This window comes from Balaenoptera ricei, chromosome X, assembly GCF_028023285.1.
Source record: "Balaenoptera ricei isolate mBalRic1 chromosome X, mBalRic1.hap2, whole genome shotgun sequence".
NCBI classification, from domain to species: domain Eukaryota; kingdom Metazoa; phylum Chordata; class Mammalia; order Artiodactyla; family Balaenopteridae; genus Balaenoptera; species Balaenoptera ricei.
The window spans coordinates 42701597-42953786 of NC_082660.1; the positions used below are offsets into that span (position 1 = coordinate 42701597).

At 40.8% G+C, this 252190-nt stretch overlaps 2 protein-coding genes and 1 non-coding gene across 4 annotated transcripts; 2 read left to right on the forward strand and 1 right to left on the reverse strand.

Annotated features, from left to right (window-relative positions):
- Positions 1–2923: 2923 nt before the first annotated feature.
- CHST7 (carbohydrate sulfotransferase 7) lies at positions 2924–29284 on the forward strand. Its single transcript, XM_059910092.1, has 2 exons — positions 2924–4617; positions 28632–29284. Exon 1 carries the CDS (start codon positions 3123–3125, stop codon positions 4584–4586), a length of 1464 nt encoding a protein of 487 aa, XP_059766075.1. The 5' UTR covers positions 2924–3122; the 3' UTR covers positions 4587–4617; positions 28632–29284.
- Positions 29285–29706: 422 nt separating this feature from the next.
- Positions 29707–176264, reverse strand: SLC9A7 (solute carrier family 9 member A7). Of its 2 annotated transcripts, XM_059910090.1 has the most exons (17): positions 175872–176264; positions 106509–106708; positions 104696–104773; positions 99032–99108; positions 96023–96135; positions 80613–80718; positions 80139–80280; positions 78248–78353; positions 76884–76972; positions 76678–76791; positions 74315–74426; positions 71317–71470; positions 63411–63470; positions 56739–56802; positions 47067–47149; positions 39560–39665; positions 29707–35573 (listed from the first exon to the last, which is right to left on the reverse strand). In XM_059910090.1, exons 1-17 carry the CDS (start codon positions 176197–176199, stop codon positions 35322–35324), a joined length of 2184 nt encoding a protein of 727 aa, XP_059766073.1. In that variant the 5' UTR covers positions 176200–176264; the 3' UTR covers positions 29707–35321. The 2 variants fall into 2 exon arrangements, with proteins under 2 accessions (XP_059766073.1, XP_059766074.1); XM_059910091.1 differs by lacking the exon at positions 63411–63470.
- Positions 159401–159472, forward strand: TRNAE-UUC (transfer RNA glutamic acid (anticodon UUC)). Its single transcript has one exon. It is a non-coding gene; the product is annotated as a tRNA-Glu (tRNA).
- Positions 176265–252190: the final 75926 nt, after the last annotated feature.

The window sequence follows — 252190 nt, forward strand, 5'->3', positions numbered from 1 at the left end:
AGGGAGGAGATATGGTGATTTATGTATATGTATAGCTGATTCACTTTGTTATAAAGCAGAAACTAACATACCATTGAAAGGAATTATACTCCAATAAAGATGTTTAAAAAACCCCCACAGGGCTTCCCTGGTGGCGCAGTGGTTGAGAGTCTGCCTGCCAATGCAGGGGACACGGGTTCGAGCCCTGGTCTGGGAAGATCCCACATGCCGCGGAGCAACTGGGCCCATGAGCCACAATTACTGAGCCTGCGCGTCTGGAACCTGTGCTCCGCAACGAGAGGCCGCGATAGTGAGAGGCCCGCGCACCGCGATGAAGAGTGGCCCCTGCTTGCCACAACTACAGAAAGCCCTCGCACAGAGATGAAGACCCAACACAGCCATAAATTAATTAATTAATTAATTTAAAAAAACCCACAAAACTAAAAATAGAACTCCCATACAACCCAGCAATCCCCCTACTGGGCATATAGCCTGAGAAAACCATAATTCAAAAAGATTCATGTACCACAATGTTCATTGCAGCTCTATTTACAACAACCAGGACATGGAAGCAACCTAAGTGTCCGTCGACAGATGAATTGCTAAAGAAGATGTGGCACATATATACAATGGAATATTACTCAGCCATAAAAGGAAACACAATTGAGTTATTTGTAGTGAGGTGGATGGACCTAGAGACTGTCATACAGAGTGAAGTAAGTCAGAAAGAGAAAAATAAATACTGTATGCTAACACATATATATGGAATGTAAAAAATAAAAAGGTTCTGATGAACCTAGGGTCAGGACAGGAATAAAGATGCAGATGTAGAGAATGGACTTGAGGACACGGGGAGGGGGAAGGGTAAGCTGGGACAAAGTGAGAGTGGCATGGACATATATACACTACCAAATGTAAAATAGATAGCTAGTGGGAAGCAGCCGCATAGCACAGGGAGATCAGCTTGGTGCTTTGTGACCACCTAGAGGGGTGGGATAGGGAGGGTGGGAGGGAGACGCAAGAGGGAGGAGATATGGGGATATATGTATATGTATAGCTGATTCACTTTGTTATAAAGCAGAAACTAACACACCATTGTAAAGCAATTATACTCTAGTAAAGGTGTTAAGAAAAAAATAATGGTCTGGGGGCTTCCCTGGTGGTGCAGTGGTTAAGAATCCGCCTGTCAGTGCAGGGGACACGGGTTCAATCCCTGGTCCAGGATATCCCACATGCCGCAGAGCAACTAAGTCCGTGTGCCACAACTACTGAGCCTGCACTCTAAAGCCTGGGAGCCACAACTACTGAAGCCTGTGCGCCCTATAGCCCATGTGCCACAACTACTGAACCCACGTGCCGCAACTACTGAAGCCCACATGCTCTAGGGCCCACCTGCTGCAAGTACTGAGCTGCATGCTGCAACTACTGAAGCCCGCGCACCTAGAGCCCATGCTCTGCAGCAAGAGAAGCCACCACAATAAGCCTGTGCACCACAGCGAAGAGTAGCCCCTGCTCACTGCAATTAGAGAAAAGCCTGTGCACAGCAAAGAAAACCCAACGCAGCCAAAAAAATTAATTGATTAATAAAATAAAAATAATGGTCTGGGGTCTCTTAGCTGAATATGAAAAATTGAGAAGGAAGTGGGGGTAGTGGTCAATGAGGCTGGAAAATAGAGGATTTGAACCAGTGGCTGAAAGGAGAGGGAATTGTGGACAAAAAGCAGGATGCCAGAGCTAGTGATTTCAGAGGTGGAGTCGTTGCTGTGATGAAAAAGACTAGAGGAGAAGATCTTTGGAGATATTTTCACTTTTCCAGTTTGAACACCTTCCCCTGGTGGAGATGAGTACATTTGCTTTCTATCCTCATTAACCTCACAACACCTTCCCCAAGGGGGTGTTCATTATCCTCCTTTTAGTTCTCTTTTGGATTTCAGGCACTCTAAGCTTAATCTGCCTCTTGGACTTCCTGTCACTTTTTCATCCATCCTTGAGTACATGTTCCTCCTTATGGGTCCTTTTATTTTTTTTTAACTTTTTATTTTATATTGGAGTATAGCCGATTAACAATGTGTGATAGTTTCAGGTGCACAGCAAAGGGACTCAGCCATACATACACATGTATCCATTCTCCTTATGGGTCCTTGTAAACACTGAGCTCCTGAGAAATTCCACTATCCTACCACTTTGATTCTGTAAATGTCTTTTGCTCATGTGTGTCATAATAGGCTAGGTTATTCTGTGCTAACAAAGGACCCCAAAATCTCAGGCTGGAAGGTATGGAGGCACTAAAACTTATCCGCATTTTACAAATGAGTAAACTGATATTCAGTGTGTCTGTAAAACGTGCATGGCCCTCAGCGGGCAAAACCCTAGGAAGACAACACTTAAATTTCCGCAAAGGCTACACCTTAACAATTAAATGCTCTGCGTGAACGCAGTTGTGCTTCCAATTCCTCTGGACCACGATGCACTATGCAATCTGCATCTTTATGCTAGTGGAGAAGTGCTCCCATCCAGAACTCAGTAACACCCACCCCGGGGCTGACGGGGGCGCTGGATGTAGATACTGACCAGGGGCCCCATTCTAAATAGTGTGGAGGCGAGTCTGCTTACGACAGAGATGGCCAAGCAGGGGACATAAAACAGGAGAGACAGTGGAGTTCTCCGGGTGGGGTCCACCTCCTGTCACTGGGTACATTCTGTACACACGAGCCCCTCCCTTGCCTGCACTCAATTCATGAAGACTTGACTTCATCACGGAGGGGTTGGGGAAAGGTGGGGTCTGGCTCCGTGCGCCCCAGCCGGCGTCCCCCACCCCGCGGCAACCCCTCCCAGATCTGGCAGAGCCCTGGACGAACCCCGGCGGGTAGAGAGGCGGGGAGAGGCTGCGGGGTGGAAGGCGGGGCGGGTCGCTGCCTAGCCGGCCAATAGGCGGCTCTCTAGCGCGGAGCCTGGAGAGGGCAGGGTATTCGCCACTAGCACCACCGCCTCCAGAGTTTCCCTTGTGGATGCACAGCCCCGGTGACTCCGCTCCTCCCGGCGCAGAGGGGCCCCAAGAGGCCGGAGGAGCGCACTCGGGACGGGATTTCCGAGGAAAGGGAGAGGAAGGGCGCCCCACCCGCTCTGGAGGGGTTCCGTGAACGATGAAGGGCCGGCGGCGGCGGCGGCGCCGAGAGTACTGCAAGTTCGCGCTGCTGTTGGTGCTGTACACGCTGGTGCTGCTGCTCGTCCCCTCTGTCCTGGACGGCGGCCGCGAAGGGGACAAGGGCGCTGGGCACTGCCCGGGCCTGCAGCGCAGCCTGGGAGTGTGGAGCCTGGAGGCGGCGGCGGCGGGCGAGCGCGAGCAGGGCGCGGAGGCGCGGCCCGCCGCGGAGGAGGACGCGGGCCGGTCCCCCAGGTCCCGGGGCAACCTCAACGGCGCCGTCGGGGAGGCGGCGTCTCGCGAAAAGCAGCACATCTATGTGCACGCCACCTGGCGCACGGGCTCGTCGTTCCTGGGCGAGCTCTTTAACCAGCACCCGGACGTTTTCTACTTGTACGAGCCCATGTGGCATCTGTGGCAGGCGCTGTATCCGGGCGACGCCGAGAGCTTGCAGGGCGCGCTGCGCGACATGCTGCGCTCGCTCTTCCGCTGCGACTTCTCGGTGCTGCAGCTGTACGCGCCGCCGGGGGATTCCGCCGCGCGCGCCCCGGACGCGGCCAATCTCACCACGGCCGCCCTCTTTCGCTGGCGGACCAACAAGGTCATCTGTTCGCCGCCGCTGTGCCCCGGCGCGCCCCGGGCCCGCGCCGAGGTCGGCCTCGTCGAGGACACCGCCTGCGAGCGCAGCTGCCCACCCGTGGCTCTCCGCGCCCTGGAGGCCGAGTGCCGCAAGTATCCGGTGGTGGTCATCAAGGACGTGCGCCTCCTCGACCTGGGCGTGCTGGTGCCCCTGCTGCGCGACCCCGGCCTCAACCTGAAGGTGGTGCAGCTTTTCCGCGACCCGCGGGCCGTGCACAACTCGCGCCTCAAGTCTCGGCAGGGGCTGCTGCGCGAGAGCATCCAAGTGCTGCGCACCCGCCAGAGGGGCGACCGCTTCCACCGCGTGCTGCTGGCGCACGGCATGGGCGCTCGACCCGGGGGCCCGTCCCGCGCACTGCCAGCCGCCCCGCGCGCCGACTTCTTCCTGACCGGGGCGCTCGAGGTGATCTGCGAAGCCTGGCTGCGCGACCTGCTGTTCGCGCGCGGCGCGCCAGCCTGGCTACGGCGCCGCTACCTGAGGCTGCGCTACGAGGACCTGGTGCGGCAGCCGCGCGCCCAGCTGCGCCGCCTGCAGCGCTTCGCCGGGTTGCGCGCGCTCGCCGCGCTCGACGCCTTCGCGCTCAACATGACGCGCGGCGCGGCCTACGGCGCGGACCGGCCCTTCCACCTGTCGGCGCGCGATGCCCGCGAGGCCGTGCACGCCTGGCGCGAGCGCCTGAGCCGAGAGCAGGTGCGTCAGGTGGAGACCGCATGCGCCCCAGCCATGCGCCTGCTGGCTTACCCTCGCAGCTGGGAAGACGGCAACGCCGAGCCGGCCGAGGACGAGGAGACCCCGCCGGAGACGGAGGCCGACGGCGCCACGTAGCCCCGCTCCCGCGCCCCCGGGACGGATCCGGGTAAGGTGGCCCCCGGCAGGGTAGGGTCAGGAAAGGGTCTTGGGGAGCTTGGATCAGCCTTCAGGGGGAGGGGAGGGATGCCGTCTCAGATCTCACCCGATGAAAATAGATCTGAGCGGTAGGGGAAGTCCAGCTGGGAGCATTTGGGAGAGTCATTGGGATCTCTAGCATAGCCCCCTGCCTTCTCAGAGGAAGACCCAGAGAAGCGAGAGGTTAATTATGGCTAAGGCGGAACGCAGGTTTCCGCACTACGTTTCCCCTATGAAGTAAAAGGTAGGATCGTCTGTGGAGAATGAGGAATGGGGGAAGGAGAGGGAAGAGGGATATCACGGGTCTGAGCAGAGTAGAGAAGGTTTGAAAGTCACAATGAAACTTGAGACTGGGAATTGACATGAAAAGTACAGGATTTCGGGGACCATATGAGGTCCATGATTATGATTTTATCTTGATGCCACTAGGTCCTGTGGGGAAACCTTTTGCAACAGTGTTTGCAGGCACAGGGAAAACCAAAAGCAAAATTTGGGGGAAAGTTATTTACTCTTATCCTACCTACCCCTAATCTGTTTCATATTTCTTTGCCTCTGCCTCTCTGACGTGCAGACTCCGAGGCTTTCTTTCGGATTTACCAAACATACAGTCATAGGCCTCTCTTGCAACAGCTTTTGCACATGTGTGTGCCTCAGGCTCTGGTATACTGGCGTGGAATGGACTTTGATTTCCCCTGGCTCGAGGGGTGGCTCCCTCCACCTCCCACCCCCGGCCCCAGTGGCTGGCGCTCCCAGGATATTTGACCATATTCCGTTCACATCAGGTCACAAAAGCTGCCTGGTCTGCTTCCTCTAGGGCGGACAGAACCTCAGGGCTGGGCTTCCCTCACTCTGCCCCATCCGCTTGAGAGATGGAACCTTGGATTGGCAGTAGCAGCTTTGGCTGTGACTGCTGAAGGAGCTTTGTGAATAGACATTCCCTTTCCGCCCCCCCCCCCCCATTTTTTTTCTTTCTCTGTAAAGCATATATCCTAAGATATCCTAAGATGCCAAAATGGGGCTTAAATGATCTCAAAATGTGTTCAGTGTCTGGGTCAGTCTATGGCCTGTTCGTTGGGATGAGGGAAGTTTGTTCTACGTGATGTTGACCTCAGGAGTCTAGTTAGTGGCATGGGAATGCGATTTCCCAAACTTTGTGTGAGCTGGAAGAGTGCAGCTCTCTGCACTGTGCAGTCCAGAGGAGGAAAAGCAGTGCTGGGTGGGCGGAAATGACTTAAGTTTCCATTCATTAGTTTATAGTGTAATTCAGTATTCCTCTGAGATGAAGCTCTGAGGACAAAGTCGAAGACGTTAATGAAGATGGATTTTGTTGTTGTGAATAGAGCCAGGGTTTCAGAGTGATTTCGGAAGCTGATTTTTCTCCTAGTGATCAAGTGGTTTTCTTAGTCAGTTTCTGTAATTGCTGAGGAAGTCTGTGCTCTTTCCTGATTTCCAGAGTGAAGGTAAAAGGCACAGGGTGACTTGTCACATTTTAACAAAAACATCCTTTCATCTGCTAATCCTGTATTTACAGATGTAACATAATGGGTCTCCAACCCTCCTTCACCGGTCTGAGGGAACGCCTCTCAAGGACAAATGGCTGCAGCATTTTATGGTTTTAAGAACTGACAATCTCCCAGAAACTTTGACTCTTTTTTTTTTTTTTCATTTTTACTAACATTTGGCACTGACTGGGGTGAGGTAAGAAAATGAATAGAGAGGAGGGTTAGAGGACACAGTCTTCATCCAATAGGAGGTTAGAGTCTGTGCACGTGACAGTGACTATGGGGCCAGACATCGGTGCTGCTGTTTGGAAGAGCCGATGGGGCTTCCTTTGCAGGGCTGCAGGGACATCTGGGAACAAGCTTTAGGCTCTTTCAAACTCTGGTGACTGAGCTCTTCCTCCCACATTTCTGCTGGAATTATCGGGCACTTACCATGTCACCACCAACCAGTGGATTTATCAAAATGCTTGTATTCCTGGTTCCGAGAAAGATAATGTTACCAACCAACTGATGAGTTTTCAAAAGTCTGTCACACTCCACTCTAGGAATGGGAAGGGGGTGGATCCTCAGGTGCCATGCATTGAGTTAGGCATTGTGGATATATCATTACTGTGACTGTCGATGAAAATAATCAATAAACAATCTATAATAAGAATAGAAAAGAGTTTTATCTGAGCCAAACTGAAGACTATAGCCCCGAAGACAGGAAGACAGTCAGATGACTGTGAGCAGCTGCTCCAGAGAAGCTTGGTTTTCAGACCAGTTTTACATCTTGTCAGAACAAAGAACACTAAGCAACTCAGGGATCCGTTCCTTCAAGGTTTCCAAAAACAAACAAAACAGATCAGCACGTACACCGCGAGCCAGTATGTCCTCAGCACCTGGAGAGTGAGTCTTATCATCGAAGGAGTACCAGCATTGGCATCCCAGGAAGGAAGGCATTTAATCTTTATTTTTAACACAGACATTCTTTACTTGTGGTCAATGCGCCCTTTTCTTTAATAAGTAAAGTAGAAGTACCATGTACGTTTGATAGGCTACAAACAGGCTGTTTTAGCTGGCATCACATTCGGGTTAAATCATGTATAAGCCAGAATGACTTCCCCGTACCTCCATATGTGAACATTTCTTTCATCATGACATATTATCAGTTTTACAGATGAGAAATCAGAGACTCAGAGAAGTCAGGTACCTTGCCCAAAGTCACACCTGGGCTGCTGGGCTGCTGGGCTGCTGAACTGAGTGTCATGCAGCACTGGTATTAGACCCCAGAGCTCAGAATCTCTCCATTATAACACACCCTCACCTGCCCCCCCCCCTTTACCATCCCCTGGCACCCTTTTGGCACCGCAGCCAGGCTTAGTGGCTAGTCTAGGGTGAGAACGACACTTAGCTTTATTACTAACACTGAACAAACCAATAAAATATCCCTGAGCGCTGCCAACAGCACCTACACGGGAGAGCCCCTGACTCTATAGCCGTCCTCCTCATGGCTGTCCTTCGCTTGGGGCACCTGAGCACCCTTGGGGCACCCTTGGCTCAGCAGTGAAGAGGGACTGCACGTGAATTAACCTGAGGGACTTCTGGATGCTCCAGACCTGACAGCCAGGATTTGGCAGGGAGGGAGTCAGTGCGCTTTTTTTCAGGGCTGGGTGGGGACCGCAGCACCAAACCAAGTCACCAAGGACCCAGGCCCTTTCCGTCTTTTCCATCTTCTTGGCTTTCGTTCACCAACTTATCTTCCCACTGTCACAAGATGGTAGCCTCAGCAAGAAGCATCACTTCCTCACCCAACCACACAGGGCTGTGAAAATGCAGAAAGGAAGGAAGGTGGGGGCTTCCCTGGTGGCGCAGTGGTTGAGAATCTGCCTGCCAATGCAGGGGACACGGGTTCGAGCCCTGGCCTGGGAAGATCCCACATGCCACGGAGCAAATGGGCCCGTGAGCCACAACTACTGAGCCTGCGCGTCTGGAGCCTGTGCTCCGCAACAAGAGAGGCCGCGACAGTGAGAGGCCCGCGCACCGCGATGAAGAGTGGTCCCCGCTTGCAGCAACTAGAGAAAGCCCTCGCACAGTAACGAAGACCCAACACACCAAAAAATAAATAAATAAATAAATAAATATTTTAAAAAAAGAAAAAAAAGGAAGGAAGGTGGTTACTAAGGGGTAGCGTTTTCCCTCATGTATCTGTCTTTCCTCCAATCTGGTTATAAAACCATCCCCAGAACCCCCTACCCCACTCGACTTCCTTTTATGTCTCACTGGCTAGAACTGGGTCATGTGTTCTGCTGTAGCCCAGTAATTGGTGAAAGGGAAGGGGGTTGTCATGATTAGCTTAGACCAGTGGGTTCTCAGCCCTGGCTGAACATTACATTCACCTGAGGAGCTTTTTTTTTTTTTTTTTAATGTCAATATTAAAAAAACTCCATCCTCAGAGATTCTGATTTAATTGGTCTGGGGTGGGATCCAGTTATATAATTACTGTATAATCCCCCAGGGGATTGTATAGTGCAGCCAAAGTTGAGAGCCACCTACTTGGACCAGTCATGCTTCATCCCCTGGGCTGAGCCCTTGCCACTGGAACAAGATGAGGATGCGGACTAAAGTTGATGAGCAGCGAACTGTCTGCCACAGTCATTTATGTAAAAGAACTTGGAGCTGTGAAATACCAAGCAGCTGTAGGGTGTTAATATGGAAACGTCTTGGAAACGTCTTAAATTATTCACGGCTCCATTTATCACGCTCTCACATTCCTTCAAATGCTTTGTTGTCTGTATCTCCTTATCTATAATCCATCATGGTGCACTATCCACTACCATTCCGAACAGACTCATGTGCTGTCCTATCCTTTTCAGCATGTATCCGTTTGACCTCTGCCCTTGGTAGGACCCAAGATTTCGTTTCATTAGGCATTTAAGACATCTTGGTCTTTGTTCTTCACGAGATAGATGGACCCTTTGAATGAAATTAGGAAAGGAGGTAAGCACACTGTAACCGAAACCCCAACAATCAGAAAGCGTTCTTTCTAAGGAAATCATCCAAACAAAAAGAAATGAGCAGCCATCACCAAATCCCTAACAAAGCATTTTGAAAGTCATTCCATTTTAGTAAAGCCAAATGGCTTATGTATAAAAATTACTGAAAGGGAAATCTCTTGCTTAAACAGCAGTCGGTACTGCTAAAGAACAGGCATTTGTTAAACATTGTTCCTACCTAGAATTTCTCATTCAACAAAATTTGTTCAAATTCCTAATTGTAGTAAAAGAATGAAACTAGAACACTCCCTAACACCATGCACAAAAATAAACTCAAAATGGATTAAAGACCTAAATGTAAGGCCAGACACTATAAAACTCTTAGAGGAAAATGTAAGCAGAACACTCTATGACATAAATCACAGCAAGATCCTTTTTGACCCACCTCCTAGAGAAATGGAAATAAAAACAAAAATAAACAAATTGGACCTAATGAAACTTCAAAGCTTTTGCACAGCAAAGGAAACCATAAACAAGACGAAAAGACAACCCTCAGAATGGGAGAAAATATTTGCAAATGAAGCAACTGACAAAGGATTAATCTTCAAAATTTACAAGCAGCTTATGCAGCTCAATATCAAAAAAACAAACAACCCAATCCAAAAATGGGCAGAAGACCTAAATAGACATTTCTCCAAAGAAGATATACAGATTGCCAACAAACACATGAAAGGATGCTCAACATCACTAATCATTAGAGAAACGCAAATCAAAACTACAATGAGGTATCATCTCACACCAGTCAGAATGGCCATCATCAAAAAATCTACAAACAATAAATGCTGGAGAGGGTGTGGAGAAAAGGGAACCCTTTTGCACTTTTGGTGGGAATGTAAATTGATACAGCCACTATGGAGAACAGTATGGAGGTTCCTTAAAAAACTAAAAATAGAACTACCATACGACCCAGCAATCCCACTACTGGGCATATACCCTGAGAAAACCATAATTCAAAAAGAGTCATGGACCACAATGTTCATTGCAGCTGTATTTACAATAGTCAGCACATGGAAGCAACCTAAGTGTCCATCAACAGATGAATGGATAAAGAAGATGTGGCACATATATACAATGGAATATTACTCAGCCATATAAAGAAACGAAATTGTGTTATTTGTAGCGAGGTGGATGGACGTAGGGACTCATACAGAGTGAAGTAAGTCAGAAAGGGAAAAACAAATACCGTATGCTAACACATATATATGGAATCTAAAAAAATGGTTCTGAAGAACCTAGGGGCAAGACAGGAATAAAGACACAGTTGTAGAGAATGGACTTGAGGACACGGGGAGGGGGAAGGGTAAGCTGGGACGAAGTGAGAGAGTGGCATGGACATATACACACTACCAAATGTAAAATAGATAGCTAGTGGGAAGCAGCCGCATAGCACAGGGAGATCAGCTCGGTGCTTTGTGACCACCTAGAGGGGTGGGATAGGGAGGGTGGGAGGGAGGGAGACGCAAGAGGGAGGAGATATGGGGATGTATGTATATGTATAGTTGATTCACTTTGTTATAAAGCAGAAACTAACACACCATTGTAAAGCAATTATACTCGAATAAAGATGTTAAAAAAAAATTCCTAATTGTAAATCAATGTAGGTATTGTGTTCAAGCCAGAGGGCTAGAAGTTAGGATGGTGTGTGTGTGTGTGTGTGTGTGTGTGTGTGTGTGTACATATAGACAGGTATTTGAGTGGCAGGGATGCAGTAAGGTGCGAGCAATTTTTAAAAACACACCCACATCCAAATTCTTATTGCCCCCTTGTGAGGTTAGTGCTGCCTTTGACCAAGACATTCTTGGAGCTCCCCCTTGGGGCTGCCTTCCCAGGCAGGACCCCCTCAGTTGATGGTGGATTTAGTGTTTAGGAAAAATCAAGGCTCATCAAATGTGGCGAGTGAAGCAGGGGAGGAGGCTGGTCCTGCGAACTGAGGTGTGGCCATAGAGTAGTAGCAGAGTCATTCCTTGGCTCATATGAAATCAGTTTTTATATTAGGGTACAGGAACCCAGGCATCAGAGCCTGGCTTTCCTGGTTACTACATGATTGACCTTGGCAAGTCCCTAAACCATTTTGGCTTTAGTGTTCTTACCAATAAGAAGACTAGGTTGATTTAAGAGGATTTACAAATTTTCTTGGCACTAAGTGGGGGTGTGTGTGACATTTATTGAGTGCCTATTTTGTGTACTGTGTTACTAGCTTACTGCATGTTGTCCGAGTTAGTCCTCATCTTAGCTTTATGAGGTACATAGTATCCCCATCGTATGGATGGTGAAACAAGCTCAGCGAAGTTGGGTAATTGCTAAGGATAACACAGCCAGAGGATTAAAATCAGGTGCTCTCTATTTTGAAACTAGTGTTAAAAATTTTTTAGGAATAATATAAGCACATGGCGAAAAAAGAGTTCAACAGTTTAGGAGGATATAAAATACCTGCCAGGCTCACTTCATAGAAGTAACCACTACGTTTCTTGTGATATATGTCTAGAAATATTTCATGGAAATTCAAACAGAAGTATGTAGGCTTTTTGTACTTAAATCTTTTTATTTTTAATTCCTTAAAATTTTAAAATCGAGATCTGACATAACATTATATTAGTTTCAGGCATACAACGTAATGGTTCACTCTTTGTATATATTGCAGAAGATCTCCACAGTTAGTCTAGTGACTATCCATCACCACACAAAGTTATGTAGTTTTTTTTCTTATGATGAGAAATTTTAAGATCCACTTTCTTAATAACTTTAAAATATATGGGAATTCCCTGGCAGTCCAGTGGTTAGGACTCCATGCTCTCACTGCTGAGGGCCCGGGTTTGATCCCTGGTTGAGGAACTGAGATCCCACAAGCCATGCGGCACGGCCAAAAAAATAAATAAATAATACACACACACACACACACACACACACACACACACACACACACACACACACATGGCATTATTAACTGTAGCCGCCATGCTGTACATTACATCTCCCTGACGTATTTATTTTATAACTGGGAGTTTATACCTTTTGACCCCTTCACCCATTTCAACCCCACACCCAGTGCCTCTGGCAACCACCAGTCTGTTCTTTGCATCTGCGAGTTCATGGGTTTTGGGGTGGGGGGCGGAGGGCTAGATTCCACATATAAGTGACATCATACAGTATTTGTCTTTCTCTTTCTGACTTATTTCACTTAGCATAATGTCCTCAAGGTCCATCCATGTTGTCACAAGTGGTGATATTTCATTCTTTTTTTATGGCTGAATAATAGTCCCTTGTACATGTATATACCACATTTGCTTTATCCATTCATCCACTGATGAACACATAGGGCATTTCCATATCTTGGCTATTGTAACTAATGCTGCAGTGACCATGGGAGTACAGATATCTTTTTGAGTTAGTGTTTTCATTTCCTTTGGATAAATACCCAGCAGTGGGATTGCTAGATCATATGATGGTTCTGTGTTTAACTTTTTGAGGCACTTCCATCCCATCTTCCATAGTGGCTGCACCAATTCACATTCCCACAATTCTTGGGTGACAGGGAGGGGCACTTTGTTGTACTGGATTTCTGCTATCATCTACTTAAAGTCCAGAAACATGATGGCAAAGATGAGGTTATCAAAACCGTGCCTTTGAAGAAGATGGTGGAGAGAATTCGAATTCGCAAGTCCCAGATTCTAAATGATGAGGTAATCACTATCTTGGATAAGTACTTGAAGTTGTGTTGTGGAGAGAACATGGCCGTGGGGCACGTTCACCGCTCTCAGCCACCCATCTACCAGTCCCTGGCCAGCAGCTGAGGGCATGTATATCACCTGTTTTTTTAAAAAATAAATAAATAAATTTATTTATTTTTGGCTAAGTTGGGTCTTTGTCGCTGCGCGCGGGCTTTCTCTAGTTGCGGCGAGCGGGGGTCTACTCTTCGTTGCGGTGCGCAGGCTTCTTGTTGCGGTGGCTTCTCTTGTTGCGGAGCACGGGCTCTAGGCGCACGGGCTTCAGTAGTTGTGGCACACGGGCTTCAGTAGTTGTGGCTCGTGGGCTCGAGAGCGCAGACTCAGTAGTTGTGGTGCACGGGCTTCGTTGCTCCACGTCATGTGGGATCTTCCCAGACCAGGGCTCGAACCCGTGTCCCCTGCATTGGCAGGCAGATTCTTAACCACTGCGCCACCAGGGAAGCCCTATCACCTGTTTTTGAAGAGTCCCAGTACTGACTACATTTAATAACTATAAGGGCATATTTTTCGTTCTATAAATTGTTTAGTGAGAATTTTAGGGACTATTTTTCAGTATCTTTGTGCCAGTTAAAGTGGGATGCTTTTTTTTTTTTTTTGGCTGCACGGCTTGCGGGATCTTAATTCCCCCACCGAGGATCGAACCTGGGCCCCCTGCAGTGGAAGCGCAGAGTCCTAACCACTGGACCACCGGGGATTTCCCTAAAGCGGCATGCTTTTCAATCTAAAAAGCTTAATTTTATAAAATTGACTTACTTTTCTAGACTAAAATTGTATATGCTTTTGGTAATTGGAAACTCTGAGAATATTGGCTGCTGACTGTTGCCATTGTGTTCTTACAAAATTATTTTCCATTTTTTATGGAATGTTCCCACAGCTAGCTATGTCATAAGGTACTGCTCAGTTCATCCATTTATCCTTTGGCAAAGGGTCAGTAATGTTTAGAGAAAGATTTGTGGACTTAAACAAGAAACTTAATGCCAGCGAATTGATTTAAAATCCTTTACCGATTAGCATTAAACTTAATAATTAAGTATTTAGCTTTTGTTTAGGGATTTTTCTGATGGTCTTTTGTGAAGAATCTTTTCTAAGTAATTCTTCCCTTCCCTTTTTTATGTCAGTGTTTCAGAAAATAGTTTACTCGAGTCCTCTGCTTTCTCTAAATCCAGTTGTGACGAAATCTAATTTGTGAGGTATGATTTAAAGGTTACAGAGATAAAACTAATGAAACCTAAAAAGACGAAAAGTTCCTATATCGTCTTCTTTTCAGTGACTGTCTAGTATTTCATTGTAGGAATGTATTGTAACATATTTAACCAGTTCCTAGTCCCAACACTTCATTGCTGCATTTTTAATAGCATCTTTTGCATACATGTAAGTACGTCTGTAAGAAAAATTTCTGTAGTAGGGTGACGGTATAGAGCAAAATGTATACAGGCTTTTTTACATTTTGAGAGGTTAAGTTGTTCAACGTTGCACCAACATCTGCCCCCACCAGCTGTTTCTTGGAGTGTCTGCTTCCTAGACTTTCAACAACAAGCATTTTATCTATTTTTTTTTTCAACATGGCTAGTGTGATAGGTGGAAAACCCTTTCTCCCAGCGCCCTGGCCCTCTCTGACCCTACAGTTCATCTCAGGCGGTGAATAAATGCCTCCCAACTCAGGTTGTGATAACCAGATGCCGAGATGAAATTCATTCCTTAGTCCTTCTTCGACGCACCTGGGTTTGCAAAGTGTCCCTTCTGTGGTTCTTTTGAAGGACTGGACACATCTTGAAATCAAAGTGGTCATCCCTTTATAAAACCACACTTACACAGGACATCAGGTTGTAGCAAGCTTCTTATTAAGCTGAACTTCTCCTGCTACTGCTGCAGGGGATTGTACCTAGTGACTTGAACTTCAGCTATTTCGGGACACTATCAGTGGGGAACTGAGGCTGATTTTAAATGAGGTTGAACTCTATACAGTTTCTCTCTACTCCTGAGAGCCTTCTTTATTGGGGGGGGGCGGGGGTGGAGGGCAGAAGTGCCCATTTGCAGTTGTTGAGGCAGGATTCAGAGGATTTTCAAAGAGGCTTTTGTAGTCTGGGCAGGGATTTGTTTCCCATGAATACAAATGTGATATAAATAATTGGGAGTGATGCTTTTAAAAAACATTTATAAGCAGCTGGCTTAAAATTCCTCAGTATGCCTTTTCTCAGCCTGCTCTCTGTCTAAGCAGCACAGAAAAGACTGAAACTGAAAAAAGCTAAACGGGCCTTGCTTTTGTGTGTCCAGTCGAACAAGGTGACGAATAAATGAACCTCTGTCTCTGTGAGGTCTCCTGGCCCCTCATCCTCTCACTTCGTAATGGAACCCGAGGAACTTGCTCTATTGAAAGAACCATTTCTGCTCAGGTGCAGTATAAAATAAGAACAGTAGGGACTAAGAAACAGCTCTGGCCCAAGTTCAAGAACACAGGGAAGTGGAGAACTATTGGGGAGTTGAACAGGAAGCAGTTTCAGTCGGAGCAAAGTTGCTGAGCTCAGTGATGTCTTCATGGGAATGGGAAGCCTTCAGCCCTGCTCCAGCCCACAGGCACCAAGCCAGAGGCCGTCAGTCCGCTGGATGCTGAGAAGACATTGGAACGGCAGCTGGCAGTGAATGTTTTGAAATCTGGGGGGTTAAGGGGTGGTGGAAGACGACCACCACGTTTGACTTCAATGATGACCGCAGTGAACAAATTTCTCCTCCCCTGAAATGGATGCAGCAGGGGGCTTGGCTGTAGAGTCACATTCTAAAAATAGCCACTGAGGTAGACTCGTGTTTTTCACTCGTGGAATGGAAGCCCTTTCTTTTAAGTGTTACCTTCAGGCAGAGGTGTTAGAAGGAGCCCCGAAGGCACAGGGAGAGTTGTGAGAATCCAGGGCAGTCTCTGGGCCCTGCCAGCAAGAAGCCTCAAATCTGGCCTGAAATCCAAACGCTTAGAGGGCCAGCTTGGACAGATTAATCTTGTGTGATTAAGATGGTTTGGTCACAGTAACCAGCAGGCTGGAAACAGAAACCAGCCTAACTGAAAGGCTGAAGTAGAACATTACAGAAGCGTTTGTAAGCTATGGGGAGCGGGTGGGGACTCGAGACTCTGAGTTCCTTTGTAAAGATGATGAACTGGGGAAAGTTATGAACAGCACAACTGGAGGCTGGCTGAAGCAGTCCTGACATACATACAGATCAAGTGAACATCAAGGAAAAAATGTCCCAGGGCTTTGAGGGTCACTTTCCCCATGACTGAGACCAGACATTACCAAAAAGGACTCATTACTGCCTCGGAGAGCTTATGGGAACAGTAAGCCAAAAATACTAAAACCAAGATAATGTTTTAAAAATAGAACTTCCTTTCAAACAGCCTAGAGCTGGCGTATGTTAAATATACAGATTTTAGAAGCAATAAAATAGATGCTGTCTCTTCCTGTAATAAAGGATATCGCCAACAGGGATGTGAGAAGGGAAAACAATACATTTTTCAGGTTCTGCAAACAACAACAAAGTTAAACTTTGTTGTCTTTCTGTGCACTCCCCTCCCCCACCCCATCCCCCCAGCTGGGAATTGCCAAGGGGACTATTTTACAAAAAGGAGAGGGTTGGCTAAAAATAAACACACAGCCCTACCGAAGACCAACAAAACTCCCAGCATTATCGAATGCCTTTTAGATTCATTTTTATTTCTCAGCAGTCAAAAGGAAGGAGAAATCATTCTGAGCTCAGGAAAAATCCATGTCCTGCTCCTAAGTATGGCAATCTCTGGCAATCCTACAGGCCCAGGAGAAGACTGGTGTACGGCTCGCCAGTGTCCTGTGAGAACGTGAACCTGCTCTTGGCCATGGGGCCATTTCATCCCTGCCAGACTGTGCACAGCGCTAGGAAAGGGTGGCACAGACACAGTGCCTCGCTCCGCAGGGAGAGAGAACCAGAAGTGATGGGCTAGACTTGGGGTGACACACAAACTCTGTACCCTGACTAGCCATCCTAACCTGTGAATCCTGAAGCTGATCGGGAGTGGCCCTAGTGCCCCCCACTCCATTTGGCCCCCTGTAGAGGCCAAAGGGCTGCCTGAAGGGTAGGTCCAAGCTTCCCAACCCTGTGCCCTCACTAACCCCTGCCAACCCTACTTGGTAGATGGCAAACATCTGCAAGTGGGCGGTCAAATATATATTACAAAATACTGATTCCGTTCCTTTATTTGAGTTGGGAACGACTTTTCTCACAAAAGCAAGTAGGTACACCAATTAAAATTGTATCTTGGAGCAGCTCAATGAAAGGAAAAAACAAAAGTCAACTAGCCAAACTCACGTCTTTCCAAGTTTTATTAACACTGGTTTGGAGCGCATTCCTTTGGTTCTGAAGTGAGCTCAAAAATTTAGGAAATTTTTAGCTGGGGCTGGGTATGATAAAATTGGAAACGTGTTATTATTTTATTCTCTTCTATTGGGGAAATGTAATGGCCATTCCGTTTTTACACTGGCTGACTCTGGGTCTTGACTAATGAGTCCCATGGAATGAGGTTTTATTCTGAATTCCGGAGCAGAGAAGTGAGTCCTCTTCTCCCACTGGGGGCAGGGAGGGATGGGGATGCAGTTCAACTCTAGACATGGGCTGCCCAGGGTCAGGCAAGTGGCTTTTCCCCGAGTTTCTCCCTTTACTCCCCAGGCAAGAGTTTTGTTAGTGGGTTTTTTTTAAAAGATTACTTTGAATGTGGACCATTTTTAAAGTCTTTATTGAATTTGTGACAGTATTGCTTCTGTTTTATGTTTTCGTTTTTGAGTGGCAAGGCATGTGGGATCTTAGCTCCCGGACCAGGGATCGAACCCACACCCCCTGCATTGGAAGGCGAAGTCTTAACCACTGGACGGCCAGGGAAGTCCCTTATTTTTCTTTTAAACTCAGTCTCTGTTTTCACCTAAAGGGAGAGTTGTTTCATGTATTAAATAGGACTGAAACTAGTATTGACTAATGCAAAGATACTGGTGCCCCCTGCCACTGCTACTTAATTTTTCAGATTGAAAGTCTGGAAACGATTTATAACATGTATGCTGCTTCAAGTACATTTCTAGGCTATTTGGGGGGTGTGGTTGTATTAGCAAACTCCATGTTTCCTGTTCCATTTTGCTTTAGAGTCACAGGGAGGGAACGCTTGCACTTTGACATTTCTGGTATTTCAAGTATTATTTTAACATTATCCCTAGGCAGCTTCCTTAAAAAAAAAAAAAGACAACTTAATGGCTCCATTGTCACAAACTTTGTCAGTTATTTCCGTTTTCCTTGGCACTGCATTTCACTAATTTGAGGTGAAAACAGGAAGGTGAAGAAAGCTTAACCAAGGTTAACATAAACTTAGATGATAACATCACTCACAGGGGGCAGTTCCAGAGTAGGATATTGGGAGATGACCCCCCCCCCCCCACCAAAACACATCGCCCTTGAAAAGGAGGCTAATGCCTGTCCTCGGCCCATTTGTTCTGCAGCGGGTCCGGGAGGAAGGCTGTTACAATAGGCTGGAAAGTAATTCCCCCGTGATAACAGGACCCGCTGAATACCCGGAAACCTCAGCTCCCGCAGCCAGAGTGCCAGGTCCCTGCACCAACTTTTAGCATCTGTGAAGTGGCTTCTGGTGGGGAACCTGGGGCGCCTCACCTGGCACAAGTGTGTGGGCAGGGACAGGTGAAACCAAGAAAACTGGAAGGAAAGAGGGGCTAGTAGAAATCTACAAGTGCAATTCAAGGAGGGGAGGGAGGTGCCCATGCCGGTTCGCAGAGCCACCGGGGACGCCCAGGGATCGGTATCTGACTTGAAATGGGCCAGGAAGGCCACTGAAAGAGGCAAGTTCATTTGGCCGAATCTTCTGTTCTCAACCTTGAAAGCCGGCAGGAAGTTGATTCTTCCTCCTCCCCCATCCCAGCTTCAGACGTTGAAAAAAGTTTGATTAAAATGCTAAGAGTGTGTCTTCCTGGGTTATTCCGCCCGGGGAGCCTCAGCCAAGCCAACTGCAGGCAATCACAGCCTGGAATGACGTTTCCCTTTGATGGCAGAGAGGCTATTAGTAGGTCAACCAGCTGCAGTTAGGGCCCGGCTGGTCATTTAAGTACTCAGGGGAACTGTAGCAAAGGAGATAAAATACACCCAACTCATGGGAGTATGACTTTGAATCTTTAAGTAAACAATCCATTTTTTAAAAGTGCAAGTGAATTTGTGAATTAATTTGAGTATTAATTAAGCCATTAAGGAATGACTTCACACTTCAATGCCACATATTAAAAAAAAAACTTTTATACAGGCTTCACAAAACAATATACAGAAATCTCTGTAATTCTGGAAATTAATTGCACCAAGACAGTTTTTAAAATTATCTATTCTCTATTATCATACAGGATAGGTCTTTAAATAGTTTTGACTTCGGAATGACCAGAAGGGTCTACACCATTTCAGGTGGTTCAGGCAGTAGTAAACATTCTCCCCAGACGCTGGACAAGCGGAAATCATTTTAACCAAGAAGTTTAGTAGCTTAAAATTTACTTCTACATTGTTAAACATCTAGCAGTTGTAAAAAGGGCAAAGCTGGCTACTTGGTAACTGTAGCTGGCTGATAACCTGAGCATTCAGTTTTAAACTATGCACGCAAACTTGAATACTTCATTGCTCCAAACGAATCAGGCCCCATAGTATTAAGAAGAGTGGGGTCTGGAGTTAATTAAATTCTTAATCCTATATCTAAGGAGCTTGAGAATTTGGGGGATCATCACACTAAGAATTCATGGACATGTTAATATTTTAAACACAACCAAAAGTAATTAAAAATGGGAGGAAATTAACTGACAGTTTTTGTAGGGTCTACTTGGAGGTGAAGTCAAAACTGGAAGGTATTTGAGCATCCCTGCCCTGGTGCGGTGACATTCAGGAACTGAGACCAAACCAGAAGAACGGGAATCCATTTCTGATGTGAAGAAAGGGCCTTGTGGGGTTGCTGCCTGGGCCCAGCCTGGCTTAGCAGGACTTCAGAATTGTTCTTCAAATACCCCAGAGGCAGTAATAGATCTTTGAGGGCACCTGTTTCTCCTCTCCTCCCACCTTGTACTGCTGGGTGATTTGATAAAAAAAAAAATGTGGACTTATGAAAAGCAGCTTTTCAGGTCGATTTTAAAATTTTTTTTAAAGAAGGTTTTTAATAAAAGGACTTAAAGGGTGCTTATGGGTCCAGAGGTTGGGCTGATAGTATCTCCATAAACATCTGTCAGGACATGGGATATGATCAGGCAACATTTAGCACTTGGTTAGTTATTGACAGAAAGCCACCCTGAGTTACTGCCAAGTTGTTCTCAAGTCTTTAAAATGACCCAAATGGAGAGCTGAATGCATTGTACAAAGAAAGAGTGACAGAGGAAAACTTTTTATTTTGAAATAACTATAGACTCATGGGAGGTTGCAAAAATAGTACAGAGAGGTCCAGTGTACCCTTCACCCAGCTTTTCCCAAAGGTAACGTGTTACACATCTTACACATAGATCAATATCAACACCATGAAATTGACATTGGTACAATCTACAGGCCTTATTCAGTATTTAACAGTTTTTACGTGCACTCATTTTGTGTGTATGTGTGTGCATAGATCTGTGTGATTTTATCACATATATGTAAACATCACCACAATCAAGATACAGAACTGTTCCATCAGCAAAAAGAAACTCTCTTGTGCTATCCCTTTATAGTCACATACCCTACTACCTCATCCCGCCCCTTTCCCTGGCAAACACTAATCTGTACCCCATCTCTGTAACTGTGTTATTTCAAGATTGTTATACAAATGGAATCATACAATATATAACCTTTTGAGATTGTCTGTTTTCATTGAGCGTAATTCTCTGGATATCCATCCAGGTTGTTGCATGTATCAATAATTCATTCCTTTTCATTGCTGAGTAGTTTTCCATGGTATGGATGTACCACAATTTGTTTAACCATTAACCCATTAGAAGGGCATTTGGACTGTTTCCAGTTTTGGACTATTACAAATAAAGCTGCAATGAATATTTGGGTATAGGTTTTTGTGTGGATGTAAAGTTTCATTCCTCTGAGATGAATGCCCAGGAGTGGAATTGCTGGTTTGTGTGGTATATGTATGTTTAGTTTTATAAGAAACTACCAAACTGTTTTTCAGGGTGGCTGTACCATTTTACATTCCCACCAGCAATGTATGGGAGAGAAATTTCGGTGCAGCCTTGCCAGCATTTGGTATTGTTGCTATGTTGTATCTTAGCTGTTCTAATAGGTATGAAGTGGTATGTTATTGTAGTCTTCATTTGCATTTTCCTAGTGGCTAGTGATGTTGAACATCTTTTTGTGTGCTTATTTGCCATCCATATCTCCTCTTTGGTGAAATGTTGGTTCAGGTGTTTTGCCCATTTACTAACTGGATTGTTTTTTACTCTTGAATTTTGAGAGTGATTGGTATATTCTAGATAAAAGCCCTTTGTCAGACATGTGGTTGCAGATATTTTCTCTCAGACTGTATCTTGTCTTTTCATCCTCTTAACAAGATCTTTTGCAGAGCAGAAGTTTTAAAATTTTGATGAAATCCAATTTATCATTTTTTCTTTTGTAGGTTGTGCATTTGATGTCATGTCTAAGAACTGCCTGTCCCTCACCAGTATCACACTGTTGTGATTAATGTCGTTAGATGTAGCTTAATATTGAATAGAGTGACTATTCCTACTTTATTCTTTTCCAGAAAGGTTTTAGCTATTCTAGTTTTTTTGCCTTTCCACATAAATTTTAGAATAAGCTTCTCTGTATGTATAAAAGGCATTGATAGAATTTGGTAGGAATATTGTTAAAACTATAAATCAATTTGGGGAAAAATGACATCTTTACTTGAGTCTTCCAATCCATGAACATAGTTATATCTCTCTATTGATTTAGACTGTTTGATTTCTTTTATTGGTGTTTTGTAGTTTTTGGCATACAGGTCCTTTATTGTTTTGTTAGATTTATACCTAAGTATTTACTTTGAGCAATTATAAATAGCATGAGTTTTTAAATTTGGTTTCAAGATGTTCATTTCTAGTATATATAGTTGATTTTTTAATATTGATCTTGTAGCCTGCAAATCTGCTGAATTCACTTATTAGTTCTAGGAGTTTGTTTTGTATTCCTTGGGATTTTCTATGTACATAATCATATAATCACAAATAAGGACTGTTTTCTTTCTTTCTTTCCAATCAATATGGCTTTTCTTTTTCTTGCCTTATTTCGTTGGCTAGAACTTCTAGCACTGTGTTGAATAAGAATGGTAAATGCAGACACCTTTGTGTTCTTCCTGATCTTAAGGGGGAAGTATTCAGTCTTTCACCATAAATAATGAGGTTAGATGTTGGTTTACGTAGATTTTTTTTTAACATCTTTATTGGAGTATAATTGCTTTACAATGGTGTGTTAGTTTCTGCTATATAACAAAGTGAATCAGCTATACATATACATATACATATACATATACATATATCCCCATATCTCCTTCCTCTTGCGTCTCCCTCCCACCCTCCCTATCCCACCCCTCTAAGTGGTCACAAAGCACCCAGCTGATCTCCCTGTGCTATGCGACTGCTTCCCACTAGCTATCTATTTTACATTTGGTAGTATATATAAGTCCATGCCACTCTCTCACTTCGTCCCAGCTTACCCTTCCCCCTCCCTGTGTCCTCAAGTCCATTCTCTACGTCTGTGTCTTTATTCCTGTCCTGCCCCTGGGTTCTTCAGAACCATTTTTTTTTCTTTTTAGATTCCATATGTACGTGTTAGCATACAGTATTTTGTTTTTCTCTTTCTGACTTACTTCACTCTGTACAGACTCTAGGTCCATCCACCTCACTACAAATAACTCAAATTTCATTTCTTTTTATGGCTGAGTAATATTCCATTGTATATATGTGCCACATCTTTATCCATTCATCTGGTTTATGTAGATTTTTTAAATTGAGGAAGTTGTCCTCTATCCCTAGTTTGCTGAGAATTTTTATCATGAATGGGTGTTAAATTTTGTCAATTTGCTAAATTTTGTCAGTTTCTTGAGGTAGGTGCTTAGATTACTGATTTGAGACCATTCCTCTTTTCTAATGTAAGCATCTAATACTATAAATTTCCCTCTCAGTACTCCTTTGGCTGTGTGTCACAAATTTTGGTGTGTTGCATTTTCATTTTCATTTAATATATTGTTGTTGTCTAACTTCCCATGGATTATTTAGAAGTATGTTCTTTAATTTCCAAGAGGCTGGAGAATTTCCTCCTATCTTTTTGTTATAGATTTCTAGTTTGATTCTATCAGGGTTAGAGAATGCATTCTGTATTATTATTTCAATTCCTTTAAATTTGTTCAGGTTTGTTTTATGAACCAGGATATGGTTTATGTTGGGAATGTTCCACGCATGCTTAAAAAGAATGTGTTTCTACTGTTATTAGGTGGAATGGTGTATAAATGTCAGTTCAAACGTTTGGTTGATGGTGTTGTTTAGTTCTCTATCGTTGATTTTCTGTCTAGTAATTCTATCAACTTTTGAGAAAGAGGTATTGAAGTTTCTAACTAAATGTGGACATGTCTATTTCTCCTTTCTATTCTTTTAGTTTTTGCTTAAAGGAATTTTAAGTTCTGTTGTTTGCTATACACATACACATTTAGGATTGCTATTGTCTTCTTGGTGGGTTGAACATTTTACTATTATGTACTGTCCTTCATTGTCCCTGGTAATTTTCTTTGCTCCAAAGTCTATTTTATCTGATATTAATATAACCACTCTTGCTTTCTTTTGATTAATATTTGTATGGTTATCTTTTTCATCCTTTTACTTTCAACCTACCTATATCATATCTGAAATGAATTTTATATGTTTTATATGAGCATATAGATGGGTCATGTTTTCAAAACCATTCTGCTGGTCTTTTTTGTGTACTGTATTTGTGTTTTTTGACCATTTATATTTAATTATTGATATTATAGGGCTTAAGTTTGCCATTTTAAAAACTTGATTTCAGTTTCTCCCTCTATTTTTTGTTCCTATTTCCCTTTTTGTGCCTTCCTATGCATTACTTGAATGTTTATTAGAATTTTATTTTTATTTATTTGCAGTGTTTTTAAGTATATATCTTTGTATGCTTGTTTTACTGGCTTCTTTTCTTATTGAAATATAGTTGATTTACAACATTGTGTTAGTTTCAGGTGTACAGCACAGTGATTCAGATACATATATATATATATGTATGTTAATCCCAACCTCCTAATTTAGTCCTCCCCAACCCCTTTCCCCTTTGGTAACCGTAAGTTTGTTTTCTATGTCTGTGGGTCTATTTCTGTTTTGTAAAAAAGTTCATTTGTATTTTTTTTTTTTTAGATTCCACATATAAGTGATATCATATGATAATTGTCTTTCTCTGTCTGGTTTACTTCACTTAGTATGATAATCTCTATGTCCATCCATGTTTCTGCAAATGGCATAAGTTCATTCTTTTTTATGGCTGAGCAATATTGCATGTATGTATGTGTATATATATATATATATATATATATATATATACATATATATATATATGTATATATATATATACCACATCTTCTTTATCCATTCATCTGTTGATGGACATTTAGGTTGCTTCTATGTCTTGGCTATTGTAAATAGTGCTTCAGTAAACATTGGGGTGCATGAATCTTTTTGAATTATAATTTTCTCCAGATATATGCCCAGGAGTGGGATTGCAGGATCATATGGTAACTCTATTTTTAGTTTTCTAAGGAACCTCCATACTGTTCTCCATAGTGGCTGTACCAATTTACATTCCCACCAACAGGGTAGGAGGGTTCTTTTTCTCCACACCCTCTCCAGCATTTATTATTTGTAGACTTGTTTTTTTTAACAGCTAATTCATTTAATGTAACACTATTTTTTAAATTAATTTTTATTGGAGTATAGTTGCTTTACAATGTTGTGTTAGTTTCTACTGTACCTCAAAGTAAATCAGCTATACGTATACATATATCCCCTCTTTTTTTGGATTTCCTTCCCATTTAGGTCACCACAGAGCATTGCGTAGAGTTTCCTGAACTATACAGTAGGTTCTAATTAGTTACCTATTTTATACATAGTATCAGTAGTGTATATATGTCAATCCCAATCTCCCAATTCATCCTATCCCCCCTTTCCGCCCTTGCTGTCCATGCGTTTGTTCTCTACATCTGTGTCTCTATTTCTGCTTTGCATATAAGATCTTCTATACCATTTTTCTAGATTGCACATATGTGTTAATATACAATATTTGTCTTTCTCTTTCTGACTTACTTCACTCTGTATGACTGTCTCTAGGTCCATCCATGTCTCTAGAAATGGCCCAATTTCATTCCTTTTTATGGCTGAGTAATATTCCATTGTATATATGTACCACATCTTCTTTATGCATTCCTCTGTCGATGGACATTTAGGTTGCTTCCATGTCCTGGCTATTGTAAATAGTGCTACAATGAACATTGGGGTGCATGTGTCTTTTTGAATTATGGTTTTCTCTGGGTATATGCCCAGTAGTGGAATTGCTGTGTCTTATGGTAGTTCTATTTTTAGTTTTTAAAGGAACCTCCCTACTGTTCCACGTAGTGGCTGTACCAATTTACATTCCTACCAACAGGGTAGGAGGGTTCCTTTTCCTCCACACCCTCTCCAGCATTTATTATTTGTAGACTTTTTGATGATGGCCATTCTGACCAGAGTGAGGTGATACCTCATTGTAGTTTTGATTTGCATTTCTCTAATAATTAGCAATGTTGAACATTTTTTCATGTGCCTGTTGGCCACTGTATGTCTTCTTTGGAGAAATGTCTATTTAGATCTTCAGCCCCTTTTTTGATTGGGTTGTGTTTTTTTTGATATTGAGCTGTATGAGCTGTTTGTATATTTTGGAAATTAATCCCTTGTTGGTTGCATCATTAGCAAATATTTTCTCCCATTCTGTTGGTTGTCTTTTCGTTTTGTTTATGGTTTTTTTTGCTGCACAAAAAAGTGGCTTCTTTAGGTTACACATATGTAACTAATCACAACCTACTGGTCTCAACGTTTTACTACCACCTCAAGTGAAGTGTAGAAACTTTATGTCCATTTAGGTTCCATTATCCTGTGCCCTTTATGATTCTCTTATAATATTTTCTCTCTGTATATTGAGAACTACATCATACAATGTTATAATTTTTGCCTCAACTGTCAAACATAATTTTTTAAACTCAAGAGAATAGTCTATTAAATTTACTTGTATTTTATCCTTTCTGTTCTTTCTTCATTCATGATGTTTCAAGTTTCCTTCTTTTATCCTTTCCTTTCTGCTGGAAGAACTTCCTTTAGCAGTTCTTTTACAGCAGTTCTATTGGCAATAAATTCTCTTAGTTTCCTTCATCTAAGAATATCTTTATTTCACATTCATTCCTGAAGGATATTATCATGGAATATAGAAGTCTGAGTTGACAGTTTTCTTTCAGCTCTTGAAAAATGTCATGCCACTTCCTTCTGGCCTCCATGGTTTCAGATATGAAATCCACTGACATTCAAATCATTGTTTCCATAAGTAATGCATCATTTCTCTCTAGTTGCTTTCAAGATTTTTTCTTTGTCCTTACTTTCCCGAAATTTGATTATGCTGTATCTTGGTGTAGATTTCTTTGGGGTTTTGTTGGGGTTCACCCAACCTCTTGAATCTGTAGGTCTTTTGCCAAATGTGGGACATTTTTAGCCGTATTTATTCAAGTACTTTTTCAGCCTCAGTCGCTTTTCCCTCTCTTTCTGGAACTCTGATTTTTAAACAAATGAACACTAGATCATTTACTGTAGTACCACAGGTCCCTGATGCCCTTGTTCATCTTTTTTCACTCTACTTTCTCTCTTTTGTTCAGATTGGGTAATTTCTATAGTTATATTTTCAGACTCACTAATTCTTTACTCTGTCATCTGTATTCTGCAATTTGGCCCATCCAGCGAGCTTTTAAAATTTTGGTTATTGTATTTTACAGTTCTAAATTTTCCATTTGGTTCCTCTTTCGTTTTTGTATTATATTTCTTTGCCAGGAATTTTTTTTTTTCGCTTCAAGTGTGTAACTGCTAATTGAAGTATTTTTATGATGGTAGCTTAAAATCCTTCTTGGATAATTTCAGTATTTGTGTTGTTTCAGTGTTGGCATCTGTCAGGTGTCTTCTCTCATTCAAGTCAAAATCTCCCTGGTTCTTGGTTTGACAAGTGATTTTTTTTATTGTATCCTGAACATTTGGCATACATTTGAACATATATTATGAATCTCTGAATTTTATTTATTCTAGCAGGCCTCCACTGACACTGTGCTGGTAGAAGAAGGGGTACATCACCTGGTTATTGCCAGGTGGGGGTGGTAGTCCAGAAGCCCTGGCTTCCCACTAGGCCTCTGCTGACAGGAGGGGGGATTTTTTTTTTGAGGTGCTTGGGTTCTTTCTAGGCTGACCCTTTCCCTGCCCTTTGGCTAGAGATAACAGGCTTTTCATGGGACTTTTATGGTCTATGGCCATTGGTATTTCTGGCCTGCTGGATTCTTCAGCATCCATCCTAGGATATTGAGGAGGCAAAAAGAAAACCCAGGCAACTCACGCCTGTGTTGTTCCTCAACCCCCAAGGTCCCTAGTCAGTCCAGCTTGTTCTCCCTATCCTTCAGAGTCTTATCTTCATTTTATAAATATATTATATTTGGAAATTTTAGTTACACTTTTTGGGAGGAATAAGGAGAAATGCATCTATTCTACCTTACCTGGAACCACAGTCAGCCTGTCTGGAAATTGGTTTTTATTAAACTAAATTCAACTGAAATTTGACATGCTAGCTCTTTCTTTATGTAAATAACCAGTACTAACAGAATGCTAAAGGTCATGAGACAGGCCTCAAGGCACTTATGAAATCAGTTCTTGCCTAATGCTTAATGTGAATCTTTATTGCACATTTTTAATCATCTTGAAAGTGCTCCTTACCCAAACTCTGCTGCATCAGTAGTTCTATCAAGTTTCACTACATTAGAAAATGATGTCAAATTTGGCACATATCCAGGATCAGAGGAAGGATCACAAGAAAGCCAGAAACTGGTGGCAGAACTAGCATGAACATCGTCAGTTCACCCTTTGCCGCTCCCATAAAGTGATGCAGCAATGTGTTTTAATGGAAGATGGAAAAAGCCCAGATCCCACAGAGGTAGGAAGCTGGACTCGTTGCTTATATACAGCCTCAGTTTTACAGAACAGCTGATCGTTGTTGGCATGATTTATTTCGCACGTATGAACCAGTACACAAGTGAAAGGTGGATGGTTACATGGTCGGTGCCTAAAGGTACAGCTTCAGTCCCAGCCCTTACCCCACTCTACCCAGCAGGTCTCAGAAAGTTCTCAACAGGCGCCCCACAGCAGCAGCTGCAGAAAGCACAGTCACACTAAGAGAGGTGCCCCCATCTTTTCCCCGTCTTTATCCTCACCAAACACCTCTTGGGTCACGAGCAGAAATGATAGATACTGATTCTGTATGGGTTTACAGCATTGGATAATGCAGCTTAGGTAGGGAAGATTATAGGTTTCATATTTAAGAGGCCTTATATCGTCAAGGTTCAACAGGCTTTCCGTGGATTTCTGTGTTCTGAAGTTCAAACATCCTTTGTTCCTTCCCTTCCAGGTCAGTCACCACGAACCAGGGCACTCAGCACATTGTCCCAGCATTGGGGAAGCCACGCTGTGGAGGCAGTCTATCACACTGTCAGAGACTGGAGCTTGACTTGGTACCAACTGCTGTGCTATTCTGCGGAGCAGGAATATCATGAGCTGTTAAATAATGACTGACACATTGGTTGAAATGAAGTTTCCAGTAAGGAAGTGACAGTGCAATGTGGATAATTATGGCAATAAAATAGGAAGAGCTTTAGTTCCCAGCCTGACCCTGCCTCTGCTGGAGCCATGTCAACAAGGCGTTCTCAGAACAAAGAAGAGACGTGATTTGGTACCATTTCCCATCAGCAGGTGTCTGGACAAAACATCAATGTGAATAAGGGTCAAGTGCAGTCCTGTGTATCTTGATTAAATTACTTAATATTAAATAAAAGGTCTGGGTGGTATTTTTTAAAATCTGACTCATCCAGCTCTAATTTCAAATAGCTCCCCTCACCCCGACCCTTGAATGGATTTTTAAAAAGTAATTTCTCTCCCTGGGGTGGGAGAACCCTAATGAACTGAAAGAAATTTTTGCTTTTAAATTGTTCTACCTGATGTTTTTGTAAATTATATTATTAAATGACTCTGGAGTCACTGTTAATGACAAGATTTGTTTTTGCTTTGTTATGATGTAGTTCAATTGCATGGTTTAGGGAAAAGCTAGTCTACATACAAAAGAAAACAAAGACTATGAAGGAAACTATAGCGAGCTCAAGAATCTTAGCAACTAGCCAACACTCAAAGCCTGTTAAAGATGATTGCAGGCCGGGAGAAGTCACAGGCAGAGACCAGGTTTAAAGTGTTTCTTTTAATCCTAAGGCACATTTTTAACATCTAAAAAAAATCTGTTGCTGTGATTTTTAGATCTAATTTTAAAACTAAAAATTTTCAAGCATCTAAATTAGGGGTCAGCAAAAAACTTTTCTGTAAAGACCCTGATAGTAAATAGCTCAGGCTTTATGAGCAGCTAGTTGTTCACTGCTGTTACAACTCCTCAGCTCTGCGTGAAAGCAGTCACAGACAGTATGCAAATGAGTGAGTGGAGTGTGTGCCAATAAAACTTTATTTACAAAAACAAGTAGTAGGCTGGATTTGGTCCAGGGGCTGCCGTAATTTGTCAATCTCTGTTCTAAATGAAGTTGGCGAGGAACAGCTTCCCCCCAGAACAGAACCTCTCTGTGAGGGAAAGAAACAGACTAAGAACAGGATCATACTGCATTCTTCTACTAACGGACAATAGTTTTAAAAATACAAAACAAGATGAGCTCACCCAGTTAATCTTTTTATTTTGAGTTTTGTTAAAAAAAAAAAAAGCTTTGAGAAAAATGTGTTAAATATCAGTAAAGGGCAGGAAAACATGTAGCTAGCTTTATAATATCAATCTAAACATATACACAAAGGCAAACATTAAGTAAAATGCTAGGGAAAGGGAGCACTTTGGGGGCCTAACTCCAGTTTTTCTTATTGCACATAAAGGTTGCTGATAACTCCAAGTCTTCACTTTTTCACAGTTAGACATACTTTAATATTATTTTATATAACATGTTTATATAACATCCTATGTTAATTTTATAAAGCCACCAGTTTGCTACTGTTGAATGGAAGTAAAAGACAAAAATTTCCCCAATTACAGTATGTAAGCTCTCTATAAAAAAAATTCCCCAGAAGGTCACATCAGCCCATATTAAATTCATCCTATTCTATTTAAAAAACTGCTTTTCAGCTATTAAATGAATCTTGGTGGCCTTCACATTTAATCATTTTAATGGACATAGTAAAACTTCCTAAGTAAGAAGTACCAGATGTATTTTATGTAAAAAATAAAAAACCTAGGAGGTGACCCTACCATGAAGTCATACTTCGGAATGAGTGATTTCAGTGACAAATTCCAAATCCATAGACTTAACACCCACACGACTGAAAATCATCCCACTGCTTCTCCAAAGCCCACAGCTGGAATAATCACAACTAAAGTCAACCCCCAAATGTCCATGCAGCTAGATACTCACCCAGTAACACTGGGATCTTAACTTTTTTGAAGTGCTTTAGACAGCAGATGTAGTTCTTCATGCTGTTTCCAAGTCCTTTTCCACCTGAGTTCCCCCAACACATACAGGCCCAGATAATTTTCCACTGGCCAAGAGGTGAGCTGACCATGACATGTGGCAGTTCTATGGACCCATTTGGAAAGGTGGCCATCAGGATGAGAAGGTAACCTCTCCCTCCCTCTCCCGAGCACTCTCATGTCTGCTACACACCTTTACAAAGGGCAGCAGAACAGGCAGCCCTTCCTTCTCATCTTTTCCCAGGCTCATGTGGCAGAAAACTGGCTGCCTGTGTGCGCCATGTGGGCCATGGTTAGACTATACCCTGCTTACAAAAATAAAACTGACATCAAAAACTTTGGTTTTGCTCTTTACAATTTCTGCTAGCACTGGTTGACAAGATGGGTTTGTTAATTTATAGAAACTCTGCTTATGAAACTTGGAACTGGAAAAAAATGGTTTCTTTCTAGGTCTCGTTTTGAAAGGATTGTCAAAGAGCCTACTTGCTTTTCCTCGTTAGACACTAGCATTGGTTTCCAGAATATTTCTCTGTAGATTGTTCTTATTAGGTTTTAGAACGAGGGAAGGTCTTTTGAGGTATCCACATGGTGAAAGCAGCATTCAGGTGGGTCGTTTCTAAACTCTAACTCTTGGCCACTAGATGCCCTCAATTTACTGTATCAGAACGCAGCAATTGACACTGGTGAGCCAGATTCTCACTTAAAAAAAACAACAGAAGGGATCAGAATTCAATGATACCAGTCTACTGTATTTGACAGACTAGCTCCTACACTAATTCACCTACAGAAGCAACATCAAAAAGCAGGCACCAAACCTGTCAAGTGTCCCATTTCTGAAGTGGAATAAGGAGTCATATACTTACTGAATCAGAAAGCTGACTTTCCAGATGCTCTCAGTCCAGATTGCATTTTACAGCAGATGGCAAAATCAGCTTTCTGATCTACCTCTTAGAACTCGCAATGGGTACCAAGGTAGGTTTCCAAGCGGATGATTTTCCCCTTTGATGAGTTGCTTGTTTGCCCTGCCAGCAACCTCTCCTGAGCGCATCAGCGGTGTTTCTACATTTAGCAATCATTTTGTTCACATTAAATAGCTGACATGATAACGTTAACTTCCACTCTGGACATAGAAAGGGAGAGCTATGATGGGGGGTGGGGGGGTGTGCGTGAAACAGACTTCTGTTTTGGAAAGAACCATTACTTCTTTGCCCGAGACTGAAATGTTCGCGGATAGCTGAGATAACATTTTTTCAGGTTTTCTAAAGAGATTTAGAACCATGAAGGACATTTTCAGGTCTAGAGAACACGGCCTGAAGAGCTCCTTGCTGTTTGCTTGATGAAACATTTGATGTCGCAGTGTGATTTTGGGCTGCAGGGCATCAATGCTTCATCTGGTCACTCTGACTCCTGATGGTCAGAGGCCATTTAATCACATATGCCCTTCCTATACCTGTTTCCTAGGAAGAAATACAAAATTTCTTTAAATTCCAAATTTCCTTCTTTACTTCAGTTCTCCTTGTAGTCCCCAAAAAGAGTATGAAAAGGAATTGCAGGCGCTTTTGTCTTTCCTGTGTCGGTGCTATACAAAAGTTTGCATCTCCTTAATTACCTGCTACCGACACCACCGCCACGTGACAGCAAAGTGATCACAACTTTCCACTTAATATGGGGCCTCTGCTCAGGCAATAAATGGGCCCATCCTTATCCTGAGGAGTCCAGCGTGGATGCAGGCATGGGGACAAGCAAAGTGTGAAGAGAAAGAAAGTTCACTTGACTGCAATGGGGACTGTTAATATAATCTCAGGTTAAACTGCAAAGATACCATCTCAGAAAGCTTCACATTTGATTAGTCTGCAGCTCAGTTAAGACAAAACCCCTTTTTTCCCACAGATGGGGGCAAAGATGACAGGTTTTTAATCCCCCCCGCCAAACATACACTCAAGTCGCCCATCTCTCCTTCTCACGCTCTAAGGTTTTCAAAAGTGACATTTTAGGTTGTACTTTAAGAGGTACATTCTTGACTTCTGCAAAGATTAGCATGAAACTCACAGCTGCCCGGTCTGATCAACTGATCAACAACTGTTTGCTCCACATGACTAACAACTAAAATAAAATGTTCTTTGCTAGGCCATTCTTTAAGGTTCCAAATAGGGTCCACTGCCAGTTCTAGACTAGAGGCTCTCAACCCTAGCTGTGCATTAGAATCCTTGAGGCTCCAGAACAAAGCATGGCAGCCAGGGCCCACCCCAAACCTACTGTATCTGAATCTCTGAGGGTAGGGCCCTGGCATCAATATTTTAAAAAACTGGCCAGGTAATCCTAATGTGCAGCCAGGGTTGAGAACCTGTGCTCTAGAGCATTCGACTACTGAACTGTCATCCCCGCAACCCAGAACAAACATGTTTATAAGATGACTTGGGATTACTCTCTCAGGGGAACTTTCTTTAGCTGGATGCACCATTACTTAGCAGTTTCGATCTGATTTCTGCCAGACTGGCAACAGATACTCAGCCTTGAGTGAGGTGGTTTCAGGCCTTCGTGGCACCCTGCTTTTTTGCCACTCAGCACAGGCATGATGCTTCTGAGAGGTGGAAGCATGTTGATGAGCGGACTCACTTCCCATGACCCCTGGTAAGGTCAGGATTCATCTCCACATCTTGCAAACAAAAATTAGGACCACGGGTCAGTGACTTACTCTGATCCACTGAATAAAAAATCCAACCACATAACTACAAACCTAGCTCACTTTTGGTCTTAGCAAATCTCCATTTACTTATATTTAAGTAGGTTAGAATAAAATGTTTGCAGTGAAGAGGACAAAGCCCATGGATGACCATAAAATCAAAATGGACTTTAGTGTAGATACGAAGGAAAGAGGGGAATAAAAATGATTCAATTATATTATATTGAACCATATGAAATTGCCATATCTATTTTTTTTTTAATGGTTGAATGTCAGCAATTTCATATGGCTCAACCTAATAATAAAATTTTCCTGGTTTGCACAAATTATCAATTCAAAAACAAAGTATCAAGTAATGTCTTATTTAAAGATTAACCATTAAAAATGCGAGTCAAGAAGATTCAATGACTGACTTCATTATGGGTGTCCTAGACTGAACTGGGCCGCTATTTTGTCTGCCATAATAAGAAAAATGGCCACATTTTATGAAAGCATTTTTTAGAAACTGGGTTTTCAAATATACTAGCACTGAAGCATAGAGACACGGGGAGAATCTCAAACTTGGTTTCCAAGAGTTCTCTCAGTATTTCACCTACTGCAGGTGCGGGCAGGTGGAGCGGCTCATCCACAAAGAAACCAAACTAAAAACCTAAATTTGAAACCACGCTTACACATGAAGCTGGTGCAAGCCTCCCCAGATACCAAGAAAATGGCCCTTCTCTACATGGCATTCAATGTCAAGACATCTGGATTCCTAATCTGTCTATAGTAGACAGAACCTTCCATCAAGTTGAATAATGCTGAACTTTTCATTGACTTGCCTCTGATTCCCCATGTGGCCACTGAAATCTCATGTATTTATTAGCTCAAAGTTTGGAATTCTACTCAGTCATTAGAATACTATCTTGTACTTTCTTTGCAGTTAGTTTTGTTTGCAGTGAGATTTCTTCCCTCTGAATACTAGCCTGTTCCCTCTTAGGCTTCTTACTGCCTTCTCTTCCCTAGACAAAATTGCACCCCACAAACTGTGGTCTTATTTCTAAACCCACAATAGAATCCAGTCCTATAAATCGTTTTCCAGGCAGTCAGCTCATATGGGAGCCTTCAAGAACTGACTGATTTTTGCAGTGATATCACCATCAGTTTCTAAACAGTTTCTCCTGTCCTCAGATTAATTAAAAACAACAGTATAACACTATTTTGCCTTTGGTTTCAAACATTTCAGTAACTTCTTCTTTATGGAGATTTCCAGAGAAGGAATTGGAATTCGTTCCCCCATGTTGAAATGTTCATGGACAGATTTTCCAATCTTCAGTCTAGAGGAAACACAGGTAGCCAAAAAGGGCAGGAATTCCTGATGGGAGGGTGCAGTCACGCAGCCTAGCTGCGGGAGCCTCCACTCAAATTGCTTTTTCATGTTTTCTGTCCCGTTTAACACCAGCCTCTCACAATCCTTGGAGGTCCAATCTCAATTGCCTTCCTTCACGGTCTTTTTCTAGCCTGTTCCCCCCTTGCTATTCCTACAACCAGCTAGACCTGCATCGCTGTGTCTGGATACGAAGCCTCTCCTGGGAAGAACCCCCAGGAGTTCGTCAACCTGCCACACCTTGTTCAGATCTGCAGGTGAATGAATGAAGAGAGCATTAAAGCATGCTATTAGTTTGTTTGTTTAACTCTGAACAGCGCACTACTATGTGAAAAAAGTGGGAATAGGTCTGCATCTGTCTTGATTTAGAGACACTTCAGCCCCACCAGCTGCGTCTTGGGTTAAAATTTAAATGTGAAGATATCTTCAGACCCCAATAAAATAGAAGTGTTAGTTCCATTCAGTCAAGGCCCCACCTCAAGCTCGCAGCCATCCTCACCCCGCCAGTGGGCCTACCCCGTCACTCAGGGCTCGGGGCGGGGAGTCACGCGTTATCCTCCAGGGGAAACACCAGGCGGGTGCCCCGGCTGGAAACCTTCTGGTCTCCCATTCCCAGGTCTCGTTCCAGCACCTCCTCGGAGCTGCCCTTCGTTCTCCGACTGACCTCGACGCTCGTGGGGGCCGTGTGGGAGCCTGAGGAGCCGTTCGCAGTCACTGTGCTGTCCCCGTAGGTCAAGGTGAGGTCGCCCTCGGTCAGGATGAAATCAGAGTCTTCCTCTCTCAGCGGCTCTTGGTTCTGAAAAGTGCAACAAACACCACGAACATCAACGACAAATGGAAGACCACTGTTTTCCCGGGCTGAAGCCCACCCCAACCTCAGCTCCTCATCTGAAAAGAGGGATCATAAAACTTGCCTGCCTTGAGCCTCTAGCATGATAACTGGATGTAAACTGTAGAGTGCTAGTCAATGTAAGGCTGGTGCTGAACCAGCACTTCAAACACCAGAAAGCAGTTCTGATTTTAAATGCCTGACAGCTTGGGGACAAAAAGTGACAAAAGGGAAGAAAGGGAGATCAGCTCCAATTTTCGGCTTCCCAACCCACAAAGGTAGGAAGGAGTAAGGTCCTTGGGCAAACCTACAAATAGGTTTCAGGTCCTCTCTTCTTTGGGAAGGTCTTCTGGGGGTGGAGGTGGCCTCCTGCTCTGTACAGACCACCCTAAACCCACCTGGTTTACAGCTGAACTACTCTTTGTCCTAGTCAGCAATTCAGGGAAGAGGATAAGCCATAATTAGGGTTTCCTTCCTGTCCCCACAGAAACACCCTGATGGGAAGGAAGCCCTCAGGTGGATGAAGCGAGGGACAGAGAGGGAGGGGACGTTTTCTCAAGCATCTATTATACGCCTGCCAGGAACGTCACAGAAGCTCTCATTTGATCCTCACCCCTTCCCTATGAAGGGCACAAACACTCAGGTCACAGAGAAGAAAACCTGAGAGAACCCATGGAATTTGCCCGTGGCTGTCCAGCTGCTTGGAAGCAGAGTTAGGATTTATGCTGTCCCTAGACTGGTTCTACCCACATAAAAGATGTGAAAAATCACCCCGTCGGGAAGAGGACTGGTGGGGCATCTCATGCTAGGCAGTGGTGGTAGCAGAACAGACAAGGCTGAGCAAAGCAGGCTACGTGGCAGCCACTTGAAACTACGAGAATATGGGGAGAGTGTCACGAAGCAGCGTGAGGTCAGGCACAACCTTTCATCCTCCGATGGTTTAACAAGCAAAGCAAGGGGCGGTACACTCCCCGCGCCCCCGCTGCACGGCCGTCAAACATGGGGAACTTCTTCCTTGAATGGCAAACATATGCTTCCAAGCCGCTCCGCGTAAACGGTTCTTTCTCTCCTATTTCCCATCTACCTTCAAAGTGCATTTGCGGTCCTTCGGCCTCTACACGACAGGGTCTCCTTGGTGTGGGATGCTGAGCCTGCCTCCCTGACAGCCACGTGGCCCCCACTCGGTCTCGCTGCCCGAGGCTGGGGTAGATTTTCCCGGGTCCGGGCCGGGGATCCCCCAGCTACGTGAGAAACCACAGAACAGCAGTGATCTCCTCCTCTTCCTGGCACCCTTCCTTGCGCTGCTGACCTCTTAGGAGGTGCTAGATGAACGCCTGTTAAATGCACCGACCCAGGCAGGACCCGTGGGTTCTGCCTACCTTGCCTCTCCTATCCTGGCCCATCTCTGGGCACGTAAGGGTGACAAGCACATGCTTGTTTTCTGCATTGTTTCTCAGTGACATCGGCTTCTCCACTCTCCACAGTGTGACTCCACTTAACCAGGGCTCCGGCTTTTTTAACAGGCAAGCACGCAAGTCCTCTTGATTGCTGCCTCCAACCCTCACCGGAATGAGGCAGGGAGCAAATGTACAGTTCAGTAAACATCCTCGACTCGGGCAGAGCATAATTCTAAAGCTCACTCCAAACTCCCCAATTTCCTCCTCCCCATTAGTAGTTCTGAAAGTCCTGAAACTCCATCTGCTCCATGATGGTTTTCTTAACAACAGATGACATCATGTTCCCTGTTTTAGCACGTTCCATTTCTCCCGTGCATACATGTGCTAAGTAATGTTTTTGTTCATCTCTGTCAAAATCTCTCTCCCAGGGCTCCTTAGCTCCCAATGTTCAGGAGAAGGCTCTCCTGGCACGTATTTTGCTGTTTCGAGGTTTGGAGCCACACGGGGACAGAGAGGAATACAGAACAACTGCATGTGCGGGGAATTCTGCAAATGGAGCCAAGCCCCACTCTGACCCCTCGCAGTGGGAAGCAGGGCCAAAATTCACTGACAGGAGAAAACAAGACTGGATATTGTCCCGTTCCATGATGAAACTCACAAGCCCAGACAAACAGTACCCCAGGAAAGGTCACTCAGAAACAAGGACGTAGTAAAACCCAGTGGAGAGGGATTTCCAGATGGAAGATTAAGGAATGTTCTATGCTGACAACAAAACTATCCCACACCCTCGAATTCCAGATGACAGGATTGACAAAAGTTTTGTTCAGCTGAAGGTTTGTGTAATTACATAACTAGCTGTCCAGTGAGGGCTGCTATGGAAATGGAGTGAAATAACCCTGCAAACACCTGCAAGCAAGACTGTCGTGGGAATGTGTGCATTTAAATATCCACAGATCATTTTCATTAAGTGGAAGAACACTGTTTTCTAGGCGGTTTTCAAACCTAAATTTTGTTTAGAGTTAGTGGAAATGACGAATAACGAACAATCAGAAAGCGTTCTTTCTAAGGAAATCATCCAAACAAAAAGAAATGAGCAGCCATCACCAAATCCCTAACAAAGCATTTTGAAAGTCATTCCATTTTAGTAAAGCCAAATGGCTTATGTATAAAAATTACTGAAAAGGAAATCTCTTGCTTAAACAGCAGTTATACTCCAATAAAGATGTTTAAAAAAAAAAGTGTGTCAAACAGCCCAGAGAACGGCTCATCTGATGCCCTCACGCGGCACTAGACTCCACATGGAGCCCCCTCCATTCTCTCACCTCTGGCTTCCTCAGTTAAACTTCCAAAGACTCTCTGCTCTCACTCTCTCAGCAGCAGGCCTCTCTGTGTCTGGAGGAGGCTGGGACCCCAGTCAGGACCCCAGCCCAAGGCAGTAGCGGCAGAATGGAGGGTGGTTCTTAAGTTTCACTAGGTCCCATTTGTTTATTTTTGTTTTGATTTCCATTACTCTAGGAGGTGGATCAAAAAAGATCTTGCTGTGATTTATGTCAAAGAGTGTTCTTCCTATGTTTTCCTCTAAGAGTTGGATAGTGTCTGGCCTTACATTTAGGTCTTTAATCCATTTTGAGTTTATTTTTGTGCATGGTGTTAGGGAGTGTTCTAGCTTCATTCTTTTACTACAATTAGGAATTTGAACAAATTTTGTTGAATGAGGGGAGCACTTTCAATTTAAGTCCCTGGAAGTATATTGAGTTTATGCTGAGTTCAAAGTAGGCCAGACACCCCTAACTGATGTGTGAGGAATAGCTGGTAAGCTTCCGATTAGGTAAGGTTTTTATAAAGTTTTCATAGTGGGTTAGTTACTTTACTATTACAGAGGCATGAAAAGTGACCCTTGTAAAACCTAAGTAAGAAGGAAGGCTTTAGAAATTGGTTAAAAGAGACTAGAGCTAGAAGGCAAAGAAACACGTAAGCCCAGTGAAACAAACTCAAACAGTGTAATCAGTTGGAGCTTCTTTAGTGGGAGAAGTGAGGATGCCAAGTCACTACCCTTTGTTTCTGATGATAAAACACATCCAAATGGCCCACACTGTCACTTTACACAGAGGTCCAAACTGAGCAAACTATTCAGCATTCAAAAAAAGACAGATTTATTAAATAAAATGGGATGGGAAATTATAAAACTAACTTTTTAATCTATTGGTCTGTATCCTTCCAACATAAAAGGAAAGGTAATTAGCATTATTACCTAGGCTCATATTCCACTAAAAACTCACCATAAGCATTAAAAATCACTTTACAAAACCGGGAGCAGTTCTAAGGAAATGGTGTTCTTGGCATCTGACCCATTTTTTGTAATTTAAAAACAGTTTATCAGAGGTGGCACGGGAATTCCATTTGTATATGGGGAGGGGCTGGGGAGGCTGGAAGCCTCAACTGTCTTTAAGAGAAGGAGACATTGATGCTGTTCTCTGTCACGTTTGGTGTAATTCAAAGCAAAGGCCATAGCAGAACTGCAGTGTTACCATGGCAACCCGGCCATGCTGTACTTACGTCATACACCTGGGGACTGGTGAGACATCGAGCGAGCAAGCCACACCAGGCTGGGAGAGTGGTGGTTAATGGGGGGCCACTGTGTGTGAGGATGGGCTTCAAGTAACTTTAAAAAGAGAATTAAGGAAAAGTGCCTGCAAAGAAAACACACACCCAACAAAATGTGTTTAGAAATCCCAAAGAGTAAATCATCTGGCATTCTACCCTCAAAAAGCCTCTTTTCCCCCATTTTACCAGTACAATACAGAAGTACCTGTAGTCTGCAACAGTCTGAATCCAAGATTAAACTATGCCCCATCAGCCTTAAATGTTAACTGTTAACTTTCAGGTTGGCGGTTCCTCATTTTCAGTTAGAAAGAATATCTGATTAATTAGAACACCCTTCTGCCTTCTTTGTTATGCTGAATGAGAATTTTGGTTTTGATCAGCCTTCCAGCTTTTGACACACAACCAGCTCATGTTTTGGAAACAGGAAATCATGTAGCTGGAGTGGAGATGTTACAGCCCCTGGGTCCCCTCTCCCCAGAGGTCACATGGTGGAAATGTTCGAGGCAGACAGGACCTGAGAGGACTCAGCAAAAGGCAAAACGGTTTCACGAAGGTCACTCAGACCTCAATCTCCCACCTTCCCATACAGGACTATTCTTCCCTCTAGCCGCTGCCTCTCTCCCAGACTCTCCAACACAGTTCCTCCACCTCGACACTAGTGGCATTGTGGGCCAGATCACCCTTTGTCGTAGGGGGCTGTCCTGCATTGTAGGATGTCTAGCAGCATCTCTGGCCTCTACCCACTAGAGCACCCCCAACCCTTCCCTCAGGTGTGACAACAAATATGTCTCCTGACATGGCCCAGTGTCCCCTGAGAAGCAAACTTGCCCTCAACTGAGCCCCCCGTTCTAACATGAAGGTCAACTGTTCTGTGGAGACCGGCTCAGGGTTTGCCAATCTACAGATATTTGTGCTGCCAAATGTGCAGCCCTGTGTCACATTACGATGGAGCTGGGACCGTTTCTGATACCCAGAGCCGAAGCAATGTGGAAAAGGTGGAGACCTACAGGGCCACCTCAAATGCAGGAATGGCCAAGAGACTTTAAAGGCAGGTGAGAAGGAGTCACAGCTGTCTGTACCCAAGCGGATGACTGCTCCGAGCACCATCACTTCCTGTCTTCATTCAGAGCAGCATGAGAGAGAAAAGGCTTCTCTACAGGAGGAGATGGAAGGGTGACCCCTGGGTAAAATTCTGACTGGGAATTACTCATCAAAGGAGGATGTGTGGGCTCTGCTGGGACTCTATAAGCAGAACAAGCCCCCTCTGACTGCTGTCCTCATTCCTAGAAACAGCCCCTACAGGCCTATCAGTTTTCTTGTGTCTTCAGCTCAGAAGCTGACAGCAGCTGCATTTGCAGAATGACTAATACAAAAGAGTTCTGGGGAACCCAGAGGCTACCTTTCAGTACCCTGTCTTGGGCAGTTCAAAGACAAGCTTGCTCTTCCCAAATACAGAAGGCCCTCTAACAACTTCTTTAAAAGAGAAAAAATATTTACAGATAGATTTTAAATATTCAGATTGTTGGAAGGGCAAAAATGAAATATCAAGCCTCCCTCCCACCCAGTCTTTCTGGTAATTTACCATTACAACTTTATAGAATACAGTTTTTTTCGCCTATTTCCTGATTTATGAACTGTAGTCAGCTTTTAGCTCCCTCTTATGAAGGATGGTAAATTTAATTCATTGACATTCCTGCCTCTTTTCAATTTTTTTCCTTTCTAATTTTTATTTATAATTAATTTTGTACTGTAGATATATAACAATTGCATTCTGTAACTAATAAGCAAATATCTGCTTTGTCTATGGATTGAGCCTAATGTTAAAGACCAATAAGCAGCACTTGTAATAATGTAATTTATGAATATTATTCACTGTAACCAAGCAGAGTGGTTGGAATACTATTAAAGGAAATGTAATACAATGTCATTTAAACTTTGTTAGAAGACAACATTTGAGTATCCTGCAAAAAAAAAAGATCTTCTTTTAATTTCTTTTTGATCTTGTTCACTTCTTCTGGGTTATAACAAATCACTGTCCCCTTAGTTGGATTTTGTTTTGTTTAATCCTTATGTTATTTTCCCCCCTTCTTATAGTCTGCATGGTGCTAAACTTTCTGAATTCTTGCATGTCTGAAAGCCACCCTCCTTTTTTTTGCTCATTTTTGATTAACAGTTTGGGTATAGAATTCTAAGCTCAGAAAAATTTTTTTCATCCTAGGACTTTCATTTTGTTGATGGTTTCCTTTGCTTTGCAGAAATTTTTTAGTTTGATGTAAAAAATTTTACACGTGTTTGTTTTTGCTCTTGTTGCCTGCGCTTTTGGTGTCAAACACAACAACAACAAGAACAAATCAGTGCCAAGACCAATATCAAGGAGCTTTTCCCCTTTGTTTTCATCTAGGAGTTTTATGGTTTCAGGTCTTACATTTAAGTTTTTAATCCATTTTGAGTTGATTTTTATGAGTGGTATAAGATGAGGTCCAGTTTCATTCTTTTGCATGTGGCTGTCCAGTTTTCCCAACACCATTTATTAAAGAGACTGCCCTTTCCCCATTGTGTTCCCTTGGCATGTTGGTCTTGACTCTATATGCAAGGGTTTATTTCTGGACTTTGTATTCTGTTCCTTTGATCTGTGTGTCTGTTTTTATGCCAATGCCATACTTTTTTGATTACTGTACCTTTGTAATATAATTTGAAATCAGGAAGTGTGATGCCTCCAGCTTTGTTCTTGTTCCTCAAGATGGCTTTAGCTATTTAGGTTCTTTCGTGGTTCCATACAAATTTTAGGATGGTTTTTCTTTTTCTGTGAAAAATACCATCAGAGTTTTGATAGAGATTGTACTGAACCTGTAGGTCGCTTTGGGCAGTGTGGACATTTTAACAATATTAATTCTTCCAATCCATGAATACAGGTATCTTTCCGTTTACTTGTGTCTTCTTCAATTTCTTTTGTCAATGTTCTTTAATTTTCAGCATATAGATCTTCACTCCTTGGTTAAATTTATTCCTAAGTATTTTATTGTTTTTGACGCTACTGTAATGGAATTGTTTTCTTAATTTCTTTTTTGGATAGTTCATTGTTAGTATATAGAAATGCAACTGATTTTTGTATGCTGATATTATCTCCTGTAACTTTAGTGATTTAGTTTAAAAGCTTCAAACAATTTCTTGGTAGAATCTTCAGGGTTTTCTATATGTGAGATCATGTCATCTGCAGAGACAATTTTACTTCTACCTTTCTGATTTGTATGCCTTTTATTTATTTTTCTTGCCTAACTGCTCTGGTTAGGATTTCCAGTACTGTGTTGAATAGACATGGCAAGAGTGCACACCCTTGCCTTGCTCCAGATCTGACAGGAAAAGCTTTCAGCTTTTCACCACTGAGTATCATGTTAGCTGTGGGTTTGTCATATGTGGCCTTTATTATGTTGAGGTACATTCCATCTATACCTAATTTGTTGAGAGTTTTATCATAAAAGAATGCTGGATTTTGTCAAATGCTTTTTCTGCATCTATTGAGATGATCACATGATTTTTATTTTGTTAATCTGGTGTTCACATTGATTATGTGGCATCCCCCAGGGATAAATCCCACTTGATTATGATGTCTGATCCTTTTAATGTGCTATAGAATTCAGTTTTTTAGTATTCTGTTGAAGATTTTTACATCTATGTTCACCAGGGATACTGGCCTGTAATTTTCTTTTCTTGTAGTGTCCTTGGTGGGCTTTAACATCAGGGCCATGCTGGCCTCAAAAAATGAATTTGGGAGTATTCCCCCATCTTCAATTTTTTGGAAGAGTTTGAGAAGGGTTAATTCTTTCTTTCTTTTTTTTTTTTTTGGCTGCACCGCGCGGCTTGTGGGATCTTAGTTCCCCCACCAGGGATTGAACTTGGGCCCTCGGCAGTGAGAGCCTGGAGTCCTAACTACTGGACCTCCAGGGAATTCCCGGATTAATTCTTCTTTAAATGGTTGGTAGAATTCACCAGTGAAGCCATATAGTCCTGGGCTTTTCTTTGCTGTGAGGTTTTTAATTACTGATTCAATGTCCTTACTTGTATTGGTCTGTTCAGATTTTCTATTTCTTCATGATCCAGTCTTGGTAAGTTGCATGTTTCTAGGAATTTATCCATTTCTTTTAGGTTATACGATTTTTGGTGAATAATTGTTCACAGTAGTCTCTTATGAGCCTATATATTTCTGTGGTATTAGTTGTAATGTCTCCTCTTTCATTTCTGATGTTATTTATTTGAGTCTTCTCTTTTTCTTAGTCTAACTAAACGCTTACCAATTTTGTTCATCTTTTCAAAAAACCAACTCTTAGTTTCGTTGATCTTTTCTATTGTTTTCTGAGTCTCTATTTTATTTATTTCTTCTCTGGCCTTTGTTATTTCCTTCCTTCTACTAATTTTGGGCTTTGTTTGTTCTTTTCTTTTTCTAGTTCCTTGAGGAGTAAAGTTAGGTTGTTTGAGATCTTTCTTTTTTCTTAATGTATCACTTAATGTATCACTTATCACTATGAACTTCCCTCTCAAAACTGCTTTTGTTGCATCCCATAAGTTTTCGTGTGTTGTGTTTCCATTTTCATTAGTCTCAAGATAATTTTTAAATTTCTCTTCTGATTTCTCCATTGACCCATTGATTGTTTAGGAGTGTGTTGTTTAATGTCCACATATTTGTGAACTTTCCAGTTTTTCTCCTGTTACTGATTTCTAGTTTCATACTATTGTGGTCAGAAAAGATACTTGGTATGATTTCAATTTTCATAAATTTGCTAAGATTTGTTTTGTGACCCAACATATGATCTATCTTGGAGAATGTTCCATGTGCACTTGAGAAGAATGTATATTCTGTTGTTGGATGGAATGTTCTGTATATGCCTAAATGTCATTTAGTCTAAAATGTAGTTCAAGCCCAATGTTTCCTTATTCATTTACTGTCCAAATGATCTATCACTTTAGCATTTTGTCACTCTCCTGTGAACTCTCTCCAATTTTCTCTACATCCTTTCCAAGCCCAGTGAGTAACATGCATTCTGAATTACAATGTAGACAAAATTCATATGACTTAAAAAAATCCCTGGGGGTTCTATTTTAGTTAATAGCAAACAAGGTAATTTGAACCATTTTTTCCACTGAGGCTAACTAGAAAAGCTGGGAAAATAAAACACAACATTTTCTGCTTAATGGCATCAGAAAGCTACCATGGCAGTGAAGAGGGCCAGAGTCTGGAAAAGGAAATCCAAGAGGTGAGCCCTGCACACGGTGAGCCACGTTTTCCCTAAAAGCACCTGAGAAGCTAAGCAGAGCATCTGGCAGACTCACAAAAACAGAGTGAATCTGACAAAAACTGGAGTCCAGGGTCTTCTGAGGAAGTCTACATAAATACTCTAGGCTCTAGGTTGGAACCCTAGAAGAAAGGGCACACAGAAAACAGACTAACCCTCACAGGAGCTGAAGCCCAGATTCATATCACCTTTATTCCCGATTGGATTAAAGTGATCTGGAATTGCTAATTCCCCTAACCTTGCCACTGACCAGATGTAAGGTAAATCATCTCTGAAAGATGAAAGATGATAACCTCATCTAGAGCATCTCAAATTATCTCTATACTTTTTCATTGCTCATGTCTGTCACTTATTTAAAAAAAACAAACAAACACAGATGTACAGAAGGTAAACAATAAAGCTCCTAGAAGATATCATAGGAAATTGGCTTTATGACTTTGGAGTAGACAAAGATTTCTAAAACAGAACACAAACAATAATAGCCAGAACAGATAAGCTCAAGAAATTGGATTGGACCTTTTGTTCATCAAAAGATTCTATCTAAAAGTGAAAAGGCAAGTCACAAGTAGAGAAGATATTTTTTATCACATATAACTAGCAAAATACTCATATCTAGAATACATAGGAACTCTTAAAATCGGTAATAAAAAGGCCAATGACTCAAGAGAAAAATGGGCAAGAGACTTGAACAGGCACTTCACAAAGGAACACACCAAAGGGCCAGTAAATATATGGTAAGGTGCTCAACCTAATTAGTCACTAGGTAAATGCAAATTAAAACCACAAAGGAGTATAACCTATAAAAATATTGAATCACTGTGTTGTACACCTGAAACTAATATAATATGTAAATCAACTATACTTCCATTTTAAAAAACCACAATGAAATACCACTATAAATCCACTAGAAAGGCTAAAATTAACAAGACTGGCAATACCAACCGTCAGTGAGGATGTGGAGCAAATGGAACTCTCATACGCTAGAGGTAAGTATGAAAAGTGGTGCCACCATTTTATAAAACTGTTTGACACCATCTTCTAAAGTTGAACCGTTGCATGTCCTATGACTCAGCAATTTCACTCCTGGGTGTATTCCCAACAAAAATGTATGTAAACATGCACCAAAAGACATGTATAAGAATGTTCATAGCGGTATTTTTCATCGTAGCTCCAAATTAGAAACAATCTACGTGTTCATCAACGGGATGATAAATAAATTATGATATATTCATACAATGAAATACTATGCAGCAATGAAAATAGATGAACTAGAGCTACAACATGGATGAATCACACAAATAATGTCAAGCCAAACAAACCAGATACTAAAATATATACACTCTATAATCACATTTATACAAAGTTCAGAAACAGGTAATATTATTAAGTGTTGCTAGAAGTCAGGAGAGTGGTTACGTTTGGGGAGGAGAAAGGGGCAGTAATTGGGTTATGGCATGTGGGGAACTGGTAATTTTGTGTTTCGTGACCTGTTTGGTATTGAGCGTACTTATTTTGCAATAACTTGCTGAGCACTTATGATTTATGTACTTTCCTATACGTATTCTTTATGTCAATAAAAAAATTTTAAACACTTTCAAAGTCTCCAAAGACCATATATAAGCTACCTACCAATTTGACCGCTATGTCAACTAAAGAAACCATGAAAGCGTAACTTTTTGGTTTTTAATTTTTCACCTGGGGCCAAGTGAATCTACTAGAACAGAGTCTGCCTTGCATGTGGTCCAGTTAAGGCCAGGATCAGACTTGGCCAGACTCGGTTCAGCCAATAGGAATCATCCTCTCCACATGGATTAACTGGCCAACCTCCTCTTCCCTTCCTGACCACAGCATGGTTCAAGTGGAATTTTAACTAATTCACCTCCACAGGCATATTTCCCTTGGACACAAAGCTCTGAAGAGCCACGTGAGTCTACCAGGCTGTGGACTGGCTACCCTAATGATGTGCAAACATTCCTCTTGGCCAGAGAGATGCTCATTATGACTGCCTGTGGTTGAATGATCATTGCATGTGTCCCAAGAGAGGACTGACTACACCTGTAGCAGCAAGCACACATCTTTCCTTGCTCATCAGAAGTCATTCACTGACAACTCAACAAGAGGATTTCATCATTGATGTTTCACAAACACAGGGAATCCTCTTAAAAGGATACTTGTGGTCAAAGCTGTACCACAGCCTGAATAGCCATGCACTCTCCTGCTTTGTCCGGTTTCCTCTGGCAGTATCTGGACCATCCTAGGAACAAACAAGAAGAAAGATACTTAGTTGCAGAAAAGGGATTGAAATAGGGGGAAAAGCTTCCCTTTTAACCATAACCTTTAGAGATTTTGAGCTCAAACATCCTGTATCACCAAAATTTCAAAGATTTATTGGGAGGTAATATTTTAAAAGAAATCAAATAAATCCAAAAGGCAGACAAATCAATCCCCAAAGAAACAGGCTTGGTTATGTCTGAGGGTAGACCAACTCAATGTAGTACAAAATTTCTTTTGGCATTTTTACTGTAATTTTCCTCAGAGTGCCTTTTAGCAGGTTAATTACCCTGAAGTAGTCTAGATCCTAACAGGCCAAAATTGATTTATAGAGACGATTAAAGAAAGCGTCTGTAAAACCAACTTTCCAGGTCCCCCACAGCTGGCCTGGGGAAATCACGCTTGGTTGAGTTTCCTGACAAACCAGCCAAGGGCTCTTTGTGGTCCTTACCCAGGCACCTGCATTGTGTTCCAGGCAGTTAGGAACTTGCCCTCCCAGCTTTAGGAAGGCGGGGGCGGGGGGTGGTGGGCAGGGGAAAGGGAGCCAGAATCAGCATGTCTGTTATTTTCTCTGCCCTCAAGTAGTACGTTCCTTTACTACTCCTGTCATGCCTTTCCAACTCAAACATCCCCATCATTTCATTTTCAAAGTAACTGGCACAATCATTCATTTGTGGTTTAGGAAATCTGTTCTGTGCAAGTAGGATAAGCAGCACAATTAATATTAAAAAGTGGACTGATGGCAGCAGTCTGAGGGCCCTGCTGGGGTTCTACGTTGCTGGAGGACAAGCTCTGAAAGTACAGGCTGCTTGTGAAGCGCAGCCATTTTTATCAGCCTCCTCTTGAATGTTCTAGGGAGAGGCAGCTCTACAAGTAAGGGGCAATCAAGAGCAACCAAATAGAAGTTGAGTCAACGATTACAAGTATGTAGTTCCAGATCTCAGTGGGTGTAAATTCTACCTGTAGTAGAGATGCCAAGAAGGAGTCAGAAGTCTCTGAGAAGGTAAGATACAGACAAGCATAGGGAGGGAAGTTAGCAAGCACTATTTAAATTCCTAATATTTCCAACGGCAAAGATGACTTTTAAAAACAGAGTCCCCCACGGTATTTGAGGAATGTTTAGTGACATATATGCAAATGGCTTAGTTAAATGGGCCCTTCTGTGGATGAGGAAATAAAAAGGAGAGACCCCAGAGACCAACTTTATTCCCCATTTTAATAAATCACGTAGGGAAAAGGGGGCACAGAAATGTCTCTATTTGCAGATAACAATCATTCCTTCGGGTAATTAATTGCCAGCCCAATGACAACTCTAGGGAGATTTCGAAATGCCACACGACTGAGTGGAGAAGTGGTAGATGACTTTTTTGAGAGATGACCGTTTCACGAAAAAAATTAGAGGCTTCTTTATAAAGTGATAGGCTCTAAGCTCTTGGTTCTAAGTGTCTGTAGAATTTTACTAAAGAAAAAACTAGCAAGATGATAAACATCTTCTGGAAGGACGCTATAAACCATTGGGCATAAGACAAGTTCCCCAAAGTCACTTTTGTCTGCTCTTCCACTAAAATAACAATAAAAATGGCAAACCCCTAATTCTGTCATCCTAACCTCTGCATTATCAAATCACAGTGCATTCTCATCACCTGCAACACTTAAGTTCTTGCCATCTCACCTTAAGGAAGCTACAGGAGACTGACCTATATAAGCCCCAAGAGGGACAATGAAAATGAGTAAAGCAAGGGAAAGGCTTTTTTTTGAAGGCAAATTAAGAAAAGGTCTTCTCAGGCTACAAAGAGATATGCCTGCAGTCCACAAATAAGATAAAGCGACCTTGGAAATGTAAGATACTAAGAGCCAACCCTGAAAGGTTACAAATTCAGGGCAAATAAAAAGTGCAACTCTGTAACGGGGATGTTAAATAACTTCTTATTCTAAGAGATGGGGCCAGAAGCATGATTACGTACAGGAAGAACTTGGATAAATCCACATATAGAGGCTTTGGGGAAATCGGGGAGGGTCTGTGGAACAGGACTGATTTTTTTAAGCTGACCCGGAAGACAACCAACAACTGCTTCCTAGCGTGATTTGGGCGGCTACCATGCACAAGCCGGCCAGCCCTTCCTGCGGGCTCCAAGCAGGGGTCGGTGTGGGTGCAGGTGATCCTACGATAGGTGGGCCGCCTGCCTGGGCTGCCCAGAGAAAAAGTGGGGACTTGGCTCTCCCACCACGTCCTCCTCAAAACCTCCATCCCCACCAGGACGGTTCACACCCCCATGTCTTTAGTTCAGGCTGCTTCTAGAAATCAGAACACCCTTGCATACTCTCACCTTCTCCCACCCACAACACCTACCTGGCTGATCCGTATTCATCTTTCAAGGCTGTGCACAAGGTTGGCATCTCTGAGAAATGTTTCAAAGGCAATGGAGTGCTCCAAGAAGCGTACGTGTAACCATCACAGGCTTTCTCAACAGACTATCTGGGTCCAAGTCCTAGCTCTACTCCTGACTGTGCCTTTGCCCTGCTGTGTGACTCTGGGCAAGTTTAAATTGAGACATAATTGACATATAACATTGCATATGTTTAAGGTGTACACCAGTGTTGGTTTGATATGTTTATATATTGCAGTTTGATTACCACCGTAGGTTAGCTAATGCCTCTATCCTGTCACATAGTTACCATTTCTATTTTGTGGTGAGCACAATTAAGATCTAGTCTCTTAGCAACTTGATAGTTTATAATATAGTATTGTTGACTACATTCACTATGCTGTACATTAGCTCTCCAGGACTTGTTTATCTACTAGTTGCAAGTTTGTACCCTTAAACATCTCCCCAAATCTCCCGCTCCCCCATCCCCCAGCCCCTGGTAACCACCATTCTGCTCTCTGTCCTTATGAGTTACACAAGGGATTTTAAAACATTTTCCTGAAATTGTTAGTAGAGAAGCCCCTTCAGGAAAATAAATACCACTAGCTCTGCTTATCACCAATTTTTGAGCATCAAACAATGAATGGCTATTTCTCCTGCATTCATTAAGCACCTACTGTGTGCCAGGTACCATGCTGGGTGCTGGAAACACAAAGAGGAATGAGACCCAGCACCTGCCACTTGAGGAGCATATTTCCAGAGGGGGGAGACAGACAGACAGATACATATGGGGTGAAGAAAAAGAAAGCAGGTTAAAGACCTGGGGAGTGGCAAAAGGTCCTATTTTGAAATAATTTTTCTAGAACTAATGAATAATGATTTCTGGGTAGAGTTATATTTCATTCCGTTCTTATTGTTAAGAGATGGATTTTTTATGTTAAGGTCATTACAATAATGAGAACAGCTTATTTTTTTTTCAGAGATAGAGCAGAATACTGGGGAGCAGGGGCAGTTTTAAAATCCCTTGTGTAACTCATAAGGACAGAGAGCAGAATGGTGGTTACCAGGGGCTGGGGGATGGGGGAGGGGGAGATTTGGGGAGATGTTAACGTTACATGGCAAAAGGGGCTTTGTGGGTGGACTTAAGGTTTTCCAGGTAGGCCCAGTATAATCACATGGGCCCCTGAGAAGTGGACAAGGGGGGCAAGAGAGTCAGAGAGATGCAGTGGGAGAAGAGACAGGAGAGATTCTGAGCATGAAGTTTTCATAGTTGGAAGTGGAGGGGGCCAAGAGCCAGGAAACGCGGGTGCTTCTAGCACCTGAGCTTGACTCCCGGCCAATGGCCAGCAAGGAAACAGGACCTCAGTCCTACAAGCACATGGAAGGGAATTCTACCAACAACCTGAAGGAGCCTGGAAGTGGCTTCTCTCCCAGAGCCCAACCCCACTGACACCTTGATTTTGGCCTTAAGAGACCTAAAAGAGAGAAACCAATAGAGCCCACCAGACTTCTGACCTACAGAACTGTTAAGACTGTGTTGTTTTAAGCCACTGAGTTTGTGGCAATTTGTTACAGCAACGATATGAAACTATGCAGAGCAAAAGAGTACATAATTGATGCAACCCGATTTGGGTCTTTCTCATGTCCCTGGGATGATGGGGCCAAGATTTCTCAGAAGGGGGTAACACAGGGTTTAAAAACAGGGAATTGGGCTTCCCTGGTGGCGCAGTGGTTGAGAATCTGCCTGCCAATGCAGGGCACACGGGTTCGAGCCCTGGTCTGGGAAGATCCCACATGCCGCGGAGCAACTAGGCCCGTGAGCCACAAATGCTGAGCCTGCGCGTCTGGAGCCTGTGCTCCGCAAGAAGAGAGGCCGCGATAGTGAGAGGCCTGCGCACCGCGATGAGGAGTGGCCCCCGCTTGCCGCAACTAGAGAAAGCCCATGCACAGCAACGAAGACCCAACACAGCCATAAATAAATAAATAAAATAAAATAAATAAAAATTTAAAAAACAAAAACAAAAACAAAAAAAAAAAACAGGGAATTAAGAGCTCCACACTGCCTCCACTAGGGCTTCTCAAATTGTAAAGTGCACACAACCCTCCTGGGCACCCTGTTAAAGTGAACGTTCTGATTCTGTGGGTTCAGGTGGGGCCTGAGAGTCTGCATTTCTAACGAGCTCTCTGGTGATGCCCAGGCTGCTGTCCATGGGGACACTTGGAACAGCAGAGGGAGGTTCACGGTCCCTCTTGGAGAAGCAGACAAGGCCCTCCACCGTCTCGCCTCTGCTACTCTCCACCCTTATCCTTCATCACATTGTCACCAAGCCCTTAAGGACAGAGATTCATCTGTTGTGTTTGCAAATGTATTCCCAGAGCCTGCAAGAATGTCTGAAATATAACAGATGCTCCATAAATACTTGTCAAATGAATGAATAAATTAATGTTAATTTTGAACTTCTAAGACAAAAAAAAAAAAAAACAGAATAGCAGAAAGGGAAATCAGGGGCTAAGGGAGGCAATCAGAAAAACAAAAAAGTGTGGTGGGGAAGGCAGTCAGAGAGTAGTAATCTGAGGAAAGGCACTTCAGCAACTGTTTGAAGTTAAAGATTTAAAGGACTGGATGTCAGATTTTAGCCTGCAAGGAAACTGGGGGAGGACCAAGGAACAAACAAATCCAACTTGCCCAGAAAGGTATATGTGAATGCAACTATAAACAGCTGAGTTTCTGCAGTTTTCAGGTACACACACACAGACACACACACACACACACACACACCACAAGCACAGTGGTTTCCCTTCCCCCACATTCCACTAATATCCTGCTTGTGACCTTGTCCTGCTGAGATGGCAGAGGTGGGATACATTCAGATTCATGTTCCTAGCTACTCCAAAGCGGCCTCATCAATGAGCACGCTTCTGTAAACTTGGGGAAGGAAGTGAATGATGTGTCTGTGTGTCCGGCCAACATAAATCTCAGCTGCATCTGGCATGAAAAATCCCCCCTTGAATGGGTTGGGAGGCCACCCCCAGGCCCAGGCAGCTTGCCTCCAGCTGGGCTTGTTTTTGTTTTGGTTGCAAAGTCACCAAGACCTCCGCAGAAACAAAGCAGCTGAGTTTTTTGTTTTGTTTTGTTCTAATGAGTCAAACTTGCCAGGGACATGAAGCTGAAGTCTATCCACAATATTCTTATGCTTCCCTCACATAGAGCCAAAAGTTCTGGCCAACAGCTCCCTTCCTTCGCCCACATGAGCTAATATTCTGTGGCTCTGTAGCCATGACTCTGCTTATAACCTTGGGCTTCTAGGAGTGGTGAGGAAAATCGTGCTCCTTATAAATTGTGCTTTCCCATCAAATATCACTTTGTTTGTTTTTAGCAAGATGGGGAACAAACATCTGGACTTCCCCCACCTCTGATTTCAGTTTCATGACAACATTGAGCATGTGACCTGGATCCATTTCAGGGGAAGCTGCAAGGAACCCAGGGTTTCACCCAAAACTGAGAAGCCCATTTAGTTCTCTGTTTTACTGGTTTCTCATGACCACTGAGTGCTCCCAGCCCTGTTGTTAATGGCTTACTGGATCAAGAAGTCAGGCCAGGAGGACTTGGAGAAATGAGGCCCTTTCTGCATGAGGGCATGAGTCATTTTTCAGAAGGTGTCCTGAAGAACTGAACTTGAAGTTCGCCTTTTTTTTCTCCAGTCTGACAGCAATCTTGAAAGACTTTCAAAATGCCAACAGAACTGCCTTTGAGGGCCCTCTGCAAGACTGCGTATAAGGTTTGGAAGGAGGGAGGTTAAAGGGAAGGTGTGACACAGCTCCTGACCAGGGCCGGCCAAAGGGGCGCCACTGGGAGTGCAACGGAAGTGGCTGCCACCCGCCTGGTCAAAATTGGCCCAAAGGGCGGTTTCCAATGTTCACCCTGCCTGAGGCTGGGGGCGCTACCTTAGCTATCACAGCAAAATGGCCGGGGGGGGGGGCAGTGTTGAGCAACTTGGAACTGTCAAGACGAAATTGCCCCAAACCCTCTATATCCACCTGGCAGTGATCTGTTTTTCTTACAAAATTAACTTGTCTAGCCACAGGTCTATGGAGGATGTGTATCCTACCAGAGCCATTATTTTCCCTTCGGTGAAATGAGGATGTCCATCATGAATTTCACCCAGCTTTCCTCAGATCCCAGTATGGGGGAACCCAAACTGTCAGACTCTAAATTGGCTGCCAGGTGCACAGATCCTGAACCCCTGTTTTCTAAAGTCCTTAATCAAAGCTCGAGTCAAATAGCAACTTTTCAAAAAGAGCTTCTCATTGAAACCACGTTCCCAACTGGCACAATGGCCAATTCTAATATAGTCGCAAAGGTCTTCTGGAGCACCATTAAAGTGGGCACCAAATCTCCAAGTGAAGCTCACTGAAAGCTCTTCCCAAAATGCCCAGAACTTTCAGAGGTCATGGCTTTGTGTCCCTTAAGGGGCATCAACCCAAGAATGGCTCATCAGGCTGTGACCACCCTCACAGAAAGCTGTGGTGGCACCCCTGGGCCCCACACGGCACCACATTTTGCGAGATGTGTTAAATCTGATTTGGTAGCTGGAGTCATTTAGAAGATCCTAGGGACAGAAGACCTAAATAGACATTTCTCCAAAGAAGATATACAGATTGCCAACAGACACATGAAAGAATGCTCAACATCATTAATCACTAGAGAAATGCAAATCAAAACTACAATGAGATATCATCCCACACCGGTCAGAATGGCCATCATCAAAAAATCTAGAAACAATAAATGCTGGAGAGGGTGTGGAGAAAAGGGAACCCTCTTGCACTGTTGGTGGGAATGTAAATTGATACAGCCACTATGGAGAACAGTATGGAGGTTCCTTAAAAAACTAAAAATAGAACTACCATACGACCCAGCAATCCCACTACTGGGCATATACCCTGAGAAAACCATAATTCAAAAAGAGTCATGTACCAAAATGTTCATTGCAGATCTATTTACAATAGCCAGGACATGGAAGCAACCTAAGTGTCCATCATCGGATGAATGGATAAAGAAGATGTGGCACATATATACAATGGAATATTACTCAGCCATAAAAAGAAATGAAATGGAGGTATTTGTAGTGAGGTGGATGGAGTTAGAGTCTGTCATACAGAGTGAAGTTAAGTCAGAAAGAGAAAAACAAATACAGTATGCTAACACATATATATGGAATCTAAGGGGGAAAAAAAAGGCCATGAAGAACCTAGTGGCAAGACGGGAATAAAGACACAGACCTACTAGAGAATGGACTTGAGGATATGGGGAGGGGGTAGGGTAAGATGTGACAAATTGAGAGAGTGGCATGGACCTATATACACTACCAAACATAAAATAGATAGCTAGTGGGAAGCAGCTGCATAGCACAGGGAGATCAGCTCGGTGCTTTGTGACCACCTAGAGGGGTGGGAGGGAGGGAGATGCAAGAGGGAAGAGACATGGGGACATATGTATATGTATAACTGATTCACTTTGTTATAAAGGAGAAACTGACACACCATTGTAAAGCAGTTATACTCCAATAAAGATGTTTAAAAAAAAAAAAAAAGAAGATCCTAGGGAATCTAAGACATGCAGACTGGATTTGGGATTAAGTGCAATGATGAGTGTGATGCAAAGCTGACTGAAAGAAAAAGAAACACTCGACATGGCTTTGTGGACAACACATGCACGCGGTCAGTGAAGCTTCCCATGCCCTGTGCTGCTCTCGCTCCCCCATCTTCCCATCAAATACCGATCAGGCCCCCCATGGACCAGGCACTGTGCTCAGCACTGGGTATTCTATGCTGGACAAAATAGTTCTTCACTCCCAAGGCCAAATAATAACATTTTGGAAACAAATCTCTGCTCCTATCGTGACTTTCCCTTCCCCCACCTCGCCTGCCCAGGAAATGCTGGCCTGGGGAAGGAGCAAAACCTGGAGGCAGAATGAGCCCACCAGCCCCACAACAGGGCTGATACAGCAGCTTTAGAACATGGCTGCCGCTTCGCTTATGCTCCTCCCATCCAGAGGTGATGGTCTCTATCTCCTCCCGCTGAATCTGGGCTGGCCCTAGCAACTTGTTGTAACCAAGAGAAAGTCACGGAAGTGATGCTGTGTGACTCCCAAGGTTAGGCCAGAAAGGGCCACATAGTCTCCACCCTGCTTGCTGGGACACGGGCTTTTGGAAGCCTGAGCCATCACATAAGAATCCTGAGGCCATGGAGAAGCCATCACAGGCATTCTAGTCACCGGTCCTAGTCTGAGTCCTCCCAGCCCAGGCGCCAGACATATGAGCGAATGAGCCTCTGGATGATTCCAGCTCCCAGCTGTTGAGTTACCCCCAGGTTTCTTCATGGAGCAAAGGCAAGCTGTCCCGACTATGCCCTTTCCAAACCTAGAGAATGCATGTGGATACGAAATTGTTGTTCCCTTTCCTTCCTATGTTTGGGGCAGTGCATTATGCTGCAAGAGTGACCAGAGCAGATGGCAAAACCAAGGACCAGCACGCGCCTCTTCCCCCACCACCCCCACCCCCGCCCCACCCCGGTCTCCATCAGGATTCTCTGTGGCAGCAGGAACTCTTCCCTGCTGTCACACGAGATGCGGCCATAGCGCTCTTGCCCTCACCTGCTTCTACAGCTTCCACTCCAGGCTGTCACTGCCACCACGATCCTGCCCAAACCTTAACCGTTAGCCTTGCTGTGACCTTCATCACCTATGGGGCTGAGGGCTGCTGCTCTGCTACTGCCGCGCCGTCAGCCGGCGTCCCTCCTCTCTTGCTCAGATTCCCTGGGCTGGAGAGTTGATCACATCCCTCTCCTTCCCAGAACCAGTTACCGTGAGCCAATCACCAATGTATCCATATATCCATTCTTGGAAGGTAGAGGGTCAGCTTAAACACACTTTTGGGCCCCTTAATATGTTGTTTAAGAACAGGGACTTTGGAGTCAAATCCTGCCTCCATCATTTTCTAATTCTCTGACCTTAGATGACTCACTTCAACTCTCAAACTTCAGCTTCTAATCTGTAAACTGGGGATAACAGTTCCTACTTCATAAGGTTGTTGTCAAGACCACAATGAGGGAATCCACATAAACTGCTTGGCGTGTAGTAAGCGTTCAATAAATTTTAGCTATTTTTAATAACACCTCCCTGGGAAGAAGCATCTCTTGTGACTTACCCCTTGTAAGACTTGGAAGCTGTCATTGTTGGGTGGTGGGTCTTGATCTGGATCAACACCAACTCTATAAGTCATCAGAGAGAAAGACAAGGAGAAAAACAGAGATTATTAGCTTGGACCATAGTGGCCAGGCTGGCTGAAAGTAGCCAAGAGGCTGACCATCTTGCCGAGGTGGAAGGAGTGGTTAGCTAAAAGAAGGGGAAGGCTGTCATGCAAAAGTCGTGCGAAAGAGGTCATACACCACATCAGATCCCAGGGGTAGGCCGGGCAATCAACCTGTGTACTGACACCTTAAGCAAGACCTCTGGGGAACGGCAGCAGCGGGCAAACTGTCCGCCTGCCTTCCTGCACCAGATGGTCCCAGGTAGCAAAAGGTGGGTCCTGCCGCCCCAGGCCTCTTCCTCTCTGCTGCTTCCTTACTCCCCTCTGACCTGCTTTTATTTCCTAACCTTTTGTTATGGAATTTTTCATATATCCAGGTAAGTTTTGAAAGAATTTATAGTGAACACCTGTATACCCCTCACCTAGATTCTACCATTAACATTTTGCTGTATTTTCTTTATTACATACCTAGCCCTCTCTCTATCATCCACCTTATTTTTTGGATGAATTCAAATAAAGTCGAAGACATCTGTACACTTCCCCTAAATATTTCAGCATGCATATCATTAACTTTCTATCCTGGTGGCCCCGCATCCTCCTGCAGCACAGATGACCTGAGAACTCACACGTTTGAGATCAGCAACTGAAGACACAAAGAAAAAGCAAGGTGGCACAATCCACTTATAACGAATTCCATGAAAGCACTAGGGTAAGCTGACTTGGCTTAGCAACATACCAACTGTTGCCCTATGTATCTGTTAATTCTTTATCCTTGAACCTTCCTCATTCTAAGGCAGAGAACTGTGGCACTGATGACATGGATAACATGGGGCAGTGGAGGAGGAGACAAAGATGCCAGGAAAATTCTCTACTTTCCTTGTTCCCTCCGATACTGCAAAGAGTGGCTGGTATCATAAAAGCCAAATAGAAAACACAGCTTTCAGCAGGTCTGATTTGAGCTTGAAGAGAGGTGCTGAATGGCCTTGACCACGTGTGTTATTTGCTGTCTGGCACCAGGGCGTTGACTCCGATGAGCAGACAGTGGATGTGCAAAGCCCCACGTGTGCCTTATTTTTCCTCCTCTCCCTCCCGCTTCTCCACCTGTGATGCCCAGGATATATCCTGAGAAAAGAGACTAACGGAAAGGAGGAATAGAAGACAACACAGACATACTGGCAGCCTCTACTCTGTTTTACTCCAGGCTTGCCGAGCACTAAGCCAAGGTGCATGCCCCCTGGATGGGGGTGAGGAGATACAGAAGGAAAGGGAACAGTCACCCCATATTTTGCTGAAGGCAAAGTTTAAAAACCACAAGATGAATTCATGCATTCAGCAAATATTAACTGAATGCCTACCAAGCCAGGCCCTGTTCTGAGCACTTTGTTAAAATCTATAGTGTACCTGGCACCAGATTTCCTCCCCACAGGCCTGAGGTTTGATGGAATCTTTGTAGTGAATTAGATTGACTTTGCTGTGTCTAGAGGTCAATTTCTGGCAGGGGTTTCTGAGGCCTGGAGGCTTGACCTCACAGCTGGACATTATCCAGGGACTTCTGAGCAACAAAACTCACATAGATTTTTTTTGGAAATGAAATATTCTGGGGCCCCAGGACTACCCACAGAGGTCACACGAGAGCCTCAGTGCTCCCAAAGTGTCTAACGTACTGAAGTGGTAGAGGAGAGGTCACACTGAATTCCTAGCTGTTGGTCTTTAACTCTCACCTGTTTTGAGAGTCTCTAATGTACGTTCCATAGAGAAATGTCCTCTATATGGTGTCAGATCTGTAAGACCAACAGCTAGGAATCCAACGTTAGGTCTTGTTCTGTGGATTCTACAGCCGCATGGAGCCACTCGTGGCAGACTAATTTGCATAGATGAGCTCCCCAGTAAAGCCTCAGAGAGAGGGGCAGAGCACTGGTTACCAGTCTGTCTCCCAGACAGCCTACCGGAATGCCTGGTGACACGACAGCCTTCTGCCTAACCACAGAGAGGCTACTGTGGGGCAGAAGCAACGAGACGATGTGATCTGAAGGGCACGGCGGGCAGGATGGCGAAGAGCACAGCAGTTCATACCTGCCACGGACAGTCTCTTCTTTCTCTACTGTGAATTTTGAAACAGGTGTATTGCCTTTGTAAGTGGCTTCCACGCAGTAAAGATAAAACAAATGGATTTTATCAGCCTAGGTGAAATAGGAACCCTAAGGGTAAGAGAAAAGGCTTAAGTGTGCCTTTTCCTACAATGAAGAAAATAAAGCCAAACATAATAAAAGCTTCCAAATGAAGTCTAGCCCCCTCTATTCTTTCAACTAACCTCTGCTAGGAGAAAAAAAAATTGTTTAACAAGAATTAAAATAAATTCTGTTTAACAAGAACTGTTTATAAAGACTAGGTTTTGACTATTTTCATTCAAGTCCTGGAAACATAAGAGGAATTCATCTATTATCCTGGGCCCACATGGCCAGGCCAGAATTCAAACAACGGAGTATGAAACATTGGAACAACCTGATAAACTCACAAAATCAGGGCCACCCTAACCTCATCCCAAACTGGTTCGACATTTTGCTTGGGGGAACTTGAGAGTGATTCTAGATGCACATCATCCAACAGAACTTTCCGCAGTGATGTCAGTATTCTAGATCTGCGCTGTCCAATGTGGCCACTGTGCACTTGAAATGTAGTTAAAATGACTGAGGAACTGCATTTTAAGTTTTATTTCATTTTAATTAATTTAAATTTAAACAGCCACATGTGTCTAGTGGCTACCAAATTGCACAGTGCAGATTCTAGAAAGTACTAATTCCAGCCATGTCTCTCTAGCATCACTTTTTTCTCTGCCAAAAATGACAACTATCTGCTCCCTTCTGCCTTCTCAGTGATAATACCCAAGATTCCTGCTGGGATCCTGCAGAGACGCAACTCTGTAGTCCCACAGATATTAAGTAAAAATTTGCTTGAACTGATTACTTAGACAATGGAGAGATTTCTCACTTCCTCGGTATAGAAAATAAGATTGAAAACCCGCTGAAAGCTCTTCTATACAGATAATTGTCATAAACATGAAAGGAATGACAGGATTAGAAAATCACCACTTGCCCCTCACAGTGTAATAATTGTTTTGAGAATTGTCATAAACATGAAAGGAATGACAGGATTAGAAAATCACCACTTGCCCCCTCACAGTGTAATAATTGTTTTGAGACAATTTTACCAGTGGGTAAAAGGTTGTTGGGAATCTGACTATTCATATGATGTTAAAGGATCACTCTACAGGTAACTTTTTAGTTACAAAGGGAAAACAGTGCTTTTATGGAGAGACCTGGCGTCTAAAGTGATCAAACTTAACATCACTAATAAAAGGAGAGCCTGACAACATGCACCACCTGATATGATGCAACAAGAAAGCATAACATCACTTTTACATTATTTTTGCCCCCCCCAAAAATGATTATCTATCTCTACTCAAGAGGAAAACAAATTTAAAAAATCTACTTTGTAGGGCATTATGCAAGACAATTATCCTGAAAATCCTGACTCCTTAAAAAAAAAAAAACCCTCAATGTCATAAGAGACAAAAAGGAGGAGGGGAGGATTGTTCTAGATTAAAAAAGACTAAAGAGGTGACAACCAGGTCAGTCAGAGCACACAGTGGCAAGGAGCAGGAGGAGGGGCATGGAGCCACCATGGGCCTGAATTTAAAAAAAAAAAAAAAAAAAGATGACAACCAAAGGAAACTTTGATTGGATCCTGGATCCTGTGTGTGTGTATAAAATTCATGTTACTTTCTCAGGTGTGATAAATATACTGTGATTATGTAGAAGACTAGATTCCTAGGGGATACATGCTGAAGTATTTAGGGGTAGAAAGTCATGATGTCTATAACGTACTCTGAGGTACTCAGAAATGGTTGAGAGAGAGAGAGAGAAAATGACCCAAAAATGTATGACAAAATGTTAACAATTGGCGCATCCAGGTTAGAACTTGGATATTCATTGCTCTATTCTTTCAGCTTTTTTTACAGATTTAAAATTTTTCACAACTTAAAAACAATATTTAATTATATCTTTGGTGAAAATGTTTCACAAATACGTGAGTACAATTTCCTGTCTCTATAATTTAATCTAATTTACTAATAATGATGATTTGGGAGCCTCATATTACTCCAGGGTCTGAAAAATCACAAATTGTAAAGATTCATGGACATAGGGTGCTATAATAGGTAAATAGGTAGATACAGAGTCTAGTAATTACACGGGTTTTTTAATCCCAGATAAATCTTAGAATATTCTGTTGAGGTTTTCCTCCTAAAAGTGAAGGGCAAGGAGAAAAACGCTAGTTAACTGAAACATATGGTTAACTAAATTCCAACCAAGACAGCCATCCTCAGATCCGGTTGTGCACATCCCCTGGAAACCTGCAGTTCTGAGCACAGGCCTACCCAGAGCCCCCGTTCTTTGCTTTTCCCTCCCTCTGCCATGGCAGTTCTGATCCTTGCTGCAGCCACTTGCTACCAACTACCTGCCTGAGATGCAGCCCAACTCCTGGCCCACTCAGAGCCTCCAAAGACCTCTGGGGCCCTCCCACAGGTGGAGTAACTTGGGAGGGCCCCTTGGAGGGTCTCGGAGGTCCCTGCTACTGACATAAGTGCTGAACAGGAGAAAGTAAACCTGCTTCCCAGCTTGCTACCGGGTTTTAAATGCCAAAAGAAAACAGACCAGGGAACTTGCGACACAGACGGTGTTCTGCGATTTCTTTCCCCATTCAAGGCTGTTTACTTCAGGACAATTGAATGATTACTTTTCTGGCAGGGTTGAGGGCCTCTTGGACCAATCCCCAAGGATGATAATGGACCCCTACGAAGGGCCTCACCCTTGGGGCAGGGCGTGTGGTGGTGTGCTGGGCAGCAAGAAAGACCAGGTACAGTATTTTAAGTACAGTGCTTCCGAAGACTTAGGGTTCGTTAACTTTCTGAAATTCCTGGTTTCAGGAAACTGTCCACAATATATATTTCCCTCCTGACCTGTTATAACGCTTTTGATCTAGGCCACTATATAAATCTAAAACTTCTGTGCTGTTTTATTACATCATATTTTAGCACTCCCCTGATACATCAGGGTTGAGCTCATCTAAGCACATACAACAGTCTTTTCTTCCAGAATGAATTGAATTATCCTTACTTTCATTAAGAATAAGACAAATGTGGTAATCCCATACCAAATGAGAAAATAAAGCTATCACACTGATGTGCTCATTCTGGAATGAATACAAAAAATGAATCATTTCCCTTTTGATATAGTATGTACATTCTGATCAACCACCATATAAAATGCCATGAAATCTCAGAAATTTTAGAAGCTAGATTTAATCAACAGGTTTTTATTTTTTAACTGGAATGGCTGAGGTCCTAAATAATTTGGGGAATATGAGACACACACGTTCATATAAAACCTTGAACAACAAACAGTTCAGAATCTGAATTCTCTCATGTCCCAAGTGTAATAACTTGCACTTTGCCTGAGGGACCTTCCTTCTTGAAGGTTGGATATTTCAAAGGAAAGGATTTCCCCTGCTACTTAACTGGTAGTTACAGTCAGGTCTCTGAAAATGAATTTGTGTGTGTGTGTGTGTGTGTGTGTGTGTGTGTATTTTAAACAGTAGAAAAAAGTGTGAATCCAGGGAACTTAAATGCTTCAATTAATTGTATGCATGTCATTACAGTTTACATTGGGGCCTGGCAATAGCCCAAGATTCATGCCCCATGACAGGTACTGCTGCTTTTACCACTGTCCTCAGAGAGTAAAACACTTTCACAACGAGAAGAACAGAGTTCAAGCCTGTTTTGTGTTTGATTTATCTACCAGCACCCAGAATCAGATCAGGAAGAAAGCATGCCAGTTAAAGATACGGAAAGGAAAGAAGAAACACTAAAGTCTTTACTCTGATAGCCCAAAATCACCACCCTTAGGCATAATCAAATCATAAACTTGGATGGACACTGAGAAACAAATTGCATTAGAAGAGTCTTTCATTATCTTCTGATTTAAAGAAAAATCTGCTTTTTGTATCTTCTGATTCACCATGATAAGGTACAAGTACACAAATTCATACTTAAAAAGTAAAACAGCACTGGTGCTTAATTAAAATGGTATAAACCATACCCCAGTCATGGCTGAAATACAAAATTCGAGTTCTCTTTATGAGTTAAAAGCCTTGTTTACTAGATCACAAGCAGAATTTGGTGGGGAAAGCGTCTGTGGCCCTGAAAATGGGCTGCTTTTAACACTGAGCTCAGCTGTACACGGAGAGACTCGCCAACTCCAGCTTTGGTGCCACACACTGTCCAAAATGGGGCGAGGGGGGACAGACTCTCAGGAACACCAACACATCAATCAGCCCAGAGGAGGGTAGAATAATGATTAACCGGACCTCCTGCCCCTTTTCGAAAAGGGGCAGACGGTTGGCGCACACGGGGAAGGAAGAAAGAGACAAACAGCATGAAGAGAAACATCTCAGGTTAGAAAGAGGAGAAAAGCCAGGCCCAGTTAATTTGTTTCTGAGGATGCCCTGTGTCACCTGAAGTACTGCCAGCGGTGTTCGTTCTGGTCCTCTTCGGAGGGCTCCTCGACGCCAACTCTGGGCAGCAGAAGAAGGGAACGTGAGTGTGACGGGGACAACAGGGGAACCAGGAGCTCCGGGCACATGACCTGGACCACGTCCATCAAAGAATAAAATCCGCACCCCCCTCTTAAACTGTCCCCCTGTTCTCTAAAACCCAGAGAGGCTGCTAAAGTTACATCAAAAGCAACAATGTTAGCAGCCAGGTCAAATGAGGATTGATTAGGAATGAAGACAAGCCTCTCAAAATATAACGTAATGAAATCAGAGTAATAAATGCAACTCATAGAAAATGACTTCATACAATGTTTCAGGAATTCATCTGTTTCATAAAGCAAGACACATCCACACAAAAACTAGAAAACCGAAAGTTGTTATTAAACATATATTTGAAGTGTTTACACGCAGTTTTACACATATTTGACAGAAAGAACACTGTATCACTGAAAACAGCAACAACAGAAGATAAAATGGCCTTTTTTTCTAGACAAGTAATCACACTGTCCATGGGTTGAACCCGAAGGTCAGGAACCCAACTTCTGCTATTCTCTTTACCTTATGGCTTCAAGAGTTGACACGGTCTATTTCCACCTCCCTTAATAATTGCTGGGTTATTCAGACTACATTTGAATTACACCATCATACTAAGAGCAGGGTTTCACAACCTCAGCACTACTGACTGACATTTTGGGCCCTGGCCTCTACCTGCAATATACCACCAGTAGCACCCCCCTCCAGCTGGAGCAACCAAAAATGTCTCCAGACATTGCCAAATGTCCCGAGAGGGCAAAACTGCCCATAGCTGAGAACCTCTACTCTAAGTCCTGCATTCTCAGTGGGGGGTGATATAGACCACAGGGGCATGAAAATCGGTTCTTATGGGAGAAAAAATTGTTTTAGATATTACAGTGGTTTGTAGCCCTCTAAAGCACCATAGTACATAAACAGATATATAGCTCTGTGGTATTAAAATTTCAGTGGAAGAGGTAGATAAAAAGAACATTTTTAAAGGCTCTTATTTAGAGGGGCAATGATGGAAAAAAAAGGTTGAGAAACACTGTGCTAGACAATGCCCAAATACTCATGCTACTAATATGCCCTGAAATAAGCAAGTGAGAACACGATGCTTCTTAAGGTGGTACTTTTAATTAGGTATATGTTCAGAATGTGACTTAAACCAGACTATAGTATTGAAAAGTTATAACAAATTCCAGAAAAGCAAGCTGGATTCCATTAATGTAAGATTCACTAGTAATAATAATAGTAATAGCAGCAGTATTAAAGTTATGATTAGCAATGATAATGTTATAGCTAAAATACACTAAATGCTTTCCATGTGCTAGATGGTACATTTAATGGCAGAATTCTTTACCATGTTTATCTCGTATCACATTTTATCTTCACACTGTTGTCATCCCCATTTACCCAGACAGGAAACTGAGAGCAAGAGAGGTTAAATAAGTTGCCCAAGGTCACAAAGGTAGAAAATGATGGAACCAAGATTGCAACTGAAGCTGTTAGATCCTGGAGCCCTAGCTCTACACCTTACAGGATATTGCCTTTGACTACAAGGTGGCATCTTTAAATTCTTTTAAAATATCCAGTAACAAATGCTATTACATAAAGATCTCAGGGCTTCTCCCTGCCTTTATTCCTTAATTTATCTTATAAAGAGCTTTATCTTAAACTCTCAGTGTGACAGGATTATACCTAGCAGAGTGACCTTACTTGTCCTTGAGTGACTGTATTGCTGCACTCTGGGGTATGAAGGTTATCCTGTTCATTTGGCTGCCTGGGTGTATGCCATTAACCCCCCACAATCACCACCACTTCATTGGTGTGTCACTTGAAGCTGGGCCTCCCAAGAGGACAGCCACCATGCCACCGAAATGTGCTCAGGACATAGATGAGGCTATCTGATGAATCTGCGCATCTGATGGTTTTTTCAAGTTGCCAAAATTACAACCTTTGTGAATAACAACAACTTGCTCAAGAGACTAAGAAAAATAGTATGTAGTTTGTATATTACCAAAAAGCCATTTGAAGTTTGTATATTACCAGAAAGCAATTTGAGCATTTTGCCATTATGTTTTAAAATAGCAATCACATGCTCAACATCACTAATTATTAGAGAAATGCAAATCAAAACTACAATGAGGTATTACCTCACACCAGTCAGAATGGCCATCATTAAAAAGTCTACAAATAATAAATGCTGGAGAGGGTGTGGAGAAAAGGGAACCCTCCTCCACTGTTGATGGGAGTGTAAATTGGTGCAGCCACTATGGAGAACAGTATGGAGGTTCCTTAAAAAACTAAAAATAGAATTACTGTATGATCTAGCAATCCCACTCCTGGGCATATATCTGGAGAAAACTATAATTCGAAAAGATACATGCGGGAGTTTCCTGGTGGCCCCCGTGGTTAGGATTCCGGGCTTTCACTGCTGTGACCCGGATTCAATCCCTGGTTGGGAAACTGAGATCCCACAAGCCATGTGGTGTGGCCAAAAGACAAAACAAAAAAAGATACATGCACCCCAATGTTCATTGCAGCACTATTTACAATAGCCAAGACATGGAAGCAACCTAAATGTCCATCAACAGAGGAATGGATAAAGAAGATATGATATACGTGTACACACACACACACACATACATACACACACACACACACACACACACACACACACACACACACACACACACACGATGGAATATTATTCAGCCACGAAAAAGAATGAAATAATGCCATTTGCAGCAACATGGATGGTGAACCACTTTGTTGTACTCCTGAAACTAACACAACATTGTAATAAATTAACTATATTTCAATTTTTTAAATGGTTAAAAAAAAAAACAAAAACAAAATAGCAATCACAAAATTCCAATTTAAAAAGACAAGTTGGATTTCTGGAAAGCAGTGACCTGGCTTTGGATTTGTGGTTACATTCATTTTATATTATACACAGACTAGAAATTAGCCATGGTTAAAAGTCATAGCTAACTCCTAATTATTTATGGAGGAACTCCAAGTCCTACTCTGGGCTTCTGACTTCTGGGCAGCCACTTAGCAGCTGATCAGGACCTCTGTCAGCAACCTGGAGAAGTAAGAAACAACTAGGTACTGATCTTACTGAGGTCACCGGATGTCAAAACACCACACTGAACTTCAGGGGGTTTCCGAATCATTTTAGAATAAGAACCCGGTCCACATAAATGATTCGTGGCCATTAAGTTACACCACAAGCACAAGCCACAAAAACCAGTCTCATTACCTTATTTCTGAGGGAATTTCTTTTGATGTAATGTCCATAAATGTCAGTTTCTACCTCTAACATATCACTATTTATACACATCTGAAAAAAACGCAATGAACTGACACCATATGTATTTTTCACCAATGGCACACTTTGCTTCATTACACTATCTGGGTAGAGTTGGACAGAAAGAAGGAACTAATAAAGATAGAAGCAGATTGAAATTGAAAACAGAGAAACAATACAGAAAATCAATGAAATAAAAAGCTAGTTCTTTGAAAAGATCATTAAAATTGACAAACCTCTAGCAAGACTGAAAGAAAAAAAAAAAGAGAGAAGATGCAAATTACCAATACTGTGTCATGAATGAAACATGGTATCACTACAGATCTCACAGACATAAAAACAATAATAAGGTTATGCTATGACCAACATAAACATGACAATTAGATGAAAATGACCAATTTCACAAACTGCCACAACTCACCAATATGAGCTATAGCTGTTAAAGAAATTGGCTTCATAATTTATATAATAAAACTCCTGGAAAAGAAGACTCCAGGACCAGTCGGTTTCACTGGAGGATTCCATAAAACCTTCAGGAAGAACTAACACCAATTCTAAACAACCTCTTCCAGAAAACAGAAGAGTAGGAAACATGTCCCAACTCATTTTGAGAGGCCAGATTACCCTGATACCAAATCAAAGGCAGTATGAAAAAAGAACACTACAGACCAGTATCCCAAATCCTTAACAACATATTAGTTAACAGAATTCAGCAATATGTAAAACATTTATGTATACACCACAACCAAGTGGGGTTTAACAAGCAAGGGTGGTTCGATATTTGAAAATTACTCAATGTAACCTATCATATTAACAGGCTAAACAAGAAAAATCATATGATCATATCAATTGATACACAAAAGCATTTGATAAAATTCAACATCTGTTCATGATAAAACTCTCAGAAAACTAGCAATAGATGGGAACTTCCTCAACTTGATGATGAACATCTACAAAAACCCTACAGCTAACATCACACTTACTGGCGAAAGACTGAATGCTTTCCCCTTAAGATCGGGAACAAAGCAAGGATGTCTGCTCACATCACTCTTATTTAACACAGTACTGATGGTCCTAGCCAGAGCAATAAGTTAAGAGAAGGAAATAGCACACTGGTTGGAAAGGAAAAAATGAAACTGTCTCTATTTGCAAATGATCTGATGGTCTACATAGAAAGTCCGAAAGAATTTATAAAAACAAACAAAACAAACTCTCCTAGAACTAATAAGTGAAATTGGCAAGGTGTCAGGATACAAGGTCAACCTACAAAAACCAGCCGTATTTCTATATCCTGGCAATGAACACACAGAACCTGAAAATGAAGATAGAATAACATTTAAAATAGCTCAAAACGAAGAAGAAATACTCAAGACGTAACTCTAACACACACAGGCATTCTATGCTGAAAACTATAAAATACTGCTAAAAGAAATCAAAGAAGACGTAAATAAATGGAGAAACGTGCCGTGTTCATGGATTGGAAGACTGAATAAGGTAAAGATGTCGATTCTCCCCAAATTGATATACAGGTTTAACACAATTCCTATGAAAATCCCAGCACAAGTTTTTTTTTAAAATGTAGACAAGCTTATTCTAAAATGTATATAGAAAGGAATTAGAAGAGCTATGACAATTTTGAAAAAGAATAAAGTGGGAGGACCCACTCTGCCTGATGCTCAAGCTTATTATATAACCATAGTTATCAAAAGTGTGGTACTGGTGGAGGTACAGACACATAAATCAACACAGCAGAATAGAAACAGACCCGAATGCTTACAGCCAACCGATTTCTGGCAAAGGAGAAAAAGTAATTCAATGGAGTAAGGACCGTCTCTCTTACAAATTGTGCTGGAACAACTGGATAGCCATAGTCAAATAAAATAAAATAAAACCTCAACCTAAACCTCATGTCTAATATAAAACTTAACTTAAGATGGATCACAGATTTAAATGTAAAGCATAAAACTAAAAAACTTTTAGAAGATAACATAGAAGAAAATCTTTGGGACCTAGGGCTTGATGAAGAGTCCTTAGACATAACACCAAAACCATGATGTTAAAAATAAATAAATAAATAAATAAGTTGCATTTCATTAAAATTAAAAGTTCTGCTCTATGACAGACTGTTAAAAGGGTTAAAAGACAAGCTACACACTAGGAGAAAACATTTGCAAACCACATATCTGATAACAGACTAGTATCTAGAACAAATAAAGAATTGACAAAACTCAATTAAAAAAACAAATAATCCAATTAGAAAATGGACAAAAACCTTGAACAGATATTTCACCATTGCTTATTTGAATGGCAAATAAGCACATGAAGAGATATTCAACATCATCAGCCATGAGAAATGCAAATTAAGACAATGCGGTATCCCCACATGCCTATTAGAACAACTGAAATAAAAAAGTGTCAACACCAAATGCCGGCAAGGATATGGGAGAAACTGGATCCCTCATACACAGTCATTTCCTGACCTCTCACCATGTGCTAGCTGTTATGTTCTAAGTGCTATCTATATATCCCATTAATATTTTCACAACAATCCAATTATTATATGTGTACATATACAGCTTGCACGCATCAGGGAAAGTAGCCCACGCTTCCGGCTCTGGGTAGGACTACTTCAACGGCCCATTTTTTGAAAAGGGTTATGAGAAGTGCAAAATGTCACAAGTCAACTGTCTACTCTCAGTGGAAAGTTATTTGGTCCTGTATGTGTTGGGGGGGGCGGTCAGAAAAGAACTTATGAAACAGCCTGAAAAACAAACACGATTTAACCAGGCTCTGAGCATCCAGGGCACCTACTGGGTAACCAGATAAATAGGAGCAGGAAGTAATCTCAGAGAGGTCACCAAATGCAAAGATTCTCAACTCTGTGCAGGGTAAACCTCCTTTCTTGCTCTTATTCTGCTACACAGAACAAAGATGATACCATCTTATGTCTCAAGTTTAAAGCCAAAACTCTGTACATTTTCTTCTTCAGATTTCTACTTCCACAGATGAATTATTTTCCTTAATATGACTCTTGAGATTCACGCCAGAAAACTGAAATTTTAATCATCCTGAATTTTACAACATGAAAACGGTCCCTAACACAGCAAGCCTTTGGGGCAGTATAGCACAGTAGCTAAGAGTGTGCCTGGGTTCAAATCCCAGCTTGCCCACTTAAAGCTTTGTGACCTTGGGCAAGTTACTGCTCTATGCCTCAGTTTCCTCAGCTCTAAAATGAAAATAATAGTAGTAGCTCCCTTATAGGAATGCTATGAGGATTATCTTAATGTACGTGTTGGCATCTCAACCGACACCTGCAGCACAAATGTTAGCTACTGTAAGACTCTTACTGATAAGCCCACCCAGGTTGTGCAGACCCACTCAGATCTGAGGCTGAGACCCACTAACCCAGAAATGGTGCAGCCGGCAGTGGCCACGCCCAGGAATCCCTGCCTCCCATCAATATAAAAGTTCCAGAAGAGGGAGACTATTCTCTCAAATCCCAGTTTCCTCCCTGACCCCAAGGATGACTGCAAGATCCTTGTCAGTTTCTCCCTCCTCCAAGCTAGGTGTACTCCGCAGTTGTCAGCACTGAGCAAACTAACAGCCAGCAGAGAAAGGAAAAAAAACATTGCCATCTTGTGGCTTTTCAGAGAATTCTTCACACCTATGCGCCACCCAAGTCTTCTCATTCCCAGCATGTTCACCCTTTGCAGATCTGAAACTGAGGCAAGTGGCAAGAGCACTTTCGATGACGCAGAGGGCACACTTAGAGCTGCAGGGACCTGGAGAAAAGGTGACAGCACGCTTTTATTTAACGTGAAGGAATACGGAGGCCGAAAGACATGAGGAGCTTGTCTTAAACCAGGGCCAGAGTTAGGCTGTGGGTCTCCTGACCCCTGTTCCAATGTCCTCTTTACTGTAAGTTGCTGGAGCTCACAAGCACAGTTTGCAATTCAAATGCTCTTAAAAAAAAATCAAACTTGGGTCAATGACCCTCCATCCTGACACAGCTACAAAACCACAGGCCGGGGATGTCCATGAGGCTGCAAAAAATGAGGGTTATGCAGGAAATGTCACCTCTTCTGTGCACTAAAGCAAGAAGAGACGCAGCATACAGTTTCCTCCTAAAACAAAACTCTAATGGCCTCCCTTTATTTCCAGCTGATGAGCTTATTTTTCAAGGCCTTAGGTTTGATTTCAGAGGAATGTGAAATGCCAGACATTGCCAGCAGCTATGTCTATTCTCTCTCCTGCAGCTTTAAGACTTTTTGAATTCTTGCCCTAATGTCGCGGCACTAGCAAGGTCCAGGTGTTTCTAATTCCTTGTGTTTTTGTACCCAAAAACAGTTTAATGATTTTTTTTTTCTCGTGGAAAATTTAATACTCTGAATTTTTATTTATTGTTTTTTAATTTTTAATCCTTCTCCAAACAAAACAAGAAACTATAAAAGTCTTCCATGCACTAAGCTGTATGTAGCACACCCTGCATGGGAATAGTGACATAGTTAGACACAAAACTGGCCTTGGTTTCAAACCGACCTTATATTAAGCCATGACAACATGGGCGTCGTGCCTCCACCAATGATCCAGACGGTGAAGAAGACAATGAGGAGGGTGGTCGTGAACATCATCTGGCGAGCGTAGGATGCCGTGTCTCGGATGGCCAGTGCAAATGCCATCGCTCCCCTGAGGCCTGCAGGGACCAAAGAGGAAGCTCTCCTGTCATAAGGATAAATAACAGTGTGTCCCCAAATCCACTGCTGCCACTTGGGGCTAATAAATTGTATCTGCTTATGCTTCAGGAGTCGAGTTGTTTTATACAGAAAAGAACTTTAAAGGAATAGGATTTCCTCCAATTTGAAGTTTTCTTTTGCAAAATGCCCAAATGCAATGAGAAAAACAATGTACCGCTTTGTATAGCACATTTTAGAATAATAACACTCTTTTATTACTGAAATAATTCTCCTGCTAATAACATGAACCAAAAAGAAATATAAATAAGAAATAATCATACAAGCTCTCTAAGTCTGTGAACCAAGCACTACCCAAGCACTATACAGTCATTATAAACTTAAGAAGCAGGCTAGGTATGAGTATGTGAAATGCACAAAACAGCCCAGCACTTCCTTAGCAAAGCCAGGCAGAGAAGTAACAGTATAACCTGATCTATATCAGGAGTTGGTGACGTTTTCTGTAAAGTGTCAGATACTATTTTAGGCTTTGTGGGCCAAGAGGAAAAACCAAGGATGTTATGTAGGTACTTACATAAAAGAGAGAAAACAAATTTCCACAAAATTTTATTGACAAAAACCAATAGTATAACAAGTACTATAAGTATAATATATAAGTACCATGTTATAAAACTATAATAGTAAGTAATAATAATAATAATGAGTTCAATTTATTGTAATCCAGGTCTACTAGTGAAAAGAATGGAATTCTTCTAGGGGTGGGAGATTTCAGTTAATTGGGTTTCAAAGTTAGTGTCCCCTATCATCAAATAGGTTGCAAATATTCATCTGTAAAAGCCATTCTTAGCCCGTGGGGTAGATGAAAACAGGCAGCAACCAAATTTGCTGACTCCTGATCTACAGCCACATTTTTATGTTCTAGAGCTTCTCTTTCTAAGCTCTTTTGTTCCTTCCCCATGCCATGCTCCTAATTTGTTCTACAGTAAAGACTTAATCCATGGTCTTTAATAGCTATCTAGTATAAATTCCTATTCACCATGGGTAAGACTGTGTGTATATTATGAGAATGAAAAATTAATAGTATATTTATTCACATATTTTCCCACCTTTTCCAATAATTTCACAATTTCATTAACCTGAGAACTTCACAACAATTCACTAAAGAAGAGTGATTCAGTAAAATGTACATTAAAAAATAGAGCAAAGTTGATGTTCTCTATTAATCTGTCCTAGTCAAATACTGACACACATCTAGACCACCCTACAGCCAGCTACGACACCACTTAATATTTAAACCCTTAAATGGATGTTGTCTCAAAGAAGAAAACTTGAGGGCCAGAGAGAGACAACGTGTGCTCCATTTTTCATTAGGTAAACACTGTAAGCAATATGAAGGTGAAACCTCAGGTATTTCTTTCACAGCCTTGAAGAATGAGTTCCTTTTGAAAGCCAGATTTCTCCCCGCAGAAAACAATTTTGATAGGAGATATCTTTAAACAGCTCTGTGTACTTCTCAGTCTTTTAGCACAGAAGATAATGAACACACTTAAAGGTTTATCTAGGTGACTGAGCTATCTCCAATTCATCTTTCTCTTTTCCACTGGCATTTTTCTAATATGTATGGACGATCTGGTCTGTCATTGCCCTCCTCAGAAACCTCTAATGTTTCCCAGCTGCTCTTGGATAAAAGCCCAGCTCTTTGGCATGGCATTGGAGCTTCTCTGTGGTCTAGACTCCAGCAATGATTCTCGAAGTGTGGTCCTCAAACCAGCTGCAGCAGCAGCAGCCGAGAAGATGTTAGAGATGCAAATTCTCGGGGCTCACCCCGTACCCTCAGAATCACACTCTGGTGGTGGGGCCCAGCAATCTGCTTTTAACCGGCCCAACAGGTGAGTCAGATGCAACCTGAAGGCTTGCGCCAGTTTACATGCAATTTCCCTTTCCAACCTCATCCTCGTTCTGCATTATCCCATGTGTCTCACATTTAAACCAGACTGCTACCCTTCCCTGAAAAAGCCACACACAAGCAATGCTTTCCTGCCCTTCCAACCTGCCACCTCCTGAAATGCCACTGCATCGAAGCCCAGTTCGAAGGCTACTCCTTGGCGAAGATGGCCCTGGGCCCTGCTTTTCTTTTGTGCAACTCACCAGCCTCTCTTGGGAGAAACTTAGCTCTTTGTGGACTGTGAGCTCCTGGAAGGAGGTGGGTTTCTGTATCCTCCACAACCTTGAAGCGTGACTTATATAACGAGGATGCTCAACAAACGTGTGTCAGAGTGAAAGGAAATCATTAGGGCGGGCTGTGTACTTAAGTGCAGATGCAAGCAAGGACTAGACAAAGCAACTGCTTTGCTGAGCAGTGCCTGCTGGTGTGATTTCAGTATGACTCTCTGAGGCCTCCAAGAAGTACTGCGTGGCAGTAAAGGGCTGCTACTCACTTTGCCTCTTGTACAGCCCCTCCCCCTTCCCGGACAGAGGCACCTTTAAGGGTCACGGTGGCCTTTTGCCTATCTCCTCCCTCTGCTCTACAGAGATGCTCTTACTTGGGTCTCGTCTATAAAGTCGGATGCTTTCCACTCTCACTGCACCATCTACCTCATGCCAATTGCTCTCTCCTTTCTTTATCTCCACATACTTCTTTATTGTCCTTTGTCCCCTCAGTGGCTTCTCCACTCTTCTCAGCTTTATAGTGAAGAGGAAGCATTTGGGAGACAGTGTAAGTCAAGCAGGACTATCACAGCTGTTACCTTCCAGTTTGGGGTTCATCTGGCTAATGTGAGTATATTTTATTTCTTTTACTCCATAGAAAGTTAATAAAACTCATTTTATTTACATTTTTTTTTTACCTGAAAACATCATCATGTGTTGAAAATTCCAGCCAATCTTGTGCCTTCTGCCCAAGTTGAGGAAGAAGGAGAGCGGGTAGATGTGTGCAGCTCTGCCCAGGAAGATGGCAACCTGGCCGCCAGGTGGAGGTTAAGGGCCCAACAGGTTTCCAGGATGGCACTTTCACACAACCTGTGACTGAGCAGAGAATTTTAGGAATGCCATGACACCTTGCTGTGATCAGGAGAGTTGCACAGAGAAGGCAGGCTGTCTCATTTCCCGCCAAACAAGGCTCAGCAGTAAGTGGGATTCCACTGGCCAATTTTCCCAACCTCCTGGCTCACAGAGACAATTTTTGGCCTGTTAAACACACTGTTGTACTTCTTGATTTGATTAAACTGATACGGACCAAGTCTCCGACCTACCTAAAAATGAGTCCAGAAATAAGCTAAGGTGCCGTGGCTGGGGTGGGGAGTTAAGAGAAGCAAAGAGCGTGCTAGACTCTATTGGAAGAAAAAAAATCACAAGAAGAAAAAATTACTAACCCCTGAGTCAAACTATAAAGAGAAAGCTTGCTGAGTGAGCTCGTAAGCTTTGGTTGGAAGTAAACATCAGGGGTTTGTATGACCAGGAAGATCCTACAAATAAGAGGTGGGGAAACTTACAGTATTCCTACCATGATGACATATTCATATTCCTCACAAGGATCAGCCTGGGGAGATTTCTCTGCCTAAGTGGCTAACATATCTTTGGGGAGGTAAGAGATGGAAAAGGAGGAGTGTGGAAGAGGAACTCTTACTGTGCAAACCAAAGAATTCAGGGAAACCAGTCATTCGTCACTTGCTGAGTTTAGAACAGAGCCCAGCAGAGAGATGCCCACTGCCCTGGTCATAGGAGGAAACCACTGTGGGAGCCAGAGGAACAGGGAGCTTCCGTTTCGACCAGCTGCCGGAGCTGCAGCTGTTTCGGACAGAAGCGAGGGCGGGACTATCTTCTGCCTTCTCTAGGATAAAATACTAACTACTTTTCTTCTTTTATCGCTCTCTTTTTTTTCCCTTTTTGCTACTGTTTTGTCTTCTTTTTAACAGAAGGAAAGAGGTCGTGCTTATAACATTCTATCCCAGGAGCCACGCATAAGTCCGCAAGTGGAAGCGGCCTTCAGGATTCACAGAGGCCCCGGCTCCCCCTTGAACAAGGCCCCTGCGCTGTGAACAAGGCAGCACTATCACTATCTCTCACAGGATGCCGTGCTAAGAATACAAATCAAAATGACATGCCAGGTCTTTCTTAAGAATAAAAACACTGATCCGCTGGATCTTTAGCTCTTGGTCTGTTGAGTGTGTAAATCTAAGAAATGAGCCCCAGTTGAAGCAGATAATACTCTCACTGGCAGGATTCTGGCGTGGCATTAGGCCACTGCCGCTCTCTAGCTGCTTGGTGAGTAGCATTTATACCTGCACAATAAATGAGAAGCCCAGAAGAGAAAAATACTCCTTTTTGGGGGGCCAGCATCCCAAGATCTAAGGATACCCATGAGACCTCAGAAAAGGCAAAAGGGAATAACCAGCAACAGTGGACTCCTGCTCAGAATTTGGAACACCAGGCTGAGCTGAACTGCTATAGTTCCAAGGCCCAGAAGAGTTCACTTTAACGAAAACAATAGGATCTGAGGCCAACTGAGCAAAGCCCTCAGCTGTCCACGCACTGCTGGGCATTCGTATCTCTCCTCACTTGAGAGGAGCCAACCCCCAAAACTGTGTCTCTCTTCCAAAAACTGCTCTCACGATGGGACTAAATCAAAGAACCCAGTATTTCTCCATTTTATCTTCCCTTCCTCTCCATTTCTTTTTTTTTGGGGGGGTTAAAGAAAAGAGTCACCATACGGAAGCTTGGGTGAAAGCGTGCACACTGCCTGCAGGCTGCCCTGGGCGGCGAGAGGAAGGGCTGCTTGCAGCCACGTGCAGCTGAGAGCAAGAGACACAGAACCTTCAGGTCTTCCAAACGGGGAACCTCCTGGATTGGAATTCACGTGGCAATGAGAAAAAAACAATTTGGGGGACTGATACGGGTTGCCGATTGTTAGCTCTGCTAGGAAGGGCGCTTTAAGAAACAAACTACCGCCTGCCAATCACCAGTGTAACAGAAAGGCCACCTTACACAGAAAATGCAGAAAGGGCAACCCTAGAATCAACACTGGTCCTTGAAATCAAATACACTTAGCTTCATATCTACCACTTAAGCCTTCTTTTTCTCATCATAAAAACACCATGAACCTGTGCTGGCTTCGTCACCTCCCCACCAAACCAGAAATTATTGTTGTTACAGCTTCCGCAGCAGTGGTCGTCTTTCCGTGTAGAAAATGGGGGAACCAAAAAAAGGATACAAAAGCTCCAATGATGAAAACGGGGCTGAAAACGTGCTTCTGGAAGGTAAACAGCGCCAGGCCCATGTAGGAGAAGATGAAGTTCTCTGCCAGGAAGTGTAACACCTCAAAGAGCTGCACGAAAAGGGAAAAGGAAGCCGTAAACCCTGTGGGTCCCCTCCCTTGTATTCGCAAGTCACTTGTGGGGACACAGGCCTCTCCCTCACCTGCTTCGTTCGACTTCTTGATTCCACCGACAGATTGTTGTAGGTGTAATGAGCTTGTGTGATTCCACAGAAAAGGACAGCTACAACGCCTGGCAAAAGAGTTAAAAAAAAATCAATGGAGGGAAAAAAAGCAGCAGAAAAAAATCCTCCCTGAAACAAAAAGTTAAGGTAGGCAAGCCCAGCATATCCAATTTCCTGAAAGTTTTTGAAAATTTCCTATTATTGAAAGCTCCCTCTGCCCACACTTCTCATATCAACCTTTGCTTCTCCCAACCCTGCCCTCCTTCAAAGCCAAGACCCCTGATTTCCCCCTTGTTCCAGTTTTAAGAGCATTCTCTCCCCTCTTCTAAACTCCTACTGAATTGGCCATCTCTATGTGGCATTTAGCATTCACTCCCTCAAAGAGACGGTGAAGTGTGCGCCCATCACACACTTTTGTCATATTCCTCTCTGTTCACTGAATGAATGAATTTAATTTCAAACCAATGCTTTATATTTTTGCATGGTCCAAGGCTTCAGACAAAATGGATCCAAGGTACTAGTCCAATTATCCTGGCCCTGATAATCTAGATTTCTGGTTAACGGTGACTATTTTGTTGTGTAAGACAATTAACACACCTGGGACTTTGCCTATATATTTACAGATGATTGTCAAGTTTTAAAGGAAGTGAGGCATATAAAGATATGCTGCGATATTTTGAAAAGACGATAAAAAGGACTTCCGAAGTACCTGGATTATGTATAGTAACTGTACTTGAGTTTTCTAATAGAAAAATCCAATGATTTATTTTTTTTAATGAGGGAATGTGAGGAACTAAAACCACATGATCACTCACACTAATAATCTATGAAACGGGCACCATAAAAACATAGTATTGAAAAGCAATGATTAAACAGACCAGAAACAAAACAAGGAAAAATCGTGCTCACACTCATCTGAGTAGAAGCAAAATTACCTTTAAAAGGATCTGTATTTTGCTTGTTATTGCTGATACGGGTTTGTAAAATAACGAAGTGATACTGTTTGTAAAATAACGAAGCAATCCAGGGGAGGATACAAAAAAGGTGTTAATATATTCAGTAACTTTTGCAGCTAAGTATCTACTTATAGTTAGAATGAGTACTCAAAGATGTAACTAAGTTTGAAACAATAAAGCTTATCCTTTAAAAAATATGTAGCTCTGGGAAACTAAATTATTCATAAGGCAGAACACCAGCCTTGCTCAGCAGTCCTCCATATGGACACTCCGTGAGTGGTTTATCAACTCTGGGCAGCAGCTACTTAAGAATTCTTCGCTCCCCTCAAGCTCCCACAGCCTCCGCCACAGTGAGGGGAAGGGTGGCCAAGGGCAGAGGAAACCCACCGGTAAACCCACAGGCTTCTGCCAAGAGGAAGGTGCTCCACGACATCAGGAAGAAGAGGGCCGTCTCCAGCAGGGGGAAGCAGTGCAGCTTGGTAAACTTGGTCACGTCAGCCCCTGTCAAGGAACTGTCTCCAGCAACAAGCATCAGGGTCACCGAGAACCACACTCTCTTAGCGCAGGACCCCTCCCTAAGGGCTACCCTTTCCCTTCAGCTCTTCCTTTGGGGCCCCAGAGCTGCTGCTTGGTTTTTAAAGTAAAGAAAATGAAGCTTCCCAGTAGAATAGAGGTTTCCAAGGGCTGGTAGAGGGCAGGATATAGGGATCATATTGTTTAACGGGCACACACTTTCTGTTGGGGATGACGAAGAAGGTTCGGGAAATAGCGGGGATGGTTACACAACATTGTGGATGCACCTAAGGCCGCTGAATTGTACACTTAAAATGGTTAAAATGGCAAATTTTATGTTTATGTATATTTTACCAAAATTTTAAAAAAATAATAATGTAACATAACAAAAACCAACGAATCGTACACTTCAAATGGGTGAATTGTATGGTATGTGAATTTCATCTCAATAAAGCTGTTTTTTAAAATTAAGCTTTCTACAGAAACTGGAAATGGGCTTTCTGTGCTCCTTGCAATGGCCACATTTCTGAGAGGCACAGTCAAGGCCTGAGGTGTGACTGGCAGGTTAGCTCTGGCAGTGCTGGGAGTGCCTCAGGCAGGCCTGGGAAGATGAGGTGTGGCAACTCTGACCTCTGTGGGCCACTGAGGCCTGAGTCCACAGCAGGTGCCTAATGCATGCATGAGGGAGCGAGGGAGGGAGGAAGGCACAATGCCAGGGGCAACTACAAAGTGCTGGTGTCACCTTTTGGGATCGGCAATTCCCCTCCTAACAGTGCCATTCCATGGCAGGCCAGCTTAGAACCATCTCGTGAGTGGTTTCAATGAGCAGTATAAATCCCCAGCACATCAAAGGGCCCTGATGAAGAAAGCAGTCTAAATCTGTACAGTCCAATACGGTAGCCGCTAGCCACATGTGGCTACTTGACACTTAAAATGTGGCTAGTCTGAATTAAGATGTGCTGTAAGAGCAAAATACACACCATATTTCCAAGATTTAGTACAAAAGTTGAATGAATAAAATCTCATTAATAATTTGTATAAGTTTTGTTAATAATTTGTGTATCAACTCCAGGCTGAAATGATGGGGCTCCCATTACAGCTGTATTGGACACTAGTGATCTAAATGCCATTGAAAGAAGATATGATGAAGGACTGAGCACACCTGTGGAAGTCTTGCCTGCTCATTCTGCACTTTGCTTTTATGTTGGTTGGTTGGTTGGTTGGTTTTTAAGTCAATATTGTGCAGTCCTTGGCTTAAGGAAGGCCACCTTGTTGTAATTCCCCCAGATAGTCCCTGGCTAGTTACGGCCACGTTAGCCCCATATGGCCTGGAACAGTGGACAACAGCAGTCAGGCTGGGGCTAAAGTACTTCACAGCCTGCTTCCTCCCAGCCTCCTGAGAGGTGGTCCCTGATTCCCAGCCTCCTCCTGGCTCTTCCACTCTTTCCGCCCCACCCCATCCCCCCAAAAAAACTGACGCTTCCCCCAAGCTCCTATCTCCAACAGGTTTATAGGAAGGACAGAAAACACAAAGGTGAGGACAGAGCTAAGCCAAGAGCTACACTCTCACACATTTTCTCAAACTCTTAGCTAGGCCATCGACTGTCATGTTTCACCAAAGGGTGACATTTCAGGAGCCCCCAGCCCCCCGTGGAACAATTAATTTAAGATTCATTTCTGAAAGGAAGAACTGAGAACTTTCTTTTCCCAAGTGCAATGCCACATAGTCATACTTAGGCAGGGGCAGAAACTACAAAAAGGATATTAGAGCAGTCACAACACCAGTCACAGCTCCCATGGTAAAAGAGCCACTAAATATACCTAGAAAAATGCCAACTGACTTAAAAAAGGCAGCAGCATCAAAGGCGTGAGTGTTCAGCCCCGCTGGCTGGTAGGCAACAATAGACCTGGAGTTTAAAGAGAGAGTTAAAAAACACTAAGCTGGTTTTACACCATGGTACTTACAAATATCGACAAACATAGGTATCTACACTCTGCAGAGGACTCCCCATGGTGCATTCGTTTAATTTAATCTTCAGTCACCACGTTATGATGGTATCGGCATTCCAATCGCTGCCGACTGGACAAAGCGACATAACTTTATCAACTAAGTTGATAAACCTCATTTAGAAAAGCACCCAATTCAAAATTTAACACTTTTAAGATGGGCCTCTGATTTTAGCCCAGAGCATTCAGGAAGCCAGAGTCTCTCTTCCCAGGCAGAAATATTGTTACTTACGAGGACAGTACAATGGCAACAGCATCATTTAGGACACTTTCTCCAAACAGAAGTGCATAAAGGTCCACATCTGCATGCAATTCATTAAATATCGCCAGTACAGTCACTAAAACATGGGCCAAAAGCATACACATTAGTTGCGGTTTCTGACTTTAAGCCATTGATAACAAATTCATAGAAGCAATTCTTATCTTTGGTGGGACAGGGTGGTTTGGGAGACAGTAAGGGAGTCAAAGATGGGTCGTCTGTCTATGGCAGAAATGAAAATGGCAATCTTCCTAATCTTAATGATATGATGCTTGATTCTAATGACACTGTGCTCTCCACTGTAATCCCGTCACACTTTGAAAACACTTCTATTACAGAACTTAAAAAATAATCACAATTAATGTGACTTGGCTCTACTGGTGGGTTGAAATCTCTTTGAAGGCAGAAACCCTATTTTATTTTTTATCTTATTGAAGTATAGTTGATTTACAAAGTTATGTTAGTTTCAGATTACAGCAAAGTGATTCAGATATATATATATATATATATATATATATATATATATATCTGAATACACACACACACACATACACATTCTTTTTCGTATTCTTTTCCATTATGGTTTATCACAGGATATTGAATATAGTTCCCTGTGCTATACAGTAGGACCCTGTTGTTTATCCATTCTATTGATACATATAACAGTCTGCATCTGCTAATCCAAAACTCCCACTCCATCCCTCGACCACCCTCCTCTCCTTTGGCAACCACAAGTCTGTTCTCTATGTCTGTGAGTCTCTTTCTGTTTCATAGATACGTTCGTTCGCGTCATATTTTAGATTCCACATATAAGTGATATCATATGGTATTTGTCTTTCTCTTTCTGACTCACTTCACTTAGTATGGTAGTCTCTAGGTCCATCCATGTTGCTGCAAAGAAACCCTATTTTATTGATCACTGTGCTCCAGCATAGGGTCGGGGCACAGTGAAGGTTTAATAAAGGATTATGAAATAATGGAAGTCTTCACTTATAAAAGAGTATACATAATTACACTTCTCACAGTTTTCACATTTCATAAACATTTAAAAATCAGCTATTTTTGATTAGGAACCAAGATGGCGAAGTAGAAGGACGTGCTCTCACTCCCTCTTGCGAGAACACCGGAATCACAACTGGCTGCTGGACAATCATCCACAGAAAGACACTGGAACTCACCAAAAAAGATACCCCACATCCAAAGACAAAGGAGAAGCCACAATGAGATGGTAGGAGGGGTGCAATCACAATAAAATCAAATCCCATAACTGCTGGGTGGGTGACTCACAAACTGGAGAACACTTATACCACAGAAGTCCACCCACTAGAGTGAAGGTTCTAAGCCCCACATCAGGCTTCCCAACCTGGGGGTCTGGCAACGGGAGGAGGAATTCATAGAGAATCAGACTTTGAATGCTAGCGGGATTTGATTGCAGGACTTTGGCAGGATTGGGGGAAACAGAGACTGCACTCTTGGAGGGCACACACAAAGTAGTGTGTGCATCGGGACCCAGGGGAAGGAGCAGTGACCCCAGGGGAGACTGAACCAGACCCACCTGCTAGTGTTGGAGGTCTCCTGCAGAGGCGGGGGGTGTCTGTGGCTCACTGTGAGGACAAGGACACTGGCAGCAGAAGTTTTGGGAAGTACTCCTTAGAGTGAGCCCTCCCAGAGTCTGCCATTAGCCCCACCAAAGAGCCCAGATAGGCTCCAGTGTTGGCTCGCCTCAGGCAAAACAACCAACAGGGAGGGAACCCAGCCCCACCCATCAGCAGACAAGCAGATTAAAGTTTTACTGAGCTCTGCGCACCAGAGCAACAGCCAGCTCTACCCACCACCAGTCCCTCCCATCAGGAAACTTGCACAAGCCTCTTAGATAGCCTTATCCACCAGAGGGCAGACAGCATAAGCAAGAAGAACTACAATCCTGCAGCCTGTGGAACAAAAACCACATTTACAGAAAGACAGACAAGATGAAAAGGCAGAGGGCTATGTACCAGATGAAGGAACAAGATAAAACCCCAGAAAAACAACTAAATGAAGTGGAGATAGGCAATCTTCCAGTAAAAGAATTCAGAATAATGGTAGTGAAGATGATCTAGGGCCTCGGAAAAACAATGGAGGCAAAGATCGAGAAGATGCAAGAAATGTTTAACAAAGACCTAGAATAATTAAAGAACAAACACTTAGAAGAATCAAAGAACAAACAAACAGACTTGAACAATACAATAATTGAAATGAAAAATACACTAGAAGGAATCAATAGCAGAATAACTGAGGCAGAAGAACGGATAAGTGACCTGGAAGACAGAATGGTGGAATTCACTGCTGCGGAACAGACTAAAGAAAAAAGAATGAAAAGAGATGAAGACAGCCTAAGAGACCTCTGGGACAACATTAAATGCAGCAAAATTCGCACGATAGGGGTCCCAGAAGGAGAAGAGAGAGAGAAAGGACCCGAGAAAATATTTGAAGAGATTATAGTCGAAAACTTCCCTAACATGGGAAAGGAAATAGTCACCCAAGTCCAGGAAGCGCAGAGAGTCCCAGGCAGGATAAACCCAAGAAGAAACACGCCGAGACACACAGTAATCAAACTGACAAAAATTAAAGACAAAGAAAAACCACTGAAAGCAGCAAGGGAAAAACGACAAATAACATACAAGGGAACGCCCATAAGGTTAACAGCTGATTTCTCAGCAGAAACTCTACAAGCCAGAAGGGAGTGGCATGATATACTTAAAGTGATGAAAGGGAAGAACCTACAACCAAGATTACTCTACCCGGCAAGGACCTCATTCAGCTTCGATGGAGAAATCAAAAGCTTTACAGACAAGCAAAAGCTAAGAGAATTCAGCACCACCAAACCAGCTCTACAACAAATGCTAAAGGAACTTCTCTAAGTGGGAAACACAAGAGAACAAAAGGACCTACAAAAACAAACCCAAAACAATTAAGAAAATGGTAATAGGAACATACATATCGATAATTACCTTAAACGTGAATGGATTAAATGCTCCAACCAAAGGACACAGGCTTGCTAAATGGATACAAAAATAAGACCCCTATACATGCTGTCTACAAGGGACCCACTTCAGACCTAGGGACACATACAGACTGAAAGTGAGGGGATGGAAAAAGATATTCCATGTAAATGGAAATCAAAAGAAAGCTGGAGTAGCAATACTCATATCAGATAAAATAGACTTTAAAATAAAGAATGTTACAAGAGACAAGGAAGGACACTACATAATGATCAAAGGATCAATCCAAGAAGAAGATATACAATTATAAATATATATGCACCCAACATAGGAGCACCTCAATACATAAGGTAACTGCTAACAGCTATAAAAGAGGAAATCGACAGTAACACAATAATAGTGGGGGACTTTAACACCTCACTTACACCAATGGACAGATCATCCAAAATGAAAATAAATAAGGAAACAGAAGCTTTAAATGACATAACAGACCAGATAGATTTAATTGATAAAAACTGCAGATTACACTTTCTTCTCAAGTGTGCACGGAACATTCTCCAGGATAAATCACATCTTGAGTCACAAATCAAGCCACAGTAAATTTAAGAAAATTGAAATCATATCAAGCATCTTTTCTGACCACAACACTATGAGATTAGAAATGAATTACAGGGAAAAAAACGTAAAAAACACAAACACATGGAGGCTAAACAATACGTTACTAAATAACCAAGAGATCACTGAAGAAATCAAAGAGGAAATCAAAAAATACCTGGAGACAAATGACAATGAAAACACGACAATCCAAAACCTATGGGATACAGCAAAAGCAGTTCTAAGAGGGAAGTTTATAGCTATACAAGCCTATCTCAAGAAACAAGAAAAATCTCAAATAAACAATCTAACCTTACACCTACAGGAACTAGAGAAAGAAGAACAAACAAAACCCAAAGTTAGTAGAAGGAAAGAAATCATAAAGATCAGAGCAGAAATAAATGAAATAGAAACAAAGAAAACAATAGCAAAGATCAATAAAACTAAAAGCTGGTTCTTTGAGAAGATAAACAAAACTGATAAACCATTAGTCAGACTCATCAAGAAAAAGAGGGAGAGGACTCAAATCAATAAAATTAGAAATGAAAAAGGAGAAGTTACAACAGACACGGCAGAAATACAAAGCATCCTAAGAGACTACTACAAGCAACTCTATGCCAATAAAATGGACAACCTGGAAGAAATGGACAAATTCTTAGAAAGGTATAACCTTCCAAGACTGAACCAGGAAGAAATAGAAAATATGAAGAGACCAATCACAAGTAATGAAATTGAAACTGTGATTAAAAATGTTCCAAAAAACAAAAGTCCAGGACTGGATGGTTTCACAGGTGAATTCTATCAAACATTTAGAGAAGAGTTAACACCCATCCTTCTCAAACTCTTCCAAAAAATTGCAGAGGAAGGAACACTCCCAAACTCATTCTATGAGGCCACCTTCACCCTGATACCAAAACCAGACAAAGATGTCACAAAGAAAGAAAACTACAGACCAATATCACTGATGAATATAGATGCAAAAAGTCTCAACAAAATACTAGCAAACAGAATCCAACAACACATTAAAACGATCATACACCATGATCAAGTGGGATTTATCCCAGGGATGCAAGGATTCTTCAATATACGCAAATCAATCAATGTGATACACCATATTAACAAATTGAAGAATAAAAACCATATGATCATCTCAATAGATGCAGAAAAAGCTTTTGACAAAATTCAACACCCATTTATGTATGATAAAAACTCTCCAGAAAGTGGGTATAGAGGGAACCTACCTCAACATAATAAAGGCCATATATGACAAACCCACAGCAAACATCATTCTCAATGGTGAAAAACTGAAACATTACCTCTAAGATCAGGGACAAGACAAGGATGCCCACTCTCGCCACTATTATTCAACATAGTTTTGGAAGTCCTAGCCACGGCAATCAGAGAAGAAAAAGAAATAAAAGGAATACAAATTGGAAAAGAAGAAGTAAAACTGTCACTGTTTGCAGATGACATGATACTGTACATAGAGAATCCTAAAGATGCCACCAGAAAACTACTAGAGCTAATCAATCAATTTGGTAAAGCTGCAGGATACAAAATTAATGCACAGAAATCTCTTGCATTCCCATACACTAATGATGAAAAATCTGAAAGAGAAATTAAAGAAACACTCCCCTCTACCACTGCAACAAAAAGAATAAAATACCTAGGAATAAACCTACCTAGGGAGACAAAAGACCTGTATGCAGAAAACTGTAAGACACTGATGAAAGAAATTAAAGATGATACCAACAGATGGAAAGGTATACCATGTTCTTGGATTGGAAGAATCAATATTGTGAAAATGACTAAACTACCCAAAGCAATCTACAGATTAAATGCAATCCCTATCAAATTACCAATGGCATTTTTTTACGGAACTAGAACAAAAAAATCTTAAAATTTGTATGGAAACACAGAAGACCCCGAATAGCCAAAGCAGTCTTGAGGGAAAAAAAGGGAGCTGGAGGAATCAGACTCCCTGATTTCAGACTATACTACAAAGCTACAGTAATCAAGACACTATGGTACTGACAGAAAAACAGAAACATAGATCAATGGAACAAGATAGAAAGCCCAGAGATAAACCTACGCACCTAATGTCAACTAATCTATGACAAAGGAGGCAAGGATATACAATGGAGAAAAGACAGTCTCTTCAATAAGTGGTGCTGGGAAAACTGGACAGCTACGTGTAAAAGAATGAAATCAGAACACTCCCTAAGACCATACACAAAAATAAACTCAAAATGGATTAGAGACCTAAATGTAAGACCAGACACTATAAAACTCTTAGAGGAAAACATAGGAAGAACACTCTTTGACATAAATCACAGCAAGATCTCTTTTGACCCACCTCCTAGAGAAATGGAAATAAAAACAAAAGTAAACAAATGGGACCTAATGAATCTTAAAAGCTTTTGCACAGCAAAGGAAACCATAAACAAGCTGAAAAGACAACCCTCAGAATGGGAGAAAATATTTGCAGACGAATCAACGGACAAAGGATTAATCTCCAAAATACATAAACAGCTCATGCAGCTCAATATGAAAACAACAAACAACCCAATTCAAAAATGGACAGAAGACCTAAATAGACATTTCTCCAAAGAAGACATACAGATGGTCAAGAAGCACATGAAAAGCTGCTCAACATCACTAATCATTAGAGAAATGCAAATCAAAACTACAATGAGGTATCACCTCACCCCAGTTAAAATGGGCATCATCAGAAAATCTACAAACAACAAATGCTGGAGAGGGTGTGGAGAAAAGGGAACCCTCTTGCACTGTTGGTGGGAATGTAAGTTGATACAGCCACTATGGAGAACAGTATGGAGGTTCCTTAAAAACGTAAAAATAGAATTACCGTATGATCCAGCAATCCCACTATTGGGCATGTACCCAGAGAAAACCATAATTCAAAAAGACACATGCACCCCAATGTTCATTGCAGCACTACTTACAATAGCCAGGTCATGGAAGCAACCTAAATGCCCATCGACAGACAAATGGATAAAGAAGATGTGGTATATATGTACAATGGAATATTACTCAGCCATAAAAAGGAACGAAATTGGGTCATTTGCAGAGACGTGGATGGATCTAGAGACTGTCATACAGAGTGAAGTAAGTCAGAAAGAGAAAAACAAATATCGTATATTAATGCATATATGTGGAACCTAGAAAATGGTACAGATGAACTGGTTTGCAGGACAGAAATTGAGACACAGATGTAGAGAACAAATGTATGGACACAAAGGGGGGAAAGCGGCAGGGGGGTGGGGATGGTGGTGTGATGAATTGGGCAATTGGGATTGACATGTATACACTGATGTGTATAAAATTGATGACTAATAAGGACCTGCTGTATAAAAAAAATTAAATTAAATTAAAAATTTTTTTAAAAAATCAGCTATTTTCCAGACCAGCAGCTCTCATACTTTTGATCTCAGGACTCCTTTAAACCCTTAGAAAATTTTGAGGCTCCAAAGAGCTTTAGTTTTGTGGGCTATAGGTATCAATATTTACTGTATTGAATAAAACAAAAAATTCAATATTTATTCATTTAAATTACTAGTAAAACCATTATATGTTGACATATTTTTAATGAAAAATATATTTTCCAAAAAAAAATAGTGAGAAGAGAGCCACTGTTTTACATTTTCAGATCTCTTTAACATCTGAAGTAATGGAAGATAGATGGTTCTCATATCTGTTTCTGCTTTCGATCAACAGAGAGTCAGTATCACACATTATACAGTCCCTGGAAAACTCCAGTCAATGGTACACTTGTGAAAGAACGTAAGTTAAAAAGACAAATGATGTACTACTATTATTATTAAATCAGTTTTGACTTTATGGACCCACCTGAAAGGGCTTTGGAGTTTCTCAACTTCAGTTCTACTGATATTCGGGGCCATATAACTCTGTCGTGGGGGCTGTCCTGTGCATCGTAAGACAGTTTAGCAGCATCCCTGACCTCTACCCACAAGATACCAGTAGCACTGCACATTCTCCCCTGCCAAGTTGTGACAACCAAAAATGTCTCCAGACATTGCCAAATGTCTGCTGGGCGGGGGGGTGGGGGGAGGGGTGTGGCGCAGAATCACCCCCGGTTGAGAACCACTGCTCTAAATGTATACATGCAGGCGGGGTTCTCTTTCAACACTCACACCCAACTACCTTCTGCTTTGTTAGTTTCTGCCATAAGGACCTGAAAAACTAAACTCACTTCTTCAGCTTCCCTTGTGGCGAGTGCCACTTTTGCTGCCTGGAAGAGGGTGGAGACTGGACGCAGTGCAGTCATCTTGCCTCCATGGGGCAACTAAGGTGTGTCTGAAACCCAAGGGTAATGCCCTAGAAAGACTGAGTGTCTGGATGCCTGATTGTAGTGGCAGCCATGGCACCAGCTCGGAGCCGTTAGCCAAGATAAATAGCTCTCTGTTTAAGCTAGTATTAGCCAGATTTTTCTGTTATTTGCAGCCAAACGCATTACTAACTGATACTATTAGAAAACAAAACCAAACAAATATTTAGCACTATTATAAGCCAACCACTCTTGTAACCATCATCCAGTTCAAGAAATGGAACTTTGCCAGCCCCCACAGAAGCCCCCCACAATATGTACCATCCCAATCTCAAGCCCCTTCCTTCACTCAAAAGTAACCAGTAACCTGATTTATAGGAATCATTTCCTTGCATTTCCTTATAGTTTGACCACCAATGTATATTCCTTGACACTATCATTCGGGGTTTACCCATTTTCAAATTGATTGTTTTAATACTTTACATCTCTTTTTCTCCACGGGTTCCCCCTCCATTCCTTTCTGTCAGCTCTCTTTTCATAACGTTCTATTGTGTAGTCCTCTCATTTCTGAATTTTCCAATCCTGATGTATACAGTTCTTGTATAACTTCTATCATTTTCTTAACTTCCTTTAGCTTCTGTTGGAATGTTAATAAAGTTTCATCTGCTTTGGGACCCTCTTCTTCTGGTATGACTTCATTGTCTGTAACTTTATTATTCATAGGGGTTATCCCCATTTTTTCTTATATTTACATGAAGTTCAACCTCAATCCGTTTCTGCTGCCCATATTAAGTGAGGTGGGTAGAGGGTAGAAGGCCCAGAAGAGCTTTTCCAGTTTCATGGCTCTAGGGCTCCCTCTTCTGGTTTTACATTGAAGTATTAAAAATACGGCCCAGAGGCGTAGCCACCCGGAGGTGTAGCCAATACTCAGATCTACTTCCTCTGGCCTTCTCCACCATTACTATCTGAGCTTTCTTTCTCCTTTAATGCCCCATCAATCAAGGTCTGTGGTCCTAGCAGGTCATTTTTAGGGAGTGGCTCTGTCCTTGCAGAGAGATCTTCTACAAGGGATTTCCTGAGAGGTCTGAGGGCCCAGGTCACTCCAGCAGCCTCACACCTCCTCCAGTCTCCTTGCCCTCACCCACAAATTAGAGCCTGAAAAGCCTCCTCCCAGTATTAACTGCTGTTATCCAATACGACCATAAAATTCTTTACTCCCAGTGGGGATCCCTCCTTTTGAGTGTGAATACTTGTGGGAAATTTCTAGGTTCCCTGACAATCAAAATGACCAGCAGCCCCCTCTTTCCTTTGCTTCCTCCAGCGCAGCTGCTGTTCTTATCCCTAAGTCTCACTGCTACCGGTAGTTTGACCCCACCAGTTGATAACTGGGGATTCATGGAGATACTCTGTTGCTAGTTGAGTCTGTGTTTTCTTTTTTGCTGTCTTGCTTTCTCTATTTTTGTTAGGGATTAAGGGAGATTCTGAAACTACTTCCCATCACGCCTTTCTTTTCAAAAAGTTTAACTCATTTACTGAGAGTAAACAAAAAATAATTTGGATTTGAAAAATGTCAACTATATCATGAGGCTGCTCCAGATAATCGTAAATCTAGGCAATAAAACCACTACTCTAAGCTTTCAGATGCTAACCAGACATCAACAGGGGGCATCACCAGCAGGCATACTTCCTAAAGGACAGACATGTCATCTGTATAAAACAAGACGCAAACAAGGTCACTCTCTTTCTTCCACCCTTGAAAACAGTTTATCAAGTTACACAATAGGAAAAATCTTTAGGGATTAGACTAAAAAAAGTTCCTGTTTTCTCGATTATTTATTACATGAACGATATGTGTGGCTCCTTACATAAAACCTGTGACGGTTAATTTTACTCGTCAACTTGACTGGACCATGGGGTGCCCAGATATTCGATTAAACATTATTCTGGATGTGTCTGTGAGGTTCTGGATGAGATTCACATTTGAATCAGTAGACTGAGTAAAGCAGATGGCCCCCCTCAATGAGGGTGGGACTCATGTGGTCTGTTGAAGGTTTCACTAGAACAAAAAGGCAGAGTAAGGGAGAATTCACTTTCTCTGCCTGTCTTTGGACCCAGACTGGAACTACAGCATTGGCTCTCCTGGTTCTCAAGCCTTTGCACTGCAGATCTTGAGACTTCTTAGCCTCCATAATCACATGAGCCAATTCCTTACAATCAAGCAGTCAATCAATATGTCCCTTTCCCTCTCCCCCTCACACACACATATGTCTCCTATTTATTCTGTTTCTTTGAAGAAACCTGACTAATACAAAACCTCTACTCTTTGTTTATCATTATGTGACACAAGAATTGTCTTGTTTTGAACCCAATGCTGAAGAAAAATTAACAATGATAATAATAACAATTATTAAGGTCTTACCGGGAAGCAGGCACTATGCTAAACATTTTACAATCTCATTTAGTCCTCATAAAAACCCTAGGAAGGTAGTAGTATCATATCTCCCAATTTAGAGATGAGAAAACAGGCCGTGTGTGGTGGGCTGCTTTCTGCTGCGGTAACAAACTTCCCAAAATCTCAGTGGTCAAACGCGAGAGAAATTTTATCTATTACTCATACAGTACGTCCACTGGGGGTTTGCACCAGAGGCCTCTATTCACATCAGTCAGTCAGTCACTCAGGGACTCAGGACTGGCGGAGGCTAATCTCAACGAACAGAGCACGGGGCTGGCAGCCCAGGACACCTGGGTCCCAGGACTTTATCAGCGAGGGTTCTGGCAGGAAACAGATGAGTAATTTGAGGAATGTTTATAAAGGCATTATTTATAGAAGTGTGTAGAGAGCACGGGAGAGGGGGAGGGCAGTACCTGTGGCTGAAAACAGGGAGCTTTTATACCATCCCTAGGCTCAAAGGGTCCAGGGAAGGAGTGGTTGCCAGAACCAGGAGCTGTGTGGAGAGGGTCACCCAACAGGAGCCGTGACCTTTGTTCAAGGGACACAGCCAGCCCACAGGGACCCTGCATGTCCAGCCTCCTCCCAGTCTCCCACTGGTGCTCCCCCTGTGGACAAATCCAATGGGAAAGTAGAAGGCAAAGGAACCTTTGCAATCTTCCATACCAGTCAGCCTCCCAGTGCCAAGAAGAGAGTGGGGAAGGGTGGTGTGGAAATGTGGAGGGGCAAACAGAAGCCGTCCAATAGTGCACAGCAAAGTCCAAAGACAGAGTAAAGCGAAGCCTTGAGTACATGATTTTCAAAAGCTCCTTTAACTTTTTTTTTTTTTTTTTTTTTTTTTTAAGAAATTCACGTTCTTTTATTTATTTATTTATGACTGTGTTGACTCTTCGTTTCTGTGTGAGGGCTTTCCCTAGTTGCGGCAAGTGGGGACCACTCTTCATCGCGGTGCGCGGGCCTCTCACCATCGCGGCCTCTCTTGTTGTGGAGCACAGGCTCCAGACGCGCAGGCTCAGCAATTGTGGCTCACGGGCCCAGTTGCTCCGCGGCATGTGGGATCCTCCCAGACCAGGACTCGAACCCGTGTCCCCTGCATTGGCAGGCAGATTCTCAACCACTGCGCCACCAGGGAAGCCCTCCTTTAACTTTTAAACACTATTTTCCTAAAATACGACTGTACCAGTAGTAAAAAATAATAATAATGTGTAGTTAACTCATTTATTTATGACAATAAACACTAGCTCTGCATAAATAATAATTAACACTTTGTACTGGTCTGAATTTGGCTGTTCTGAATTTCAATTTCTCATTCTCCCTGCCCATCACCTTAAAAAGCAAGGCAGGAAGTCGGCCATGTCCCTCCTGGGCAAGCCTGTGCCCAACCAAGATGAGGACTACGGGTGCGGACAACCAGAAGGTGATGCGGGGGTGGGGGTAGGAAGGGGATGACAGACTGGGTGAGTGGCTCCCCCCACAGCTGGACCCTTGCAATCAGAGAGAACAAGGTCACAACAGCTGTTTCCAACTGGACATGGACTGAGAAATTACAATTCACTGACTGAAGACTACTGGTACAGGTATCTAAAAAGCGGTGGGAAAAATGAAACAATAGTGGAAAGAGAAAGAAGGAAAAATCAAGAACCTGACTTTGTTCCTTCAACTAACTTTCTCTGAACACTCCACCTGTGTACTAAGGAGTACTTAGCACTTGCGAACGCTCAGCACAAAGCGGCAAGTAATGTTATGTAGAAAATAGACCTGACTCAGGAGCTGTGGGAGCTACTGACTGAAGCAGTAAAGGAAGAATAACCAGGCAGGTGGCAGATTTGACCTCAGTCTCGAAGACTAAGCAAAAGACTGACCAGCCTGGGTGGTGCAACTAGAGAATTACTCTCTGACAGCACAGATCGCAGCTTTTGAAACCTGTGAGTGGGTCTGATTGACTCGAGGGGTGTAAAAGTGACAGGATTACAGTGAGAGGAATCACTGCATAATGGTTCACAGGAAGGAAGGGCGCTCATTTTCTCTGGTAGCTGCTTACGAATGTAGCAGTACTACAGGTTGGAAACTTATATTTTCTTTCCTGAATTGTGGATCCATTTAAGTAACAGTCCACAAAGATGGCACGTGGCACCCATGACACACAACCACGGAACGGAGAGGGCTCCTGGTCACAGAGCAGCCTATGGCACACCACGCACAGGCTGCCCCCATCAACAGGAAGACCAAACACAAGAGCCAAGTACAGTGAAATCAGGGACAAGGACTCTTACTCTTTCATCCCAATACCAGAATTTCTGTTTGATGCACCAGGCACAAGAAGTCAATTTGGTCTTATGGTTCCCCTCTAACTCTGCACTTAAAGTTTTTATTTCTTTTATGGCCCAAGTTCTCAAACAACAGATTTTTAGGAAGCTGGTAAAACACTTTTAATTTACAAAAACATTCTACATTTCAGAAAGACTTCCATTAAAAAGCAGTTAAAGTTAATGTCCTGATGTTTAATAAGTTTAAAGTTTCAATTTTCTAGAACTTTCATTTCTATAAAACCCTTACTGTGCCAATCTTCACAGGACAAATAAAAATGGTGTGTCATGGTAATGCCTTCCATTATTTATTTTCTACCACAGCATGGACACATTAAAGTGAAGTAAACAATTACAAAGATAATCTGGAAAAATAAGCCTTTCTATCCAATTAAATGAAGCGACACTAATGGCTCAGAAAACAGTATCAGTAATCTTTATGTTACACTAACTTCCCTTTGCTTATTGGTGGTACTAGTAAGATGTTAGTAATAAAGTTATAGATGAGTATAGTTAGTAATATATTTTCAGAGACACTAAACACCTTTCTTAAACTTATATAGAATTATTTCTCAACAGACACACATTTGGAGATGTCACAGACATTGTAGTGTTAGAATAATAAAGCTACTTTTCACAGTGCTTAGGTTAAGTGGTAACCTGTTATTAAACACACACATACACACACACACACACACACACACACACACACACACACACACACACACACGTAAAACAGAGAAATCTCTGCCTGAGTCAGAAGATGTTGATAGAGACCAACATAATCAGCAGATGATATGCTCAACACTTTACATGCATTATCTCATTTAATCTTCACAATAGCCCTTCACAATAGGAAACAGGTACCATTATTCCTACTTCATAAATGAGGAAACTGATGCTCAGGAGATAAAGTGTGCCCAGGCCACCCGGTTAGTGACTGGCAGGGCTAGAACTCAAACCACCACCTGCAACTCCACATCCCACATTCTTTTCACAAACAAGGGTGCTTCAACCAGCCAAGTCTTCAGTATCAATTTACTTAGAGTGTTTGTAAGAAAACAGGGGGGTGAGAGGGACTTCCCTGGTGGCCCAGTGGTTAGGACTTCACGCTTCCACTGCAGGGGGCATGGGTTCGATCCCTGGTCAGGGAACTAAGATCCCACATGCCTCGTGGTGCGGCCAAAAAAAAAAAGAAAAAAAAATTAAAAAAAAAATGGGGGGGGTGAGAGAGATCAACGGTTTTTAATCATCAAGAGTTTTCAGAGCCACACAACTGTCTAGAGCTGTGCTATCCAATGCGGTAGCCATTAGCCACATGTAGCCATTTAAACTTAAATTACTGGGCATAAAATTCAAAACTCAGTTCTTCGGTTGCACTATCACACATTTCAAGTGCTCAACAGCCACACGTAGCTACTGGCTACCATAAAGGATTGGGAAGACTATAGAATATTTCTATCACCACAGAAAGGTCTATTGGGTAGCGCTGATCTAGAGGACCCCCCAAGAGGCATGGTGAAGTGGAGGTGGGGCATGGTGGGAATCTGCATATCTTAGAGATCATTACTGCCCAGAATGTTAGAGGACATCATAGACAATGAAAAGGCCTTTCCATCTGTACTGTAAGAACAAGATCAGCTTTCTCCATAAATTCTTTCCCTGCAATGGCACTCTCAGTGGTTAACACTAGAGGAAAGAATAGCCATAACTACTTTATGTGAACCGATTCAATTATGGGTTCCAACTTGGAGAGGAGAGCTTGTTTGTTTGTTTGTTTTGAGCTGCAGGGGAGGAAGGGTATATAATAATTCCACTTTTAAGAACTGGTTCAACTAACACTTGAAAAATACAAGGTAAGAGATTTATGAATAGGAACCACATCACAGTGTGCAGGAACATTGCACAAAAGGACTTTACAAATTAAATTACATTCACTACAGGTACTGGTGTGCATTTCTACTAAGCAAAGGTATTATTTAAACCAAATGATAGGTTTCCTAAAAGAATGCAAAAGCACAACACTGAGAAAAAAGACAGTCTAAGTGTAAAAATTATGACTAAATTAGACATTCTAAAATGAAAGACAAAAAGAGAAATACAGGTGGAAGCAACCCAAGTGCTTGTTGGCAGATGGATGGATAAACAAGATGCGGTACATTCATACAATGGAATATTATTCAGGTTTAAAAGGAAGGAAATTCTGACACATGTTACAACATAGATGAATCTTGAGGACATTATGCTAATGAAATAAGCCAGACACAAAAAGACAACTTCTGATGATTCCACTTATATGAGGTATCTACAGTAGTCAAACTCATAGAGACAGAAAGTAGAATGGTGGTTGCCCAGGACTGGGGGGTGGGGTGGGGGGAGAGTGGGGAGATGTTGCTTAATGCGTATAGAGTTTCAGTTTCGCAAGATGAAAAAATTCTGGAGATTGGTTGCACAACAATGTGAATATACTCAACACTGCTGAACTACACACCTGAAGATGATTAAGATGGTAAATTTTATGTTGTTGGTTTTTTTTTACAATAAGAAGAAGAAGAAGAAAAGGGAAATGCAGGCCCTTCTTAGAAAAGCCATCTAAGTCTGTTAGACCACCTACTGGTCTCTTCCTCCACTGTTCCATGTTAACACTACAGTCTCCTTACTGTAATGAAAGTTAATGATTGCTCTGAACTTTTTAAGATTTAAATAATAAAACATCATAATGGTAAGGCCAAATATGCAAATACCTGGGTCAGTAGCAGAGATAACTGCTCCAAAAAAGAGACAATCCGTGTAGTAAAATTTATCCGAGAGCTGCCCCACAATCTTCATGAGCTTCACCACACCATACATGAGATTTCTGTAAGAAGGGAAGGTAAACTATGTCAGAAGGAAAAAAAAAAAAAGAAAAGAAAACCCACCTAATTGAGTAACCTGGCAAATGAGCAAGCAGAGGAGTACTAGAATACTGCACTTCCAGAGAGGTTTGTGAAAACGTCGGGCAGCTGCTGTGGTTGGACACTTACCAGGAACATGTGCAAATAAGACTTTGGCACCAAGTAATGGTCTGCAGTTAATGTCATCTTGCTGAAATATCTGAACACTCCATTTTAAAAAACTGTGCTTATTTACAACTATAAAGTATGATCCTCAATTAGCAACAGTTAGGGCATTTTAAGCAAATGGGTAGTAGGGAAGAAAGGAAGAGAAAGAACCCTGCAAAATGGGTAATGAATTGCTACAAAACTCCCAGGATTCTAAGACAATGCATTTAAAGTCATGTAAATGAGTAGACTGGATGAAGCTGGAGAGAAAAAAAATGGGTTGGCCACAAAGATCCAACTGGTCAACCTTCTCTGCCAATAATTATTTCAAAGAAGGGAAGAGAGGCAAAACTCTTTGAACATCCCATTAAAATATCAGCGTACCCATTGACATATCTGGCTTCTCACTCTTTGCATGGGTTAGGCAGGCCAGCAGCAGCCCTCCTTATACTGTGCAGAATGTGATATGGCCCAAGAAGGAGCACCAAGTTAATATTTCAACTTGGCCAGAGCACATTTCCTACAGGACAGCTGACAAATTGGGAGGAGTGAAGAGTGTTAAAAGGCCTAGTACATGTTATTAAGGATGTGTGTGTGTGTGTGTGTGTGTGTGTGTGTGTGTGTTGGTAGCAGCTGTAGGGATTAGGGGAATAAAAACAACCACAGAATAAAGAGAAATTAAGAAAATCCCATTTACAACAGCATCGAAAAGAATAAAATGCCAAAAATAAATAGCCACAGAATAGACTCATTGTACCCTACAGCCAACCCCCAATAATAAGATTCTTAAAGGTCAAGACCATATCATTGCTCATCTTTGTACCTTAGGTGTCTAGAACAGTAGATTGACGAAGCTAGAAATTCAAGAACTATTTGCAGAATTGAATCCTTTTGAGAATAAATAGCTATAACTTAGTGTTTGCCTACTGTGTGCCAGACATTGACACTGTTCCAGACACTTAAACAGCTATATTTCAATTCACAGGAATTCTATGATACAGAGTTGATTTGCTCTTTGTTGCTTATCAAAGGCTTCTTTCACCTACCCTTTAAATATTTCTTGAAACTAGACCTTCCTCTCCATTTCCTTCTATCATAAGCTTAGATCTGAGCAATAGACTTCTCCGTGGTAGCGTTTTCCCTATAGTCACCAATACCAGTTATCTAACCTGTCACTCTTCAATGGCTTGTCCCTCTTAAAGGACAAAGTCCAAGCCCCTCCTGTTTTGGTGGCATAAAATCCTCCTGCTTTTATCTCCAGCTTTCCAGCTAATTTCTTTAAATTAACTAAAGTTCACATTTCATTCAGATTTCCTTAGTTTTTTACCTAATATCCCTTTTCTGTTCCAGGATTCCATCCAGGATACCACATTACATTTAGTCATCATATCTCTTTTGTCTCCTCTTGGCTGTGACAGTTTCTCAGACTTTGCTTGTTTTTGATGACCTTGGCAGTTGGGGAGGAGTACTGGTCAGGTATTTTGCAGAATGTGGGACTTGTCTGATTTTTTTTTCTCATGATTAGACTGAGGTAATGTGATTTTGGGAGGAAGACACAGTGGTAAGTGCCATTCTCATCACAGATATCAAAGGTACAGTGTATCAACATGATTTACCAATTTTGGTGTTAATCTTGATCATCTGGCTGAGGTAGTGTTTGCCAGGTTTCTCCTCTGTAAAGCTACTCTTTCTTCTTCCTTTGCATGCTGTACTCTTTGGAAGGAAGTCACTATGCACAGCCCACAATCAAAGGGGGGAAGGCTCAAGCTTCATCTCCTTGAGGGGGACTGTATCTGCATAAATTATTTGGAATTCTTCTGCACAGATATGTCACTTCTCCCCCATTTATTTATTCATCCAATCATTTATTTATATCAGTATAGACTCAAATATATTTGTTTTATACTGTGGGTGATGATCCAAAACAATGTTATTTCTTATGTTGTTATTTAGCCATTAGAGAGGGGGGGTTTTCAGGTTGGCTCTGTGTCCCTTTGACATGCTCCATATCCTTTTTGTTTGTTTTGAGCACTTCCTTACTCTCTGACACTATAAGATGCTCCATTGTCATTTTGCATATTTGTTGCCCCAGCCCTAGAATCAGCCATTTCTGCAAGGGGCCCTGGTTCTTTTCATTGAAGAATGCTATTAGAAACTAAGATCTGGGGACTAGGTTTTATTTTATTTCAATGTTAATGAATCTTAATTTCAATTTAAATAGCCACATGTGGCTCACAGCTACCACACTGGACAACGTAACTCTAGATCTTAATTACAATCATCATAAACATCAAAATACTGGACTCTGGCCGTTGACAGGTGCTGGGGGGGCGGGGGAAATGGGGAGGTGCTGCTCAAAGGGTACAAACTTCCAGTAACAAGATTAATAAGTTTGGGGATCTAATGTACAACACAGTGATTATAGCTAATGATACTGTACCACATACTTGAATGTTGCTAACATGTTCTCACCACAAAAAAAGAAATGGTAACCATGTGACCGGATGAAGGTGGTAGCTAATACTATGGTGGTAATCATTTTGCAATTTATAAATGTGTCAAATCAACACACTGTATACCCTACACTTACACAATGTTATGTGTCAATTATATCTCAATAAAGCTGGGGAAAATATTGGATTCTGTGGACCCATGTGGATCTCATCTCTTTGGAAGTGTGGTAATTTGGTTATATGACAAAGAGTCACTTACCCGATAATGAAGCAGGAAACGGCAGTCCCCAAGAACGCATAGGCCAGAATAGACCCAAGGTTTCTGAAAAAGTGTCTCTGAATAAAACAAAAAAGCAGGAATCACATTGTGAATTTTGACAGTGGACATCAGAAACACTACAAGTCTCTAGAAAGTGAAACTTTACTTACTGCTTCCATTACGTCAATTAACAACTGAAGTTACTCCTGAATAATGCTATTTAGCCTTAGAAAATCATGGTTTTAAGATCTCCTTTGTCCTACCAATCAGTGAGCAAGCAAGCAAGGCCTTAGTAAATTTCAGAAAAAACTACTCTGGCTGATTATATTAAATTACATTTTGTGTGTGTGTGTGTGTGTGTGTGTGTGTGTGTGTGTGTGAGTATGTGTGTGTAAGTAGACCAATCATTTTCACAGATTTAACCCAAACTATTTTACCCTAGTGATTCAACTAGTCACTTCCAGTTCTGGTGGTACCTTAGAAGAACATTGCAGATGTAAGTTTGAAACTAATAAGCTATGAAAGTGCTAAGGAGCTTTCTGGTTAACTCAGCATCAGAGGCGTCTTCTGATATTCATCTGAATTAATCTTTGGAGCCTGGGAAAGAGGGAAAATAGAGATAGGTGTGGAGAAACAAGAAACAGGTAGTTCATCTAAGATGGGCAAATTTATAAGTATGTACACACACACACACACACACACACACACACACACACATGAATTTACTTCTCATAAATCATTGGGCCTGTGGATATTCTGATGGGGAAAATCCCTGTTCTTGGGACCCTGAGACATGATCCTTACTTCTCAAGGCATAAAGCTGTTCACACTGGACAATCATAACTATTTAACAAAAACAGACAAACAAAATCCCCTAAACACCCTAATTAAACAGGAACCAGGAACACTTTATCTAGAAATTTTAAAAGGCAGGAGTGCCCCAGCATGTGAGCCAAGCACCATCAGGGAAAGAGAGGGCACAGAAGAAGCACTCAGCCTGGATCAAGCAGCCATCACGAAGTCTGATCAGACAAAGGGCTGCAGGCGACCACTGGCCTGCATTCCAGACAGAGGACCTAAGACCTTGGCTTCAGCCTTCCCCAATGCCTGCCCCTCTCTGAGGCTGTGAAGAAGGCATCAAAGAATCCCTAGTGCCCCTAAACCACCTGCTCAGAACAGAATCCTTCAAGGGCTTCCCACACTGACAGTCATCAAATGAAGGTACCGCCTGTACATATTATAGACACATTAGGTTTGCCTCCTAAATCAGTCATTGTCCTCAGCCTTTTTTTAATGCTAATGCATTTATATGCCACTGTTTTGAAAAAAAAAATTAGACTTCAAAAAAAAAAACCAACAACTGTGACCTACTTGCCTTTAAAAGCTCCACCAAGTGCTTAAACCAGGGAGGGAGTGCATCAAGGACAAGACATGAGACCAATGAAACCCATGCGAAGTATCCAGGAGCAAAATTTTAATCCTAGATGTGCTTTCCCTTGCCACTCGGCTTTCTTTTGGGTAATCATTCCTATGGTTGGTTTGAATATATTAAGTAAATTTGTATTTATGATATTAGCCAAAGCAGAAAATTAGAAATGTAAATCTACCACCAAAAATGCATTCATGATATATTCTAAAATCACACACACACACACACACACACACACACACACAAATTACCCATCCCATTCGTATCTGTTGATATGAACTGGAATTTTATTGCACCTTGAAAAGGTATAACATGCCACTTATTTGTATATTATTACACCTAGTATTTCATCATATACTTCAGAGTTTACAAAGTACTTTCGCATATTAGCTCATCCAATTCTCACAACAACCTCATCGTGAAGGTGTTTTTTGGACCATTTTATATGAGAGACAACTAAGGCTCAAAAGTGTGATGTGAGCTGCCTGAAGTCACATGTCTACCAAACCGCAGCACCAGAACTGGAAAGCAGGTCTTCTGACCCCAAGGCATTGCACTCTCACCGCACAAGATGCCCTTCTTGATTCCCACCACATCCTTTTAGGGAAGAAGGACGGGAGGTGTCTAGTGGAATCCTGTATCTTTCATCATCTTCTTATTTGGCCTTAACAGTTCACAGTCACGTGTGGTTCACATGGCCATGACTGGTTCAGTCTCTCCCTTCTTTTCCCTTTCCATTATAGAATGGCAAAAAGAAACAAAAGGAGATGACATGCCCTGGTAAAGCCTTTGAGAATATAAACCTAAAACAGATCAGGATGAGAAGGTTTGTATTCAATGAAAATCCACCTGGCATCCCAATTCCTAGTTGTACCATTCTAAGCCTTACATTCCTACTCCTTGGGAAACCTTATCATTGCCCATTCCCCTGACAAATTTGAACATGGTGTGTGTGTGTATGTGTGTGTGTATTGGGGGAAATTCACAAAACATGAAAGCTTCTATAGGTGAATTCTTTCCCTGCCAATGCCCTCTAAGCAAACTGAGTGGTAGCACAAAATCAAAGCTAAGGCCATGGTACATTTTTCAAGTTAGAAAAAAGAAGGTCCATGTCTGAATGACAACTACATGTACATAGGTCAAAGGGTATGAATCTGTTTACATACCAGAGGTTAAATGGTGAAACACTTACTACACATTTAATTGGGAACATTTAATCAGAGATGGCAACCACATAAGTACCAACTATTTAGGTGCCTGATTAAAAAGGAAAGAGACTAAACTAAGAGCTAATAATAACCTTTAAGACTAGCATTTCAAAAACAACTTAAATTGGTTAACTGGCAAAGCCTGTTATTTGTTTTTCTTCTGAGAAAATGAAGCTGACAAAGGGAAGGCTCTGCAAACACTAAGGTTTTTTTTTAGCCATTAGAGTGGCTTTCACAACCAATGGTTTGGTTTCATTTTAAAGCAACTATGACATTGATTATACATTAAGATTACTTATTTAAAATACCAAATTATTCATCACCCATTTGATCTTAAGAGCAGCTCCCAAACTCTTTATTTAGATAAAGAATAACATTATTTATGCCTGTAAGATCATCTACCATTTGTTACATGTCAATAGCTGACATATAGATTCAGATTACTTTGGCAACCTCATAAATAAGTCAGAAAAAGGATACTTTTTTGGTACAGAAAACCTATATCTGGAAAGAATGCAACACAGAGGAACAACCCTAGGTCCTCCAGTCAGACAGACAGGCATAACCTTGACTCAGTCCTGCACCACCTACATAACCTCAAACGTCACTTAATCGTTCTCAATTTGGCTTCATCATCAGTAAAATGCAGGACATTCTCTACATGTCTGTGACTGTCCAGATGTGCGTTGGGCTGGTGTGCAGAAACACAGCCTCCTGCTCCTCAAGCATCCATTGTGGAGAGGGGACTTAAGTTCCATCCCTCCTCCCTTGAAGGTGATGCAGTAAGAAGGGGCCATGTGATCTCTGAAGGGGGAGATTGGCTTGACCCTGACTTGTAGCCTTGACTCTCTTACGAAAAGTGGGGGAGTGCTCTTGCTCCTATGGCCTCCATGCTATGAGCAAAAGAGGCAGCCTTTGGCAGGCCCAGCAATTTCTAGGATCTCTCCATTTCAGCCTCCCTATCTGTGACTGTGACCGACTTGGTGGCTAAAGGGCATCTGTCTTCAATTCATGAGGTCGGCAGTAAGGAGTCCCATTACCAAGGGCTAAACTATATCATCCAAGATGCGTCACCAGGGACTTTGGGTCATAATTGATCATTCAGTTGCCAGTTAGCTCCTTGTGTCTGTTTATAAATGAGTTGGAAACCTGGGGGAGAGGGGTGTGAGGTTATCTACCACCCTCACATTCTTAGAGTTTCTGTGATGATCAGAAATAATGTATGTAAAAACCGAAATAAAGGATATATGCAAAGTTCTTTATATCATATGCTCCATAAATAACTATATTTGTGTGGGTTGTGAAGAGTTTAAAAACCTTCTGAAAACTGAAGAGTTGCTTTGACAGAAGAACCAGCCTGATGGGCAGGTACCCTCTCATAAAATGAGTTGGGACTGTTCCCTCCTCTATGTTCTGAAAGATTTTGTGTAGGACTCATTATTTCTTCCTTAAATGCTAGATAGAATTCACCAGTGAAGCCATCTGGGCTTATATAAAGGTTTTTAACTATGAACTCTGTTTATTTCATTAATATAGGGCTGTTGAAGTTTTCCATCTCTTCTTGGGTCAGTTTTGGTAATTTGTGCCTTTCGAGAAATTTGTCTATTTCACCTGGGTTGTCAAATTTATTGGTACAAAGTTGTTCATATTATTCTCTTATTGTCCTTTTAATGTATGAAGGGTCTATACTGATGTCCCCTCTCTCATTCCTGATATAGGTAATTTGTTTCTTTCCTCTTTTTTTTACCTTGATTGATCTATCTAGAGGTTTATCAACTTTGAAGGCATTCTCTACGTCCTAAGGATGTTACTGAGTTTTATTGGCAGCCAAGATCTCTCTTCTCGAGGCTCACTGAAAAGGTTTCCTTTAGTCCCCTTTCAGAAAGACAGCTGAAACAAGGTCCTTGGCTGTTATCTGAAGTAGGCTTTTTTGGAGGCTAAATTTTCACAGAATAGTCCCACAATGGGGAGGAAGGGAGCCACTCACAGTATTTATAAAGGTATTTGGTATTTTAAATATCTAGGGGCTTAGGCCCAACCTTGCTGCTGAACACAATGACCCTCCCTCAATAATGATAGATTTTTTTTAAACTTTTTACTTTGGAGTAATTATAGATTTACAGAAGCTGCAAAAATAGTGCAGAGAGGTCCCATGGTACCTTCACACATTTTCCTCCACTGGTTATATCTCACATAATTGTAGTGCAATATCAAAACCAGGAAACTGACATTGGTACAATGTGTGTGCATAGTTCTATGTCATTTTATCACATGTGTAGATTCTTGTAACCACCACTGCAATCAAGATGCAGAACTGTTCCACTGCCATGAAGATTTCCCTCATGCTACCCACTTTATAGTCACAGCCACCCCCTCCCCTTCTCATCCCCACCATCCCTAACCCCTGGCAACCAATAATTTGTTCTCCATCCCTATAATTTTGTCATTTCTAGAATGCTATATAAATGAAACCATATAGTATGTGACCTTTTGAGACTGGATTTTTTTCACTCAGCATAATGCCTTTGAGATCCATCCAGGCTGTTTTGTGTATCAATAGTTTGTTCCATTTTATTGCTGAGTAGTATCCATGGTATGGATGCTTGTTTAACCATTCACCTATTGTAGGACATTTTGTTTGTTTCCAGTTTGGGGCTATTACAAATAAAGTTGTTATGAACAACCATGTACAGTTTTTTGTATAAACAGAAGTTTTCATTTCTCTGGGATAAATCCTCAGAAATAAAATCGCTGGGTCATATGGTAATTTCAACTTTAGTTTTATAAGAAACTGCAAACATGTTTTCCAGAGTGGCCATACCATTTTACATTCCCACCAGCAATGGATGAGAGTTCCAGACTTTAAAACAGAAATGAGTCACTGATGATGAGTCAACTGTAGTCTCTTGAGTGGGTACAGAACACAGTAATAAGCAATCTGAGAGAAGGAAAAAAACTAGAATATTGTGCAGGAAAATTAAAGCAGAGATTCCCATGCTTTAAGAAATACTGGCAAAAATTCCTTACCTTCTTTAAACTATATCCAGCATGGAAAATAATTGGAGGCAGCAGAATGTTGAAAAAGACCTCTGGATCAAATGTTACCTAAACGTTTAAAAAGAAAAAAAGCCAATTTTTTGTTGAATACCAATTGGTGCCATAATATTTGCTTAATATTTTAAGCCACTGACTAATGTTTGAATATTTAAAACAAATGACATCAATGTGAAAAAATCACAGACTCAGCACAGTAGAGAAGCCACAGCTCCCATGAGCACTGGCCTGTTCTTCTCCACACGGCACTTCTGCCTTCTACTCTTGGTGTGTTGTTGAATATGTATTAAGACACAACAATTCAGTGCAATTTTGAGAACTCACAGAAAGCTTCTGGTCAATGTTCTTCAACAAGAAATGAAAACATCTTGATTTTTATCAAACCTTTATAAAGGTTCAACTACAATAAAAGATGCAGTCATGATTCTTTATTAATTTCCTGTATCCTACCACATAATGATTTATAGACATAATCTTACTGAATTTAAGTCTCTTTTGAGTGACCAGCCATTTGTGATACGTAATGTGGACTAGATCAAAGTCTCCAGTGGTGCTAGTGATTTCCTGAATATCAACATAAGTTCATCAACTCTAAGGGGACTAAAACTACCTGTAGGCAATCAGGGAAATCACTCTGAAACTATCAACAAAGCCCTATCACATCCAGAAAAGAATTAAACATTCTACAAAGCCTCCTAACCTTTTTAAAGGTTTGTTCACGTTGGTAGATTAACTGGCTCTTATTTCAATTAATTATTTGAAATCTCCATTCTAATTATTAAATGTAAATAGTCATTAGTGTGGTATTACACTGGGTATCTTTCTCAGTTGCATTTAATTTCACAAATGTTTATGGAAATCCCATGCATTCTTATGAAGGGTTGAGAGCCAAGAGTTCACTAGGACTCGTCCTTAGGGACAGAGAGGAGATGGGCATGTTGAACGCTCCAGGTTGAGAATAATTTTCTTTAAGGATTATGGCAGATCCTGAGAACAATAATAATTTAATTTTTGGAGCACAGGCTACACTCTTTGACTGCAAGCCTTCACATATTAAAGGGGTCTCCCACAACTTGGATCCCCAGACTTTATATGGAAGCCCTCCTGCTGATAAGCCCGGGTGTATAAGGTACTAGAATGTATGTGGATAAATACAGATCTTGTGCTTATTCTGGAAATCACCCAAGTGAAGTGAAGAGATATATAATCCCTTTTCCTGTGGAGTATTTTAGCTACCCCCAACATTAAATGAAAAACAACATGTGTACTCAAATTCTAAGACAACAAGAGATTTTTCCTCTGAAGAGTCATTAAGCCTTTGGCATCAATCACCAATGAGAGTGGGAAACTCAATAAATGTTTGTAGAATATGGTAAAATAACCACGAATAAGTAAGAATAACACTTCTGAACACTGATTATTAACAAGCTAAAAGAAAAATAAGAAACCGATCTTAATTTAAGAAAGAAACAATCTCATCCCTAAACCATAACGAGAGTAAGAGACATAATCAAAAAGAGATGGGAGTTGGAGAGAGGAGCTGAGTGGGATGTACGAACCCACTGCACCATTGGTGGCCCACATCAGTCTGACAAAGTTAAAAGGCCCAAGTTCAAATCTGGTTCCTTCTCCTCATCACAGTCCAAAAGCTTCCTAGCCAAACTGACAGCCAGGAATGTTACTGATGTTCCAGGAGTGTGAAAAGATTTCTGTTCACAAAGTTGAGACAGAATCGGAAAATCAAAAACCACGTCAGGACCAAAGTGGCTGAGTGGCCCGAGCTCACCTTCCTCAGCATGTCGTTCTGCTCTACACTGTTGACCTTGCCAGGGCTGATTTCTCCTTTCAGGGTGTATTCGAAGAACTTCCCACTGACATTCACTAATAAGGTGCTGAAGGCCCTGTCTTCCTGAGTGCAGCTGAGTGACTTGTCGTGACCACTGGTGGCAGTGGTGCCGTACCTCAGGATCACCCCGACGATGAGCCCTGAAACACAGTGGAAGAAAACATCAGGCCTGTGGAAGGACACAGAGAGCGTGGGAACAATGGCAACGACTAAGAAACTCTGAAGTAATCTTAGAGACCAGGTAGATGATGTGTATTTTAGGGACAACTACACAGTCCTTCAAAAGGGTTAAGAATCCATCTATTCTGGCTTGAGTCCCTCAGCCACCGAGAGGACAAGGTAGGACAGTACCTTTCGGGATTATGACAGTACTCCGAGTACTCTGAACCACTGAGCATGTCTCATTTCTCAGGTTTTTGCTGGAGGAAGATGGGGTGATAAGAGGCAAAGTTTTTTTCTGCCTAGCACAGCGCAAAGCAGAACCACTGAGCTCTTTGATTTGCACCAGCAGCATCCCTCAGGCCATCCGCCAGCGAGGACAAGGCCTCGGGAATTTCTAGTTGTTACAAATGCAATTTGTTTTGCCACACACTAGAGGAAGGGAAAAAAAGAAAAGAAATGCTTTTGCTGAGGTCATTTCAAGTATTGGGTATCATGGAGAAAATAATTACATCCCTTAGGGAGCTAAACAGCACAGTGCCAATTTTCGCAGTCATGATTCAGGGACTGGACAGCTGGCTTCTTGGGGCTATGCCATTGACACAGCTAGCATAATTAGCTGCAAGTCTTTCCGTCTCATTCTGTTCTTAGCAGGGTTTTCCCTTTAGGAGGAAAAAACCAGCAAAATTGGGTGTAAGCATTTAATTCCATGAGTTATGAAGAAATGTTGCTCCCCTGGTCCTGGACATGAGTCACATGCCCAAGTAAAAGTGAGTGAAATGTGGAAAAAAAAGAAAACATAAATAACCACCAGACACTTTCCACAATTCTCTCTTAGGTGGAAAACTTCAGACTTCTCTCTATATTCAGTTCTTTGCTAGCAATATTAAGAGAGAGAATGGTAAAATGCTCCCCCGTCTCATTTTGCCATTAATGGAGAAAGTTATATGAGAAAAAGAAAGAAAATGTTTATTATATCCTATGTATAATGTTCTACAATGTCTCTTATCACCAAGACATATGAGAACTCACAAGACATTGTTGAAGAACAAATGATATATAAAATCCAGAAAGATATAGTTTTTTAAGCCAAACTCTGTGCTCTGTGTCTGTATTGCTTTATTATTGTTGTGGTGGTTGTTGTTGTTAAAGACCTGTACTAACATACTTGAACTTTGTTGACTTTTGTGAAAAAATAAAGTTGTAAAATTTTACTACAAATTAAAAATGAGGTTCTTGATAATCTCAATTTGAGAGCTTGGTCTCTGCCCTCTGGAAGGTACACACATGGTTTACATTTGGCAGCCAATCAAATAGACTGGGGTCCTGAGCAGCCTCTTTTTCTGGCTTGGCTGTGCCAACTCTCAGGGAAATTTGTCATACGAGGTGCCCATAAGGGGCCTTTGTCATCCTCACCTTCGTTGTGTCAACCTGTACAACAAAGGTCCTTTACTCTCTTAGACTATTTTGGGGAGTAAACTTTCTAGATCTTGTGAAGGCTGCATCCTTTGCACTCTCTTGTGGGGACGCCTCTAGCGTGTTATTGATTTGTGTCACTATTATCATATATCTCATCAAGGGCCAGACGATGGATCCTTTAAATTGGGGAAACGTCGAAATTGGTGAATTTTTAGAGTGCTCTCATAAACAGCCATTTTATTGGTACCTATGAAAAAACAAATTAGAAGGTGGTTAAAAAAAAATAGCTAACCTAAGAACTCCCTCAGTTTAAAACAAAACAAAACAAAAAAACCAGTTTGGGAAGCCTCATTTGTGGTCTCAACCTACCCTCAATGGGTCTTACAGATGCTAACGAACAGGAGATTAATTGTTAGTTAGGTTGATTAACAGGAAGATAAGAACCTGAGAGAAAGTCTATAGATTTCTTTCCAAAAAGGTGAAAATTTTAAAGGGACTCGTCCCAAAAGGATAAAAATCTTTAGATGGTTATTAAGAAATGGGATAAATAAAACAGATGTTAATGGGATTAAAACAAAAGGTTTTGATACAACACTACCTAAGGTTGGATGGGCCAAAGGGACCCCCTATGGTCCCCAACATTAAAGGGCCCCAAACAAGTCCACTCCGTTTACCCCAGTTAAATATATATATGCTTTTTACCCAACTGTAACCCAATTTTTACCCAATGTGTAACCAGGCCTCTTGACAAAATTAATGATGGCTAAACATCTTGAGATAGTAGGTCATACATTTAACTCTATATAGAATTAACTGTAATAGTGCAACTCTAGATGTGGGAAGAAGCAACAAGGGAAAACATCCCCTGGATCATAACAGACTAGTAAAACAGAAGATCCAGAGAATTTTAGGTTATTAACAGGGCCTAATCCAAAATTTAGCACACTGAGTGGCCTATCAACACAATCCTCATCTGACCTAGGAATGAGCCTTCTTAGCACCTTGGGACAAATTGGTCAAGAAATGCTTCCCAAACCTTGGTCTAATTTACGACCAAGAGGAGGCGCTGTGGAAAAAAAAATGTTGCCTGCCATTCCAGTAAACAAAGAATATTGCCGGCCATCAGCTGCCAATGTAACCACACCTCCCAACCCAAGGTGTGCCCTGGGGAGAATTCAGATGGAGAAAAACATGATATGCACATAGATAGTTAAAATGCATATCAAAGGAATAATTTCAATGAGCCAGACTCTTGCATCTTCGCAGACATAGAAAAGTGCTAAATTCATTAACTTGACAGGGCTGGTTTTTGTGATTAGCGGTAATCTTTTGATGTTCGACTACACATTTGGGTTTTTTTTCCTGCAAAAACTCCTATATATCCTGGCTCCTCCCTTACCTCTTTGGAACAGATCCTCCGAGCTATCTGAGAGGCTGTTTCCTGGGCTGTATAGTACTCAGTAAGGTCCCTGAATAAAACACGGTTTTCTTCAGTTAACAGTGTCTTCATCAGGAAACCAAAATAAGTCATTTACAAAAGGCTATCCTTTCTCCCAAATCAATAGCTGCTTTACATAATTCACTGTTTCTTTTCTGTACTAGCCTCATTATTTGCAGAGCTAACTAAAAAAATAAACCACAATAGCACAGGGTCTTCACAATGACAACTATTCTAACAATAGAGGAGTTGTGATACTGTGATTTATAATAAGAAATATATATTTGGTCTTTGTCCCAGTTTCCTGGTACAGAGCTCCTAAAACCCCCGGAATCTCTGAAGTGCTAAGTGTCTTTTTGTATGCTAATGAGATGACTGGTGGCTGGGGGTTCCTGGATTAGCCTCAGAATGAGGGCTGGTTGCCAGGGGAACCAACCGGGTGATTAGAGAGTTGGAACTTTTTAAATTATTTATTTATTTATTTAGGCTGCGCAGGGTCTTCATTGTGGCATGTGGGATCTTTTTAGTTGCGGCATGAGGACTTCCTAGTTGCGGCATGCAGACTCTTAGTTGTGGCATGCGAACTCTTAGTTGCAGCATGTATGCGGGATCTAGTTCCCCAACCAGGGATCGAACCTGAGCCCCCTGCACTGGGAGCACGGAGTCTTACCCACTGGATGACCAGGGAAGTCCCGAGAGTTGGAACTTTTAATTCCACCCCACCCCCTGACCTCCATGCAGGGAAGAGGAGCTAGAGGTTAAGTGGATCACTAATGGCCAATGATTTAATTAATCATACCTATGTAATGAAGCCTCAATAAAAATCCCCAAAGTACACAGGTTCAGAGAGGTTCTGGGTTGGTGCACACGTGGAGCACCAGAGAGGGTAGCTCACCTGAAGAGGGCATGGAAGCTCCATGTCCCTTTCCACATACCTTACCTTATACATCTCTTCCATCTGGCGGTTCCTGAGTTATATCCTTTGATAATAAACCAGTAATATAGTAAGTAAATGGGCTTCCTGAGTTCTTTGAGCTATTTTAGCAAATGATCAAAGCTAAGGAGGGGAACATGAGAACCTCTGATTTATAGCCAGTTGGTCAGAAGTTCAGGTGATAACCTGGACTTGTGACTAACCTCTGAAGTGAGAGGGGCAGGGGTCTTAATGAGGCCTGTGGGATCTGATGCTATTTCCAAGTAGATAGTGTCAGAGTTGAGTTAAATTGTGGGATACTCAGTCGGTATCCACTAGAGAGCTGGAGAATTGCTTTGGTGTGAGAAAACTCCCACACGTGTGGTCAAAGAAATGTCCAGTGAGAGTACTGAGAGCAGAAGGGAAACAGGAGATTTTTCCTTACAGGAGGCTTTTATTTGCAGACAAATTCCTCAACTACAGGAAATACCCTCGCAGTCTCTCTCCGTAATCATCACCATCATACCTAGAACCATTATTAGATGACGAACATTAAAAATAATAATACATACTTATAAAATCTTTCCCTCCCTACCCGGGTCCAATGTGCCCATGCTAAAGATGTGATGGAGACAGTGAAGGTGATGTTGCTGCCCCCTTGTGTTACAATATGGCAACAAAGCCCCCTCACAGCAAAGATACAGGTTAAAACGTCCTGATTGATAGTTTTGACCAAAAATATACCAAGCAACAGGATTTGCTGCTAATTCAAGGTAGAGTTTGAGTAGCTCCTCAGACATTTAGATTCATATTTATTACCACTGTAGCCCATGGCACAAAAGGACAGTCATTGCTATATTAAGTTCACGTGTGGCATCTTCCACTTCAAGAAAAAATAAGACATTAGGACTGCAGAGGGGTATTTTAGTGAGAATATGACAAAGACTTGGAAAAAACATGAATGGCACATTTTCATCTTCTAGATGTGGAAGACATCCTCTGACAGGGAACTATAAAGAGGTCATAACTACAAGGAATTAGAATTTGACATTAGGTATTTTTCAAAGCTCAGAAACTTCAGTATTCCCCAAAAAATGATGGAGAGCAATAGAGGCATTAAGGACTTACTTGATCAACATCATAGTGTTCCAGATTACAAAGAGCAATCATCTACTGTGTGTGGGCCAGAAAAATATCACATGTCAGCTGATGAAAAGAGACTCACTGATTTCACAGGTATATGACTAATGCTAGGAAAGAATTCAGTTTTGAACTTTTACAGAAAGCAAATATACATGAAATTCCTTTGACATCTGATGTGGCTTAAAGCAACATGGTGAACTCCAAAGGTGCAAAACTTCAAGACTTTTTCAGTAGAAAAAACTCAAGACTGTTTCAACTTTTGAGTATGAAAAAACTCCTGTATTTGCATATTGTGCTGATGGTATACAACTGCCAACTTTTCTAATGTTTAAAAGAAACACATAGGGCTTCCCTGGTGGTGCAGCGGTTGAGAATCTGCCTGCCAATGCAGGGGACACGGGTTTGAGCCCTGGTCTGGGAAGATCCCACATGCCGCGGAGCAACTAGGCCCGTGAGCCACAATTGCTGAGCCTGCGCGTCTGGAGCCTGTGCTCCGCAACAAGAGAGGCCGCGATAGTGAGAGGCCCGCGCACCGCGATGAAGAGTGGCCCCCGCTTGCCACAACTAGAGGAAGCCCTCGCACAGAAACAAAGACCCAACACAGCCAAAAATAAATAAATAAATTTAAAAAAAAAAAGAAACACATAACCAAAAAAAGAACCCTATATACAATTTATGCATGTGCCCATTGGTGGTATGAGGAAGGAACTTAATTATGGACAAAGCATGGTTCAAAAATGCTATGAGGCCATTAAAGGAACTAGCCCCCACTAGTCTGGTGCCAGTTTTTGTGACTCAGGTTGTTGGGAAGACAGTTGAACAAATCGACACTCAGCTGTAATTCTAGACAGCTATCCACCTGCTGCAATATTTAAATGTCTCTATTAATAAGCCTTTGTTAAGGAGTTGGGAACAGGTGCATGGATGTACTATTCTCTAACGAGACTCCACCTTCCCTTATATGAGCTACTGGGAGCAGATGATCATCAGTCCGGTTTGGCCACCGCTATGGGGATTTTTACAGCACTGCGGGAGTTGTTCTGAGTTCTAAAGTTTCATCTGAAATTCTGAGAAAAGAAAGCGTCCCATTCCACATCCCATTACACAGTGTTGGAAGAGAGTGATAACTATTTCTAATTGAGCGAATAAAGAGAATGCAATGGATGCCAGCAGTGACAATGATTTTTCAGGTTTGGGGGTCATTTAAGCGACTCTGGTTTTAAGAATGTATGTTACAGCCTTTTCAATATCCTCTTCTACTTGTTCTATTACTTATTATGCAGCTGTGCTATTCATTGATATATTCGTTTCAAGGAGAATTCATTTAAAATATTTTTGTTACTTGTTTTGAATATGTAATGAAATACTTTTTAAAAACAATTTTATTGAGGTACAATTTACATACCATAAAATTCCCCGTTTTAAGTGTACAATTCAATGATTTTATTATATTCGCAGAGTTGTGCAATTATCACAATCTAATTTGGAACATTTCCTTTTGCAGTCACTCTCTGTTTCCCACTCCCAGCCCCAGGCAACTGATCTATTTTCTGTCTCTATAGATTTGCCTTTTCTGGACATTTCATATAAATGGAATCATACAATATGTACTCTTTTGTGTCTGGCTTCTTTGTCTTAGCATACTGTTTTCAAGGCTCACCCAGTGTGGAAGAAAGGTATTAGTACTTCATTACTTTTTATTGTTGAATAGTATTCCATTGTATGGATATACCATATTTTGTTTATCCATTCACCAGTTGATGAGCATGTGCATTGGTTCCACTTTTCTGCTATTATGAATAATGAACATTTGCATACAAGTCTGTATGGACATATGTTTTCATTTCTCTAGAGTTGAAACCTAGGAGCAGAACTGCTGTGTCATATGGTAAATCTATGTTTACTACTTTAAGAACTGTCCAACTGTTTTCCATTTGGGAAACTGTATACCATTTTATACAATTTATATCCCCACCAGCAAAGTATGAGAGTTACAGTTTGTTTACATGCTCTACAACACTTGTTATTGTCTCTTGATTGTATCTATTTTAGAGAGTGTTAAGTGATATCTCACTGTAGTTTTAATTTGCATTTCCCTAATGCCTAATGATGTCAAGCATACTTTTATGTGCTTATGAATCATTTGTATATCTTCTTTGGTGAAATGTCCATTAATTCAAATCTTTTGCCATGTTTAAATTGGACTGTCTTATTGAATTGTAAGAGATCTTGATGTATTCTGATACAAGTTCCTTATTGAATATATGATTTGAAAATATTTTCTTCCAGTCTGTGGCTTGTTTTTTCTTTTCTTTCTTTTTTTAAACTTCCTTGATGCTGTCTTCTTAAATTTTTTCTTACTTTTTAAATTGTCTTAACAATAAAATGGACTTTTTCCTTTTTCCTTTGGGAAAAAGTCTTTGAATTTTTAGATTTTATTTTTTATTGAGGTAACGTTGGTTAATAACATCATATAAAAGTTCCATGGGCACAACATTATATTTCTACTTCTGTATACACTACGGCATAGATTCATTTAAGCACCACCACGATCAGGATACCAAACAGTTCTATCACTTCCAAGAAAACTCCCTTGTACTATATCCCTTGACAGTTACACCTTCACCCTATCTATAATGCCAGGAACCACTGATTTGTTACCTATTACTAGAGTTTTGTCTTTTCAAGGTTAAAAAGAGTCATATAGTATGTGACCTTTTGAGACTGGCTTCCCTTGCTCAGCCGAACACCTTTGAGATTCACCCAAATATAAATTAACACTTCATTCCTTTTTACTGTTGAGTAGTATTCCATTGTGAGAATACACTACCGTTTGTTTATCCACTCACCTGTTGAGGGACATCTCAACAGGTTTGTTTTCAGCTTTTGGCTATCACAAATAAGGCTGCTATGAACATCCATAAAACAGGGTTTTATGTGAACATGTTTTCAATTCTCTAGGGCAAGTACCCAGAGTGGGACTGCTCAGTCATTGGGCAAGTGTATGTTTAAATTTATAAGAATTGGTCAAGTCATTTCCCAGAGTTACTATACCATTTTGCAACAATCTACCCACCGCCAAGCAATGTATGAGAGTTCTAGTTGCTTCGAATCTGATAACTCCTGACAATACAACAGAAAATCTGTGAATTGCCAATCAGCCACCCAATGTTATTCTGATAAACGTTGACTTTAAAGAAATAAACTGAGTCTGTAGCCCTTCAAGACAAATGTTCTGTCTTGCTTCCATCAGTATATGAGGTACTAAAATAGTGAAAATCAGGCCCATCAGCCAAGAGTTCAACCTCCAATCCAATGTTCCTCTTCTTCAACAGCTAAAATTCCAAAGATTTGATTAAAACCAACATGGAACAAGTTTATGTGAGTCAAAAAACACCATCATTTCTAAGTAGTTTCCCCAAATATGGAATGTCACAGTTAAGAATAAGAGGAAGAAAATGACTTTAGGTCTTAGATATCTACTTGGGAAAATAAGATATGGAAAAATCATTATATTGTCCCATGAAGTTCTTGGGACACCAGGAACATCTTCTCATCATTGCTGTGCTGCACAGCATTTCTCTATGGGTGACCAGATACCACATACCTTCTGACAGTCTTTACAAAATGGAGATGCCCATTCTAGTATATAATGGAAGAGTGGGAGAGTCTTTCATTGAAAACTAGGAACCAAGGAGGCAGACTTGCACTCGATGACTGAACTTTTTTTTAATAGATCTTTATTGGATTATAATTGCTTCACAATACTGTCTTAGTTTCTGTTGTACAACAAAGTGAATCAGCCATATGCATATATATATCCCCACATCCTCTCCCTCTTGAGCCTCCCTCCCACCCTCCCTATCCCACCCCTCTAGGTCATCGCAAAGCACTGAGCTGATCTCCCTGTGCTATACTGCTGCTTCCCACTAGCTAACTATTTTACATTTGGTAGTGTATATATGTCGATGCTATTCTCACTTGGCCCCAGCTTCTCCCTCCCCGCCCCCGTGTCCTCAAGTCCATTCTCTATGTCTACCTCTTTATTCCTGCCTGCCACTAGGTTCATCAGTACCATTTTTTTTTTAGATTCCATATATATGTGTTAGCATACGGTATTTGTTTTTCTCTTTCTGATTTACTTCACTCTGTATGACAGACTCTAGATCCATCCACCTCACTACAAATAACTCAAGTTCGTTTCTTTTTATGGCTCAGTAATATTCCATTGTATATACGTGCCACATCTTCTTTATCCATTCATCTGGATGACTGAACTTTTAACTAGAGTCCAGTATGGTACCCAAGTATAAACTGATTACGCTTGCCTCATTCTAGGAGGGGCCTCTGCTGGCTCAACACCTCCAGGGCCTGGAGAGATTATTTCTGTCTAATCCAGGGCTACAGTCTCAGGAGGCCATTGTTGCCACACACCCAAACCGCACTCTCCAAGCTCTATCCACCTGGCTCCTTTTTCTCCCAATTGGTTCCAAATTTTGATAACAGAGAGAGTATCACTAATTTAACCCCTCAAATCCCAAGCAATATGGATGACCACTCAAATTCTTAAACATATTTTCTTTAAAATGCTTTCAAAATAAAATTCACAGATTTTGAGAAGATAATGAGAGGCTAGCAGATTCCTGGATAACGTCTAAGGACCTTAAGTCAGGTATTTGAATATTTGATTCTGCCTCATACTCTGACATTTCCCAAAATCAAGGACAGTGTACTTGTGGCTGAATCATCACTCAACACATTTTAATTAAAACACACTAATCAAGTTCCAAGTCAACTGCCAAAGGACTACAAATGTTACTACAGGAGATTATCACACATTTTCCTGACCCGTTTGCCACTCTTTAAAGGTCCAGGACAAGACTTTCAGCTAAACATCAGCTACCTTTTGAAATAAATTAATCAATCTTTCCTCTGAGCCTCTGCCTGGAACTCTCTTCCCACTCTCTGCTCCCTAACCATCTTCACTGGGTTAACTTCTACTCGTCCTTCAAGTCACAATGTAGATATCACTTCTTCCAGGCAGGGAAGCCCTTCCTGATACCTCAGGACTGGTTGGATTCTCCACAATCAGGGCTGCCCTCACAGACTTCAACATGAAAGAGGCTCCCTGGAATTGTTCAGGGCACAATGTACACAACCATATGTGGCAACCCATCTCATCATGCATTTCCGGAACAGTCTCCGATAGTGACTACGTTATCAGAACAATGATTGCACTGCACTGTGACTGCCATTTAAGTGCCTGTCCCTCATCCCCAGGGCTAATTTTCCTGAAGGCAACGCTCAATGAGTACTCACCACCCATCCCTGCATCTGACTACCACAACCACTCAGTAAATGACAATAGACTATGGAGACATTAGCCAGTAGCCATGTGTTAACAAGGAATTACCCCATTTGAGTTATAAGAAAAGAGCCTTAGTTCTGACGCCTAAGGAAGCAACTACATATTTTCAGCCTCTTACCTGCCATTAAAATCAAGGATGCCCACCTTTATCAGCCTTTATAATTTGGCCCAAATTAATGAATAAAATTCAAGTACTCTCATAGGTTAAAAAACTTCCAATAATTTTGAGGCATATTACAGAATCTACTTCCTAGAAGCCCTGAATTTAAACAACACTGCAAATAAACAAATGCACTAATCACAGTTATCTTAGAGAGCCATGAAACTGGAACACACGATAGTAACTACATTTGCTGCTCTAGTTACTCCAATTACTAAGGGATGGTTGAGTCTTAAACTGAAATACATGCAAATATATAGATATACACAACTGAAAAGGGCGGGTTTGGAGAACACATGGTAAAATAAACAAACAAAACAGAGCTTGTGTGTACTTACCTCAATTTTTGATGGTATATTTAAAAAAAAAACTATTTAAGAATTCACCTGAATTCAAAGACTATCAACCAAAATAAACTATCTGCAATGGACTGACTGTGTCCTCTCAAACTCAAACTCAAACTCTCAAATATATGCTGAAGCCCTAACCCCCAAAGTGACTGTATTTGGAGATCAGGCTTTTAGGAGGTAATTAAGGTTAGAGGAGGTCATATGGGCGGGGTCTTAATCCAATAGAATTAGTGGCCTTATAAGAAGAGGAAGAGAGATCTCTCTCTCTGTGCACACGCACAGAGGAAAAGCCAAGTGAGCACACAGTGAAAAGGTGGCTTATCCAACAAGCCAGGAAGAAAGGCCTCACCAGAACCCAACCCTGGTGGCACCCAGATCTCAGACTTCCAGCCTGTGAGAAAATAAATTTCTACTGTTTAAGCCACATAGTCTGTGGTATTTTGTTATGGTAGCCCATACAGACTAGTATACTATCTTTTTGAGAAACTGTAGGTGGCTTCTCTGGACCATCAGCAATACCTCTACAGCTAACTCACATCCCACCTCCCAACCAGGAAACATTTCTTTTACAGATGAGAAGTTAAGCTCTCACTGCTGTAATACAGGGTCCCTAAACCCTACTCCAGAAATGTCTTTTGCTTATTTGTTTTGCTTTTCCCATACCACCATCATGAGTTTTCTTAATCTTCCAAAGGAGACTTACACCATGTTGACCTCCTGACATGAAGTCCCACTTTTGTAGAAAGTATTATCCTACGGCACTAACCAAGAAATTACCACACCTCTGTTTTCCCTGATCAAACCTGATAGGGCCAGACCCACGTTTAATTTTCATTAATGCTTTTAAAACATCACACACTTGGGAAGATCCTGAAAATGTTTAGAAATTTAGTCATAGTCACACAATACATAATTTTTTACTTAGGTGACCAATACAACAATTCAGAAAAGGGGGAGAGGACTTCCCTGGTGGCGCAGTGGTTAAGAATCCGCCTGCCAATGCAGGGGACACGGGTTCGATCCCTGGTCCAGGAAGATCCCACATGCCGCAGAGCAACTAAGCCCGTGCGCCACAACTACTGAGCCTGCGCTCTAGAGTCCACGAGCCACAACTACTGAAGCCCGCATGCTCTAGGGCCCACGTGCTGTAACTACTGAGCCCGTGAGCTGCAACTACTGAAGCCCGTGCACCTAGAGCCCATGTTCCGCAACAAGAGAAGCCACCGCAATGAGAAGCCCGCGCACCGCAACGAAGAGTAGCCCCTGCCCGCCACAACTAGAGAAAGCCTGCGCACAGCAACAAAGACCCAATGAAGCTAAAAATAAATAAAGAAAAGGCGGGGGGGGGGAATAAAGGTTTAAGTTCAAATTGATTAATTACAGATACTAGTAAGATAACTATAAGAAGACTATAGGGCATCCTTTAAAAAATTTTTATTATGAATTATATCAGATGCCTAAAAGTAGAGGTATAGTATATATAAGGGATAAAGAATAATACAATTGGGAAAGAATATACAAGGGGGTTCAAAGGTACAGGTAGTTTTCTGTTTCATAAGCTGGACCGTAAACACAGGTGTTTATTCCATTTTTTATCTGTACATAAGTTATATATAGTATTTCAAATATTTACTATATTTCACAAGAATTTATTAGGACAAGAATGGTCTGCGAGTCATCTACATGGCTTTCACTCAGCTTAATCAACAGTGCATTACCAAGACAGCTAAGAACCCTTCGTACCCTTCCCAATCAATCCCCCCACTTCCTCCCACTCCACTGTCTGGAAACCACTAACCTCAATCTGGTGTTTATTATGCCCTTAGAGTTTAAATTACAGATATATATATTGTTTAATTTTGCATGTCTTTGAATTATGTATGGTATGAGTTATCCTGGAACTTGCTTTTTTTCACCCCTCAATATGCTTGTAAGCGTCATCCATATTGACATGTGGCTCTGGTTCATGTGGTCTCGCTGCTATGTAGTATTTCAGCATATGGGTACATTTTCCTTCTGCCTCTCTGTGCCCCTTCCTGGATAATGCTTCAGATACATTGTCTGGTTCACCAGTTCTCTCTTCAGTTCTTTACCCTCTCCATTGGGTTTGTAGTTTCAATGACGATTTTCAATTTCTTGAAATTCTATTTGGTTCTTTACCAAATACACCTGACCTTCTGTGTGTTAACAGAACCTGGACTAAGAGTTGAAAACAGTATCTACAATCCTCAGCTCTGCACCCTGTGGCTGCTGCTCACTTATTCCAATCTACGCCATGGAATGGATAACAACACATTATTATAAAAGGCCTACATGTCTCCTCCAAAGGGTAATGGCTAGATAAAGTCTGACCCCCTCACAAAGTCGGGAACACGGTCATCACTCAATAAATGTTTGATGAAAGAATGAGATCATGGAAATCAAAAACTATAATTTGACTACAAATAATATTAACAGATTATACACATAGGGAAGCATCAGTTCCCTAAATTATGAAGATAATGCCTTTTTCCCCTTGCAATTTATGTCTGGGTTTTGGCAGGCAATGAAACAGTATCTGGAAAGATTAGATTTTTGTATTTTTGTTGCAATTTCTTGAGTCATGAAATTGGTGTCTGGGAAGTATCAAAGTCAACACTAATGACACAACAAGAAACACTTCACACCATATACCCAGCAAAATCCTTTATGTGTTTATGTGAGCAGAATAAAATGTAATTACTCACTGGGTTTAATTCAGTCCAGCTGAAAACTATACATTATTTAACAGCCTACTTGATAAAATTATTTTTAAAAAAAACACAGAGTAGAGAAGAAAATCTGATTTTCTATCCGATTTTCTCTGACAGAAAATCTGTTGTTCATCCTTCTAAGAGTTGGTACCAAACAGATATACTCTGCATTCCAAGAGGGGAGGGCTCTGGGCTGGGTGCTGAGGAGACTTTGAGCTGGCTGGGACACAGCACCTCCCCCCCTCAGCCCCCCACCAGCACCCCCCCCCCACACACACACACACCAGCCCACCCTGGGGACCACATAATTAAAAATGAATTCAGAGGCATAAAAAGGCGGCACAGTGAGGAACAGAATGAATAATTCTTTCAGGTGAAAAAAATAGTTCAGGAAAACTTCACAGAAAAGGTGACTTCTCAGTTGGGCCTTTCAAGATGAGTCAGACTTATTTTGATGAAAGAAGAGGGGGGTGTGAACTATATTTCAGAGAAAGCCCTCAGCATGAGGTGGGAAAGTGAACACTGACTAGAGCAGCAAGGCTGGGGAGAAGGGGGAAGGTGGAGACTGAGCATCAAGGAGTGAGGAAGACGGTGAGCCATCTCCTTAAGCCAAGCTCACAAGACAAGACTTTAGCCCACAGGGCCACAGAGACTTCTGGGCGAAGAAGGGGCATGATCGGGCCTGACTTTTGGAAGATACCTTAGTAGCAATACAGAGAATTAACTGCTGGAGAGAGAGGCTACAAGAACAAGAACTTCGTCAGGCTTTCCTAAAAACATCTGCCTCTCAGGGGAAAAAGATCAAAATCATGCCTCCAATTAAGAAGATCCCTACATCATCCCATCGGCCTCTACCTCTTTCTTTTGTTCAAGTGCTGGTTATCATTCGGGTTCACACAAATAGGACCCAGAATGCTCTGAAAAGTTACCCACCCAAACCTACAGATTAAGACAGACTTAGGAGTTACAGAGACAAACCAACCAAATGTAGTTGTAGGGACCTTATTTGCATCTTAAATCAAACTGCAAAAAAAAAAGAGTCAATTGGGGAAATGTGAACTCACCGGATATTTGGCCAATATTATGAAATTACTGTTATTTTTGAAGGGTGATAATGTATTGTGGCTATGTTGTTTAAAGATTCCTTATCTTTTGGAGATGAATGCAAAAATATTTACAAACAAAATTTGGAATTTTGTGTCAGTGACGTGGGGAGGGGTAGCCGTGGGGGATACAGATGAAACATGATTGACTATGAGCTGGTAATTAACAACGCTGGGTAATGGGGACATGGGGTTTGGTTTATTATACTTCTCTGTATGTGTGTGTTTTGCATACCACCAAGCAACTCTCCAATACCAGCTGGGTTTCCTATAATTCAACTCAATTCTGACACTATCTACCTAGAGATAGTATCAGATCCCACAGGTTAAGGGCTCAGTCCCACGATACTCCCCCAACCCCACTTCAGGTGCCAATCACAAGTCCAGGTTATTCACCTGTGCTTCTGACCAACTGGCTATAGATCAGTGGCCTCCACAACACCCTCTCTGGGTTGGATTAATTTGCTAGAGAGACTCACAGAACTCAGAGGAACATTTTACTTACTAAGTTACTGGCTTATCATAAAAGGATATAACTCAGAAATAGCCAGACGGAAGGGATGCTTAGGGCAAGGTATGTGGGAAGGGCTGCAGAGCTTCCATGCCCTCTCTGAGCACGACACCCTCCCAGCACCTCCACATGTTCACCAAACCAGAAGCTCTACAACCTTGTCCTTTTGGGTTTTTAATGGAAGCTTCATTATATAGGCATGATTGACTAAATCATTGGCCATTGGTGACTGAACTCAATCTCCAGCCCCACTCCGCCTCCTCAGAAGTCAGGGGGGTGGGAATGAAAGTCCCACCCCTATAATCACTAGTTGGTTTCCTTGGCAACCAGCGCCCACCCTAAGGTGCTTTCCAAAAGTCACCTCATTAACATAAACTGAGGTGTGGTTGAAAGGGGCTTGTTATGAATATCAAGATGCCATTCTAGCTCTTATTACTTAGGAAATTCCAAGGCTTTTAGGCTCGGTGCCAGAAACCAAATATATATTTCTTATTATAAATCACACTATCATAATTTTTTGTTATATTGTGGTTTACTGTCTTGACATTTACGTGTTTGAAATTTTCCATAATAAAAACTGAAAAAAGTCATCCACCCAACTTGAAGCTTTAAAGCAATGACTCTAGCAACTATAGTTCTAAGACAGTCTTCTCCCCCATGCTCCAGAACCTTATCCAAATTTCTGCTCCACATCTCCCTAACACCTCTAACTCAATAGGTCCGAGAGGTAATTCTCACTCCTCCCTGTAAACATCGCTTCTCGCCCCCATTCCTTGTCCCTGTGAGACTAGATACCTTCAAGTCATCCTCACCTCATTCATTCACAAGGCAGTCATCTAGTTCTGCACAAGTAGCAACAATTCTTCTCACATAAACTTTTTTTTTTGACAACCTCCTCGCCTCCCTGCACCCATCTCATGCTCCTCAGCAGTCCACCTCAAAACCACTGCAAGGATGGCAATTCTAAAATAAACATCTCTGCCAAGCTTTGAGCCTTCTGATGGCTCCTTGCCATCTATAGGACAAAAGTCTCCACTTCTGAGCGAAGCACACTCTGTTGATTTCTTTGTGTTTATCAGGTCCTGAGGTTTTCCTGATACCATCTTAGTGAATCCAGTTCTCACAAAGGACATGAAACCCATTTTAGAGTTCATTATCTGACTAGTGAGTGGCACAGCCAGTTCACCTCTGACAGCCACAGTCACAACGAGGGATCTCCTGAGGCGGGGTGGCCAGGCAGCCCTTACCAGAAAGCCAGTGTCACCATTCAGCCAGCAACCCCCCAGTTCTATATTCATGCCATGGCCCCCCCGACTGCCCCCACGAGAGATGGGACCCAAGGCTCATATATTCACAGCCGCTGGCTGACTAGATAGGCCAAATGTGGCCACAAAACAGAATTTTGCTCTGTGTGACTAAATGATCTATTTAAGGTGCAAACTCAAACCCAATCAACTGTCCTCCTCCTTAATATCAGAGTGACAGCTCCTAAGCAAAGGAATCCAGATATTAACCATAAAAGGAGGAGAAATTAAGCCACGAAAAAGGATATACTTTCTGGTAAGAATAACAAATAGATGTATGAATCACCTTTATAAAAAGCACTCAAAATAGGTTAGCAAAATTCAAGTGGAGAGTGTTTGGAGAATATGCCAGCCACTGGAGAGCAGAGCCCAAGATGTCTTTTTCCAATACCATCCACTATGTTGTCTATTTCTTCTTTCCATGTGCCTCTCAGTCACTCAGCCCCAAACTATAGCTTTTTTTTTTTTGCAGAGAGATGAAAAATGTCTCCCTAGCCTCAAAGCATTGATACTAAGTAACACTGAACAGAATGAAGTGAAATCTACGATTGGTGACAATAATCAATTTAATGACAACACACACAATTGGTACCTCTCCGGATTATACATTCAACAAATATTCATTGAGTAGCTTACCACATGCCAGGCACTGGGAGTACAGCATTCAACAAGAGTGACAAAAATCCTGCCCTCATAGGGCTTACAGTCTACTGGGGGAAAGAATGTTTTAAAAACAAGGTAAATAAGTTAAATAGTACATTGTAAGTACTAGGGAGGAAATAAAGGAGGGAAGGAGCACAGGTGGTGTTGTGGGTGGTCCTGGGGTAAGACAGTGATGCAATATTACAGAGCAAAGAAGAGGTGATAAACCATCCTAAATACAGCAGGTTATCTGCTCTTCTCCTTGCCATTATATTCTCCACCAGTTATGTTTGTCCATGTTTTTAAAAACAAAATGCCCGTATCTTAATTACTGAAACTAACAAAAAAAAAAACAGTGTTCATCTCATCATTTGACAAACACATATTGAGAACCCACTCTATGTATAAGACTGAAAAGCACTAAAGGGGACAGACCAGAAATAGTACACGATGACTCCTGCCCTCTGAGAGTCCATAATCCAATTGAAGGCAAATTGCAGAAAAGAAAAAAAGCACTGGAGAGAGAATGCATCTATCATCCTTCTAGTTATATTCCAGCAGTGGACGCTCATGGTTCTCAGAAAAATCATGAAGCAGTCAAATGCTGTGCGGGCAGGGAGGTCTCCTCACTGTCTATCAGGGTGTAGATGGCAGCCTAGTGTAACAGAAAGGAAAGGCCTGCTACAAAATACACCGTGAAGAATAAGTCAATGGAATATGATGATTAAGAAGATATGACTGAGGCAAAAGGACAAAAGAGAAATAAAAGAAAACACCAAGGCTTTGAGCTTAGGTGGCTGGTAAGATGTGGATACCATTTATAGAAACGAGAATGTTCAGTGGGAAAGCTGGTATTAAAAAATGAAAGGTGCCCATCCTTCTCAAACGCTTCCAAAAAACTGTGGAGGAAGGAACACTCCCAAACTCATTCTATGAGGCCACCATCACCCTGATACCAAAACCAGACAAAGATACTACAAAAAAAGAAAATTACAGACCAATATCACTGATGAATACAGATGCAAAAAGCCTCAACAAAATACTAGCAAACAGAATCCAACAACACATTAAAACGATCATACACCATGATCAAGTGGGATTTATCCCAGGGATGTAAGGATTTTTCAAAATATGCAAATCAATCAATTTGATACACCATATTAACAAACTGAAGGATAAAAACCATATGATCATCTCAATAGATACAGAAAAAGCTTTTGACAAAATTCAACACCCATTTATGATAAAAACTCTCCAGAAAGTGGGCATAGAGGGAACCTACCTCAACATAATAAAGGCCATATATGACAAACCCACAGCAAACATCATTCTCAATGGTGAAAAACTGAAAACATTTCCTCTAAGATCAGGGACAAAACAAGGATGCCCACTCTCGCCACTATTATTCAACATAGTTTTGGAAGTCCTAGCCATGGCAATCAGAGAAGAAAAAGAAATAAAAGGAATACAAATTGGAAAAGAAGAAGTAAAACCGTCACTGTTTGCAGATGACATGATACTGTACATAGAGAATCCTAAAGATGCCACCAGAAAACTCCTAGAGCTAATCAATGAATTTGGTAAAGTTGCAGGATACAAAATTAATGCACAGAAATCTCTTGCATTCCTATACACTAATGATGAAAAATCTGAAAGAGAAATTAAAGAAATATTCCCCTTTACCACTGCAACAATAAGAATAAAATACCTAGGAATAAACCTACCTAGGGAGACAAAAGACCTGTATGCAGAAAACTATAAGACACTGATGAAAGAAATTAAAGATGATACCAACAGATGGAGAGGTATACCATGTTCTTGGATTGGAAGAATTAATATTGTGAAAATGACTATACTACCCAAAGCAATCTACAGATTCAAAGCAATCCCTATCAAATTACCAATGGCATTTTTTTATGGAACTAGAACAAAAAATCTTAAAATTTGTATGGAGACACAAAAGACCCCGAATAGCCAAAGCAGTCTTGAGGGAAAAAAACAGAGCTGGAGGAATCAGACTCCCTGACTTCAGACTATACTACAAAGCTACAGTAATCAAGACAATATGGTACTGGCACAAAAACAGAAACATAGATCAATGGAACAAGATAGAAAGCCTAGAGATAAATCCATGCACCTGTGGTCAACTAATGTATGACAAAGGAGGCAAGGATATACAATGGAGAAAAGACAGTCTCTTCAATAAGTGGTGCTGCGAAAACTGGACAGCTACATGTAAAAGAATGAAATTAGAACACTCCCTAACACCATACACAAAAATAAACGCAAAATGAATTACAGACCTAAATGTAAGACCAGACACTATAAAACTCTTAGAGGAAAACATCGGAAGAACATTCTTTGACATAAATCACAGCAAGATCTTTTTTGATCCACCTCCTAGAGTAATGGAAATAAAAACAAAAATAAACAAATGGGACCTAATGAAACTTCAAAGCTTTTGCACAGCAAAGGAAACCATAAACAAGACGAAAAGACAACCCTCAGAATGGGAGAAAATATTTGCAAACGAATCAACAGACAAAGGATTAATCTCCAAAATATATAAACAGCTCATGCAGTTCAATATTAAAAAAACAAACAACCCAATCCAAAAATGGGCAGAAGACCTAAATAGACATTTCTCCAAAGAAGACATACAGATGGTCAAGAAGCATATGAAAAGCTGCTCAACATCACTAATTATTAGAGAAATGCAACTCAAAACTACAGTGAGGTATCACCTTACACCAGGTAGAATGGGCATCATCAGAAAATCTACAAACAACAAATGCTGGAGAGGGTGTGGAGAAAAGGGAACCCTCTTGCACTGTTGATGGGAATGTAAATTGATACAGCCACTATGGAGAACAGTATGGAGTTTCCTTAAAAAACTAAAAATAGAATTACCGTATGATCCAGCAATCCCACTACTGGGCATATACCCAGAGAAAACCATAATTCAAAAAGACACATGCACCCCAATGTTCACTGCAGCACTATTTACAATAGCCAGGTCATGGAAGCAACCTAAATGCCCATCGACAGACGAATGGATAAAGAAGAAGTGGTACATATATACAATGGAATATTACTCAGCCATAAAAAGGAACGAAATTGGGTCATTTGTTGAGACGTGGATGGACCTAGAGACTGTCATACAGAGTGAAGTAAGTCAGAAAGAGAAAAACAAATATCGTATATTAATGCATATATGTGGAGCCTAGAAAAATGGTACAGGTGAACCGGTTTGCAGGGCAGAAATTGAGACACAGATGCAGAGAACAAACGTATGGACACCAAGGGGGGAAAGCGAGGGCAGGGTGGTGGTGGTGGGATGAATTGGAAGATTGGGATTGACATGTATACACTGATGTGTATAAAATTGATGACTAATAAGGACCTGCTGTATAAAAAAATAAATTAAATAAAATTCAAAAATTAAAAAAAAAATGGAAGGTGCCAACTCTGTCATCACATACACTGATTTCAGAGCATGGCACATTCAGGGGGTAATGGCCCAAATGAGGAGAGCATTTGCTTCCAAGGAAGAGAATGGGATACACTTCTGTCCAGCAACAAAGGGAGGCCTATTTTTCAGCTGTCTTCTCTTGGAACTTTTGAATTTTGTACTATGATATGTATTACCTTATGAAAAATTAATTTTAAAGAGTGGTGAGTGGGACTCCCCTGGTGGCACAGTGGTTAAGAATCCTCCTGCCAATGCAGGGGACATGGGTTCGAGCCCTGGTCTGGGAAGATCCCACACGCCGCGGAGCAACTAAGCCCATGCGCCACAACTACTGAGCCTGCGCTCTAGAGTCCACGAGCCACAACTACTGAGCCCGTGTGCTGCAACTACTGAAGCCCGTGTGCCTAGAGCCCGTGCTCCGCAACAAAGAGAAGCCGCCTAGAGCCCGTGCTCCGCAACAAAGAGAAGCCACCGCAATGAGAAGCCCACGCACCGCAACGAAGAGTAGCCCCCGCTCACCACAACTAGAGAAAGCCTGTGCACAGCAACGAAGACCCAATGTAGCCAAAAATAAAAAAAAATTTTTAAAAAGTGGTGAGTTTCAGGACTGTATTGTAGGAATTACATTTTTTCCTGATTTATTATTATTATATAAATCGGTTTTCCTATATGTATGTGTAAAGTAATACACATACATATACATACACACATTTTTAAAAGACAGCAATATAAAATCGTAAAAAACAGAAAGCAAAATCCTATGTACTCCACCTTCCAAAATAACCTCTGTTAACATGTGGACTGAATACAAAGACTTGTAAGGCAGATATGCAAAAATGACATCTGAAGCCACAGATCAGAGAATGAAAGAAAGTTATCAGAACAAGGACTGGCCCTTGGGCACCTCCACATTTAGGCAAACAGAGTGAAAGGAGGGACAACTGGGCAGACAGAAGATCCTCCTCTGTGACGGGAAGAACCTCATTCAAAAATACTACTGAAAGCATCATGAATGTACCTGGACTAGGGGAGCAGAAGTGAGGGCCCCCACAGATGTAAAGGTAAGAGAATGAAGGCTTTCCTGAGAGTTAGCCCACAACTGCCATACATCGGATGTGACTAGCAAATTGTGGGAGTAAACCAGATTAGCTGTTCATGTGCCCTGAAGAGCCTGGGAATCCCCAAACCACAAGGTGACCTAATCTGAGATTCACTGGAGGGAAATCCAGTCCATCATGTGGTATCTAGTATGGAAAAATAACATGGGAAAAAAAGAAGAAAAGCAAACCTCCAAAAGTCAGATGGTGAGACCATCCATGCAACCAGTGGCTGATGGAAAGGATACAGTGCCTGCACTGGACTGGCAGTGGGGTCAGGGCGTAGGCGACAAGTCTATCCCTAGCAAGGAGATGGGTTCATTAGCCTTTTCTAGTCTGTATATAAACATAGCATAATGCCTCTGTTCTTATTCTGTCCTAAACAACCTTCCGACGACAACCGAGGGTCCCCTGCTGCTGGTCTACGCAGAGAAAACGCTCCGCTCTGCCTGAATGTACATTCTGCTATGCTGGACAGTGAACTCCCTTACCATAAATTAATAAACTGGCACTCTGGTTTAGGTACAGGCTCTCTGAGCCTGACCAACATAAGCCTGGCCCTGAGAGACAGAGTCACTCAGGCTGCTGATGATTGCAGCTTTTGAGCAGGCAACGTCCTTATCTAGAGTCTGGACCAAGGTACACGCTACCCGTGTGACTTCTTGCAGCCTGCCAGCCTTCTCCTAGCAACATCTGTGCCACAGGCCTTAACATCAAACTGCAAAAGCGTCTATTCTCCCAGTTCTATTTCGCAGCTCACTCCTCTCATGACAATGACAGCTGTGTTCTCCATGTCTGTTTTAAGGGTGATTAGATAACACCAATATTTTCTGCTAACCCTGTCACTTTATACAGGGGTAAAAGTCACTGTTAAAAGCCATCAGAAGACAGCTTGGCATAAAGCAATCGCAAAAATCTCAAATATACAGACTCTTCACCCTTCATTACTGAATTAACTGTCCTACTCGGACATGGCTGACTGAGCAGCTCACACAGAAGAAAGGGAACCCCTTACGGCTTAGTGTACACAGAGCAAGCAGGCTGTATTCCCCGCCCAAGTGCCATTCTCTCCTTTCTGCCTCCAAGACAACCATCGCTCATGTTAGTTTATGTCCGGTCCAAGGTTTACTAAATATCCATAAATACATAATATTCTTCTGCTTCTTTTAACTTACATAAATAGTATCATATAGAATTAGGAAACAGGTTCAGCTGCTGGAGCAAAGACCCAAATAATAGCGGCTTAATTGAGACAAGAGTTTATTTTTCTCTCACATAAGAGTCAGAGTATCAATATTTCTGGGATAAAATAGTGGCTCCCCAGTGTTACTGCTCTACCATCCACAGGGTGTTGCCCTCACCATCAGGCCCACATTTCAGGGAGAGAGAACTGAGACCAGGACAAGGAAAGGCTCTCCCTTTCTCTTTATGGGGACAGCCTCTAAATTGCACACACTACTTCCACTCACACCCTCACACCCCGCTGGCCAGGACCTGGTCACATGGTCACATCTGGCTGTAAGAGAGGTAAGAAAAGAAAGTCTTCTTTCTGGGAAGCCATTTCTCCTTCTAAAATTCCATGTATATGGAAGAAATAGAAAGCAGATACTTGGGGACAAGTAGCATTCTCTACCATAGTTACTGGATGGATTCTGCTGCATCTCCCTTTTTTCGCTCAAATATGACGTTTCTTTGATGTTTTTGAGAGTTACCCATGTTCGAAACATATAAGTTCATGCACATTCACTGCTGTTCAGTTGTATGTCGTGCACCTTATAAGGGCTCATGTGACAGATCTGCTTTACAATTTAGAAACTATGAATCCTAAATTAGGATTTATGAATACACCACATTTATTAAACTTTTCCCCTATTGTTAAGCACCTGGGTCTTTTAAACACTTAAATTACAGTGTTTGGATCACATCAGGGGAAATGTTAAGTCAGTTAAATGCTAAACTATATGGAGTATAGTACTTGAGTATGTACTCAAGTACACTCTGATTGCTTCTAAAGCCTTTAAGGTACCCTATAGCAAGCTAATTAAAATAGAAACCGATAACATTAACTACACTGTACGTAAGAGGAGGAATTAAACGTATGGTCTTCCTTGACTTTCTGTTGCTGTAGTCAAGCATTACATGGTTTCTGGGTTTCTTGACAACTGAAACAAAAAGGAAACTTGTGTTCTGTTTGATTCACATCATCTGATAAAAGGAAATAAACCAGTTAAGTAAAACAGATGTTTGTTTAATCCTAATTCTAAAACAAATCTGTCACAAGAGCCCTCATCCAAGGCTCAAATAGCATGAAAGGATAATGTCTTTCACAACCAGTTATACAAAAAAATGCACAAGGTTTCTCCAGGAGAATGTTTCCTTGGTTGACCCTTAACAGAAGACTTAACATTAAAATTTTTTCCGCAGAGGGTCAGGGTAGTGCCCCAGGTTCAACATGAGATTCCTGCCTGGAGGGGGACATCCATGAGGACCTGACCACTCAGGAAAGGCCAATTCTCCCCCAGAGCCTGGTGGCTTCCCTGTGGTTTGGTACTTTTGGAGATCATACTATTAGTGACGCTGGTATAATTTTTTAGGGGATTTTCTCTCTCCTGTAATTTACTCAAGGTTTCAAACCATTTTGGAGAAGTGAAAGGATACTGGTTATTTCTGTGTGTTTTTTTCATGACTGTAAAACACCCAAATATAGTATCTTCCTTTTCATTTTTACTCATATTAAGTAGTTACTTTTTCTAAACCAGTTACAATACACTACCCCAACGTTGTTTGCTTCTCCTTATTACTCTAATTTGCCCCAAACAGAAAAGGTACATTTTAGTATGTTAAAACAGTTTCAAATCAATTAGTGCAGGATAAGAAATACTTACTGAATACCCACTTTGTACTAAGGATTTTACTTAACAACATTCTCTCTTAATTTTCACCATAACTTTATGAAGTAGGGATCATTAACACTACTTTACAGTTAAGAAAACTAGATCTTCAAGAGTAAATAATTTGCCTAAGGTCACAAAGCTGGTCTGGTCACAAAAACTATAGAACTAGGATTTAAACTCATATACTTCAATTCCAAAGCCAGAATTCTTTCTGCTATTTCCTGATGCCTCCCAGATGACAAATGAATTGTAGGAAAAATTTTGCTCAACTTTATAAATAATATATTACCTATTTTATTGAACCCCTAAACCTCCCCTCAACACAGGCTACTCTCTATAATCTGGCCATAATGACTGGCCCCCCCAATCTTATTTCCTACTATGCTCTACACGGATCTCTTCCCTCAATCTGACCTGACAGGTTTCATCATTGCCTCCGCATTTACAGACCACACATTCATTCAGCAAATATTTTTTGAGCTTCTACTATGTCCTATGCACTGTTCTAGTCTTTGGGGACACATATCAGTGAACAAAACAAAGAGAAAGTCCTGCTCTCATGGAACGTTACTTCTAGTAGAGGGAGAAACACAAGAAACAAACTTAGTAAATTACATAAGTAAAGAACATGGTAAGTGCTATGGCAAAAAATAAAGCAGAGAAAGGGTTAAAGAGAGTAGTGTGGGGTGGAAGATTGCAATTTTAGAAAGAACCAAGAGAAACTCCAGAAGAGAAAAACATCATCTTAGAATTTTTGTTTCATTTTCAAGTTCAACAGCAGATTAGACACAGTGGCAGAGAGAACTGGCAAACTGGAAGATAAATGTGTTGAAAGAGATTCATTCATCAAGCAAATTAATATTTTTTGAACATCTACCATATATCAGACATTGTGCTAGATGCAATTACTCCACCTTTATACCTTCACAAACTTTCTTTTCACCTGGATTACATTCCCAGGTTAAACCTCAACTTTCTAAAGTCTACTCAAGTTTCTTGTTCATGTTGATATTTTATTTCTCTAAACAATTACTCTACCTATCATTTTAAAATAATAAATATTTGGGAATTCCCTGGCGGTCCAGTGGGTAGGACTCCGTGCTTCCACTGCAGGGGGTGTGGGTTCGATCCCTGGTCAGGAAACTAATATCCCGCAAGCTGCACGACACAGCTAAAACAAAAAAAATTTATTTGTATCACAGATCAGACCAGTTCTTAAATTATTCCATATCCCTAACTAGACTGTAAACTCATTAAGGATTAGTTCTACGGATAAGATTTCTTTTACATCTCCCACATGGAACAGCACAGTACATACAGTAGGCATTCAATAAACACTTGACTGTCCAATCACTACTATTTAGCTAGTTAACCTTGGCCATATTGCCTGAACCCTCCTGGGCCTCAATTTTCCCTCCTGGCAGCCAAGGTTAAGTGAGCTCTATTTGCAAAGCCAGAACTGACAGGCAGCTCTGCTTAAGCAAGGTTAAGTAGGTGAATTTTGGCCTCAACCTGACTGAGTTCAAATCTCTGCTTCTCAATTACTTCTCAATTGATGGTTTTGGGTAAACTACTTATCATACCTTGGCTTCCTCATTTGTAAAGTAGATGTGTTAATAACAGTACCTGCCTCATAATGTTGAGGTAATATTTGTAACCAAGGACACTGTCTGTGACTGGAAAGTGTAAGAATTGCGCTCAGAATACACTCATATCAAGGAAACAACACCAGAAGCTCTAAGTGTGGACAATAAAGAACCAGTGGGATCAAATGTCTAAAAGTATTGAGCGCCTGTAAACTGTCCTATCAGAATAATTAACTATAAATGCCTCCTGCCATCTACTTTCTTCTCATCCTCTAATCAAATCTACTTGTCATCAAAAAGTCAATTAAGGGACTTCCCTGGTGGTCCAGTGGTAAAGAATCTGCCTTCCAATGCAGGGGATGTGGGTTTGGCCTTGGTCAGGGAACTAAGACCCCACATGCCATGGGGCAACTAGGACCGTGAGCCACAACTACTGAGCTCACGCACCTCAACGAGAGAGCCCGCCCGTTCTGGAGCCTGCGCGCCACAGCTAGAGAGAAGCCTGCACGCCACAAGGAAGAGCCCGCGTGCCTCAACAACCTGACACAGGCAAAAAAAAAAAAGTCAATTAAGATAAAATTCCTTGTAATGTCTGAAACATTTATATTAACATATTTCCATACATATTTCCATACAAATACAAATATGATTTTTAGAAATTTCATGTAATGTCTGAAACATTTATATTAACATATTTCCATACATATTTCCATACAAATACAAATATAAGATTTTTAGAAATTTCATGTAATGTCTGAAACATTTATATTAACATGTTTCCATACAAATAACCCAATGAAAGTTTAGTATTAGTTGTTTTGTTTGTTTTTTTATACTGCAGGTTCTTATTAGGCATCAGTTTTATACACATCAGTGTATACATGTCAATCCCAATCGCCCAATTCAGCACACCATTACATGAAATTTCTAAAAATCTTATATTTGTACTTGTATGGAAATATGTATGGAAATATGTTAATATAAATGTTTCAGACATTACATGAAATTTCTAAAAATCTTATATATTCGGGTATAATGTTATAAGTAATAATCCTAGTTATTACTTTAAAATGTATATCTCAGAAATAACTAATTTTCTTGTCAACTGCATTATTATGAACTGTCATCAAATCTTTAACCGTGGTCATTTTTAAGTATTTTGTCATTTACAGACAGTTCTGGGTGTACTCTGATGATTTTGCAAATATGTTCCTATAAAAGGGTTTCATCTTCAAGAAATACATGGAAAAGACTCTGACAAGTACAGGTTTCTGGTAGCGGACTGTACTGCTGAACTGAATGAATAAGCATTTTCAGAACTCTAATGAAAAACTGATGAACTCATAAAAGTGCTAACAAAAGATCAAGATGAAAAAAAAAAATTAATTACATGGGACTGAGTGAACTGATGAGGATGAGTATAATTTTTGTGACTTTCTGTCTGAATTTAAAAAAAAAAAAAAATTCCACAAGGACTCAGAGGCAAAGAATATACAAATCAATTTTCACTGCAAAGTAAAGGAGCTGTTACAGTGGAGGATTACTGGACTGAATGTCAATACTATGACATAGTATGAGTGTGTTTCATGTTTGGTAATTGCAATCATTGTTGCTTTTGTTGTGGTCATCCATGTACAATGCTTGGTGTCAGTCGATTTATCTCTTGTAAAAATAAAATACAGTGTGTGTGTGTGAAAAAAAAAAAAAAAAAAAGATAAAATTCCTTAATATTATCTTTAAATTACTGTCATTACAACTGCCTAATTTTCTAAAGTTTAATTGTATATTCTATCAGCTACATCGTGGACTAAATCTATCTGGAGGATGGCTGGGGATTAACCACAGTATATATTATTTCTAGGTTCTCATTTTTGTCAAAGTATGAACTTCAAAGAGTTAAAAACAAGATTCTCATTAAAATGCATAGTGAACAAATGTCAAAAATATTTAACTGCTTAATTAGGGAACAGGCATAACGGTAAAAAGCTGGTTTCAAGGAGGAAAGGAAAGATCAGTATATTCAGCCAATGGAAGAAAGAATGCAGAAAAAATGATGGCTAAATTAGATTTTAAAATACTGATTTCTATGGTCTGAATGTGTGTGTTCCTCTCCTTTGCTCCCACAATTCATATGTTGAAATCCTAACCCCCAAAGGTGATATAGTAGATGAGGGTTTTGGAAGGTGCTTAACTCGTAAGGGTAGAACCCTCATGAATCAGATTAGTGTTTTCTAGAAGAGGTTCCAGAGAGATCCTTGCCACCGTGTGACTTGACTGAACAGCTTCTTCTCTATAATGGCTCAAGTGCAGTTAGCTCCTGGAAATGGCTGCAATATTGTTAATAACTGTACTGTGGTTCATTGAGCCTAAAATTAAAATATGAGTCCATTAATATAAGTTGTGGATCTAATCAAATTTCTGTGAGGGTACCATCATCCCTGGTTAGTTAAGAATGATAAATGCCACATATGGTCTAGTTTTCAGTCTTGAGAAGTCTTTACATATACATTACTTAATATTATTCCTGGCAAAAGCCCCCCAAGGTAGGCAGTGCACGTATTAGCCTTATTTTGTAAATCAAGATGCTGGAATCTACAAATCGTTAAGTGGTCTGCTCAAGTACAGGTGGGTATTGAAGAGTGAAGCAATGACTCAGACCCAAGACTTCTGACTCCTAAGCCAGTGCTCATATGCATAGAACTGGATGCACGATACATCTCCAAGTGGCTAACTGGCTACGTGAACATTTGCAGGGCCTTAAAGGGCTCTGCCTTCCAGTAACTTCTGGTAACATATGCTTATTTTTAGAGTACTTAAGCTCATAACAAATGGAAATCAGTCAAGAAACGACTCCCTGTTGCCTGCATTACTCAGCCACTAGATGCTGAAAGCCCTGAGATGACTAAGGCAGGATCCTACTCAGTAAGACAAGAAGCCTAGCACAGAGCAGGAGCTCGGCAGTACAGGCAAGTGCTAAGGAAGCACAGAGGAGGGCAAGTAAATACCTTTCCCAAACCTGCTCTCAAACTCCCCACTGACTCACCCTGAAAAACACTTGAAATATTGAACTGTAAGAGATCTAAGCCTATTGTGAAGGCACTAATTCTTCTCATTCAAAATACTCAGCAGCAGGAAATTGGAGGTCTAACTGATTTACACCCAAACAGGAAGGGATGACTCTGATATCAACAGGCAAATAATTCCCAAATGACTTTCAAACCCTATTTGAAGCTGTTCTGATCATGCTTTAGTTTTTCTTAATTTTTTTCTTTTTTTCTTTTTTCTTTTCTTTTTTCTGTTTCTCATTCCAGTTCCTTGCTGTTTGGGAAAGGGGGGACCACCCCGTCCTGAAGTCAGTTGGCTTCCAGATAAAGCCAGAAGTCTGACCAAAAAGATATGGGCTGCCCAGGACAAAAACAAAACAAAAACCCTAGGTCTGTATTCCCTACACTGTACATTTCATCCGTGTGGCTCATTTATTTTGCAACTGGAAATCTGTACCTCTTAATCTCCCTCACCTATTTCTCTTCTCCCCTCACCCTCATACATACACCACATCTTCTCTATCCATCAATAATTATACAATATCTCCATAGGGTGACAGATGGTAACTAGACTTAACCTGGTGATCATTTCAAAATGTACAAAAATATCAAATCGCTACACTGTATAACAAGAACTAATATAGTGGTGTAGGTCAATTACACTTCAAAAACAAACAAACTCATAGAGAAAGAGATCAGATTTGTGGTTACCAGAGGAGGGCGGGGTCGGGGGGGAGGAGGAGGAACTGGATGAAAGTAGTCAAAAGGTACAAATTTCCAGGTATAAGATAAATAAGTACCAGGGATATAATGTACAACATGATAAATGTAATTAACACTGCTGTATGTTATATATGAACGTTATTAAGAGAGTAAATCCCAAGAGTTCTCATTACAAGGAAAAAAAAGTTTTTCTATTTCTTCAATTTTGTATCTGTATGAGATGACAAATGTTCACTAATCATTTCATGATGTATATAAGTCAAATCATTATGCTGTACTCCTTAAACTTATATAGCGTTGTGTATCAATTTTCTCTCAATAAAACTGGAAGAAAAAAAAGAGCTTAAAGCAACAAAAAAAGAGAATAAACTTTAAAGACACTTAATGTAGATGTAATATTTAACTCTTTATGTAATTATAAAATAAACAAATGATAACTTAAAAAAACCTAGTCCTGGTTCTCCATCCTGGACATTGGTCACATGAGTTATGCCAAAGCAGTCACTAGAATAACCTAATTGCATTTTCCCCCAAAATAATGAAATAATTAGGAAGGGGGTGTCACATTCTTGAGCATTGCAGACAGGAGCTATGTCATAAAAAGCAAAGTTGCAGCTACAGTCTATATTCCTGGAAAATACTCCAAAGGTGCTCCAAGTAATATAAAATGGTCATATATAGTATAGACATTAATTATACAAAGGGTCAAGTGACTAGAAATCCCACTTAGTACCACAAAAATTGCCCTAATATTTCTCTTGTTAATTTATATCATGTTTGTGTAATAAAGTGTTAAAGTCACTGAGAAAAAAATACTGTTCAAGGAAGTCTAAGCAGTCCTCTTCTTAAATATCCTAATAAATACTGACGTAGGGTCATCCAAAATCTTCATTCTCCTTAGAAACACACTTTAATATATACCCAACTGATTAAAATGACTTAAAGTAAAAACACAAATCTAGTTAAAAGATTAATGAATACAGTAAGAAAAAGAACAGAAAAAAATCCATAATCGAAAAAAAGAAAAAGTTATCTGAGGAAAACCATAGAAAATAAGCTTAAAATTCTGTGCTTTTTGCTGACAAGAGCAAAGTGAAAACACAAGAATAAACATGAGTTTCGTTTTCTACCCTAAGGGTTAATAAATTTTTTTATTGTTGTTGTTATAGTTACTAACTTTTTTTATTTTTTAGATTCCACATATAAGTGATATCATACAGTATTTGTCTTTCTGTGTATGACTTATTTCACTAAGCATTATACCCTCCAAGTCCACACATGTTGCTGCTAATGTCAGTGTTGATGGACACCTAGGTTGCTTCCATATCTTGGCTATTGTAAATAATGCTGCCATGAACGTTGGGGTGCATGTATCTTTTTAAATTAGTGTTTTCGTTTTCTTCAGATATATACCCAGGAATGGAACTGCTGGATCATATGGTAGTTCTAGTTTTCGTTTCTTTTTTTTTAACTTTTTATTTTATATTGGAGTATAGCCGATTAACAATGTTGTGATAGTTTCAGGTGCACAGTAAAGCAACTCAGCCATGGATACTAAGGGTTGATTAAATTTAAAAAATTATTTTGTTGGTCCTGTGCTCTAAGAAGAATCCGTCTCAGGGTCTTTGTGGAAATTGAGGGGAAGAGGACCACTAAGGTCAACAATAGCCTTAATAACATTTTTCTCCAAAACGCAAAGGTATCCCATATATAAGTAGCCCTCAGAGAAAACTAAAGACATGATGTCAGTTTGATTCTATAAGGACAGCTCTGGGGGTGGAACACTGGAGGGCAAAATACTATGGTCCAACCTTTCATTTCCTGGTGTTTTAGGCTGAAATTATTTTTTAAACAATTAATAAGTAATATAATATTTTCCTTAAGAACATTCTCAAATTCTAAAATTTTCAGCCAGGCTTCTGACACAAGCAGGATGAATGACCAACATGACTAAGATCATTACTGAGGACCTCAATAGCTGTTTATTTAAAAGCTCTATAAGCTACAGTTTCCAAGTGTATCTTCTTGCCTGCTAAAGAAAGCTTCTAAAATCACAAACAAGATTTCCTCAGAAAGCAACTCTGGTTCAAGCACTTGATTCAAGCACAAAAGCTTGGTACCACTGAGGGGCACCGCATCACCTCCACATCCTATCCTTTCCCAGTCCTGCCAACCCTGCTTCTTAAGTACTCACTCTTCCTGCTCAATCATAGCGAGTTAGCAGTTCAACTTACCAACATTACTTTGGTTCAGTCTCCTGCCTGGACTTTCCACAATAATTTCTTAACTTTCCTCTCTGCTTCTAACCTGGTTCCCTAATCATCCATTCTCCAACCACCACCAGACTAACTTCTCTGAATCACAAATAAGGCTAGTCACGCCATAGCCCTGCTTAAAATTCTTCAGTGACTTCATCGCCCATGGAAAAGAAATCCAAGTTCAAGGCCCACAAAGACCTGGCATCTGCCACCTCTCCAGTTTCACTTTCTACCACCGTCTGCCCCTCACACATAAACACTCGTCCTATTCAACACCTCAGAGACGGACTTCCCTGGCTGTCCAGTGGTTAAGACTCTGCACTTCCAATGCAGGGGACGCAGGTTTGATCCCTGGTCGGGGAACTAAGATCCCACATGCCACGCAGCGTGGCTAAAAAATAAAATAAAATAAAAAACAAAAACAAAAAAAACACCTCAGAGTGCCCCTCACTCACCTTGCTATCACCCTGGCAATGATGTCCTCCTAGACCTTCCTCACAGCATTGGCAGAGAGGAGAAAAGGAAAAAACAAAGAGAGAGAGAAAAAAAGGAAGACAAGAAAAATAGAGAAGAAGGGAATCTCAGCTAAGGGGGCCTCTCATCCAAATAAACCCTGGGGATCTCTGAGATGATGTATCAAAGCAAAACCATCTACACATACAGACTGCCAAGACTATATCCTGAATTCCCAGAGCAAAATCTCTCCAAAAAGTGATAAAGCATCATATGAGTGGATGTTAAAGATGAAGTCTCCTGATACACGAAAACCCAAACTTAGGAACAAACAGATTGAAGAAAGGACTTCAAATCGCATTCCCACAAGATGATTAGCTCTGGTCCAAATACATATGATGATATTAATAGTGTTTTTAAAATATATTTCCTGTGTTGATTATCTTACTGATCCTATTTGAAGATATAATTTGATTTAACTTTGAGTTGATCTTACAAAATTCTAGTAAATATTTTTATTCTTAAATGAGTTTAATATAACAGCCTGCTTAGGTTCAAGTGCTCCAACAGATAATGTTCTTTTCACTTCTAAAATTAAATTACTCAATGAGAACTGCCAGAAAGAGACTTTATTAATAATTCTCCAGAATGATAGAGAACACACAAGATATGTTTCCATTTTACCACTCTAATCAGCTAGCAGAAGAGTGGAATTTTCAAAGATGCAAATAGTTCACCTAGGTCATGTTACCCTGGATAGAAATCAGAGCTGCGAGAGAATAGGAGACTGAGGGAAAAGAGCACATCCCTCAGCCTCTGGTTTCTCTGGCTTACAAAGCTAGAGCAAATGGTCCTCTTTCTTTAAATTCATCCATTAAGCTTCCAAGAAATAAGTAAGTTAGTTTTGAAATTCAGTTTCCTGTGAAGTCATCTTCAGATGCTTCACAGTTTTAAATTATTATAAGTATCACAACACAGCTTGGATTCCAAAGTGAAGGGCCAGGATTGAGATAAGACTATGGAGACTCTCAGTCAGCCAGTATTGGAGCCATCATGGGCCTTGCCTTTACGGACCTTGTGGTCTAGTGCGGGTAGGGAGGAGTAGCCAATAAAAAAGTAAATCAAGAGAAGAGATGATTATGTATTGTGCTAAGTGCAGTCAGTGAAAGCAGTTGGTGACATGCACCAACAAGGGGCATTTTTTTTTTCCATTTTGCTTCCTACATTCTCAATGAACATATAACTTCATGGTTTGGACTATTAGTTGCACAAACACTAGAACAAATATGGATTTTCTATTCTAGTCTAAGGGTTGATAAACCAAAAATCTATTTTGATGATCCTGTGCTCTATGAAAGATTGCCTCTGGTTTTTTAGTTAATCTAGCTAATAAGAGTTGTTTGCAGAAAATGGAACATAAGAGAGAGTAATAGAGGTTTTTCATGTACAAGTAAACTGTTTCCTCCCCAAATCTTAGTTACCTGAATTATTCTAAGATTATTTGTAAAAACTAAAGTTCAGTGAGGCAAGAAAAGAGTTTTATCAACCCCACTTATGACATTTAATTTAAGCATTTCACACAAAGAATTGGAGTATTAAAGAAAGTAACCAAAAAAGAGACAGATGCTGATCACAAAGTCTTTTCACAGGCACATATACCAATAAAACCATGAAAAATAGCATTAAATAAGTGATCTGAGCGCTCCAAAACTTTATATACAAAGTTATTCCTTTGTGTCTGTGGGTCATTGTAACAATGAGACTGCAATTTACTAGATGCCATTCACAAGTTCTGCTGTGGGCTCAAAGCAGAGGTATGGGGGGGTACCTCCAGAAGATTCTTCCACAGTAAGCAGTAACCTTCTGTCATTTCAGGCCACCACACAGAAATAACTGTCACTCACAGCTTCAGTCACAGAGTGGGACGTATCATGCTTCATTCGGTACAAAATAGGACAATGAAAATACCAATAACTTGATCAATACTGTGGACAAAAAAATGTGGCCTGCCATTCCAGTAAACAAAGAATGTTGCCTGCCGTTCAGGTACCCAAATGTTGCCGGCCACCCTGAGGGGAATTCAGGATGGGGGAAAAACAGGATACTGGCCCTAAATAGTTAAGACACATATCAAAGGAATAATTTGATATTATCAATAAGCATAGACTCCGGCATCTTTCCACACATAGAAAAGCACACTAAAACCATTAACTTGAGATGTCTGCTTTTTGTGATCAGCAGTAATCTTTTGATGTTTGACTACATGGTTTTTTTGGTTGGTTTGTTTGGGCTTTTTTGGTTGGTTTGTTTGGGTTTTTTTGGTTTTTGTTTTTTTAGCAAAAACTCCTATATATATATATCCTGGCTCCTCCCTTACCTCTTTGGATCAGTTCTTCAGAGAGCCTGTGAGAGGCTGTCTCCCAGTAAGGTCTCGAAATAAAACATAACTCTCAACTCTTAGGTTCTGTGGGGTTTTTTTTCAGTTGACAATATATTTCAGCAACCCCTGGTCAGCTAGCAGTGAGAGGAAGCTGAAGTGCTGTGATAAAACATCAGGCTGCTTGCAATGTCGACCTAGAAACCAAATCACTGCTTTGTAGCAAAGAATAAAAATCATGATACAAAAGCCACATTCAATCTACCCACCTAGCAAAAGAAAGATGAATAAAATACATAAATCACTACCACACGTAACTGGAGGACTTGATATGAGAAGTAATATATTACATTGGGTTAGCCAAAAAGTTCGTTCAGGTTTTTGGTAGCATCTTACAGAAAAACCCAAACGAACTTTTTGGCCAACCCAATAAAATAATATAATGTGGTATTATAAGGCTCATCTTGGAAAAGGAACAATTTGCTTTCTTTGGTGTGACTAAAGGGCCTGGGTTGGGCAGTCCATGTATTAACAATGAGATTTCTCACAAGAAAAGGCAAAAAACCTCAACAGAGCAATGTTTGATGCCCTGAGCCAGCCCCAACTGCACACCCATTGCTCAGACCTTGCCTGGGTTTCCTCCCAAAGCAAACTCACTCACTCTCCTATGAAGAGGTGAAGCAGGAGACTGCAGAAGCATCACAGCCATGAGCCCTGCAAAAGATGCCAAGAGGAACTTTGAGGAAAGGGGCTGCCTCAATAGCAGAGGGTGGCAACAGATGTGAAGTGAGGCCCTACAACTGTAGCATAAGCCTTCCCTTGGCTTGTACAGGGGTACAAGCCAAGGGGTAGGTGCTCTCCTCACCCATGTAAGGAATCCGTGCTCCCCAGAAAGTGCCCAATGACATAACTCTATACAGCTGTAACCTGCATGACCGTTCTGACTCAGTCATCAACGATGAACTTAAAAACAACAACTACTAATTCCATTCTTTTGCTATGATGAAGAATGCAGAAGAGAAGCTAGAGGAATTGGAATGGTTCAAAGCAGGGATTCTGGAGTCAGACTGCCCGGGTTCAAATCTCAGCTTAAGGGACTTCCCTGGTGGTCCAGTGGTTAAGAATCTGCCTTCCAATGCAGGGGACGTGGGTTCAATCCCTGGTCAGGGAACTGGAATCCCACATGCCTTGGGGCAACTAAGTCTATGCGCTGTTAACTACTGAGCCCATGAGCCACAACTAGAGAGAGAAGCCCGTGCACCACAACAAAAGATCCCGCATGCTGCAAAGAAGATCCTCTGTGCCGCAACTAAGACCCGATGCAGCCAAATAAATAAATAAATAAATATTTTAAAAAAAATCTCAGCTTCACCGTTTACTAAGCTGGATGGCCTCAGCCAAGTTACTTTACTTCTTTTTGCCTCAATTTTCTCATCAGTAAATGGTAAATGGTATTGTGTTGTTATGAGGAATTGAGTTCATATTTATAAAGTGCCCAGAATCGTACTTGGCACATATCGAGAGCACTGTTTATTAAATTTTTAAAAAGTAAAATAAAATAAAATAATGAAATAAAATATACATGTTTACACAGCTAAGAAGAACCCCTGACCCCATTCAGACCTCTCATCAGAGCTGTAGTTGGAGTTCTGTTCTCCCTTCTGCCCCAGACCACTTAACAGAACTGCTAACGGGAGTCTCAGTACCCATGATGGGTACAGATATTCACTATTCTCACCATCTCGTTGCTATAACCCTGATTCAGGTCCTCCTCATCCCCAACACAACCACTCTAAAGGCATCTCCCCAGCTCGTGTCACTAACCTCTCATTCCCAGGCAGCAGTGCAGTCGCAGTGATGGGTTCAAGCTTGCAATCAGACTCCCAAGACCCAAACAGGTTTTCAGTTAATACAACATTTACTTCGCTTTAGAGTAGTATACGGACAGGAAATACATCAGGGACAGCAGCTTCATCTCCATGGGAAGCCCAGAAGCCACCCCAGTACACAGTTCTTCTGTCCCCTCACCCACACCGGTGGTGAATGACTGCCACAGTGGGAGCCAAGACGTTTGGGGGTCTTGTTGAGACACCACAGCCCCTTTTCCCATCAGTCTTTTATACCATCCTCTGCAGGACAAAGGTCCACACTCCAACTGACACCTCCCCAAGCCAGGTGCAGCTCCATACAACAACCGAGGCAGACACAATATCCCCCAATTATCTTAACTCGACTGTTTCCAAAGACACAGAGTATGGGAGACCAAGATCATTCTTAAGGCAGGTCTAAATCAACCCAAACCTTTGCTTACAAATGCCAACCCATCTTTTAACAGAACAGAGCCTCAAAACTCCAAAAGGGCAAATGAGGTCCACAGTCTGTTTCCTGAATCCTATGTTTCCTGTGTTATGCCCTACAGTGATCCCCACATGCCCTAACCTCAGCCACACAGCCTGACCTGGCTTTCGGTGCACCATAGACAGTTGTGTTCCATTCAGTGTCAACTCCTTGGGTGCAGAACCTTTTCTTTATTTCCTCTTCCCAGTACCTGGCACCGCAGCATAGTCTCTTAAACCTGAAAAACTCAGCAAAACATTATTAAGCAACTAATAAAGCTAGGTCATCCAAAGAAGACATACAGATGGCCAAGAGGCACATGCAAAGCTGCTCAACATCACTAATTATTAGAGAAATGCAAATCAAAACTACAATGAAGTATCACCTCATACCGGTTAGAATGGGCATCATCAAGAAACCTACAAGCAACAAATGTGGGAGAGGGTGTGGAGAAAAGGGAACCCTCTTGCACTGTTGGTGGGAATGTAAATTGATACAGCCACTATCTGTATCAACTGGAGAACAGTATGGAGGTTCCTTAAAAAACTAAAAATAGAACTACCATATGACCCAGCAGTCCCACTACTGGGCATATATCCAGAGAAAACCATAATTCAAAAAGAGTCACGTACCAAAATGTTCATTGCAGCTCTATTTACAGTAGCCAGGACATGGAAGCAACCTAAGTGTCCATCAGCAGAGGAATGGATAAAGAAGATGTGGTACATATATACAATGGAATATTACTCAGCCATAAAAAGGAGCGAAATTGGGTCATTTGTAGAGATGTGGATGGACCTAGAGACTGTCATACAGAGTGAAGTAAGTCAGAAAGAGAAAAACAAATATCGTATATTAACACATATTTGTGTAATCTAGAAAAATGGTACAGATGAACCAGTTTGCAAGGCAGAAATAGAGACACAGATGTAGAGAACAAATGTATGGACACCAAGGAGGGAAAGCAAGGGCAGGGTGGTGGTGGTGGGATGAATTGGAAGATTGGGATTGACATTTATATACCAATATGTATAAAATAGATAACTAATAAGAACCTGCTGTATAAAATAAAACTCAAATAAATAAATAAATAAATAAAATAAAGCTGGGTCACAATTATTCTGCTACAGTGAAGGAATGCTACGTCATTTTAAAAGTCTCAGTGTCTGGATGACAGTGAGGACACACATGAAATGTTAAAGACCGAAAGCCTAATCCAAACCACTCTCTCGATTTTTCTATTTCTCTTGCTGGAAGAAGCAGCTCCAGAGGGATCATAAAGCTAATTTCTTAATAACCTCCTCCACATAGCACTCCCATAGCAGTCCTTGTGAGAAGGGTCTGTGTCCCTGTACAATAAATAGCCACAAATACTTGGGTAGTCAACATACGACTTAATTTTGTGAAAATCATGGTTGGGCTTACTTGGGTCTCTTTATGGAAAGATCGAAATCTGTAATTAATAAACAATACCAAAACAAACACGAAGAACTAATCAATATAAATGAGGGATGTCCCAAAGTTTGACTCAGGCAAAAATCAGCTTCAGTCTTCAGAAGTAACTGAACGTCTCCCTCAATGGCATTTTGGGTATTCCTTAACTGTTAGTGATCAACGACCATGCGATAGCAAGATATAGAATGTCATCACATGTGACCAGCATATCAACATGAGTAATATAAACAAGGCATGCCTTTTGTATTTATTATAAAGTCTATTTGTAATTTGTAGTACAGATTGCCTTATGTGTTTTACATGTAGAAATTCTACCAGTCTCTTGAGTGATATATTCATCTTTACTATTGTAAAAATAAATGTTGATAAATGACTAGGAGAGCTGTTGATTTTATATACAAAACATTTAACTTATTAATAATGCATTAAGATGGACACAAAAAGTACAAACCTTAAAGGGAAAAACTGACAAACTGGACTTTATCAAAATCTAAAACTTCTACTCTTCAAAAGACACTGCTAAGGAAATGAAAAAACAAGCCACAGACAGGGAGAAAATACTGCAAACCCCTTATCTGATAAAGAATTTGTACCCAAAAAATATAAAAGCACAACTCAAGAAGACCAAAAGAAAAAAGCAGATTAAAAATGGGCCAAAAAATATGAACAGAGCACAACAAGGTATACAGATGGCAAATAAGCACAAGAAAAGAAGTTCCACATCATTGATCATTAGGGAGATGCAAATTAAAACAACAATAAGATACCACTTCACACTAGAATGGCTAAAATTAAAAATTCCTAAATAAGAAAAATTGGTAAGGCTGTGGAGCAATCTTCCACACTGCTGCTGGGAATGCAAAATGTTCAGTCCCTTTGAAAAAGGTTGCCAGGTTTTTCTAAAGTTAAACACACACTTACCATACAACCCAGAAATCTCACTCTTGGGTGTTTATCCAACAGAAATGAAAACACATGCCCACACAAAGACGTGTAGGCAAATGTTCAGAGCAGCTTTATTTATAATACCCAGAACTGAAAACAACCCAAATGTTCAACGAATGGTAAATGTGCAAGTAAACCATGATGCATCCATGCAATGGAATACTGCTCAGTAATAACAAAGAAACAGACTACTGATACACACAACAACATGGATGAATTGCAAAAGTATTTTGCTAAGTAAAAGAAGCTAGACACAAAAGGGTACCTAATATATGACTTCATTCACTTGAAGTTTTAGAAAAGGCTAAACTATAGGGACAGAAAACAGACCAGTAGTTGCCGAGGGCTGGGGTAGGATGAGGGCATGCTCTGCAAAGATGCACAAGGACTTTCTGGGGGGACAGATGTTCTATATCTTGATTTTGGTGGTGGTCACACAAGTGTATGTGTATGGGAAGACTCACCAAACTGTATACATAAGAAGAATGAATCTTATTGTATGAAAGTATATCTCAATAAACCTGACTTTTAAAAAGGAATATATTAAGAAATAAACAGGTAAACAGTGAAGGTTGAATGAACAGTACAATCACTAAATAACTTAAGGAAAAACAATATATCTGGTTAAGTAAAAAAATATCTAAAAGTTTAAGTAACAACACAAGATACAATAATAGACATTAGGTTATAATTCTAATCTTTGTAGAATTGTTTGGTACCATTAACATCACGAAACAAACTTCTAGAGTTGCATTTAATTTCTAGTTATCTCTTTGGTATCACACAAATACGACCTAATGAACTCCCCCATGCAATCTAGCAGCTGAGAGTGCTGAGAAATTACACTCTGTAATGTCAAACTTTGAAAACATGACAACTGACATTTTTAATAAAATTGCAATAATAATGCATCCCTGAATAAAATATAGATTCAGTAAACTCAGAGATTCATTCTAAGTTGGTGATACTTTGGTTTGGTCTTGGCCAAATACGAATTTTCAACACTTGCCATTCAACAATTAGCCAAAATACTTATTCAGTGCTATCTCTAATACAAGTGATCAATCTGTTAACTTTCAGGATGCCAAGTTTTTGGTTCATGACAAGCCAGCCTCCACCAAACCAATATCAAAATACACCCTGGGTTTTGCCTTCTCTGCCTTCAAGCACTTATGCTAACATCTACACTAGAAACCCTAAGCCATTTTCAGTACTTTGATTTTTTTACATTAATTTTCAAGATACTTCATTTCAAGGCAGAAAGATAGTAAAAAGCATTTGGCAATTTTCAGGAAATATCCTGGGCTGTGAAAATGAGAGTAAAGAAAATGAAAAATAATGTGGCTAAGCAAATTTAAACGAAAAATATTCCAGAACAACAATACAGTTTAAAGATATAATGGACAAGAAGACCTCATTTATAATATTAACAAAAATATAAAATATCTAGGTTTAAGGTTAACAAGAAAGGTGCAAAACTTAAGAGGAAAACTCAAAAATACTCCTGAAGAACACAAGAGTCTTGAAAAATAGAAAGGCATGGGAGGTCCTTGAATAGGAAGAATCAACACTGTAAAAATTATTCTTCCCACACTGATTCATAAATTCAATGCTATCCCAATAAAAATACCAATAGGCATTTGGGTAGGAACTAGAGAATTCTAGAGTCATATGCAAAACTAAACAGACAAGAACCAGGAAAACTCAAGGGGAAAAATGAGTAATGAGGGACATTAGCCCTAACAGATTTTAAAATATTCTAAGGGCCAAAACCATTGGAACTATTTAATACTGGTACAGTAATAATATTGCTGGCATTAATCCATGAATAGAATCATACCAATGGACCAGAAAAGAAATTTAGGATATGATAGAGAAGGCATCTCAAATCAGCAGGGTCGATATGAACTTTTTAGTAACTGGTGATGGGACAACTAAGTAGATATTTGGGGAGCATCTTTCTAATGATGAAGTCCAGACATCTTAAGAGTAAAAACTGAAAACTTTGACTACTTGATAGCAAAAACAACAACCTTCTAAGAGGAGGAAAACACATAATCAAGGTTTAAAAAAAAGATAAACTGAAAAAAATATTTGCAACCCATCACAGATAAAGGGGCTCATCTCCCTAATATATAAAAAGGTCCTACATGGAAGCAACCTAAGTGTCCATTGACAGATGAATGGATAAAGAAGATGTGGCACATATGTACAATGGAATATTACTCAGCCATAAAAAGAAATGAAATTGAGTTATTTGTAGTGAGGTGGATGGACCTAGAGTCTGTCATACAGAGTGAAGTAAGTCAGAAAGAGAAAAACAAATATGGTATGCTAACACATATACATGGAATCTAAAAAAAAAAAGGTCTGAAGAACCTAGGGGCAGGACAGGAATAAAGACACAGACATAGAGAATGGACTTGAGGACATGGGGAGTCAGAAGGGTAAGCTGGGACGAAGTGAGAGAATGGCATGGACATATATACACTACCAAATGTAAAATAGCTAGCTAGTGGGAAGCAGCCGCATAGCACAGGGAGATCAGCTCCGTGCTTTGTGACCACCTAGAGGGGCAGGATAGGGAGGGTGGGAGGGAGACGCGAGAGGGAGGAGATATGGGGTTATATGTATATGTATAGATGATTCAGTTTGTTATAAAGCAGAAACTAACACACCATTATAAAGCAATTATACTCCAATAAAGACGTGAAACAAAAAAGTCCTAGAATCAAGAAACAGTCAAGTCCATAGGAAAAAATAGGTAAATAATATAAATAGGCAATTTACAAGAAAAAAATATAAATGGCTCTTAACCTTTTGAAAAGATATTCATCATTATTTATAAGAGAAATGCAAATTAAATGACACTGAGATACCATTCTTATCTCTCAAATTGACAAAAATCCAAAAGTTTGACAACACATTCTTTTGGCAAGACTGGGAAAATGGGCACTTTCATTGCTGGTAAGAGTGAAAAATAGTACAACTTCTAATGAAAAGAATCTGGCAATATCACCCAAAATTGAAAATGTATTTACCTTTTGAGCCAGCAATCTTACTCCTAGGAATCTATCCCACAGATACAACCACACATGTACAAGATGTTCAAGGTTATCCAGTGCAGTATTGCTTGGTTACAGTAAGACTGGAAACCATCCTAGCGTCCACCACCAAAGGACTAAATTCTGGTACATCCACACAATAGAATACCTTGCAGCTATAAAAGCAAAGAATGGGGAAGACTTCTTTGTTTTAATATGGCAACATCTCTAGGATAATTTAAATGAAAAACACAAGATGCACTACAGGACACATGGTATATACTACCTTTTACAGAGGAAGGGTGGAAATTAGAACATATATTTGTTATTTGCTTATATTTATGTGAAGAAATACAGGAAAGACAAAAGTGGTTACTACAATGTCAAGGAGAAATGAATACAGTGGGATGCGGCATACATTTTCTGTTTTTTTTAACATCTTTATTGGAGCGTAACTGCTTTACAATGTTGTATTGGTTTCTGCTGTATAACAAAGTGAATCAGCTATACATATACATATATCCCCATATCTCCTCCTTCTTGCATCTCCCTCCCAGCTTCCTTATCCCACCCCTCTAGGTGGTCACTAAGCACCAAGCTGATCTCCCTGTGCTATGTGGCTGCTTCCCACTAGCTATTTATTTTACATTTGGTAGTGTATATAAGTCCATGCCACTCTCTCACTTCGTCCCAGTTTACCCTTCCCCCTCCCCGTGTCCTCAAGCCCATTCTCTAAGTCTGCGTCTTTATTCTTGTCCTGCCCCTAGGTTTATCAGAACCAACTTTTTTTTTTTTTTAGATTCCATATATACGTGCTAGCATATGGTATTTGTTTTTCTATTTCTGACTTACTTCACTCTGTATGACAGACTCTAGGTCCTTGCACCTCACTACAAATAACTCAGTTTCATTTCCTTTTATGGCTGAGTAATATTCCATTGTATATATGTGCCACATCTTTATCCTTTCATCTGTCGATGGACACTTAGGTTGCTTCCATGTCCTGGCTATTGTAAATAGAGCTGCAATGAACATTGTGGTACATGACTCTTTTTGAATTATGGTTTTCTCAGGGTATATGCCCAGTAGTGGGATTGCTGGGTCATATGGTAGTTCTATTTTTAGTTTTTTAAGGAACTTCCACACTGTTCTCCATAGCGGCTGTTATCAATTTACATTCCCACCAACAGTGCAAGAGGGTTCCCTTTTCTCCACGCCCTCTCCAGCATTTACTGTTTGTAGATTTTTTGATGATGGCCATTCTGACCAGTGTGAGGTGATACCTCATTGTAGTTTTGATTTCATTTCTCTAATGATTAGTGATGTTCAGCATCCTTTTATGTGTTTGTTGGCAATCTGTATATCTTCCTTGCAGAAATGTCTATTTAGGTCTTCTGCCCATTTTTGGATTGGGTTGCTTGTTTTTTGCTATTGAGCTGCTTGTATATTTTGGAGATTAATCCTTTGTCAGTTGCTTCATTTGCAAATATCTTTTCCGATTCTGAGGGTTGTCTTTTCGTCTTGTTTATGGATTCCTTTGCTATGCAAAAGCTTTTAAGTTTCACTAGGTCCCATTTGTTTATTTTTGTTTTTATTTCCATCTCTCTAGGAGGTGGGTCAAAAAGGGTCTTGCTGTGATTTATGTCATAGAGTGTTCTGCCTATGTTTTCCTCTAAGAGTTTTATAGTGTCTGCCCTTACATTTAGGCCTTAATCCATTTTGAGTTTATTTTTGTGTATGGCATTAGGAAGTGTTCTAATTTCATTCTTTTACATGTAGCTGTCCAGTTCTCCCAGCACCACTTACTGAAGAGGCTGCCATTTCTCCCTTGTATATTCTTGCCTCCATTAGCAAAGATAAGGTGACCATATGTGCGTGGGTTTATCTCTGGGCGCTCTATCCTGTTCCATTGACCTATATTTCTGTTTTGTGCCAGTACCATACTGTCTTGATTACTGCAGCTTTGTAGTATAGTCTGAAGTCAGGGAGCCTGATTCCTCCAGCTCCGTTTTTCTTTCTCAAGATTGCTTTGGCTATTTGGGGTCCTTTGTGTTTCCATACAAATTGTGAATTTTTTTGTTCTAGTTCTGTGAAAAATGCCACTGAATCTGTAGATAGCTTTGGGTAGTACAGTCATTTTCACAATGTTGATTCTTCCAATCCAAGAACACGGTATATCTCTCGATCTGTTTGTATCATCTTTAATTTCTTTCATCAGTGTCTTATAGTTTTCCACGTACAGGTCTTTTGTCTCCTTAGGTAGGTTTATTCCTAAGTATTTTATTCTTTTTGTTGCAGTGGTAAATGGGAGTATTTCCTTAATTTCTCTTTCAGATTTTATATCATTAGTGTATAGAAATGCAAGAGATTTTTCTGCATTAATTTTGTATCCTGCTACTTTACCAAATTCATTGATTAGTTGTAATAGTTTTCTGGTAGCATCTTTAGGATTCTCTATGTATAGTATCATGTCATCTGCAAACAGTGACAGTTTTACTTCTTTTCCGATTTGGATTCCTTTTATTTATTTTCTTCTCTGATTGCTGTGGCTAAAACTTCCAAAAGTATGTTGAGTAATAGCTGGGAAAGTGGGCAACCTTGTCTTGTTCCTGATCTTAGAGAAAATGGTTTCAGTTTTTCACCATTGAGAACGATGTTAGCTGTGGGTTTGTCATATATGGTCTTTATTATGTTGACGTAGGTTCCCTCTGTGCCTATTTTCTGGAGAGTTTTTATCATAAATGGGTGTTGAATTTTGTCAAAAGCTTTTTCTGCATCTACTGAGATTATCATATGGTTTTTATCCTTCAATTTGTTAATACGGTGTATCACATTGATTGATTTGCGTATATTGAAGAATCCTTGCATTCCTGGGATAAACCCACTTGATCATGGTGTATGATCCTTTTAATGTGCTGTTGGATTCTGTTTGCTAGTATTTTGTTGAGGATTTTTGCATCTATGTTCATCAGTGATATTGGCCTGTAGTTTTCTTTCTTTGCGACATCTTTGTCTGGTTTTGGTATCAGGGTGATGGTGGCCTCGTAGAATGAGTTTGGGAGTGTTCCTCCCTCTGCTATATTTTGAAAGAGTTTGAGAAGGATAGGTGTTAGCTCTTCTCTAAATGTTTGATAGAATTTTCCCGAGAAGCCATCTGGTCCTGGGCTTTTGTTTGTTGGAAGATTTTTAATCACAGTCTCAATTTCAGTGCTTGTGATTGGTCTGTTTATATTTTCTATTTCTTCCTAGTTCTGTCTCGGAAGGTTGTGCTTTTCTAAGAATTTGTCCATTTCTTCCAGGTTGTCCATTTTATTGGCATATAGTTGCTTGTAGTAATCTCTCATGATCGTTTGTATTTCTACAGTGTCAGTGGTTACTTCTCCTTTTTCATTTCTAATTCTGTTGATTTGAGTCTTCTCCCTTTTTTTCTTGATGAGTCTGGCTAATGGTTTATCAATTTTGTTTATCTTTTCCAAGAACCAGCTTTTAGTTTTATTGATATTTGCTATTGTTTCCTTCATTTCTTTTTCATTTATTTCTGATCTGATCTTTAAGATTTCTTTCCTTCTCCTAACCTCAGGGTTATTTTTGTTCTTCTTTCTCTAATTGTTTTAGGTATAAGGTTAGGTATCTGTTCCCTGCCCAGACAGGAGGGGGTTAAAACAGTGGCTGATTAGGGGGCTCTTGCTCATTCAGGCCTGGGGGAGGGAGGGGTATTGTAGTCATAATTGGAATGCGGGGCGAGCCTGCAGTGGCAGAGACCAGCGTGACGTTGCAACAGCCTGAGGCATGCCATGTATTCTCCCAGGGAAGTTGTCCCTGGATCACGGGACCCCAGCAGTGGCGGGCTGCACAGGCTCCCAGTAGGGGAGGTGTGGATAGTGACCTGTGCTTGCACACAGGCTTCTTGGTGGCTGCAGCAGCAGCCGTAGCGTCTCATGCCTGTCTCTGGGGTCCGTGCTGATAGCCGCAGCTCGCGCCCATCTCTGGAGCTCACTTAGGTGGTGCTCTGAATCCCCTCTCCTCACGCACCCTGAAACAATGGTCTCTTGCCTCTTAGGAAGGTCCAGACTTTTTCCCAGACTCCCTCCCGGCTAGCTGTGGCGCACGAGCCCCCTTCAGGCTGTGTTCACGCAGCCAACCCCAGTCCTCTCCCTGGGATCTGGCCTCCGAAGCCCGAGCCTCAGCTCCCAGCCCCCACCCATCCCTGCGGGTGAGCAGACAAGCCTCTCAGGCTGGTGAGTGCTGGTCAGCACCAATCCTTTGTGCAGGAATGTCTCCACTTTGTCCTCTGCACCCCTGTTGCTGCACTCTCCTTCTTGGCTCTGAAGCTTCCACCTGCCCATCCCCCATCTCCACCAGTGAAGGGGCTTCCTAGTCTGTGGAAACTTTTCCTCTTTCACAGCTCCCTCCCAGAGGTGCAGGTCCCATCCCTATTCTTTTGTCTCTGTTTTTCTTTTTTCTTTTGCCCTACCCAGGTACATGGGAATTTTCTTGCCTTTTGGGAAGTCTGCGGTCTTCCACCAGCATTCAGCAGCTGTTCTGTAGGAGTTGTTCCACATGTAGATTTATTTTTCATGTATTTGTGGGGAGGAAGGTGATCTCCACGTCTTACTCCTCCGCCATCTTGAAGGTCCCACTGGGGCATACATTTTCAATGTGTCTCCTTTAAATTTCTTTTCTATTTGGACATGTAAATGTATTACCTATTCAAAAATTTTTAGATATTTGCAAAAGAGACTCAAGAAGGGCAAAAAATAATAACAATAAAATTATTAAGAGCTACATACACTTGTTATAAACTATATAGACTATTTAAATTACTAAATTTCTTTTGTTGTTGTTGAGTCCAACTTCAATTACTTTTTGGTCAGAGAACATTCTTTATGATTTCAATCTTTTAAAATTTAATAAGACTTGTTTTATGGCCAAGCATATGATCTATTCTGTAGAACGTTCCATGTCTTCTTAAAAAGGATGTGTATTTTACTGTTGCTGGGTAAACTGTTTTATAAATGCCAGTTAGGTCAAGTAGGTTGATGGTGTTGTTTAAATCTTCTGTAACCTTGCTAACTTTTTATGCAGGTGCTCTTTCAATTATTGAGAGAAAGGTATAGAAGTCCCTACCCATTATTGTTGAATTGCATCTCTCTTTTCAAGTCTGTCAATTTTTGCTTCATGTGTTTTGGAGCTGTTTTTAGGTATGTACACATTCATAATTTTTATATCTTCCTGATGGCATTATGAAGTGTCCCTCTTTATCTACAATAATATTTCTTACCTTAAAGTCTATCTTATCTGATAACATAGCTACTCCAGTGCTTTTATGATTAGCGTTAGCTGGCATGTATTTTTCCATCCTTTTACTTTCAACCTCTGCATGCATGTGCGTGTGTGTGTGAATCTAAAGCATAGCTCTCAGCAGGGAGCAATTTTGTCCCCCAAGTGACATCTGGCAATAGCTGGAGAAATTTATGTTTATCACAACTGCATGGCTACTACTGACATGTAATGGATAAAGACCAGGGATGCTACTAAATACCCTACAATGCACAGGATAGCCCCCATAACCAAGAATTATCCAGTCCAAAACTTCAGTGGTACAAGGCTGATAAACCTCATCTAAAGTATGTCTTTTAGACAGCATAGAGTTGAATCTCAGTTTTTTTTCCTAGTGTGACAATGTCTGCCTTTTGATTGCAGTGTTTAGTCTAGTCACATTTAATAGTTGGACTTATGACTGCCACATTTGCTATTTATTTTCTATGTTTCATGCCATTTTGGTTCTTTCTTACTTTCTCACTGCTTTCTTGTGTGCATGCACATGCTTTCTCTGTCTGTCTCTCTCTCTATATATATATATAATTTGTGCGTATGTGGAATTTCAATTCCTTTTTTTTACTATATTTTTGAATTATTTTTTATTTCCATAGTGGGTGTTCCAGGGATTACAATAGTCATCTTGATCGCAATCTACTTCAGTGTGATGCTAATTTAATTCCAATAAAATATTGAAACTTTGATTGTAGCTCCATTTCCATGTGATTCTCTACGGAAACGTAATGAAAACATTCCATTTTTAAAACAAATTGTGATGGGCAATGAAAAGTGGATACTGTACGATAATGTGGAACAGAAGAGATCATGTGGCAAACGAAATGAACCACCACCAACCACACCAAACGCCGGTCTTCATCCAAAGAAGGTAAGGTGTATATGGTGGGATTGGAAGGGAGTCCTCTATTATGAGTTCCTTCCGGAAAACAAGATGATTAATTCTACAAGTACTGCTCCCATTTAGACCAACTGAAAGCAGCACTCGACAAAAAGCATCCGGAATTAGTCAAAAGAAAACGTATAATCTTCCATCAGGATAACGCAAGACCGCATGTTTCTTTGATGACCAGACAAAAACTGTTACAGCTTAGCTGGGAAGTCCTGATTCATCTGCCGTATTCACCAGACATTGTACCTTCAGATTTCCATTTATTATTTACAAAATTCTTTACAAAATTCTCTTAATGGGAAAAATTTCATTTCCCTGGAAGACTGTAAAAGGCACCTGGAACAGTTCTTTGCTCAAAAAGATAAAAAGTTTTGGGAAGATGGAATTATGAAGTTGCCTGAAAAATGGCAGAAGGTAGTGGAACAAAATGGTGAATACATTGTTCAATAAAGTTCTTGGTGAAAATGAAAAATGTCTTTTATTTTTACTTTACAACCGAAGGAACTTTTTGGCCAGCCCAGTATTTTCTGTTTCTATACATTTGCCTTTTCTAAACATTTCATGTAAATGGAATCACACAGTAGGCAACCTTTGTGCATGACTTCTTCCATTTAGCATAATGTTGAGGTTCATTCATGTTTTAGCATGAATCACTACTTCATTCTTTTTAATCTCTAAATAGTATAAACAGTCCTGCATGGTAGTGGGAACTGCAAAAATGACTATGCAAGCTGAAAGCAAGAAAAGCAATCTTAATAATCAATGGGGAAAATATAATTGTTCAATGATCTTTAAAAAATGTCATCAAAACATTAAAGACTCTTACTCTTGGCTATAAATGTAAAGAGAAATGAAAAGATAGTAAAACTTATATTTATTTAGTACCCTGTAATTTAAAACACCAAAAATATTAAGAATTAAAGGGTTTTTTCTTGGGACTTCCCTGGTGGTCCAGTGGGTAAGACTCCACGCTCCCAATGCAGGGGGCCCGGGTTCGATCCCTGGTCGGGAAACTAGATCCCACATGCATGTCGCAACTAAGAGTCCGCATGCCGCAACTAAGGGTCCGCATGCCGCAACTAAGACCTGGTGTAGCCAAAATAAATAAATAAATATTTTTTAAAAGGGGTTATTTCTTTGTAGAAAACTTATCAAAAGTAGTCTGAACAGTGCTTGCTTGCTTTCTCTCACTGTATAACTTATTGTACAACACAGAGGGATACAGAGCAAGCGTCTTCTCTATGCCTTGGTGAACTGTCACACTCCTTTCTAGGTTAGGATCAGCTTTCACATTATAACCTTAGCACTCTCCATGTCTTGAAATCTCTCCAACAGCCCCTTCAATATGAAGTTTTTTTGCTGGCATCACTTCTTCTGGATCATCATGCTTTTCATCACAACCACTTTGCTCATTTACATCAGTAAGTTCTTCACTAAGTTCACCTGGCTGTATATTTAGAGTTTCTCGAATGGTGGCAGTGTCGACATTTCTGCTATCAGCCCGTTCTTCTATTATTCCATTTATGTTTGATACAAATTTCTCTTCCAGTGTCGTCATTTTTCATTTCTCTGCTGCACTTTCATCTTTGTTGGCCAATTCCCTCTTTCAGCTACCCATTTTTGTAAAATGTCACATGGATTTATCACTGGGAGACAAGGAGGCAACCCAACTGCATGCTTTGCTGTCTGTGTGTGAAACTGAATAACAGGTGGGCAGTGAGCATGGACAGACTTTGAAAGACTGGTCACTCATCTTGATGTCCATTTGTTATTTATGTAATACAAAGAGCTAGCAGGAAAGTCTGAACTTTGTGCAGTTACTCACAGTTAATATACTATGGTACCAGAAATTTGAACTGTGTTGTTAGGGGACTGATGTTATTTAACTAAACCATGGTAACTGAAATTCATACATATCAGACTGATGCAAAGTGAGGACTACCTATGTTTTGGGTGGGTAGGACTTCTACCTTGCTTCTAACCAAAAGAATATGGCAAAGGTGATGGGATATCATTCCTGCAATTACGTTACATTATATGAAAAAGGTGAAATGATTTTTCAGATAAAATTCAAGTCCTTAATCTTCCTTGTTACGAAGTCTACTTTATTTGAAATTAACATAGCTACTTCAGCTTTCTTTTGTTTAGCATTTGCATGGTGTATCTTTATCCTTCCTTTTACTTTGAATCTATGTCTTTATATTTAAAGTGGGTTTCAGGACTTCCCTAGTGGTCCAGTGGGTAAGACTCCAAGCTCTCAATGCAGGGGAAGCCTGGGTTTGATCCCTAGTCGGGGAACTAGATCCTGCATGCATGCAGCAACTAAGGAGTTCACATGCTGCAACTAAAAAAAGATCCCGCATGCCACAACAAAGATCCTGAGTGCCGCAACTAAGACCCTGTGCAGCCAAAATTAATTAATTAATTAATTAATTAATTAACTAATTAAAGTGGGTTTCTTGTAACATGCATACATGTTATGTCTTTTTTTTTAAATCCAATCTGACAATCTCTTTTAGACCATTCACATTTTCACATTTAAAGTGATTACTGATATGGTGGGGTTAAAATCTATCTTGTTAGCTGTTTTTTATTTGTTCCGTTTGTTCTTCATTTTTTTCCCTGTCTTTCTGCTTTCTCTAGGTCTTATTTAGTATTTTTTATGATTCCATTTTATCAGTTCTATTGCTGTTTACTTAATGCTTGTTAGCTTGGTAGTGGGGAGGTGGGAGATGGGGGCAGTCTCTTCTGTTCCGGTCAATCATCAATATTAGATAGGTACTGTGGCCCCGGGTCTTGGGGTTGTGGCCTCCATAAGCATGTGATCCTCTTCCAAGCAAAATTCTGTGCCCAGAATTACGGTATTCCTTTCCTTCCCTAAGAGTAGAGCTCCTCTGTTTTTCCTGTTCTCCTTTCCCAGCTGCAGTGGGTTTCCACCAGTTTTTGTTCCCCTTCTTCCTGAAGATTAAGACTTTTGTTCCTTTGGGAGATGAGGAGACATGTCTGGGCAGAGTTTGGCAGTGGCTGTTGTTCTGCTATCCTAGCCAGCACATGGGAGACACTTTCTCAGGAGTCTCCCTGATCTTCCCTGTGAGCACCTGGTGGGGATCCTGAAGGAAAAGTCTGCAAGACAGAACCTTCTATACCTATGGCCCGCAACCTTTAGTAATTCATTAACAATTTAATCTTATTGGCTTATATGACATTGGCAGTGTCTATCCCAGGTAAGCAAATGCTCATGTGCTATTTCTCCCTGCAGTGGCACCTGCATCTCTCCTGATTTGGGGTTAGGTGTAAGCCCGGAAACCTTAGTTTTGCATTGGGTTCAAGAAAAGTCATTAATTTGCAATTTGTCCCTCTTTTTTCTTGTTGTAAGGATGGGAACTCTACAGTCCACATCTCTGAGCTGAAACCAGAAGGCTGTTGATTAGTTTTTCAAGTGTAGTTATATCTTATATGCAGCCTTTTCCCACAAAGTCTAGATATTTAAAATATTAAAAGACTGTGTCAAGCAAAGTATAATGTACTAACAATTTGCTGAACATTTTGTTAATCCAGCAAACAGACTGGATATTCTTATAGTGTTAATATCTAATCAAGGATTCTGATCAGTTTGAAATAACTGATATTCTTGCCTGGGTTGCAATAATTTCCATTAAAAAAAGAACTTATTGGGAATTCCCTGGTAGTTCAGTGGTTAGGACTTGGCACTTTCACTGCCGTGGCCCAGGTTCAATCCCTGGTCAGGGAACTAAGATCCTGCAAGCCGCGTGGCACGGCCAAATAAAAAATAAAAATAAAATAAAAATAAAAAGGGTCCTCCCGTCTCTCCTCATATCTACCACCACTTCCTCTCCCTAAATAATATATAATAACTCAATCAAACAGCATCAGTAGATAAGCTTAAAAAATAGCTGATGTGGGGTTTGTTAATGCATAAACTTAACATTTCAAATGTGAACAACTGTTTATCATAATTACCTCATCTCATCCTTTAAGCAGATATTATCATAGCAAATGTAGCTTGTGCCTCAACACCTAGCTTCCTTTCCCCCAGACTGCTGATAGGAATACTGGCTCTTTTGACCCTGACCATGCAGCTTTCCTCCTCCCTTCTGGACCATATCTAGGTATTGGACATACTGCAAATCAGAATGGGCATTCGATTTGAGGAAGGACCTTCACACCAGTCCTGGGCTGATGTGCCCTCAGATCCACTTTCTGCCCTTTGCTGCTCTGCTATGTGTTGCAGGGGATGGGAAAAGAGGGGGGACTCCTGTAAACTACTTTTCCAGGCCCCCTTGCAAGTGGCTTCTAGTTAAATTAATCCAATGGGTGGCACTGATAAGAGACTAGAGGGTGAGAGGAAAGAAGTCAGGGTATCTCAGGCGACCTCACTCCCGGGCTCTGGTAGCACCACCTTCTCCCTATGCCCACCCCAGGGGTGACAGTGGCTTCCTGCTGTTCCTTATCTCTAGGTCGCTTCAATGCACGCTGGTTGGCTTCTCAGCTCTTCCAATGCCTTGGTTCACAGTTGTCTCCTACTGTACTACTTGCCTCTTTTTTCCTGAGTGGACTGGGATTGCGACTTCATCTGCCACATCAGAGCTTCACTCTTTACCAGATTTCCCCACAATGAATAAAAATCACTACTGTAAAGAAAAAAAAAATGTTGCCTGCCATTCCAGTTCTGCAAGGATCAAGCCATTAGCCACTGCAGTCGCCCACCAGTTCATACATATTCTAGCTCCTCCATTACCTCTTAGGAGCAGTTCCTCAGAACTATCTGAGAGGCTGTCTCTCAGGCTAAGGTCCCCGAATAAAACTTAACTCACAACTTTCACGTCGTGCATTTTTCTTTCAGGCGACACTACGGTATCACCATCTTGTCTGTGTCTCTCTCCAGTGCCATCATAAACACTCTGCACAACACCGCCATTGAAAAGAGACAACTCTCTCATTCATGTCACTGAAGAGAATCACTCTGGCCCATTCATAGCCTACTCTGTTAATGAATGCAATTGTTTCCTTCCCCAGTTCTCTCAACAGCAAAAATGTACAGTAGCCAACAGATTCCTAGACTAGAATAAGATCATCCACGGTAGGCTTGTTTTAAATGTGTGTCCATGTGTATATAAAAATGCATAACTGCATAAAAACACAGACACACACATGAAGTCCACAGTTCAAGAAAAATAAAACAAAAAGAGTCTGTATGGGGGTTACAATGGCAAAAAAAAAAAAGACCAAAACTCCTTCATGGAATTAAGGCTTCCACTTCCAGACAAGAAAGAGAAAGAGGGACTGGAATTATCTTCATGCCTGAAACAAAAACAAACATAAATACATGAAATAATGGTTTTCAAGACACTGGACATGAGGCAATGAAGAAGAGTGAACCCTGAGAGATGGGGGGAAATGAGGTAAGCCCTTGATTGCTCCAGCTTACTGCCTTAAGAGCGTTTCCAAGCCACAAAATAGGGAGGGAAAACAGAGACAAAGTCTAGCCAACTCCTGAAACTGACAAAGCTGGGATTCTGGATACAAAAGCAGCTAAAGTTCCTAGGACTGAGCACCAGAAAGGAGACCTAAACAGAGAAAGAATCCTGGAGATCCACAAGGGGTCTCTACCTCAGGTATTCAGAAGAGATCAACATATGCATATGAGGAGAAAGAATAACCTGAAAGGATTATGGATACAGGGTTTCTTTGAGGGGGGAGTGATAAAAATGCCCTAAAATTGTGGTGAATAATTGATAGATCTACATAGGAAATCATTAAGAATATAGAAGATTTGAACTAAAACAATTTTGTAAAAGAATAAAATTGGAGGACTCACACTACCCAATTTTAAGATGCACTACAAAGCTGCAGCAAGCAAGACAGTATGGAACTGGCACAAAGCTAGACACAGATATCAGTGGAACACAGGAGAAAGTCCAGAAAAACATCCATACAGATATGGGCAATTGAGGGAATTCCCTGGCGGTCCAGTGGTTAGAACTCTGCACTTTCACTACCAAGGGCCCGGGTTCAATCCCTGGTCGGGGAACTAAGATCCTGCAAGCTGCGTGGCGTGGCCAAAAAAAAAATATATATATATATATATGTGTGTGTGTGTGTATATATATATGTATTTCATATTACATATCCAACAAAAAACTTGATTCCAGAATATATAAAAAACTCTCAAAATTCAAAGAAAACAATACAATTAGAAAATGGGCAAAAGACTTGAACAGTCACTTGACCAAAAAGAATACGTGAATGGCAAATAAGCAGATGAAAAGATGTTCAGCATCAGGGAAATGCAAATTAAAACCACGATGAGATACTACTACACATTTATTAGAATGGCTAAAATTAAAAATACTAACAATACTAAGTGCTGAAGAGACTGTGGAGCAACTGGAACGCTTACACATTGCTAGTTGGAATGTACAGCTACTCTAGAAAACAGTTTGGCAGTTTCCTTATAAAGTTAAACATATGCTTACCCTATGACCCATCAATCCCACTCCTGGGTATTTACCATAGAAAAATGGAAACTTACATTCACACAAAAACCTGTATGCTAATATTTATAGTAGCTCTATTCATAATCACAAAAAAACTGGAAACAACCTAAATGTCCCTCAACTTGCAAACAAATAAACTATGGTATATCCATAAAATGGAAGCAATAAAAATGAACTAATTATAGACACATGCAACAACATGGATAAATCTCAAAGGTCTTATGCTGAGTAAAAAAGCTAATCCCAAAAGGTTACATACTGAAAGATTCCATTTATGTTGACATTTGAAAAGACAAAACAACAGTGATGGAGAACAGATCAGTGGTTGGCAGAGTAGGGTGGTAACATGGGTTTTTTAGGGTGAAGGAACTAATATTCACCTCAATTGTGGTGATGGTTACACAGATCTATATATATTGTAAAATTCATAAAACTGTATGCCAAAAGTCAATATTACTTATGATAATTTTTAAAATAAAATTAATAAATCTAAAAAAGTAATGATTTTAAAAATAAAAGTGGGACTTCCCTGGCGGTCCAGTGATTAAGACTCCGTGCTTCCAGTGCAAGGGGCAAGGGTTTGATTCTTGTTCGGGAAACTAAGATCCTGCATGCCACGAGGCGCAGCCAAAAAAAAAAAAAAAGTGTCTTGAAACCAAAGAACCCTCAGGAACACAAAAAGCTAACAGTCAACTGATAACACAGGGAAAGGTTAACATAATAGGCCTGATGTTGCTATTTCTAGGAGGCCCTGCTTGTATGATTGATCCGTGCAATAGCTCCTGGGAACTTGGCCAGGATAAAATATCCCCTATGCTACTAATTGATAAGGTTGTTTTATGTGCCTGGAATGCTGAATATGGCCATACCAGTCTTGCTAGATAGTTTCTGCAAATGTAATTCATAGAGAACACCTGCTTTCTTCTGGGAATCAGAAATTTCAGTAACAGTACCTAATCAGTCCCCAATTAAAAGAAAAAAAACTCCGAGTCTTGAGCAAGCTTCCCTAGGCAGAAACACTGTGCAGGCACTGCTGTATTTAATTGCTGGAGGAAGCAGCTTGTTCTGTGAAACCCCACCCCTTTGGAAGCCCACATCTAGACTCTTCCAGACTCCACCCATTATGTCTTTTTCCCTTGCTGATCCTGCTGTGTATCCTTTCACTGTAACAAACCATAGCTGTGACTACAAATGTCTCTAAATCCCATGAGTCTTTCTAGCAAATCACCAAATGTGTGGGTGATAGTCAAATGCCCAAAACAGTTCCAAAATATAAGTGGTACTTTAAATCTTAACCCTTTCCTCAAACCCTTTTTTTGGATCTGTACTGCCTACTCTTTAGCCTCTCCTAGAATCCCAAGAAGTGCCATATCCATTGTAGTCTTGAACATCTGCATTAGGCCCTTGAAAGAGCCTCATATGTGACACCCGAGTTCCAAGTGGAACTCAGAGCCTGGTGTAAATGTTACAATTAGGTTCAGCAGCAAACAACAAAGACCCATTTCTCTCTCACTTACAAGGAGTCCAAAAGTATGTAGTCCAAGCCTGGCATGGCAGCTCTATGCTATCAGAGACCTCAGCTCCATCTAACTGTATTGCCAGAAATGCCTTCCATTCCCAAGGTTACCTCTTGATCCAAAATGGCTGCTGGAGATCTAGCCATAACATCCACATTCAAGATGACAGAAGGCATGGCAGAAGAAGGGCATGCTCCCTTCCTTTTAAGGATACTTTGCACTAATCCCACACAACACTTCTTCTAGTCTTTAAGCCAGAACTTGGTCATATGACCATACCTAACTGCAAGAGAGGTAAGGAAATGCAGTGCTTTCATTGCACAGAAATATGCTGAGCTAAAAATCAGGGTTCCATTAGAAAGATGAAAGGGAGAATGGATATTGGGAGGTAACTGGAGTCTCTGCTACACCTAGTTAGTTCTACACTCAACACAAAGTAATCTGTGAATCAACTGTTTTAATACCCTAAGATAATTTGAGGTCAGTGTGTCTTTACCTAAAATGTGTTACAGAGGTAGATATGGAGAAGAGTGATAAGAAAAGATTTGTTGAGTATAAACCTAAACTGCTACTTCTTTCTTCTGCCTGCTCAAATATACTGTTGAGCCCCTCAGGAGGAAATGAACACATTCCTAGAAAGACACAAACTATCAAAACTGACTCAAAAAGAAATAGAAAATCTGAATAGATCTATAACAAGGAGATTGAATCAATAATCAAAAACCTCCCAAATAAGAAAAGCTCAGAACCACATGGCTTCACTGTTGAATTCTACCAAACATTTAAAGAAAAACTAACACTAATCCTTTTCAAACTTCCCAAAAGTTGAAAAAGAGTGAACATTTCCTGACTCTAGGAGGCCAGCATTACCCTGATACCAAAGCCAGACAAACACATGACAAGAACAGAAAACTACAGACATAGATGCAAAAATCCTCAACAAAATACTAGCAAACAGAATTCAGCAGCATATTAAAAGAATTATACACCATGACCCAATGTAATTTATCCCAGGAATGCAAAGGTGGCTCAATATATTAAAGTCAATCAATGTAATATACCACATTAATAGAATGAAGGGAAAAACCCACATCATCACCTCAATTCATGCAGAAAAAGCATTTGACAAATCTAACACCTTTTCATTATAAAACACCCAATAATCTAGAAATAAAAAGGAATTTTCAATATGATAAAGGTCATATGTGAAAAACAACACATCTAACATCATACTCAATGATGAAAGACTGAAACCTTTTCCCCTAAAATCAAGAACAAGACAAAGATGCCTGCTTTCACCACTTCTATTCAACGTAGTACTGGATGTTCTGACTAGAGCAATTAGGCGAGAAAGGGAAATAAAAGGCATCCAAACTGGAAAGGAAGAAGTAAAACTATCTCCACTGGCAGATGACATGATCTTACACACATAAAACCCTAAAGAATACACACACACACACACACACACACACACACACACACACACTGTTAGAGATAACAAACAAATTCAACAAAGCTGCAGGATATAAAATCAATACCAAAAACAAAAAATCAGTCATACTTCTATATATTAGTAATGAACAATCCAAAAAGGAAATTAAGAAAACAGCACCATATACAAAAATTAACTAAAAACAGATCAAAGATCTAAATTTAAAAGCTAAAACAGGGAATTCCCTGGCTGTCCAGTGGTTAGGGCTCGGCGCTTTCACTGCCAGGGCCGGGTTTGATCCCTGGTCGGTGAACTAAGATCTTGTAAGCCGCGTGGTGTGGCCAAATAAATAAATAAATAAATAAAAGCTATAAACTATAAAACTCTTGGAAGAAAATATAGGAGGAAAGCTTCATGGCATTGGATTTTACAATGAATACGATACCAAAAGCACAAGGAACAAAAGAAAAAATAGATAAACTGAACTTCATCAAAATTAAAACTTTTGCACATCAAAGGACACTATCATAGAGTGAAAAGGCAACCCAATGGATAGGAGAAAATATTTGCAAATCATATATCTGATAAGAGAATAATATCCAGAATATGTAGAGAACTACAACTCAACAACAAAATATAACCAAATTTTTAAAATAGACAGAGGCTTGAATGAACATTTCTCCAAAGAAGACATACAAATGGCCAACGAGCACATGAAAAGATGCTCAACATCATTAGTCCTTAGGGAAGCATCAATCAAACCCATAATAAACTACCACTTCACAACTACTAGGGTGACTATTAAAAAAAAACAGAAAATAAGTAGGAAAGGATGTGGCGATATTGGAACCCTTGTGCGTTGTGGTGGGAATGTAAAATACTGCAGCCACTTTGGAAAACAGTTCAGTGGTTCCTCAAAAATTTAAACACAGACTTACCCTACAACCCAGGAATTCCACTTCTAGGTATATACTCAAAAGAATTGAAAATAGAAACTCAAACAGACACTTGTACGCAAATGTTCATAGCAGTATTATACCACCAATAGCCAAAAGGTGGAAACAACCCAAGTGTCCCTGAACTGATGGATGGATACACAAAATGTAGCATATATATACAATGGGATACTATTCAGCCACAGAAAGGAATGAAGTTCATGTACCTGCTACAACATGGATGAACCTTGAAAATATTATTTTAAGTGAAACAGATCAAATATTGTATGAATACACTTATATGAAATCTCTAGAACAGGCAAATTCATAGAGACAGAAAGTAGATTAAAGGTTATCAGGGGCTAGGGTGAGGGAGGAATGGGGCATTATTACTTAATGAGTACAAGGTTTCTATCTGGGGTGATGAAAAAATTTTGGAAATAGTGGTGATGGTCACACAATTTTATAAATGTTATTAATGCTAGTGAATTATACAGTTAAAATAATTTAAATGACATTTTATGTTTGTTATATATATTTCACCACAATAAAAAAAGAAAGAAAAACCCACCATGTGGCTTATTAGCTAAATATACAATTTTCTGCAAACACATACTCACCTATCCCTTCATTCTCCTTTCTTAAACAGTTCGCTGGGATTCAAGCAGATGTTTTCACAAACAAAGGTTTCCTTCTCAGAAGCTTCACTCTCAGTGTGAATCCGGGGCACAACAACTTGAAGGAAGGACCTTTAATGCTAAGCAGTATTACAGCATCTCATTTTTTGTTAGACAAAGTAGAATCCATTAAACAAATATTCCCATAGCACCTACTATGGGTTAGGCACTGTTCTAGGGGCAGAGACAGAGCAAACAAAAGAGACATTCCTGCCTGCACCAGGCTTCTTTCTCATGTATTGTGTTTTGGAAAATCTTTCCAGGAGACTATGATATGCCTGTGACAACTAGCACAGTAAGAGCAGAGAGACCCGAGCGCTTGACAGACCCAGTTCTACCCGCTTCCCCACCTCTGTGATAGCGATGTCTAGAGATGAGAAAACTTTTAAGCAACTGCTCCCACCTGAGAAGGGCTAGTGCAGCCACTCTGATCATCGCTTGACTACATTCCTCCATAACACTGGGAGCCTTCTGTCATACTGTCTTAGTTCGGGCTGCTATAACAAAGTACCATAGGCTGTGCAGCCTATAAACCAGAGAAATTTATTTCTCCCAGTTCTGGAGGCTGAAGTCCAAGATCAGGGTACCAGTATGTTCGGGTTCTGGTGAGAGTCCTCTTCTGGGTTGTACACTGACGACTTCTTGTTGTATCCTCACATGGTGGAGAGTTCTCTGGGGCCTCTTTTTAAGGGCACTAATCCCATTCATGAGGGCTCCACCTTCATGACCTAATTATTTCCCAAAGGCCAAATGTCCCAATACCATCATCACCCCGGGAGTTAGGACTTCAACATATGATTTTTGAGAGGCCACAAATGTTCAGTCCATAACACATATCAATGGAGTAACACCTGGAATGTGGCCTTTGGGGTACAAATGAGCAGGTATCTTGGCTTTACTTGGATTCAAGGGCCCCAGACAGATCTAGCATAGGAAAATTGATTCTTCCAAACTGGCCAGCCTCACCCCTTGCCGCTGTACACTGGAGTTTGGAGACAAAGCCCCAGCTAATAATAAAGGATCACTTTGCTTTGTTTTATACTCTGGGCATGGATTTCCCTCAAAGATCTCCTGGAACCAGGTAATCAGGGCACGATTCAGGTTCTGCTCTATCCTGACTAAACACATCCTCAACCTATTGATCTCATCCTTTAATAGATCCCCATTTACCAATCTCAAACATGTGACTCTAAACAAATGAGGTACTAAGCCTAACTTTCAATTTCTTCATCTCGCAGAATGGGGCCAATAATACAGTCTTCACACATTTGATGTGAAGGTTAAATGGCTTAAAGTACGCAAAATACTTAATATGGTGCTTGACTATTATAGCAGGTGCTCAATAAACAGTTGCTATTTCTTTCCTGCATTTATTTAATTACAAGCAACATAGTGAATGTATTTAAAGGGTGAAAACTTAAATATTCTATAGCAGTGAGTTTCAAACTTCAGTATTTAAAAGAAAAATACCTTGGTAGTGTATTGAATCACAGATTTTTGGGCCCCACTGAGATATTCTCAGTCAGTCTGGGGCCAGACATGCTATTTTTAACAAGCTCCCAGGTAATGCTGATAGGTCTATTGAAACAACTTCATAAACTCAAGATGAATGCCCTCTTCAAATTGGATCACTTAAAATACAAAATTTAGTTTATCAACAGCTGACAACAACAAGAAATATGCATGCAAATCCTACTACTTCTCTTTTCTGGATTATGTATTACAAAGTACTCATCAAATACTTCATCAGAGATTGGCTAGCTGCTTTCCAAACCTGTCCCTCTTACTCCAATTAGACGATATTTCCCTGCCTCCCTTCCAGTTAGATGTGGCCTCATGACCAAATTCTGTCCAACAGAAGCAGCAAAGCAATGTGCAACACTTCCAGGCTTAGTGTGTAAGGCTTCCCCATATGAGCTTCTTTTTCTTGCCTCATTCGTTGGCTGGAGGGAGAGGATTCCAAAGCCCCAAGGGATGGGGAAGCCACAAGATGGAAGACACCTGGTCCCTGAATCACCACATGGAGAGCCACCTGCCAGACCCTTGCACTGGCCCATTACATAGGTAAAAAATGAACTCTTCTCTGGTTAGGCCACAGAAATTTGGGGTTGGTCTATTATAACAGCTAGCATTACCCTAATACAAATATCCACAATGATTAAGAGAGGGAGCATGATTTAACCAAAAGAGAAAAGTCTCCTAACATATACTCTCTTCTAAGTGGAACAGAGGCAGTTTTTCAAAAGACAAGTGAACCTAAAAATCAAACCAAAAAACTGAAATGAAAAAGAAGTTACTGATTCTTAAGTCATGTAAGCCTAACATCATCTCATGCAACCTAAAGTTAGTGTTACACAATGTCAGAAAGAGTTTAATGAGAGTAACAGATGGGTTGTAGACAGCCTCACCTGTACAACATTTTAAACAGGACAGTTAACAAAGTTACCAGCTAAGAAGTTACAGGGAGGTTAACATCTCCCCCAATCTTCTATTGTAATGAAAATTTCAAAACATAAAAAAAGTTGAAAGAATATAAAGCACACCTTTTCATCCACCACCTAGATTTAACAATTGCTAGTATTTTGCCATATTTTTTCCTCTATGTATGTGGTGAATTTTTTTCGACTGAACTCTTTGAAAGTTGCATACATTAGGACTCATACACTTCACCCCTAAATACTTCAGCCTACATCTCCAAATAAGTACATTCTCCTATATAGATAACCTCAGTTATCACACCTAAGAAAATAACAGTAATTTCCTAATATCATCTAATACCAAGTCCACATTCAAATATCCCCAACTGTCCCCAACACATTTTTTTTTAAAGATTTTTTTAATGTGCACTTTTTTTTTAAGTCTTTATTGAATTTGTTACAATATTGCTTCTGTTTTATGTTTTGGGTTTTTTTTTTTTTTTTTTTTTTGGCCACAAGGCATGTGGGATCCTAGCTCCCCGACCAGGGATCAAACCCGCACCCCCTGCATTGGAAGGCAAAGTCTCAACCACTGGACCGCCAGGGAAGTCCCAGCCCAACACATTTTTATAGCTCATTTTCATAAACCAGGAGCCAATCAACTGTCCTGTGCTACATTTGGTTATGTCTCTTTGGTCTCCATTAACTCAGAACACTGTCTTAGTCTGCTCAGGCTGCTAGAACAAAATACCATAGACTGGGTGGTTTAAACAGCATTTATTTCTCACAGTTCTGGAGGCTGGGAAGTCCAAGATCAAGGTGCTGGCAGATTCGGTGTCTGGTTAGGATGCTCTTCCTGGCTTGTGGGTTGCTGCCTTCTTGCTGTATCCTCACATGGTAGAAGAGAGAGGGCACTGATCCCATCATGGAGACTCCACCCTCATGACCCCATCTAAACCTCATCTCCTCCCAAAGGCCCCACTTTCAAAGACCATCACGTTGGGGATTGGGACTTCAACATATGAATCTTGAGAGGACACAGTTCAGTCACTTATCTTGCCTTTCTGTTTCCCTTGACATAGACTTTTTGAAGAAACCAAGACCAACTGTCTTGTAGACTGTCCCATATTTTGGATATGCCCGTTTTCACACAGTATTTTATAACTTATTTCTCTATCCCCTATATTTCCTATAAACTGGAATATGTGCCTAAACCTCGATTAGATTCACATGAAACATTTTGAGGACGAATACTACATAGGTAAAGCTGTATGCTTCCTCTTGCAACACATCAGGAGGCACATAATACCAGATAGTTCCACAAGGACCAAGGATAAATTTGATGACTTGAGTATAAGATGGTGACTGCCAGACCTCTCCACTGTAAAGGTACCTTCTTTCCTTTGTGATAGGTAAGCAATCTGTGGGGTGATACTCAGCACCACGCAAGTACCGTGTTCCCCAACAACCCCTCACCTATGGCTCTGGAATTCACTGAAAATCCTTGTTTAAATCAACTGTCCTTGGGGGCTGTGAAATGGTGATTTCTAATTACATCATTCCAAAAAGGTTCTAAGAAATGCTTTCAGGAAATGTCATTTTTCTAATTTTAAGACACATTTTACTTCCATTTCTAACTTTTAAATAACTAATGTTACCGAACCACACAACTTATAATCTATTTCTAATGCATTTTTGCTACAAAAAAAGGTGTTTGCTTTATTTTTTTAATTTTTATTTTATACTGGAGTATAGTTGATTAACAATGTTGTGTTAGTTTCGGGTGTACAGCAAAGTGATTCAGTTATACATATACATGTATCTATTCTTTGTTTGCTTTATTTTTAAACGTTTCAATTGCAAAAGTAATGTGTCAGTGTTATAGAAATTTCAGGCCATTCAGAAGAGTACAAAAGGAAAAGTAACATCTCCCCTCTCTCCCTCTCAACAACAGGTCCCACTGTCAAAGGATAACCACTGCTAAGTTTGTGCATCCTTCCCGAGCACACATATCATATATAAATGTATATGCATCATGTTTATGTATATACATCATATGACTTTCAAAAAATAAATGAGATACTATACACACTGCTCTGTGCCTTGTTTTTTCCCACAACACTATGTGTGGGCAGCTGCCCTAAAAGGACATCTCAAAACACCTCTTTTTCCCAGCTGCATAGTATTCCTTAGTGGGAATGTGCTGTAGTTTAACCAGTTCCTTCTTAATGAGTATTGCAACTTGTTTCTGCTGCAACAAATATTGCCATCTATATAACGTAACATACTAGTGCATGTATTTCTGAAAAATAAAGTCCAAGAATGGAGACTGCTGGATCAAAGAGTAGAATAGCTACCCTGTAAATTGTTTTCTAAGTATTAACAAATAGCCCACCAAAAATTACGATTCTCATCACTCCCACTAACTGTATCCTAATGCATTTTAAAATTACAGCAGGTCTCTGCTCAAGTAGCAATGCTGGCCAAAGAATCACAAATCTAAATTGAAAATGAGAACTAATATTTACCAAGTAAGTACCAGACACTGCACTTGACCTTTACAATATCACAATAATACAAAAATTCTGTGAGGTGAGTGGCACTGTCTCCATTTTTGAAAAGAGGAATCTAAGGCTCAGAGAGCTTGCCCAATGTTACACAGCTTTATAAGTAACAGGGCCAACATTTGAACCCAGGGGATCTGGTACCAAACAGAGACTATACAGAGCTTCCCCCAACTAGGGTCAAAGTGAAGGGCTCTTAAAAATAAATAAATAAATAAGGGCTCCGGATTAACCAGGAAGAGGGTGGTTCTGAAATGTTTGCTCACAGGCTCAAATGTTAATTTCATGCTACTGCAAAAAGCCCTATTTCCTCTTTCAGATTTTGGCTTTGAACCCACCCTCAGCCTGTGCTTAGGAATCCAGCTTCAACAAAACAACAATGAGCCCACGGTCCACAGAACCTGGAGGGGCTGACCAACATGTACTTGGAAAGTTGGCGGGCGTGGAGGAGGGGGAAGCCAGAAGCAGGTGGTGGGCTAGCATGGCAAAGTTAGATATTCTGGCCCCTTTTATCAGTGTCACAAAAACATTATGGGGGAAGTGGAACCACTGTACACACGAGAGAGAACCACAATTAACTGACACAGTCTATTTATGACACCTTTCCCTGCCTCAAACACTCGCTGTTTCTGCTGCACAGACATGCGGGGCTCGGTAAGTTCAGGATGGCACTTAATCACGTACCGAGCCAGACAGCTGGGAGCTCCCTGCCCTGACAAAACAGGTTAGACTGGTGCCAGGCAAGCACCTTACCCACTGCCCTGCAGCTCCCATCGCAGGGTCTGGGGGGCTGCCTTCAACGTCCCTGGAGAGTCTAGTCTTTGGTCACCTTCCCTTGTAGCTGCCTGGACCAGTGGCCAAGGAGGAGGAGTGCTTCTAACTGTCCCTTGGAGAGTAGGGGAATTCCTTTCAATTTAAATGCTAAGCATTCACAGCGTGTCTCTTATTGTCCTTAGGTCCTTTGGGATCTATCTGTACACACCGCTCCTAAAGTAACATCAACTCTTTTGGGGGGATAGTGGGATAAAAGGAGCGAGGAAGAGGAGGGAAAATCTCCTCCCCTTTCCCTGTTTTGTCTCCCTTCCAAACAGAGGGTTCCAAAAGTTTCATGGGTACAGTCAACAACTGAAAGATCACAGAAAATTGATAACAATGTGATTTGAATAGGGAGAAGCGGGCATCAAACTGGATGATTTGAGGAGCATCTTAAAATGCCACAACAATGCCACAGAACGGAGGCATGGACATGCTATTAGGTGATTGCACTTCCAAAGTTAAAAAGAAAGCACAAAAGGGTCTAACGTGATGTCTCCCTCCCACCCCTACGTCCCACCCACCTAGTTGCTCCCCAACAAGGAAACCAATGGTACTAGTCTATTGCATGGCCTTCCAGAGATATTTTACAACTACACCAGCAAATACATATATTATCACATTTTAATATATTACTATATATTAATACATTGTGTCATATATATGTATATATCACAACTTATTTTAAATATTAAAGCCTTCCCTCTCAAAGTACCACTTAAATATTTTTAAAGTGGCAGGAATTAGATTTTTTTAAATTTCAAAGTAAGGAGTTGAAATTCACAGCTGAACTCTTTTCACTCATGAAAACTTACCAACATTTAAAAGTTAAATTGGTTACCTCCATAAATTAAGTTGGGCACCCAGCACACAGCAGATACTTAACAAATGTTTCCTTAGATCTTTTTGTCCTTTATTACTCAGAGGCAACAGGACAGTTACTCATTTCCTCTATTGATATCGAGAAATGAAATCTGATTTCTTACTATTAAGAAAGAGGGGTCCTGAAATCTGTACTGCATTCACATAAGTATTCGAAGATTTTCATACCGAGTTTTAATCAGAACCCCTATCCCAATAGTCTAAGTATATATTGGCTAGTTAGCTTATCAAATGACATTAGAATTCAGATTTGGGGGCGGGGGGCACTTGAAACAGAAGACTAAATATCCCTGAGAAAAAGAGAAATATTTTCTCTCAATTATAGGCTACCCACATCAAAATATTAATATTTGGCAGAACCTAGGACATCTCACTCTGACAAACAAATTTCTTAATGCATTTCAAAGTAAGATTAAAAAACCCAAAGACACAGAACAAAATTACAGAGAATGCTATGGGAGGATGTGGCGTTTTCTGAGCACCATCAATTAAACCAGATTTCCGCAAGACAAAATGAAACAGTACACTGGTAGCACAATCCCAATGACTAAAAGATTGAGATGAGTTTAAAAAGTACATATCCACAAAGGAAAATTCCACTGTTGTTTTCAAGCCTTAAGATAAAGGTGACTGAGCTGCTAAGAACATGGAGTACTCCTCAGAAAATCCATTTTTAAATCCCATTTCCATGCACTTGAGCATGTATTTATGAGCCTGTCAAATCTACCTTCTAAAAGTATTTCACACTGTACTTTAATGAATTGGATCTAAGGGCTATAAAATAAAAATATTTTCATGGCTATCTATATACATATAAAGGCAATGTCCATTTGCGCTATGGCAGAGTCAATCGCCTGAAATGACAACATGCTTCAACTCCCCACTCTGCTACCTGCTCAGGAAACCTTCGAGCTTACCTGCAGCCTGGGCATGCATCAGTCATCACCGACTGACACAAACCACAAAGCTAAAGAATGGCCAGACTTGTGTTCACACCTATAATTTGCAATAACCAAACTCAGTTTTAGATCTGGTCCTGTTTCAATTCAAGACCTGTTTAGGCCACTCCTTCTTTAAAACTAGAGGGCTCCCCGACAGCTCTTCATACCCTTGGTGGCCATGAGCCTGGGCTGTCAACAATCAAGAACCGTGAGAAGCAAGGCCCAGGGCCAAGGGTAATTGTCACATTAAAGATTAAGGTGTCTGCTTTCCATTCTCTATCAGGGAACCCTGAATGGAAATTGAGTGGAGAGATCCCTCCAGTATAAGTGATGAAGTCAAATGTTCCCTACTGGGAACAGTCGTGAAGTGGGCTCATCTATTTCACATGAGGATGCCAACGCGGGCCTTCACTCCACTGAGTTAAATTCAAAAAGAGAATACTTGGTTCCAGTTTGGAGTCATGTCATGGTGGGCGGGGGTGGGGGCGGAAGGGGGGGGGCATGGCGGGGGAAGAGGGATGATTCAGATTGTGGCTGACATCCATGTTGTAATGTAAGATTTGTGCTGACCACTGTGCATGTAAAACACCGTGTGCCATTAAATCCAGAAAAGGATGGTGGCATTAGCCCACCTCTCACAACAAAAGAAGGCTGACTCCAGAATTAAAACCACTACTTTTCCTCTTCATACACCCCTAAATGTACCTTCGAAGTCGCGTCCTTCTTACACTCTAAGGAATAGGAAAGCTCCTCTTAGCTTAGAGAAGGCAAGTAACCGGGTGTAACTTCCCACCTGGACATAAGGGTGGGAGGCGTGCCCATCTCCCCGATTAGGCCCGCCATGGCGGTGCACCAGTCTAAGTCCTGGACCACGCTCACCTTTCACAGTGCTTCAAGCTTCGACTTTATTCACAAGAGATCCGGGAACACAGATGTCAGAAGTGGGCGCCCACCCAGGTTGACCATGGACGCGGCGGCATCCACCAAGCCCCATCAGCCGCTACCCAAGCCGAGGAACGCTCAGCCCTCGCCCCACCCTCACGGTGGCCTGCTTCCTGGGGCGGTGCGGTCCCTGGGAGGTCACCCACCTCCCGCCACCGCACACACCCTGTGGAGCTGAACTGGGGCGGGGGACGGGGGCGCGAGAGGGGGCGAAGCTGAGACAGAACCGACCGGACGGAACCAGGCCACCCCGGTGCCTTTCATTTTCCCGGTTCCCCTTGAAGAAACGTCGAAATGGGGTGGAATTCTTTTTCATGGTAATAGGGAGCCCGAAAATGCAGACAGTTGACCTTGGGAACCAAGACCGTCGCAGCGGGAAACGGAAAAGAAACGAAACACGTCGGCAAGTGAAGGGGGAGCACAAGGCGGCGGGGGGGGGGGCGGTGGGGAGCGCAGCAGCCCGGGCGGCCGAGGGGAGTCGGGGACGGTGGGCGCGGGTGCGGGGTGCTCACCGTAGATCATGGCCAGCCCGGTCTCGTGCAGGAAGCGCACCCGGCGGTGCTTGAAGAGCCAGATGGTGAGGATGGTGAGCGTGAGCAGCAGGATGAAGGTGAGCAGGCTCACGCTGTCCTGCCGGTGGCTCTCCTCCGCCTCCTTCTCCGTGGCGAGCTCCTCCATGGCGCTGCTGTCCTCGGCCGCCGCCCCAGAGGAGGAGGCCGAGGCCGCCGCGCGCAGCCCCCGACCCAGCAGCAGCGGGAGCAGCGGCAGCAGCAGCAGCCGCGGTGGCAGCGCCCGAACCACCCGCTCCGGGCCGAGGCGTGCCGCGTCAGCAGGCTCCATGGCCCCAGCGCCGCCCGCGCGCCTCCTGCGCGCTGGGACCGGCAGCCCGCGCCGTCGGCGGCTTCCCGTGGCGCCCCCGACCTGCCCGAGCGGCCGCTGCAGCCGCAGCTCCTCCTCCCGCTCGCGCCGGGGCCGGGGCCGCGCCGGGAGCCGCGCTGGGGGAGGGGCGCGCGCAGTGCGCAGGATCCCCAAGCACCGCCCCCCGCCCGCGCACCTGTCCGGCCCCCGGCCGTGCCGCGCGCCCGCCGCGCCGCCTCCCCAGCGGGGTCGCCTGTCGCCCTGCAGCCTGCGGGCGGGGCCGCCGGCCGCTTGCCTTCTGAGCTCCTCGCCCGGTCCCGGCGTACCTGGCCAGGCCGTCTGGGCTCGCGGGGCCACTTCCTGGGCACTCGCCGCCGCGCTTCGTAAACGGGACGCCAGAGGTCGCCCGTGCCTGGCAGGAGCATCCTCTTGGATGTGCGGTCTCGAGTCCTGTGTCTGGGACCACTCGAAATATTTGATCTCCGGCCAGTGTGTAGCCGCCCTGGGCCCAGTAAAGTGGGGACTCTGGAGGAGCCGAGGAGCCTCGAAGCCACGTTACCCCCTACACCTCTCTTCCCACGTCTCTCAGAGTGCCTTCCAGCATTCCGGGCTTCCCAGAATCCGCCAGGCTTCATTCAAACCTCGGCTCTAGCCTGACCCAAAGTGAGGAACGATAAGGAGTTGAAATGAGGGAAGAGCGTTAAAATAGCACCTTTACCACTTGGCAAGTAGACTGACTTCTTATTCTGGACTGTGTAACTAACTCTCAGGGGGAAGCGGGTTGAACCAGAAGGAACTGGACACTTGCCATTCCAGGTAGATGAGCAGCAGGTGGTTGGGGAGGGGCAGTTACCCTAGTGGCCCTTTTATGTTGACCTGCTGGTAGCCCAGGGAGTTTTGGATGATTCTTAAGACTGGGCCCAGGTCTGGAAAAAAAATCGTAAAGTGGACTCTAAATGATAAAGCCTCTTGGAACAAATCCTCAGGAAGAAGAATTTTCAATCTACCTTGTTCCTCTGGTCAAGGAAGAAAAGAGAGATTGAGTTAATTAATCACTGAATTCCCAGCGCCTAGCACTGTGCTCATGAGCGTTTATTGAACCACTCTGAAATCCGTACCAACTGTCCAAGTTTTGTCTCCCAGAGGAGTCTGCATTTTTAAGAGGATTCATTGAAGAGGGCAATGCTTAACTAAAAGGAGTAGTAATAGGGTAGAGATGGTATTAGGTAGGAAAGATATGTGGAGCACTGCAGACTTCCTGGTTCCCCTCTAGGTGAGCACGCTTCCCAGGCTGCCCAGTACCTTCTGTGCAGCAGGGGAATCTCTTCATCTAGATTTTAGCTAGCATCTCTCCCTGTTCCTCCAGACTGTCACACAGCCCCTACAAAATCCATATACCTTGAAGTTCCATGCAGGTTCCCAATGAAACTGCAAACACTCAAAATGTGGATAGTCACAGAGAAAGTTAACCAATGGGAAAACTTGATCTAAGTTCTGGAGACTCACTAAAAGCCATGTTTGCTGAAAATCTAATTTCTGGAGAGTCACTGAAAGCCATGTTCACTGAGCATAATATTTAATATCACAGCCTCTTGGATTCACAAAAGTCAAGGGAAAAGCTTCTCTCTATAGGTAACACTGAGGACAACTCAAGAGCTACTTTAAAAGTACAGATTTCTTAGTACTTATGGCAGATCGTGTTTTCCAAAAGCGCCAGAAACCGTGTTTCCAATCCCACATGTTCTTCCAGAACTTTGCCACTCCCGCATTAAGAGGTGGCATCTATGTTCAACCCCCTTGAACCTCGGTAGACCCTTACGACTGCCTCAAAGAATAGAATGTGGTAACTTGTAAAGCTACGTCAGAAAAGGCAATCGGGTTCCTGCCTGGCTCACTCTTTAACGCTCTTGCTCTCCACTCACTTTGGAGCCCTGAGCTTCCATGTAAGAAATCTAGACCATAATGAGATATCACCTCACACCTGTCAGAATGGCTATTATCAAAAAGACAAGAGATAATAAATGCTGGTGAGGATGTGGAGAAAAGGGAACCCTTGTGCACTGTTGGTGGGAATGTAAATTGGTGCTGCTACTATGAAAAACAGTACTGAGGGTCCTCAAAAAACTAAAAATAGGACTATCATATGATCCAGCAATCCCACTCCTGGGTATATATCCAAAGAAATTGAAATCAGGATCTCATCGAGATATCTGTGCTCCCATGTTCATTGCAGCATTACTCACAATAGCCAAGATATGGAAACAACTTAGGTGTCTGTCAACAGATGAATGGATAAAGAAGATGTGATATATGCATACACCATGGAATATTACTCAGCCATGAGAAAGAAGGAAATCCTGCCATTTGCAACAACATGGATGGACCTTGAGGGTGTTATGCTAACTGAAATAAGTCAGAGAAAAACAAATACTGTATGATCTTACTTATATGTAGAATCTAAAAAAACCAAATTGATAGAAACAGAGAGTAGAGTGGTGGTTACCAGGGTCTGGGGGGTGGAAGAGATGGAGAGATGTTGGTCAAAGAGTACATACTTCCAGTTATAAGATGAACAAGTTCTGGGAATCTAATGTACAGCATGGTGATTATAGATAATAATACTGTACTATATACTTGAAAGTTGCTAAAAGAGTAGAGCTTAAATGTTCTCACCACAAAAAATGAAATGGTAATTATGTGACAGGATGGAGGCATTAGCTAATGCTATGGTGGTAATCATATTGCAATATATATGTGTATCAAATCAACATGTTGTATTCCTTAAACTTACACAATGTTATATGTCAATCATACCTCAGTAAAGCTGGAAAAAAAAGAAACCTATCTATCTTGAAGGTTCCATGCTGGAGAAACCATGGAGAGACCACATAGCAGTAGAGACAGACACCACAGAAGCCAAACTTTTTGAATGTTCCCAGACCAAATGCCACACACATGAATGAGTGAGCCTTCAGATATTTCATTCCCAGATACCATTTTACTGTAAACATATGAGAGACCGCCCCCCCCAAGGAAGAACCACCTAGCTGAGCCTAATCAATACCTGAATCTATGAGATAATAATAACATAATTTATGTTATTTTAAGCTACTAAGTTTGAGGGTGATTTCTCCCATAGCAATAGATAACCAGAAGAGTATTTATAGTATAAAGTGGTTGCCTCAGGTAGAGTATGAAAAGATTAGTCCCAGCTATTCACAAATATACACCAAAGAAAACACTCCATGATCTATATATATTTATATATGAAAACTAATGTATATGATACAAAGGTTCTGATTCCAGTTAACACAGAATAATCACACTCAACCCATTCTCTCCCACTGAATGCAGCTATAAAACCTGAACAGAATGCATGGAGCAGCTATTTGAGGACTCTAAAAAATACATTGTACCAGGTGATTTGAGGAAAAACACCCGAATTTGAAGTAAAACAAATGGCAGCGAGTTTACAATTTTTTTCCCTCCGGTAGCCACTGGACTGGACTCAAGGCAGCCCAAAACCCAGTAGGGGGCATTGACATGGACAGAAAGCATAACAGGACGAGCAAGAAATAGATCTCCTAATGTTCAGAGACAATAGGGAAGTACCATTTTGTCTTTTCTCCAATCTCTCACACCCTAGCCAACAGGCAACCCCCCTATGACCGCTGAGTCAACCATGACAATGGAGGGAGCAGTGCTCTCAAGTGCCTAAAATGACAAGGGAGGGGAGATCTTTCCTCTGATTGGAGTAGCTATGGTCCCAAGCCAGTGGGGCAACCCCCTATTTATATATATTTTTCTCTCTCTGCCCGCCTACTACTTGGCCCCAGACATGGGTGAAGTTGCAGGAAGTGCACGGCAGAGAGGAGTAAATAAAGACTCAGATTTCTTGCCAAAGAATTGAAAAGGGGAACTCCAAGGAGTAGCAAAGTAACAGGGAGATTATGCAGAGGGAGATGCTTAGGAAAACAACCCTATCACATTGTTTTATGAGCTCCTAGATTCACCCCAACCTGCATGTGGATCTGGTCTTACATAGCATACCAAAGACTGTGGTAACTGAACTAAGAAGCAGATCACCACCCAGATCCTAGACTAGCCACTGGTTAAAACACATGTGGGACAGATCTAAATAGCACTGTAAAACTTTTGAAAACTGAATTGACTTTGGAGCCATGATCCACAAAAGGCAGGTCAGAACTTATGATCTGGACCCAACCAAGTTGACTACAAGCTAAAACAAAAATATGAATATTCCTCCATGGGATTAAAACAAGATATAAAGCCCCATAACATAATATTTAAAATGTCCAGACTACAGCCCAAAATTATTTAGCACATGAAGAACCGTAAGAATCTCAACTATTGATTGCCTATTGAAAAGGCAATCAATAGACACCAGTGCTGAGATGACACATGACATAGCTGTTGGAATTATCTAAAAAAGACTTTAAAGCAGCTATTATAAAAATGCTCCAACAATCGCTTCTCCACTTTTTGGCTAAGATCAAGTGTAAAAATGCTCCAACAATTTAAAGCAAACAGTCTTGAAATGAATATAAAGACAGAAAGTCTCAGCAAAGGAGTAAACAATAAAGGAAGAACCAAACTGAAATGTTATAACTGAAAAATATAATAATTGAAATTTTAAAGGTGACTAAATGGGCTCAGTAGCAGAATGAAGATGAGTCAGTAAATTTGAAGACAGATCAATAGAAATTATCCAACTTGAACAACAGAGAGGAAAAATTGAGAAATAAATTAATATAGCCACAAAGACCTATAGGATAATAACAAAAGGTCTAACATTCACGTGTATGGAGTCCCAGGACAGGAGAAAGAGTGTGATACAGAAAAAAAAAATATGTGAGCATATAATAACTAAAAACATTCCAAAGTTAGCAAAAGAAATAAACCTGCAGATTCAAGAACCCCAGCAAAGTCCAAACAGGGCAAACTCAAAAGAATCAATGTCCACACGTATTATATTCAAACTGTTGAAAAGAAAGGCAAAGAAAATACATTGAAAGCAGAAAAATAACAAATTACATTTAGAATAATGACAATTCAAATGACTATGGATTTCTCATCAGAAACCAAGGTGCTCATAAGGAAGTGCACAACATTTTTAAAGTGCCGAAAGAACTGTCAACCCCAAATAATATATCCAGCAAAAATAGCTTTCAGGAATAACAGTGAAATAAAAACATTCTCCAAAGAAGGAAAACTGAGAAAATCCATTGACAGCAGACCTGCTATAAAAGGATGGCTAAGAGAAGTTCTTCTCTTTAAAATAGGCTTTTTGAAAACAAAAATTATAACATGATCTAATGGGATTTTCAATATATGTAGATGTAATACACAAACAACCATAACATAAAGGGGTAGGGGGATAAAGGGACCTATATGTTAGTATGGTTTCTATATTCCACTTGAATTGGTAAAATATTGATTCTAGGTAGATTGTAAAAACTTAAGTATGTATGTTGTATTCCCTAGAATATACAAAGAGATAAGAATTTTAATAACACAATATATGAATTAAATGGAATACTAAAACGTGTTCAAAGGAACCCAAAAATAGGCAGGAAAGGGGAAATGGAGGAACAAAAACCAGAGAGAACAAAAGAAAACAAATAATAAAATGGTAGACATAAATCCAAACATATCAATAACTACATTAAAGGTAAATGGTCTATACAAATCAATTAAGAGAGAATGTCGGGCTTCCCTGGTGGTGCAGTGGTTGAGAGTCTGTCTGCCAACGCAGGGGACACGGGCTCGAGCCCTGGTCTGGGAGGATCCCACATGCCGCGGAGCGGCTGGGCCCGTGGGCCACAGCTACTGAGCCTGCGCGTCTGGAGCCTGTGCTCCGCAACAAGAGAGGCCACAACAGTGAGAGGCCCGCGCACCGCAATGAAGAGTGGCCCCCGCTTGCCGCAACTAGAGAAAGCCCTCGCACAGAAACGAAGACCCAACACAGCAAAAAATAAATAATAAATAAAAATCAAAAAAAAAAAAGGAAAACCATTAAAAAAAAAAAAAAAAGAGAGAATGCCATAATGGATAAAAACAAGACCCCAAAATAAGTGCCTAGAAATTCACTTCAAGTGCAGAAGCCAGCGAAGAGCAAGACAGCGGCGGCCTTGGAGTGGAATCGGGCCCGAGGAAGGGCCATTGGTTTCTCACACCCAAGAAGGCAAGCATGGTGCAGCAGCAAAAGCTTGAGAAAAACCTAGCGGTCAGGATCCGGAAGAACATCAAACGTGATGTGATGAAAGCCAGCACCGGGCTGCCCGAGAACCTGGCACTGTTGAAGACCCCCACCAAGAAGGCAGCAGCCTTCTCCTCCACCAAGACACGTTCCTAAGGATGCTGCCCCAGTAGAGGCCATCACCGCAGCCCCCTCCTCTGTGCTCAGACCTACGCAGGTAACTCCATACGGAGAAGGGGGCTTGCTCTGCAGAGCCTTGGGTTGCGCCTTGAACTTTAGTGGGGGCCTGGCCTGTGAGCAAGTGATCAGCAGGTCCGAAGTACACTAGTTGGCTTCCCAGAGTGCTGAGGACGCCACACAGGCCAAGGCCAGGAGGATGCCTTCAGCCACTTCCTGTGTCCACCCTCCCCCTCCCCACATCCTTTCTCCACTGGTTTAACCCAGGGCAATAAACCTGACTTTGTCATTCAAAACAGAAAGGAAGAAGTTCACTTCAAATATCCTGACATAGGTAGGTTTAAAGTAAAAGGATGGAAACATATATACCATGTAAACATGAATAACAGAAAGCTGGAGTGACTTTATTAATATCAGACTTAGACTTCCCAGCAAAGAAAATGACTAGGAACGAAGAGGGACATTACATAACAATAACTGATCTATCCACCAAGAAGACATTACAGTCTGCACTAGTTTTCTATGGCTGTGTAACAAATTACCCACAAACTGAGTGACTTAAAACAATGCACATCTGTTATCTGACAGTTTTTGTAGGTCAGAAATCAGGGCACAGCTTAACTAGGTTCTCTGCTTCAGGTGCCTGCAATCTAGGTATCAGCTAAGGATGCAGTCTCATCATAAGCTTGACTGGGGGAAAAATCCCCTTCCAAACTCATCCAGGTTTGGGGCAGAATTCATTTCCCTGCAGCAGTATAAGTAACTAAGGGCCCTAGATTTTTCTTGGCTGTCCTTTGGAAGCCACCCTCAGATATGAGAGGTCACCTGCAGTTCCTAGAGGCTGGCTGAAGCTCCTTGCCATGTGGGTTTCCTCAACATGGCTGCTTACTTCATCAATCCAACAAAGATAATCTCTCACTCCAGTTTGCTAAGATGGAGTCTTACATAATGTGAAATAATTATGGGAGCGACATTTCATCATCTTTGCCATATAACATGACAATCAAGAGGGTGACATCCCATAACCTTTGCCATATTCTACCCATTAGAAGCAAGTCCCTGGTCCTGCCCCTGCTCAATGGGAGGGTATTACAAAGGCATGAACATCAAGAGGTTAGTTCATTTGGACACACCTTCTTAGGGACTGCCTACCACACAGTTCTAGCTATGTGTGTGCATCAAATACCAGAGCTTTAAAACACACGAGGCAAAAGACGACAGAACTGAAAGGAGAAGTAAACATGTCCACAATTAGAGTTGGAGATTTCAATACTCCTCTCTCTGTAATAGATAGAACTAATAGACAGAAAATCTGCAAGGATATAGAAGATCTGAACAACACAATCAACCAACTGGATGTAATTGACATTTATGGAACACTCCACCCAACAACAGCAGAATACACATTGTCTTTAAGTGCACATGGAACAAAAGTCTGCAATCAGTTTCACTGGGCTAAATTCACTGGGCTAAATTCAGCAAGGCTGGTTCCTTTTGGAGGCTCAAGGGGAAAATCCATTTCCTTGCCTCTTCCAGCTAATGGAGCTGCATTACCTGCCTCATGGTCCTTTCCTCCATCTTCAAAATCAGCAGTGTAGCGTCTTACTTCCATTGCCACATCTCCTACTTCCTCCTTTGACTTTCTTGCCTCCCTTTTTAAAGGACTCTTGTGAGTACATTTGGGGCCCATTCAGACAATCCAGGTAATCTCCCCATCTCTAGATCTTTAACTTGATCACGTTTACAGGGTCTCTTTTGCCAGTAGGGTAATATATCCACAGGTTCTGGAAATTAGGACATAGATATAGGAGGCCATAATTCAGCATACCACATACACTTGTTGAATAAATTGAACTCGTAGTAAAAAACATTCCAAAGAAGAATTCTACAGGCCCAGGTGGTTTCACTGGTAAATTTCACTGAAAATTTTTAAGAAGAAATAACACCAATACTACACAATCCCTCAGAGAAAATATGAGAGAAATGAACACTTCTCATTTTATGAGGCCAACATTACCCTGATACCAAAACCGACAGACAGTTCAAGAAAAGAAAGCTGCAGAACACTATCTCTCATGAACTTAGACATAAAACTCCCCAACAAAGTATTAGCAAATTGAATCTAACAAAAAAAAGAAGTATACATCATAACCAAGTGGTGTTTTTCCTGAGATTGCAAGGCTGGTTTAACATGAGACAATTAATCAATGAAATCTACCATATTAACTATCTAAAGAAAAACCACATGATCATATTGGTGCAGAGAAAGTATTTGACAAAATTGTTGACTTGTCCATTCATGATAACAACAACTTTCAGCAAAACAGGAATAAAAGGGAACTGCCTCAACTTGATAAAGACCATGTATAAAAACAAAAACAAAAAACAAACAAAAAACCACTACAGCTAACATCATTCTTAAGGTTAAAGACTGAATTATTTCCCCCTAAGATGAGGAAAGAGGCAGGAAGGTCCACTATCACCACTCCTATTCAACAGTGGAGTGAAGCTCTTGGTCAGTGCAATAAGGCAGAAGAAAATTACAAAAGGCATACAGATATTGCAAAAATCACAATATATAAATTTAAATCGAATACTGAGGAAACAGAGGAACAAAAAACCCAGAAGAAACAAAATGAAAAGGAAGGGGGATAAAAGGAGTTCTCAAAGGATATTAGAAAATTTCTCTTATTCACAGATGGACATCATCGTCTACTTAGAAGATCCCAAGGAATCCATAAAATCCTAGAACTATTGCTATGTACTAGCCATGTGCAATTTGAGGTAACAATTTTTAAAATATATCATTCACAATAGTAGAAAATAAAAGAAAATACTTAGATATAAATTTAACAAAACATGTTCAGGATCTATATGCTGAAAACTACAAAACGCTGATGAAAGAAATGAAAGAAGGCTTCAATAAATGGAGAGACATACCATGTTTATTTATCAGAAACCTAGCAAAGATGTTAATTCCCTCCAAACTGATGTACAGATTTAATGCAATTCCAGCCAACGTCTCTGAAGAAATTTTTGTAAATATAGACAAGGAAAATCTAAAATTAATAGGAACATCAAAGTACCTAGAATAGCCAAAACAAATTTTTAAAAGAAGAATAAAACTGGAGACCCCATACTACCCAATTTAAGACTTATTATAAAGCTACTATATTAAGTAATAAGGCATAAAGCAATCAAGGCAAGGTATTATTGGCGAAAGAATAGATATGTAGATCAATGGAATAGAATAGAGTCCAGACGTAGGTCTACACACAAATATGGTGAATTGATTTTTGACAAAAGTACATAAGCAATTCAATGGAGAAAGTACATTCTTTTCAACAAATGGTTTGAAATAATTGGATATTCATATGCCCAAAAAAATGAACTCAATTTAAAAATGGGCAAAAGACTTTGACACTTAACAAAAGAGGATATGTGGAGGACAAATAATGACATGAAAAGATGTTTAACATCTGTAGCCATTAGAGAAATGAAAATTAATGCCATGATTACTACCTATTAGAACGGCTTAAGTAAAAAATGCTGACAATACCAAATAAAGGTGAGAAAGCAAAGTACCTAGAACTCTTGTACACTGCAGGTGGAAATGCAAACTGGTATAACCACTCTGGAAAATAGTTTGGCAGTTCCTTATAAAATTAATATATATTTACCCATAAAAGCAAGCAATCCCACTCCTAGGTATATATCCAAGAGGAATGAAACTTATGTTCTTAAAAAAACCTATATATATATATAGTTAATCACCACTTTATTTGTAATACCCCCCAAACTGGAAACAACCCATATGTCCTTCAATGCGTGAATAAACTCTAGTACGTCACACAATGGAATACTACTCAACAATAAAAAGGACTAAACAGTTGATATACCTAATAACTTGAATGAATCTCAGAGGCATTATGATGAGTGGCAGTCTCAAAGGTTGCATACTATATGAATCTATTTTTATGACATTCTCTTTTTTTCCCAGCTTTATTGAGATATAATCAACACATAACATTGTAAGTTGAAGTGTACAATGTGTTGATTTGATACATTTATAAATTACAAAATGATTATCACCATAGTGTTAGCTACCACCTCCAACCCTTCACGTAGTTTTTAGGACATTCTTGAAAAGACAAAACCATAGTTACGGAGAACAGATCAGTAGTTGCCAGGAGTTAGTAGGAGAGGAAGAGTGTAATTATAAACAGATAGCACAAGGGAGGTTTTTGGGGTGACAGAATTGCTCTGTATCCTGATTGTTGTAGTGGTTATATGAATCTGTACACATGTTAAATTCATACAAGTGTATATTAAAAAATACATTTTACTGTGTGTTGATCTAAATAATTCCTCCACATCATGTGTTAACAAACCCTTTTGTTACCCTTGGACATTCTCCAATTTTATATTGGTTTAAGGAGGTCGTTAAGGCTTCAAGAAGGCCCCTAAACATTTCATAATATAAGTCAAACCTTTATGCTGTACACTTGAAACTCAGTGATGTATGTCAATTAGATCTCAATGAAACTGGAAACAAATAAAAAGTAAAATAAAAACCATGATTTGGAAAAAAAAAAAGTCCCCTAGAGATATGTCCTAAGTTCAGTTACCCTGAAATGTGGCAGGATGTGGCAGGAAAGGAAAGCTGAACCCTTAAGTCCAGGCACATCCATAGGGTACTATGAAGTCTAAGGGTATAAATCTTAGCATCATGGTGAGGGACCTGTTTTCTAGAACTGGAAATCAAGTGTCCAAAATTAACTCTCTGATAGGTTTTCACAGATAAGCTGGAGAGTTACTAATTTACTGAGGCTTTAATTAAAAAGAAAAAACCACTTTGAATATTTTCAACTAAGGACCCCAATCTGGTAGAGGATGGTAACTTCAGGCTGAGCATGAGATTCCTGGAGCACCACCCTGTTTCCTCACCACCAACCAATCAGGAGAAAGTCACACACCCTGCAGCCCTCACCCCAAATTTTGCCTATAAAAGCTTCTCCCTGAAAACCATCAGGGAGTTTGGGGGTTTTTGAGCATGAGTCACCCATTCTCCTTGCTTGGCCCTGCAATAAATCTTTCACTGCTCCAAACTCCGACCTTTTGGTTTGTTTGGCCTCGCTGTGCATCAGACACACAAACTTGCACTCAATAACATTACCACAGGGGACTTCCCTGGTGGTCCGGTGGTAAAGAATCTGCCTTACAATGCAGGGGATGTGGGTTTGATCCCTGATCAGGGAACTAAGATACCACATGCCATGGGACAGCTAAGCCTGAGCCACAACTATTGAGCTCGCACACCTCAACTAGAGAGCCTACATGCTGCAAACTACAGAGCCCACACATTCTGGAACCCGCATGCCACAACTACAGAGCCCATGCACCCTGGAGCCTCCGCACCACAACTAGAGAGAGAAAGCCCGCACTCCACAACTAGAGAGAAGCCCACGTGCCACAGTGAAGAGCCCGCGTGCCTCAATGAAAGATCCCGCGTGCCTCAAGGAAGATCCTGCATGCCGCAACTAAGTCCGACGCAGCCAAAAGTAAATTAAAAACTAAATACTAAATTTTAAAAATAAAACAGAATAAAATAAATTACCACAGTAAAATCTAGCCTATACTGACTAATACATTTGTGATTTGTCCCCTGCCCTCCTCTCTAGATTCATCTCTAGCTGTGGCCCCTACTCTCTCACTCTTCCCTAAGAGCATCAAGAAAGCTTAATGCCTCTGGGCTGCTGCATATGCTCCTCTGTCTGCCTTATAATCATTTTGATCTGACACCTGCTGCCAGTAGTTGAAAGCCCAGTTCAGATGCTACCTATTCCAGGAAGCCTCCTTAATCTGGGTTAGGTCTGTTTCCTATATTTTCCCCTAATACCTTGTGGTTAATTGTAATATGACCCTTCCCGTGTTGTATCACATTATCTAATTATCTGTTGATATCCCACTTTACATTAAGCTCTTTAGAGGCAGAAATTGAGTCTTTTTGTTGTTGTTGTTGTATTTTTTATTGTTGCTTTTTATATTTATCTCTAGCTAAATAATGCATTGAGCACAATGCCTGGTACATAGTAGATGTTCAAAAACATTTGCTGAATAAATGATTAAACATATATAAATAGAGCAGAGGATATTTTAAAAAAATGTTTAGCTATATACATATAATACAATTAAACTGGAAGTCATTTTGTGAGTTCTATATTTTTCCAAGGTACCTCATGTGGCTTTTTGATCATCTACTTTATTTAGAATTCATATCTTTTTAGTTATCACTTGTTTTTGTCTAATATATTTTCTGCCCTCTTCTTACTTTCATTGATCTATTTCTATGGAATCCACTTACTTGATCTGTGTCAGTAAATATGTATAGTTAAAATTCAGTGCAGTCTTGGAAAACTGAAAGGATTTAAATATATTTTATGTATTTAATGCTATAATACCCTTGTAACATATTCCAAATTAAAGTTACTTTTAAATATAAAAGAAAAGGTTTGGGGTTTTTTTTTTCAGCTATTTTATCATCCCCAAATCACAGTGCTCCATTTTATCTTCTATTTCCAAAGGCCGAAAATCCCTCTCAATTCAAATTCAGTCTCAGTTCAGATTCTCTTGAAAAAAGGCAAAGTCATTTCTAGACACTCATAGTTTTATGTTTCTTATTAAACACACTGAAATTCCTCTAAATGTGAATCATTTAAGCAAAGCCTTGGGAAACCTCCAGATTCGTTTTAATTATCTTAAAGTAATCTGAAGATAGTTAAGCAAATGCTGGAGAGAATGCCCTTATTATCAAGACGTTTTAAAATTTTTAAAAAGAGCCTATTATGAGCTAAAGATACTCCTCAAAGCTTTTATTAACAGTTCAAGTTTGTCCCTTCTATCTGCCTGCTCCTGTCTCACTACATTAAGCAAAATGTTGGTATTGCATTTTTTAAGCTCCTTTTAGCATCCTCCAAATTTGGGCTTCCACCCAGGGATGGCTGCAGCTAAGGTCGAATAGCCCCTGGGGAACTTCTGTGGATGTGTTGACTATCACAAGTATAAACAGATGATCCTGTGGATGTGTTGACTACCACAAGTATAAATAGATTATCCTTTTCATAATGCAAGATGGGCAAGAAGACACAGGGAAGACCCAGGTACCATTACCTGCATGCCTGCATGAAACCACACAGACTACATGTTTATGATTCGGTAGCCATATTAGAAAAGTGCTGCCTCAGACTCTAGTCAGAGGTTAGCCACAGTATACCTTAGGAGTCCCCTCCACAGACGTCATCCTTCTTCCCATGGTGGCTGTAAACTTTTGCCTCTGACATGTACAGGAAAACTCATCAGTTAAAAGGAACTCATCAGGTTTATTAGAAATACTTCTGCTATAAGTAGCAGAAAACCTGTCTCCCAATGGCTAAAGCAAATAGGAGTTTATCTTACTCATATAACAGGAATTCTCTCTGTAGGAAGCTGCTAGTACAGGTTCAGTGCCTCAAGGATATAAGGACCGCATCTTCACACAGCCCAGCCTTTATGATTGAGAGACAAATACTGCAGCTAAAACCGAGTCCCCCCTAAAACTGAGTTCCCCTGCCAATTTTATGATTAACTTCTCTATCCAAAACTTTATTCCCTTTCTTGTCCCGTCCCTGTTCCCCTTAGGATTGAGGAGTATCAAAGAAAAAGGGGGATTGAAACTGAGCAGGACCCTTCAGGGCCTTTCCGGGAACAAAAGCCCCTCTGTATCCCCTATTTCTTGTTTGTAGGAAAAAGGCTTTAGTCTCCTAGGTCTTCCCCAAGTTCCAAAGAGCAGACTTAAGCAGTTACTAATTAAGGAAATGAGGGAATGCAGAAACAAAGAAAAAGCAGTTTAAAAAGAAAAGTAATGATAATTTAAACAATAGTCAGCAATAAAACAAAGTCCTAGTTCCTCCTCAAGGAATATACATAACAATCTGACACACATCTTTGAGTTGCTCTGCAGGAACTAAGACCTCCTACCCAGGTGGAGGATTATGACTACGTGCTGAGCACAAGCACGTAGACCCCAGACTGATTGGAACCAGAAGGTTGATAATTGGCATTCCTGAAACATCACCCTGTTACCTCACCACCAACCAATCAGAAGAAAGTCCACAAGCTGCAACCCTCACCCCAAATGTTGCCTTTAAAACCCCTTCCCTGAAAGCCATCAGGGAGTTCAGGCCTTTTGAGCATGAGCTGCCTGTTCTCCTTGCTTGGTACCCTGCAATAAATGCTTGTACTTTCCTTCACCTCAACCTGGTGTCAGTAAATTGGCTGTGCTGTACAGCAGGCAAGTGGACCCAAGTTCAGTTTGGTAAAACAGCTCCAACCATAGGGTCTAGGTTCAGAGCAGGAAGATGGGGGAAGGGCCCCTGCAGCCTCTCTCCTTTTGTCAAGAAGGCAAAAGATTTTCTAGACCTATCTCTCTGAGTCCCAGCATACTTCAGCTTGGGTCTCATCACCCGGAGCTTAAGTTACCACCTCTGGCTGCAAGAGAGGCTGACAAAACAAGGAGCGGGATTGTCACAATTGGCTTAGTGCAGTTGTGAGGCTGCTGCTTCATAGAAAATCAAGGATCCATTCATTAGCTACAAAGAGGATACTTACACCAAGGTCTCGGGACTTGTACCAATGTCTGCCTCAGCAAGACTGTTCAGGAATATTATACCCAATTAAAAGGCCTTTGTTTAGAATGTGGCATGGAGTGTGGCAGGTACCGTACCTGCTAAAAGGATGCTCCTTTCGTGTTCAGCTATGAGAAAGAAACAAAGTACTGACACATGCTACAAGATGCATGAACTTTGAAAACATGCTAAGTAAAGGAAGCCAGACACAAAAAGTCACATACTGTATGATTCCATTCATATGAAATATCCAGAATAGGTAAATCCATAGAGACTGAATGCAGGTTGGTGGTTACCAGGGGTGGGGGAGAAGGGGGAATGACAACAACTGCTTAATGGGTTCAGGTTCCACTGAGGTGATGAAAATGTTTTGGAACTAGAGAGATGATGTTTGCACAACACTGTGAATGCGCTAAATGCCACTGAATTGTTCACTTTAAATGGTTAATTTTATGTTTTGTGAATTTCACTCAATAAAAAAGGGGATTCTGTTGCCTTCTACTGAAAAAATGAAGACCAGCTTTATGCAAATAATCTTTGTATAACATTTATTCTTCAGCTCCTACAAACTCATTTTAGCAGTAGTAGTTTCAATAAGAGCCACTGATTTGCAACCGAGGCAGAGATAACTAGTCAGCCTCCAATATCCCCTTCTTCTATCCTTTGCTCCTTAGTAACGGAAACCTAGTCAATGTGCCCAGCAAAAAAGCAAAAACAGAAAGCTATAATTTCCCAGCTTCCCTTGCAGCAAGGTATGGCTATGGGACTAAGTTCTGTTCAGTGAAATGTGAATGGAAGCATTGGGTGGGTCTCCCAGGTAGGATCCTTAACAGTGTATGACCATTTGTCCTACCTTTTTTTTTTTCTGTCTTCCAGCCTGCAAAACAGACTTGATGGCTGAAGCATCACCTGCCAACTTGGACCGTGAAGTGACCTTGAAGATGGAAGCTGTGCTCTGAGTATGGTAGGGGAAAAAGAGAAGAGACTGAAGATATTATACCATTCGTGGACAGCCTACTTCCAGATTTCCTTTACCTGAGAGAAATGGGAGAGAAAGTTCTATCCTATTATTTGTTAGGGGGAAGGGGTTGTTGTTTACAAGCAAACTTAATTGTAAATGATACAGCAGCATAACCTCCTTCAGACAATCCTTCATTCTCTAATTCATTTACGATCATACAGCCCAGGGCTTCCCTGGTGGCTCAGTGGTTAAGAATCCGCCTGCCAATGCAGGGGACATGGGTTCAAGCCCTGGTCCAGGAAGATCCCACATGCCGTGGAGCAACTAAGCCTGTGCACCACAACTACTGAGCCTGCGCTCTAGAGCCCACGAGCCACAACTACTGAGCCCACGCACCACAACTACTGAAACCTGGGCGCATAGAGCCTGTGCTCCGCAACAAGAGAAGCCACTGCCATGAGAAGCCCACGCACCGCAAAGAAGAGTAACCCAACTAGAGAAAGCCCATGCGCAGCAATGAAGACCCAATGCAGCCAAAAATTAAATAAATAAGTAAATAAATTTATTAAAGAAAAAATAAGATCATACAGCCCAGAGCATGAGTAACATACTCCACTCCAAGGTAAGAATGGACCTGCCTACAGGGCTATACCCTGTTCCATAACAGGCACTGCTGCCACTTACCTGGTCTGTCTGATAAGAACACTAAGTGTACATTTCTATCAATATACCTCAGAGGTCACAGGTTGGCCAAACCCATTCCGTAAGTACATTTTGTTTGGCCATCACATTTGTTTATTTTATTATTAATACTGTTATTATTTTTTTATTATTTTTGAATTATACTTGAATATGATAAGGGGGCATGTGCTCTCCAGTTTCCCATAATCCCCTCACTGTATTTTCTCAAGCTGAGTGCTTCACGTCTATACAGAACCTACTGGGCTCCTGAAGGCATTAATGAGAACTATCCCTGGAAATGATTCATTCAACTTGGTGCTCAAGAAATAAAGGAAGTGGTGAGAATTAGTCAAGAATGTCTCAGCTTGAAATGATTCACTAACAATGAACTGAAGTCTGAATGTATTGATAGCAGACAATACAAAATATACCCCATGGCTCCAATGTTAATTTCAAATTTCTCTCCATGAAGAGAAAGCCTTAGGATGTGATTAGAGGAGCATTTCTGTCTTAGTCCTGTTGAACTTCAATCCCACCAGTGTCAGAGATTGTTTTCTTGTATCTGGACTTCAAAGATTTTCAGTCTGTCTTTATCAACTGCAGGCAGTTCACATATCAACTACGTGTCCAGACTGCTAACTACTGCTGAATAGTTGCTGCTGAATAGATCGCTCAACTCTGGAATGTAAGTTGGTCCTACTTGAATGTAAGTTCTTTGAGGCCAGAAATCATGTCTGCTTTCCTCACTGCAGTCTCCCCAGCACCTAGCACACAGGGCCCGGTGCATAGCAGTCACCTAGGGCTTCGTGTATGGTTTTGCAGGTTGTTTCCTAGAGTGTGTGCCAAGAGGATAGCACATTAGCCAGGACTAAAATCCAGCCCTCCCTGCTCACCAAACCTGCACCCTGGTGGGGCTGCTTCCAATTGGGAAAATGAGGGTTTTCCTAACTTGCACAAAGGTCCTCTGGGCTCCCCAAGCTAAGTGAGAAGAGCTACACCTGCCCAGAAAGTGAGCATTTTTGTAATTCACACAGAGGTTTCTTGTGGAGTGGCAGCAGCTCTGGTGGCTCTCAAAAATAATTTTGATATGCTAAGGGAAATAAGTCAGAGAAAGACAAGTACTGTATGATATCATTTATGTATGGAATCTAAAAAATAAAGCAAACTAGTGAATATAACAGAAAAGAAGCAGACTCACAGACACAGAGAACAAACTAGTGGTTACCAGTGGGGGGGGGGGCAATATAAGGGTGGGGGAGTGGGAGGTACAAACTATTGGGTGTAAGATAGGCTCAAGGATGTATTGTATAACACGGGGAATATAGCCAATATTTTGTAATAACTGTAACTGGAACGTAACCTTTAAAATTGTATTAAAAACTTAAATTTTTAAAAAAATAAAATAAAATACAAATAACTTTTAAATAAATAAATGCCCTCCTTCTATGAGCACTTTGTAATTCTGGCCACAGCCCCAGCTGGCCCCAGGAAGGGCAGCATGGGGCTTCCCATTGTTGTGTTTCTGCTCATTCCTATGTGTTTCACTTAGTGTTGGAACAATTTTTAGACTGCATTATGTGGATCTACCATTGATAAATTTGTGAGATGAAAAAGAAAACTACTGAAAAGCTATGTCCCAAGGGAACTTTCTGGGGTGATAACAATATTCTATATCTTGAATGTAGTTTGGGTTACACAGGTGTATGCTTTTTTCAAAACTCATGAAATGGTCCACTTAAGATGCATGCATTTTAATGTATGTAGTTGTTATCTCAAAGGAAAAAATTAACCACAAACAATATTAAACTCCAGTTAACTTTATGCATACTTAAGTACTTAAGAGGAGATGTACTGATATATGCAATGCATCAAAAATAAGATTGATGGATGATGAAGAGATAGATAATGTGATAAATCAAATATAATGAAATATTAATTATAGAATGTAGATGGAGAGTATATGAGTGTTCACTGTAAAATTCTTTCAAATTTTCTGTGCTTGAAATTTTTCATAATAAAATATTGGGGAGAAAAAAGCTATGCCCCACAGTAGCAGATTGGATTATTGTACCCACTCTTTACTCTGTCCCCTTATTAACATTATATCACCACACCCTTTGCTATGTGACTTTGCAGGGACTCCCAGTAAAGTAGGTAGAGTAGATTTCCTTGCCCTATGGGCTTCATCCTTGGTCATGTGACTTACTTTGGCCAATGAGACAATAGCAAACACAGCATGAGCAGAGGCTCTAAATGTGTTTACTTGGCTTAGCCTGGCATCTTGTGCCTCTACCATCACCATGAAAAGAACATGACCCATGTCGCTGCTGTTATCAGATCTGAACTTGAGCTGCAGCCTGAGGCAGAACTGCCCAAACTAACCCTGAGGCCCATGAGTGAGAAATAAATGCTTGTGTAAGACACTGAACTTTAGGATTGTTTGTTACACAGCATTATCACAGCAGAAACCTAATTACCCATTAGATCCATTCTGTCACAGAGGTTAAATGTTTCCATTGGAGAAGTGGTTGTCCTTATCAAAATTCAGTGTCCTAATTTAGTGTCTGTGAGACCTATGGCTATACTGTCCTGGTGAGAGGCTGTGGTGGGGGAGGATTAAGGCTGACTTTGAAGTGTTCTGACCAGGACTAAGGCTAGGGCAGGTGCTTCTAACCAAGGCAAAGGACACACCTAGACCAAGAGGGTAAATCAGGCCATATTCCCTCAGAATATGCTATATTGTCTCTTTGGTTACATTTTTGAGACAAACTTACATTTTCAGTGAAACAAGTGTAACCACTCTTTGAAACTGGGTTGTGGAGCTAGTTGGAGTCAGAAGAGACCTTAAGGAAGATCTGTATTTACCTAATTGTACAGATGAGAAAACTGAGGGATAAATGCAACTGACCTATGCCTGCACAGGTAATTGGTGGCAAAGCAAGAATGAGAACCCAGGTCTCACTGTGTGATCCAGGTCCCAGAATGGCCTGGAAAAGCATTCAGCTAAATGATAGATTCTGCTTAAGAAAACCATAGATTCTTGCTGAAAACTCAACTGCTGTTTCTTTGCTCACCACTTGAGCCTGATTTGATATTTTAATCCTTTCATTGAAGGGGGCAAGAGCTTCCTTCCTAACAACATTTATTACACACACACTCACCAAGGCAACAAGGATTGGATTCCGAGTGACTGTGCTTGGTGGGGGGCGATCAGAAAGACACAGCTGACCAGATTGAAGTTTGAATTTTCTTACACCCTTGCTACTCAAAGTGTGGTCCGAGGAACGGCAGCATTGGATCCCGCTATAGAATCTTGGGCTCTATCCCAGACCTGAATCAGAATGTGCATTTCAACAGGAATCCCAGAGGATTCAAATGCATATTAAAGTTTGAGAACCACTGCTCTGTAACCTTCTGTGGTGGTTTTAAAACATGGCCCCAAATTATTTGACTTTCCTCCCATTGAGAGTTGGGGAGTTGCTATGGTCTGAATGTTTGTGTCCTCCCCCCAAAGCTCGTATGTTGAAATCCTAATGCCCCAAAATGCTATTAGGATGTGGGAGGTGGGGGCTTTGGGAGGTGCTTAGGAGGTGGGGGCTTTGGGAGATGCTTAAGTCATGAGGGTGGAGCCTTCATGAATGGAATTAGTGCCTTACAGAAGAGACCCCAGAGAGCTCCCTCACCCCTTCCACCACATGAGGATACTACAGAAGGTGCCAGCTATGAACCAGAAAGCTGGCCCTTACCAGAATGTGACTATGCTGGTGCCTTGATCTTGGACTTCCCAGTCTCCAGAACTGTGAGAAATAAAATTTTCTTTTGTTTATAAGAAAACCCAATCTGTGATATTTTGTTATAACAGCCTGAATGGACTAAGATAGGAGGGATCTATGCCCCTCCCATTGATGCTGGGTGAGCCAGTGACTGCTTTAACCAATAGAGTATGGCACAAGTGATGCTGTGTTACTTCCGAGGCTAAGTCATGGTCTACCTTATTCATGGTAATATTCTCTCTTAGACCCCTGAGCAGCCATGTAAGAAGTCCCTATCTTGAGGCCCCAGTGCTAGAGAGGCCACATGTAGATGCTCTAGTTAACAGTCCCAGCTGAGCCCAGCCTCTGAAGAACCATTTCTGTCAAGGTATCAGGCACATGAGTAGATCTATCTTAGACCCTCCAGCCCATCTGCTTGCTGCACATCATAGAATGATTGCTGTCAATACCACGTGGAAGAGAAGAATCACCACAATAAACCATAAGAAATGATTGTTGGGTTGGTTTTTTTTTTGGCCGCACCATGTGGCATGCAGGATCTTAGTTCCCTGAACCTGTGTGCCCTGCAGTGGAAGTGCAGAGTCTTAACCACTGGACTGCCAGGGAAGTCCAAGAAATGATTGTTGTTTTAAGGCAGAAAGTCTTGGGGTACTTTATTATTCCACAACAGACAGCACAGTCCTCAAGCTTAGCTACACTCCGAACATCCCCCCCTTGAGAATGAATGGATTGGTCAGGGGTACAGCCTGGGCATTGGGATTTTTAAAACCTCCCCAGGTAATTCCATTCCTCAACCAAGCTTGAGAATCCCTACTCTTTAAGGTATTATTGTATTATCTTAGATCACTTAACCTTTCTGCACTTAAGTCTCTTGGATTTCATCAACTGAAAATGAGCATCACCACTTTTACACTGGGTGATTCTAGCTGTCTGCCTGCCCCCTTGCCAGGCAGCTACCTAATCAGCTATTTTTCTTTAAGCACATGTGTAGTTTCTCAGTAATCCATGAGGGCCTAATAAATTTTGGTGTTGAGACAGGCATTATAGATTGGCTGACTCAAACTCTTTTTTCTCCTTGCCTACCTCTGCTATCAAGGCTATAAAAACTAAAAACTCCATTTCCCAATCTCCATTACAGTTAAGCCCTGTGACAAGTACAGATGATTCCTAGTTTCTCTTCTTCCTCTTCCTCCTTTTTCCTGATGGAATACAGATATGATGGTTAGAGGTACAGCAGTCATTTGCAGCCACAAGTCAAGGGACATGAGGATGGAGGCCTGCATATTAAGGATACCAGGGCAGAAATCTGAGGATTGCTTCTTGCTAATCCTACCAGATGGTTTTATCAGTCTGGGCTGGCTACTATTTATATGATGTTGTAGCCACATTTGACTGTTTAAATTTTAATTAATTAAAAGTCAATAAAATTAAATGTTCAGTCCCTCAATCACACGACAAATTTCAAATCCTCAATAGCTACATGGAGCTAGTGGCTAATGTATTGAACAGCCAGAATTTTAGAACATTTTCATCATCAAGAAAGCTCTACTTGACAGTGCTGACCTAAAGCATCCCTAACGGATACAGTGTGTTTTGAAGGGAGCTCAGAAAAGGAAAGAGTGGTTTTAAAATCATCTTCCAAAGGCGAAATCATGTGCGCTTCCCTACAAAGGCTAGGTTTGTTTCTGACTAAAACTGAAGCTACAGGGTTTTATTTGGTCCCTCTTTTTGCCAAAAACAGTGAGAATAAAATCATGCTATCCTCCCAAACCAATAATGTTCCATGATCTCTCAAAGCCAGGAGGAAAAAAATGTTTCTGCAATGATTTGAAGCAATAGGCAGAAATGGAAACAGGGAAATGCTGAAGAGATGCAAGTAAAAAACAGAAAAGAATGAGCCAGAACAAAATAGAGATGATCTCTATTCTGTTTTCTAATAGCCATCCTTGAACGGCGTATAATGGGCTTTCAGACCCACTGGATTTCAGGTGAAACCAGGTAATGGAAGAGGATTTTTATAGCCTAGCGGCCTCAGAGGGGTTTCTACATAATAGGCAGAAGGCTGACACAATTAACTGCTGTAGCTTTGCATTGTTATGGGTGTCATCTAAAAGTTTTTTTCTTATTACAATATTGTAAAAATAAATAAATAAAGTCAAGAACAAAACAGAAAATCTCATATCCAAGTTATATTTGTTTGAATCTTTCCTTCTTTCAGTTTTGATTAAATTGACTGAGATAAACTACCTCTTCTACCATCTGTGCATTAAAGTCAATGTCTATTCTCCAGGTGGGACAAAGCCAGGTTTACAATCAAATGCAGGCACACAGGTTCACATTCATCATCACTTCTTCATGTGCAGCCTTCTACTTGCTTATGCATGGGTGTTTGTCCACCTCACCTGTTAGGATGGCTATTAACAATAATACAAAAAGATATACATGAGCAAGCATGCGACTATGTCTTCTGCCCAAGTTTCCTCCTTCCCCATATTCAGCCATACAGATCATAGAACTGTTATTAAAGTACTTCTCTCAACCCTTCATTTCACCAAATAGTGAAATATCTGGGGTCAATCATATATAAGCACTATAATTTATAGCAGGCATTATAGCTTAATGGAATCAACTTCAGGAATTAAAGTCTTTTCTCTAAATATGGAGTATGTTGAAGGTAAGTGTCCATATATCAAGGAAAAGTGACATTGATGAAAACTGCCAGAAGCTAACAACTGGAAAAGAAAGCTATAAACAATTGGTTTCCCTATATCTAATAATCACTAATTATTTTTTCATTGACTTAGGAAACATTTAATGAATTCCTCCTGTGTACAAAGCTCTGCAATCAAGTTAGTGAATTCACCAAGTCAGAGCCCTGCCGTCAAAGACCTTATCATTCTTTTTTTTTTTTTTTCAGGGTGAGGCTTTTTTTTTTTTAACATCTTTATTGGAGTATAATTGCTTTACAATGGTGTGTTAGTTTCTGCTTTATAACAAAGTGAATCAGTTATACATATACGTATGTCCCCATATCCCCTCCCTCTTGCATCTCCCTCCCACCCTCCCTATCCCACCCCTCTAGGTGGTCACAAAGCACCGAGCTGATCTCCCTGTGCTATGTGGCTGCTTCCCACTAGCTATCTATTTTACGTTTGGTAGTGTATATATGTCCATGCCACTCTCTCACTTTGTCCCAGCTTACCCTTCCCCCTCCCCATATCCTCAAGTCCATTCTCTAGTAAGGACCTTATCATTCTTTACAAGTCAAGGCTCTTCTGCTCCAGCCACAGATGTAGGCTTTTCATAGAGCTAATGGCAAGGCTGGAATATCACACTCAGAAAATGAGCAGAGACCAAGGTAAGCAAGGGAGCCAGAACAGACCAAACTGTGCCCCCAAACCATTCCAACAGAAGCACCCCTGCTGCTTCCTGTGACTCCTGGAGGCTGGAGTGTAGACTGTGACCCTGGGGTCCTGGCATCTCAGTGGCACACTGCCCTGGAGATTGGGCGTCGCTGTTGCCATTGCCACCACCATGGGACACATTCCTCACTGTTGCTAATTCTTCATCTCTCCCGCTTTCGATACAAAGTACCAGGTGGATGTGTTTCATTGGCTCAGCCTAGATCATGTGCCAGCCCCCTAGCTGCAAGGAAGGCAGGTAAAGCAAGCACCAGCTTTTCGAGCTCTGGTCCGGGAAGATCCCACGTGCCACAGAGCAACTAAGCCCGTGCGCCACAACTACTGAGCCTGTGCTCTAGAGCCCGCGAGCCACAACTACTGAAGCCCTGAGCCTAGAACTACTGAGCCTGCACCTAGAGCCCGTGCTCCCCAACAAAGAGAAGCCACCGCCATGAGAAGCCCGCGCACCGCAACGAAGAGTAGCCCCCGCTCGCCGTAACTAGAGAAAGCCTGTGCGAAGCAACGAAGACCCAACACAGCTAAAAATAAATAAATAAATTTATGAAAAAAAATTTATAGGATGAGCAGCAGAGGTAGGGGGTTCAGATATTGGGCAACATAACAATGAAAAATACGTTAAATGAGCTACATATAAAGTACAATGGGCATTCAAATGAAAGATAAGATCACTTCTAGCTGGTGCAATCAGAGAAAACTTTCTCCAAAAGATGATTTTTAAGGTGAATTTTATAGGATGGTATGATTTGGACTTGGGAAGATGTGGAGAAGAGCATTACAAGTGAGGCGGCAGTGTGAGAAAATAAATACACAGAGTTGGGAAAATGTGGAGGCAGGAAATGACAGAATTTTATTCCAACAAGCATTTATTAAACATATGATGTGTGCCAGGCACTCTGTTTAGCACTGGAGACTAAGACGTGAAAGGCACACTCTTTGCCCTTAGGTGTTCACAGTCTAGTGGGCAGAGACCACATCAAACTAAAAGACTTCTGTACAGCAAAAGAAACCATCAACAAAGTGAAAAGGCAACTTATGGAGTGGGATAAAATATTTTCAAACTATCTATCTGATAAGGAGTTAATATCCAAAATGTATAAAGAACTCCAACTCAACAGCAAAATAACAAATAATCCAATTTTAAAATGGGCAAAGGACTTAAATAGACATTTCTCTGAAAAAAGACATACAAAATAGCCAACAGGTATATGAAAAGATGCTCAAAATCACTAATTATTGGGGAAATGCAAATCAAAATAATAAGGAGATATCACTTTATACCTGTTAGGATGGTTATTAACAACAGCAATAAAAAGATAAGTATTGGCAAGGATGTGGAGAAACTGGAACATTTGTACCCTGTTGGTGCGAATGTAAAATGGTGCAGCCACTATGGAAAATGGTGTGGAGGTTCCTCAAAAAATTAAAAATAGAACTACCATATGATCCAGCTATCCCACTTCTGGGTATTTATCGAGAAGAATTGAAATCAGGATCTCAGAGGTATATCTGCATTCCCACATTCATTGCAGCATTAGCCAAGATGTGAAAACAACCTAAATGTCCATCAACAGATGAATGGATAAAGAGAATGTAATACAAACATACAATGTAATATTATTCAGCCTTAGAAAGGAATTAAAGCCTGCCATATGTGACAACATGGATGAACCTGAACATTATGCTAAGTGAAAAAAAGCCAATAACAGAAGGACGAATACTGCACGATACCACTTACATGCGGTATCTAAAATAGTCAAACATATAGAAACAGAGAGTAGAATGGTGGTTGCCAGGGGCCGGGGGAAGGGAGAAATGGGGAGTTGCTGTTCAGTGGGTATAAAGTTTCAATCATGTAAGCTGATTAAGTTATAGAGATCTGTTTTACAACATAGTGCCTATGGTTAAAATTACTGTATCATAGACTTAAAATTGTGTTAAGAATGTAGATCTCATGTTAAATGTTCTTACCACACACAAAAAATTTTTAATACACCAGGATAAGTGCACCATACAGGGGAAGAATCACAGACCAGGGTCACTTAACCAGCTTCAAGGGAATTAGGGAAGGCTTCCCCAAGGTGGTGGGCTCGATGTGAAAGACAAGTCAGAATTAGCCAGGTGAAGAAGTAGCAGGTGTGGGTGTACTGAGGTTTGAAGGAATTCCTAGTAGAAGGAATAGCATTGTATTAGTTTGCTAGGGCTCCCATAATAGAATACCACAAACTGGATGGTTTAACAACAGACATTTATTATCTCACAGTTCTGGAGGCTGGAAGTCCAAGATCAAGGTGTCGGCAGAGCTGGCTTCTCCCGAGGCCTCTCTCCTTGGCTCTCAGGTGGCTGCCTACGCACTGCATCCTCACATGGTCAACGCCCACTTATATGACCTCATTTTACATCAGTTGCCTCTTTAAAGGCTCTATCTCCAAATAAGTCACATTCTGAGGTCCTGAGGACTTTAACATATGAGTTTGGAGAGGGGACACAATTTGCAGCCCATGACAGGTGTTCACAAAGTCATGGAGGTGAAAGAATGCATTGTATGCTTGGGCAATTGCAGGAAATTGGTATAGCCTGTGACTGAGTGGTGAATGATGAGGCACAACTGAGAAGTTTGGGTTTTACACGAAGGTGATGGGAAAATGTTGGGGAGCATCATGATTGGGTCGTATTTTTGAAAGACCACTGATTGTGGTGGGACCAAAACCAGAAGCCAGGAAATGAGTTGTATCAGTTAGCTTTTTAAAATTTTTTTATTTGTTGCTGTGGCAGGAACTTAAGTCCAAACTTAATAGCTTAAAAAAAACCCCATATTTATTTATCTCACTATTTTGTGCTTAGGCAATTTGGGCTGGGCTCAGATGGGAAGTTCTGCTGATCTGGGCCAAGCTTGGCTGAACCTGGTTGGGCTCATGCATTTGCTGTGAGTGGCTGGGTCAGCTGAGGGCTGGCTGGTCCAGGATAGCTGAGATGGGATGGCTCATCTCTGTTCCACATGGTCTCCCAGCCTCCAGCAGGCTATTCTGGGTTTGCACACATGGCAGTAGTGGTAGGGGTTCCCAGAGCAAGAGTGGAAGCACACAAGGTTCCATTAGCCTCTCACTTGAAATTCACACAATATTGCTTCAACTGCAAAGCAAGTGTCAGGGCCAGCCCAGAGCCAAGGACTGGAGAAAGAGATTCCATCTCTTGATGGAAGGAGCTGCAATTATTTGTGGCCATTTCTGCAATCCACTACAACAGCTGGGAGGTAACTTTTTGTAATTCAGAAGGAAATAAATGATAAGAACCAAACCAAATTAATGACAGTGAGGATGGATGAGAGACTGACTTGGGAGAAGTGACAAGACTTGGTGATTGAATGGGTCCCCTGGCTCTGACTTGAGCAGTGAAGAGATTGGTGACATCATTTGGAAGACGAGTGCGAAGAGATGGGCTGATGGTCAGTTTTCCCAGATCATATCATTAAATGCATTCAGATTAACCTCTGTTACAGTTCTCAACTCTTGCCCTTGCATGCACAGTCTTTATAGTTTGCTGTAACCATGGAACAGTGTTACCTGCTCATGAATGAGATAAGAGTGTTAGTGGAAAGGATGGATACCTCTGGGTAGCAGTTTTCTGTTCCTCCAGCAAGAGAGAACTTTTACTGTGTTAAGCTGTAGAGAAATACTAGAGGATATGTTTTCCCTGTTTCAGGGCTTGCATCTAGGACTTTGCACATGCTGTTCCCTTTCCTTGAAATGCCTTACCACTCATTTCTTTGCCTGTCCCTTGTGTCTGCTTTTTTCTCATCTACCAAGTTTCAGTTTACATGTCATCCTCACAAAGAGACCTTTTCTGACGACCCTATCTAAATGCACACTACTCTTGCCAGTTACTTTCTATTACAGTGCCCTGTTTAATACTTTCTCAGCAAATTTCACAGTCTATTGCCATCTTGGTTTGGCTTATTTATGCGTTTTGTGTCTCCCATTACTCTAAAATGCAAGATCTGAGATCAACAATATCGTTTTATTCACCCCACACAGAGCCTGGCACATTCTAGGTGCTCAATACCTATTTGTTGAATGAAAACAGACTATTATCTCTATGGCTAGAGTTCTTCTTTTTGAATTTGCTTTAATATGAGTTTAGAAACACACATTGAAAAGTAGAAGGAAGCTTTTGATATTGAAGATGTGATTAAACACTGGAGTGATTTACTAATATAGTATATATTGGGTTGGCCAAAAAGTTCGTTCAAGTTTTCCTGTAATCGTATGGAAAAACCCGAACGAACTTTTTGGCCAACCCAATATTTACTGAGTGTTTACTATGTCCTTTGTATGCATTAAGTCATTTAGTTTTCATTACAAGACTGAGATAGTGAGATAGGTGCTATCATTATGCCCACTTTACGAAAGTATTAAAATTCATGGTAGAGCCCACACTTAAAGCCAGGCCTGTGCTCTTAACCACTGTGCCATAGTTTCTTTAAAATAATTCTGCTAGTTCCTTTAAAAGGCCTTGTTTTCTACCTGTCTAGTATAAGTCTGCTTAGAGACGGGCTAAATAAATATTCCATCAAGTTCCTTCCCAGGCCTATGAATCAGTAAATAAATGTACAGCCATCTGAAATGAATGTTAACATTAGTTCCTGTTTCTTTATATGGATAGCCTATTTGAGCTGAGCAGTGAAAATCAAAGCTCCAAGAATCTGACTACACTATCAAACCAAATGTTTGAATAAGTTAAAGCAGTGTTTTAGAAATATGCTATATCCGCTAAGACACCAAAAGCACAAGCAGCAAAAGCAAAAATAAATAAGTGGGATTACATCAAACTAAAAAGCTTCTGCACAGCAAAAGAAACAATCAACAAAGTGAAAAGGCAACTTAAGGAATAGAAGAAAATATTTACAAGTCATGTATCTGATAAGGGATTAATATCCAAATTATACAAAGAACTCATACAACTCAATAACAAAAGAAACAAACAATCCAATTAAAAGATAGGCAGAGGACCTAAATACACATTTTTCCAAAGAAGACATACAAGTGGCCAAGAGGTACATGAAGATGCTCAGCATCACAAATCATCAAGGAAATGCACATCAAAACTACAGTGAGGGGCTTCCCTGGTGGTGCAGTGGTTAAGAATCCACCTGCCAATGCAGGGGACATGGGTTCGAGCCCTGGTCTGGGAAGATCCCACATGCCGCGGAGCAACTAAGCCCGTGCACCATAGCTACTGAGCCTGCGCTCTAGAGCCCACGAGCCACAACTACTGAGCCCACGTACCACAACAAATAAAGCCCATGTGCCTAGAGCCCATGCTCCACAACAAGAGAAGCCACCACAATGAGAAGCCCGTGCACTGCAATGAAGAGTAGCCCCCACTCGCCGCAACTAGAGAAAGCCTGTGCACAGCAATGAAGACCCAAGGCAACCAAAAATAATAAACAAATAAAATTAATTAACTAATTAATTTTAAAAAACTACAGTGAGATATCACCTCACACCTGTTAGAATGGTTATTACCAAAAAAATAAGAGATAACAAGTGTTGGTGAGGATGCAGAGAAAAGGGAACTTTGTGCACTGTTGGTGGGAATGTAAATTGGTGTAGCCACTGTGAAAAACAGTATGGAGGTTCCTCAAAAAAATTAAAAATAGAACTACCATATGATCAAGCAATTCCACTTCTGTGTGTATATCCAAAGGAAATGAAATCAGGATCTTGTCGTGATATCTGCACTCCAGTGTTCAATGCAGCATTATTCACAATAGCCAAGATATGGAAAAATCTAAGTGTCTGTGAATGGATAAATGGATAAAGAAGATGTTATCTATCTATCTATCTACACAATGGAATATTATTCAGCCATGAAAAGGAAGGAAATCCTGCCATTTGCAACAATATGGATGGACCTTGAGGGCATTATGCTATGCTAAACAAGTCAGGTAGAGAAAGACAAATACTGTGTGATCTCACTTACATGTGGAATCTAAAAAAGCCGAACTCATAGAAACAGAGAGTAGAATGATGGTTACCAGGGGCTGTGGGTGGGGAAAATGGGGAGATATTGGTCAAAGAGTACAAACTTCCAGTTAGAAAATGAATAAGTTCTAAGATCTAACGTACAGCGTGGTGACTATAGTTAACAATACTATATATATGTGAATGTTGCTAAGAGAGTAGAAAAAAAAAGGTAACTGTGAGATGATGGAGATGTTAACTAACCATATTGTGGTAACCAGTTCACCATATATGCATGTATCAAATCATCACGCTGTATCCCTTAAACATACACAACATTAAATGTCAATTATATCTCAATAAAACTGAAAGAAAAAGATTCCTAATCAAGGTGCTATCATGCAATCCAATTATTAAAAAAGGAATATGCTACAAACTATCAGCAGATAAGCTGATCTTCTTAGTTCTCCTATAGGTCCAACCCTTTAATGAAAAAAATTAAAATGCTTATTCCTTTTGAAAAACAAAACTTGTCAGATGATCCTGTATCCACTATCTATTGTGGTGTAACAAACCATCCCAAAACTTAGTGGCTTAAAATAATTATTTATTCAACATGGATAAACCTCGTGGATATTATGCTAAGTGAAATAAGCTAGTCACAAAAAGACAAATACTGTATGATTCCACTCACCTGACGTACCTAAAGTAGTCAGATTCATAGAAACAAAAAACAGAATGGGGATTGACAGGGGCTGGGAGGAAGGAGGACAGCGGAGTTGTTCAATGGGTACAGAGTGTCAGTTTTCAAAATGAAAAAGTTCTGGAGGTTGGTTGCACAGCAATGTGAATACACTTAACACTACTGAACTGTACACTTTAAGATGGTAAATTACATGTTTGTGTTTATAATCACAATTAAAAATAAAAAGATAATTATTATAATTATTGCTTATTATCTCTCACAATTCTGTGGGATGGCTGGAATTCAGCTGGGTGGTTCTTTGGCTGGTCTTGGGATCTCTTATGCAGTTGTGTTCAGTTGGGATCTCTAAGGGTGGCTGGGGCTGGAACCTCTAAGATGACCTCTCAGGCTCCAGGACCTCTCCCCACATGGCCTCTAATCATTCAGCAATCTAGCCTGGACTACTTTATGGCATGGCAGCTGGACTCCAAGAGGAAGAAAGCAGAAGCTGTCATTCTCTCTTAAGGCCTGGGCTCAGAAATCCCATAATAACACTTTCACCATATGCCATTGGTCAAAGCAAGTCACAAGACCAGTCAAGATTCAAGGTGTGGAATACTAACAGCCATAAAAGGGGAAATCGACAGCAACACAATCATGGTAGGGGACTTTAACACCCCACTTACACCAATGGACAGATCATCCAAAATGAAAATAAATAAGGAAACACAGGCTTTGAATGATACATTAAACAAGATGGACTTAATTGATATTTATAGGACATTCCACCCCAAAACAACAGAATACACATTTTTCTCAAGTGCTCATGGAACATTCTCCAGGATAGATCATATCTTGGGTCACAAATCAAGCCTTGGTAAATTTAAGAAAATTGAAATCATATCAAGTATCTTTTCCGACCACAACGCTATGAGACTAGATATCAATTACAGGAAAAGATCTGTAAAAAATACAAACACATGGAGGCTACACAATACATTACTTAATAACGAAGTGATTACTGAAGAAATCAAAGGGGAAATCAAAAAATACCTAGAAACAAATGACAATGGAGATACGACGACCCAAAACCTATGGGACGCAGCAAAAGCAGTGCTAAGAGGGAAGTTTATAGCAACACAAGCCTACCTCAAGAAACAGGAAACATCTCGAATAAACAACCTAACCTTGCACCTAAAGCAATTAGAGAAAGAAGAACAAAAAAACCCCAAAGCCAGCAGAAGGAAAGAAATTATAAAGATCAGGTCAGAAATAAATGAAAAAGAAATGAAGGAAACAATAGCAAAAATCAATGAAACTAAAAGCTGGTTCTTTGAGAAGATAAACAAAATTGATAAACCATTAGCCAGACTCATCAAGAGAAAAAGGGAGAAGACTCAGATCAATAGAATTAGAAATGAAAAAGGAGAAGTAACCACTGACACTGCAGAAATACAAACGATCATGAGAGATTACTACAAGCAACTCTATGCCAATAAAATGGACAACCTGGAAGAAATGGACAGATTCTTAGAAATGCACAACCTGCCGAGACTGAACCAGGAAGAAATAGAAAATATGAACAGACCAATCACAAGCACTGAAATTGAAACTGTGATTAAAAACCTTCCAACAAACAAAAGCCCAGGACCAGATGGCTTCACAGGTGAATTCTATCAAACATTTAGAGAAGAGCTAACACCTATCCTTCTCAAACTCTTCCAAAATATTGCAGAGGGAGGAACACTCCCAAACTCATTCTACGAGGCCACCATCACCCTGATACCAAAACCAGACAAAGATGTCACAAAGAAAGAAAACTACAGGCCAATATCACTGATGAATATAGATGCAAAAATCCTCACCAAAATACTAGCAAACAGAATCCAACAGCACATTAAAAGGATCATACACCATGATCAAGTGGGGTTTATCCCAGGAATGCAAGGATTCTTCAATATACACAAATCAATCAATGTGATACACCATAATAACAAATTGAAGGAGAAAAACCATATGATCATCTCAATAGATGCAGAGAAAGCTTTCGACAAAGTTCAACATCCATTTATGATAAAAGCCCTGCAGAAAGTAGGCATAGAGGGAACTTTCCTCAACATAATAAAGGCCATATATGACAAACCCACAGCCAACATCGTTCTCAATGGTGAAAAACTGAAACCATTTCCACTAAGATCAGGAACAAGACAAGGTTGCCCACTCTCACCACTATTATTCAACATAGTTTTGGAAGTGTTAGCCACAGCAATCAGAGAAGACAAAGATATAAAAGGAATCCAAATCGGAAAAGAAGAAGTAAAGCTGTCACTATTTGCAGATGACATGATACTATACATAGAGAATCCTAAAGATGCTACCAGAAAACTACTAGAGCTAATCAATGAATTTGGTAAAGTAGCAGGATACAAAATTAATGCACAGAAATCTCTTGCATTTCTATATACTAATGACGAAAAATCTGAAAGTGAAATTAAGAAAACACTCCCGTTTACCATTGCAACAAAAAGAATAAAATATCTAGGAATAAACCTACCTAAGGAGACAAAAGACCTGTATGCAGAAAATTATAAGACACTGATGAAAGAAATTAAAGATGATACAAATAGATGGAGAGATATACCATGTTCCTGGATTGGAAGAATCAACATTGTGAAAATGACTCTACTACCCAAAGCAATCTACAGATTCAATGCAATCCCTATCAAACTACCACTGGCATTTTTCACAGAACTAGAACAAAAAATTTCACAATTTGTATGGAAACACAAAAGACCCCGAATAGCCAAAGCAAACTTGAGAACGAAAAATGGAGCTGGGGGAATCAGGCTCCCTGACTTCAGACTATATTACAAAGCTTCAGTAATCAAGACAGTTTGGTACTGGCACAAAAACAGAAATATAGATCCATGGAACAGGATAGAAAGCCCAGAGATAAACCCACACACATATGGTCACCTTATCTTTGATAAAGGAGGCAAGCATGTACAGTGGAGAAAAGACAGCCTCTTCAATAAGTGGTGCTGGGAAAATTGGACAGGTACATGTAAAAGTATGAAATTAGAACACTCCCTGACACCATGCACAAAAATAAACTCAAAATGGATTAAAGACCTAAGTTTAAGACCAGCCACTATCAAACTCTTAGAGGAAAACATAGGCAGAACACTCTATGACATACATCACAGCAAGATTCTTTTTGACCCAGCTCCCAGAGAAATGGAAATAAGAACACAAATAAACAAATGGGACCTAATGAAACTTAAAAGCTTTTGCACAGCAAAGGAAACCATAAACAAGACCAAAAGACAACCATCAGAATGGGAGAAAATATTTGCAAATGAAGCAACTGACAAAGGATTAATCTCCAAGATTTACAAGCAGCTCATGCAGCTCAATAACAAAAAAACGAACAACCCAATCCAAAAATGGGCAGAAGACCTAAATAGACATTTCTCCAAAGAAGATATACAGATGGCCTACAGACACATGAAAGAATGCTCAACATCATTAATCATTAGAGAAATGCAAATCAAAACTACAATGAGATATTATCTCACACCGGTCAGAATGGCCATCATCAAAAAATCTAGAAACAATAAATGCTGGAGAGGGTGTGGAGGAAAGGGAACACTCTTGCACTGTTGGTGGGAATGTAAATTGATACAGCCACTATGGAGAACAGTATGGAGGTTCCTTAAAAAACTACAAATAGAACTACCATATGACCCAGCAATCCCAATACTGGGCATATACCCTGAGAAAACCATAGGTCAAAAAGAGTCATGTACCAAAATGTTCATTGCAGCTCTATTTACAATAGCCAGGACATGGAAGCAACCTAAATGTCCATCGACAGATGAATGGATAAAGAAGATGTGGCACATATATACAATGGAATATTACTCAGCCATAAAAAGAAATGAAATGGAGGTATTTGTAATGAGGTGGATGGGGTTAGAGTCTGTCATATAGAGTGAAGTAAGTCAGAAAGAGAAAAACAAATACAGTATGCTAACACATATATACGGAATCTAAGGGAAAAAAAAAAAAGGCCATGAAGAACCTAGTGGCAAGACGGGAATAAAGACACAGACCTACTAGAGAATGGACTTGAGGATATGGGGAGGGGGTGGGGTGAGATGTGACAGGGTAAGAGAGTGTCATGGACATATATACACTACCAAATGTAAAATAGATAACTAGTGGGAAGCAGCCGCATAGCACAGGGAGATCAGCTCGGTGCTTTGTGACCACCTAGAGGGGTGGGATGGGGAGGGTGGGAGGGAGGGAGATGCAAGAGGGAAGAGAAATGGGAACATATTGTATATGTATAACTGATTCACTTTGTTATAAAGCAGAAGCTAACACACCATTGTAAGGCAATTATACTTCAATAAAGATGTTTAAAAAAAAAAAAAAGATTCAAGGTGTGGGAAGACAGAGTCCAGCACTTGATGGGAGGAATGGCAAAAAATTTGTGGCCATCTTGAATATACCACAGGGCCCAACCATCAGATTGTCTGGGTCCTGGTGTATTTTTTTAATTAATTTTTATTGGAGTATAGTTGATTTACAATGTTGTGTCAGTTTCTGCTGTACAGCAAAGTGAATCAGTTATACATATACATATATCTATTCTTTTTCAGATTCTTTTCCCATACAGGCCATTACAGAGTACTGAGTAGCGTTCCCTGTGCTATACAGTAGGTTCCTATTAGTATATATATATAGTAGTGTGTGTATGTCAATCCCAATCTCCCAATTTATCCCTCCCCCCCCCACTTGGTAACCATACGTTTGTTTTCTGCATCTGTGACTCTATTTCTGTTTTGCAAATAAGTTCATTTGTACCAGTTTTTAGATTCCAAATATAAGCGATATCATATGGTATTTGTCTCTCTGTGTCTGACTTACTTCACTCAGTATGAGATTCTCTGGGTCCTTGAATGAGTGATTATTTCACTGTAGGAGAACATCCCTTATTTTTGTGGAGGACATAGCCTCCGTTCCAAATAATCAAGAATATTGACAGAGGGCTCCACTTCCAACATTCTGAAGCCAGGTGTGGGCATAGAAGCATAAGAGAAGGATGCATGGGGACCATTTAAGCAAGAGCAACATTATTAGTCCCTGAATCCTAATGCCAGGTCAAGCTTCAGTGCTGATGTCTGCTCAACATCTCAAACGGAGATACTTAAATCCAAGTGCTATTTGGGTCTGAGAGAATTGCCTCTATCACATCACAGTGGGGCTTTAACTATCAAAATCATCACTGTATTAACTTGAAGACTTTTGGCTGCAAGTGGAAGAAAATTCAGCTCAAACTAGTTTAGCATCATCATAGTAATAACAGTAATGATAATGCTTATGTAACTGTGCTAGACACGGAGATGCACCCCCCCAGGTCTCCCTTAAGAGAGCTGTGATAGCCTCCAGTTGTCAGTTCCTTCCAGGGTTGCCTCAAGTGCAAAGGGCCACCTCCCTCAAGGTCACACCCTTCTGAGCCCATATCCAATGACAGAGCAAGGCAGAGGATCAAAAGCCCACCTTGAGGCTTGAACTCTGACAGGAAATACTTGCTCTGGAGATCCCTGCTGAATTGGCTGAGGTTTTGTCAGACCTGCCTCAACGCTGCCCCATCCTGCTTCCTCCTCCTTTCACAGGTGTTGACCCCTTATAAACCTCTCGCTCCCCAAATTGCATCTCAGTGTCTGCTTTTGGAGACCCCGGCCTGCAACAGTGGTCTGACCAGTGGTAAATTTGGCTTCAGGCATGGCCATACACAGGAATGCAGAGGCTCAAAGATGTACTCAGGCCCTGTTTTCTATCTCTCAGTACAGCTCTGCTCATGTCCGTACGTTAGCTCATTCAGAAAAGGTAACCTCATGGCTGGAAGGTGGCAGCAAGGAACTTCTGGGGTAGCCTTCCAATTTCACAGCCAGCAAAAGGAAGCAGGCATCTTTATTTATCCCAGCATTCCCAGAAGTCCTGAAGTTCACTCTAACTAGGTCTAGCTGGGTCAAATGCCCCATGTCTGAACCAATCACTATGGCTGGGAGAAGGCGATGCTGATTGGTTTAGGTCCAGGACACATGCTTCACACTGAGTCAGGGTGGGAGAGGAATAATTTGCCACATGGAAGCCATGGGAAGTGGCAGAGATTGGGTAAAAGGATACTCACACATCCCCCACAATCACTCCTTGAGACACTCTTAATCTTATTCAGATTAAAACTTGGTAAAAATCTAAACTTTGATCAAGATAAAGGATATCAGTAAAACGGAGTCTAGATTGAGACTGGGAATATCTCAATTGAATGTTATTCAGCAAAAGCATTTCTAGAGTGCCTATCACGTGTGGAGCATAATACAAGGTATTGTTAGAAGATAGTCCCTACCCTCAAGGTACTTAAAATTTAATCATATATTTACTCAGTCAATGACAAGAGGTACTTGCAGAATGGTATCAACACCTTTAAGGGAAGAGTAGACTTTCTAGGAATCTCACACATGTGGAATGGAGCAGGAAAACCAAGAAATCTGCTGATTGGCTGGAGCAGCCGTTTCAAAACCCACATATGTGACTATGGTGATGTGAAGTGCAGGCTTTCCTGAAGAGCCTATCCATTGTTACTTTTGCCTACAGTTTTAATAGTCATGGTAAACTCCTTCTCCTGCTCAGTTTAGAAGTCACAGATTATGAAAGGGAGGAGGAGTGGACAGTGTGATCCTAGAGACAGTAAGAAGGGATGACTAACAGGCTAAGAGAGAGAGGAGACAGAATGTGTGGCTGAACCACACTGACTCCATTTTGTCAGCTCCATCTTGGGCCTGCACTCCTACCCCCTCCCCTTTGCACATGACTGAGCTTTAGCTCAAGCCAGATAAGTTCCTTATCAGCTTTTACCCTTGCCTTCAGCTGATATAAAAACTGGAAGAGTGCCTTTTGCTGACGTGGATGCTTAATGGTCATGAGCACCCTCAGGCAGGAAAACCCCTCAGTTCCCATCAATGTAGGCGGTGCTTCTCACTTGGTAGTCAGATTTTATTTTTAGCTTTGGCCCCTTTAAATTCCCCTGTACCCCTTTCATCGGTGTGGAGTGTAGCTTCGAATGCCTCTGGATCGTAGTCGTCCCCCCAGTCCTGCCTGTATGTAAGTTACTCACAATAAACTTCATAATTGCACTTTATGGAACAGCCTGCTTCGCTTTTTAGTCTCGAAGTTCCTTCTCAGTTTGGACAATATTATTCAATATCTCTGCCTCCCAACACAGAACCATCTGTGGAAGCTGTAAGAAACTGCAACTAAGTAGAATAAATAAGCTATACATAGAAAAATGTCTCAAAGAAATATTTTTAAAAGAGACCAGAAGGAAATACATCTAAATGTTTCTAAGTCTAAATGAGTAATTTTCTTTCTACTTTTTTCTATTTTTGAAATTTTCTATAATAAAGATGTAATATTTTTATACGAGGGGAAAAGCAAATGTTATTTTAAAACCCCAGCTGGTAGAACTATAAAAGCACACTGAGGTGAGCCATCGGGCAAACAGTCCTACACATCTTGGTAGCCATGGCACCATGGGACACAAAGGAAAGATCAAATTATACGTAATATACACTTTGAAAGAAGGCAGATAATTCTACAATCTATTTTAAGAAGTGTTCCACTGGGAATTCCCTGGCAGTCCAGTGGTTAGGATTCCACACTTCCACTGCAAGGGGCACTGGTTCGATCCCTGGTCAGGGAACTAAGATTCCGCAAGTTGCGCGGCACAGCCAAAAAAAAAAGTGTTCTATTAAGACTGTTCAATTTTAGAGAAAAAAATTTGGCACTAAAAGTGGTAAATTGAGTTATATGGAAATTTCCCTTATGCAGAACAACGCTTGCCCCAGAAAGCTCATTTACTTGAGTAAACAAGGCATCACTGGAGCACATGGGAGGACCATGGTGAAAACTCCACCCTCATTAGATATCTTCCACCTTGACCTTGAGAGTGGGCATCAGCATGGAGGTGGGGCTAAAGTATACAAAGGACTCCAGGAAGCACTGGAGCATCGTGGAGTTGTGCCAGGACAGGGTTGGAGATGCTTGCATGCAACGACTGCAGCCAAACCCAAGTTAAGCAGACCTTCATTTCTGAGCTGTCACCCTCTACCCCCAACACATATACACTCTCACATTCTCTTTTTTAAAAAATATTTTATTTTTATTTATCTATTTGGCTGCACCAGGTCCCAGTTGCGGCACACGGGACCCTCTAGCTGCAGCATGCGGGATCCAGCTCCCAGCCCAGGGATCAAACCTGGACCCCACTCCCCACCCCACACAGGAGCGTAGAGCCCCAGCCACGGGACCACCAGGGAAATCCCTCACTCTCACATTCTCAATCCTCATGATACCTCATGGTAGTTCTGACTTGCATTTCTCTAATAATTAGTGATGTTGAGCAGCTTTTCATGTGCTACTTGGCTATCTGTATGTCTTCTTTGGAGAAATGTCTATTTAGGTCTTCTGCCCATTTTTGGATTGGGTCGTCTGTTTCTTTATTATTGAACTGCATGAGCTGTTTATATATTTTGGAGATTAAGCCTTTCTCGGTTGATTCGTTTGCAAATATTTTCTCCATTCTGAGGGTTGTCTTTTCATCTTGTTTGTAGTTTCCTTTGCTTTGCAAAAGCTTTTGCGTTTCATTAGGTCGCATTTGTTTATTTTTGTTTTTATTTCCATTACTCTAGGAGGTGGATCAAAAAAGATCTTGCTGTGATTTATGTCAAAGGGTGTTCTTCCTATGTTTTCCTCTAAGGGTTTTATAGTGTCCAATCTTACATTTAGGTCTCTAATCCATTATGAGTTTATTTTTGTGTATGCTGTTAGGGAGTGTTCTAATTTCATACTTTTACATGTAGCTGTCCAGTTTTCCCAGCACCACTTATTGAAGAGACTGTCTTTTCTCCATTGTATATCCTTGCCTCCTTTGTCATAGATTAGTTGACCATAGGCGCGTGGGTTTATCTCTGGGCTTTCTATCCTGCTCCATTGAGCTATATTTCTGTTTTTGTGCCAGTACCATAGTGTCTTGATTACTGTAGCTTTGTAGTATAGTCTGAAGTCAGGGAGTCTGATTCCTCCAGCTCCGTTTTTTTCCCTCAAGACTGCTTTGGCTATTCGGGGTCTTTTGTGTCTCCATACAGATTTTAAGATTTTTTGTTCTAGCTCTGTAAAAAATGCCATTGGTAACTTGATAGGGGTTGCATTGAATCTGTTGATTGCTTTGAGTAGTATAGTCATTTTCATAATATTGATTCTTCCAATCCAAGAACATGGTATACCTCTCCATCTGTTTGTATCATCTTTAATTTCTTTCATCAGTGTCTTATAGTTTTCTGCATACAGGTCTTTTGTCTCCCTAGGTAGGTTTATTCCTAGGTATTTTATTCTTTTTGTTGCAGTGGTAAATGGGAGTGTTTCCTTAATTTCTCTTTCAGATTTTTCATCATTAGCATATAGGAATGCAAGAGATTTCTGTGCATTAATTTTGTATCCTGCAACTTTACCAAATTCATTGATTAGCTCTAGTGGTTTTCTGGTGGCACCTTTAGGATTCTCTATGTATAGTATCATGTCATCTGCAAACAGTGACAGTTTTACTTCTTCTTTTCCAATTTGTATTCCTTTTATTTCTTTTTCTTCTCAGATCGCCATGGCTAGCACTTCCAAAACTATGTTGAATAATAGTGGCGAGAGTGGACAACCTTGTCTTGCTCCTGATCTTAGAGGAAATGCTTTCAGTTTTTCACCATTGACAATGATGTTTGCTGTGGGCTTGTCATATATGGCCTTTATTATGTTGAGGTAGGTTCCCTCTATGCCCACTTTGGAGAATTTTTATCATAAGTGCGTGTTGAATTTTGTCAAATGCTTTTTCTGCATCTATTGAGATGATCATATGGTTTTTTTCTTCAATTTGTTAATATGGTGTATCACACTGATTTGCGTATATTGTAGAATCCTTGCATCCTTGGGATAAATCCCATTTGATCATGGTGTATGATGCTTTTAATGTGTTGTCGGATTCTGTTTGCTAGCATTTTCTTGAGGCTTTTTGCACCTATATTCATCAGTGATATTGGTCTGTAATTTTCTTTTGTTGTAGTATCTTTGTCTGGTTTTGGTATCAGGGTGATGGTGGCATCATAGAATGAGTTTGGGAGTGTTCCTTCCTCTGCAATTTTTTGGAAGATTTTGAGAAGGATGGGTGTTAGCTCTTTTCTAAATGTTTGATAGAATTCACCTGTGAAGTCATCTGGTCCTGGACTTTTGTCTGTTGGAAGATTTTTAATCCCAATTTCCATTTCATTACTTGTGATTGGTCTGTTCATATTTTCTATTTCTTCCTGGTTCAGTCTTGGAAGGTTATACCTTTCTAAGAATTTGTCCACTTCTTCCAGGTTGTCCATTTTATTGGCATAGAGTTGCTTGTGGTAGTCTCTTAGGATGCTTTGTATTTCTGCGGTGTCCGTTGTAACTCCTCCTTTTTCATTTCTAATTTTCTTGATTTGAGTCCTCTCCCTCTTTTCCTTGATGAGTCTGGCTAATGGTTTATCAATTTTGTTTATCTTCTCAAAGAACCAGCTTTTAGTTTTATTGATCTTAGCTATTATTTTCTTTGTTTCTATTTCATTTATTTCTGCTCTGATCTTTATGATATCTTTCCTTCTACTAACTTTGGGTTTTGTTTGTTCTTCTTTCTATAGTTACATTAGGTGTAAGGTTAGATTGTTTATTTGAGATTTTTCTTTTTTCTTGAGGTAGGCTTGTATTGCTATAAACTTCCCTCTTAGAACTGCTTTTGCTGTATCCCATAGGTTTTGGATCATCATGTTTTCATTGTCATTTGTCTCTAGGTATTTTTTGATTTCCTCTTTGATTTCTTCAGTGATCTCTTGGTTATTTACTAACATATTGTTTAGTCTCCATATGTTTGTGTTTTTTACATTTTTTTCCCTGTAACTGCCATCTAGTCTCATAGCGTTTTGGTCAGAAAAATGTTTGAAATGATTTCACTTTTCTTAAATTTACTGAGGCTTGATTTGTGACCCAAGATGTGATCTATCCTGGAGAACGTTCCATGCGCACTTGAGAAGAAAGTGTAATCTGCTGTTTTTGGATGGAATGTCCTGTAAATATCAATTAAATCTATCTGGTCTATTGTGTCATTTAAAGCTTGTGTTTCCTTATTAATTTTCTGTTTGGATGATATGTCTATTGGTATAAGTGAGAGGTTAAAATCCACCACTATTACTGTGTTACTGTCGATTTCCTCTTTTATAGCTGTTAGCATTTGCCTTATGTACTGAGGTGCTCCCATGTTGGGTGCATATATATTTATAATTGTTATATCTTCTTCTTGGATTGATCCCTTGATCATTATGTAGTGTCCTTCCTTGTCTCTTGTAACATTCTTTGTTTTAAAGTCTATTTTATCTGATATGAGTATTGCTACTCCAGCTTTCTTTTGATTTCCATTTGCATGGAATATCTTTGTCCATCCCCTCACTTTCAGTCTGTATGTGTCCCTAGGTCTGAAGTGGGTCCCTTGTAGACAGCATATATATGGGTCTTGTTTTTGTATCCTTTCAGCCAGCCTGTGTCTTTTGGTGGGAGCATTTAATCCATTTACATTTAAGGTAATTATCGATATGTATGTTCCTATTCCCATTTTCTTAATTGTTATGGGTTTGTTTTTGCAGGTCCTTTTGTTCTCTTGTGTTTCCCACTTAGAGAAGTTCCTTTAGCATTTGTTGTAGAGCTGGTTTGGTGGTGCTGAATTCTCTTAGCTTTTGCTTGTCTGTAAAGCTTTTGATTTCTCCATCGAATCTGAATGAGATCCTTGCCGGGTAGAGTAATCTTGATTGTAGGTTCTTCCCTTTCATCACTTTAAATATATCATGCCACTCCCTTCTGGCTTGTAGAGTTTCTGCTGAGAAATCAGTTGTTAACCTTATGAGGGTTCCCTTGTATGTTATTTGTTGTTTTTCCCTTGTTGCTTTCAATAACTTTTCTTTGTCTTTAATTTTTGTCAGTTTGATTGCTATGTGTCTCGGCGTGTTTCTCCTTGGGTTTGTCCTGCCTGGGACTCTCTGCGCTTCCTGGTCTTGGGTGGCTATTTCCTTTCCCATGTTAGGGAAGTTTTCGACTATAATCTCTTCAAATATTTTCTCGGGTCCTTTCTCTCTCTCTTCTCCTTCTGGGACCCCTATCATGAGAATTTTGCTGCATTTAATGTTGTCCCAGAGGTCTCTTAGGCTGTCTTCATCTCTTTTCATTCTTTTTTCTTTATTCTGTTCTGCAGCAGTGAATTCCACCATTCTGTCTTCCAGGTCACTTATCCGTTCTTCTGCCTCAGTTATTCTGCTATTGATTCCTTCTAGTGTAGTTTTCATTTCAATTATTGTATTGTTCAACTCTGTTTGTTTGTTCTTTGATTCTTCTAAGTGTTTGTTCTTTAATTATTCTAGGTCTTTGTTAAACATTTCTTGCATCTTCTCGATCTTTGTCTCCATCCTTTTTCCAAGGTCCTGGATCATCTTCACTATCATTATTCTGAACTCTTTTTCTGGAAGGTTGCCTATCTCCACTTCATTTAGTTGTTTTTCTGGGGTTTTATCTTGTTCCTTCATCTGGTACATAGCCTTCTGCATTTTCATCTTGTCTTTCTGTGAATGTGGTTTTTGTTCCACAGGCTGCAGGATTGTAGTTCTTCTTGCTTCTGCTGACTGCCCTCTGGTGGATGAGGCTATCTAGGACGCTTGGAAAGAGTATTCTTATCAGTGATCTAAAAATAGTGGTTGAGCCAATGCTTGCTCAATAAGCTTGCTGATTACATTAAAATGTTTGCATTGTTAACACCTTAGGAGAAAAGAGGGGACTAGGAACACATCCAAAGGGAAGTGCATTTAAGGAAATACTTGATGTAGCACAATAAGGCCTTTGTGCCATAACAGAGTCCTATCTTCATAACAAGCAGAAATATATTGTTAACAGAAACAAGTGAAAAAGCCCACATCTGCTACATTTGGCTTTGGTCAGACCCTTTGATTTAAACAGTACTTAAATTCTTTTATTTGAGGGAGATGAATGTAAGTCATTTAACCATAACACATAGCATTGTTAGGCATTAATTATGTGCCAGACACTGTGCTTTACATGTATTCTCTCATTTTCAAATATGTTTTGGTGTGAAATACACAAAAGATATGTAAGTTATAGTCACATTTTACCAAATGGTTAAAAAGTAAACTGTGACCTATGAAGTGCTCTGTAATGACCTATATGGAAGTGGAGTCTAGAAGAGAGTGGATATATGTATATGTATGGCTGATTCACTTTGCTGTACAGCAGAAACTAACACACCATTGTAAAGCAATTATCCTCCAATAAAGATGCTAAAAAAAAATCACATAAATGAAACTTAAAATTGTGATGACTTCTTTCAGCTACCCAAGTTAATTCTTTAATAACTGTTCTGACCCCTATATTTTGTTCAGAAAAAATTCAATCTAATTTAAATAAATAATAGTACCTACAAAAAAAAGGTAATTAAAAAAATAAAAAGTAAAAAAATAAAAGGTAAACTGTATCCACACAAAAACTTGCACACAGATGTTTTTAGAAGTTTCATGTATAATTGCTAAAACTTGGAAGCAACCAAGATGTCTTTCAGTAGGTGATGAGTGAATAAATGAACTGTGATACACCCAGACAATAGGATATTATTCAGTGATAAAAAGAAATGAGCTGTCAAGCCTGCATGGAGGAACCTTAAATGTCTATTGCTAATGGAAAGAATCCAGTCTGAAAAGGCTGCATACGGTTTGATTTCAATTCAATGACATTCTGGAAAAGGCAAGACTGTGGAGACAGAAAAACATCAGTGGTTGCCAAGGATTACAGGGGAGGGAGGGAGGAATAGGTTGAGTACAGAGGATTTTTAGGGCAGCAAAACTATTTTGTATAATACTATGATAGTGGATGCATGTCATTATACATCTGTCTAAACCCATAGAATGTACAAGACCAAGAATGAACCCTAATATAATCTGCAGGCTTTGGGTGATTATGAAACATCAGTGTAGGTTCACTGATTGTAACAAATGTACAATCTAATGGGGGATGTTGATAGTGAAGGGGGCTGTGCATGTGTAGGATTAGGGGGTATACGGAAATGCTCTGCATTTCTGCTCAATTTTGCTGTGAATCTAAGACTGCTCTCATAATAAAGTCTATTAAAGTTTTTTAAAAAGTAAATGTCTGTATTTACTAAGCAGGTCAGGAAACAGAACATTATAGTCACCCTTTAAAAGCCACCCCTGCCATTGATCCCTACTTCCTCCCCTTCCATCCCCCACCAGAGGTAACCACTACCCTGACTTTTATGCTAATCATTTCTTTTCTTTTTTTTTTTGGCTGTACTGCGGCATGCAGAATCTTAGTTCCTCAACCAGGAATCGAACCCGTGCCCCCCTGCAGTGGAAATGCAGAGTCCTAACCACTGCACCTCCAGGGAATTCCTTATGTTAATCATTTCTTGCTTTTCTTCATGGTTTTACGACTTAAGTATACAACCCTAAAAATATAGTGTGCTTTTGTTTTTTAAATATATGTGGATAAATGAAGTCATATTGTATATAATATCCTGTGAATTGTTTTTTTAATGCTCAACAATATGTGAGATTCATCCATGTTGTTATGTATAGAAATAGTTTGTCCATTTATTTAAATTAATTTATTTATTTTTGGCTGTGTTCGGTCTTCATTGCTGCACGCAGGCTCTCTCTAGTTGCGGCGAGCGGGGGCTATTCTTTGTTGCAGTGTGCGGGCTTCTCATTGCGGTGGCTTCTCGTTGCAGAGCACGGGCTCTAGGCATGCAGGCCTCAGCAGTTGTGGCTCATGGGCTCTAGAGAGCAGGCTCAGTAGTTGTGGCGCACGGGCTTAGTTGCTCCGTGGCATGTGGGAATCCTCCCGGACCAGGGATCGAACCTGTGTCCCCTGCATTGGCAGGCGGATTCTCAAACACTGCGCCACGAGGGAAGCCCAGTTTGTCCATTTTTATTGCTGTATAGTAGTCCATTTTATGACTGTGCCATAATTTTTACACATTTTACTGTTCATGAGCATTAGTGCTGCGATGAACATTTTTGTATATATAATTGTAGTACACATTCACATGCCTTTCTGTTGGAAGTATACCTAGGAGTAGAACTGCTATGTTAACATACCTGTGTTGCTTCAATATCATTAAATAATGCCAGGTTGCAGTTCTAGGTAAGATGCAATAAGCATACTCTGCCTGTCTCACCCACTGAATGCAGCTATAAAGCCTGGAGCAGTTACTTTCAGGACTCTGAAAAGAAAATGAGAGTAGGCACATTAGGGAAAAGACTAGAACTCAAAGTATCACTGAACTGATGGTGAGTTTACCTCTTTTTTACCTCCCTCTGGCATCCCCTGGCAGCCCGAACTCATGAGTGCTGACAGAGAGAGCCCCAAAAGAACTCCTCTAGTTCAGGCTTGAAGAATGGGAAAGGAGTCTTCTAAAACTCAAATAAAGTATGGAAATCTCCAGTTATGTTTTTCTTTTCTTTTCTTTTCTTTTCTTTTCTTTTCTTTTCTTTCTCCTAAACCAAGTCTGAAAGTAATCTTATGGTGGCAATAGTAATGTTTCTGCATTCCACTTAAAATATATTGATTCTAAGCAATGCAGGGGAGAGTGGGCATTCTTACCTTGTTCCTGATCTCAGGAAAAAGCATTAAGACTTTTACCATTAGGTGTGATGTGAGCTATAGGGTTTCGTGTGTGTGTGTGTGTGTGTGTGTGTGCATGCCCTTTATCAGATTATGGAAGGTTCTTATACTTCCAGTTTGCTGAGAGTTTGTTTGTTTGTATTTTTCATGAACATATGTTGAATTTTGTCAAATTCTTTTCTGCATAAATTGATGTGATCATATGATTTGTCTTCTTTTAATATGATGTAATTCATTGATCGATTTTGAATATTGACTCAGCCTTGCATTCCCAGGATAAATTTCATGTGGTTATGGCAAATTTTTCATCATGTTATGTACAAATAGGGATAGTACAGAAAATCCTAGTCAATGCAATAGGCAAGACAAATATAGAGGAAGATATGGATTGGAAAGAAGGAGAAAAAGATACTTCCTATTTATAGACAACATGATAGTTGTCTGTGTAGAAAATCCCAAAGAATCCACAAAATGACTTAAAACTAATAAGTGAATTTAGCAGGGTCACTGAATACAAGGCTGACACACAAAGATCAATTCTATTTTTTATATTAGTAATAGACAATTGCAGTAGAAGTTAAAAACAGTACCATTCATCATTCACCATAATTAAGTGGGATTTATCCCTGAGATGCAAGGATTATTCAACATACACAAATGAATAATATGACACTATATTAATAAAATGAAAGATAAAAATATATATGATCATCTCAATAGGTGCAGAAAAAGCATTTGACAAAGTGCAACATCCTCTCATGATTAAAAAAAAAAACACTCAAGGAATTGCCTATAGATGGAACACACCTCATCACAATGAAGGCCACATATGACAAACCCACAGACAACATCATACTTAATGATGAAAGCTTGAAAGCTTTTCCTCTTAGATCAGGAATAAGACAAGGATGCCCACTCTCACCACTCCTATTCAGTATAACACTGGAAGTCCTAGTCAGAGCAATCAGGCAAGAAAAAGAAATAAAAGGCATACAAATTGGACAGGAAGAAGTAAAATTGTCCTTGTTTGCAGATGACATAATCTTTATATAGAAAATCCTAAAGACTTCACAAAAAAAACCTGCTAGAACTAATCAACAAATTCAGTAAAATTGCAGGATACAAAATCAACATACAGAAAACAGTTGTGTTTCTTACACTAACAACAAAACATCTGAAAAGGAAAGAAAGAAAACTATCCCATTCACAGGAGCATCAAAAACACTAAAATACTTAGGAATAAATCTAACCAAGGAGGTAAAAGATACGTACATTAAAAACTACACGACTTTGATGAGAGAAATTGAAGAAGACATGAACAAATCCATGTTCATGGATCAGAAGAATTAATATTGTTAAAATGTCCATACTACCGAAAGTCACCTATAGATTCAATGCAACCCCTATCAAAATTCCAATGGCATTTTTCATAGAAATAGAAAAAAATCCTAAAATTTGTATGGAGACACACACACACAAACCAAATAGCCAAAGCAACACTGAGAAAGAAGAACAAAGCTGGAGGTATCACACGTCTTGATTTCAAACTATACTACAAAGCTATAGTAAACAAAACATTATGGTTCTGGTATGAAAATAGACACATAGACAAATGGAACAGAATCAAGAGCCCAGCAATAAACCTACAAATATGTAGTCAACTAATATTTGACAAGAGGACCAAAAATACTCAATGAGGAAAGGATAGTCTCTTCAAGAAATGGTACTGGGAAAACTGGATAACCACAGGCAGAAGAATGAAATTGGACCCCTATCTTATACCACTCACAAAAATTAACTCAAAATGGATTAAAGAATTAAATTTAAGACCTAAAACCATAAAACTCCTAGAGGAAAAAATAGGGGAAAATCTCCTCAGCATTGGTCTCAGCAGTGATTTCCTGGATATGACAGCAAAAGCTCAAGCAACAAAAGCAAAAATTAACAAATGGGACTACATCACACTAAACAGCTTCTGCACAGAAAAAGAAACTATCAAAAAACTGAAAAGGCAACCTATGAAATGGGACAGAATATTTGCAAATTATATATCTGATAAGGAGTTAATACCCAAAGTACATAAAGAACACATACAACTCAACAGCAAAAAAGCCCCCTAAAAACCCAATTAAAAAATGGACAGAGGAACTAAACAGACAGTTTTCCAAATAAAGTATACAAATGGCCAACAGATACATGAAAAGATGCTTAACATCACTAATCACCAGGGAAATGCAAATCAAAACTACACTGAGATATCACCTCACACCAGTTAGAATGGCTATCATCAAAAAAGACAAGTGATACCAAGTTTTGGTGAGGGTGTGGAGAAAAGGGAATCCTAGTAAACTGTTGGTGGAAATGTAAATTGGTACAGTCACTATGGAAAACAGTATGGAGGTTCCTCAGAATTAAAAATAGAACTACCATATGATACAGCAATTCCATTCTGGCTATCTATCTAAAGAAAATGAAAACACTAATTTGAAAAGACATGTGCACACCTATGTTTATTTGCAGCATTATTCACAGTTGTCAAGATATGGAAACAACCTAAGTATCCATCAACAGATGAATGGATAAAGAAGACGTGGTGTATATATATATATATATATATATATATATATATATATATATATATATATATATACACACAATGGAATACTATTCAGCCATAAGAAAGAAGGAAGTCCTGCCATTTGCAACAATACAGATATACAGATGGACCTTCAGGACATTATGTTAAGTGAAATAAATCAGAGAAAGACAAATATTATCTGGAATCTAAAAATGTCAAACTCAGAGAAACAGAGAGTAGAATGGTTGTTACCAGGGGTGGGGGGAGAGGGAAATGGGGAGATATTGGTCAAAGGCTACAAACTTCCAGTTATAAGATGCACAAGTTCTGGAGCTCTAATGTACAGCATGGTGATCATAGCTAATAAAACTGTATCATATACTTGAAAGTTGCTAAGAGAGTAGATCTTAAATGTTCTCACCACAAAAAAGAAATGGTAATTATGTGACGGGATAGAGGTGGTAGCTAATGCTATGGTGGTAATCACTTTGCAATTTATAAACGTATCAAATCAACACATTGCACACCTTAAAGTTACACAGTATTATGTGCCAATTGTATCTCAATAAAGCTGGGGGGAAAGTACTGTTCACAGTGTCTCCAAAAATGAAATACTTCAGTATAAATCTGACAAAACATGTACAGAGGGACTTCCCTGGTGGTGCAGTGGTTAAGAATCTGCCTTCCAATGCAGGGGACACGAGCTCGAGCCCTGGTCCGGGAAGATCCCACATGCCGCAGAGCAACTAAGCCCGTGTGCCACAACTACTGAGCTTGCTCTCTAGAGCCCATGAGGCACAACTACTGAGCCCACATGCCACAACTACTGAAGCCCGCACACCTAGAGCCCGTGCCCCACAAGAAGAGAAGCCACCGCAATGAGAAGCCCGCACACAGCAATAAAGAGTAGCCCTCGCTTGCGGCAACTAGAGAAAGCCCCCATGCAGCAACAAAGAACCAACGCAGCCAAAAATAAATAAATTTATTTAGAAAAAAACAAAACATGTACAGAATGTGCATGCTGGATGGCTCTATTGCAAAGCAGGAGAGGACAGTGATGGAGATGGAATGTGAGCAAAGGGCAGCCTCTGCCAAACCATCTGCTCCACCAGAGGGAAGCATTTCCCCTAGTATACCTCATGGATAGTACTCTGATGCTTATCCCTGCTTTTGCTTACCTAGTCTTCACTTCGGTACACTTCCTCAGAACATGTTTAGTCTTGATTGCTAATGTATCTATTGGCACAACATTGCTGCATAACAAATTACCCCAAAACTCAGTGGCTTAAAAACAGTAAGCACGTACTTAGCTCAGAACTGTGGCTCAGCAAATGTAGACTGGACCCAGATTGTGTGTGGTGGGGGAGGGGGAGGGGGTCCTCTGTTTTTCGCTGGGATCACTCTACTCTCTGGGGATAGATTAGCTGCCAGCTTATCTCAGATAGCCTCGGCTGGTACTGGGGTGACTTGACTCTGCCTCATATGTATTTCATCCTCCAGCAGGCCAGCCTGGGCATGTTCTCAGAGGAACAAGAGCAGAAGCAGATACATGCAAGTGCTTTTTAATGCCTCTGCATGCCTCACATCTGCTAACGTGCCATTGGCCAAAGCAAGTCACATAGCTAAACTTGGAATCAAGGGGTACAGAAATATACTCAGTCTCTGCAATGAGAGTAGCCTCAAAGGTACTTGTCAAAGGGTATGGATACTGGGAGGAGTTATTAATTGGGGCCATTAATGCAATTAATCTACTAAAACCATGGTGTCAGACTCTCATATTTGGTCCCCACCCTGGTCTCAATCCATTTGTGACCTCTGTCATCATTCTTAGACATCGTTTTTACATTATCATTGCTCCTTCTAACAAATTCCTCCAGGATTAGCTCTAGAGCTGGTCTAAGACCCCCAGAGATGTCTGGGTCACTGACTTTCATTACATTCTCACAGCTCTGAGCTCTGAAAAGCAGTTGGCCCAGGCTGGGTTGGTCTAGCTGAGATGAGAGCAAGAAATAAAGGCTGTGTACATGTCTGAGTATTCTGATCTGAACTATACTCTGTCACCATATTGCTGAGCTTCCAGAAGCTTGGATGTGAGGTTACTTCTCTCAGACTTACTATGTACAGCTGTGTGTCCACCGGTAAGGTCCTTTTGGGGATCTGGAACTAAACACCTCCCTCTGTCATTGAAAATACTACTGATTTCTAGCTGTGTATCTGACTATGTTAACTTCTTTTTGTGTTCTTTAGTTCAGTCAGCAACTGCATGTTCTCTCTTTCCATCTGAACCAAATTGTTGACTTTCCTCAATGCTATGAATACATGATTCCTAAAGTGGTCTAAAACACTATGGTTGTCTTCTTCCCATGCCAGTTGACCCTCAACTACTGACCCTGCCTTCAGTAAATACTTAATGTTGGTGAGTCCTGTGTTTCAAGCTGAGCACCCAAAGTATATACCAAAGAGCCACATTAGGAGTTGGATGGTGGGATGGGGCTCCAAGCTCAATCCATGAAGTGAAAGCTGAGTGGAGATTAAAGCTAGGTCAACCTTGGCTTAAAAGAGAGAGATACCATGACTAAGCAGGGAATGCATGAGATTCCCAGTTTGGGGCCCAGTCACAGACAAAGTTGATAGGAGATAACATGGAGGTAAAGTTCAGGAGTGCGGATAATGTTGCATGTTGTGTTCTCTAAGAAGCAGACTCTGAGACAGAGTTTAGCATACAGAATATTTATTAAAGAGTGTCCTTGCAAATGTGAATGAAAAATGTTGCCTGCCATGTCAGTAAACAAAGGATGTTGCAGCCATCAAGCCACTACAGCTGCCCACCTCCATGGTGCGCCCTAAGGGAACTCAGGATGGAGACAAAAGGGTTGGGCTGCCCACTGCCAAGCTCTCAGCCACTACAGCCACCCCAGAGGGTGCACCCTAAGGGGACTCAGGATGGGAAAGCACAGGATACTGGCCCTGGATGGCTAGGGTACATATCAAAGGAACGATTTCAGTGAGCCCAGACTCTTGCATCTTCTCATACATAGAAAAGCACCACATTCCTTAACCTGAGATGTCTGGTTTTCTTTAATCAACAGTAATCTTTTGAAGTTCTGACTACCTGTTCTTTGTTGCAGAAACTCCTATATGCCCTGGCTCCTCCCTTACCTCTTTGGGGCAGTTCCTCAGAGCTATCTGAGAGGCTGCGTCCCAGGCTATAGTGTTCAGTTTTGTCCGCCAAATAAAACATAGTTCTCAACTTTTAGGTTGTGAATTTTTTCAGTCGACACAAACAACACCTGGAAAAAAAAGGGAAGGGAGAAGAACTGGGCAGAGAGACAAGTCAAGCTGCAATATAGGCCCAAGAACCTCAACCAACCCTATGGACCATGATGGAGATAAAATGGTCCCTCAGAGTTGTCCTGGGCTGGGCCAAAATGGCCAGGCCATCTACTCCTGCATCCATCAGTCATTGGATGCGAGCACTGAGCAAAGCTGTCTACCCACAACACACTTAGCAACTGGGCCGACAAGCTCTTCCCTCTTCCTCCTTTTAGAGGTGTAAGTCACTGATCCTGGAAATTTGCCTAAGTCAATCTTAAACACAGGGCCCCTGAGCTCAGTATCTGACGGCAATTCTACCGTGTTCTTTTCATTCATCTCTGAGGTTACAGTTCATTTTTTTCGTCATTTTTGTCCAGTCTAATGTATTGCTTAAAAATCATGATATAATCCTTCAGAGATAAATATATAAAGCTTAACACATTGTGGCAATTTAAAAACATGCTGTATTAGTCAGAGTTCTCTAGAGAAACAGAACCAATAGGATATATATGTTAGGGAACGTTGACCAAAACCACCCACCTTGGCTCGATGATAACCACTTGCATGAGTTGTCTCACAACAGGAGGTCCTGATGAGAAACATGGTGCTAACTGAAAACCAACCGGAGAATTTGGGAGGGGCCAAAAAGAGGGAGGAAATGCCAGCCCATAATATTGTCCTACCATCCTCCCAGAATCCTTCTTGCTGGAATCCATCTTGGCTGAGAGGTGCTCACACCACCAGGCAGGACCCTGAGTCAGACCAAATGTGGGCACGAGCAAGATGATTGGCCAGAGACAACCGGAAAGCTCACGTCGTCACCATAAAACCTGAGACTGTGAGCCAGGTGGCAGAGCAGTCCTCCTGGGTTCCCTTACCCTCCTGCTCTCCGCCCAGGCGCACCCTCGCAATAAAGTCTTTTGCTTTGTCAGCACGTGTGTCTCCTCGGACAATTCATTTCTGAGTGTGAGACAACAGCCCACTCTCAGGCCCTGGAAGGGCCTATGCGCTATGTGTGTGTGTGTGTGTGTGTATGAAGAGATTTATTATAAGGAATTGGCTCACACAATTCTGAAGGCTGAGAAGTCCCACGATCTACTCTCTGCAAGCTGGAGACCCAGGAAAGCTGGAGGTGTAATTCAGTCCAACTCCAAAAGCCTGAGAACCAGGAGCACCAACGGTGGAGAAGGTTAATACCCAGCTCAAACAGTCAGTCAGGAAGGACCGAATTCTTCCTTCCTCCATCCTTTCGTTCTATTCAGGCACTCAACAGATTGGATGGTGCTCATCCACTGTGGGGAGGGCAAACCACTTTGCTGAGTTCACCCATTCAAATGCTAACTTCATATGGAAGCATCCTCATAGACACACTCAGAAATAATGTTTAGGCAAATATCTGGGCACCCCATGATCCAGTCAAGTTGACACATAAAATTAACCATCACACACGTCCACAAATTCTTTGATTCTCCTTCCATCAAGACGTATGGCCTCTGTCTCCTTTCTTTGAACTGGGGTGGGCTTGTGATTGACTTGTAATCAATAGAATGAGACAAATGTGATGCTGTATGTTTGTGAAGCCAGGTCAGAAAAGGCAATGCAGCTTCTACCTTGTTCCCTGGGACACTAACCTTAAAGCCCTGACTCACCATGTAAAAGGTCCGACTACCCTGAGGCCACCATGCTGTGTGGCAGCCCAGCCCACATGGAAAGAACACAGGGTAGAGTTCTGTCAACATCTCCAGCCTAGGTCCCAGCCAACAGCCAGCATCAATAGGCAGACACGAGAATGGAGATGCCTTCCTATGACTCCAGCCCCCAGACTTTGAGTTACCCCAGCCCAGTCTTCCCAGCTGAGGCCGCAGACATGGTGGAGCAGAGATAAATGGCTCCCACTGTGCTCCGTCAGAATTCCTGACCCACAAAATTAGTGGGCAGAATAAAATGATTATTGTAAGCCATTAAGTTTGGGGGTAATTTGTTATCGAGCAATTGGATACAACATGGGATACAAAGCTTCTTGTGATAAATTCTCGGGTCTGTCCCTGCACTCTTACAGAATAGGCTCTCATGCATCTTTTGGCTCTGCAGAGCCTGGAAATGACCTAGAGAAACTCTCCCTTTTGGAGAACTAGAAAGGAGAATTTCTGGATTAAAAGCATCATTTTTAGGAGTTCACTATGTGCTTTTTGCTTCAAGAGGCAAGTATATGACAACTGAATCCAGGTCATCCTAAAAAGTCCAAGAGTGAAGATGACTCAGAGAAGGGGGACATCAGTCTTCCACCACACAGGCTTAGTTCCTGATCCTAAATGAATGTTTTACAATTTAATCTGGTTGCCATTCGGCTCGTGTTTATTTTTACATCGACTAAACATAAAATACAGGTTGGTCCAGTTGTGTTAGTCATAAAATATATCAAGCAATCTTAGTTAAATAGTTTTAAAGCTAAGATTTTTCTCTCTGTATAAGATAATCTCTTTTAGTTAATGTTTCCAGACACCCTCAAATGAGCAGTGCATATCAGTGTCTGAAAAATCCAAATGAAAGAAGTTCTTTTATCTTCATAGCAGCTCACATGATTTATCTTGCTAACAAGCAGAAGTGAGGAATTCCACTTGAGGTTTTAATTAGAATGTAAGGACTCATTGAATAGAAGGAATTGAAAACCGCCACCTCCAACGGGTCAGAATGCAGCCAATGTAACAAGCAAGGCCTCTTGAAATTTAAGAGCCAAGTTTTCCTGGTGTTCAATATGGTTGACAGTCTATGGGCTGGACGAATGAAAATATCTACCTCATTACCCAGAATGTCACCCCAACTACTGTAATCAGGTACTTTAGGGAAATTGTTGAAATCATTTGCCAGAAACATCCCTCAAGTTTTTCAACTAATCTCTGAAAAGCTTTGTGGAACAGCCAATTTCACACTCAGGTCAACTGTATTCTTTTAAACCCTTGAAGTCATCAAGTTTTACTAAACATCAAACCTGTGTATTGCAAATAATTTCTTTTCCTGCTTGCTGACATTGGAAATATTCTCAAGAACACTGTGGCAAGATGAGCTGAAGGAAGAAAAGCCTCGAAGAGATATTCCCTCTCACTCAGCCAGTGGGCAGTATTTGCTCCTGAGGTCACAAGGCTGAAAAAAATGAAAAGACAAAATATGCATTGAAGGCTTAGAGGTGGCAGGAACTGTCATTATCAGAGAGAAAACTAAAGCCAAGAGAGATAAGTAACCTGCCAGAGATCATGTAATCAGGAAGGGCCAGGGCCAAACTTTGAACACAAGCACCTTTAATTAAGAAGCAATACTGCTTCTTGGAGCAGAGCTTATGAATAAAAAAAAGGGGGGGGGGCAGAAAGAGTAGAAAACAGAAGCATGCAGAAGACTAGTGTGGATGAAAAAATGTCGCCTGCCATTATCAGGAATGATTTCAATGAGCCCAGACTCTTGCATCTTCCCATACATAGAAAAGCGCTAAATTCCCTAACTTGAGACGTTTGTTTTTTCTTTAATTAACAGTAATCTTTTGATGTTCCGACTACCTGGCTTTTGTTGCAAAATCTCCTGGCTCCTCCATTACCTCTTTGGAGCAGCTCCTCAGAGTGACCTGAGAGCCTGTGTCCCAGGCTGAGGTCCTCTGTAAGTCCCCCGAATAACACATAACTCGCAACTTTTCGGTTGCGCATTGTTTTTCAGTGACACCGGGGTTACCACCCATCACATCTGAGGAAAAACAGCAAACAAGTAGATCATGAGCTGGTTGCTTTGCCTCTTTCTCTTCCATTTCTTCCACCTGTTTCCATCCACCAATTCTAGCATTTGTCCTACGCCTCCTTGTTAAGCCATTCACTCCCTGCTTCTCTAGTTGTGTAGCCCAAGCACTTCCTTTGTTTTCTTTTAAGAAGATGATATTACTTTTTTTCTCTTTTTTTGGCCATGCCACACGGCACGTGGGATCTTAGTTCCCCGGCCAGGGATCGAACCCGCGTCCCCTGCATCCCTGCATTGGAAGTGCGGAGTCAACCACTGGACCACCAGGGAAGTCCTGCCCACCCACTTACTTTTAACACAGAGACCCAACCCACACCATACTAGTTGTTAGGAAGACGTGACAAGGTAAGGGATTTCCATACTAGAACTGTGTAAATTGCAAAGTGCCATTTAAATGTGAGGTATTATTTTTTATACTAAATTGATGTCATATCCTGTCCTACCACCCAGCCTGGAATGGCCTATCACTCCTTAAGGGAGTTCCAGAAGAGATGGAACCTTATTTACCATCTTAATATTTTTAAGTGTACAGTTCAGTCGTGTTGTGCAACCAACCTCTAGGACTTTTTCATCTCACAAAACCAAAGTCCTATACCCATTAAACAACACCTCCCCATTTCCCCTCCCCTCAGCCCCTGGTGGCCACCATTCTACCTTCTGTCTCTATGAATCTGATTCCTCTAGATACGTCAGATAAGTGAAATCATACAGTATTTGTCTTTTTGTGACTGACCTATCTCACTTAGCATAATGTCCTCAAGATTCATCTGTGTTATAACATGTATTGGAATTTCCTTTTTTGAAGGCTAAATAATACTCCACTGTCTGTATATAGTGGAGATGCATATATGCATCTGTATATATGCATTTTGTTTATCAGTTCATTCGTTGGTGGACATTTAGGTTGCTTCTACTTATTCTTACAGCTTTTAAAAATCAGTGCTTGTGCAAAAAGGACCTGCTTCCTACTCTGCACTGTCATCTGTGTGTCAGAGGCTGACCCACTGCCTGCTCTTTCTCCTATGCCCTCCCTCCTGTGCCTCCCTTCCTTTCTTAGCCTTGCATACATACCTGCTCCCTATCAATCAACCAGGGTTCTGGGCCTTTCATTTGATTTATTTATTTAAAAAATTTTTATTGATATAATTGACATATAACATTGTGTAAATTTCAGGTGACACCGTGTTGATTTGATACATTTATATATTACAATATGATTACCACTGTAGCATTAGTGAACACCTCTATCATGTCACGTAATTATTTCTTTTTTGTGGTGGGAACAATTAAGATTTAGTCTCTTAAAAGGAAACTCTGGTATACTAGGAATGGTGGGAATGTAAATTGGTGCAGCCACTATAGAAAACAGTATGGAAGTTCCTTAAAAAACTAAAAATAGAACTACCATATGATCCAGTAATTCCACTCCTGGGTATATATCCAAAGAAAATGAAAACACGAATTCAAAAAGATACAATATGATCTAGCAGTTGCACTTCTGGGTATTTTTCCAAAGAAAACAAAAACACTAACTTAAAAAGATACATGTATAAAATAGATAAAAAACAATGTCCTACAGTATAGCACAGGGAACTATACTCAATATCCTGTGATAAACCATAATGGAAAAGAATATGAAAAAGAATATATATATACATATATAAACAACTGAATCACTTTGCTGTATACCAGAAACTAACACAACATTGTAAATCAGCTATACTTCAATAAAAATTAAGATACATGCACCCCTAAAAAAAAGATACATGCACCCCAATGTTCATAGCAACACTATTTGCAATAGCCAAGATATGGAAGCAACCCAAGTGTCCATCAACAGATGAATGGATAAAGAAGATGTGGGGTGTGTGTGTGTGTGTGTGTGTGTGTGTGTGTGTGTGTATGCAATGGAATACTACTCAGCCATAAAAAAGAATGAAATTTTGCCATTTGCAACAACGTGGATGGACCTGGAGGGTATTATGCTTAGTGAAATAAGTCAGACAAAGACAAATACTGTATGTTATCATTTATATGATGAAATAAAAAACAAACGAATGTATATAACAAAACAGAAACAGACTCACAGTTATAGAGAACAAACTGGTGGTTGCCAGTGGGGAGAGGGAAGGGGGAGGGGCAAAATAGGGGTAGGGGATTAAGAGACACAAGCTAGTATGTATAGAATAAGTAAGCTACAAGGATACATTGTACAGCACAGGGAATACAGCCAATATTTTATAATAACTTTAAATGGAGTATAATCTATAAAAATTTTGATCACTATGTTGTACATTTGAAACTAATATTGTAAATCAACTATACCTCAATTTTAAAAATTAAATTTTTTAAAAAATTTCTAAAAATCTAGTGTCTTAGCAACTTTGGAGTTTATAATACAGTATTGTTGACTATAATCACGATGCTGTGTGGGCCTTTCATTTTAGACACCAGACTCTAACCCTGGGCTTCTGGAAGACTCTGTCACTCGTTCCTTTTCTGCTGAGAAACACATCATACCCTCTTCCAGCTCCCCACAGCTGCTGGTTCCTAAGGCCAAAGGCTCAGCTAGGGCTTTTCCAGGTCAGTGAATTCTCCTGATGTGGCCCCCTGCTGCCACCTGCTGGCTATAGTCATCAATGCTTCTATGAACCTATTTCCTATTCAAGGTTAGCCCTTCCCACCTCATCGTCCATCATGGGATAAAACCTCCAACTACTTAAATTTTTTCTCTTCAGCATTTTCACCCTACCTGCTTTTAAAAGAAAGACCCTCTAGCGAATCTACACACCCTTTTATCGGCCTTGTCCAAATATAGAGAAAAAAAATCTCTCTGTATTTGGTCACTTCATTTTGCAAAAGGACACAGAAAATTCACAAAATGTATATCAGCTCCCCTTATCTCCCTGGAAGCAGTTATATTATAATCAAATAAGTTGAATTATGGGTAAATCTATAAAATATCAAGTATCAAGTTTTCTTTGAAACTCATAAAATGTTTCAAAAATCTTTTGAAAACATTTCCAAATAAAACAAGATTGTTTATTGTTAACACAGGCATAAAAATGAAACTTATAGAATTACAAGAATTACTTTACAGAGTCTTGGATCATTTGGAAATAAGACAAGCCAAGAATGGAGAGTAGATCTTCTATTTATGGATGAAACTAATTTGTGAATGGGCAAAACTGAAAACACATAATGGTCCAAGCCCCAGGTTTTGGGGGTAAGCGATTAAAATTGTGTTACTGACTATATCTTTATACATTATAAAATGTTTATTTCCCCCTGGCTTCCTACCTTACCTTCCCACTTTGCATTGGACTTATTGTCTCCAGCCCATGTACTTGATAGGCATCCATCCTGCTACAACATCCTGTCATGACAGGTGTGGTCAGTGGCACCGGATATGTATTTTTAAGGGTGGTGTAAGGGTTGAGGTGAGAGGTGGGTGTCACAGTTGATGGTAGAGTCCAAGTAATGTGCTGGGGATTCAGCCTTGGGAAATACAGTGGCTTTCCTGTGGTTAGGGAGAAGGAATTAGATTGAAGTTTAAGGGATACGAAAGGAAGGAGCCAGATTTCAGTTAGTGGTGGCTTCAGAATTTGCTTTGATAAGAAGGGGTTAGAGTGGCAATCTGTAGTGAAGGAGGGTCTTCTAGAGATCCATCTTAGAGCTGAATTTGTCTAACAATTTACATAAAATTGAGAAAATGTTGCTCATCATTCAAAAATGGGAGGAGCTGATAAGGCTTTAGGGGGGCTTCAATTCTTCCATTGGTCACTGCATTCTGCTGCATTGTACTGTTGACTGAAGAAAAATGTACAACCTAAAAGTTGCGAGTTATGTATTATTTGGGGATCTTACTGAGGACTATAGCCTGGGAAACAGCCTCTCAGATAGCTCTGAGGAACCGCTCCAAAGAGGTAAGGGATGAGTCAGGATATATAGGAGTTTTTGCTGAAAAAAAAATGTAGTCAAACATCAAAAGGTTACTGCTAATCACAAAAAAAACAGACATCTCAAATTAATGATTTTTTTAAGTTCTTTACATATTTATTTATTTAATATTCACAAAAACCTTCAGAGGGAAGTACCATCACTATTTCCATTTTTCAGATAAGGAAACAATCACAGAAACTGAAAAACTTGTCTAATGTCACATAGCTAATAAACCTTGAAGTTGGGGTTTAAACTCAGGTACATTGGTTCCAGGCTTCTTTAATGCAGGTATTTTCAAAGTTTATAATATGCTAATGTTTATTGTGATTTTCCAAAAGAGGCAGAGAGCACACTACATTTTCTAAACTTTTTGAATAATGAAACTCATTTAATGATTTTCTCAAATTAATGATTTTAATGCTTTTCTATGTATGAGAAGATGCAAGAGTCTGGGCTCCTTGAAATCATTCCTTTGATATGCATCTTAACTATCTAGGGCCAGTATCCTGTTTTTCTCCATCATGAAGTCCCCTCAGGGTACACTGTCGGGACAGAGGAAGAAGGGCAGCTACAGTGGCTGTTTGCAGGCAACATTTGTTGTTTACTAGAATGGCAGACAACATTTTTTGTCCGCACTGCTCTGGTAGGAAGTAAAGGTGAGAAATTGGACTCAGTTCCAAGCAAGGGGTCAGTCAAACATCCCTGTGTGGAGACTTCTCTTCTAGCTAGGTTGAGCTAAAGAAATAAATTAAAATTACATAAAACTTGTGTTGTCTGAAGCTTTAGCTCTCTGCTGGGACTCTGGAGCTACACCAGGATTGTGAGTGGGGAGTCAAGCTGTGGATGTTGCCCTGAAAGGTGAGAAAAGAAGGCCTTTAGTAAGTGTTATCATGAAAGTGCCGTCATGGATTTGATACTTTCAGGTGGAGGGGCCAGGTGGATCAGCCCATGCATCACCAGGTGGACTTGCTCTTGACACAGGAGTCTGTTGATGCTACCAGGGGAAGACATGTGCTAGTAGCTGAAATCGGTGTGAAACATCTCAAGAAATACTGTCAATGGAAGCAACCTAAGTGTCCACTGACAGATGAATGGATAAAGAAGATATGGTACATATCTACAATGGAATACTACTCAGCCATCAAAAGGAATGAGATAATGCCATTTGCAGCAACATGGATGGACCCAGAGATTATCATACTAAGTGAAGTAAGGCAGACAGAAAAAGAAATATCATATGATATCGCTTATATGTGGAATCTAAACAAATGATACAAATGAACTTATTTACAAAACAGAAATAGACTCACAGAGAAAACAAACTTATGGTTACCAAAGGGAAAGGAGAGTGTGGGGAGGGATAAATTAGGAGTTTGGGATTAACATATATACACTACTAAGTATAAAATAGATAACCAACAAGGACCTATTGTATATCACAGGGAACTATACTCAATATCTTGTAATAATCTATAAAGGAAAGGAATCTGAAAAAGTATATATATATACACATATATATATATATACACACACATATATATATGGTATGTATATATCACTGAATCCCTTTGCTGTACACCTGAAACTAACACAATATTGTAAACCAACTATACTTCAATTAAAAAAAACAAAAAGAAAATAAAAAAGAAGACTGTCAAATCCTAATACAATAAGAACAATTATTGATCAAATTCAATACCACAAAAAAATGTTAATCCCTGCCTGGTCAATGACTTAGTGATTCTGAGCACTTATTATGTACTCTGCTCTAGTGTATATTGTTTCATTTAATCCTCACAACGATCCTATGAAATCTGTAGCATACCATCCTATTATCATCATCATCAGGAAAATGAAGCTTAGGAAATTAACTTGCCTGTGGTCACAAGGTTCCTGGGATTCAAACTCCTGCAGTCTAACTTCAAAGCTCATGCTCTTAAACAGTCATGTTTTGCCTTCTGAGACCCTCATGTTTAGTTATAAAACTGTAAAGGTGCTTTAAAAGTTCATTACAATACATGTGCACCTCACTTTAGAATAAGCATTTATGGTGACATCATTGGTTACCTACCCAGCATCTACCCCTTATCCTGCTTCTTTTTTTTTTATAAATTAATTAATTTATTTATTTTTTGGCTGCGTTGGGTCTTCGTTGCTGTGCGCGGGCTTTCTCTAGTTGCGGCGAGTTGGGGCTACTCTTTGTTGCAGTGTGCGGGCTTCTCATTGCGGTGGCTTCTCTTTGTTGCGGAGCACAGGCTCTAAGCACGCAGGCTACAGTAGTTGTGGCACACGGGCTTAGTTGCTCCGCGGCATGTGGGATCTTCCCGGACCGGGGCTCGAACCCGTGTCTCCTGCATTGGCAGGCGGATTCTTAACCACTGCGCCACCAGGGAAGTCCCTATCCTGCTTCTTGAAGGAACCCAATTTTATTTAAGTATCTGCCTCTTTTTGTTCGGCCTATGTAATTTGGGTGAAGGTAGCTCAACTTTAAGGGTGGGTCCTGAGCAGTCTAGGCCAGCTGTGCTAATTCCTTTGCCCTTGCCAGGGATGCAAAAATCCTAGTCTTAAATCAATCAATCCAGCATTTCCCCTGGAAAATGTTATTGCTCCAGACGTGGGCTTGTGACCCAAACTGGTCCAAAAGCTGTCAAGTAGAGAACATTTATTATTTGGTTTGATTAAAGACTCTCTCTCTCTCTCTCCCTCTCTCTCTCTCCCCAACCTCTGTCCCTCCCAATCTCTCTGTCTCCGTCTCTTACACACACACATATACAGCTGTCAAAATGACGTTCCACCTCACATCACCCATCCCAAGAAAGAACTGAAAAACCAAACCTATACCAACCCTTCCAACTGAAAGCTTTGCAGCAGTTACACTTAAAGAAAATTTCAACCTGGGACAAGACCAAAGTCCCATGCCCTTCTCTTCTCCTTGCCCTATGACAACTCCAATCCTGCTTTGGCTCAGGTCATTGCCTAACTTTGCAGTGCTCCCTGATGTGCATCAGCTGTATAAAGCCTTTATCCTCTATTTGAGTCATTTTTTTCATTGACACTATCCAGCTGTCCCAACAAAATGTATTAAAGATTCCATTCAGCAGTATTCCAAAGAAGGGGCAGGTAGGAGCTGTCCACCCAGTTGCTGGAGTGAGGAGGGAATTTTATCATTTTATCCCTGACATTGTTTACAATCAATGATGCCTGATGATGATAAAAATCAAGTTGATTTAGTCAGTCTTGTTATTGTTTTAAATTCTCTATAACAACGAACCCTTTATTGTTTACACCTGAGGTGAGCCATTCCCACTGTCCCACCTCCCCGGCTTGCTACCCCAGAGCTGATCTTTTTTCTCCTACTGTTTCAAGATAGCACTTTTATTATATGTCAATTTCCATTTCTGAAATTTCTCTTCTATTCCATTTGTCCATCTATTCATATGCTAGTTCCACTTTTAAGTTTTTATAAAGTGTTTTATTATCTGATCATTCTGGTCCCCCATCATTGTTCCCTTTTTTTTCAGATTTTTTTCTGGCTATTTTTTTTTCCATGTGAATTTCAGGATCAGCTTGTTTAGTTCCAATCCTCAACTTCTTTACAGTTTGTTTTTTTTTTTTTCTCGAGGGTTTCTCTTTAGCTGATAATTGAGACTTGTGGCTTCTGGTTTTAACTATATTTTAATCAAGTTTGAAGTAGAATATTTGAAGTTTACAGTCATTCATTGAACATTACAAGGTCATCTGCCAATTTGGGGGGAAATTTCTCACTCTATTATGATTTTAAAATTATTAAGATTTTTTAAAAAATTATTAGTTCTTTGAATAGGTAAAAAACTCTGTTGGTACAAAATTCAAAAGGAACAAAATGGTTTATGGTGAAAAGTCTCCTCCCCACTGCTGTCTCCAAGACACCCAGTTTTCCTCTCCTGAGACAATCTGTGTTGCCAGCTTTTTTCAGATAGTCTAGGCCTATACAAGCAAATATATGGATTTTTCTTTATTCTCTTTTCATGTAAATGGTAGCATGCTTTATGCCCTGTTCTGCACCATGCCTTTTCCATGTAACAATATTTTTGAGGAAATCATTCCAAATTAGTACATAAAAAGCTTACTCCCCCTTCCCATGGACACAGTATTTCGTTGAATAAATGTACCACAAAGTACCACTATTGCTGTTCATATAAGTTGTTTAAAGATCTATTGCTATTATATACTGTATGATTCCATTTGTATGAAATTCTAATTACTGCAAACTAATCCATGTTGACAGCAAGCAGATCAGTGGTTGCCTGGGGATTGGAGGTAGGGGGTTGTGACATCTGTCAAAATTCATTGAACTGTGCACTTTAGATGGGTGCAGTTTATTTTACTTAAATTACACCCCATTAAAATTGCTTTTAACAAGAAAAATTAAAAAGAAAAAGAAAACCATCAAAAACTCAATTTAAAATAAAAGAACAAAAAATTCAAAAAGAAGAAAACTTGCTTTCAATGAATCTATTGCTATTACAAGCAATGCTATAATAAATAACTTTTCCATATGTGTCCATTCCCTCTATCTCCACCTGTTTTCTCAATTATTAATTATGACTTCACAGCATCTCATTTTGTTTCCTTTTGAAAAGAATGTTTTTGATAAAAAATCCAGAAAAGATACTCATTTGTTTATTTGGTCGTTCATTTGTTTTTTCTTGTCTGTCTGTCTCTGCTCACTCCCTGCCCCCAGGAAAGAACAGGACCTTTGTCTCATTCACCATCTTATACCCAGAGCACAGAATGGTGCCTAGCACAGAGAAGGTGTTCAATAAAATCTCTGTTGAAAGAAAGAGCATTAAAATGTATATTTTCAGGCTTTACTCCTAGGGATTGAGTCAGTACGTCTGTGATCAGTTCTGGGAAACTGTATTTTTAATATGCTCCCCCAGGTAATTCTGATCATCAAACAGGTTTAGAACAATGCTTTAATTCAGCCCAACCCAACTTCTCACCCAGGTTAACTTCCTCCTTCCTGCATACCACACCCCTTCTTAAAACATTGCAGTGCTGTGGTAGATTGCTTTCAAAGATTGCCACAGCAATCCCATCCATCCTGAATGCCTTTTGCAATGTGATTTTTTTCACCTCTTCCTATCAAGAGGTGGAGCCTATTTCTCTCCCCTTGAATCTTGTCTGGTTTCAAGACTTGCTTTGGCAATGCAATATGATGGAAATGATGCTGTGCCAGTTCAAGGCCTAGGTCTTAAATGGTCTTGCAGCCTCCATTTTTTCTCTTTTGGAAACTATATGGAGGAGAACTGAGGCACGCAGCCAAAAGCCTCCACCAAGGTCCCAGTGGGACTGGGCAGGAACAGACTTCAAAAGCTACTCTGGGGGGCTTTGGAAACAAGAGCAGCAGGGAACTGACCCCACTTTCCAGTTCTTGCTGGACACATCCTAAGCAGTGGTTTAGAGCAAGCTCAGAGCCATCCTGCCAGGGTTCAAAGCCCACCTCAGCCACTTACTGTGTAACCTTAGGCAAGTTATTCCCTGTGTTTCATTTTCCTCATCTGCAAAATGGGGATAATAAAAGTCTCTTCTCATAGTCTTTAGGAGAGTTAAATGATTTAATAACTTGGAATTGTGTTTGGCACATTAAGAGTTCAATAAATAGTAGTTCTTATTATTTCTATACCTAGTTTCAAAATTATTATTTTACCTAGGTTTTTGCACACAGGACTGGTGTGCCCTTTGACCAGAGTAAGCCTCAGGATTCTTGAAAGTCTGGGAGGTGGAGTGGGGAGATTTATGGGGAAAGATATTGGATTGCCTGCTTAAAAGGACAGAAGAAAGTTCAAGAGAACAACTGGAAAAATTTTTAAAGATGTGATTTTTTTTTTTGGATGGACCTAGAGAGTGTCGTACAGAGTGAATAAAAGTCAGAAAGAGAAAGACAAATATCGTACATTAATGCATATATGTGGAATCTAGAAAAATGGTATAGATGATCTTATTTGCAAAGCAGAAATAGAGATACAGAGGTAGAGAACAAACGTATGGATACCAAGGGGGAAAGGGGGGGCGGTAGGAGGAATTGGGAGATTGGGATTGACACATATTGATGCTATGTATAAAATAGACAACTAATGAGAACATACTGTAGAGCACAGGGAACTCTACTTAATGCACTGTGGTGACCTAAATGGAAAGGAAATCCAAAAAAGAGGAGATATATGTATATGTATAGCTGATTCATTTTGCTGTACAGTAGAAACTAAGACAACATTGTAAAGCAACTATACTCCAATAAAAATTAATTAAAAAACAAAAACAAAATTAAAAAAGATGTGATTTTTTTAAACTTAATTTGGTGAAGCAGGTTATACCTATAATACGTGCCCATTTTGATTTGGAAACTACAAATAATAAAATAGTAATCACTACATTCCTACCATCCACAGACAACCAATTAATATTTTAACATAGTTCCTTGCACATTTTTCAACGCCCATATAAATTTTACATTGATTTTTTCATATCAATATGCAATTTGTGTTCAATTTTTCACCATATCATATATAAGTATTTTCACACACGTTTAAAAAATTTTGTCAACAAAATTTTAAATGCCTACATAATAGTCCATAAAATGGTTGTGTGCATATTCCCAATGAGCTCAAGTTAATGAATATTTAGTGCATCCATTTTCAATTATTATCAAAAATATCACAATAAAAATATTTGTTCATAGTTTTTTATCCCCATTTCTGGTCATTTCCTCAATTCAGATTCCTAGAAATGAAGTTATTGGATCAAAGGAACAGACATTTTAAAAGCTCTTCTTATATATTGCCAATTTGCTTTCCAGAAAAGTGATACCTATTTGCCCCACTCCATACTCTTGACAAGCCTTTGCTAATTTAACATTGTTTTAATCTTCATATTTTCATTACTTGTGAAATTAAAATGTTTTCAATATTTAATAGTTCATTGCATTTCCTGGATTGTGCCCATGTAATTGCTGCTCATGTTAATCAAATGCCACCTATATGAAAATATTAAAGAAATGAGAATGGGAATTTGGGAAAGAAAATGAGGGTGCTGTGATCCTGGGAGTTGGAAGACACACTCTGATTTGCCCCAGGTAAACTTTTTCCACATTCTCTCTTCCCCCAACACCTTGGACTTTGTATCTGGCTGGATAGCAAGTGAAATTTGTGTCAAGCACGAGGCAAAGCCAGACCTGACAGATTCTATTGGTAAAGATATAATAACAAACCCTTTTAGATTCAGACAGTTTACTAATCACAAAGACAGCGAAAGGAGGAAGGGCAGTCAAAGATACGGGCTCCCATGGCCCTGGAGCAGGGCAGCACTAAAACAAAAAGGGCCAAATAATTGCAACACAGATAATAGGACACCCTATTGCTGAGGAGCCCATTCTAGACTGCCATCGATTGTTTTCATCGCTTGCAGCTGTGCCCTAAGGGAGCAAGGCAGAAAGCCTCTTACCCATCAGAACCCAGGAGAAGGTAAGAAACTATGTTATCCCAAATGGAAGGGTGTCCTTCTTTCTCATGGCTGAGTGATAGTCTATATATATACACACCACATCTTCTTTATCCATTCAATCATTGATGGGCACTTAGGTTGTTTCCACAACTTGGTTGGACCTTGAGGACATGATGCTAAACGATATGAGGAAGACAAATATTGTATGGTATCACCTACATGTGGAATCTAAAAAAGCTGAATTCATAAAAACAGAGTAAAATGGTAGTTACCAGGGGGTGAAGGTGGGAGATAGGAGAGATGTTGTTTAAGGGTACAAACTTGCAATGAGTAGTAACTAAGTCCTAGAGATCTAATGCACAGTATAGTGAATATACACAACAATATTGTATCATAATCATCATACTTGCTAAGAGACTAGAATTTAATTATTCCAACCACTAAAAAGAAATAATTAAGTAATGTGATAGAAATGTTAATTATCACTACAATGGCAAGCATATTATAATGCATAAGTGTATCAAATTAGCATATTGATTTGATAAATTTACAGAATATTATATGTCGAATATATTTCCATAAAAAAAGAAAGAAACTATTGTATGACAGCTTCCTAGGCTGATATCTCCCAGGGAAGACAGGGAGGTGAGTGGGAAAATGGCTTCAAAGCAGCACTTCACAAGCCTCCCATGCTCTCCCATGTTCCAGAAGGATCAGAGGCATTCTGTCAAGACTTAGATCCAGCTGTGGTACAAGCCTTGACTCCCTAGCCTATGTGGATACACACAAGTTACCAGGGCACCATGGCGGAGCCACTCCTTTACAGTGTGCGGGTAAGGAGTCCTGGAATTCTGTCTAGACCTTTTTTCAACTTAGCAGAGTTTTGAGAAAAGTTCATTAGTTTCAAACAGGCCACTGTCTTCACTACAACAGGAAGATCAATGAAAAACTTGCACCTATAGCGATTATTTTATTGCCAGAGAGATCCTAAATGTTGTGGGTCAGCAGCTGCTGAAACTGGTTAACGCTATACCCTCCTCAGATCCTTCTGTGTCTTTAAAAATTTTTTTTTCATTGGAATATAGTTGATTTACAATGTTGTGTTAGTTTCAGGTGTACAGCAAAGTGATTCCTTATACATATATATACACATATATACATATATGTATATATATACATATATAATCTTTTTTTTACATTCTCTTCCATTATAGGTTATTATAAATTATTGAGTAGAGTTTCCTGTGCTATACAGTAGGTCCTTGTTGGTTATCTATTTTATATATAGTAGTGTGGCTATGTTAATCCCAAACTCCTAATTTATCCTTCCCTCCACTTTGGTAGCCATAAGTTTGTATTCTATATCTGTGAGTCTGTTTATGTTTTGTAAATAAGTTCATTTTGTATCATTTTTTTAGATTCAACATATAAGCGATATATGATATTTGTCTTTGCCTGGCTTACTTCACTTAGTATGATAATCTCTAGGTCCATATGTGTTACTGCAAATAGCATTATTTCACTCTTTTTTCTGGCTGAGTGATATTCCATTTCAGATTCTTTTCCCTTATATGTTATTACAAGATACTGAATATAGTTCCATCTGCTATACAGTAGGACCTTGTTGTTTATCTGTTTTATATATAGTAGTGTGTATCTGTTACTCCCAAACTCCTAATTTATCTCTTCCCCCCACCCCCACTATCTCCTTTGGTAACCATAAGATTGTTTTCTATGTCTGCTTCTGTGTCTTTGAGTCATAATTGGCCCAGAAAGCAGGTGCATGGAGCCACACCAAGATTACTGCATCATATTCGTTGGTCTCACAAAGGCCTCTGATATTCTCAGTAACGTTCCTGAGTCTTAGTGTGCATTGTCTTGAAGGGGGATGGCACATATAAAGTAGCATGGCTAATGTGCTAACTGAAATATTTCCATTACAAACGGAGTGAAACAGGACTTCAGAAGTTGAAATAAAATCCTTATTCGGTGTTTTTGTTTGTTTGGTTGGTTGGTTTTTGTTTTTTGAGGTTTTTTTTTTTTGTTTGTCTGTTTTGTTTTGTTTGCAGCCCTGTTTCTTCTGAACTAAAAGCCAGTGTTAAAATATGTTTCTGGTCCTTTGGGACACTCTTTAAACCCAGCAGGCCAGTCTAAAAGATCCCGTGACTCCTCTGTTGATAACTGTGTTCCAAACTTCTCACACAGGAAGATATTGCATTCTGATCACAAGCCTAAACAAAACCAAATCATCATTCCACGTGATTGCAGAAAGGAAACCCACACATACAGCCTGTATTACTTTGCTACGGCTGCTGTAACAAAATACCACAGACGGGGGGCTTAAACAACAGAAATTTATTGTCTCACAATTCTAGAGGCTGGAAGTCTCAGATCAGGGTGTCTGTAGGATTGGTTCCTTGTAAGGGAAGGATCTCTCCAGGCCTCTCTTCTTGGCTTGTAGGTGGCTGTCTTCTCCCTGTGTTTCTTCACGTGGTCTTCCCTCTGTGCATGTCTATGTCCAAATTTCCCCTTCTTATTAGGACACAAGTCATATTGGATTAGGACCCACCCTAATGACCTCACTTTAACTGGATTACCTCTATAAAGACCCTATCTTCAAATAAGGTCACATTCTGAGGTACTGCGGGTTAGCACTTCAACATACGAGTTTTGAGGGAATACAGTTCAACCCATAACATAGCCTAAGATTTTCCTGCTTGTTCTGACGCTCAGAGCCATTGCTCAGTTTGGCTAATTTGGCAGTACACTCTTAGACTAAGAGATTAGAAGAACGAATCATGAAGTAACATTTTTTACAACTCTGAAACCCAAAGAAGGGAACCAACAAGCCTTCAAACTCCAGACCAAAATTCTTGAGGGGAATGCTAATGCCAAAGTGCAAATCTTATGATTTAGCTGTAGATTATTGGAAAATAGTGGCAATCATATTGCCTAGGAGTAGAAAAATTAAACAGAATGTGGAAACAAGCAAGATAATTGCGTGGCCTTTTTTTAAAATATAAATTTGTTTTATTTTTGGCTGCATTGGGTCTTCGTTGCCGCGCGCGGGCTTTCTGCTTTCTCTAGTTGCAGCGAGCAGGGGCTACTCTTCGTTGCAGTGCGCAGGCTTCTCACTGTGGTGGCTTCTGTTGTTGCGGAGCACGGGCTCTAGGCGCGCGGACTTCAGTAGTTGTGGCATGTGGGCTCAGTAGTTGTGGCACGCTGGCTCTAGAGCGCAGGCTCAGTAGTTGTGGTGCACAGTTGCTCCGCGGCATGTGGGATCTTCCCAGACCAGGGCTCGAACCCGTGTCCCCTGCATTGGCAGGCGGATTCTTAACCACTGCGCCACCAGGGTCTTTTAATGCTGTTCTATAACACTTCCAACAAGCCTGACTAAGGTTCAGCTGACTCTCTAAGGGAATGTTACTTGCTTGACATACAATTTATTATTGGTTAGTACTCAGATATTTTATAAGTCTGTGAAGTTAGAGATTAACTTATAGAAAACTGGTCCAGCGTGATGATTTTCTTTTCTGCTCATTAGAAAAGATCTCAAGCTTATGGTTTTATTGCCCCTTAGGACATTAACCAGTTTTGTATCCACGGTAGCAATCTTATTTCAACATTCCTTTTTCTTCACTGACTATATAAAGCCCCACTTCTCATATCTTCTTTGAATCAACTTGTTGACATTTTGGCTTCCTCACTAATGAATTAAATCAATAATCTGATACTGGCTCATTGTCAATTTGTCTAGGAATTATGTTTTTAATATTTTGAAAATTATACCTTGGTAGTACCCTTTTCAAGCAAAGGTTATCAACTAGGAGGCAGTAGGGTAAGTAACTACAAAATAGAATGTTGTCATTGTTAAAATTAAAAGTTGGACAAGAGATGTAGGAACTGAGTTTATTTCTGCCAGCAGGGTAGCATGATACGACAGGCTTGATAAGAACTTACACTGTCTCAACAGGAAGTGTAAGCATCAGTTTTCTAAACAGTTTGAGAAAAAGAAAAATTTGCAATCATACTAATTTAAAATTAAAATACCAGGCCAACGTATAAATTTCAAGGTTCTAACTTATCTTTCTAACTGGAAAGTTTTAAAAAAGAGTTTGACCAAATTTGCACTTCTGGTCATCTGAATGTCTGGTTACCTAGTTGTCTCTGTGGATTGTTAACCGGTCAGTAAATTTGCTTTAGAAATTTTGTTCTTTGCATATCTGACTCCAGTAGCTCATTTTTTTATTGGTTTTCATCAGCCTGCACCTATGGGTTTCTCCATTCCCGTTGAGGTTTTTCATAAATTGTGGCAGATCTGCAACATTGCCAGGAAAATATGGTCTTCCTAGTCCTTTGTCTGTATCATGTGCCGTCATGTATACATTCTGAAGCCAATTAGTATATGAAAAATATGTAGTATGTGTAAATTTAGATCCTGACTACCCAAGAAGTAATATCCCTAATACTTTTGGACAAATGGCTTATAGTACAGCAAACGGAATGGAAACTTTAGGGCCCTCCATTTGCATGGGTCCTGTATGTACCCCAAGAGGGGCCCTAGCAATTTTGTATTCATAATTTGTATTATTTTTCTTAGAAAGGGCCCAACCTAAATTGTATAAACTGCAAACCCTACAAATCCTGGGTTTCTCTCTTAGAGTGAACTTGCTGATTAGATGCTATTCTTAGCACCATGAGAATTAGTGAATGAATGAAAGAAGTGCTAAAGAGATGTTTTCCTCCCTAATTCGTGCAGCTGGGTGTTTGTGGTGGGGAGGTGAGGAGGTGGGAATTGTACAAAACCCAGCAAAGAAGCTCTCAGGGAAGATTTTATCTAGAATGAGCCCTGACTTTTTTTTACTTTTGTCAGGAACCGGGGAAGAGGGGGAAGGGCGAGTAGGAAAGAAATCCTACTCATAAAGGTCTCAGGGACTTTCAGGTCTGCTTAGGTGTTGGCCATCTATATGATATTAACCACTTCCTCATGTAAGATGTAGGAAATGTTATTAAATATCCTTTTACTAAAACTTTTGTCTTGTGGCATCAGTTTTCTTGCCCAAATCTTTCTTACTGACTATTTTGGAATTGTATACTATACAACTGTTGATGAGAAGCAATTTTGTGAGTTGGGATCTTCTCGATGTCAGATTGAGAGCTTATTTTTTTTAATCTACATGCATAGAGGAAACTAGGAAATAAAGTCTCTAACCTAGCTTGGGTGAAATGGGAAGTAGCTCTTTTATTAATAAAATCCCAAAGGTAAAAACAAATTTTATGAACTAGCACACTCTGATTAACTCTGAGGTTTTAGTTTTATCACAGTTTGTCCCTTTCCTGAAAAGTATTGAAATGAGTGTTTGGAAAATGGAAATTCCACTAGAAAAAGATTTTTTTAGTCTGGAAACTATTTTTTAAAGTAGTTTCCATTGGAACTGCTTTGCTGTAAAAGTTACTGGAATGACTTTTATTTTATGCTGCTAAAACCATTCACTTCTGAGACTCCTTTCTTGACTTTTCCACCCTCCCCATCCCCATTTGAGTTAAAAGTCTGTTTCCTCTGTTGTTCCTTTTCTGTACTAACTTCCAAATATTTTTTGCTTGGCTTACATTAAGAATTTTACCAACAACAGGGAACAAGATACCCTATGCTAAGAGCAGTCGGAAAAATATACAGTCTTTATAACCTGATTACACACAATTTTTATGCTTTTAAAAAATCATTAGAACTGGTTGATAAGAGGGTGAAAGAAAATCGGTAAGAACTACCTAAAAGTTAAAGTATGAGAAGAGATGTTGGTTCAAAAATCTATTAAAAGAAAAAAGTTATCTGCTTGTGCAATTTTTTTCAACCTCCCAATTCTCTTCTTCAGTACATATGTAATACTATTGACAGAACCGACTCCCGCTATGGTAGCCAGCCTCTGAGATGACACCCCAAAGATCTATGCCTTCCAGTATTCATGCATTTGTTTAGTTCCCTTCCTGAGGGAGTCAGGGCCAGCCCTGTGTGATTAATAGAATCTGGAGGAAGTGATGTGTGATTTCTGAAGTTACATCATAAGAGGCCTTGCAGCTTCTGCCTTGGTCTCATGGAACATTTATTCTTGGAGCCTTCAGTATGGTGTATGAAATATGACTAACTTAAGGCTACCTTGCTAGAGAGATCACATGGAGAGGCTCTGAGATTTCATGTAGAATGATTCAGCCATTTGAGTCATCCTGGCTGAGGCTTTGGATGCCGCATGAAACCAGAGCTGAGCTGTCCCCACTGAGCCCTGCTTAAATTGCAGATTCATGAGGAAGATAAATAATCATTGTTTTAAGCCATTAAGTTTGTTACGCAGAAACGGATCATGGAAACACTCCTCTCCTCCCTTCTCCTTCACTTGCAAAGTGTTTCCTTAGGTGAGTGCAGAGTGAACAAGCCTGTGTCAGGTCAACTCAAGAAAAGGGACTTTTCCAGCCGCTGTTGCTGGGGTACTTGGCTTATTCATGCTGTGAAGATATATGTTGTCAGGACTGTCTTCTGAGAGGTAACAATGTCACTTCTGTGGTCAAGAAACACAGGGGACCCAGACCATGTCTGGAGCCTGTGGCCAGGTGCAAACCCACAACCCAACTTTTTAATACAGATGAACATCTATCTGTTTGGCTGATCATGAAGGGCAGCTTTCTATAGAAAAGAAGTCACAAGAGTATAAGTAGGAGGAGGAATATAAACAGAAGGAGCGACCGATTTCTGTCTGGACTCTGCGGAGTTAGGGCTGCCAGCACATGTGCCCTTTCCAGGACCTGCTTCCCACTTGTGTTTGCAATATAGAACTCATCCTTGTGGCTGCAGCAATTAGACCAGGGGTGCACAGTTGACAGGTGGGTAACCATTCTATTGATTGGCCAGCAGTTTATCTGGTTCTCTCCCTTGAGAATCTGAACTAAGATATAAAGAAACTGTAGTATGCACTTGGACAGAAAGGCCATGAGGAATCAGGGTGGGATGACTGTCTCAGCCATGTGTATATGCCTTTGGTCAGGGGTGATGGTGGGATGCGATTTAACAGAAAGGGGATTTTATCGTCACTTTTGTTTAAGGGTCCCTGAAAAGATCACTGTTGGATATAGATTTTGTTTTAGGTTTAAGTCTCTCATTAATGAATACTTCAAAACTACGAGAGTTTTAGGGATTGTTTCTCTAAAATTAGTTTTGTTGTTTGTTCATTAAGAGGAACAACATCACTGTGGGACAGAGCTCCATAGGCATCAGAAGGCCTAAGCAGGTACTTCTTTACTTCTTTCTTTCAGATGAATCAGAAAGGAACAAATTTAGGAAGAGGGAGCACTGGACAGCACAGGCTCTGGATTTTTTTTTAATTTTTATTTATTTATTTATTTTATTTATTTATGACTGTGTTGGGTCTTCGTTTCTGTACGAGGGCTTTCTCCAGTTGCGGCAAGCGGGGGCCACTCTTCATCGCGGTGCGCGGGCCTCTCATCATCGCAGCCTCTCTTGTTGCGGAGCACAGGCTCCAGTCGTGCAGGCTCAGCAGTTGTGGCTCACGGGCCTAGTCGCTCCGCGGCATGTGGGATCTTCCCAGACCAGGGCTCGAACCCGTGTCCCCTGCATTGGCAGGCAGATTCTCAACCACTGTGCCACCAGGGAAGCCTCAGGCTCTGGATTTTTTTATAGAACCTGTCTAACCACTCTCATTGTGACCACAAGTTAGTCCCTTCACTGCTGTGGACCTCTGTTTCCTCCACTGTACTACGCAGCAATGGATCACAATTTTAACCTTCTATGAATATAAAACATCTAAGGGTCTTATCCAAAACATCCTCACATAGACTTTTCATCTCACTCTGAGGAAGAAAAAGTGTGCACCCGGTGAAGACTCTGTTGCTTAAGATCTGGAACTTCAATTTACAGTCATTTCTAATACTTGAGCACATGCACTTTTCTTCCTGATTGTGCAATAAAAGGCAGGAAGTGAAAAAGGGAACACTCTTAATGCTCGAGTTAAGTCAGAGGCTCATTTAGGACATACACTAGATGTGAATAAGTGTGGGAAGCAGAAAGATAACCAAATTTGAGCCTAAACTAATCTGCATTTGATGTCCGACCAAATGCCAAAATGCTGTGCTCAGAGAATTAAACCAACAACTTACCTTTTCTATTACACAAGCAATACATGTGTATTGTAGTAACATTCAACCCAAGTATAGCAAATGCTAATATTTAGTATATATTTTTTAAAATATCTTCAGACAAACCCTATACCATTTGCTGAGAACAGATCTGATAGTTTATATGGCAACGCTTGTGTCGTCCACCAGGCTATAAACTCCTGAGGAGAACCCCTTTACCATTACTCTTCCCCCCACCCCACCACCTCCGCCCCACTTTAGTCACTTTCTTTGGGAAAGAATAGGGAAAAGTTGTAAATGTTTCCTTCACTAGTGTGCAAGCATTCATTCGACAAATGTTTTATTGAGCAACTAGTGTGGAGTT

Excerpts from the sequence above, each read along its gene's own strand:
- SLC9A7 (XM_059910090.1), bottom strand. The coding sequence starts at position 176,199 with ATGGAGCCTGCTGACGCGGCACGCCTCGGCCCGGAGCGGGTGGTTCGG. Across the intron at positions 76,973-78,247 it reads AGAAGCCTGTGGGTTTACCG|GCGTTGTAGCTGTCCTTTTC; the intron begins GTGGGTTTCCTC and ends CTCTTTTGCCAG. Across the intron at positions 47,150-56,738 it reads GCTTCCAAGTCTTACAAGGG|GATGGTCCAGATACTGCCAG; the intron begins GTAAGTCACAAG and ends GTTTGTTCCTAG.
- CHST7 (XM_059910092.1), top strand. The coding sequence starts at position 3,123 with ATGAAGGGCCGGCGGCGGCGGCGGCGCCGAGAGTACTGCAAGTTCGCG.